Source organism: Aquarana catesbeiana, linkage group LG07 (assembly GCF_042186555.1).
Source record: "Aquarana catesbeiana isolate 2022-GZ linkage group LG07, ASM4218655v1, whole genome shotgun sequence".
NCBI classification, from domain to species: Eukaryota; Metazoa; Chordata; class Amphibia; order Anura; family Ranidae; genus Aquarana; species Aquarana catesbeiana.
In genome coordinates, this window is record NC_133330.1 from 217,005,904 (window position 1) to 217,294,261 (window position 288,358).

At 43.7% G+C, this 288,358-nt stretch overlaps 2 protein-coding genes and 1 long non-coding RNA gene across 11 annotated transcripts; 2 read left to right on the plus strand and 1 right to left on the minus strand.

Moving 5' to 3' along the window:
* Window positions 1-24,555: 24,555 nt before the first annotated feature.
* SLC30A7 (solute carrier family 30 member 7) lies at window positions 24,556-90,168 on the minus strand. Its single transcript, XM_073593028.1, has 11 exons — window positions 89,809-90,168; window positions 84,182-84,283; window positions 76,458-76,571; window positions 65,770-65,857; window positions 64,752-64,884; window positions 56,422-56,589; window positions 54,033-54,080; window positions 53,358-53,493; window positions 36,991-37,081; window positions 33,739-33,888; window positions 24,556-29,021 (listed from the first exon to the last, which is right to left on the minus strand). Exons 1-11 carry the CDS (start codon window positions 89,886-89,888, stop codon window positions 28,974-28,976), a joined length of 1,158 nt encoding a protein of 385 aa, XP_073449129.1. The 5' UTR covers window positions 89,889-90,168; the 3' UTR covers window positions 24,556-28,973.
* Window positions 90,104-134,243, plus strand: EXTL2 (exostosin like glycosyltransferase 2). 9 transcript variants are annotated; one of them, XM_073593029.1, is made up of 6 exons: window positions 90,104-90,284; window positions 90,534-90,625; window positions 125,256-125,303; window positions 125,474-125,883; window positions 129,280-129,350; window positions 133,144-134,243. In XM_073593029.1, the coding sequence occupies exons 3-6, from the start codon at window positions 125,299-125,301 to the stop codon at window positions 133,627-133,629; spliced, it is 972 nt and encodes a 323-aa protein (XP_073449130.1). In that variant the 5' UTR covers window positions 90,104-90,284; window positions 90,534-90,625; window positions 125,256-125,298; the 3' UTR covers window positions 133,630-134,243. The 9 variants fall into 9 exon arrangements, with proteins under 9 accessions (XP_073449130.1, XP_073449131.1, XP_073449135.1 ...); XM_073593030.1 differs by having other exon boundaries at window positions 90,104-90,280; XM_073593034.1 differs by lacking the exon at window positions 125,256-125,303.
* A 49,769-nt stretch (window positions 134,244-184,012) lies between these two features.
* LOC141103438 (uncharacterized) lies at window positions 184,013-247,460 on the plus strand. Its single transcript, XR_012235324.1, has 3 exons — window positions 184,013-184,078; window positions 184,240-184,361; window positions 247,228-247,460. It is a non-coding gene; the product is annotated as an uncharacterized lncRNA (long non-coding RNA).
* Window positions 247,461-288,358: the final 40,898 nt, after the last annotated feature.

Consider the following 288,358-nt stretch of genomic DNA (forward strand, 5'->3'; position numbering starts at 1 on the left):
CTATTGGTGTTGGCTATTGTCACTGGTGGGGATCTGATTTTGTGTGAGGTTCTATTGTTGCTGATGGGGAATCTATTGTTGCTGGGGGGGTCTTATGTTGCTGGAAAGGATCTAGTGTTGAGGGAGAGGTCTATTTTTACTGACTGCTGGAGGATCTATTGATGCTGGCTGCTGGGAGATCGGTTGTTGCTGCTGGGGGGGTCTAATCTTGCTTGGGTGGATATTTTGTTACTGGGTGTGATATTTTGTTGTGGGTAGTTCACTGTTACTGCAGGGAATCTATTGTTGTTGGGGTGGAGTACATTGTTGCTGGGGGAGTCTATTGTTGTGTGGGGATCTACTGCTGGGATTCTATTCCTGACTGCAGGGGATCTATTTTACTGCTTTTCAATTTATCATTGACATGTTACATACAAATGATTTAGCACCACAAAATGATACTTGGTTCTGTATTCTCTAAAAGGGGCAGTACTGGTAGGTGGGTAGGGGGTGGAATCAAGGGACGGTAGTCAGAGGTGGGTAGGGGCAGAGACAAGGGGTGACTCAGACGGGGGGGAGTTCCTGCACCTATTCTCTGAGAAAAAAAGCCCTGAGTGGGACATAGACAACAGTTGAAGGATAAGTAGAGAAGATAGGGTAGGGAAAAGGGCAGGGCTCGAGTCCTACAGGAACGCATGGGAACGCCATTCCTGTACTTTTTACACAACAGGAGCTCCGTTCCTGTTAGCCGTGTCCTGCAGGACTGGCCTCAAGTATGCAAGCTGTAGCAGGCAGGCAGTGTGGGTGTGCGGGAAGAACATCCATGCCAACGCGGGGCGAAGGGGGATGTCATCTGGGCGTGCCCGTCCTCCCCTCCCTCCTCCAGCGGCCGCTATGCTATACAGGCTTAAAAGCCTTAATTAAATGCCAGACCACGCCAGCCAATCTGCAGCGCTAGATCCCTGCTGCAATACTGTCATTGGCTGCTAGAACCTCCGTAGTTCTAGCAACCAATGACATCACCCATGCTCCCTGCCCTCTTCAGCAAGTTCCTCAGCCCAGCTCCTGCCCCCTGCAGCATGCTCCGCACCTTCCCCCTGCCTGCAAGGACTTATCCAGGTACACTTTTCTACTTTGTGATGGTTCACAACTGATGGGGACACTCTGATAGGAGAACTCTGATGGGGTCACAACTCTGATGGGGGAACTCTGATGGGGACACTCTGATGAGGGAACTCTGATGGGGACACTTTAATGAGGGAACTCTGATGGGGGAACTCTGATGGGGACACTCTGATGGAGGCACCCGCTCTCTGATGGGGCACTCTGATGGGGGAACTCTGATGGGAACACTCTGATGGGGTCACTGTCAGGGCTGGGCTCAGCCCTTCCTTTTCAAAGCTAGCCAGTCAGCTGTCGGCTAATTGCCAGCTCCTATCTCTCCACAGTGATTCACCTGTTGATGATATTCTGCTCATCAGTCCTGCCTTCTTAAGCCGTCCAGTCCAGATGATCTCTGCCTTCTCCTTGGTCACATCTCTAGAGACGATCTCCTGTGTTCCTGTTAAAAACTTGCTTAGCTGACATTCCTTCTGGCTCCAGATCCTGCTTGCTGTTCTACTACGCTCATCTCTGGCTCCCTGATGTTTTGGCTTGTTTGACTATCTGTTCCAGTTCCTGAACTCTGGCTAAGTTTTGCCTACCTTTACTCCGTTTACCTTTTTTTAATTATAATTAAACAAGTGTGATGTAACTGTACTTCTGTCTCAGTCTGAATCATGGTTTCTGACAGTCACCTGCTCTTTGATGGGGCACTCTGATGGGGACATCTGCTCTCTGATGGGTGCACTGATAAGTCTGCATTGCTGGGCATTGTTCGGGCTGCATTGCAGGGCACTGGTGAAGCTGCATTGCAGGGCACTGGTGAAGCTGCATTGCTGGGTACTGGTGAAGCTGCATTGCTGGGCACTGATGAAGCTGCATTGCTGGGCACTGATGAAGCTGCATTGCTGGGTCTGATACCCATAAGAAACATTCCTCTGCTCTCCTGCTGCTGATTCACATACACATCATATGCACTTATTTGAGCATAAAAATTATAGTGTTCTCGTTTGAATCTTAGAGGTGATGATTGTTTTTCTATCTATAACATTCTTTGTAGACAACATTTTGAGGTGTTAGCTCAAGTTGACTCTTTGATTTCTTTTCCATTCTTTTCATTGAATAAACTATTTCTGATTTAAACACTTTTGGTGTATTTCCTTATTGTTGCTGTTATTTAAGGAATAAAATGTTTGAACCCAGGGTGTCAGAAGACTCACAGGGTCAGGGCAACCAGAGGGGTACTGATTTATCTTGTGACCCTCAAGAGGGCAGCGCTACAGAAGTCTTCCAGAACTTTTGTATCTTAAAGTGATACTAAAGGTTCGCCTTTTTAAAATAACGAGCGTTATATTTACCTGCTCTGTGTAATGATTTTACACAGAGCAGTCCCGATCCTCCTCTTCTCTGGTCCTCCCACCAGCTCTCCTGGCTCCTCCCCCTCGACTAGTGCCTCTAATAGCAAGTCACTTGCTACTGGGGGCACTGGTGCATGCTTACTCCTGAGCCCTGCTCTATGAGCCTATCAGACACATAAAGCTGCGGCTCCGCCCCGCCCCCGCTCTCTCCTCATTGGCTCACTGGCAGTGATTTATAGCAGTGGGAACCAATGGCTCCCACTGCTGTCCCAGCTAATGAGGAGAGAGAGACCTGGGACAGACAAAGCTCTCATGCATATCGCTGGGTTGAGAGGGAGCTCAGGTGAGTATTAGGGGGGCTGTGGGTGGAGCAGCACACAGAAGGATTTTCACCTTCATGCAAAGAATGCAGGTAAAAATCCTTCAACCTTTACAACAACTTTAAGACAGTTCCATCATATATGTGTGAGGTAACCCCTGATATTTACAGCATTGCCAGCATGTAGGTGATGATTCCAAATGAAAGAGATGTACTCTTATGCCGCGTACACACCAGCAGACTTTTCGACCGGACTGGTCCGATGGACCGAGTTCAGCGGACAATTCGACCGTGTGTGGGCTTCATCGGACCTGCAGCAGACTTTTTCGGTCGAAAATCTGACGAACTTTAGATTTGGAACATGTTTCAAATCTTTATGTCGGAACTCAGCCGGACCCAGTTCCTATAGAAAAGTCTGCTCGTCTGTATGCTAGTCCGACGGACAAAAAATTATGCTAGGGCAGCTATTGGCTACTGGTTATCAACTTCCCTATTTTAGTCCGGTCGTACTTCATCACGTACGAATCCGTCGGACTTTGGTGTGATTGTGCGTAGGCAAGTCCGTTCGTTGGGAAAGTCCGTTGGGAAAGTCCATTGGAAGTCTGCCGAAAGTCTGTCAGATAGTCCGTCGGACCAGTCCGGTCGAAAAGTCCGCTCGTGTGTACGCGGCATTAGGGCAGTTGTACAGAACCTTGCCAAATGTTTAAAATTCAAATACACTGTTTTGGATTTTTTTAACCACTTGACAACTGGGCACTTAAACCCCCCTCGTGACCAGACCAATTTTCAGCTTTCAGTGCTCTCACACTTTGAATGACAATTACTCAGTCATGTAATACTGTACCCAAATGAATTTTTTGTCCTTTTTTCATACAAATATAGCTTTCTTTTGGTGGTATTTGATCACCTCTGGGTTTTTTATTTTTTGCGGAATAAATGAAAAAAGACCGAAAATTGTAGTTTCTGTGATAAAATTTTGCAAATTATGAATTTTTCTTCATAAATTTTGACCACAATTTATACTGCTACATATCTTTGGTAAAAAATAACCCAAATTAGTGGATATATTTTGGTCTGTGTGAAAGTTATAGAGACTACAAGTTGTGCTGCAAATAATAAAAAAATGATCACACCTGATGTACTGGTGGCCTATCTCATTACTTGCGACCCGAAAAAGCCGGGAAAGTACAAATACCCCCCAAATGACCCATTTTTTGAAAGTAGAAATTCCAAGGTATTTAGTAAGATGCATGGTGAGGTTTTTGATGTTGTCATTTTTTCCCACAATTCTTTGCAAAATGAAGATTTTTTTTTTCCCACAAAATTGTCAATGTAATAGGTTATTTCTCTCACATGGCATGTGTATACCACAAATGAAGCCCCAAAATACATTCTGCTACTCCTCCTAAGTATGGTGATACCACATGTGTGGGACTTTTTCACAGCCTAGCCACATAGAGAGGCCCAACATGCAGGGAGCACCATCAGGTGTTCTAGGAGCATAAATGACACATCTAACTTGTTGACTACCTATTACACTTTTGAAGGTCCTAGAGCACCAGGACAATGGAAACGCCCACAAAATGACCCCATTTTGGAAAGCTAACACCCCAACGTATAATCTATGAGGCATAATGAGTCTTTTGAATGGTTCATTTTTTGCAGAAGTTTTTGGAAAATGTGCAAAAAAAATGAAAATGCATTTTTTTTTACACAAAGTTGTCCATTTATAAGATATTTCCAACACACAGCATGTACATAGCAAACATGACACCCCAAAATACATTCTGCTACTCCTCCTGAGTATGGTGATACCACATGTGTGAGACTTTTACACAGCCTGGCTACACACAGAGGCCCAATATTGAAATAGCACCTTCAAGGGTTTTAGGAGCATAAATTACACATCTCATTTCTCAACCACCTATTACACTTTTGAAGGCCCTGGAGCACCAGGACAATGGAAATGCCCACAAAATGACCACAATTTGGAAAGCTAACACCCCAATGTATAATCTATGAGGCATAGTGAGTCTTTTGAACGGTTCATTTTTTTCCAGAAGTTTTTGGAAAACATGGAAAAAAAATGAAAACGCATTTTTTTTACACAAAGTTGTTCATTTATAAGATATTTTCAACACATAGCATGTACATAGCAAAAATGACACCCCAAAATACATTCTACTACTCCTCCCGAGTATGGCGATACCACATGTGTGAGACTTTTACACAGCCTGGCCACATACAAGGAACACCGTGAGGTGTTCTAGGGACACATAGCATGCACATACCAAGAATTACACCCCAAAATACATTCTGCAGAGCAAAGGGTAAACAAAAGATTACCTGTGGTTGTAGTAGCGCAGTTGTCCACAGGAGGATAGCACTGGTCCAGGCAGCAGGCAGGGACTTGGTCAGCAAAAGCGAACGCAATTGTCCAGGCAACAGGCAGGAACACTGTCCATAGTCAGTACAGGCACCAGGCAGGGATACTGTCCATATACAGTCCAGGGTCAGTGCAGGCAGAGATTGTCAGCAGTGCCAAAATATTGGTTCTGGTAGTAGGCAGGAACATGGTCCATCCATGTGGTGTGGTCAGTTCATGCGACAGGCAGAGGCATGATGATCCTACAGGCAACAGGCAGAAGTAGGGCCTCATTCAGGACAGAATGGGGACAGGGGTAGCGGCTTCTCCCACCCAAATCTCTTTGAAGCCTTCGAGTCTCCAGACCCTAATCTAGGAATGAGAAAACAAAAAAAAATGTTTTCTTCATCCAGAAAAACAATTCTGGAACCCCTCACATATGTGAGACCCCTGTGTTATGAATCCCACTAGTCCAGTGGCAGGGTACAAGATCAGTCCAAGAGGCAGGCAAAAAGCATGGTCAAACAGTCCAGGGTCAGTTCCAGATCAGGCAGAGGTATGTACAGAATCAGTAGGCAGAAGCGTGGTTGAATAACAAGCCAGGGTCAGTTGCAGATCAGGCAGAGGTATGAACAGAATCGGTAGGCAGAAGCGTGGTCGAATAACAAGCCAGGGTCAGTTACAGAGCAAGTAGAGGCATAAGGGGTGTGAAGGTAAATGGCAGGAAGTGAGGGTTATGTTTACCATACTTCACTAATAATTTTGTGAAGTATGGTAACGGCGGAAACAGTCAACTATGCGGAGGCCTGGTTGGGAAGCACAATGGGGACAATAAAAAGTCGTGTATCTTCTCACTCCTCCTCTGGTGCACACCCGGCATTTTTATTTATTTATTTATTTTTTTTAACAATATGTTTATTGAGTTTTCCACAGGGTATCAGTACAGACAGTTGATGTAATAACAAAGTTACATGGATTAGTACATGGTGCAATAACCAGTTTTGTTTTGTAACAAATGCATATAGCGAGTACCTAGTGAGTAAGGTTGAAGTTCGATGAGTGGAGGCACCATCTCCAATCCCCGGCACCCCATCTGGGTTCTTACTGTGCCATGAGACTAGAGGTAGCGCCACCAATCATCTACCTGACAAAGCTGGGTAACTTGTAGAACTATTAACATTCTAGATACGAAAGCTTAAAAAGAAAAAGAAAAGAAAAGAAAGGAACAAAAAAACAAAAAAACATAACTGTAGAGCAAAGGTAACTTGTGAGCCTACTTGTTATGAGTGTAGGACATGAGTGCATGTCCCACGCTAAGTAGTAACTGAGAGAAGTGCCCCCAGGCGGGGCAGAGCATGGCCAGGGGGTTCCTACTTTCTGTGCATGTTAGATATGCGAGGTTGTGGCAGACTACGGGGGTAGAGATGAAGAATCTGAGATATGTTGCGACGTAAAAGAAGAAGGCAATCAGGGTAATGTTGTACTCCTCGGGTCAGTGATCCAGGGTTCCCAGTTGAGACGAAATGTTGCAGTATACATGTTGGCCTTAGCAAAGGAGAATTCCATTAGGAAATGGTTGTTTAGTAGAGTGATGAGTTCCGATCCAGAAGGGGCTTGTGAGGCTTTCCATTTTTTCGTTAGAGCTAAACGGGCTGCAATGAGTATATGTGTCGCCAGGACTCTGATATTTTTGGGCCAGTTGGGGATGTTGAGACCCAGGAGGAGGTCCAGTGGGGATAGCGGCAAGGGGATTTTGCAGAGCTGTGAGAGGAGGTCGGAGACCTCTTTCCAGTATGGGCGGATGTTAGGACAATCCCACCACATGTGGCTTAGGGTGCCTTTGCCTGAGCAGTTTCTCCAGCATTGAGAGGAGGTAGCCGGGTAAATATTTGCTAATCTGGCTGGGGTGTAGTACCACTTGTGGAACAGTTTTTGCGACGATTCCCAGTGAGATATGCATTTTGAAGCTTTAAGAGGGATGGTCAGGGCTTTGTGCCACAATGGGGGCTTCGGTGGCAAGCTTGTGAATGTGGACCAGAATGTGATGGATGAAGAGGTGTGGTCTTCAGAGAGCCTTGTTAACACCTTGTAAATCCATGCAATGCCTTTAACTGCTGGGTTCGGGGTATTATAAAAATTCAGGATGTCAGCTATTTGGGATTCACTTGCTGTGAGATCAAGTTTATCGATGATAGAGCGGAGTCTCATATACAAAAAAGATGTATTAGCAGGTAGATCAAAAGATTGTTGTAGATGTGGGAAAGGGTGGGGTCCAGATGTGGATAAGAGTTGTCCCAAGTTGGTAAGTCCTTTTTGTATCCATATCCGAAAGGATAAATTAGGAGAGATCAACTCTAGTGCTTGGAGGTGTATTTTGGAAAGGATAGCTTTGGGAATGCCCATGGCTGTTTTTGCAGTGGCTGACCACACTCGGATGGCTGCGGTTACCGTAAGCAGGTAGTGTCGATGTGGTTGCAAGCCGAGTAGTGCAGCCATTAGTGTGTGTTGTGGATTCGCATTGAGGGCCATGGTTTCAATTTGTGTCCAGGTCTTGGTCAAGGTGGGTGCCCACCATTCCCGTAGTTGATCTAGTATGACTGCCTTGTAGTATGCGTGGACGTTGGGGGCTCCCATTCCTCCATTTTGTACAGGAGACAAGAGGATTTCTTTTTTGAGTCTGGGATGTTTATGTTGCCAAATATGTGTATTAAGTATGTTTTGTAGCTGTGCCAGTTGCTGGGGTATCATAGGTATCGGGATTGTGCGAAACATATACAGAATATGTGGCAGTAAAAACATTTTGACTTGAGCTATTCTACCCGCCCAAGAGACAGTGTGGTTACACATATTTTTGGAGATGCGCAGAAGCTTTTCCTGTAGGGCAGCATAGTTTAGTTGAAGCATAGATTTACTGGGGAAGGTTAGTTGGATACCCAGGTATGGGAGCGAGGAATTTGTAGCCCAAGTGAACGGAGTGGTTGTCGAGATGTGATGTGAAGTTTGAGGGTCTATCCCTAGGTTCAGCATGGTGGATTTGCTGTGGTTTATTTTATAAAGAGAGATTGAACTAAATTTTTCCAATGTTTTTTGGATATTGGGTAGGGAAGATCTGGGATTTGTGAGGGTAATGATAACGTCATCCGCGTAGAGACCGATTTTATGTTCAACCGTCCCCACAGTAATGCCCGATATTGCTGGTGTGGATCTAATGGCTTGTGCGAGTGGTTCCATCACCATGGCAAAAATCAGGGGGGAAAGTGGGCACCCCTGCCTAGTGCCATTAGTGATGCGAAAGGGGTCTGATATTATGCCTGAGGTCCAAACTCGGGCGCTGGGGAAGGAGTAAAGGTTGAGTATAGCCTGGAGGATAGTCCCTGTCAGTCCGAACTTGAGCATGACCTTTTCCATGTATTTCCAGTGCACTCTGTCAAACGCCTTCTCTGCATCCAGGGAGAGGAAGAGAGAAGGCGTTTGACTGTGCTCCACCCATTGGATCAAGTCAATAAGGCGCCTGGTACCGTCGGAGGCCTGCCTACCAGGCACGAAGCCGACCTGGTCTGGGTGGATGATAAGGGGGATTACTTTGGACAATCGTTGGGCTAATATTTTTGCATATAGCTTGGTATCAGTATTTAGGAGTGAGATCGGGCGGTAATTGGCTGGGTTATCGGGAGATTTGCCTGGTTTGGGTATGGTGACAATGAGGGCCTCCAGGGCTTCTGTGGGGATTTTGCCTGTATGAGTGTATTGGTTAAAGGTAGTGCATAAGTGCGGGGTGAGCACGTCCGAGAAGTGTTTGTAATACTCGTTCGGGAATCCATCTGGCCCTGGGGCCTTGTGTAGGGGTAATCGTTTGATAGCTGTGCGGATTTCCTCAGAGGAAAAAGGCATAGAGATGGAGTCTAGTTGCTCAGTGGATATTGAGGGGAGGTGAATTGAGGAGAGAAACTCATCTATGTCTGCTAATTTTGGCTTTGTTTCGTTATTTAAGTCATTGAGATTGTAAAGTTTGGCGTAAAAGGCACTGAATTCATTTGCTATATCTAGAGGATTATGAAGTTTTTTACCTTGGGAGCCGGATAAGTATTGTATCTTATTATTGGCCCGGTGTTTTTGGATTGCTTGGCCAGGAACGCACCTGACCTGTTGGCTGAGGAGTAATATTGTAGCTTAAGGCGTTTTACGTAATAGTCGAATCTTTTGTGGAGATGTTCACTAAGGTCGTATCGTAGGTTTTTGAGTTCTAGGGATAATTTGGTAGATGGAGTTTGTTTATTGGCAAGTTCTAAGGCTCTGATCTGTTTTAGTAGTGTTTCCGTGGTGGCTGTTTGTTGTCGTTTAGTTTGTGCTCCGTATTTAATGAGGAGGCCCCGTGAGAAAGCTTTATGCGCATGCCAAACCATGGATTGGTCAGCAGTAGATTGTACATTAATGTCAAAGTATGTCTCAATCTCGGATCGAAGCTCATTCTCAAAGGATGGGTTGGTGAGGAGGGATGTGTTTAGTCTCCAAATAGTATGACTAGTAGTCTTTTTGCAATTAAATAATGTGATGGATATGGGTGCGTGGTCCGACCATGTGATTGTACCTATGCGTGCTTCAGCGATTGATTGGAGGAGAAATTTGTCTGTGAGGAACATGTCGATCCGAGAGTAAGACTGCTGGGGGCTGGAGAAGAAGGTGTAATCTCGCTCTATATCATGGGTACATCTCCACGGGTCATAAAGATCTTCTTTCTGTAGGAGGGAGGACAAGGCAGAGGGCCTACGTTTAGTGGGATTGGATGTGTCTAGGGTTGTGTCAATGATTTAGTTAAAGTCTCCACATAGTATAACTGGATTGCATCTATACGGTGTCAGTTTGGAGATCAATGTGTTGAAAAATTTCTTTTGGCCAGTATTAGGGGCGTATAGATTTACTAGGGTGAGGCGTTGGTTTGCAATCGTGGCGGAGAGAATCAGGTATCTGCCGTCTTCATCAGCTTCACAGTGGTGTAATTGAAAGGAGACAGAGGAACTAACCGCAATCATTACTCCCCTTTTTTTGGTGGGGGCACTGGCAAAGAAGCAGTGTGGGTATCGCGTATGCGAGCATTTTGGGGAGTTATTTTTAGCGAAATGCGTTTCTTGTACGCAAAACACGTCAGCGTGTTGGGACAGTGCCTCTTTCCAGAGGAGGTTGCGTTTGAATGGGGAGTTCAATCCCTTTACATTTAAGGAGGTGATTTTGAGGGCCATGATAGTGGGGAATGACCCGGGTTAGGAATGAAAGGAGCGAGATTCCACGCCTCTTCTGTTCGCCCTGACTAAATATGAATCAAACAATAGAGTAGGTATCTATATAGAGTACGTCTGTTATATTACGTAGGTAAAATGTTAAATATAGTATACGTTTGGTATGAATGCTTAAACACTGTTAGGAGAACCAAAAGGAAAAAAAATAAGAATACAAAGAGAAAAGATCACTTTAGGAACAAAAAGTAAATAGAACAATTAGAACAGTGTGCTTAGCACACTATAACCTTGGGAGTGGATGTGTTTCAGTAACTGCGCCCATCAGGGATCTTAGTGGTGGTGCGGAGGACCAGGGGCCTGTTTGTTGTTACGGGCCTCGCCGGGATCGTGTATCCCATTCCTTGCAGACGGAGGACATGAATAGGAGCCCCTGTGATCTTTTTGGTTGGCAGACACGGGCAGAAATCCCCAGTTGGTCAGCTTTTTATATCCATCTTTGGGAGTAAGGATGGGAATTATCTGTTGCTGGTATGTGACCAGTAGCTTGGTAGGGAAACCCCATTTGTATGTAATTTTCTTCTCCTGTAGCACGGAGGTTACAGGGGTGAATGCCCTTCTCATCTCCATCGTGGCCTTGGATAGGTCACTAAACATGAGGACTTTAGCATAAGGTGCTGGCAGTGGTTTAGTGGTTTTGGCAATTTGTAGGATCTGCTCTTTAACTTGAAAGTAATGCACTCTCGCTAGTATGTCCCTGGGGGTGTCAGGGGGGAGGTGTGCTGGCTTGGCGATTCTGTGCGCTCTATCAATCATGATGTCTCGTGCGTTTAGGCGGGGTAGTAAGCTGGAGAACATTTCTCGCAGGTAGGGTGTGATCTCATTTGGCTTAACAGATTCGGGGACACCTCTGAATTTTATATTGTTCCTTCTGGAACGGTCTTCCAAATCTGCTAATTTCAGCTTCATGTGGTGTATTTCAGACGCATGGTGTTCGTGTGCGTCTAGCAATTCATTGTGGGCCCTGATATGATCCTGCATGTTATCCTCAAGCACAGTTGTTCTTTCTGCTAGGTGATCTACTCTGCCATGTATCTGAGAGACAGAGAGTTGCAGTTCTCTGTGGAGGTCTCTCTGCAGGGTAAGAAGCATAGCTTTCATCATTGATTCTGTCACAGGGCTATCAGAGACAGGGATGGTTGCTAGAGCTGGGGTGTGTGCAGTGTCAAGCTCACTGTCAGCCCATTGATGCCGTTTGTACTGTGGCTCTTTGCTGGGGGAGATGGCTGGGGAGGAGGCCAGTCTCTTACCTCTGTCTGTTCCTAGTTGTGAGGAGGAGACGTTTGGCGATGGGAGAGTGTCCATGTCCTCCCTGTATGAGCGATCCAGCGGTTGGGAGAGGAGATCCTTGTGAGGAGAAGCTGTCAGCTGTGTCTCAGCGTGTGCAGCGCGGGACGCTTCTGAGGTGGAGCTCCCGGCGCCGGCGCCATCTTGGGCCTCGTTCATAGCTGCAGGGGGATAATAATCTGTGAGGCGGCGAGGTGCTGGCGGCTTATTCCGCCTCCTAGACATGCCCGGGATGGTCCTGCTACCTTCCCCCCTCCGTGGGATCGGAATGGGGGTCGGATGGTGGCGGAGAGTAGCGGTAGATCCCGTCAGCGGCGCGGAGCTCAGGCTTTAGGCATCCATCACGGTCCGCGTCAGGCCACGCCCCCGCACACCCGGCATTTTTACTGCCGTTTTTGGCCTGTTGGTCTGGGAGGGATTTTTTCGGGAAAGTGGCGTTCAGAGAGTCTGCTAATCACATTGGATCGTCTGGTTTCTGGTGGGCATACAAGGGCAGTGGTGATTTCCTCCTGGTAGCCAAGGAAGGATTTGGGGCTTTCAGTGGATTTGTGATAAATAACGTAGCTGTTGTATATGGCCAAATTAAACAAATAAATGGAAACTTTTTTATACCACTGGTATGTTCGTCTTGTGGCAAGGTAGGGTTCGAGCATTTGGTCGTTGAAGTCGACACCCCCCATGAACATATTGTATTCGTGGATACATGTTGGCTTTTGGATTCGGCCATTCCTCCTGGTGATCTCGACTACGGTATTATTGTGGATCGATGAAAGCACATATACATCCCTTCTGTCCCTCCACTTCACAGCCAGAATTTCCTCATTCCGTAAACTCGCCGTCTCCCCTCTTCTTAGCTTCTTGTTGACAAGGCTTTGAGGAAAGCCCTTCCAGTTCTTCCTTACAGTGCCACATGCTGGAGTGTTCTTTCTGTGAAGGTTGTGGCACAGGGGCAAACTAGTATAAAAGTTACAAATGGTAGCCTTTGTCCAGGAGTGGGTTTATGAGTTCCCAAATGACTTTCTCGCTTGATCCGATGTAGTCTGGGCAATTAGGGGGATGCAGCTGGGTATCCTTCCCTTCGTATACCATGAAGGCATATGTATACCCTGTAGCTTGGTCGCACAATTTATACATCTTCACCCCATAGCGGGCCCTTTTGGTGGGAATAAATTGTTTTATGCCCAGCCTGCCAGTAAATTTGACAAGGGACTCATCCACGCATATGTGTTGGTCTGGGGTAAACAACTGGGGGAAGATTTCAGAAAAATAAAATAGTAGTGGCTGAATTTTATAAAACTTGTCAAAATTTGGGTCATTTCGGGGAGGGCACTGGGTATTATCATTGTAGTGTAGGAATCTCATAATCATGAGATATCTGGTTCTGGGCATTACTGAGGAAAAGATAGGCATGTGGTGGATGGGGAGGGTAGACCAATAAGAACGTAATACATTTTTTTTGGTTAGTCCCATACAGAATGTGAGGCCCAAAAAAATTTTAAACTCCTCCACTGTTAGGGCTCTCCACTCGTAGGGACAGGCATAATAGGACGTTGGGTTACATGCTATGAATTGTTGTGCATACAGGTTGCACTGGGCCACAATTGATGCTAGTAATTGAAAAAATCAATTGGGGAACAATATTCTGTGTCCACCTGCACTCCCGGCTGGGCAGTGAAAGGGGGAATGATAGCTTCTCCTGAATTAGGAGGAAGCCACAAGGGGTTCTGAAGGAAATAGGGAAGGCTGGCATGGGACCTAACCCTTTGGGACTGAGGTGACAACCCACTGGTACGTAGCCTTTGCAGAGGTACTGCGGTGCTGATGGATGACACTGCGGTGCTGGAGGATGGCATTGCGGTGCTGGTGGATGGCACTGCCTCCTCACCAGTACGCCTTCGTCTGGCGTGCGGACTCTCATCCTCCTCTGAGGCTGTCAGTGTTCCACTGCTTGGGACAGGCTCGTAGTCCACGTCAGACTCAGAATCTGAATATGAGGAATCTGAAGCCGAGAGCTCCCCGTTGCTCTTGTTGGCCGTAAGAATATTGTATGCCTCCTTGGCTGAAAATAATCTTTGTGACATTCTTGGTGATGACAAATGGCACTGATATGTGGCACTGATGACACGTGACACTGGCAGATTGCACTGGTGACAGATGGCACTGATACGTGGCACTGATGATACGTGACACTGATGTGGCAGGTGACACTGACAGGTGGCACTGATGACAGATGGCACTGACGACAGATGGCACTGATACGTGCCACTGATGACATGCGACACTGGCAGATGGCACTGGTGACAGATGGCACTGATACGTGGCACTGATGACACGTGACACTGGCAGATGGCACTGATACGTGGCACTGATGACACGTGGCACTGATGTGGCAGGTGACACTGACAGGTGGCACTGATGTGGCAGGTGACACTGACAGATGGCACTGTGGCACCAATGGCACTGTATGGGCACTATTGGGCTCTGATGTGTGTGTTTTCACTGGAAAATGTTTTTTCACAAAGCGGTTGGCACTCACGCTGCAGCACAGATCCTCTCTCTCCTCACACGCGGTCTCTGTGTGAGGAGCGAGAGCCGGCAATGAGAGATGATCTCATATGTTTACATTTGAGATCATCCCACATTGGACACTGTGATCGAGTGCTAAATGGCTGCTGTGGTTGGCCATTTAGCACGATCTGTGATTGGCTGTGTCCAAGGGACACGGCCAACACAGAATTTCCCCAATGCGCACCCGCTGCGGAACGCAGAGGGGAAGTAAACAGGAGGATGTCCAGGGACGCCCTCCCGGCAATTGGGTGCCGCGCTGTAGCCGTCTTTCGGGTATATCGCGAATGCCTAGTTGTTAAAGAAGTGTTGATATTTTTAAAACTTTTGCTGAATGTGTTGCTGTGTTGGTATCAAATTCTTGTTGCCATTTTTCTACAGTGGTTTTTTTTTTTGGGTCAGCAAGTTTGGTGAGTATTTAAAATATTTGAGACATAAAAGTTGGTTGGTCCAAGGGGAGCAAGTCTTCTGTAGATTGCAATGGTTTAGGCAAAAGCACTACAAAGTGATTTACTTGGCAATATTGCCATAAATTCAAAGAAAATGTGCCCACTCAGGGTTCTTGAATGGAGCATAGAGTGCACCCTGATAACACATCTAATGTCAGTACAGTGAAGCCAAACCAGTTTAGAAAGGCTGAGTCAGATTTTCTTGGAGGGAAATACTTGGATCCAGTAAGAGGTAATAGGGTGCATTTTGAGGCCAGTGAAATTGCTTGTGCAATGAGCCTCACACTTAGAAATTATTGGTAATAATCAGGCATGTATCTGTGGGTAAGGTCCATTAGTGTTGTGGTATCCATACAATTTGATCTAAGGCTGATTTACTATGTGTCATCTCTAAAGGCACCCAACTTTTAAAGAATTACAGGCGTATATTTTTACGTAGTTACACTAGTCCAACTTGGACAAATTAATTATGCATATACCATACCTGGCAAATGCCCCTGGAAACTGGAAATCTGATTGGACGAGGTGGGGAGTGTCACATCACTGCCTCTTCACTACACCTTATTCAATCAGAGAACAATTGGGGGGCGTGACTGGATGTGATCGCGGCTGATTAAGTTTCCTTGGATCTCCGCTATCCTCCTGTTTTTATCTGCCTGGGAGTGTTATTTCACCCGGTCCTCCTATTCAAACAGAAGGGGAAGGCGCCACTGGATCAGCAGCTTAGACCCTGCCTCCGCCATCTTGTCTAGGGTGCAGTCCTCTCAATGCGCCCTGCAGCCAGCAGCGAGAATGGAGCCTGCAGCAGGCAGATCACTATGGACCCCAGGGGCACCTCCACCAGCGGATAACGATGCAGGAGCCATCACTAAGCCTATCCTGGATGTCATCCGCATTTGCAAAGCGGTGCCGATGGTCCACATCGACTACCTGGCTACAGAATTTACCGAGGCATGACAAGATCCAGGGCAGACTGACGATAGCAAGGATCGCATCTCTGAAGTGGATGATTCCACACACTCCCAGAGGACGCAAATCACGGAGCTGCAGGATCTGGTAAGAACGCTCCAAAATCGTGCTGATAATGCCGAGGACAGGCACCACAGGAACAACGAGCGGGTAGTGGGGCTGCCTGAAGGGGCTGAGGTCACGTCATTTTAGTTGAACAATTCTTTAAACAGCTCCTGGCCCTTGAAGACCTTCCCCCAATGTATGTAGTGGAGAGGGTCCCTACTGGCAACCATCCTACTGGCACTCCCCTGCGGCCCTTCCTTGTGCGTTTCCTTAACTACAGGGACATGATTTTGGCCAAAGCCCGGAAGCATCCAGATTTACAGTTTGAGAATGCCAAGACTATGATGTTCCCAGATTTCTCAGCAGAAACTCAAAGGAGACGTCGCTCATTCAATAACATACAGCAAGCAAAAAGACATTACCCTCCATGTTGCACTATCCCTTTCAGAGGACCGTGGTCCAAAAGTTCTCCGGCACATCGACTTTAATGTCATTCCACTGTTTTTCCTGTTCATGGGGTTTCCCTAGGCAACACAAAAGATTCAATAGGAACGGTCGAATTCTCATGAGGCGCGGTTGGGCCTCATGGGTTTTTCTTCTAGTTTAGGGATTAAGCTGTCTACTGGACTTTTTTTGTTTGAGTTTTAGTTCTGGTACAACAGAAGGGATGTTCTTTGGACCAGCTCACCGGCATCACCACCTGTTTTTTTTTTTTTTGCATCGATCGCTACTTAATCATCTTTTGGGTCACACTGCAATTTTATGATACCCTAAACATTTTATTTCTCCTTCTGTCTTTTATCTCTTTGATCTAAGTTTTAATTTTACATGGCTAACAACATATGAATAGTGTCATGGAATGCAAGAGGGTTAAATGACAAATTTAAAAGGGCAGCTATGTTTCAATATCTTAAACCACTCAAACCATATATCGTCATCCTGCAGGAAACACACTTGGATGGAAATAAGGTACTGGCGCTTCGCAGACCCTGGATTCAGAGGGCTCTGCATTCCACATATTCATCTTTTGCCAGAGAGGTCTCCATTCTCCTCAGCAAGGTCATCCCATGTACCATACATTAGATGCTCTCTTTTAATGGAAGTCAATATGTGGTATTGATCTTGGACATTTGTTATTATAAAATAGTTATTGTTAACGTGTACCTACCTCCACCTTTTCAGTCTTAAATGACCTGCTTATCAAATTAGCCACCTACGCTCCTCTTCCCCTGGTGTTGTCAGGTGATTTTAATACCATTCTTGAGGCTGCTCTGAATAATTCAAACCCTAACAGGCCCTTTTGTTAAGTGGTATTCACACCTGTCTAGAACGCATGGTTCCTCAGCCAGGATTGACCTAACTTTTGGCAACCCCCCCCACATTTGCATCTTTACTGCAGGACGCTGCACATTTGGCTGGGAGAATTTCTGATCGTAACCTGCTCTCACTTCTTTTTCCACTTCCAGCCGTACCTGGGAAGGGAACTTGGAAACTTTCTTCAAGTTGGTTGCAGGTTGATCAGGTATCCTCTCATCTCCAAAAGTCTATCTCCTCCTACTGGACTACTAATGTAGACTTAACTGAGCCTCCTGTGGTGTGGGATGCATTTAAGGCAAGAATGTATTTCTGCTATCAAATCGGCACAAAAAGATCATAACTCTGAATTTGTTGCATTACAAGACAAGGAGAGGGAATGTGCGGAGGAAGACAATAAGTCACCATCAGATGCTATTTATACCCCTCTGTTGGAGGCAAGGCATTCTCTCAGTACACGTCTCTTGGCCCAAACAGAGGTTGGGCGCAAGGCTGAGTCTCTTTCACTCAAGGTGACAAGAATGGTACTGTGGGCGGGGGGCGCAACTTGGTGACGAGTCTTCAAGCATACTGACTGAATTTATCCAATATTTTTCTTTACTCTATGCATCCATTCCACCCCATGACCCTGCTGCCCTTGACTCTTTATTGGAGAATCTCACCAACGCTGACAGGGAATCACTAGAAGCCAAAATTATATGGAGATAGAGGCAGCTATCTTTGCCTTTCCACCTCATAAAGCACCAGGTCCGAATGGGTTCCCAGCCGACTTCTATAGGGCCTACGCTGAACTCCTAGCCCCTAGATTGTGCACTTTATTTGCCCAATGCTTCGATCAGCAGACCCTTCCGTCCTCAATGCTAGAGGCTTACATGGTCCTCTCCAAACTAGCTAAAGACCTAACTGAAAGCTCCTGGTATCATCCAATTGCCCTAATAGATCTCAAAATACTTACTAAAGTATTGGCGACTTGGTTGGCAAAAATAGGATTTTTATAACAGCTTAGCTGTAAAATCCTTTTCTTGGAGTACATCATGGGACACAGAGCCACTGAAATAACTGTATGGGTTATATGGCACTTTCAGGTGATGGACACTGGCACACCCTAAACAGGAAGTTCAATTCCCCATATAACCCCTCCCCTTACCGGGAGTACCTCCGTTTTGTAGCAAAGCAATACACGTGTAACCAGAAGGAGGGGAGGGACCTCTGTGTTCTGTGATGTACTCCAAAAAAAAGGATTTTACAGGTAAGCTGTTATAAAAAAATCCTCTTTTCTTTATCGTACTTCACGGGACACAGAGCCACAGTAATAACTGTATGGCATGTACCAGAGCAATGCCACCTGAGGGGAGAGGACACAAACAAAAGTAGGGTGCAATCAGACCTGAGGACCTATATACTGCTACCTGCAGCACACTGCGCCCAAAGGCGATATCCTCATGCCTTCTTACATCCACCTGATAGAATCTGGTGAATGTATGGACCGAAGACCAGGTTGCGGCCTTGCAGATTTGAGCCATGGAGGCTTGGTGATGCACTGCCCACAAAGCACTAACAGCCCTGGTGGAGTGCGCTTTGACCTGAAAAGGTGGAACCTTCTTCTTCAAGCCATAAGCTTGAATAATATACAATGGGAACCTCATTTAATTGGGATTTTTGAGGCAACAAAAGAAAAAAATATTTAAAAGTTAGATAAGTTTTATTTATACAAAAATTGTTAAAAAGTAATTAAACATATGAAAATATACATTTGCAGAGAATAAAAAATGATACACTACAGAAGTGGCAAAAAAATCATATAATCCAACGCGTTTCAAAATGATTAAATTTCTTCTTCAGGGATAAATTTTTGCCATTATCTGAAAGGCACAAAAGTAACATAAGTATACATACATATTTTTTGTTGGTTTTTCAAAAATATATATGTGTAAAGAGGCTTACAGTAATCATGATTGACCCAGCGGATTCTCAGTGTAACACTCCAAAAACCCCCATCCAGCCAGATAACGGTCTTTTATCGCGCAAAGGAGCCCCCAGATATTAATATCCAATGAGAGACGCCAAATGTCCCAAGCAAAAAGAAGACACTGGGGGGGAGGGGAATGTGAAATCTGAAAAAAATATATATATATATACACACACCCATCATCTGTAAGGGAGATAATGCATCCATGGGGAAAAAACAAAAAACAAAAAACAAAACAACACAGCAACAAAAACCAACCTTGTATCGGGAATGTGGGTTTATGTGCCTTCAAATGCGAAAAAAATTCAGTATGCAATAAAGAGGAGAAATTCCCCTTCCTGGAAACAAGAGGAAGAGGAATAAAAATAAATATAAATAAAAAAATAAAAAAAAATAAAAAATAAAAAAATGCAGAATAAATGAAAAACAATACCAGTTGTGTCCTGATATTTTGGTGAACTTGACCCAAAAGGGGGACTGAATCTGGTGTGTAAGGGAGTATATATATATAACTAAATAAAGAATGTTGAAAAAGTATTGTAAGAATGTTGGTAAGTGAATTCATATGAAGGCACTGAAGCCTGAGGGTACAATAAAGAAGTGGAATTAACCCCAAAGGGGAGAGATTCCACTCTTAAATGATTGAAAAAATTATGTGTGAGAAATAAAAACAAAAAACAAAAAACCTACTGGTCATGTGTTCATGGCCAAAAAGCAGCTATATGAAAACGACCCCATAGAGAATAACTAAAAGATATATATATCTCACTCCCCAGATACTGTCCACAAATAGGGAAAAAGGTCTGGAGAGGAGAGGTAACTGAGAATGAAATGTATCAATAAATGGAAAATAGTGATTTGAAGCTTACCATAGTTTTACAGCATATCTCCCACAGATGAGCACAGGTAAGTACAAAGTCTACCAGGGGTCCAGGAGGAAAGAAAGATCCGCCCCGAGCCCAAGCACAAACCCACGGTTGTCCAATCTCAGCAACAAATAGCAGAGAAATGACGCTGGCCCTTTGGGGTTAATTCCACTTCTTTATTGTACCCTCAGGCTTCAGTGCCTTCATATGAATTCACTTACCAACATTCTTACAATACTTTTTCAACATTCTTTATTTAGTTATATATATACTCCCTTACACACCAGATTCAGTCCCCCTTTTGGGTCAAGTTCACCAAAATATCAGGACAACTGGTATTGTTTTTCATTTATTCTGCATTTTTTTATTTTTTATTTATATTTATTTTTATTCCTCTTCCTCTTGTTTCCAGGAAGGGGAATTTCTCTTTATTGCATACTGAATTTTTTCGCATTTGAAGGCACATAAACCCACATTCCCGATACAAGGTTGGTTTTTGTTGCTGTGTTGTTTTGTTTTTTGTTTTTTTTTTTTTCCCCATGGATGCATTATCTCCCTTACAGATGATGGGTGTGTGTATATATATATTTTTTTCAGATTTCACATTCCCCTCCCCCCCAGCGTCTTCTTTTTGCTTGGGACATTTGGCGTCTCTCATTGGATCTTAATATCTGGGGGCTCCTTTGCGCGATAAAAGACCGTTATCTGGCTGGATGGGGGTTTTTGGAGTGTTACACTGAGAATCCGCTGGGTCAATCATGATTACTGTAAGCCTCTTTACACATATTTTTTGTTGGTTTTTCAAAAATATATATGTATGTATACTTATGTTACTTTTGTGCCTTTCAGATAATGGCAAAAATTTATCCCTGAAGAAGAAATTTAATCATTTTGAAACGCGTTGGATTATATGATTTTTTTGCCACTTCTGTAGTGTATCATTTTTTATTCTCTGCAAATGTATATTTTCATATGTTTAATTACTTTTTAACAATTTTTGTATAAATAAAACTTATCTAACTTTTAAATATTTTTTTCTTTTGTTGCCTCAAAAATCCCAATTAAATGAGGTTCCCATTGTATATTGTTCAGGGATGATGGCAACCCTTTCACACTAATCTTTGAGAAGTCTATATTCATTAAGCTTGAATAATTACCTGCCCAATCCATTTGGCAATAGTGGATTTCGTTGCTGCCTGTCCTTTCCTAGGACCTCCAGGCAACACAAACAAAACATCTGTTTTCCGAATCTGAGCAGTCACCTTCAAATCTTGACTGCTCTCACTACATCCAAAGAGTGTAGTGACTTTTCTTCCTTAGAACAGGGTTCTGGAAAAAATGAAGGTAAAACAATATCCTGGTTTATGTGAAAACCTGAAACCACCTTTGGCAGAAAGCTAGGATGAGGACGCAATACTGCTACTCTATCCTTGTGAACGATTAAATATGGCTATTTACAAGAAAGAGCCGCCAACTCTGATACCCTTCTTGTAGACGAAATGGCTACCAGAAAAACTAGCTTCCTTGTCAAAAGGACCAAAGGAATATGTCTTATTGGCTCAAAAGGCTGTTTCTGTAATGCCGACAGAACTAAATTCAAGTCCCAAGGGTTCAGAGGTGCCCTAACCGGTGGATTAAGCCGCGTTCCCCCTGTATAAAGCTTCGGATCAAAGAATGCGAAGCAAGCAGACACTGAAACAATACTGATAAGGCCGAGACCTGTCCCTTGATAGTACTCAAGGCCAGTTTCGTTTCTAGCCCCATTTGCAGAAAGGCAAGAATTCTACCTATGACATACTTCCTAGGATGCCAACCCCTGGATTCACACCAAGAAACATATGCCTTCCAGACTCTATAATAAATGACTCTGGAAACTGGCTACCTTGCATTAACCACTTCCCGCCCGGCCTATAGCAGAATGACAGCCGGGCGGTGGTTCAGTTATCCTGACTGGGCATTATATGATGTCCTTCAGGATAACAGCCGCGGCGGGGCATCCAAATGAATCAAAACAGTGGGGGACGTTACCAGAGAGGGAGACCTCCTTACTAATTGAATGCAAGACATGACCTTCCAAGCTTACTATTTTCGCTTTCTTCGAATACACCATGCGTTTCAGAAACAATTTCATGATACTGTGATACAGCCCTCGAAAGTATATTATCAGAAGAAGGCATATCTAAAACCATATTCGTAGCTTACAATGAGCTGTTTGAAAAGAAAAAACTCCCCCTGCCGTTACATAATGCAGGGAACGATAGGTTTCAGAGGTGCCTGATATTCAAAGGAGGGATAGGGATGATATGTGGGAACAGTATTTCAAACACTTAGTATCGGCAAAGGACAGATTGATTCAATTTAAGTTTCTTCATAGGATTTACTACACTTCTGCCAGAACAGCATACATATATCACACTTTCTCTGCAGAGTGCTGGAGGTGTGTACATTCCCCTGCAAATTTTAAGCATATTTTCTGGATATGTCAATCAGTTCATACGTTCTGGTCCGAAGTGTCATTGTGCTTAACTGAGGTACTTACTGTTTCCCTCCCTGTTTCAGTCCAGGTCTGTCTCTTTGGTCGGGTGGAGGATGTGGTACCCTCTATGGCATTCAGAACCTTACTAAATATTCTACGTGTGAGTGTTTGTTTAGGGGGGAGGGGGAGTTACAAGATAGTCAAGGTTATAGACTAGTTAGTTGGTCTGTTAATCAGGAGGGAGTAGCTTTTGCCTTGTGTGTTGTATTTTTGCCCTGTGTGCCCTGTACAAGTGGCGTTAGTCTTGTGGCCTCCATCACCATTTTTTCCTGTACTTTCTAAATTCTTAATAAATACAAATTTCAAAATAAAAATCAGAGAACGCTTTGCTCTATGCATAGTTACATTGATCTAGCTTGGGCCACTGTAACTATGTAAAAATATACCATGCCTGGAATTCTTTAATCAAAGAACCAAAGACCCAGCAAACAGTACATGAGAATCTCAAACGACAAAGAAAAGAAATTGGCTATAGAAGTACCACATCCATATTATCTATGTACTACAAAAAAAAAAAAAAAAAAACACCTTATTTGGACTTTACCCCTCTCAGATTGACGATATCAGATGAAGGGCTCATTCTTATTGGTCCAGTCAATGACAATTGAGGTAATCTATCTTTAAATTGTCCACTCCTGTGATGTGAACAGCAAAATATTCCTGGACAGGGTTTCTCTGTCCATGAGATGATCAGACTTGCTTCTTCATGGCTGCATGACTAATGGTACCTCCCTGGTGATTGATTTAGGAAAGGTTGGGGAGCAGATTTTTATTTTTTTTTTTAATCCCAAACAAAAACCCTGAAGCATCTGAAAAGCCTTGTGGATGGTTGTAGGCAGGTGGAAGGTCATCTAGATAGCCTGTGACTTGGGTGCTCTGAGTTCTTAAGAGGGCAAGAAGGGGAGCAAGCACCCTTGGTAAAAATCCTAAAATGGGAATATACAGTAGAGCTGCACAATTAATCATTAAAAGATCGCAATCTCGATTCAACACCCCTTACAATCTGTATTGCAGAGTTTCCCAATTCTTTCATGTAACAAGTATAGAGAATTCTACCTCACTCTGGCAGTCTGCCAAGTTTTTAACAACATTGTAACTTTTCCATCTTAGATCAAAGGGATAAAACTTCTGTGTGAATATGCAGGAAGTTTAAACACTTAAAGTCTAAACCTTTTTCTGACACTTGTTTTACAGTTAAAATTTGATTTTTTTGCTAGAAAATTACTTGGAACCCCAAATAATAAAATATATATATATATATATATATATATATATATATATATATATATATATTTATATTTATATTTATTAGCAGAGACCCTAGGGAATAAAATGGCGATTGTTGCAATATTTTATGTCACACTGTATTTGCACAGTGGTCTTTCAAACTAAATTTTTTGGGAAAATACACTTCAATGAATAAAAAAAAAAAAAAAAAACAGTAAAGTTACCCCAATTATTTTGTTTAATATGAAAGATGATGTTACGTCGTGGGAATCGTGATCTATCTACTAAACAAAAAAAAAAATCACGATTCTCATTTTAGCCAGAATCGTGCAGCTCTAATATACAGTACAGATAAACATCTTGGAAGTTAATGGATTCTAAGATCGGCCATACACTGTTCGAATCTCAAACGGTTCCGCAGAAAACCATGTATGGGCAGGCTGATTGAACGCAAGTTGATCGATCAACTTGGGTACAACCAGCTTGTCAGATTTTTCATGTAATTATAATCACTGGGTGTTCTCCTGGTTGGGGCGACTGCCCTAGCAGACCCCATCCCCCCACCGGGAGAAGACAATAGCTCCACTGGAATAATACCGCAATCAATAATGACTGTGTTGATTGGAGATGTGAGCGATTGTTGCAGGAAAGAAACTTGCTCCATCTATGGCCGGCTTTACAGAGTCCTGCAATGTTTGTTCACTCATCCTGAAGAAACTTCTAACACCAATAGTCCTGAATTAACACTGTGATGAGTCCTTATCCCCACACTCCTATTGTATACAGACAGCCTGAACTCAAATATGTGCTTGACTTGAGGGATGAACTGACTGGACATAAAACACTTATTTACCCACACAAGTAATTAACCAAATATTTGAAAAGGTGAAGATAAGTTAAAGCTAGCACACAGGATTATAAAAGAGTACGGATTTTTTTTTTTTTTATTTCATTTTGAAGTCAGAAAGATACAATTTGTCCTGCTCCAAAAACCATAGATTGTTTTTGTACACTCAACCTGGCCTTCAGTAAAATAGATAGGGAAAACAAGCCAACAGGCAATCTGATCACAAGATGGCATTTAGCTTCTTCAGTACACAAATCTATCCATCACAGTAGATGGACTGAAACATGAAAACCCAGCCTGATGTTTACATTTTGGTGCTTGCATTGGTATGGAATTCTAGGATTTCTGGAACTGTAACCATTTAAAAGTAAGCTTTTTTTTTCCCCCTCTTTCTCCAAGTTGGAACTGCAGATAGCCATGTACCAAAAATCACAGTCATATGCTCCAACAGCCAATACCAAAAACATAGTGGGGTCAATTCACTAAGATAGAATGCATGTAGTATTTGCCAAAACACAACAAACTTGTACTATGGCAAAATGTTTACTATACTTTAGAGAAGGGGAGTCAAACTCGCTTTCATCACGGGCCACATCAGCATTATATGTGCCCTAAAAATGCTGGCTACATCTGCAACACTATATAAAAATTTATAAAATGGCCTCCCCCCCCCCCCCCCAAAAAGTAGGTGCAGGAACTCAACCCCCCCTCCCTCCCCCAATCAAACAGCATTGAACAGTGGATGTGGCCAAGCTGTACCAACAGTGGGAGGATCTTAAAAGGGGCAATAAATACCAGAGGTGCTTTATGTGCAACATTAAGGGGTGTGGGCTGTGTACAGAGTGCAGTGTTGAGGAGTGAGCTACATACTGACTACAGGGTTCAGCTCTCTTTCACAGGCTGTCAACATCTCATTTCCACCCCTCAGCTCTGACAACTGCACACATTTACCTCCACAGCCCTTAGCTCTATCCGTTCCAAATTCTTCCTTGCACCTTACCTACCCGGCTTGACTCTATTACCTTCCAGTCATGTAGGTCGATCTGCCTCTCACTCGCAAGGAGATCAGAATCTGTGCACCCGAGCACAGATGGGGACCACAGTGCACATTACCACGTGATATCCCATCCCACGCTGCCTCTACATCTCCCTTGTTCCCACCTTGAGTGCACAGCAACAGGAATCTGTGAGAACCACCGAGAGGAACGTTGTCCTTGTAAACACAGAAGGCTTCCATGCTTACAAGTGACAGTGGTGAGCGAGGAGCAGAGGGTGGGACCAAATTCTGGCTGAAAAAAGCCTTGGGTGTGGGTGCCATATGAAATGGCCTGGTGTGCCCGATTCAGCCCTCAAGCCTTGTGTTCGATAGATATGCCTTAGAGTATAAAGCCTTTTAAGTAGTAAAAGGATTGGTAATGATGTGCAAATGCAGTAGCACCTAGTTACCAGAAAACACTTCAATGAAGTCAGATGAGTGAGAAATAAATTGCAATTGGTTGCCATGCGTTACTACACATCATATAATAATTAAACACATAAGGGTTTTAGGTGTTTGCACTCAGTTGTGCAAAGTTCCTTTCCAGTTTACCACAAGGTAAATGGAGCTCAACTAGAAAGGATTTTAAAACTATGTGGGACACATACAGTATTGAATAGGTGATGGAGTCATCAAGTGGACAGAAAGAATATTTCAATTACAAAAAGATAACCGTATGGAGGTAAAACTGTAAAGTGTCATTCCATTCAAAGTGATATTACTGTTATGGGCAAGTTGTAATAACCACTTGTCAGTTACTTTAAAGTGGAGTTCCACCCAAAAATGGAACTTCCACTTTTTGGAATCCTCCCCCCCTCCGGTGTCACATTTGGCACCTTTCAGGGGGAGGAGGGAGCAGATACCTGTCTAATACAGGTATTTGCTCCCACTTCCTGGCATAGATCACCGCGGCGCTTGCAGTGACCTATGCCACATTCGGCACCTACCCAGTCTTCCCCCGCTGTATTCTGTGAGACACAGAACACAGCAGGGACCTGAGAGGACGCGCAGCGCAACTCGCGCATGCGCAGTAGGGAACCAGGAAGTGAAGCCGCAGGGCCTCACTTCCTTATTGCCTTACTGAGGATGGCGGCGGCGGCAGCAGCAGCCGAGAGCCGAAGGACAGATCGGCTGCCGACATCGCAGGCTCCCCCTGGACAGGTAAGTGTCCATATATTAAAAGTCAGCAGCTGCAGTATTTGTAGCTGCTGGCTTTTAATATTTTTATTTCAGCGGACCTCCACTTTAAGTTAAGATCTTCGCACTTGCATTACCTTAGTGCACCTGCCATAGCTATTCTGATTTAGTAGAATATTAATTTATCTTAGAATGCAGGCGATATAGAAGTATGAACCAGATGTCTATACTTCATGAAGAAATACTGGGGATAAGAACTCTTGAAGTAAAAACTCACTAGGGCACGTGCTTAAAAAAAATAAAATAAAAAAACACACCACGCAACTTGCCAAATTTCACCATACCTAAAATGCCAGTTTTAAAAGTTTAATTAAGGCAACACTTTATTTGTTTTTCACAGAGTGAAGAGGGATTAGAACACCCATTAGGTTTCTATGGCCGTCTGTGCTACCGTTATAGAGAGGGTGAATCTCCCTTTGTACTGTTTACCATTAACATTGAAAGTGAAAATAAGAGAATCCCCAATTTTGGGATGTCCCCAGAAAAATAATAGAGGGGGAATCTGCCAATGGGGACACCGATTCTGATCACCGGGGGGTGGGGGGTGGTGGGTCAAGGGATTCCCTTCATTTGCAGGGATTTCGTCCCACTTCCTGCTTTGGCTATGGGAAAGGAAGTAAGGAAGTGAAGGCAAATCTCCCAACGGGACACATATGGGGACAAAAAAAAACAAACACCTGACAGTTAAAATCCTTCCTTACTCTATCCAAAATGAGAAAGAAAAAAAAATTTGTCTATAGTGCTACTTTAAGTGAACCCAATATTGCAATGCTTCACATTAATGATTAAAAAAATGCATATCTTAGTTATGAATTGCTTGCTCCATATGCCCCCACAGTTCCCTTATAAAAAGGGGACATTGCTAAAAACATGGCACAATAGATAGATAACAGTATCTTCCAAAGATTGTGCACTGGACAATCTTCCGAGTCATCCATGTATTCATAATTCAAATTTTTTAAAATTAAAAACGGTAACCCTTTTGGGGACTGGTCGTTCTAAAGCAGAGTTACTTTGCACGTTTGTACTTTACAATTCTGTGTATTTTCTTTAGCCCTTGTGTCGAGCATGAAGGAAAATCCTCCTTGTAGAAAGTCCGATATCCTGGAATAAGAGATGAATTGCAGGCGATTCCAAGCTTTCCATGATCACAGTATAGCCTGCACAGCAACAGAACTTTTGTTCCTGCACATAAAAAGTCAGATAATAAAATAGGCATTTATGGGAGCAAGCCTGGTTAATGAGACTATTGGACGCCACTTACTAAATGATAGTGCATCAGTGTGCCAGTTGAACCATTTTATATTGTGTTTTTTTTTTTTTTCTTCTTTGTTAAATTCTTACATCCAGCTTTTCTGTGATGCAGCAATACAAATATAGTCCAGAGATATGTCCCAGATAGAATGCAAGAAACAACCAAGGTGACATCAAGATATAGCATAGGACATGTCCCGTTGTGCTTAGGGGCAACAGGTCTCCCCGACAGGTCTCCCAAGCAAATGGTAGGGGAAGGCACTTGGGTTATAGCATTACTATCCCGTTTCTGGGTGGGGGCTGTAACTGGCATAGTCACTTTGCTCACTGGCAGTCTTGCTGGTTTAGCGAATTATAACACTGTTCACAGAGATCTACAAGTAGTCTGAAGTGTAAATTATTTACCTGTTCTTTGCAATGAAGAGGTCAGGTTTTGTTTTTTTTGTTTTTTTATAAACAGGTTTGCCAAACTTAGCACTGTATTCATTTTCACACAGTGCAATTGACTGCCTTCCCTGGCATTGATTAGAGTTGGGCAAGTTATAACAGTTTGTATACGGATGCTGCATTTTCTAAGGAACACCGATATTGCCCTCCATGTCCACCGCCAGAGATGCTGCATGCATTTGGTTTCAGTTCAAGTCAAATCTTGGATAGAGAGTCAATAGACCTAAGGTGCATATATGTATATCTGATAGTGTGACTGGCAGAATGGCTATACTGAATACAGCTCAACAGCACATCATGACTTGATAAGAGGCACCAGGTTTCTTGGACAGTGTTAAAAAGGCAACATCCGATATGCAGTCCATACACTGTATAAAAGTACATTTGCAATTGAAGGAGATCTGGCACAAGTGGGAGACCCTCTCTGCCCAGAAGCAGGTGAGTGAGGCTTGGTCCCATTGGGTGCATTGCTGCAGTGGCTTTATCAGAGTAGGAGCTCAGGTCCTAGTGTTCACATCCACACTTTGGTCCGATATGAGGTCAGCTGAGGGATCACATTGCTGCGGAGTCTATCTGTACATACAGCTGCCGGACGCCAGCCTGTAAAACAGAGAAATCAGTTACAACTTCATTAATATGGGGAGGGGGTTGTTCTATAGTTCATGTAGGGAACTAAAGACTAAAAAACAATGTTTATGATAGGGCTGCAACTAATGATTATTTTCATAATCGATTAGTTGGCCAATTATTGTTTCGATTAATCGGTTAATAATCTTAAAAAAAAAAAAAAAGGTGTGGTGTATAATTTAATTAATATGTAAAGTTTAAAAAAAAGGCAATTTATTCGTAAATATCTCTATGCAGTGGTAAATACAAATAACCAACTATATGGTAAGAGAGCAAAATATCTAATCCACTCTGAGAATAACAGACAGAAGAGATATACTGTATATACTATTAGAGGAGATATACTGTATAAACTGTTAGAGAAGAGATATACTGTACATGCTTTTAGAGGAGAGATATACTGTATATGCTATTAAAGGGTGAATCTGATAAATATCATCAGACTCAGAGATCAAATGTCTTCCTTCAAAAAAAATTTCACTTTAACCTCCCTGGCGGTTTTCCCGAGTGTGGCTCGGGGTTAAAATTCAGTACCATTAGCGGTAACCCCGAGCCACACTCGGGATCGCATTGCAGGATCCTGGGGCGGCGTTACTTACCTTGTCCCCGGGATCCTGCGATGTCCCCCGCAGTGTCCGAGGGCTCCGTCCTCCTCCGAAGCCTCTCCGTGCCAGGCTCCGTTCCCTGCGAGCGGCGCGACGCACGGGGGGCGGAGCCTGGCGGCAAATTCAAAAAACTGTCAAAATCATAACACATACAGTACTGTAATCTTCCAGATTACAGTACTGTATGAAATGATTTCACATCCCTTTTGTACCCAGTGCTCTGGCCCATGCCCTGCATGCAGTTTTACATGATATACACTGTTCTTTCTGCCTGGAAACTGGAGATTGTCCATAGCAACCAAAAAGTGTCCCTTTACGTCAAAAGTGGCTTTAGACCAGCTAGAAAACAGCGATAATAAATTAGAACACTTGCAGAATTGAGCGATAGTGAATTGTGGGGAAATTTATTTTATTACTATTTTTTTTAATTTTTTTAAATTATTTATTTTTATTTATTATATTATCATTTATGTTTTTGTGTTTCAAACTTTATCATACCCGGGATATCTACTAGACTCTGGTTTGGACAGATTTAAGTGTGTTATTGTTAAGATTTACAGACCTACAATATAAAACGCCAAATTTCCATGCAAAATAATTGTACCGCTTTCAGCACCTAAAATTCGAAATAATCATACCACCAGGGAGGTTAAGAACATTCATTCGATTTTCTAATCGTTGGTGGGGGTCAAATCGACGTTCATTATCAACCACAGTGATGGGAAAATTTGGAAATAGAAAACTTCTTGGTCAAAGGAATTTTCAGACAGTGTATGTGGTTTTCGTTCATAAATTACATTCATTTTAAAACCAGAATGTGAAAAACAAGTGAAAATTTTAAACAACATTCTTTCATTCAGCGAATGTACAAAGATTTTTTGTCTGAATATTCTCGTCTGAAAATTGATCCGTGTGGCCAGCATAAGGCTCGCTACACACCTATACAGTTTGCTTTTGATCTGTTTCTGCTGTGCTCTTTGCTGTGTGTTTTGATTTTTGCGCACGTGATTTTGCGGCGATTTGCATTTTTGCTTTTTTTGGCCATTTTGTTGTTGGCCAGATAAAAGAACACAAATTGCTGCAAAAACACATTAAATCCTTTTCTGCAGCTTCTCCATTGAAGTATATTGAACCAAAAAAGCACAGTTTTTGCGTTAAAAAAAAGACCCCGACCCTTTCCAAATACACAGCGGCTGAAAAAAGCATAGATGTGAACGTGTCCAATGGGAAACCATGTTAATGAACTGCAGTGCGCTTCTGCAAAAAAAGCACCAAAAAACACATAGATGTGAACCAGGTCTAAGATGTTTAGTAACATAATGGGGTTAAAAAAACTAAAATTAGCCCTTTATAGTACAAAAAAAAAGCAAATAATCACTACTGTAAGGGGTTCATTTTTTACCGATTAATCGATTATGAAAATAGTAATCGATTAATTTCATAATCGATTAATCGATTAGTTGTTTCAGCCCTAGTTTATGATTTCAGTGCAGCAAAGCCAGATTCACTATAGTTCAGCAACAATAGTAGTTTTTTTTTTTTTTTATGCACTCACCGAACAGATAAAACATTTCCAATAGTATTTAAATTAATGCCCACACACACACCGCACATATGCATTGCAGAGCAGCTGATGTTTATGTGCCAAGAGCATGCTTCCAGCTCAAAGAATGAGTGGCAAAGATAGCTCTCCGTCTGGACTAAAAATCAGTAGCCAACGGGACCAACTTCTGATCATGTGACCACTTAAACCTTTTTATTATTACTCTATGGAGATTGGAAGCCCCCCAAAAGCTTGCTGACTTTGTATAAGATTTGTGAGGACTTTGTTCATAAATGCTCAATTCTGGAATAGCTCGCCCTAACAAGAGAACCAACATAAAAGTGGAGGATAATGACCTGCCTTTAACCACTTAAGCCCCGGATCATTTGGCTGGCCAAAGACCAGAGCACTTTTTGCGATTCGGCACTGCGTCGCTTTAACTGACAATTGCGCGGTCGTGCGACGTGGCTCCCAAACAAAATTGACATCCTTTTTTTCCCCACAAATAGAGCTTTCTTTTGGTGGTATTTGATCACCTCTGCGGTTTTTATTTTTTGTGCTATAAAACAAAAAAAAGCGACAATTTAAAAAAAAAAAAAAAAAAAAAAAAAACTATATTTTTTATTTTGCTATAATAAATATCTCCAAAACATAAAAAAAAGTTTTTTTTCCCCCCTCAGTTTAGGCCAATACGTATTCTTCTACATTTTATTTTTTTTTACCAAAAATAACACAAAACAATCGCAATAAGCGTTTATTGATTGGTTTGCGCAAAAGTTATAGCGTCTACAAAATAGGGGATAGTTTTATGGCATTTTTATTAATAATTTTTTTTTTTACTAGTAATGGTGGCGATCAGCGTTTATCGTGACTGCGACATTATGGCGGACAGATCGGACACTTTTAGTGCCATTTTGGGACCATTCACATTTATACAGCAATCAGTGCGATTAAAAATGCATTGATTACTGTGTAAATGTGACTGACAGTAAAGGGGTTAACCAGGAGGGGGAGCTGCAGGGGTTCAGTGTGTCCTAGGGATGCGTTTTAACTGTAGGGGACAGGGGCTACGTATGACGCGACACTGATCACCGCTACCGATCACAGGGAGTTGTGATCAGTGTCATTAGGCAGAACGGGGAATAGCTTGTTAACATTAGCATTTCCATGTTCTTCCTCTCCGTGAGACGATCGCGGGTATCCCCGCGGACATCTAGTCCACGGGACCCGCGATTACACTCACGGAGCTCCCGGCGTGCGCACGCCCGCAAGACACTTCTTAAAAGGGCAACGTACAGGTACGTTATTCTGTCTGTACGTGTCTTTCTGCCGCAGTATTTGTGTGTGAAGCAGTCGGGAAGCGGTTAAAGGCCCCAAGCTGTAATAAGCAGTTGGAAATGTTTTCTAGAGCTGTCTCATCGGAGGGTCCCTGCCCTGCATCTGATTCTGGCTGTGACTTTGCTTTGTCAAACCATGTCTGACTGGTCAAAATCCCTTAAAAGCATGTAGACACTACTGCATTTGACCCCAAGCTTGTTGACAGTGAGGACCAGGTGGCTTCATCAAGTGGCGTTCCACCCGTTTAGTTGTACACTTTTTGTAGCTGCTGACTTTTAATAAACAGATACTCACCTGTCCCGCGGTCCAGCGATGCGGCCGCCTGGAGCCCCGCTCCTCTCCCCCTCCTCTTCAGGGCGCCATCATAGCAAATGTGGGCACCCGGCCATGACAGCTTACGGCTTCTCGGCAGGCAAGCACTGCGCTCTGCTATTGGCCAGGCAATCTTCTGGGACCTGTGACATGTCCAAGAAGATTGCAGGGAGGGACCGCCTAGGCAGCCAAGAAGGGGAAGGAGAAAGTGGGACAGGAAGTCGTCCCCCCTCCCCCCAAAAGAACCAAACAAATAAAAGTACTCACCCCCCAAAAAAAGTTACATGCGAAATGTGCTTAAAGCAGACGTTCCACTTTTGGGTGGAACTCCACTTTAAATTTTAGCTTGGACAGTCTACAATTCTCATGTCTGCCACCTGTTTGTGCATAAGAGTAGAACACTTTGGCGAGGAGTTCTGCACTGCAAAACCATTGCGCAAGAAGCTTTTGATCCACATGTCCTTCAAGGGACTGGCTGCCCCAGCTTTAATTAATTGATTCATAGACATTCAGCAAGAGAAGTCAAAACATCTGGACTGCATAACTGCAAGAACTAGCATTCTCAGATAAGCGATGGCAGTCCCCCACCTCGCTCATTTCAGGCCACTGTCATCTAAGGTTGCCCCATTAACAAACAGATGTCTACAAAACATCTAGGAGGTAAAATAAACTCTACAGGCATTATTCTCTTTAATACCAACACCACTCTATTGCAGACTAGACACCATCTTTTTGTTCCGCACTGTTCTTTAACAGCTAATCGGCTTTGTATGCTACTACATACTACTTGAATGTTGCTTTAGAACCAGATGACAATCAAAGCATAAACTATTAATATTGGGAAACAAAGCAAAATAAAATGTTCAGGGAGACAATATGAAGAAGCTCCTACCTGTGTGAAAATATTATGAGTTTGACTGAGAATCCAGCGGGTATCAGCCTCAGGTCCCACTACCAGCTTCAGAGTACCAACATAAACGTCTGTGCACAGCGTCCAGAAATGTGGGTCATGAAGGTGGTAAACACCCTGCAACTGTTGCACCTATAGGAGATAATATCCAGTATAAGCAAAGCAGTTTATGGAGGAGTTTACTCAAACTAAAAGCAGGATATGGTTTTAACAAGACGAGCTGCTAGACCTGATAAATACAGCGCATTAAAGTGATAAAGTTATTTTTTTCTGGTTTTGCACAGAGCAGCCATGGTCCTCTTCTCTGGTCTCACACCGGCGTTCCTTGCTCCTCCCTCCTCCCTTCTCCCCCTTGACCAAGGGCCCCAATAGCAAGCCGCTTGCTATTGGGGGGGGGGCTGATGTGTGCTTGCTCCCAAGCCCCGCTCTATGCGCCCATAAGACACACAGAGCCACAGCTTGGCCCTGTCTCCTGCTTTCCTCATTGGCTCACTGGCTGTGATTGACAGCAGTGGGAGTTGATAGCCAATGAGGAGCGAGAGACCCAGGACAGGCTCCTGTGCACATGGCTGGATTGAGAGGGGGCTCAGGTGAGTATTTGGGGGCTGTTTAAGAGAGATTTAACTTTAACCAATGACATCAGTGCACTCTGTATTTAGTAACAGAAAACAGAAACTCCGCACTTAGGACTACAAAAGAAAAGAAAAAAAAAATAGGTATGCAGCCTCCCCTGATAGACCCACAAGGGGGCTAGTATTTATAAATAAAATAAAGAATGGGGTGAATGGCGTTCCCTAATTGGGGGGTATGTGAACTGTATGCGCAACACCAGTGCTACCAAACCCACTATAATGATTTACACATTATGTAATAACCCCCTGTAAAAGTATATCTATATCCAAACAAGATTAATCAATTCTGAAAGATAGTGATCAATTGTGCCATAAAATATAAGATGAAAAATAACGTGTAAAATTGAGTGATATAAGGTTATATGCAGTGCTAGGCATATGTGCAATGCTGTGCCAATCTATTACAAAATGTGCATCATATCAAGTCCAGTATGATGGATCAAATTTTTTTTTTTTTTCAGTAAAAAAAAAAAAAAAAAAAAAAAAAAAAAAGTGAAAACTCTGCAATTTTCCAAAAAATTGTTGTATCAAAAAAAGTTCAAGAAAAGTTCAAACAGTCTGGTGACTCTTGTGCTCCCCCTATGGCTCCCCACTCACCAGCTCCTTATACCCCTACAGGGGTGACAGGCAAAATGGAACATCATAGGTAGTCTTCATAGAGGTTTCCTGTGGTCCCTCTAGCAATGGCTCGTGCTTCCACTAAACCAGGACATCCGGATCAGTCAACCGCACATCACAGCCTCTGCCACCATATCCAGAAAAGGGATCTTCAGGGATGAGTCCTTTCCTTTTCAATCTACAGCCAATGTAATTTTCTGAGAATACATTGCAATATGGCTACCTGGAGTTTTCTGTACACAGAGTGTGTACTAACCATTCCCCAGAAACCTAAATTTCCTGGGGAATGGTCAGTACACACTCTGTGTACAGAAAACATGTGTTTTCTGTACACAGAGCACATTTTGTAATAGATTGGCACAGCATTGCACATATGCCTAGCACTGCATATAACCTTATATCACTCAGTTTTACACATTGTTATTTTTCATCTTATATTTTATGGCACAATTGATCACTATCTTTCAGAACTGATTGATTTGTTTGGATATAGATATACTTTTACAGGGGGTTATTACATAATGTGTAAATCATTATAGTGGGTTTGGTAGCACTGGTGTTGCGCATACTGTTCACATACTCCCCAATTAGGGAGCGCCATTCACCCCATTCTTCACTCTGCATTCAGGGATGCATGATAATACGATCATAACTATTGGATGAATTTTCACGCAAGTCACAAATTCTGCATTTGCGAATAGTACAAGCACTGAGCACTTTATCGTACTGGACTTTCATACATTACAAAGTTGGATGGTTTTTACACTTTTTTATTTATTTTAAACTGAGGTCAATTATTGGTGATAGCGCTGCGCCCACGTGGAGTTTTAGTTTATCAGAGTACAGCAGCAGCTGGGTTCACTTATTTAAATCATTTTGTAGGCAGGTGTGTAATAATGCTTCAAAAAGATGAAAACTGCCCTGCTAGGCGAGATATGCAAAATACGCAGTAACACATACTCAAGACTGACAACAGGACTATGCCTTTTTTCCCAGCAAAGTTTCTGCTGCTGAGAAACAGATCGCGTTTTGGTATCAGAAAGCAGATCAAGAGAAATTGCATGCGGAAGAATAATATCAGAATCATCAGCCTTCCATAAGGGGCAGAGGGCCAAAACCTGGGTGTATTTGTGGAGAAATGGCTACCATATACATTTCCCAATGTCAACTTCTCTAATGCACATACAGTGAAAAGGGCCTCTGTTGTCAGCTCTGTATGGGGCTTCAGAGAAAAGGCAGAGAAAGTTGACCCAATTAGTGTAGTAGGCAGGGACAGGTAGACAACATCCTGCCCACTGATTTGGTGGGGTGTCCCACCACCTGCACAGAACTTATAGGGCCAGGTATAGACAGCCTGCTGGGGTGCTTGGCCACATAAGCAGGAAATGTCTCACTGCTGGCAATTAGCAGGCCTGCTTTTTGCTTTATTACAAGCGTTAACAGATACAGCAAAAACAGACTCTAGTTTAAAGATCTCCAAACTGTGGCGGGGGGGGGGGGTTGGATGCGGCCTGTTCCTTGCCTTTATCCGGCCTTCTCCTCCAAATGATACAAGGCTATTATGCCAACTGGCAACAATGGGACACCATTTCTCCCACTCACTGCCACCAACAACGGAGCACCATTTCTCCCCCCCTAATACCAAAACGTGGCATTGTTTACACTTACTGATGTCAAGAAATATTTCAGTTCTGCTGGCCACAGTCTGACCCCCCCTAAAGTCTGAAGGTCAATAAACTGGCCAACTGTACTCTAGACTGTAGCTATAGTCTACATGCAGCTACACCGGCACATAAATGTACATGTCATGAGATCAGCCTCCAGTTCTGCAGTGTTTTATGAGAGGATGACAGACCTCATGTAGTTACAAAAGCAGAAGATTTAATAACTGTTAAATATTCATTAACATAATTGGACTAAAGGATCGCGTATATATGACAGGAGCTCTGCTGTAAGAAAAGCTCACAAAGTGTGTAAAACATACCCTCTGGTAACACTCAGGAAGCACGTAATCCAAAGCAGGAGGAGTTCTTTGCATCAGAATACCAATCGACTGTTTAAGTAAAGGTATAACACTGAAAAGAAAAAAAAAAAAAAAAAAAAAAAAAAAAAAAAAGTAATCATGGTTATTCCAGAGAAGAACATAAAAACATTGTTTTGAAGACGACAGCTTTTTTTTTTTTTTTTTTTAAAACAGAAGGGAGGAAAAAATAGAATTGCTACACAAGTTGTTTTGTAGTTTGTTATTAAAACACTTCTCCTTTTCAACATGTCGCCAGCTCTAAACTTAAGGATCTAAAAATCTGTAAATTTGGCAGGTGAAACTTTAGTTCAAGGATAGGTAGCAGAGGAAGTTGTGCCTATATCAGTAGGCCACACAACCTTTTCTCAGCTCAAAATCACCACTTACCACAAATATTTATGCCTTCCCTAGCATGCATCACTGGCAATAAAACCTCTCACCAACCGGCTAGAGGAAATAAACAATAAAAACAAACAAAAAAAACAACCTTTGTCTGCGGGAGAACACTATACAGCAACAGGCAGAAGCAAATTGTCCTAACTCAGAGGAAGCCCAAAGAACATAGAGAGAACAACAAATCAGAGCGCAGGCCAACTATGGTCTAGAGGCCATCTAAGTTTAAACTATAGACATTCAAGCTTAAAAAAGGGGTTGTAAACCCTTTTTTTTTTTTTTTAAAAACAACAATCATGTCATACTTTCAACCACTGTGCAGTTCGTTTTGCACAGAGTGGCCCCGATCTGCCTCTTCTGGGGTCCCCCCCCGGCGGTGCTGGTGGCTCCTCTCTACTTCGAGTGCCCAAGATGGAGAAGGCTCCCCTAATGTGGACACACGTGCGGGTGTACTCCCAAGTCCTGCTGCTGTGCCCAGTCACACAGAATGCAGGACTAGGCCCTGCCCCCCCGGCGCCTGCATCATTGGATTTGATTGACCGCAGTGGGAGCCGATGGCTAGAGCTGGTGTGCTCGTTCCAGGTCAGAGAAAGATCCGTGCCAGGCAAGTAAAATGGGGGGCTCAAGGGGGCTGCAGCACTACAGAAAGTTTTTCCCCTTAATGCATAGAATGCATTAAGGTAAAAAACCATGAGGGTTTACAACCCCTTTAAGGTGGGATCTCTACATACTGTTAACCACTGCTATACTGTGTGTATTCCAACTTGGAGACTCTCAACACTAGAGTTAGGACCACAGTATACAGAGGAGCCTTGGTGAGGCACCGTGGCTTTCACATATATTTGCAAATGTGTGCAACTAAACCCTCAGTTTTTAACATGAGCTGTTAGGCAGGGTCAGTTTTTTTTGCAGGCTAGCTAAATAGTAAATGTGTTGGGACATTTTCAGTTTCTGATATTGTTACTGGCTCATCGTTTCTCAATACCCCAGAAACCCCAAGGGATCATCATTACAAACATGCGCAATTAAATCTCAACGCACTGGAAAAAAATATGCATTATTTAGGAGGTTATTGTACAAAACCCTCTCAAAAACAGCAGATCCAGAGATTGACTGCTAAAGTTATAAAAAAAAAAAAATATTTGTCCTATAAAAGATGGAGATTGGTTTTATCCTTCATGCCAACCTATAAGTGAATGAGGCTACCCAGTAATAGGGTGACAAGCATGAGCCAGGAAATGTTACGGTCTCGCTCCTGTACAGCAGGGGAGGGAGAGACAGTGGGGCAGCACCGAATAGAGGACGGGAGATGCTAAGTTAACTAGCAGGTGATTGGTTGCTATGTGGACCTAGCATAAAGTGTAATGTGCAGGGCTCCAGAGCTGCAGGGGGGGGACGACGACTGTGTAATGTAAAGAGGTCCAGTTGTGGAGAGGGAGAGTACAAAGTAGTGACAAAGATATTGGGGGATGCAGGTTTGCAGGGGGCTCAGTGGGGTGATTTTACATTTTAAAGTTGGGGGGGGGTTGGTTGCCAGATATAGGATCCGCCCCGGGTGCCAAATGCTCTAGGTACGCCCCTGCCTATATCCCTGGATCTACTGATTGTTTTTACATTGGGTTTTTGGTGAAGGTAATATCTGGTCATGCATGTTTTTTTCTTTTACAAAAGGTTTTATTAATGAATAGAATTTTTTTATTTTTTTTTAAATGTTACGTTACTACTTGCATTCAAAGAAAGACATGAAAATGCACAGGTAGCATTTAGACAATAGAGTGGAAAGAAAGGGAAGATCGGATGGACAAAAGTCCAGATATAGTGCAAAATGTATAAACATTGGTCACATGCATAAAACAGGGAAGGCAGAAACTTAACGAGGGGGAGCACTGGAGTACATAAAGTAATCAAAGATACAGTGCCTTGAAAAAGTACTCGTACCCCTTGAAATTTTCCATTTTGTCATGTTACCAGTTCCTCAGCATACTGGGGAAACAGGTTTTAGCTGGAGTTGAGCTTTAGTGCCACTGCAGAAAGTGTCCAACAAAACTACCAGTTTTTCGAAGAAAAAAAAAAAACCAAAAACAAAAAACAAAAACAAAAACAACTTTTCCTTCCAGGTACGCTATATACATACCCACGTGATCCGATACCAGTGCGGACCAGAAAAAGGGTCCTGCACCATTACGGTGTGGATGCAATCTGTATGGCTGAGTTTGCATCACACAGACAGACATCACATGTGATCTGCACAGCCGTGTGCTGCAAATCACAAGCACATGTGTGTTACAAAATGTGCTGCTCGTCTATGGGGATGTTAGGTGGCTTCAATGTTTATGCAAAACCAAAGCTGATCATATATTTATAGTCAGACACTTTCCTTTCTACAAGGCTTGTATCAACATTTTTAAGAGAGGCAAGTACTCGCTTAAGGCTGGGTTCACACTGGAACACGCAGCGGCTCACAGCAGGAGTCCGGTGCGTCTCCATTTATCATTTCAGGTCCGAATTCAGCAAGATTTTAAACTGAATTCAGACCAAAAGATGCACAGGGCTTCTGTGCAATTCACACTGGAGCCACTGCGGAGATGCGTGAATCGGAGTCGGTCACAATCTCCTGCTATGCGAATTGGATGCGGTGAAATCCACATCCAATTTGAAATGGTGTGAACCCAGCCTAAAATGTTTGCTAAACTTGTTGCTATGTATATAGCTTACCTGGAAGGAATATTTTTTTTTCCCCTTGAAAAACTGGTAGTTTTGTTGGTAAGAACACTTTCTGCAGTGGCACTAAAGCTCAACTCCAGCTAAATCTTGTTTCCCCAGTATGCTGAGAAACTGGTAAAATCCCTGTGAAAAAGGTTTATTTCTGGGTATGCAAGGATGATAGAACCAAAAAGTAGAATGTATAAAAGTGCAGAATAAAGTGAATATAATAACCCAAAATGAAAGTTTTCATATGTCAGTTTTCCCGTGAAGAGGTTTGTGCATGCACCATGTTCTGTTTTTATTTCTCGATTTACCTGGTTATCCTGCCAACCAATGTTCTGTTCTTTTGAAATGTATCCAGTGTGCATAGCTAGGCTTTCTCCTATGACATAGAGGAGGTCATGCCCATGTACAGTAAAAAACGTGCAGTATGAAGACCAAGGGGTTCTCACTGGCTGTGATTGACAGCAGCAGGCCCCTGCTGCTGTGCGAGTCCAATGAGGAGAGAAATCTGGGAGAGCTGCTGTTCTCATGTACATCGCAGGATGGAAATCGGGCTCAGGTAAGTATAAGTGGGGATGGGGGGGGGGGGGGTGTAGAGCCGCACCCAGAACCTTGAACTTTAAGTTACTGAGCATTGGGGCGTGGTCGGATGTGATCACGGCGGGACGCGTTTTCTTGGAGCTCCAGCTATCCTCCGGTAAATAATCCTGACTATCCTCCGGTAAATAATACCGACACTGTCAGTGGCACCACGCTAGCGGAGTCAGTTGGGCACAGTAAGATGCCGTCTTCGGCGTCCAAAAAGCAAAAGGCACAGCAATTACAGCCGCTGCTAGAACAGAGACAACTCCACAGCACAGCGCGCCAAACCTCCAACAGTGAAGATGGAGCAGCAAGGTAGTTCTATACCACGGGGCCGGAGGATTATCTCAGGAGATTGAGGTGGACAGGGCAGCCATAAGAGGTCCGATCCTGGAAGCAATAGCGACATCGAAGTTGGAACTCATGGGGCGCATTGACCTCCTAGCGTCGGAATGCAACCTCATCCGACACGATCTTGACAAGATCAGAGGCAGACTGACCACAGCGGAGAAACGTATCTCGAAGGTGGAGGATTGCCTCACATACCCAGGGCTCGCAACCGGTGGAACTTAAGGATATGGTGAGATCACTACAGCACAGAGCTGATGAAGCTTGAAGACCGCCAGAGAAGAAAGAATGTGAGAGTGGTGGGGTTGCTGGAGGGGGCTGACGGGACTGCCACAACTACATTTGCAGAGCAGTTTTTCAAATCCCTGCTGGCTTTAGGTGACCTCCCTCCCACATATGTCGCTGAAAAAGAGCGCAGGGCTCCAACTGGAGCTAGGCCCTCAGTCGCCCCACCACGGCCATTCCTGGTCAGGTTCCTTAATTACAGGGATCCAGATATGTTACTGGCGGAAGCACGGAAACATAAGGAGCTAAAGTTTGAAAATGCCGTATTATGCTGTTCCCGGATTTCTCAGCAGAGACACAAAGAAGACGTTGAACCTTCACAGACATGAAGAGAAGGCTCAGAGAGTGGGAGCTGAAATACAGCATGCTGTACCCTAGTCGTCTCCGTGTGCAATACAAAGGCACTGTGAAACTCTTTGAAACCCCGCAAGATGCTTGCGATTGGCTAGACCAAAACCAGTGAAACACCATTATTTTTTCTTTTTCTGGTTTGGTTTTGGACTCATGACTGGCCTTTGTGTGCCTGGTGGACTGAGATCCCTGTATCTACACCTTGCTGGCTCCCCCCATACAACTGAGGAGTGCTTGCGCACGGTTGAGGGGGACGCCTACTATGGGGTGCGCACTGCAACACGGTGAGTCGTTTAATCACCGTTATCTACAGCTATCATAAAACAACTTTCAGTTATATGGCTAAATTGGCTGTACTTTCACACTCATGGACTGAGCATGGAGTCTCGTGCGGAAGACACAAATTTATTTTCATCTTCCAATGCCGAACTGTCGACACTTCAGGTTGAACTCTTTAAGGTTTTTTTTTTTTTTGTTACAGGGCTCAAGCTGCATACCTGACAATTTTTGTTTTTGGTTTTTTGCTGGGTTAGTAGTTTCTGGTATAACAGCAGGGGAGGGAGGGATTGACCAAGGCCATATGCTAATTGTGCATTAATACCTAGAGTTTACATGTCCGCGTGTAGGTTTTGTCCATCATTTGCTTCATTATTATCAGGGGTAATCCGCTTGTCAAGCTTTTTCCACTATTATGGATAGCAGGATAAAGATATTGTCATGGAATGTTAGGGGACTAAACAATAAAATGTAAGAGGGCAACAGTGTTTCAATACCTTAAACAGGTGAAGCCACATATCGTCCTCCTCCAAGAGACCCACCCGGAGGGAAGTAAAATTCTATCTTTACGCAAACCCTGGATTCAGAGGGCATTTCACTCCACCTATTCCACATACGCCAGAGGGGTCTCTATTCTGCTTAGCAAACCAATTGCATGTACAGTCCACCAGGTGTTTACGGATCCGGGAGGTCGCTATGTGGCAATTGTACTAGATGTATCCTATCATAAAATTTTGTTGGTGAACATATACTTAACCGCCGCCCCCCCCCCCCCCCCTTTTCAGGTGAAATTATTGTATGACTTATTGATAACACTGGGACCATACCTGCAACTCCCTATGCTTCTCATGGGAGATTACAATGCCATCTTGGACCCTGTGTTAGACTCTAACGTAGCTAGACCAGCCTCAGTGGATTTGTGCTCCTGGGTGACGGTGGCGGGTTTGACCGAACTGTGGAGGTGGAAGCACCCAGACGTCACATCATACTCTCATTTGTCTTCCACACACAAATCCTCAGCTAGAATTGATTTGGCGTTTTGAAATGCTTCCATTTTAAAGAACCTCTACGAGTCGGAGTATTTGGCTGGGGGAAGCTCTGAGCATAACCCGCTTCTAGTCACTCTGGCCTTCCCCTCTGGGGGTAAAGAAGGGGGGGTGGAGACTAGCTCCAGGTTGGTTGCAAGAAGATCAATTAACAGCTCAAATTCAAAAAGCCATGGATACATTCTGGGCAACTAATGTAGACTCGGCTGAACCACCCATGGTGTGGGATACATTTAAGGCAGTGTCAAGGGGTGAGTGTATATCTGCAATAAAGGCAGCCAGGAGAGAACACAATGAGGAGAATGAGCTTCTACTAGCCAAAGAGCGGGAGAGTGCTAAAACCCATGCAGACTCTCCCTCGGCTAGATGTGTCCCTGCTGAAGAGTAGATTAGTAGCATTGCATTTCACAAATTTAGCTCACACTGAAGTGAGGCAGAGCGCAGAAAATATTTTTACTGAGGGGGACAAGAATGGCAAACTTTTGGCCAATTTGGCAGCTAACCAAAAGATACCAGTTAGTATCCCGGTAGTAAGAAGTGGGCAAGGGAATCTAGTCACTGATCCAGTAGGAGCTTTGGAGGAATTTGTATGTTTTTACAAGTCCCTGTACTCGCCTATCCCTACTTCTGATCCTATAGAGTTGGAGGAGTTACTGCAGAGCCTTTCCATGCCAAGACTATCAAGCACTGATCCTGCCCTTTTAGATGAAGGTATCTCTGTCCTAGAAATTGAGGCAGCCATACTTGCTCCCCCCCCCAGAAAGCCCAGAGTCCAGACGAATTTCTTGCCCATTTTTATAAAGATCCTCGCTAAGGTGCTGGCATTAAGGTTGGCCAGGGTCATCTCGACCCTGGTGGACATTGACCAGACGGGTTTCATGCCCGCCATGTCGATAGACACGAACCTAAGGAGATTATTTACGCATTTACAATTAGACACTGCAGAGTTTCCAGCCAAGGTCATTGTCTCTATAGACATTGAAAAAGCCTTTGATTCTGTGGATTGGCAATACATGCACAAGGTGTTGGAGGCCATGGGATTCGGTCCTGGATTCAGTCGTCGGGTCACGCTACTATATAGTGCTCCAAGAACGGCAATTCGGCTGGGAATCACTGTTTTTGATTTCTTCACAATAGTAAGGGGTACCAGGGCAGGGGTGTCCGCTTCCCCCTTTTCTATTCGCCTTGATGATGTAGCCCATGGCCAGGGCACTTAGTCTGAGGTGGTGGGAGCAATTCTGGTAGGGAACATTAAAGAATATTTAGCGCTTTACACCAATGACCTGCTTCTGTTCCTTAAAGATCCAGGGCCATCCTCTTAGAGCAGCCCTATTGATTTTGAATAAATTTGCCTTTTTCTGGTCTACGAGCGAATTGGAGCAAGTCATCAATTCTACCACTAGGCCCTGAGGCATGGACCCAATTGGATGTCATGCTGCCATTGCAGTGGGTCTCCTTAATTACCTACCTCGGAGTTAAAATATCCGCCAATATTCAGGACTATATATGTCACTAAACCTCCTACTGCTTGTGACTAGACTTAAACAAAAGACTCAGGCATGGCGGAGACTACCCCTCTGTTTATTGGGATGGGTTAGCCTTATAAAAATGAAGTTTTTTATCTGTAATATTGCACTTCCTATGTCACTCTCCTCTATGGATCCCAAAAACATTTTTTAAAACACTGAACAGCATAATAGGGTCTTTCACATGGTCCCCACAGTCACCTCGTATAAATATCAAAGTTCTCCAGGAGCCATGGGGACAGGGGGGATTGGCACTACCTGACTGGCAGAAGTACTATCTGGCAGGCCAGATGGTGTTTGCAAGGCAATGGCTGTTGGCGGATGATGGGGACTCTGCCACAGTTATTGAAGCGGTGCACTTGGGGTCCTATGAGAGTTTGAGGCAGGCCCTTTACAGAGGTCCGAAATCCTGCCTGTCTTTAACAGACTCGATGAAAGCGACCATCAGGGCATGGGAAACTACCACCACTTTGATGTCCCCTAGTTATTTGGGCGTTACGACTCTCCCACATTTCTGCTAACTCCCAGATCCCATGATATGGGCATGTGGGGGTGTTAAGGTGTTGGGAGACATTACCAGAGAAGGAGAGCTTTGTACATTTGATCAGATGAAGGCCAGACATAATTTATCCAACTACTTCTTTCACTATTAGCAGCTGTGCCACGCATTTCAGGCGCAGTTCAACGGCCAAAGAATTGAGTACCTGCTATCAGCCCTGGAGACTCTTGACTGAAGAGGAATTGGTTAAGCCTGTCAACCGTGTACAAACTTCTCAAAAAAAAAAAAAAGTACTCCGCTGGGAGTATCCAAATGCAGGGAGCGGTGGGAGAGGGAAACTACAGATATACAAGGGGAGGACTGAGAGGATATGTGGGATCACCCTTTTAAATATTTAGTGTCTGCAAGGGACCGCCTGATTCACTTCAAGTTCCTCCATCGCATTTATTTTACACCTGCCAGGTTGTCTCGCATATATCCATCTGTCAGTGCTGGAGATGCTCTCACTCCCCAGCTGATTCGGAACATGTCTTCTGGAGTTGCTCACAGATCCAAGCTGTCTGGTATTACTGGATGCCTTTCAGAGATACTCAGCATCCCAGTTCCTATGACACCTAGAGTCTAATAGGTTTGGTGGAGGAGGTAGTTCCATCCCAGGCGCACCGTACTTTATTGAATATTGGGTTGTTTTATGGTAGGAAGGCTATACTATTGAACTGGAAGAAACCAACTGCACCCACTCTGTCATACTGAAAAGGACTGGATAATATATATATATATATATATATATATATATATATATATATATCTATATCCCCCAACTTATAGGTCTAGACGCTGTGAAAAAAAAAAAGTTTAAAAAAAAAAAAAAGGACTGGCAGGCTTGGCTTGACCCTTCAGCTACAGTGGGCTAAATATGAAATTGTATGTATGCATATAAGGTTAAGCAAAACAGAGATTGTAAATTATTCTATTTGGTAATAAACTGGATCCCCCTCAAGAGGTATACGAAATGGTTCCCACGTACATAGGCGTGTAGATATCGGTTATGTAGGGGGCATGGTACGAATGTAACTAATCCTACGGTGCACATCTCTAGGACTGTGAAACTTGGCAACTGGTCGGGTAGGGAATTAGTTGAACTATGTTAGTTCTTTTTTGATGGCACTGCGTGGCCAATGCCGGATGGCACGTTGCCTACCGGGTTTGTGTTTTTTATGTTTGTGGACCTTTCATGTATTTTACTGAAATTCACATGAGATCATCTGACACGTTTTGAACCCGGGGTAAGCTACAGTTAGACTATAATGCTAGATGACTGGAGAGGATTTTCAAAATGGCAGCAAAGGAGGGAGGGCACAGACAGCAGAGAGGCTCTGTGAAAAGGATGGAAGCAGGAGAGGGAGCATGGAGGTAGGCAAGTGTACTTATTTAGGTTTTAGGTTGTCTTTTCTTTTTTTTTTTTTTTTTTATTTTTTTTTTATAGAAAAAGAGGGGAGAGAGAACTTCCTCTAAGTACTGTGTGTCTATAGGTAAAAAAAAAAAAAAACTAATTCAAGGTTGCTGAAGCATGCAGCTTTTGCAAGTAAGAAATATAACCAAACCCCCAGGGCAACCTTTGGGTGGAGGCCAGTGTACAGCCACAGGAAATCCATTTAAAGCATAAAACAAATCCCCAGATGTGACACAGATGACAAAGCCATACTGTGCACAAGTGTGCACACAGACAGCTGTGGTGACTGCAGATACCACAACATACACAAAAGATAACATTTATGTGTCCTAATATATATATATCATTAGATGCCGTCCTCAAAAATGTATAAGTGGAGAACTGAAGACAGACCACAAAGGCAGTGCCGAAATAAATCAAGGCCCTGTAATAAATAGCTTTTCACGCTTACTAAAAACCTCACACGTGTCACATTTTGTATATTGTCTCAAGTTGTATATAATGTTCACTGCAATATTATATATTACAATGTGCATGTTATAATAAAAACATAATTTTTACAAGCCAATATTAAAGGCTTGAGCTTTGTTTATTACAGACAATATGATGTCAATAGCGCAATAACTCATCTTCTGAAAATGTTATTCTATCGACAAAATGTTGTACATATATGCAGCAGGACATCTTATCGAAACACGATATTTAAAAAAGGATTTTTTTGGACAATGAAACAAATTACAGCGCAGAATTAAAAGAAAAAAGTGTGGTAATCAAAAAAAAAAAGTATAAAATCATCTATACTCTTCCTCCCTGGTGCAGCATCGGTCTGATGGTGCAGCTGTCCCAAGGACCAAGCCCATGGACACATATAGAATGTGTTAATAAGCACAAAGCAGACATGCACAGGTGGGAAGATAACCATCAACTGGATGTATGTTAGTGAAATGGAAAAAAAAAAAAAAAATCACATGTGCAGGAATCAGTCACAATCAATGGTCCCTATTTTGAAAAGGTATCAATACAGTGGGGGAGATTTACTAAAACTGGAGCACTCAAAGCTGATTGGCTGCCATACACAGCTTTACCAGATTCTAAATTCAGCTTGTTCAATTAAGCTTTGACAATAAAACCTAGAAGCCGATTGGTTACTATGCAGAGCTGCACCAGACTTTGCATGCTTCAGTTTTAGTAAATCCCCCTCAGTGTTTCCAATCCATCAGGACACAATGGCACAGAAGGTATAAATAATCATGTCAAGACTTGACCAGCATCCTAAAGATACAGAAAAGGTTTGTCCATATATGAGATAAGAACGTCAATTAAATTGCAGCCAGTGATAATCCAACAGAGATGGTCTTCACAAATTAAGTTAAAGGTCAGGCGTGCAGTGAAGTCTCTAACTATAAAACGTCAAATCACGTCATGTAGGTTAACCGGATGGAAGGAGCTGAGCAAAAAGCCCCCTCAGACATACTCATTGTTAACCAGATTCAGAAAATTGGAATTGCCACTCCAGGGTCATATATCTCAATCCTATCCAGTGACTCAAACTAAAGGGTGCTGGATGGGAAGAGCCTGTCCCAGCTTAGTACACTAGATCCAGCCCAAGCACCGCACTACAACAAAGGGCTTAAAAAAAAAAAAAAAAAAAAAAGGGGGAGGTGGACCTGCGTCCCCCAGGCACAGAATTACAGCTTGTCAAAAGCAACAAATCTCTCCTGTGCATGTGTAAGATAGCCTGGTATGGGTATAGATGGTACTTTGAGTTACAGGAGTAATAGCTTCAGGCCATGCTGCCCTCTGGGACTGGGGTTGTCCTGAAGCCTAAAACAAAAAAAAAACAAAAAACAAAAAAAAAAAAACAAAACAAAAAACACACGAGGGTGCTCCAGCCTAGTGCATTATCAAATGAATAAAAATTGTCTATCAAGCCACACGCCCATAACCCAGTGGTCCTTGTCTCCAAAATATTGGGGGGACCTCACCAGGATTCCCAGTTGGCTGATGTGTTTTGAAGGCATCACCTTCTTCATCGGGGCTCCAATGAAAGTGATGCCTTTAAAACGTGTCAGCCAGCTGGGATCCTGGTGAGGTCCCCCCATATTTTGGAGGCTAGAACTACTGATGAGTGGCTCGATAAACTTTTATTCAGACGTTTGTATTATTTATTATGGTTTTTGATAAATGCTGTGGGATACTGCTTTTTTTTTTTTTTTTTTTTTACAGAATTACAGCTTCATAACCCTTTAAACCCATGTGCATGTGCTCTAATGGTGCTGGCAAGGACACAGTGCATATAAAATGTGTAATAAAAGCGTATTTAAACATGCATGCATTTCTAAAACCCAAAATCCTTTTAAAGCAGTGTACCAGCCTACATTTGACACACACACCCTTCAGCCACCATCCAACATGCCCAGAGTCGTTGATGGGAGACAGGGTCCCTTTAATGAAGCATTTCCTAATCTTGGTAATGTGCTCATACAATACAACAAGATAAAACAGCTAAAATGTAGAAATCCTTGCTGCATTGATCAGCAATTGTTATCTATCAAAGTAATAGGGACACCATTTGTATCTGACTTGTTTTTTTAGTCAATAAGAGACTTCTTGACCTCGGCAGGTAGAGAAAACCTTTAACCTATTTTTTTTTAACCACTTCCTCATTAGATGCTGCTCATTCTGTCCAGGCTCTTTCACCACTCTTGTTCTGGGGAATTATTTCAAAATGTAAAATGTATCTGTGGTTCACCATTCAAATGTAATTGACAAACACATACTTTCCTTTGTAGTCTGTCAGAATCCAATTTGGAAATAAAACATTACAACAAGGGGGGGGGGTGCTACCGGGGGTTATTAATTTATCCTGGGGCTAGAGCTTCTGCCCCAGCTGAGAAACACCTAAACAGCAGTTGTTCTTACAGCCTGGGCAAGGCTGAATACCAGACGAACAGCTAAAATACACAACAAATACATATGTGAAGACTTTTATTTGTCCCTCCAGTCTATAGATTTACACAGCTCAGCCAGTCAGCAAAGACCTGCTTTTTCTGTAGTTAAAGTAATATTAAATCTTAAAGTTTTTAAACACTTCGATACCTGGCACATTCACCCCCTCTTCCTGCCCAGGCCAATTTTCTACGATAGGAAAGATCCTGCGAGCCACACAAAACTTAGTAAAGCACTACTCAACTGCGTGCGTTAAACACGTCTCATACGCGTGCAAAATGACAAATGTAAAAAGGATTACGCTGCGCTAGGAGTGTGTTAAGACATGCTACTAAATTATAGCATGATAGATAGCGATTATTTAGATGCAGTTGTTCTATCATGCTATAATTTACTAGCATGTCTAACACACTCTAGCGCAGCGTAATCCTTTTTACACAGGCCAATTTTCTGTTTTTAGTGCTGCTGCACTTGTGTGGTCACAGTCAATTGTGTGGTCATGCAACATTGTACCCATATGAAATTGTTATCATTCTCTATTACATTTTGAAAATAAGTCCTCATGCACCCGGACGTTTTTACAGCTGCTTTTTTGAGCTTTTTTGCAGCTTAAAAAGGCCTGTCTATGTTAGTCTATGGCTTCATGCCCACCTAGGCGTTTTTGAGCTGCAAGTGGCATAGGCGTTTTTAAGCTGTAAAAAAAACCCAGGACCAGTGGGTTCTGAGAGACGTTTTTCAGCTGTAAAAACGCTCTAACACTGAAAAACGCTCAAAAACATCATTCACCAACGTTTTTTAGCGTTTTTGATCCATTAAAAAAAAAAAAAAAAATTTGGAAAAAAAAAAAAAAAAAACGCTCAAAAACGCTAACGCGGAAAAACGCTCAAAAACGCTAAAAAAACGCTATTGCAAAAACGCTGAAAAACACTGAAAAAAGTTTAAAAAAATCACTGCAAAGATACTGGCGTTTTCATAACGTTTTTTTAACAGCCTGTGTGCATGAGGGCTAAATCTCTCTTCATAAATTTAGGACAAAATGTATTCTGCTACATTTCTTTTTTGAAAATAACCCAAATCAGTGTATATTATTTAGTCTATAGGAAAGTTGTAGAGTCCACAAACTGAAAAATCGAACAAAAATGCAAGGACAGTACAAATGTCCCCCAAAATGACTCCTCTGGATATTAGACAGTCCAAGGTCTTTAGTAAGGCATAACAAGTTATTGGAAGTTATAATTTTTCACAAACATTTGGAAAATGAAGACATTTTAAACAATAGTTTACATTTTTTTTTTTTTAACATACTGTCACCAGTGCAGTACAGCGTCATCATACAACTGTTGTGGCAGCGATCAAGAACACGGATTGGTGACAGTAAAAAAAGGTTTTTCAATTAACTTTTTTTTCATACTGTGGCCAGAGCAATACAGTGTTACCATAGTGACACTGTACTACTCTGGGGAGATGATCAGGATTTGATTTGCTTATAACAGTGAAATATATATATATATATATATATATATATATATATATATATATATATATATATATATATATATATATATATATATATATATATATATATATATATATATATATATATATATATATATATATATATATATATATCTATCATTTCTATTATAAACTGAGTGGCTTGTTGTACAAGTTGATCACTTTAAGCACTTTCAGCAGCTGATTTAATCATCTGTACAGTATGCAGCTTCTTCTAATGCTTCTTTTAATTCTTGCCTATGTTCCAGTTTAGGCTGGTGCCACTATCGCTGCCCCAGGTTTCCTGTTTCAGGGTGACTCCTTTCACTTGCAGCATCCTATGGAGCCACCCTAACATTTAGAGACTTGATTTGCGATTCCCTAGACTGTGCACATTACTAGAAACACCCAGCTCCATAGCCTAGCTTATATCCCTCCTTCCAGCTAAAAGACTGGCTCAAGACTGCACTGACCACTGTTAACTCTTTTTTAGTAAGACTGGAAGTTTAGGAAAGCAGCAGAGAGCACGAGCCAGCCATATTAAAAGTTGTAAATTGCAATTAAGTGTTAAGAATGTTATTCGTTTTTCTGGGGATTGTTTATTGTGCTCAATGTGTTAATTACTACCCGCAATAGGGTGTACTCGTAGATCCTCAGGTTTAAATGGTTATACACCAGGATCATGGCGCCAGCTATGATCCTGCTTTTAAAATTCTCTGCCAGTGATATGGTTTGTAAAAGTGATCCGAGTGGCTATACAGCCACCTGATCACTTTTACAGGGGGGGGTAAATGGACCCCCACTGCCGCCTTTCTGGGGCTCTCCTATTCCACCAGGGAGCCTGAGACAGTTCACCATAAAGAAGGAGAAACATCCCCGATCATCTCTATGGTGTATGAAACCAGATATGATGAAGATTTCTTCATTGTTTCAGATTTGTTTACTGGCTGATACCAGCTAGTAAAGCCGCCAATCAAACTGATCTCAGTTATGCATATTGCATTGTTTTTAAGGCTTTCTAATAAATCTTACTGCTACACTATATGGCCGTTTGGCACCCCACCCTTACCTGTGTGTCTATGTACTCTGAAACAGTTATTCCCTGAACCGGCTATGTCTTTTGGCCAGTTCCTGACCTTCCTTTCTGTTTTGTACTCCTGCCTGACCCTGCTCTAAGCGCTAACAAATTATATATATTACGAATATGGGAAAACCCACATCTAATCTGCATAGGTGTGAACCCGGCCTAAAAGGGGCAACGTGTCGCACCCTACACTTTGGTCTCTCAAAGTGTATTACCACCTTTGCAGCCAAATTGGGATAACACCTACTTAATATTTGCTACATGATCCCATTCACATAGCATATCTTTAAATAATTGAAATGACAGATTACCTTTTATTTAGTTAGAGAGTCTTTTTTTTTTTAAACAAAACACACAACACCACCTCACTAAGCTTTTCACCTCTGTAGTGTTAAGCAGGGGGCTGGGGAGGTATGTTCCTGTATGTACTGTCCTGGCAGATCTTATCAGGTGCAAACACACTGTACTGCACTGTACAGACTGTCCAAAGATAAATGCCTAGGTGGTACATTGAATATTAGGCTGGCTATAATTGGATATATAGGTTTCTCATTCAGCCTGCAGGCTGAATAAAAAAAAAGTCCAATTCCCCCATTCCTATGCAGCACAGATAAACGGGAACACAACCATATAGGAGCATATGACAATATGCAATCTAGTTACAAACACATGGACATGGGCATTAACACACATCCAATAACGGGCATTACTGCAAGTGCATAGGTTAGACCTGACCTCTCTTTTATTTAATACATAACTGAAACATAGGAGTGCCCATTATTTTCCTGGAGGTCCGTTGTCAGTGAGGTAATCTAAGAGGAATAGTAAAACTCTAAAGTAGTATATATTGTGCAGATACTAAGAATTTCACAGTATTACACGAACAGAAGGTGCAAGGGTTTTCAGATCTTCAGCCTAGGTTCACAGATGCAGGAACCAGAAAGATTAGAGCACCGGATCCCGCATCTCTCCCGCAGGCAGTTTACACTGCCCTCTGAACTGCTGCGGGTCTCAATACAATGTTAATGACACCCCAGATCAGTTCACAGATCGCAATGTGAGCTGTGGATTCGGACAGTTCATGGGTGAGAACATGGGTGAGAACACCCATGCGATCAGATTCCAGTGTGGGGAAAAAAAAAGTCCCTGCACCTTTTTTCTGCAAATCCAATGAGCGTTCAGCCATACAACTGTATGGCTAAACTCGTACTGCACAGACATTGCATGTGATTGGCACCTGCGGTGTGGGTGTGAATCACATGCAATGTCTAAGATCGCATAAGTGTGAACCTGGGCTCAAGGAACTAAGATGAATATACTTTCTTGCACTCACCTGATGAAAATGAGCAAGGCAATAAGCATGGAGCAAATAGGGTCTGCAATCATCCACCCGTAGTGCTGCATTAGAAGAGTAGAGATAATCACCCCTACGCTGCCCAGAGCGTCTGCAACAATGTGCAAAAATACACCTAAAAATAAAAATTAGGTTTCATAAAACAAAGTTGGACTTTACTCTGTGATGCTATAAAAAGGTGCAGATCAGTACTGACAAGAGGCAACACTTAAAAATCATGGTGTTAATATTTCTTCTCTAATTAAAGCAGTGTGCAATAGAAAGAATTTGAATAATCTCTACTGTTACAAATTACGATTTTAATAAATTGTAATATGCTGAACTCATACACCTTAGATGTGCATCAGAAATACTTCTTCAAAAATACTAGTGCTTTTCTGCCATCTGCTGGCAACAATAATTAAAGAAAAGATAATGTGAACTGTGGAACCTCACATTCAGTTAGTAAGCCGACTTCTTTGCTTAGATCTACATTAACCTGGCTCTTTGTTTTATTATTTCCAATTCCCTCTGTTCAGCCTCACTCAACCTTCTTTTTCTATTCAGCTCAGAAAATTACTGTTGGTACCAAAACTTTTACATTTAAACATTGTGCAGTTTGGCATATCTGTGCTAAAATGATGCAAGTCATACGTGGGTAAAGCTAACACATACCTTCCAAAATCTGCTTGCTAGACCCTTTAGTCTCCTCAGGAGGTTCATCTGGAATTGGAAAAATACATATGTTTCTATTTTGGTCACAGTTGTACGTTAACAAAAAAAAACAAACAAAAAAAAAAAAAAAAACCCTACGCACGTCAGACAACTTGGGTAGTACTACTTGTATAGTGAGGCATGACTCAAACTCTAACATACAGGCAAATAGGATAATACATTCGCAGATGATTTTAGGATTAAGCGCTTGTGTTCAGCCTAGGTGTATGAATACAGATACAGAATGCGGTGTTATGAGAGTTGAGGTGCTAAAAAGTGACATTACTGGAAAGAAAAGGGCAATATATGGGGTAAATAAGGCTACATTTACATTGTAGGGTTATATAAATGCTGAAAACACTATAATGTAAATTTTAATAAGTCAAAAACCATCTATGGGGCAGAAAGAAAAAGGCATTATAGTATCATTACATTTTTATTGCATTCATTGTACAAGTTGTTCATTTCTTTAAAAGGAGAAGTTCAGTTTTTTTTTTTTTTTTTAAATACATGCATTTTTTTTTTCAGAGGAAAAAAAATATGCATTTACTTTTTGTTTTGTAGGAGCCTAGAAAGCATTGCACCCACGATCAGCAGATAGTGAGGTGGATGCCATGCAGGACTCCTACAGACTGTCCGTGTAAGCTGTCTGCTCGTACAGCATACAGACAGGTAGTTTCACAAATGACGGCTACAGCGCGGCCCTACTTTGCCGGGAGTACATCTATTGACGTCCTCCCGTGCCCGAGTGGCCTGCGGGCACCCCTTGTGTGGCACGCTCCGTGATCAGCGACTCTATGAGACACGACGTTGACCCCTTACCACGTGATCAGCTGTCAGCCAGCCAAGGACAGCGGACCATGTGATGTAAACAGAGCCGTCAAACGGCTATTTTTTTCTCCTCGCGCTCACAGCGCGAGGAGAAAAAAAAAAGCCAATCATCGGCGGCTCTAAGGGACATCGGTCCCAATCAAGGAGAGCTCCTGACAGCTCATCTGTGCCGCCTACCAGTGCCCACCAGCGCCACCCATTAGTGCCTCTACAACAATGCTGCCCATCAGTGTCACCTACCAGTGCTCACCAGCGCCACCCATTAGTGCCTCATCACTGCTGGCCATCAGTGTCACCTACCAGTGCTCACCAGCGCCACCCATTAATGCCTCGACACTGCTGTCCATCAGTGTCACCTACCAGTGCTCACCAGCGCCACCCATTAGTGCCTCATCACTGCTGGCCATCAGTGTCACCTACCAGTGCTCACCAGCGCCACCCATTAGTGCCTCATCACTGCTGGCCATCAGTGTCACCTACCAGTGCTCACCAGCGCCACCCATTAGTGCCTCATCACTGCTGGCCATCAGTGTCACCTACCAGTGCTCACCAGCGCCACCCATTAGTGCCTCATCACTGCTGGCCATCAGTGTCACCTACCAGTGCTCACCAGCGCCACCCATTAGTGCCTCATCAACACTGCTGCCCATCAGTGTCACCTACCAGTGCTCACCAGCGCCACCCATTAGTGCCTCATCATCAACACTGCTGCCCATCAGTGTCACCTACCAGTGCTCACCAGCACCACCCATTAGTGCCTCATCAACACTGCTGTCCATCAGTGCCACCCATCAGTGTCACCTACCAGTGCCACCTTATCTGTCCACATCAGGGCCCACCAGTGCAGCCCCATCAGGGCCCACCAGTGCAGCCCCATCAGGGCCCACCAGTGCAGCCCCATCAGGGCCCACCAGTGCAGCCCCATCAGGGCCCACCAGTGCAGCCCCATCAGGGCCCACCAGTGCAGCCCCATCAGGGCCCACCAGTGCAGCCCCATCAGGGCCCACCAGTGCAGCCCCATCAGGGCCCACCAGTGCAGCCCCATTAGCGCCCACCAGTGCAGCCCCATCAGCGCCCACCAGTGCAGCCCCATCAGCGCCCACCAGTGCAGCCCCATCAGCGCCCACCAGTGCAGCCCCATCAGCGCCCACCAGTGCAGCCCCATCAGCGCCCACCAGTGCAGCCCCATCAGCGCCTATCAATGAAGGAGAAAAATTACCTGTTTGCAAAATTTTATTAATTAACTATGAAACATTTTTTTTGTTTGTTTAGCAAAAAATAAAAACCCCAGCTGTGATTAAATGCCACCAAAAGAAAGCTCTATTTGTGTAAGAAAAAAAAAATGCTAAAAATTTAATTTGGGTACAGTGTTGTATGGCCGCGCAATTGTCATTCCAAGTGCGACATCGCTGAAAATTGGTCTGGGCAGGAGGGGGGTTTAAGTGCCTTGTAAGCAAGTGGTTAAATAAACTGCAAACTAAAGCATTGCCCAAAAGTCAGGAGGCTTATTTTAACTTACCAGAAGAGCCAAAATGGTGCCCATGTTTTTGGTTATGCCCATGCTCATGTCCATGTCCATGCCCATGATCACCTCCATGGCTTTGATCATGACTATGCCCATGTCCCCCACTATGGCTGTGTCCATGGCTTAAGGAGCCATTAAATAATGAATGGCTGTGTCCGTGGCCTAGAAAAAAAAGGAAAAAAGGGAGATATGCATTGGTTCTATATTGTCGCACATAGAATTCAGTCATTCATAAAAGACACAACTGTTAATCTATCCATAACAATGATTAAAAGACAAACACCACCTCAAAGCGAGAAAGGCAAGAAATGCATCATCGTTTTTAAACGTGAAACCCACTTTTATCATTTCATGCTTAAAACTTTAGTAATTTTTTCATCTTTCCATCTATTAAATCCTCTGCTCTTGTTGTTTTAACTTAGGATAGTAAAACTTTTTTTCTGCCAGTAAATACCTTATAGAGCCCACTTGCTGTTTCTTGCCTGGTAAAAAGCCTAGGCTTATGACATCATGCACAGCTCTCACGTTCTTGCCAGGAAGGGAATTTGGGGGGGGGGGGGGGGGGGGAGAGTCATAAAAGGGCCAATGAGAGCTGCAGAGCTGGAGACCTGCCTCTGTGTGTCTGTGTAAATCCAGGAAGTGAACAGGCAGCACCTTCAGCTGCCCACAATTAAAATGATTGCAGCCAGACTCAGTGGAGGGAGATTTCTTCAGCATATTTGGCAAGTACAGAATCACAGTATATATAAAATATAAAAAGTGGTTGTAGGGAAGCTTCAGAATGGCAAAGATGTTTTTATTACAAATTTTGTGAGTAGGCTGCAGTTCCTCTTTAACCTACACCATTTCATAAAAAGAAAAGCTGCTGGCACTAGGGGAAATCGGCTTGCAATAGAGCTCCTCTTCTCATACCTTTAACAAACCCAAAGTTCTTATACAAGCATATAAAAATGCAGCCCACATGTGCAGTGTTAATTTTGATGTCAAATTTCAATTTAGTAGTCTTTGGACTAAGATGCCATTTTAGTTTTAGTCATATTTTAATCATTTGAATTATTTTAGTTTTAGCCGTATTTTAAGCAACTAAAATCTCCAGTACATTTTAGTCGACTAAAATCTAATAGGTTTAGGTTTTAATTGTAATGTGTTAATCATTTCTCTGAGATTGCCAAACTCCTTATATACTCCTGAAGTAAAAATCTAATAACATGTTATTAATTATGGTATTAAGGTTTGAACATGCAATACAGACACAGATTTAACTCTTGTGATATCAAAATGTCTTTATCAATAAAACCCAAGGGGCTGAGCTACTAAGAAGAATGCGTTGCGCCAGTTCATACCTTAATTGGTGCGCTGGAAAATTCATTAACCGAACGTGCAAATCGTCGCACTTTGAAGCGCAAAACGACAATATATATATAAACTGCAACTGTCGCTAGGGTAACTGCGGTTTTCTAATTGAGAATAGCGCACGCCCAATACAATTGGGTTAATTTCATCAGCAGCTCACACACAAAAAGCTGAAAAAAAACAAAACAAAACAAAACAAAAAACAAAACAAAACACAAAGTCCCTGAGCATGCCCAGACCAACCCAAATGCAACTAGCACAAAATAAGCCATCCCGTCCAAAATTAAGCGCATCATCCAGCATGCTACAAAATTACAAATGGGACAAACACCCCCCCGTCCGGGGGGGTAAACAAAGAGCCTAAATTGGGCAAAAGTTATACAACAAATACAATTGCAGTCTATGGGAAGTGACTTGTTAATTTTGCTAGTCCCCACTTGGCTGGCTTATCTTCTAGTTGCCCTTAAAATGGGTATGGGGGCCCAGGTCCCACCCCAAGGGACATATATCAATGTCACCAATTTGGACTACCCCAAAAACAAAACAAGGAGAGAAGTGCTTTTAAAATTGCAAAATTGCTTAAAAGCTAGTAAATAATGGGGGGGCGGGGCTGGGGAGTGATGTATCTGTAGCATGTAGCCAAAATGCTGCTTCAAAGATGTACGGCTTTAGAGAAAAGTTACAAATCTACATTGCAGCTGCAAGATTTTAAACACAAAACAAAAAATAGCCTGCCCCCCAATACACACAAGGCCATTTGGGTCTGTAAAGGCTTAAAAAATGAGAACCCCCACGTGAAAATTCCCACCCTAAACTCAAAAAATATTTTGCCCCTCCCACACACTAACAAACCCCTAGCCAAACACACAGCAAACCAGCCCAAGAAAGGGGGGGTTGGATGCTTGGGGGCAGGAGGGGCTCGGGCACCCCAAAAGTCAACTACCTTGTTCCCATATTCAGGGGGACAAGGGCCTCTTCCACACAACCCTAGGCTGGGGTTGTGGAGGGCTGCAGACAGGGGGCTTTACGGAATGTGGAAAGCACCTTTAAACTAGTGGGTACAAGGTGCTTTGTGGTTGGTATTGGGCAGAGCCCAACATGCCCCAAAGGCAGCCAGCTATGTTGAGTCCATGTGGCCTTGTATGGTTCAGGAGGGGGTTGGGCGATTGCTCTTCTCGTATCTTTCCTAGTTGGCCATGTTGTATGCTCTGAAAAATGATGTGGTTTGCATTGGTGAAGGCAGCTCACAGCCTTTTGAGAATGGAGTGGAGTTTCCCTTTAAAAGCAAAATCTAGCCTGAAGAAATCATATGCATTAGAAGGGGAAGGTTAGATACCCTTTTAGGAGGAGCTAGAGGAGAGAGAGTCTTTTTACATAATTTTACATGTCACATGTCGGCAACGTAACATGCCAACATGACCTGTGTGCAAATCTCCTTAAAAAAAAAAAAATATATATACATAAAAAGGTGAACCAGCGTTAAAAAAATAAAAATGAAAAAAGTTTAGAGGTGCGCCCATTCAACTGATGCAATTGCATTTATGTTGCTTGACATTTACTAAGATTTTGGCCATGCAGGGAACAAGCGCATGTGAACGAGCGCAACAGCCGCTTGCGCATGCGCAGTGCTTACATGGATCTCACGCAGTTCTAAAATGTACTTGCAGGCACAAAAACTATATTACTTTCTTATAGTACTATGTTACTTTCTTATTCTATTTTGAGCATATTTGTTACTTGGGCGGTTGTTACTAAACTTCCTCACATCACCCCATAATATTGGGGCCTTCATCTTCTGTTAATATTGAATTAAAGATGCTATGTGCCATGACCATAGTGACGCGCAGATTGCATTCTCCCATGCGCCGAGATCGTTATAGTAAATGGGGGATTCGCGCTGTTTCCGGCGCACCGTTTCGTAAATATGAAAATGTGCGTTGCCCCTCTGATGGCACACGGCTTTCGTACATCAGCCCCCAAGTGTCATAAATAAACAAAAATTTGGGTTTCTGACAGATGCTAAACTTTAAAATAGGAAGAAGAAAAAAAAACCCCACCTAAAATACTGTAAACTCTAAACTACATATTAGCCGAATATATTACCAACATTAAATATTAAAAAGTTTTGTTTTTTTCAGCGGTGTAGTAGTTGCCCCCTACTTCTAAATGTGGTAGTGCAATACATGTTTAACAACTTAAGGACCTCCCTATAGCAGACTACAGGGCGGCTATTCCGTGCAGAACCACGTATATATACACACATGCGATTCTGCACTTCCGTCTAGGGGGCATGGGCCGCTTCTGCTGTGAAGAGTCACAGCGGATGCCGAACAATGGATGCCCGCCGGCACCCGTTGACCGGTGAGGAGAGACAAATGACAGATCTCTTCCTATGTAAAGAAGCCAGAGCTCCGTCCTGTCAGCAGGGGTGCAATAGATTTTCTTTCCCTGCAAAGCAGGGAATAAAATCCACTGCATCCCTTAGTGAATAAAAAACATCTCACACAGTGTACACAAAAACACTGGTTAGGCACAAATTTAACCCTTTGATTGCCCTAGATGTTTAACTCCTTCCCAGCCAGTGTCATTAGTACAGTGACAGTGCATATTTTTTTATCACTGATTACTGTATTAGTGTCACTGGGTCCCGCAAAGTGTCAGTATGTATCAGATTGTCCACCGCAATATCGCAGTCCCGCTATAAGTCGCTGATCGACGCTATTACTAATATAAAAAAATCCAGTGTATATATGCACAAAGTGTGTAGACACTATAACATTTGTGCAAACCAATATACACTAATTTTTTTACCAAAAATATGTAGCAGAACACATTTTGGCCTAAATTATTGAAGAAATTCGATTTTTTTTTTTTTATTGAATAGGTTTCATAGCAGAAAGTAAAATAGTTTTTTTTTTGGCTTTGCAAAAATTGTTGGCCTTTGCTTATAGTGCAAACCAAAAAAAAAAAAAAAAAAGTGGCGATCAAACACCACCAAAAGAAAGCCGCTCTATTTGTGTGTGGGGGGGGGGGGGATCCAAAATTTCATTTATGAACAGCGTTGCATGACTGCACAGGGGTCAGTTAAACTGACACCGTGCCGTATAGCAAAGGTCAAGCGGTTAAAATTTAATTATTATAGCCTGGGGATGGAATGGTGTTGCAGATTTAGAAAAGGTCAGCAGAGCAGTGTTAATTTTTTACGTCAAATTTCAATTTAGTTTTAGTCATAGTCTTAACTAAAATGCCATTTTAGTTTTAGTTGTATTTTAAATCGACTAAAATCTCCAGTACCAGCATTAATTTCAATGACAAAAATATTTTCATCCATGAAATTAACATTGCACAAGTGAAGAGGAGACCACAGGGGTATTGAAGATATCACAAGTGATTGGTTCAACATATGGGTGACGGTATTCCGCGCTTAGGAGAATAGGAACAAGGAAGGACTGCTGCCTCCCTAAAAATGAAAATCACCTAGGTGAAATCCAGTATACAGAAATTGCTATAAACAGGGGAATTGGCGCTGTCCGGCTATATGTGCATTAAATAATGATTCCTACAAGTGCAAGAAAAAAGGAGGCATACATGTAGAAAAAAAATAATAAAACAATTAGTTCAACATATGTTGATTATGAAGAATGAAAAATGCTCATTAATGCACCTATAGCATTTTTTATATATATTTTTGATACGTTTTTGTTGTGTAGAAAAAGCATCAAGAACGCATGTTAAACGCCCATGAAAGTGTTGTTTTTCTAGGGGAAGTGCCATAAGGGAAAGTGATTTGGAGGACATGATCTGCTTTGAGACGTAGTTAGGTTGTGGTGTGATATCAGTTATTTTTGAGAATTCTCAGCAAGATGAATTTGTATACTTTGATCTCTCCGACACTTGGCTTGGTCCAGCTCAACTTTACTGACACAAAAAGATTTGCCACTGGCAATAATGCTCAACGCCTCTGCTTCTACCTGGCACCATAAAATCATCCGCTTAAGTCCATATACAAAATTCGCTATACTTGTAGACAGGGCCAGTACAAGGCAGGGGTGAATCAATCTGCTGGAGGGGGCGCGCAGGTGAAGTGCCAGAAGTGTGCTTCACAGTACACATCAGCCGGCGCTGCCAATAGCCGCACGGTATAGTCCTCTGTACCTGACCTGTTACTGTAACGATGTGCCGCGTGCACTCCTGTACCCAGCACAAGCCTAGACACACCGCACCAGCTCTAACCTGTCAGCACTTCTTTCCCCCCTATGAAGGAGCTTCATAGTCCCGTCAGCGTGACGTCACTCACAGACCAAGGCGGGATGGGAGGAGCGTAGAGAGCTGCTGCCGAAGCTGCGACTGCCAAGGAGGAGCCAACAAAGTGTGCATCGCACAAAAGTAAGCACTAAGCAGAAGGCATTGCATTTGGCAATCCAATAATAAATTAACTGCCTGGAGCTGATTGAGGGAGGGGAAGAGGATGAGGGGGGGTGAATTATCAATGTGATTTTTAATTTCTGTAATATGCAGCGGGGGGGGGGGGGGGTTTGCAGGGGGGGGATTAATGTACTGCCGCTGTTCAGCCACTAATGCATCAGTGACCAATGGCAGTACATTAACACCTCCCCCTCCCCCCCATGCTGCATATTACAGAAATTAAAAATAGCATTGGTAAATTGTGATTATCCTCCCGTCCCTCAATTGGATCCAGACAGTTCATTTATTAATCTGCGGCAGATTAATAGATTAACTGTATGGATCCGATTGGGGGAGGAGACTGTCAGCAGATCCTGGCCAATGATTCATGGCCGGGACCTGCTGATCGTGAGAATACAGGGCTCTTTACTGACGGAAAGCAGGAAAAAGAACAAATCAATCTGCAGTAAAAAAGCAGCACACACAGGATACATAGTTGATTCTCACTATAAAGTTGCTGATCGCTGCCATTACTAGTATTAAAAAAAAAAAAGGAAATCCAGAATATATCCCATTGTAGGCATTTTAGCTTTCACAAAAAACAATTAATATACACTTATTTGTTACGAACAGCAGAATACATTTTATCCTAAAATTTATGAAGATTTTTTTTTTTAATAAAAGCTAACAAAACCAAGTGGTGTGAAAATACCACCAAAAGAAAGCTTTGTGTAAAAAAAAAAAAAAAAAAAAAAAAAAAGATATACATTTTGTTTGGGTACAGTGTTGTATGACCACGCAATTGCCAGTTAAAGTAACGCAGTTCCAAATAGCAAGAAATGGACTGGTCATGAAGGGGGGTTCTTTATACCCCGGGATGGCTCAGTTTGCCATCTTCGCCCTGGGCACTGCTTGTAGACATATCAGCTGATGCGTCTACAAGTATAGCGAATTTTGCATATTAGGCGGATGATTTTATGATAAAGCTTCGACACAAGTACTGCTTTGTGACTACATTCACCTTTATTTTATTTCATACGATAAAAAAAAAAAAAAAAACGTATTGTGGATAATGCACTAGGCCTCCACGCCACCTGTTTCCCTTTTGTGCTTTCAGTATTTTTCGGACTTCCCCAGTCTTTGGAAGGCAGAGAGGTGTGCACTATCCACATACTGCAATACTCTAATATAGAAGTCTGTCACCGTGTTGGGACTTGCTGCACAGTGCAGGAGATTGATCATTGTTGTTTTTCCTACCTGGCACTACTAATATTGCTGGCTTGACGCTTTTGTCCACACACATAAGCAAAATGGTGCTCTGTACAAGCAGGAAGTAGCGGGAGCTGTTCTGTTCTAGTTCTCTATTTCCCATAATATTCTGGGATACAGCAGCCTCTACTGTTTCTCTCCCAGTGCCCAGCTAACACTTTATAAAATGCTTCACCAACACTCTCTACTGAAATCAATAGGAGGGAGCTGGAAAAGCAGCTATGCCTCATAAAAAAGTGAAATGCTGTCTCATTTTTAAACACAACACTACTGCTCCTGTGTGAACAGCACTCTGTGGTGCCCATTGTAATATTCATGGCAGGCGTTGAAGGGTGGGTATGAGGCTTTAAAAATGCTGCTTAAACACATAGTACTGATGCAGGTGTGAACGAGCTCTAACCGTGATCAAAAGTGTCTTGACGCATTTCAAGCTACAGTCCTTAGTCATCAGATTAGAGTCCTATGACACCCTGCACATCATAGTAATACAGAGAGAGTGGCGCTGCATCAGAACACATTCAGTAAATGTAATTGTAAACGGCTCTTTGTGCACATACCCCCTCCACTCCTCCTTTAAAAAAGAGAAGTTCAACTTTTGTAACATGTTACACCCTGAATGAGTGTAACATGTTACAAATATACCAGCCCTCATACCCTCCGCTTTGGCAGCGAACAGGGGATCTTTTCCCCAGCTCGCTGCCGCAATGTTATTAAAAAAAAAACCCCACACCACACACAAAGCCGCATCATTCATGAACAGTGTTCTGTGAATGAATGGACTACAACTACAGACAGCCTTTGCAGCTGTCAGCTCGTAGTTCTCAATGAACTACCAGGGCACTGTTGAGTGCTGTGGTAGTTCATCGATTCTTCCTGTCAGTGTGAAACTGCATGTCCATACAAGGTACAGGCAGACAACTTACACTGACAGTCAGCAGGAGACTTGCATGGCATCAGCAGCCTGCTGATCATTGGTGCAATGCTTTCCAGGCTCCTAGGGGGAAAAAAAAAAAAAAAATAAATAGTAAATGCACATTTTTTTTCCCCCCTCCTTTACCTGCAAATAGATGTGCACTTTTTTTATAAGGTGAACATATCCTTTAACATTTACCTATTATGCCCCTTTTACTTCATTCAGTATTCTGGCCCAAGAATAACCTTGGGCCAGACTAAATCTACCCATTTCTACTCTCTGCTGCCTTCCTTAGTTTCCAATATTCACAAGCAATTGGGTTTTCAAACTAATTTTAGCATCACACTGCAAAACAGGTTGTGTTAAATACTTTATACATTTTTACCTCCGTCGTGTGAATGGCCATGGTGATTTCCACCATGTTGGAACACAAATATGCCAACGAGATTTACTAAGAACCCAAGGACGGACACTGGAAGCAGCCTTTCATGATGGACTTCTGGGGTATCCAAAGCTCGCTAAACAAAAACAGAACATAACATTTATACACCTAAAAAATTGAGGGCAGTACAGCAAAGAAAAGGTTTACTGAATCAAAGGGTTTTAAAGAGCAGCACAGTAAAGTCTTTTGTTGAGGCCTGTTTAAAGCCCAATTCCCATCTTTTCCTTTTTCAGAGGTCTTCAGACCACATGACATTAGGAGGACCTTCCTTTGCATATATTCCCCTGGGGAGTCCTCAACGGTGCAGAGTGTTGCTGGTGGGATTATGTAGAACACGAGAGCAGTACACCATGGTGCCGCCCAGAAACCCTGTACTCACAGTATGTCCTCAGTCTTCCAGTGCCCAGTGCCATTCACCTGAGAACATAAGCTGGTCCAAACCATTTCCTTCACCAACACATACAGCGGGTGTCAGCACTGTATGAACTGACTATAGTATACAGCACTGTGTTCTGCAGTGAAACAAGGACTTCCTGTCCACGTTCCAGAACAAAATAGAGTTGGGCTGAGTGCTGCTCAGCCATTCACAGAAGCACTGTATTTTCTGAACGCATATAGGGCTTCCTCGTATTGGCTGAGGTGGAGAGGTCGGTAGATAATTTCACGATATCCACCTGAACTAATCAAATAAATGGATTAGCCGTGCTCAGCTTGACTCAATTTTGTTCCAGGAGATAAAGACGGGAAGTCCCTGTTCTACTGCTGGTAACAGCACTGTATACTATACGTAGCTGAGGCTATATACAGGTCATACAGTGCTGACAGTTGCTGCATCTGACCGTGAAGGAAGTAGTTTGTTTGGACCAGTTTGGTCCAAACAAACTGTTTAAAAGTTCACTAAAACATGGAATTTGGTTTTAAATCCCTCAGATAAAGAACTGCTAATCTTACTTCAACATACCTCCACTCCTTCTGAGAAGATGAAAAATGCTGTGAAGATCAGGAACAGACCATTCACAAAACCTGCCAGGACCTCTGCCCGGACGTACCTGTAAGAAAATTACAGAGATGCATATAAAATGCTGTATACTTGGTACTGGCAGGAAGAAGTAGATGCCATTTAACATTAAAGTATTACTCTCAAAACGAATACACTGGAGGTTTGATTTACTAAAGGAGTATTGAGCTGTTCACTTAGCAAAAAGGTAATATTCACTTAGCTTAGTGAATGAAGTGAAGTTGTGCTGACCCCAATCACGTAAAAACAAAAGCCTTTCCATATAATTGAGTATTTAAATGGCAAGGCAACTTCACATTGTTCACTAAACCAGGGAAAAATTCACTTTGCTAAGTGAAAATGTTTTACTACTTTAGAAAAATTAATCCCATTGACCCAAATTATAAAAGAGAAGAAGAGGAGGAGGTTTACGTTCAAGTAGAATTCCAGGTTTCATGTCAGTTTAAAAAAAATTTGGGCCAAGCTGGCCCAAGCAAACAATTTCCACTTCTAAATGACATGACAGCTGCGTGAGCTGTAATAAACTATAGTAGCATTAGCTACATACAGTAGGAGCCATTCACACATATAGGACTCCAAAGTCGTGCCACTTTGGCTTTGACCAATGATAATGGACAACTGTTGCATGTATTACATTCAGGTGTGACTTTCATGCAACTTTTGAGGGTTAACATTGCAGTCTATGGCACTCAAATCACATGAAAGATGGACCAAAGTAGTGCAGGAACGACCCAGCTCCACTGAAATTAAAAGGGGGAATCTTAAGCAGCAGAAGTAAGAGAAAGTGTGTGATGGGAGACTCAAAATAGGTTTACACTAAGCCTCCAGTGGCAAGCATAGACAAAATATACAAAGTGTACTAACCACATTGCACCCAATTATTTCTTTAATTAACAGAGAACTATGATAAAATCTCAATATTCTCCTACAATATACACCAAACAGGATAAGCAAACTGTAGCAGGATCCGAACTGATGTATAAAGATCCTGTTTCCACTGCAAGGTTTTTCAAATATTGACACAAGTAGACCTCATTAAGGTGTGCTCTTCCAATTACAGCCTACATGAAAACTGTGGTACAAATTAAAAAAACAAACAGTCTATAACCTTAAAAATGTATTAAATATTAAAGCACAAAAAACAGCATGACTGTTGCAACTTGGATTTTGTTAACATGAGCCCAACAAGAACCTTAACTGTTTCCACACCAGCCGCCGCAGTTATACTGCTGCAGGTTGGCTCCCCTGCGCGAAACCACGTAGCTGTACGTTGGCTGCACAGCGGGGGTGCCGATGCTCTTGGCCGATGGTCGCGATGACCGCCAGTCACGAGCGATCATGACCAGGAGAGACAGAACAGTTACGAGTGTGTGTAACACTTCCCTGCTCTGTTCTGACAGGAGTGACAGATCGTGTGTTCCTATTAGCTAGGAACCACGATCCGTCACTTCCTCTAGTTAGTCCCTCCCCCTTCAGTTAGAATCACCTCCCAGGGAACATAGTTAACCCCTTTACTGCCCCCTAGTGTTAACCCCTTCACTGCCAGTGACATTTTTACAGTAATCAATTCATTTTTAAATCGCACTGATCGCTGTATTAATGCCAATGGTTCCAAAAATGTGTCAAAATTGTCCGATGTGTCTGCCATAATGTCACAGTCACAATAAAAATCGCAGATCGCCGCCATTACTAGTAAAAAAATGAAAATAAATATGCTATAAATATATCCCCTATTTTGTAGACGCTATAAACTTTTGCGCAAACCAATCAATATATGTTTATTGCGATTTTTGTTTACCAAAAATATGTAGAAGAATACATATCGGCCTAAACTGAGAAAAAAATAATTTTTTTTTTTTTTAAAAGCTAAAAGGGATATTTATTATAGCAAAAAGTACAAAATAGTGTTTTTATTTGTTTTCAAAAATTGTCGCTTTTTTTTTTTTGTTTATAGCGCAAAAAATAAAAACCGCAGAGGCGATCAAATATCAGCAAAAGAAAGCTCTATTTGTGGAAAAAAAAGGACTTAAATTTTGTTTGGGTACAACGTCGAACGACCGCGCAATTGTCAGTTAAAATGACGTAGTGCCGAACTGCAAAAAACGCTCAGGTCAGGAAGGGTTGAATGGAGGGGAAGATTTGGATGCCGCACACCGGATGTAGTCAAAAAACTTCACTTTATTGAAAAAATGGGATCATCAAAATAACAAGACTGTCATGCAGAAAGTACAGATAAGCTGACGCGTTTCGCACTCAGGACTGAGTGCTTACTCATAGCTCTCAGGTCAGGAAGGGGGTAAATTCTTCCGGGGCTGAAGATCACACCTTTCCATTTCTAGGCATTTGTAAGTAAGTTAATTTTTCTTGTGGACCAAACATGCTCTTAAGAGAAGTATGGGATTTTTTTTTTTGTTATCCCATAATCACACTTACCTAGGGGGATGCAGCATCAGTCCGATGCTGCATCTGTCCCCCGCTGCCTCTTCACTGAAAACCGAGCCACTGAAAATCACTGATAGCTCAGTTCTCTCACCTTCCCGAGTGGAGAGCTGCTGCCTGTCAATCAGCAGCTCTGCTCCTCCACGCTCACTGAAGTGCCGAGTTATGGAGGGGCAGGGAGCTGATCTTGGTGACGTCAGCAGAGAGCAGACTTCAGCCCGCTCTCTGCTGAAAATGGGTCACAGAAGTGCAAAACTAATTGCACTCCTGTGACTTATAGGAGAAGCCCACCCGAATGAGCTCAGACTAGGTTTCTCCTTTAATATGCTTTGCTGGCCACGGCGGAGAGGAATATATTTCCGAGTCGCTGTCTAAAAGAAAAAACCTGACAACTTAGAATGACAATCGCTAATTGTGCCAAGAACGTGTGCCAACAACTTTTACGAGACTGTGTAGGCCAGCGATATGCAATTAGCGGACCTCCAGCTGTTGCAGAACTACAGGTCCCATGAGGCATAGCAAGACTGACAACCACAAGCATGACACCCTGAGGCAGAGGCATGATGGGACTTGTAGTTTTGCAACAGCTGGAGGTCCGCTAATTGCATATCTCTGGTGTAGGCAAAACGGTGTTAAAATGCACCTGTGTCATGCATTTTTCATTACTAATAAAGTTTCAGCTGCATTTTACCCCTAGCGGCCAAGGGTTAATAGCGCCGTTTTGCGGCACTGCTTAAGCGCTTTGCAGGCGCTTCAGCAGCGCTGCCTATTCATTTCAATTGGCAAGGGCGGTGAGCGGAGCACCACTCCAAAGATGCTGCTTGCAGGACTCTTTTCCTGTCCTGCAAGCGCACCTCCCCAGTATGAAAGCACTCGGGCTTTCACACTGGGGTGGCTTGAGAGGCGCTTTACAGGCACTATTTTTAGAGATAAAAACGCCTGAAAAAGCGCCCCAGTGTGAAAGGGGTCTAAAAAGAGTAGTAAAGGCAGAAAGTTTTTTTTATCTTAATGCATTCTATGCATTAAGATAAAAAACCTGTGTGTAGCAGCCTTCCCAGCACCCCCCCCCCCCCCCCCATTTACTTACCTGAGCCCCATTCCTCCTGATTGGCTGAGACAGAGCAACGGCCCCACTGACCAACTGACTTTGACAGCCACGGGAGCCAATCAGGGGAGAGAGGGGGCGGGGCCAGGTCAGGGCTCCGTGTCTTAATGCATACATGGAGCTGTGACTCAATTTGGGTGCCCCCCCATAGAGAGCTGCTGGCTGAAGAGGCAATCAATAGGAGGGAGGGGCCAGGAGCAGAAAAGAGGAACCCGAGTAGAGGAGAATACGGGCTGCTCTGTGCAAAACCAAACTGCACAGAGGAGGCAAGTATAAGTATGTTATTTCTATTTATTGTTTTAAACAAGAGACTTTACAATCACTTAATAGCTGCAACATATATATACGTATTGTGGTCTTGTTAATTATGCTTTGCTGGCCATGCCAGAGAGGAATATATTTCTAAGTAGCCGTCTCAAAGAGAAACACAGGCAACTTAGAACGACAGTCACCAATCATATTTAAGTGCCAAGAATGTGTGCCAACATCTTTCTTTAGAAGACTGCTGCTATAGGAAAAGCTCTTTAAGCACAAGAGGGTATTGCATGACTTGATGACAGGTTGTATTTGGACACTGCAAAGGTTGTGATGGCGGTATAGAACTGACCAACAGGGAAACTAATCTTCAATAATAGCATGGAATGCCAAGCTGCGGTTTCTAACGTGAGCAAAGTCCTTTTTTGTATTAAGAGAGGTATGGACTCCAGAGAGAGATATTTTGCCCCCGTACAAATCATTAGCAAGACCTCATCTGGAATATGCAGTTCAGTTTTGGGCACCAGTTCTCAAAAACGATATCGGGGAACTGGAGAAAGTGCAGAGAAGGGCAACCAAACTGATAAGAGGCATGGAGAAGCCCAGATATGAGGAAAAATTAAAGGAACTGAATCTATTCCCTCTTGAGAAGAGGAGATTAAGGGGGCTATGGTCAACATGTACAAATACATAAGGGGTCAATATAGTGAACTTGGTGTTCAGTTATTCACTTTAAGGTCATCACAGAGGACAAAAAGGGACACTCTTTACATCTAGGAGGAAAAAAGATTTCATCTACAAATACGGAAAGGTTTCTTCACAGTAAGATCTGTGAAAATGTGGAATAGACCAGAGATGGTTCTGGCAAGCTCAGTAGATTAGGCCTGGATACTTTCCTAAATGTACATAACATAACCGGGTACTAACATTTATAGGTAAAGTTGATCCAGGGAAAATCCGATTTCCTCTTGGGGGATCAAGAAGGATTTTTTTCCCCTGCTATAGCAAATTGGATCATGCTTTGCTGGGGTTTTTCGCCTTCCTCTGGGTCAACTGTGTGTGAAGGATTGTGTACATGGGATTGTATTTTTTTTTTTTTGTTTTAACTAGATGGACTTGGTCATTTAATTCCAATAATACTGACAACATTAAAAAAAGACTACTGCTCTGGAGGCAGATTAAGGGAAGGTTAGCAAGAATAAGAATTATACACCAGAGATCCAGATTTTTGATAGTGGAGTTTGATGGGGCTTTGGGTGGCAAAACTTAAAGAAAGTAACTATGAAGGGCAAAAAGCCAATTAGAGAGATACATTTTCAGTATTCAAGGAACAGGAACAATGTACTGTATTTAACTTGATTTTATGTAATCCCTGTATTTCTTGGGTATTCTGTGTATGTAAAGTGATACAAATAAACCAAAATCTCAGGTTTACGCTCAGTGGGTGATAGATTAGAACACGTGTTAAATACAAGGCCCGTGGGCCAAATCCAGCCCTCGAGGATATTTCATGTGGCCCTCGCACCTCTCCTGCAGCTACGGAACCCCCTTTTTCTCCACCCTCACCTGGTCTCAGCAGGGGGACAGAACTCCTCGGCCAGATTTTGCGCTTCTTCATGTAGCCACAGAGATGCTTGTCTCTGCCCCCCGTTTCAGAAGCTGTCAGCAGAGAGGAATTTTATTGGAGACTGCTCAGACAGAACACCATGGCAGAAAAAGGTTCTATCTGGGCAGTCTCCAATAAAGTTTCTTGTGGATGATACCAAGGTGTGTAGCCCTCTTTTTCAGTCTTGCATCATCTACAAGAGTGTGAGTGGGTTCTGTGCCAGTCTGCAACTGCCCTTCACAGCTTAAAGCGGAGTTCCACCCAAAAGTGGAACTTCCGCTTTAAGCACTACTCGCCCCATTACATGCCACATTTGGCATGTCATATTTTTTTTTGGCAGGTATTTCCTGTCCCACTTCCTGCTTCGGTCTCCTCTCCCCCTAGGCGGCGACTCCTCTTCCCCTAGGAGGCCCCTCCCTCTCTAATCTTCTGGAACACGTCACAGGTCCCAGAAGATTACCTGGCTACTAAAAGAGTGCAGCATACGCCCGGCTGTGAAGCCGCAAGCTGTCACAAAAATAAACCACATGAACAGTGAGCCCCTATGCATAAACGCATTTCGCTGTTTTGCTTCGTCAGAGGAGATGATGATGGAAGGAGGAAGAGGAGGGAGAGGAAGAGGAAGAGGAGGAAGAGGGAGAGGAAGAGGAAGAGGAAGAGGAGGGAGAGGAAGAGGAGGGAGAGGAAGAGGAGGGAGAGGAAGAGGAGGGAGAGGAAGAGGAAGAGGAGGGAGAGGAAGAGGAAGAGGAGGGAGAGGAAGAGGAAGAGGAAGAGGAGGGAGAGGAAGAGGAAGAGGAGGGAGAGGAAGAGGAAGAGGAGGGAGAGGAAGAGGAAGAGGAGGGAGAGGAAGAGGAAGAGGAGGGAGAGGAAGAGGAAGAGGAGGGAGAGGAAGAGGAAGAGGAAGAGGAAGAGGAGGGAGAGGAAGAGGAAGAGGAGGGAGAGGAAGAGGAAGAGGAGGGAGAGGAAGAGGAAGAGGAAGAGGAGGGAGAGGAAGAGGAAGAGGAAGAGGAAGAGGAGGGAGAGGAAGAGGAGGGAGAGGAAGAGGAAGAGGAAGAGGAGGGAGAGGAAGAGGAAGAGGAGGAAGAGGAAGAGGAAGAGGAGGAAGAGGAAGAGGAAGAGGAGGGAGAGGAAGAGGAAGAGGAGGGAGAGGAAGAGGAAGAGGAGGGAGAGGAAGAGGAAGAGGAGGGAGAGGAAGAGGAAGAGGAGGGAGAGGAAGAGGAAGAGGAGGGAGAGGAAGAGGAAGAGGAGGAAGAGGAAGAGGAGGGAGAGGAAGAGGAAGAGGAGGGAGAGGAAGAGGAAGAGGAGGGAGAGGAAGAGGAAGAGGAGGGAGAGGAAGAGGAAGAGGAAGAGGAGGGAGAGGAAGAGGAAGAGGAAGAGGAGGGAGAGGAAGAGGAAGAGGAGGGAGAGGAAGAGGAAGAGGAGGGAGAGGAAGAGGAAGAGGAAGAGGAAGAGGAAGAGGAAGAGGGAGAGGAAGAGGGAGAGGAAGAGGAAGAGGAGGGAGAGGAAGAGGAAGAGGAAGAGGAAGAGGGAGAGGAAGAGGAAGAGGAGGGAGAGGAAGAGGAAGAGGAAGAGGAGGGAGAGGAAGAGGAAGAGGAAGAGGAGGGAGAGGAAGAGGAAGAGGAGGGAGAGGAAGAGGAAGAGGAGGGAGAGGAAGAGGAAGAGGAGGGAGAGGAAGAGGAAGAGGAGGGAGAGGAAGAGGAAGAGGAGGGAGAGGAAGAGGAAGAGGAGGGAGAGGAAGAGGAGGGAGAGGAAGAGGAAGAGGAGGGAGAGGAAGAGGAAGAGGAGGGAGAGGAAGAGGAAGAGGAGGGAGAGGAAGAGGAAGAGGAGGGAGAGGAAGAGGAAGAGGAAGAGGAAGAGGAGGGAGAGGAAGAGGAAGAGGAGGGAGAGGAAGAGGAAGAGGAGGGAGAGGAAGAGGAAGAGGAAGAGGAAGAGGAGGGAGAGGAAGAGGAAGAGGAAGAGGAGGGAGAGGAAGAGGAAGAGGAAGAGGAGGGAGAGGAAGAGGAGGGAGAGGAAGAGGAAGAGGAGGGAGAGGAAGAGGAAGAGGAAGAGGAGGGAGAGGAAGAGGAAGAGGAGGGAGAGGAAGAGGAAGAGGAAGAGGAGGGAGAGGAAGAGGAAGAGGAAGAGGAGGGAGAGGAAGAGGAGGGAGAGGAAGAGGAAGAGGAAGAGGAGGGAGAGGAAGAGGAAGAGGAGGAAGAGGAAGAGGAAGAGGAGGGAGAGGAAGAGGAAGAGGAGGGAGAGGAAGAGGAAGAGGAGGAAGAGGAAGAGGAGGGAGAGGAAGAGGAGGGAGAGGAAGAGGAAGAGGAGGGAGAGGAAGAGGAGGGAGAGGAAGAGGAAGAGGAGGGAGAGGAAGAGGAGGGAGAGGAAGAGGAGGGAGAGGAAGAGGAGGGAGAGGAAGAGGAGGGAGAGGAAGAGGAAGAGGAGGAAGAGGAAGAGGAGGGAGAGGAAGAGGAGGGAGAGGAAGAGGAGGGAGAGGAAGAGGAGGGAGAGGAAGAGGAGGGAGAGGAAGAGGGAGAGGAAGAGGGAGAGGAAGAAGGAGGGAGAGGAAGGAGGAGGAAGAGGAGGGAGAAAGAAGGGAAGAAGGAGGGAGGTGCCCACACAGGCAATGATGACGCTGCGTTAAGGAGGGGGAGAGGAGCGAGGCTTTGGGCAGCTGCATCGCTGCACCATGGGACAGGTGAGTGTCTGTTCATTGAAAAGTCAGCAGTTACACTTTTTGTAGCTGCTGACTTTTAATAAAACTTACAAAACGAGTGGAACGCTGCTTTAGGTCTTAAGTTATTACTTAAACCAGTAATAAATCGAGTGCAAAGGCAATTTAAAGCAGAGTTCCACCCAAAAGTGGAACTTCTGTTCGTTGCACTCCTTCCCCCCCTCCGGTGAGACAATTGGCACCTTTTGGGGGGGGGACAGGACACCTGTCTTTCTCAGGTATCCTGTCCACACTCCCGGGAGTCTCAGCCGCGGGCATTTGCTTCATCGCTGGGGCTCTCTCCTCCTTCCCCAGCCACCGGGCCAGTAGGAGAGAGGAGCAGAGCCTCACGCATGTGCAGTAAGGTTCCCGGCGTGAAGCCGTAAGGCTACACTGCCGGGTTCCCTTACTCGCAATGGAAGCGGCATGCACCCAACAGCTAATGGAATCATCAGCTGTGGTGCCGACATTGCTAGACCCCAGGACAGGTAAGTTTCCGATTATTAAAAAAGTCAGCAGCTGCAGTATGTGTAGCTGCTGGCTTTTAATTTTTGCCGCGGTGGGCGGCCCTCCGCTTTAATATGATAAAGAGTAGATATTTTACAGATACAACTGGCCCTTTGAGGGCAACTAGAATGCTGATGCGGCCCGCAATTACATTTTGTTTGACATCCCTAGAAAAACTAGAAAGAAAACCAAAATATTAATTTACTGCGTTGTTAAGGCTCAGTTCACACTGCTGCCATGTAAATTACATCAGTTTTTGAGTGCAATTGTGGTGCGAATTCACAGTGCAATTTGAAGCGAATTGAAGTCTATGGAGCACCGCACCAAACTCGCTCATGACCCTTTTTTTAGCCACATCAGAATCGCACCGCATTGATGTGAATGGCCTTCATTGAAAACAATGTTATTTCAAAGGACGTGCAAATCTACACATTGGGAACAGATCAAAAATTGCATCATATTTCACATCAATGTAAACCAGGCCTAAAAGTATTCTGCAATTCCTAAACCGTTAATGTGTTGTTTATATTATAAATATAGAAAGAGGGCACTCCTATGGCCACATCAGTTTTGAGAACTGATAAGGAGAGAAGGACTTTAAAGGCAACTTTGGAGGAGAGATATAAAAAAAATATATATATATTTTATTGATAACAATTCATAGAGCAATAGAACAAAAAAATAAAAAAAAGGAAATATGAAAGTTAAAAATATGTATCATATAATGGACGGGAGTATATGGCGCAAAAAATAAACCACATGAACTGTGAGCTCCTATGCATCAACGAGAGAGAGCTTCGTTTTATAATGAATGTAGAAGGGGCTGGCAAGTGTTTTTTTTTTTTTTAGCAACTTTAGACTATCCAGGCAGCACTGTCCCAGGACGGATGGCCTAACACCCCAACGGGTGGCTCCCGGGGCAGACCGCCTGATCCCCGCCCCCGTTGGTAAAACAGTATCGGTGTAGAACACGCAGGCATGGTTTGTCCTCTGTTTTCAGGGGAAAAAAAAGTGCATGTTACACGGTGATAAATAAATACAGTATATACTATACTGACAGACGCGGGTAGAGTAGAGCCGATCGGATGCTCTCCTGACAGGAGGGGTGTGTGCTTATTGTTTATCAGCGCAGCCCCCCCTCGGATTCCGCCCAGGACCACCAGGATGGCCATCCACACTGGACCACCAGGTATGCCCCCCTAGACCACCAGGGAAATGCAAATCTGTGCCAAGGCAGCTGCCAGTCAGTGCCCACTCACAATGCCTGCCAGTGCCACCAGGGATGAATGCCACATATCAGTGCCACCCATAAGTACCCGTCTTTGCAGCCTTTCAGTGCCCAGTGTCGCCCAGTGCCACCCATGAGTGCCCATCAGTCCCGCCTATCAATGCCCATCAGTGCTGCATATCAGTGCCCGCTCATCGGTGCCCATCAGTGGAGAAAACTTTTTTACTTTTACAAAATTTTATAACAGAAACAAAAGCAGAGTTTATTTTTTTCAAAATTTTCGGTCTTTTTTTTATTTGTTTAGCAAAAAATAAAAACCGCAGAGGTGATCAAATACAACCAAAAGAAAGCTCTATTTGTGGGAACAAAATGATAAAAATTCTGTTTGGGTACAGTGTAGCATGACCGCACAATTGTCATTTAAACAGCAACAGCGCAGAAAGCTGAAAATTGGCTTGGGCAGGAAGGGGGGGTAAGTGCCTAGTATTGAAGTGGTTAAAGTCCGATCTTGGGGCAGTTTCTGTCCTTCTCATCGTGTTTATATTATTAATTTATACTGCATTTTACAGATTCACATCAGTTCTAGCTCCTTTGAAAGCTTAGAGTCCAACGTACCTTGCAGAGTGACATATATGCATGCAGTCGGTACAGACAATTGTGATAGAAAAAACAGTAGATTACAGGATTTTGAGGAGAAACTGAAGCATGCAAATAAACTTATTACAAAACAGAAGAAGAGGAGCATACAAACTCCCAGGACTCTTCACCCAAATCCCTCAAGATAGCAATACAAATATCTTACCCATATGAGAAAGCTTCATTTGTTTTCCACCTGGATATTACAGAAGCAGCTAGGCCAGCTAACAATGCTGTACAGTCGAAAAACATATGGAAGGAATCGGAGATCAGACCTAAGCTGAAAGGCACAAAAAAGAAACCTGTTATTTCAAAATAAGGAATTACAGGAACATGATCTTTTTAAAAGGTTTTTTTGCCAATTATACTATGGTTCGCTCCCTGCAACACTAGATATTAGCTGTTCTTCTCACATTGCAGATCTATAGGTCAGCCAACCCAGTAAAGACAATGTACCCCCCTGTGTGGCCAACTCTTTATCCCAACACAGAGATGAAATGACTGCAGAGGCTATTACAAAATTCTCTACAATTTAAAAGTGGTTGTAAACCTCAGACATGAAATATGAACAAAGCATATACCTCTCTAGTGTGTACCAGAGCGCTAAGTTTAATTTCTGTCAGCTGCTTCGTTTCCTTTGCTTTAAGCATTAGTCACTTCTGATGGGTTTTCCTGACACCAAGAAAAAAAAAAAAAAAAAAAAAAAAAAATGGTGACAGGAAGGGTGCAGCCTGTGATTGACAGCCTCAGCTCCTGTGCTGTGTCCTTTCCCTCCAATCAGCTCTCCTCACTGAGTGAAACTTCAGCTCCCCACTCCCTATCTTTCAAAGCCAAGACATCCGGTGTAAATTTTGCACTTTGAATGAATGTAGGGGAAAGACAGCTGTAGATAAACAGGTACAACTTATGCCAGAGGATTTGTTTCATCTCTGTGTATTACCTGAGGCCAGTTACTTCACCGGGAATGTGTAAAGGTTTACAATCATTTTACCCACTTGCTGCCTGGGCAATAGAAACACAGCTACAGCGCAGCTTCCCGATTCTTTTCGCTGGGTATATGTAAGGTTTTGCACTAACATATTAAACATGGAAGATGAATGTAAAAATCAAAAGTTGACCACTACTTTTAAGTATACCCTGAAATACATTAGGACTACTACAGGTTTTTATATAGTGCTGACAATTTATGCAGTGCTTTACATACTGTACATTAACATCAGTCCTAGCTTTCAAGGAGCTTACAATCTAAAGCAGCTTTTCTCAACCAGGGTTTCTCAATGTTGCTTGGGGTTCCTTGAGCAATTTTCATCTCTCAATTAATTAACCACTGACAACAATGAGCTTTTTAGCTAATCGGTCAATGAGAAAGGTTCCCATTGACCACAAATGTAAGGAGCATTCTCCCCAGTGACCATCACGCTAATGTATGGGGATCTGTAGATAGTCAAAAAAAAACGACTGATATTGCTTCAAGGGGTTTTACCAGGGTGATGCATGCAGCTGCATGCATCACCCCGGTACTGTTCTTTAGAGCGGATGGTCGGCTTTATTGTAATAACAACCGTTGCGGCCCAACAGCCGCTCGGCTGTGATTACAAGCAGCGGGAGGGGATATTTCCCCCCTCCCACTGCTCGCCGAAGACCCGAACAAAGTCGGTGCTTCGTTCCGGTCTCGGATCTTGTAATCCAGAAGAGATGTCACGACATCACTTCCCGGATTACTGGCATCTTAGAAGGCACCAGTTTTATAAAAATAAAGTATCCAAAAACGCAGATCTTGATGTTTTGAATACTTTGAAGTGCAGCGGAGGGGTTTGGGGTCTTATAGACCCCGATTCTCTCCATAAAGAGTACCTCTCACATGCCTATTACTGTCACAAGGGATGTTTACATTCCTTGTGACAGTAATAACTGATAAAAAACAATAAATATTGGCCATTGGCAGGAGCGGTGGACGAAATATCGTTTTTTCGGTGCCGATACCGGTCGATCCCCATCGCATACTAGCACATTATGTGAAACTTGCCTTAAAACAAAGCCCTCCAGTGGCACGCGGTCACCGCTGAAGGTGCTTCCATCTTCCTCCAGTATTTTTTCTGGGTTTGCGGACTCTGGCTGTGTGAATGGCACAGGACTCCGAAGGAACGACACAGGTATGCCGTTCCTTCAGAGCACATGCGCCGGTGATGTCACTGGCTGCATCTACAGTAAATATTCCCTAAACGGCGCACGTTTAAGAGATATTTACAGTACCCTTAAGTCTTATTATAGGCTTACCTATAGCTAAAAATCATGCATGGGGAGTTTACTCCCACTTTAAGACCAGAGAGTGATTTTAAGGGTTCCTCCATGTTAAAAAAAGGAGGTGGAGAAAGGCTGATCTGAAGATACCCATCTCACATACACACACATACTAGGGCCAATTTGGACAAGAGACAACTATTCTACCAGCATGTTTTTGGAGAGGGGGAGGAAACACACAGAAAACCTATGCAAGTACAGACAGAACATGCAAACTGACTGCAGTGTCCTGGCTCAGATTTAAACCAAGGACTCAAGACCTGAAGGGAAGAAATGCTAACCACTAAGCCATTGTTCTGTCAACTAATTGGAAAAGAAGTGGTGACATAGTTAGATTCTGGATTGACTTTATGATTCATTAAGACTAGTAAGCAATTCATGGGAGGAAAAATCGACCTATGCTTGCTGATCTCTTATCAACCTAACACTCCTGAAGTCAACTACAAACTGAAAAATTCTTTTCAACTGCTATTCTCCAGAACACAAGCTTCATGCATTATAGCCGTCTAGCATGCTGCCAGATTTCTATTTCCTATGCTAAAGGCCTTGGTTTTTTGCATCTGAATTATTGTTTCTAATGCTATATTCTAAACATCAAAACGTAGCTCAAAAGACGCTCACATTATTTGTAAACTTTTGCATAATACACAATGGTTAGTGTATTGAGGAAAAAAAAAAAAAAAAATGATGAAGCAATAGCACTAGATCATTGGATGATGAGTGGACAGTTCCCTTTCAGTAAAATATTTTTTTTTTTATTATAATAAAGGATTTATGTAGCATCAACATTATAGTTCTAAAATTGTTTAAGACAAGATGGTTAGGAAGCCATGCTAATGGGAGCTTACAATCAAAAAAGGGAGGAGTGCTACAGAAGGTAATGGCTGTGAGGAGATGAGATGAAGTTAACACCCCCCCCCCCCCCCCAATACAAATATGCCAAGGATTGTGAAGTACACTAAAGAAAAATGCTTTAAAACGGGACACCCCACTGTAGGGCATAATACCTTGCCTAAGCCAGAGTTACAAAGATAAAATCACACGCCTTTATCTGTATTTGAGCAGGTGCTTTTCATTCCTTTCTTTAACTTGCATATTGACCTCAATTAATCATATCGTGTGTTCCTTTAAAGTGTGTCTAAGGCCAAAAAGTTTTTCAGTTTTGGAGTGTAGAGTAGGGAGCAGTGTCAGTATTTTTTTTAGATGGCTAAAGCTTGAAGTAACAGTGTAATTAAATATATCATTCATATATCACACTGCAAGAAGTATGACTAAACCAGTGTAATAAATGGTCTCCTAGTATTTGTTAGTGTAAACTTTTGTATATAAAGCAGGGAGCTATTGTGTAAAAATGTTTTATGAAATTCAGATGACATAATGACCAAGTAACATGACTGGAACATTTTTTTTTTTTTATGATAAAAAGATGAAGCTTTCATAAAAAAACAAAAAAACAAGAAAAAAACAAACAATCACTACATATTGTGGCAAATCAGGAATTCATCTAGGCCCATTTCACACAGGCAGGATCGGTCTGCTGATCCACTTCTGAGCTGAGCAAAGTGTCCAGATGACAGGTCCATGTCCGCTTTACTTATGCAGAGTGGACATGGACACAGCCAGCTCCGCTCTATGGGCAGTCAGATGTAAAACGTACCAGCTGTCTGTTTACACCCGACTTTCCTCCGATTCTGACAGATGGAGGGGGAACAGAGAACCCCTTCCGTTTGTTTTCGCTCGATGGGACTGGAGGTAGGTGGGTGTAAAAACAGACCATTCCATTGGAGGTAGGCGGATGTGAACAGACAAGTCCATTTACATGTTCTGCTCAATAGAGGAGAATGGAGGGTCCAATCGGGTCTGCCTGAAAACCAGGCAGGCTGACCCGATTGTGTAAAAGGGGCCTTATACAGATACTTTTGTTGCCATCTTTATTACAACAAATGTTTGTTGATGGAGAAATTTTAAATGGTATAAAGCAAACAGCTGGATGCACAACATATGTGATGTCAATCATCTAACCTACAGTGGACATGCAGCGTGATTAGATACAACCTAATATATTAAAGTGCTGAGCAAACTGTGCGCTATATAAATCCTGAATAATAAATATGATTATGTCTAGCACAGCTTTACTGCTATTCAAACAACTTTAGTAAGCTTATCCACTAAGGTAAAACGAAAGACTGGTTCTGATGTACAAAGAGCCGCAACACCAACATGACTAGGGGCTATTTGGAACTAACAGAACAAATGACTGGGGGAAAAAATAACTAACAATCTCAGGATTATATAGCAAGCAGGACATCATTCATTTACAGCTTTTTGGAAAGGTCAGATGTTACACAGGCATCTGTTGAACACAATAGGGCTAATTTATAGGAGTCAAAGAAGTCCTCTACATACATATGTATTCCAAAGGTCATTCTACTACAGTATCTCACAAACGTGAGTACACCACTCACATTTTTGTAAATATTTTATTATATCTTCTCATGTGACAACACTGAAGAAATGACACTTTACTACAATGTAAAGTAGTGAGTGTACAGCTTGTATAACAGTGTAAATTTGCTGTCCCCTCTAAATATCTCACACAGCCATTAATGTCTAAACCGCTGACAAGAAAAGTGAGTACACCCTCAAATGTCCAAAAAAATATATTTGGAATTGCTGCTCTCACTCTCTCATACTGGTCACTGGAAGTTCTTTTGTGAGATATTGTAGCACAAAATTAAAAATCTATGCTGAATAGTTAGTACGGGCAACACACACATTCACTTTCCAGCATTTATAAAGCGATCCTAAAGAGAAAAGGGTAAGTTATGATGAAGGACAGAAAGATTCTTTTGCTTGGAAAAAATATATTACAAAATGGGCCTCTATAATAAAGTGATTGTAAACCGTATTTATTTTTTAGCAATCATGTTTTACTCACCTGCTCTGCGTGATGGTTTCACACAGAGCAGGCCGATCCTACTCCTCTGGTGTCCCCTCCTGAGTGCCCCCATAGCAAGCCACTTGCTATGGGAGCACTTGTGGGGACTCGATCCCAAGACACGCTGTGTGTGTCCATCGACACACACAGAGCGAGGCTCAGCCTGGCCCCCACTCTCTGCGCCAATGGCTCCCCACTGCTTCTTCCACATCCAGTGAGGATAGAGAAAGTGAGGAGAGAATGGGGTTTATTTAGAAAAGCTGGAGTGTGCAAAATATGGCTCGTTCTGCATAGAAATCAGCTTCTAACCTCAGCTTCTTCAAATAAGCTTTGGCAATAAAACCTGAAGTTGATGTTTCTATGCAGAAGCGAGCCCGACTTTGCACTCTCCAGCTTTAGTAAATAAACCCCAATGTGACTAGGGCCACGTTAAGACTTCAGACCATAAAAAAAGCTGGAACCCATATCGCCCTCATCTTGTTACTATTTGGTCTCAAAATCCTACCTTTCTGGCTATGCAACACTTTCCACAAGCTAGGTACTTCTGTTGTCCATCCCTCCTCAATGCAGACAAAGCTATTATATGAGATATAAAAGAAGTCTACAGGTCACCTCACTTTTCTCATGTTCTGCCTGCAGTCAAACTGAGAGAAACTTGTAGAACCAATGTGTTTGTGGGCTAAAAGAATCCAGAAGACCACAGTGGTCAAATCTATATAAAAGAATAATGGAAAATCAGGTCTGATTGTTGAAAAACAGAATCTTGTGCTGGGTGATGGACCACTAAGAAAAACACAAAAATCCATGGGCGGAACAGTTCCTTTGGTTTTTGCAAATTACCTTAACAAAAGAAAATAAATACTTAGCACCTCATTAGTGCTCACCAAACATCTTCATGCTAAGATATTTAAATAGAAGTGTCTCTAAAACCACCAAGTATATTTTTGCTACGATAACACGCTTTTTCATCCTGAATGGCACTGCAATCCAATAAAGCTACACAACTGTGTTGCGGCACACCACAACACACTGGGGTTGATTTACTAAAGGCAAATAGACTGTGCACTTTGCAAGTGCAGTTGCTCCAGTGCTTAGTAAATGCTTAGTCATGAGCAAGGAAAAAAAAATGCATTTTTTTGCTTGCACGTGATTGGATGATGAAAGTCAGCAAAACTTCTGCTCATTTACCAAGCTCTGGAACAACTGCACTTGCAAAGTGCACAGTCTGCCTTTAGTAAATAAACCCCCCACTGTGCTCACTACTGCGTTGCCAAAAAAAGGTCAGATGCAATTTTTGGTGCACCGGAATACGTTGACTGCCTATTCAAAATAAATTAGCTGCCTTAGTGCAGAACTGTATGTTAACTGGCTAAAAAAATAATGAAGGCCAGGCAGGGTTTTTAGGTATATTCTGAAATTACCCACCTATTTGCAATTATCCTTAGAATGTACACTAAGCTGGTCATATGTACCTCATTCTCATGTCTTGGTGTTGAGATAAATGAAAAAAAGACATGATCCTGGCCAATCAAGATGGCTGAAGATCCACTTGAGAAAGACAAGGCGAAAATGTCAGCATGTGTTGTGGATTGGATGTTTGTGTGGCTTAAATGGAGGTGAGAATAACACAATGCACATAAGCGTGTTTTAACACACTACACGGGTGTAAAGCAATTTCCTTAAAGTGGTTGTAAGGGCTTAAGGCTTTTAACCTTCATGCATTCTATGTATAAAATGTAAAAAACATTCTGTGTGCTGTTCCCCCCACAGCCACCCTAATAATCACCTCGGCCCCCTCTCGATCTAGCGGTGTGCACAAGAGCCCTTGGCTGTCCTGGTGCTCCCTCTCCTCATTGGCTGAGGCGGGAACAATTGAGGGGAGAGCGGCGGGGGGGGGGGGTTAGAGCTAAGCTGTGGCCCTATGTGTCTTTTGGAGCATAGAGCAGGGCTCGGGAGCGAGCACACACCAAGCAGCTTGCAATTGCGGGAGGAGCCAGGAGCACCGGAGGGGGACCCAAGAAGAGGATCGAGCTGCTTTGTGCAAAACCACAGAGCAGGTAAGCACGACATGTTTGTTTTTTTGTTTTTTACAGCCAAACTTAATACCGCTTTAAACCCTGGTTCACATTGATGTGATTTGACATGTCAAATTGCATTCCAAACCGGTGACAATTGCAGCGTCCGAACTGGGGCGATGCCGCAATTGGGGCGCCGCACTGATTAACAAAAGTCTTTTCTGTACTACTTTTGGCGATTTAAGTGTGCGATTTCCATTGACACATTTGCAGATACCCACACAGATGTCTCTGAAATGGCCCTAGAAGTCGGGACCAACAAGTGGGAATGAAATTGTGAGAGTTCAGCTGAGTGAAAATACTGGGACTATAATAGATTTTAACTCTTCCCACTAATAATAGTGTTGGATGTCATGAGAAGAAGTAGCAGAGACTTCCGGCAACTGATTCAAGCACTGCAGCTCAGTGTGCAATTAGAAATCCAGCGCTTTCAGTTTCACAAAATTCAATGCTACACAGAATTCAGTGGGGGTGGCTTTTATCGTCACTGCACAAAAATAAATAAAGCTTTACAAATTATTTGCCATTTTGTGACTACAAGCATAAAATACACACACGGGGTAAATAACTCATTACCTGTTGCTCCATATTCCATAAAAAAGTTCCACAAAGGCAAAGGATAAATTCAAGCAAAGAAAGCCGAATAAATTTCTTGATGTAGAATCGGAGAAGATGGACCTGCAAAAGTAAAGATACAGATGAAGCAATGGGTCATAGTACTTAAAAAAACACCATGTTACCATCTAAAGCCTGTCTTGACTAATAAAACTTTATGACAAGTCTTGAAGATCCTGCTACACAGCATGTTTACATAGAGATGAGTCAGTGTAACTAAAGGATTATTTCCTGCCAATGTGGTCAGAAAAGAATGTCTGTGTCAAAGACTGGTTCAGAAACACTACTCTGCCCGTATCCGTATACATAGTTATAGGCTTTCAATGTAAATATGCAATGCAAGTAAGAACTGGAGCTCAGCTTTAAGTCACCAAAAGGTTCTTTTGGCTCTTTGGGACACCATTGTAGATGTATATAAAGTTGTCTTCTGGAAACATCTGCTGAGCCCATTATGAGATGTTCCTACTCCCTATAATGGCATTTTTCTTTAATTCTATATTCTGGAGAATGCCACAAGAGACATGGAAACACCCAAATGTCCCAGGCCAGGAACAACCTAAAGGGTTATGAAAGGGAGATCTCACTGTTGGGAGTATCCAACACCTATAAGAGATGGGCTGACACATCAAACCAGACTACACCTAGGAGTAAAATAGCACTTTTGGGTGGACTGACACTTTTAGTCCTCCTGAGTAGGGATGAGCCGAACACCCCCCTGTTCGGTTCGCACCAGAACATGAGAACAGGAAAAAAGTTGCCAGCATGGGTTGCGGAGCGGCCCGGAGAAGAAAATGAAGAAGAGAAGAAGAGATGAAGAGAAGAGCGGGAGCCTCCCCCCCCATGCCATGGGTGCGGAGCGGCCCGAGGAGAAGAAGATAGAAGACGCCGCCGAGGAGATGCTGAACGAGAACGCCGGAGGAAGAGCCAGAAGAACCAGAAGATGAAGGAAGATAGAAGAAAGAAGAAGTATTTAAATAAAGGAATTGTCAAAAACTGTCTCTTGTCATTAACATTTTTGACAGTTTTTTAGTGAAATGGTAGGGGTACTTTTGTACCCCCTTACCATTTCACACAGGGGGGGGGGCCGGGATCTGGGGGTCCCCTTGTTAAAGGGGGCTTCCAGATTCCGATAAGCCCCCCACCCGCAGACCCCCACAACCACCGGCCAGAGTTGTGGGGATGAGGCCCTTGTCCTCATCAACATGGGGACAAGGTGTTTTGGGGGGCTACCCCAAAGCACCCTCCCAATGTTGAGGGCATGTGGCCTGGTACGGTTCAGGAGGGGGGGGGGGGGGCCGCACTCTCGTCCCCCCCTCTTTTCCTGCGGCCTGCCAGGTTGCGTGCTCGGATAAGGGTCTGGTATGGATTTTTGGGGGGGACCCCACGCCGTTTTTTTTTTTTTTTTTTTTGGCGCGGGGTTCCCCTTAAAATCCATACCAGACCTGAAGGGTCTGGTATGGAATTTAGGGGGAACCCCACGTCATTTTTTTTTTTAAATTTTGGCCGGGGTTCCCCTTAATATCCATATCAGACCTGAAGGGCCTGGTATGGAATTTAGGGGGACTCCCACGTCATTTTTTTTTTAAATTTTGGTTCGGGGTTCCCCTTTGGGGAATTCCCATGCCGTTTTTATCAATGAACTTCTATGTGTATTGTCGGCAATGCAATAGCCGCGGGTAGTTTTAAATGAGTTTTTTCCTTCAAAATGTCATTTTGCTGTCAGACTGTTCTAAACACAGGAAACATGCGCCCCTTTACAGGCATACTATAGACACCCCCCAGGTACGAAATTTAAAGGGATATTACACTTTTATTGTTTGACTTTAAGCATTATTAAAATCACTGCTCCTGAAAAAACGGCCGTTTTTAAAACTTTTTTTTGCATTGATCCATGTCCCCTGGGGCAAGACCTGGGTCCCCAAACACTTTTTATGACAATAACTTGCATATTAGCCTTTAAAATTAGCACTTTTGATTTCTCCCATAGACTTTTAAAGGGTGTTCCGCGGCATTCGAATTTGCCGCGAACACCCCAAATTGTTCGCTGTTCGGCGAACTTGCGAACAGCCAATGTTCGAGTCGAACATGAGTTCGACTCGAACTCGAAGCTCATCCCTACTCCTGAGTGGTGCCACAACACTGCATAAGACAGACGTCATTATAGATAAAGTCAGCAGAGGAGGACACTGAGGTGAAGTGCACCCAGCACCAGTACACTCACCGCCCACTTTATTAGGTACACCTTGCTAGTACCAGGTTGGACCCCCTTTTGGCTTCAGAACTGCCTTAATTCTTTGTGGCATAGATTCAACAAGGTGTTGGGAACATTCCTCAGAGATTTTGGCCCATATTGACATGATAGCATCACGTAGTTAATGCAGATTTGTCGGCTGCATATCCATGATGCAAATCTCCCGTTCCACCACATCCCAAAGGTGCTCTATTGAATTGAGATCTGGTGACAGTGGAAGCCATTGGACTACAGCAACCTCATCGTCATGTTCAAGAAACCAGTGGTGAGATGATTTGAGCTGTGTGACACGGTGCATTATCCTGCTAGAAGGAGCCACCAGAAGATGGGCAACACCGACGTCATAAAGGGATGGACATGGTCATCAATACTCCAGTAGGCCGCTGCATTTAAACAATGCTCAATTGGCACTAAGAGGATCAAACGCCACCACCAGCCTGAACCATTCATACAAGACAGGATGGATCCATGCTTTGATGTGATTTATGATAAATTCTGACCCTACCATCTGAATGTCGCAGCTAAAATTGACACTTATCAGACCGGGCAACGTTTTTCTAATCTCCTATTGTCCAATTTTGGTGAGCCTGTGCGAACTGTAGGCTCAGTTTCCTGTTCTTAGCTGACAGGAGTGGCACCCAGTATGATCTTCTGCTCTGTAGCCCATCTTCTGCTTCAAGGTTCAGAGATGGTTTTCTGCATACCTTAGTTGTAACGAGTGGTTATTTGAGTTACTGTTGCCTTTCTATCATCTCAAACCAGTCTGCCCATTCTCCTCTGACAACACTTTCCTCCACCTAACTGCCGCTCACTGGATATTTTCTCTTTTTCTGACTATTCTCTGCAAACCCTAGAGATGGCTGTGTGTGAAAATCCCAGTAGATCAGCAGTTTTTTAAAATACTCAGACCAGCTCGTCTGGCACCAACAACCATGCCACTTTCATAGTCACTTAAAGCGAAGTTCCACACAAAAATGGAACTTCCGCTTTTCGGAACCCTCCCCCCCTCCGGTGTCACATTTGGCACCTTTCAGGGGGGAGGGGGGTGTAGATACCTGTCTAAGACAGGTATTTGCACCCACTTCCGGCATAGACTCCCATGGGAGTCTATGCCTCTTCCCGTCCTGACCGCGCTGTCTGCTGGGAACACACAGCTCCCAGGAGAGAGCGGGGACCACTAGGGACGCGCAACGCGATTCGCGCATGCGCAGTAGGGAACCGGGAAGTGAAGCCGCAACGCTTCACTTCCTGATTCCCTCACCTAGGATGGCGGTGGCAGCTGCCGAGAACCGAGCGGGTTCTCAGCGTCCCCTGCCGACATCGCTGGACAGGAGGGAGGAGGGAGGAGGGAGGAGGAAGATCTCTTACAGATCACAGTGAGGCTTCACACTAGCCTGCTGCGTTTTTGCCATAGACTTCTATGAGGTCCTGCGGTTTTGGACTAGTTTCAGAAAGCACACCAAAACTCCTGCATGCTTTCTGAAACCACACCAAAACTGCAGGACCTCATCAAAGTTTATGGGAAAGCACAGCTAACCCTCACAAAACCCACGGGTTAGCTGCACTTTGCCCAAAACGCAGCGGGACCACACCAGGGCAGTGTGAAGCCGTCCTAAGCCTCTGGACAGCGCATTTATCTGATTTTTTTTTTCCAGGACAAAACTTTGTTCAGGTATCATCCAGGCTATATACTTCCTGCACGGAGTTGTAGCTCAGAGATGACCCTCTCATGTCAATCCCATGCCTGGGCAGTTCTTGGCCGTTTACAAGTGTCTGATACAGAGACATATCTCACCTTGTCACAGTCTGATCACTGGGGGAGAGGAGACTTTGGAAATGCTTCCTCCTGCCTGCAGCAGACAATATCTCAGCCTAAGCAAATCACTTACTGAAAGATCCACTTAAAATGCCATCATTCACCACTCCTGAAGCTGAATTTGACAAATAGTGCAGCCTGTAAGGTGATGTTGAACACGCTTACGATCTGCATCTTCACCCGTGTCCTTTGTGTAGGTGACTAAACATGTTAGATGTCCATTATCCAAGAAAGTCTTTAAGGGTTCATTTGCACTTTGACTTTAACACAGATTAAATCACCTACCACTTCAACATGCTTTTTTCAATGTGTTTTTTATGCTTTAATGAAACTTAGCAAATGACCTGAGTGTGCTGATTTTTTATTTGTTTTTATAGGGGTCCAGTAGAACCCCAGCTCAGTAGTAGCAACATTCAGCAGATTCCCAGTGAATTGGTACTCTCGTTCAGCAGATCCTCAACTTATTAGTACCCCCAGCTCTGCTGATCCTCCTCTCTCTGGTTCCACCTCACTCCTATATTGTTCACACGCTGCGCACCATACATGACATTGCTAGTTTCTCCAGCTCCGGTCCTCCAGCTCTGCTGATCCTCCGCCACTCAGTCCTTTCTCTCTGGTCCCCGCTCACTTCTCACTATATTGCTCCCACGCTGCACACCACATGTGACATTCCTAATTTCTTCTGCTCTGGTCCTCTCTTTCCAGTCCCCACATTGTATACCACGTGTGCCATCTGCTAATAGCTCTTCTCCAGACCCTGCTTACCTTCTTGCTGCTCCACACTGAACACCAGATGTGACGTCTGCACCAGACACTTCCAGAATATATACACATGAACTGGAAGTGACTGCTGACGACATCTTTCCAGTTCGCTTGCTGGTTTCCCAGTACATCCTGGGATATTTCACACCTGCAATACCTCTAAAAACAAAGTGAACGCCGAATAAAAGTCTCAAAAGCTTCAGATGCTGTAAACGATCATTGTCAGACTTTTATGGAGGCTTTGGAGATGCTCTGAAGCATCAAGTAACGTGAGGTTTCATTTTTTTTACTCCATTATACCCCAAACACATGAACAGGACTGTAAGGTAACCATTATATGTAGTCACAGGAGCTTTGATTGGCATTCAGAGTGCTTTAAAAAAAAGTGTGTCCAATGCCACATTTTGAAGCTAGTGTAAACGAGCCCTCAGGAAGATCTGACAAATGTGGGTGCCCGCAGCCGACACATCCTGGGGGGGCTTCCCCACACCATCATTGGCTACAACTAGTGACCTCTAATAGTATAGGTTATGATAGAGGAGGCAGATTTCACACTATGCACTCCTGGACCCCTCAATGGCAGAAGAGTCCAGTCCAGAGCCCCCTCAGTGTGTGATGCCTCCTATAGACATTGGAGGGCGCTGTACACAGGCAGTAGGTGTAGATCCATGGCTGATGTTGTACACTGTGCCCCCCCCCCCCCTCCCCGGACACACACATACAGTACAGTGCCACGTGTACACCTCACGTTGCCCTCACCTGAGCCAGCCGGACACTTTCCGGGGCACGTTGAATTTGGGCGGCTTATATTCATCGTCCTTTATAGACAGCGGCAACATCCTGACACCCACTCCCTGGAACACCCGACCACAACACTCCTCCTTTACGAATCCGAGGCTCCCGTCTCACAGACGCTGACCGTTCTCTCCCAGCCGGCTCTGCCCGGTATTACCAATTGCTCCGCTCCCTCACAACCTGTGCCGAGCTCCGGCAGCCGCTTCCTCCTTCCGGGAAGTAGCGGGCTGGCTTGACACGCAAGCACTTAGCAACCAATCACATCACAGAACGCCGCGTCGACTTCCTGGCAGGAACACCGGAGAGCTCAGCGCTGACTGAGCTTTACATTGGGGGCGGGGAGAGGACGTGCCACCATCAAGCATGGCTGCGGCGTACTCTACGTCGGTGCGTCCCTGCGCACGTAAGAACTGAAAAGGGGAGCTGTGCAGTGGAAGTAGGTTAGCTTACTTTTCTATAACCGAGCAATAGACTATGATGGACGGACGGGTTCTACAGTCCTTATAGCTTTATAGGGCTCTGGTAGGAAATGTCAGGTTCAGAATGTATTAGAAAATGATGTTATGTTACCAGTATGGCAGGCTGAGTCTGTATCTGATATCAGGAAGTTTGTACAGATTTCAGTGAGGTGTGTGGCTTCTCATACAGTGTTGTGGAGTGTAATAAGAGCAGGATACACTTCTCCACAGGAGGGAAAGGCCTGCAGCACCCTGGTAGAGCAGTGCATTGTGGGGGAAGGAAAATCTTCACTGTAGTCACCATCATCATACATCATTACAGGGTAAGTAGAAATGGATTTGTTAAAGTGCTGATTGGTCAGCGCTAGAGCTGCACAATTAATCGTCAAATATCGTTATCACGATCTTGACTAAAGTGTTTCACAATTCTTTCTATGCAAAGAATTAATTCTCTCTGCCCTTCTGAAGCCACAGCCGTCAAAAGGAAGGAAAAAAATGGACAGTCCTCCAAGAATCACAACTTTCTTTATCAGTTGAACTTATTAAGTATAAACATTGTAAGAATTTGTCAATGGAATAGACTTCCTGTGTAAGTGAAAAAAGTTTACCACTTAAACACTAAGGTCCTATGCACACGAGACGCCGGTGCAAACTCTGCTGAACACATGTTTTTAAAAGCTGAAACTGGTGTTTAGAAACGACCATTTTGCTGCGTTTGCATGCCGCTTTTAGCGGCGTTTTACCGCGTTTGCATCTAGAAGCGTTTAGTTAAGATAGCATCATAAGACCCTCCCCAAGCTCAAAAAACAGTATTATTTAACTATTTCAGCCATTTTGGGAGACCAGAGTGAGTAGTAGCAGCAGCTGAGAGAGCAGCATTGTACTTGTATTTAGCATGTCACTTGCCACGTCACCTGCCACAACTTGGGGATTGTCATTTGACACGTCACCTACCACAAGTTGTGGATTGTCCACCTGCCATGTCACTTGCCACGTCACCTGCCACAAGTTGCGGATTGTCATTTGCCACGTCACCTGCCACAAGTTGTGGATTATCCACCTGCCACAAGTTGCAGATTGTCATTTGCCACGTCACCTGCCACAAGTTGTGGATTATCCACCAGCCACCTCACCTGCCACAAGTTGTGGATTGTCCACTTGCCACGTCACCTGCCACAAGTTGTGGATTATCCACCAGCCACCTCACCTGCCACAAGTTGTGGATTGTCCACTTGCCATGTCACCTGCCACAAGTTTCCACGTCACTTGCCACAAGTTGGATTGTCATTTGCCTTGTCACCTGCCACAAGTTGTTGCTTGTCCACTTGCCACATCACTTGCCACAAGTTGCCACGTCACCTGCCACAAGTTGTGGATTATCCACTTGCCACAAGTTGCAGATTGTCCACTTGCCACATCACCTGCCACAAGTTGCTACATCATTTGCCACGTCACCTGCCACAAGTTGGATTGTCATTTGCCACGTCACCTGCCACAAGTTGTGGATTGTCCACCTGCCACGTCACCTGCCACAAGTTATGGATTGTCCACTTGTCACGTCACCTGCCACAAGTTACTACATCACTTGCCACGTCACCTGCCACAAGTTGGATTGTCATTTGCCAAGTCACCTGCCACAAGTTGCCACGTCACCTGCCACAAGTTGTCGATTGTCCACTTGCCATGTCACCTGCCACAAGTTGCGGATTGTCCACTTGCCATGTCACCTGCCACAAGTTGGATTGCCGTTTGCCACGTCACCTGCCACAAGTTGTGGATTGTCCACTTGCCATGTCACCTGCCACAAGTTGGATTGTCGTTTGCCACGTCACCTGCCACAAGTTGTGGATTGTCCACTTGCCACGTCACCTGCCACAAGTTGGATTGTCATTTGCCACGTCACTTGCCACATCACTTGCCACAAGTTGCCACGTCACCTGCCACAAGTTGTGTATTGTCCACTTGCCACATCACCTGCCACAAGTTGTGTATTGTCCACTTGCCATGTCACCTGCCACAAGTTGCTTGTTCAAATCTAACAACATATGGGTCAAATTACAATTATACTTCGGATAACAGCAATGCTAGTGGTGTATTGGATTGGATCAAGGGCTCATTAGGGTATATAAATGGTCTATGAATCACTGCAAGCAATTACAATTGTTTAACCACTTGACAACTGGGCACTTAAACCCCCTTCCTAACCAGACCAATTTTCAGCTTTCGGTGCTCTCACATTTTGAATGACAATTACTCAGTCATGCAACACTGTACCTATATGAAATTTTTGTCCTTTTTTTCACACAAATAGAGCTTTCTTTTGGTGGTATTTAATCGCCGTTGGGTTTTTTATTTTTTGCGCTATAAAAGAAAAAAGACTGAACATTCTGTAAAAAAATTACATTTTCTTTGTTTCTGTTATAAAATGTAGCAAATTTAGTAATTTTTCTTCGTAAATTTTGGCCACAATTTATACTGCTACATATCTTTGGTAAAAATAAGTACAAATCGGTGTAAATTATTTTTTTTTAAATTTTTTTACTGGTTACATGTTTTGAGTTAGAGGAGGTCTAGGGCCAAAATTATTTCTCTCGCTCTAACGTTCGCACCGATACGTCACATGTGTGGTTTGAACACTGTTTTCATGTGTGGGCGGGACTTACGTGTGCATGCGAGCACACGGACAGGGGCGCTTTAAAAATTTTTTTTTTTTTTTTTTTTTTTTTATTCATTTTACTTTATTATAGTTTGACACTTTTTTCCCCAAAAAAATTTTTTTTGATCACTTTTATTCCTATTACAAGTATTTTGACAATTTTTTACTTTTTTGTTTTGTGTGATAGATCACAATATTTATCCACCTCAACACACATAACCTTTGTTTAGCGCAGTTTATATATATATTTTTTTCTGCTTTTGGTGTTGTCGCACTGTTTACTGCTGCTTATCCTTTTGTGCTTCTAGCGCGGAACTTTTTTTGCTTACATTGTATTCTGACTTATTTTCTGCAGCTGGTTAATATTGGTGTCGTTCATTGACACAGTGCTATGGATGTGTTTGAATTTCGTGCCACTAATGTGGTTAATGTAGAAGGGGTTTTTGAAGCCTACAGCAACGATGTTAATGATATGGGAGGAACCTTTATGAGACTTAAGAATCTCATGGTGTCTGAGAACCATACCAAATGGGATATAGCCTATTTAGAAACTTATATTAAACACTCAATGGTCCCCCGAAGTCTTAGGTGGGATGTGGCACCTCAAAAGGGAGATGTTGATTTAGAGGGCTGGTTTAAATATTTTAATCAAGCCGGTCTCTCTCTAATTAGATTCTTGATAGATAGGAAAACCATTAAGCTAACCAAGCTTGATGAAGAGATCAAGACAATTAGAGAGAAACTACACCCCCTTATGGGGAGCGAAGATTATCTGGCTAAATCCCAGAACCTTCTAAAAATTCTTGAAAAAGAAGATAAGGATCAAAGGATTAAGAAAAAGAAAAAATTTAATAGGGACCTCACAGATTATCATGGTAAGGTCGTTTTTGATTGGCAGAAAAAACTCTTGGAGGTTTTAGCCGAACAAAACGACACCAATATGGAGATTGGCATAGTGGCTGAAACCAATCACTCAGGTGGGGTCTCCTCAGTGGTGCCACGGAATCAGAATAAACAGGGGGCACCCCACGTGAAATCAACACAAAAAGTAAGGAATGAATATCCTAGGCAATCTCCCCATAGAACAAACAATGCCAATTATAGGGGCTCCCTTAGAGGACAACTAAGACATAATGGACCCCCTAGATTCCCTCTACCTTTGGACCATAACCCCATGTCGTACCAGCAAGGGTATGGGTCCCAATATAGGACACCACCCCCCCAGAGAGGGAGAGGATGGGGCTCCTATTACAACCAAAGGGGTAGAGGGCGCCCTTCGAATCAATATGAAGATTGGAGGGCATATGATAGGGGTTACCCTGACTATCCGCAAGGAGGATCAGGTTTCCCGACAGGAACTGAATGGGAGGCTAATATACCCACTTCTAATTCCTTTTTTCCTCTGCAAGATAGAGAGGGCCCCGATAGGGACTTTAATTTAAGTGGAGGTAATACCCCTACTCTGCCATACCCCACTCTTGGTGGGCAAATGCCCCCCATGGGTGCTTCTGCACCTATTGATCCCAACTGTTGGGGTTTTCAAAAACCAAATCAAGGTATCAAAAGGTTGGGAGAAAGAGGAGAGGAACCAGAGGGGGGAGGAGGATACGAGCCGCCAAAAAAACCCAGAATGTAGTTGGCGCTGGGATTTTTAATCTCAGCTCTAAAGTACTAACTAGCTCTGAAAAAGCAATATTAGATAAGGGACTTAAATTTGTCCCCCCCACTAAACTTAATAAATTCCAAACTTTTATGGACATTCATAAATTTGTTAGAAAATTAAACATAAAAAGATACATGGCCAGCCGCCCCATCAGGAGTGCTGAGGTTTATGATATGGGGATTACCCATTCTGGATTGAGGAATGCTTCTTTGTTCAATCCCCCGGGCGCATTAGCACCAGCTTTGCGCGTTTTCAGAGATGGTATCCTGAGAGATTTGGAACAATTAGAAGTTAAAAAGGCCAGACTCAATACAACTCTACAGGAGGGTTTGAATTCCCTATGTAACAACAGGGATTTGGTCATTAGACCAGCGGACAAGGGGGGGGGGATTGTTGTCCTAGATCGAAAGGACTACATTAATGAGATGTTAAATATCCTGAATGATACCACCACTTATACACCCCTCCCCTCAGACCCCAAATTAAAATATTTGAAGTCATTAAAGTTGTTGGTTAGGAAAGGTAGGGAGATGGGGGTTTTGACGGAGAAGGAAGGCCTATATCTAATTCCTACGGCCCCTCGCACCCCTACCATCTATTACCTGCCTAAATTACATAAAAATCCCATCTGCCCCCCGGGACGCCCTATTGTTAGTGGGATTGATTCCCTGACGTCCCGGGTGGGCAGATATATTGATTTCTTTTTACAGCCTTTAGTACAGAGCCTGCCCTCATATGTTAAAGATTCTAGACATATTATTCGAATGCTTAAAGGAGTTCAGCACCAGACGGGAATGTGGTTGGTCACCGCGGATGTGACCTCCTTATATACCAATATCTCACACCTATTGGGCTTTCAGGCAGTTGAACATTATTTGATTAGAGATTCCAATCTTGCTCAGGTTCAAATATCATTTTTGATGGACTTATTGAGGTATGCCGCCTCTCATAATTATTTTTGGTTTGGCAATAAGTTTTATAGACAAGATGTGGGGGTGGCTATGGGGGCCAAATACGCCCCTAGTCTCGCCAACCTTTTTATGGGGAAATGGGAGGAGGATGTCATCTATGCCAGGGACACCCCCCAGTTGGTCCTGTGGGCTAGATATATAGATGACATCCTCCTCCTATGGAATGGTGAGCTCTCGGCCTTGGATGATTTTTTAACCACCCTCAACGCTAATTCTATTGGGATTAAGTTGAACTATGAGAGGAGTCAGACTACTATTAACTTTCTGGACCTTAGAATCTCGGTGGAAGGTAACAGATTGACCACCTCTACGTTTTTTAAAGAAACAGATAGGAATTCGTTCATACCAGTCGACAGTTGCCATTATCGTCCGTGGCTGGAGTCGATTCCAAAGAGTCAATATCTTCGGATTAAAAGGAATTGCTCCAGCCATGCAGATTTTGAAGCACAGGCCGGAATTCTCACTGAGAGATTTCTTGAAAAAGGTTATTTAAAAGATTCTCTTGTTAAGACTCTTGAGAATGTACAACTTGTCAATAGAGATGATCTGCTGGTCGAGAGGAGCTCTGTTGATAGAGGCCAGTTCGATCTAGGGGTCCCTTTTGTTACATCCTTTTCTTTACAACATCATAACATTAAAAGTTTAATATATAAGCATTGGCATATAATTAAGAGTGACACAACCCTCAATAATATCTTGCCAGATAGACCTCGTGTCGTTTTTAGGGGAGCGCCTTCGGTACGTCATCAGTTGGCCCCCAATATTCTAAGTCCTCCTATTACCAAACTAACATTCTTTGACCAATTGACTGGCTTTTATCAGTGCAGGAAATGCAGGGTTTGTAAGTATAATGCATGTTCTCATAGAAGGACCACGTCCTTTACCTCTACCAGCACAGGAGTAACGCACAACATTAAGCCGTTCGTTACTTGCACCACGGAGAGGGTCGTTTATTTGTTGCAGTGCCCGTGTGGCCTTCAATATGTGGGCAGGACTAAGCGCCCTCTCCAGGTGCGACTTAACGAACATATTACTAATATTAGCACGGGGTTCAGGAACCATTCAGTGTCGAAGCACTACTTATTGGTGCATGATAGGGACCCCTCAGGAACCCTCTTTTTAGGGATAGACAAGTTTAGACCCCATTGGAGGGGCAGTGCCCTAATTAGGGGTATATCCCAGCTCGAGATGAGCTGGATCCATAAGTTAAGGACTTATGTACCTTATGGGTTAAACATCGATATGGATGTGAACGCGTTTATAGACAATTCATGATGTAATTTTATAGTATTTTTTATTTGTTTTTTATATATACATATGCGATAAGTATACCAGTTCTGGGATGCTTGCTAGAGGACGCCATGTGCAATAATTGAGGCAATCTGTATATTGTTATTAAATATTAGGTTTAGGGAGGTTTACTCTTATTTTTATATTCATTCATTTTTGTTTTCCATTTTTGGTTTCCATTCACAGGAACTGATTGCGTTTAATATTTTTCCCAAGAAAAAAAAAAAAAAAAAAAAATTTTTTTAGTTTTCACAGTTATATATTGTTGGGAGTTGTAGCATAACCCTACAACATTTATTCCTTTTCATTATGTTCTATCATAGGATGTTATGACCCATATGTGAAAGTTAAGATCTAATCTGGTCACATTCCATACTTAGATATGTGGCACATTTTACACTTTATAAATTTTCATTCACTTTTTCATTCACTCCATTATCTAATTTTTTATTTATTCTTTTATTATTTTATCAATTTAATCTTTGTTTATCATCCTATGTTAATAAATTTTCATATTCTTGAATTGTCACTATTTTTGGGCACGTTGGTGACCTTTCACGTACCCTTAGTTAGGGTGCGTTTTTTTGCTTGTTTCCTAATGGTTAGGACATTTGCCCATACCCTTTATGAGGGTTTAACATGTTTTTGTTGATATTGTGAACATCTCAGCTAAGCACACGCTTTTAGGGATATTTTAGTTTTTTTCCCATATTTAAGATGGCGTCCTCGCGCTCGCAACTCAGAACGAGGCTTGGATGTCTATTTAATGGTGGTGGCTCACTGCGCTGCTCGTCCCCATTGAGAACGTCCTTTTGATGACGAAACGCGTCTGGGTACGCACGCAGCGACGCTACCACGAGACCAGGAAGTAGGACGAGCTTCGCTTCCATGCTTGTATGCCGGCCGGCGATATTTACTGATGCGATATTAAGTGCTTTTATTATGTAAGTGCAATACTTTGTTTATTAAATTTTCTTTTAAAACGTACTTCACCATGGAGAGTTTATTATTCTATTCTGGGTGGTATACTGACGTTGTGGACTTCGTGTAATGAGGACTTATCAAGGTGCTTCTTGCCAGCTATATGTCAGCTCCCATCCTATTAAAAGCCTGTGTATCACCGTGAGTCGGTAAGCACAATCTACAGCCACGGTGGTGGGGTTTTTCACTTCCCTCCCCCCCTGTTTTTTTGGTTGTTTATATGTGCACACCTGGGTGATTGGTATGTTCGTATGTCCATGTCCAGTATTTAATATACTACACTATGGCCAGTCTTCTTTTTTTTCTTGTGTTTGCTTTTATCCTGTATCCATTGAGGGGATTTTGATCTAACCACGGACGGTGCTGATTGGTCTAACACCCCAGAGGCCCCGGCAAGGGTTTTTTTGTCATCCGCACATTTCTTTGGAGATCTGGTAAGAGCAATCATAGCTCATTTGGATCAGCATTTCACATTTATACTGAATACCTACCACGTGGGAAATTTGGACTTTATTCATTTTTGATTTGTGTATTTTGACAATTTTTTACTTTTTTGTTTTGTGTGATAGATCACAATATTTATCCACCTCAACACACATAACCTTTGTTTAGCGCAGTTTATATATATATTTTTTTCTGCTTTTGGTGTTGTCGCACTGTTTACTGCTGCTTATCCTTTTGTGCTTCTAGCGCGGAACTTTTTTTGCTTCTATTACAAGGAATGTAAACATCCCTTGTAATAGGAATATGGCATGACAGGTCCTCTTTACAGTGAGATATGGGGTCAATAAGACCCCACATCTCACCTCTAGGCTGGGAAGCCTGAAATAAAAAAAAAAAGAGACAGATCTAATTGCCCTGTTTTGGCCCAAGAGGCCATGGTTTTCCCTGCTACAGTCTCTGGTTTCAGAGCCTCCGTGGAGTCTTCCGAAAAGGGAAGACCTATTATTGCAGGGTCCAGTATCACACCCTCAGGTGGTTTCCTTAAGGGAAACACCAAGGGTTCTCTGACAAAGTAGTCAGGACTCTCGTTAATTGCAGGAAGCTGGTTACTAGAGCCATATATTCCAAAGTTTGGAAAAGGTTTAACTCATGGTTATCTGAAAATGATAGATTAACTCATGATATTCCGTCTATTTTGGAATTTTTCCAAGAGGGTGTCGACAAAGGTCTTTCTGTTAGTACCTTAAAGGTACAGGCGGCAGCTATTAGTGTGTTCCTCCAGTTTCCTTTCCTGGAAAATCCCACTATAGCCAGATTTTTCAAATCTATCTCTAGGGCCAGACCAGTAGTAGCGAGAAGTTGTCCAACGTGGGATCTGTCCCTAGTACTTCAAACTCTGGTAGAATTTCCGTTTGAACCTCTGGAAAGTATGTCAGTTAAGTTACTTACATTAAAAACTGTGTTCCTTATAGCTGTTACCTCAGCTCGTAGGGTAAGTGAGTTGCAGGCCCTATCAGTAAGGGAGCCCTTCCTCACGATTTTTGAGGATCGAGTTGTGTTACGAACCGATCCAGGTTTTTTGCCCAAGGTGGCAAGTACATTCCACCGATCTCAGAACATTGTATTGCCAACCTTTTGTAGTTCGCCACAGGGCGACTTAGAAAGAAAATTTAGTTTTCTAGATGTAAGAAGGATTCTCTTGGTCTATCTTGAGGTCACGAAGACCTTTAGGAAAACTGATGCCTTGTTTGTCCTCTTTTCTGGAGTTCACAAGGGGAATAGTGCATCTAAAGCCACATTGGCTAGATCAGCGGTTCTCAACCTGGGGGTCGCGACCCCCTGGGGGGTCGATTGCCCATTCTCCAGGGGGTCGCGAATGCTGGCCGAGACAGACCCGAAGTTACTGCCTGAGTCCGTCCGTCTCGGCCAGCGAGATGTCACTTCCTGGAGAGGAGGGACTACACGGAAGTGACGTTCCGTCGCCGCCATCTTGGTACTCTCGTCCGCAGTAAGGCTTAGACTTAGAAGTCGGCAAGCGGACATCTTTGTACACCCACCGAAATCCGCTTGCTGCGGACGAGTGTACCAAGAGGGAGGCAACGAAACTTGCTGAAGAAGAAGAACACCTGTGACTTCTGGTAAGTCAGACACACAGGAAATGCTGACAAGACAACATTTTTTTTTATTATGGAGATATATATATATATATATTTATTGATGGGCACAGTGGCTGCATTTGATGGCACAGTTGCAGCGTTTTAATGGGGGTTTTTTTCTGATTGTTTCAGTTTGTTTGCGCCCCCACCACTGATTTATATATAAACGTTGCGGTTGATTCCTCAAAAGTGGTTATTCCGTGCCAGTGCTAGATACACAAAGTGTATAGCTTCCAAACATGTATCTAGCACTGGCACGGAATAACTACTTTTGAGGAACCAACTGGGACGTATATATATATATATACGACGTATATATATAAGAACACCTGTGACTTCTGGTAAGTCAGACACACAGGAAAAGCTGACAAGACAACATTTTTTTATTATGGAGATATATATATATATATATATATATATATATATATATATATATATATATATATATATATATATATATATATATATATATATATATATATATATATATATATATATATATCTCCATAATAAAAAAATGTTGTCTTGTCAGCTTTTCCTGTGTGTCTGACTTACCAGAAGTCACAGGTGTTCTTATATATATACGTCGTATATATATATATACGTCCCAGTTGGTTCCTCAAAAGTAGTTATTCCGTGCCAGTGCTAGATACATGTTTGGAAGCTATACACTTTGTGTATCTAGCACTGGCACGGAATAACCACTTTTGAGGAATCAACCGCAACGTTTATATATAAATCAGTGGTGGGGGCGCAAACAAACTGAAACAATCAGAAAAAAAACCCCATTAAAACGCTGCAACTGTGCCATCAAATGCAGCCACTGTGCCCATCAATTGTCGCCACTGTGCCAGCAAACGCCGCCACTGTGCCATCAAATGCAGCCATTGTGCCCATCAATTGTCGCCACTGTGCCAGCAAACACCGCCACTGTGCCATCAAATGCAGCCACTGTGCCCATCAATTGTCGCCACTGTGCCAGCAAACGCTTCCACTGTGCCATCAAACGCAGGAACTGTGCCCTTTAATTGTTGCCACTGTGCCAAACGCAGCCACTGTGCCCATTAATTGTCGCCACTGTGCCAGCAAACGTCGCCACTGTGCCCATCAATTGTCGCCACTGTGCCATCAAACACAGCCACTGTGCCCAACAATTGTCGCCACTGTGCCAGCAAATGCCGCCACTGTGCCATCAAACGCAGCCACTGTGCCCTTTAATTGTTGCCACTGTGCCAAGGGCAGCCACTGTGCCCATCAATTGTCGCCACTGTGCCAGCAAACGTTGCCACTGTGCCAGCAAACGTTGCCACTGTGCCAGCAAACGCAGCTACTGTGCCATCAAATGCAGCCACTGACCCCTTTAATTGTTGCCACTGTGCCAAACGCAGCCACTGTGCCCATAAATTGTCGCCATGGTGCCAGCAAACGTTGCCACCTGTGCCATCAAACGCAGCCACTGTGCCCTTTAATTGTTACCACTGTGCCAAACGCAGCCACTGTGCCAGCAAACGTCCCACTGTGCAGCCACTGTGCCCATCAATTGTTGCCACTGTGCCAGCAAACGCCGCCACTGTGCCAGCAAACGCGACCAGCAAAAATAATTTTACTGTTAGGGGTCCCCACAACTTGGGAAATTTTATCAAGGGGTCACGGCACTAGGAAGGTTGAGAACCACTGGGCTAGATGGATAAAGCAAGCCATCTTGGAAGCTTACAAAATTAGGGAGGTCCCTACACCTTTTGTTACTGCGCACTCAACTAGAGCCTTGTCTACGTCTTGGGCTGAGAGGGCTGGTGCCTCACCGGAACAAATTTGCAGGGCTGCCACTTGGTCCAGTTACTCGACCTTCATTAAACATTATCGCCTGGATCTCCTATCAGCTCAGGAGCAGGCGTTTGGTCGTAAGGTCCTTCAGGCAGTTGTCCCTCCCTAGACTGGTAAGTTCTGGCTCATCGTCTCATGGGCTGTCCTGGAAGACGCTTGGAGAAAAGCTGAGTTAGACTTACCGATAACTCCTTTTCTGAGAGTCTTCCAGGACAGCCGGATTCCCACCCGGTATTGTCTGAAGTTATGTGTATTATGCATATGTTTTGCAGGGCCCTACAGTTCTTGAGAATACTGACATGGGCCTGGAGGGACCGCCCTTTTATCTGGTGGGGGTGACGTGTTTCCTGTCCTGGTAGGAGGAGCCCAAGGTCTCATGGGCTGTCCTGGAAGACTCTCAGAAAAGGAGTTACCGGTAAGTCTAACTCAGCTTTTTTTTTTTTTTTTTTTTGCTAGAAAATTACTTGGAACCCCCAAACATTTATATATATTTTTTTTAGTAGAGACCCTAGAGAATAAAATGGTGGTTGTTGCAATATTTTATGTCACACTGTATTTGCGCAGCGGTCTTTCAAATACAATTTTTTTGGAAAAAATTACTTTAACCGCTTCAGTACCGGGCCAATTCTGACACTTTGCTCCTACATGTAAAAATCATAATTTTTTTGCTAGAAAATAGCATGGAACCCCCAAACATTATATATGTTTTTTTAGCAAAGACCCTAGAGAATACAATGGCGGTTGTTGCAACTTTTTATCTCACACAATATTTGCGCAGGAATTTTTCGAACGCGTTTTTTTGGGGAAAAAACTGTTTTGTGTTTAAAAAAAAAAACAGTAAAGTTAGCCCAATGTTTTTGCATTTTGTGAAAGATGAAGTTACGACGAGTAAATAGATACCTAACATGTCACGCTTCAAAATTGCACACGCTCATGGAATGGCGCCAATGTTCGGTACTTAAAAATCCCCATAGGCGACGCTTGAAATTTTTTTACTGGTTACATGTTTTGAGTTAGAGGAGGTCTAGGGCCAAAATTATTGCTCTCGCTCCAACGTTCACGGCGATACCTCACATGTATGGTTTTCATATGTGGGCGGGACTTACGTATGCGTTCGCTTCTGCGTGCGAGCACACGGGGACAGCGGCGCTTTAAAAAATTTTTTTTTTTTTTATTGTTAACCACTTGACCACTGGGCACTTAACCGCTAAGCCACCGCCCACCGTCATATGACGGCTGGACGAGGCTTCTGTTGTTCTGGGAGGACGTCATATGACGTCCTCGCCCTCCCGAGCCACTAGGGGGCGCGCGCGCGCCGCCGGCTGCGTCACTCGTGACCCGGTGCGCGTGCCCGGCGGCCGCGATGTCCACCGGGCACCCGCGATTGCCGGGTAACAGAGCAGGAGCGTGGATCTGTGCATGTAAACACAGATCCACGTCCTGTCAGAGAGGAGAGGAGACCGATGGCGTGTCCCTTGTACATAGGGACAGCGATCGGTCACCTCCCCCAGTCAGTCCCCTCCCCCCACAGTTAGAATCACCTCCTTAGGTCATACATTAACCCCTCGAGCGCCCCCTAGTGTTAACCCCTTCCCTGCCAGTCACATTTACACAGTAATCAATGCAATTTTATAGCATTGATCGCTGTATAAATGTGAATGGTCCCAAAAATGTGTCAAAAGTGTCCGATGTGTCCGCCGCAATATCGTAGGCACAATAAAAATTGCAGATCGCCGCCATTACTAGTAAAAAATAAATAATAAAAATGCTATAAATCTATCCCCTATTTTGTAGACGCTATAACTTTTGCGCAAACCAATCAATATACGCTTATCGCAATTTTTTTTTTACCAAAAATATGTAGAAGAATACATATCGGCCTAAACTGAGGAAAAAATTTGTTAAAAAAAAAAAAAAAAAAATTGGATATTTATTATAGCAAAAAGTAAAAAATATTGTGTTTTTTCAAAATTGTCGCTCTTCTTTTGTTTATAGCGCAATAAATAAAAACCGCAGAGGTGATCAAATACCACCAAAAGAAGGCTCTATTTGTGGGGAAAAAAATGATAAAAATTTAATTAAGGTGCAGTGTAACATGACCGCGCAATTGTCATTCAAAGTGCGACAGCGCTGAAAACTGAAAAATGGCTTGGGCAGGAAGGGGGTGTAAGTGCCCTGTATTGAGGTGGTTAAACCCCCTTCCTAACCAGACCAATTTTCAGCTTTTGGTGCTCTCACATTTTGAATGACAATTACTCAGTCATGCAACACTGTATCTATATGAAATTTTTGTCCTTTTTTTCACAGAAATAGAGCTTTCTTTTGGTGGTATTTAATCACCGCTGGGTTCTTTATTTTTTGCGCCGTAAAAGAAAAAGACCGAAAAATCTGTAAAAATACATTTTTCTTCATTTCTGTTATAATATTTTGCAAATTAGTAATTTTTCTTCATATATTTTGGCCAAGAATTTATACTGCTACATATCTTTGGTAAAATTAACCCAAATCGGTGGATATTATTTGGTCTTTGTGAAAGTTATAGAGTCCAAAAGCTATGGTGCGAATATCTGAAAATTGATCACACCTGAAGTACTGTCGGCCTATCTAATTTCTTGAGACCCTAACATTCCAGAAAAGTACAAATACCCCCCAAATGACCCCTTTTTGGAAAGAAGACATTCCAAGGTATTTAGAAAGATGCATGGTGAGTTTTTTGAAGTTGTCATTTTTTTTCCCCACAATTCTTTGCAAAATCAAGGTTTTTTTTTTTTACTTTTTTTTTTTTTCCCACAAAATTGTCATATTAGCAGGTTATTTCTCACACACCGCATATGCATAGCACAAATTACACCCCAAAACCCAAAACGCATTTTGCTATTACTCCCGAGTACGGCGATACCACATGTGTGAGACTTTTACACAGCGTGGCCACATACAGAGGCCCAACATGCAGGGGAGCACCTTCAGGCGTTCTGGAGCACCCAGGCCAATTCTGACATTTCTCTCCTACATGTAAAAATCATCATTTATTAGCTAGAAAATTACATAGAACCCCAAAACATTATATATGTTTTTTTAGCAAAGACCCTAGAGAATACAATGGCGGTCGTTGCAACTTTTTATCTCGCACGGTATTTGCGCAGCAATTTTTTAAACGCGTTTTTGGAAAAAAAACTGTTTTGTGCTTTACAAAAACCAAAACAGTAAAGTTAGCCTAATGTTTTTGCATAATGTGAAAGATGAAGTTACGCCGAGTAAATAGATACCCAACATGTCACCTGTCAAAATTGCACACGCTCGTGGAATAGCGCCAAACTTTGCTACTCAAAAATCCCCATAGGCGATGCTTTAAAATTTTTTACTGGTTACATGTTTTGAGTTACAGAGGAGGTCTAGGGCCAAAATTATTGCTCTCGCTCTACCGATCGCAGCGATACCTCACATGTGTGGTTTGAACACCGTTTTCATATGTGGGCGGGACTTACGTATGCGTTCGCTTCTGCATGCGAGCAGACAGGGACAGGGGCGCTTTAAAAAAAATTTTTTTTTTTTATTGTTCATTTTACTTTATTTATTTTAGTTTGATGCTTTTTTCCCAAAAAAAAAATTTTTGACCACTTTTATTCCTATTACAAGGAATATAAATATCCTTGTAATAGGAATATGGCATGACAGGTCCTCTTTACAGTGAGATATGGGGTCAATAAGACCCCACATCTCACCTCTAGGCTGGGAAGCCTGAAATAAAAAAAAAAAAAAAAAACGATCCTGGCTTCGATCGTAGCGGTGAGTCGGTAGAAGCGTGGGAGGGGGGGGGACATCCCCTCTCGCCTCCCGTAAGAACGATCAAGCAGTGGAACAGCCGCTATGATCATTCCTATGGTGTAGTGAATCGCCGGCTGAAAAAGCTGATATCTGAATGATGCCTGTAGCTGCACCCATCATTCAGATATCCCCGCACAAAGTCAAGGACATTGTATGATGGCCGGCGGGCGGGAAGTGGTTAAAACGCTTTTTTTTTTTTTTTTTTTTTTTTTTAACACAAAGTTGTCCATTTATACAATATTTCTACCACATAACATGTACATACCAAAAATGACACCCCAAAATAGATTCTCCTGCTCCTCCTGAGTACGGCGATACCACATGTGTGAGACTTCCACAGCCTGGCCACATACAGAGGGCGAGTACAGCTCAGCATGGCGGGGGCATGGCAGAGTATGGCGGGGGCATGGCAGAGTATTGCACAGCATTGTGGGGGTATTGCAGAGTATTGCACAGCATTGCAGAGTAGTGAGGGATGGCTGAGCATGGATGGATGGCTGGATGTCTCTGTGCAGCGCTGTGGGCACTACACATCCAGCCCACAGCGCTGCAGACATCCATCCATCCCCCTCCCCGCTCACTGTGTACTGATCGGTACACAGGAGGGGAGGAGAGGAACCGGCGTCATCAGATGACGCTGGTCTGTTTACATGTGATCGCGCCGTCATTTGACGGCGCGATCACATGGTAAACGGCCGCGATCAGCGGCCATTTACCGGGATCCGTGATGCGGCCATTTACCGGGATCCGGTCAGGGATGTGTTCGGGTGCACGCCCCAGGGGGCGCGCGAGAGGGGAATTCCGGGAGGAGGTCATATGACGTTCTCCCAGAGTTATCCAACCGCCCTGCAGCCGTCATTCGGCTATGGGCCGGTTGGTAAGTGGTTAATTATATATATTTTTTTTTTTTTTATTTTGACACTTTTTTGAAAAAAAAAAAAAATTGATCACTTTTATTCCTATTACAAGGAATGTAAACATCCCTTGTAATAGCAATATAACATGACAGGTGCTCTTAATAGTGAGATATGGGGTCAATAAGACCCCATATCTCACCACTAGGCTGGGAAGCCTGAAATAAAAAAAAAAAAATAAAACGATCGCCGTTTCCAAGCTGAAGCGGCGCCATTTTTTTGAATGGAGAGGCCGGGCGTGACGTCATAACATCGCGCCCGGCCTCCGACGATCATAGAGACTCTGGGGACCATCTGGTCCACCGGAAATCTCTATGATCTACATCCGGCGCCGGCGGATCCACTCTCCGCCTCACCGATCGTAACGGTGAGTCGGAGCAGGCACCGGAGGGCGGCGGGAGGGGGGGGACGTCCCCTCTCGCCTCCCATAGGAACGATCAAGCGGCGGAACGGCCGCTATGATCGTTCCTATGGTGTAGAGATTCGCCGGCTGAAACCGGCAATATCTGAATGATGTTTGTAACTACAGGCATCATTCAGATATACCTGCTCAAAGCCAAGGATGTCATGTGACGTCCTTGGTATTGAAGTGGTTAATGAATTAAAAAAAAAAAAATAAAAAACCTAACCAGTAAAGTTAGCCTTTTTTTTTTTTTTTTTTTTTTTTATAATGTGAAAGATTTTACGTCGCGGGAAGCGTGAGAGAATTGCAATCTTTTTATTCTAAGCCAAAAAATTGTGATTCTCATTTTGGCCAGAATTGTGCAGCTCTAGTCAGCGCCGTCCATGTGACAATGCTGACCCATTAGAATCCAGTGGTGCTTACTGGCAGCGTTAGAGAGGGGAGAAAGCAGCAGGAATTTCAAACCCTCGGAGCGGTGGAGCGGTTTGCAGCAGGTAAGAACAGCGGGGGTGGGGAGGGGGTCCGGTGTTATGTCACCTCTGCAGATTTTCTGTAACTACTTCAGTACTGGGCACTTTCACCCCCCTCCTGCCCAGGCCAATTTTTAGCTTTCAGTGCTGTTGCACTTTGAATGACAAGTGCACGGTCCTGCATCACTGTACTTTTCATTCCTTTTTTGAGACAGAGCTTTCTTTTGGTGGTATTTAATCACCACTGGGTGACTGGGGTGAGTTTGGATTCATTTCTGATTTCAGGTGGCCTAGCCCTATAGGAAGCTGTCACCTGTAATGGGCCAAGCATTTGTGGCCAAGGCATTCCGCACCTCACAGCAGCTTCCTGCTGATAGCTGAATGTAAACCAAAGAATATAAGATAAAGTTGAGAAAAAAAACAGCAAGGGGCCCCCCCTCCCACCAATCTTTACCAGGCCCTACGGGTCTGGTATGGATTTTAAGGGGAACCCCATGCCAAAATGAAAGTGAAAAAAAACACAATTCATACCAGACCCTTATCCGAGCATGCAGCCTGGCAGGCCAGGAAAGGGTGGGGGGCAAGCAAGCACCCCCTCCTGAACCATACTAGGTCACATTTATTTATTTATTTTTACTTCAGGTACTTGTATAGCGCTGTCAATTTACGAGGCGCTTTTACATATACATCATAAATACACATACTAAGGACACTTTAGACAGGATCCAATTAACCTACAAGCATGTCTTCGGACATGCCCTCAACATGGGGGGGGGTTTATATGGGCAAAGGGCCTCTTCCCTACTACAACAGGGGGGGGGGGGGCTCCAGATCCTGGCCATCCTTACATTGTACCCTTACTCATTCACCAAAAAATGGGTCAAAATCAAACAAATATTGTCAATCACAATGAACAAGGACGCTCACCTGGAAAAAAAAAATAGGGTCCGCACCTGATGAAGGCTTCCACCATATGACAGTTCTTAAATAACTGTTCCCGGGTGAACCAGCCCCCTTGTGATGTAATCGACTGGGGGCATACAATTTTTTTGTTTTTATTTTGGCATGGGGAAATATCTATGGTCGTCATCTGGCAGCGGATGATTCTTTTTCCGGGTCCCCGATGGCATGGGAGAGCCCGGAGAAGCACGGATGGCGACAGGAGAGGGGGATATCCCCTCCCGTCGCCTGTAAGAACGATCAAGTGGTGGAACTGCCGCTATGATCGTTCTTATGGTGCACATAAAACCCTATCCAATTCACAATAGCGTGAACCCAACCTAAAGGAATATCTGGCAAGTAATGGCTGTGTGGTACATGTGACAACAATCTCCCATATTCTTCATATGTCTGGGCTATGGAGTAGAGTGGCAAGACTGAAGCCTTTTCTTATGAAGAAAAACATCCAAGCCTTGCTAAATTTTGCAAAAACACATCTGAAGTCTCCCAAAAGCATGTGGGGAAAATGGTCTGCTGAAACCAAGGTTGAACTTTTTTGGCCATGATTCCAAAAGATATGTTTGGTGCAAAAACAACACTGCACATCACCAAAAGAACATCATACCCACAGTGAAGCATGGTGGTGGCAGCATCATGCTTTGGAGCTGCTTTTCTTCAGCTGGAACAGGGGCCTTAGTCAAGGTATAGGAAATCATGAACAGTTCCAAATACCAGTCAATATTGGCACAAAACCTTCAGGCTTCTAGAAAGCTGAATATGAAGAGGAACTTCATCTTTCAGCATAACAACGACCTAAAGCATACATCCAAATCAAAAAAAGGAATGGCTTTACCAGAAGAAGATTAAAGTATTGGAATGGCCCAGTCAGAGCCCAGACCTGAATCCCATTGAAAATCTGTGGGGTGATCTGAAGAAGGCTGTGCACAGGAGATGCCCTCACAATCTGCTAGATTTGGAGTGTTTTTGCAAAGAAGAGTGGGCAAATATTGCCAAGTCAAGATGTGCCATGCTGATAGACTCATACCCAAATAGACCGAGGGCTGTAATAAAATCAAAAGGTGCTTCCACAAAGTATTAGCTTAAGGGTGTGCACACTTGTGCAACCATATTTTTAGTTTTTTAGTTTTACTTCCCACCACCTAAAAGATTTCTTTTTGTTGTTCAACTGAGTTTTACAGTTTATAGGTCACATTAAAAAGTTCTGAAATTATTTCTTTGTCATCTTTTTACATCACAGAAACCTGACATTTTAACAGGGGTGTGTAGACTTTCTATATCCACTAGGGCTGCAACTAACGATTATTTTCATAATCGATTAGTTGGCCGATTATTTTTTCGATTAATCAGTTAATAAGCTTAAAAAAAAAAGTGTGGTGCATAATTTAGTTAATATGTAAAGTTTTATAAAAAGGTAATTTTATTCTTAAATATCTCTATGCAGTGCTAAATATAAATAACCAATTATATGGTTAGGGAGCAAAATATCTAATCCACTCTGAGAATAACAGACAGAAGAGATATACTGTATATACTATCAGAGGAGATATACTATTAGAGGAGAGATATACTGTATATGCTATTGGAGGATATATACTATTAAAGGGTGAATCTGGTAAATATCATCAGACTCAGAGATCAAATTTTTTTTTATTTAAAAAACAAACAATGTCTTCCTTCAAAAAAAAAATGACATTTTAAGAACGTTAGTTCTGTTTTCTAATCGTTAGTGGGGGTCAAATCGACGTTCATTTTCAACCATGGTGACAATTTGGAAATAATAGAAAACTTCTTGGTCAAAGGAACTTTCAGACGGTGTATGTGGTTTTCCTTCATTTTAAAAACAGAATGTTAAAAACAAGTGAAAATTTCAAACATTCTTTTATTCAGCGAATGTACAAAGATTTTTCGTCTGAAAATTAATCGGTGTGGCCAGCATAAGGCTCAGTACACACCTATGCAGTTTGCTTTTGATCTATTTCTGCAGTGCTTTTTGCTGTGCATTTTGATTTTTGCAAATGTGATTTTGCTGCGATTTGCTTTTTTGCATTTTTTTTGGCCAACTTGTTGCTGGGCAGATTAAAAAACACTTTACATGATTTTCTGCAGCTTCTCCATTGAAGTATATTGAACCAAAAAAGCACTGTTTTGCGTTTAAAAAAGTCCCTGACCCTTTCCAAATACGCAGCGGCTAAAAAAAAAGCATAGATGTGAACGCGTCCCATAGGAAACCATGTAAATGAACTGTAGTGCAACCAGGTCTAAGACATTTAGTAACATAATGGGGTTAAAAAAAAATAAATAAAATTAGCCCTTTATAGTACAAAAAAAAGCATATAATCACTACTGTAAGGGGTTCCTTTTGTTATTTTAGAACTGAGAAAGTAATATTTACAGTAACGATTATTTGCTCTTTTTGTACTATAAAGGGCTCATTTTAGTTTTTCTTAACCCCCCCCCCCCATTATGTTACTGGCCAATTAATCGATTATGAAAATAGTAATCGATTATGAAATGAATCGATTAGTTGTTTCAGCCCTAATATCCACGTTAAACTTGTGTAGGGAGATTTGTTTCATTTCTGTGTATCATCTGAGGCTGTTCACTTCACTAGGTATATGTTGGGGTTTACATCTACTTTAACTAAGCAGTCATTTGATGCACTATTGGTCTTACCAAGATTGACACCACTTTTCAGTCCGAGTTTGAGGCAGGCAAGAATAATTGAAGTCCAGGCAAAGGATGAATCAGGCAGCAGACGAGAATAACAGGAAGTAGCAAGGTCAGCAACAAGGGCATGAGATACAGGCAGAGTCAGGTAATCGAGGTTGCAACAAGCATGGCAGAACAATGGTAATCTCATGTACAGGGTAGGTGGCAAGAAGTCAAAGCACTGGTCATCATAAGAGAGAGTGTAAATACCAAGGTTTGTTTGCACGCCTAGCACCCGGAACGCATGCCACTGCATGCTAACGCACACCACTGTTTCGGGTGCAACCAGCTATAGTTAGAAGACAATGTTCCAGGGTCTTGCCATACTCGGACAGGATGGGCCAGGTCCCTGGAGGTACAGGAATGGGTCTCAGAGGTACTGTAATGCCGTGTACACACGAGCGGACTTTACGGCAGACTTTGTCCGGCGGACTTTTCGACGGACTTTCCGAATGAACGGACTTCCCTACACACGATCAACCAAAGTCTGATAGATTCGTACGTGATGACGTACGACCGGACTAAAACGAGGAAGTTCATAGCCAGTAGCCAATAGCTGCCCTAGCGTCGGTTTTTGTCTATCGGACTAGCATACAGACAAGCAAACTTTTCGACCGGACTCGAGTCCGTCGAAAAGATTTGAAACATGTTTCATTTCTAGGTCCGTCGAACTTTTGGGGAAAAAAAGTCCGCTGGAGCCCACACACAATCGAATTGTCCGACAGACTCCGGTCCGCAGGACCAAGTATGCCGTAAAGTCTGGTCGTGTGTACGCAGCATAACAATCAGCATTCCATTATAAACCGCAACCATAAAACCCATAGAAAATAAATTCATACCGCACTATAAAATGTAGTCTGCTGTGCAGTGAACTGGTGCAACGTAAGGACCCTTGCTTTCCAAAATTGTATTTAAAAAAAAAAAAAGTCAGACCCAAACCACAAGAGGGCGCTCTGTGTTTTGTAATTAATATGTTTATTTATGAATGATAAAAGTACCCAGTAGGTTTTGTATTATTTTTAGTGTCCCTATATATTGTGATGAGTAAGGAATTTATTTATACCGACTGACAATTACTCAGGGGGAATTACTAAAATTGGTGCACACAGAATCTAGTGCAGCTGTATATAGTAACCAATCAATTTCTTCGTTTTAGTAAACCTCCCCCATAGTGTTGCTTTAATGAGTGCCTGTAATAAATGCAGCGCTTTTACTCCAGAGAAAACACTAGAATGCAAGATAAAAACTTTAAAGGGGAAGATATAATAGAATCACGTTTTCTTATATTTAGCAAATGCAAGACTTCCCCCACAGGATGACAATTTGAGTGGGCATTTAAAACAATGCTTCAGAAAATACCAGTTATCCAGTTGACTGGCCAACGAAAGCAATACAAACTGATAATAAATAAGCAACTTAAAGCGGATGTTCATTGTCCCTCCCCCCGCGTGTTTTTTTTTTTTTGTTTGTTTTTTTTTATTTTGTTTATTTTTTCTTTTAACTGGTTGCAGTCTCTACACAGTTCAGATACTCACTCAGTGGATCCAGCACTGTCCTGCTGAGATCCTCTTCTCTTCCACTGATCAAATTCCATGTTGCTATGTTCTTTGCTGTTTTCTGGGTTCAGTAGGCAGGATTCCCAATGATGCACCATTACTCCATCCCCAAGGTGCTCAACTCATCCAACTTTAAAGATTCTCTTGGCTGCTGACCTGTCTGAGGGAACAGGGGCTGGGGCAGGGAAGGAGCTCAGCTGCACTGAGGATCAAGTGTCTTTATGGGCACTGTGGCATCATTGTGCCTCAGCACACAGTGCTTACCCCAAATGCAAGGTACCTTTTTTCCAACAGGTACATTATTCTGTTGCTTGCACTGCCATTTGTTGTGCACCTTGGAATCCTAAAGTGTTGTTGACAATCTTGATGAATGCCACTGTGTAGTCGCCAGTATTTGTGGTATTGTATACTTAGTTTAGGATTTAGACCCTGACTTTGGATGAAGCCTAAACAAAGATGGCATATACCTTTTGGGGAGAAAGGAAATTAAAGTGATTGTAAAGTCTCATTATTTTTTTTTTTTTTTCTATAAATATAACAAAAATGTTATACTTACCTGCTCTGTTGCAGTGGCTTTGCACAGAGCAGCCTGGATCCTTCTCTTCTTGGGTCCCTCTTTGCTGCTCCTGGCCCCTCCCTCCTGTTGAGTGCCCCCACAGAAAGCAGCTTGCTATAGGGGCACCCAAGCTGAGCTGCAGCTCTGTGTGTCCAGTCAGACACGGAGCTGCGGTTCGGGCCCACCCTCTCTTTCCTGATTGTCTAACTGTCTTTGACAGCAGCGGGAGCCAGTGGCGTCGCTGCTGTGTCTGAGCCACTCAGGAGGGAGAGTCCCGGACGGTCAAGACACTCATGGGCATCGTTGGACAGAGATGGGACTCAGGTAAGTGTTAGAGGGGCTGAGGGGGGCTGCTGCACACAGAAGGCTTTTTATTTTAATGCATAGAATACATTAAGATAAAAAACCTTCTGCCTTTATAACTCTCTTTGTCAGGAGAACATGACCTCTTTGAAATGAGAGGTAATTATTTTGTAATCGTGACATTAAACTTTTTTATTTCATGTTAAAGTTATCGAACAAATTAAAATGATGAACCTGCTTTTAGTCCTGGTTCGCACTGAATACGGCTTTAAAATTGTGCAACTTCACTTGAAATTGCACGATTTTAAAGCCACATGTCAGTGTGACTTCAGGTGCGACTTGGTTGACATCTGTGCGGCGTCATGCATAGAGGTCTATGCAAGTCGCACCTGAAATCGGCAAAAATAATGCAGGAAATACTTTCAATTCAATGCAGCAATGCAAAGTCGGCATCACACCGATTTGAACAGTTCCATTGCCGACAATGGGGTGCAACTTGTCATGCGACTTTTGAACCTGTCAAATCGATTGACAAGTCACACCGATGTGAACGGGGGCTTAAAGTAATTTTTTTTTTACACTGCACCCAGGCTCTATTTCTTCGTACATTCATTATGTTGTTGCTGTGTGTATATTTTGTATAATCAACTGAATCTCCAGGACCCCATACACACTATTAGATTTTCTGCAGATTTTTGTCTTCAGATTTACCAAAACCATGTAGTGCAAGGGCCTGCCTGATTGCATACAAATCGAAACTCTTAAGGTTTGACCTCATATTATATGGTTTTGGTAAATCTGAAGACAAAAACCTGCAGAAAATCTGCAGATCGTGTCATAGTGTGTATGAGGCTTTAATAGACTGAAAAAAGCCACTGGTTAATCTTTTCCTGCATAAGATAAAGGAAATTAATCAGTTCTAAAAATACAATGGTATACAAAGCTGGGCCTGTGCACACGGGTGCCAAAGGGGTGTACAATGTAAAATTATGGCTTTCTTTCCACACCTGGGAAGCCAGGGTGCTGTTTATAGTAACCCATGAATGGCCGTATGCGGAGACTCATGTACACCTGCACATAGCATACAGACAGTTCCTTGAATGCACACTTTCTGCATTTAGAGAATACATTCATATGCTATATGCAGGTTTAGCCGTGCACAGTCATTAATGTCTATGGGTAGCTGTATGCAGCACTTGGGCTTCCCAAGGTGAACAAAAAAGCTAGAATTTGTTGTACACCTCTAATGCGTCCGTATACATGAGGCCTAAAAGTGACCTTCAAAGATCAGACAGATTTATATATACATCATTTAAAATGGTATCAAACCCAGAAGAATTTATTATACTACAACTTTTTCAGGCTTTCTTTCCTTTTTTTTTGGTTTTGTCTTTATTTTCACCTGGTGATCTGGCCAGTTGGGGCCCTTTCACCCACTTGGGTGTTCGGGCTGCCCATTTTTCATTCGTCCGTTGATGGATGTAAAACAGGCAAACTGATTTAAATGGAGGATCATTCATTTACATCCATAACAGTTCAGGAAGCCCTAAATGGATGTAAATGGTCCGTTTTTGCATTGGTTGTTAGGAGCTGGCACCTGTCTGCGTCCTAACAGACTCATCCCTCCTGTCAGCAGCAGGAATGAGTCATTGATAATGAGATGGCACCTACTGGCTCCTTAACAACCAATGACTCATCCCTGCTGCTGACAGCAGGAACGAGTCCCTGGTTATTAGGACACTGGCAGGTGTCGACTCCTAATAATCAATGCAAAAAAACGCATCAGTTTAGGTCAGCTTCTGTTTTTTTAAAACGAAACAGAACTAGAGACTTTAAAAAGTAGACCTGATCATCCGTTTACATCCATTTACCCACAGGAATACATTGCTACCTGTTTTTCATCTGTCAACAGATAGATGAAAAACGAACAGACGGAACACCCTTGTGAGAAGACCCTAAAGCCTCGTACACACAATGAGAATATCAGATGAATGATCGTCCATTTTTTTTTTTTTTTTGCATGCTAGTCTTATTTTGAAAACTAATAGGTTACAAAAATTCTCATACGACAGAATTCAACTTCAGAAGTGATGTAATGTATTGTATTGTAATGTATTTTTTCATTTCCGAGCATGTGTAGTCTTGGTCTTCTGATTTTCTGCAGACGAATACTGTACCTATTAAATGAAAATCTTAAGTTTTTTGGTTTCGTACCAAAAATTGTTTGTCCCTTCAGATAATTTTGCAGGAATTGACGTGATCAGCTCTCAAAAGCTGTGTACTAAATTTCAGATTATCATACAGTTGCTTAGAAAGTGGTACTGGGAATTAGTCTGTTGTTTTTCAACAGAACACACTCTCCTGCAAATGTATCAGTTAAGAGTGTTTGGGACAAACCTTTTACCACTGACAGGGGTGCTTACAATGATCAGCGTTTATGTAAAACCTTTTATCCCAAAAGAAAAAAAACTGTTGCTGTAACTGCAGTGTGAGCTTGAGTTTGGCTTCAGTTTGTTAGTGTATCTAAACCTGCTAGTACATCTAACACTACCCTTCTCAATGCTTGATTGATTATCAATGCTGCTGTTTGCTTTGCCCCCTGTGCTCCTTCATTCGGGGGGGGGGGGGGGGGGGCATACTAATACAGCAGGTGTGTTACTGGCCAGATCATCAGGTGAAAACAGAGGGGGGGGGGGCCTAAAAGAATAAAACTAATGCAGCCACCACATTGAGGGATTGGTAAGCTGCAATATCTTACACATTTGGTTTTGGGTTTGATTCCGCTTTAACCCAGCTATGAATTCTTAAAAAAAAAAAAAAAATTACTGTATTTATTGGCGTATAACACACACTTTTTTTGCCCTGAAAATAGGGGACAAATTAGGGGTGCGTGTTATACGCCGACAGCGTACCTCGGAGGGGAAGGAGGGGGACGAGCGCCTCCGGAATTCATGAGCCACCATCTCATCTCCACCCGGCTCTCACGTCACACACAGTCCCGCCACCGGCATTGGACCAGTGTTCTGTCTATCACAGGAGCTGGTCCAATGCTGATGGCAAAGGCGGGACTGTGTATGTGAGAGCCGAGTAAACAGGAGATGACGGCTCGGTGATTTCCTACATTTGAGAGATGGTGAGGCTTAATCAGGCAGCTGCATTGATGGGGGAGATGCATGCAGATCAGGCTGCACTGAAGCTGATTTGATGAATCAAAATGGTTTATTTAAAAAAAAAAAAAAGTTTTTTTTTTTTTTTTTCCCTGAAACTTCCCTCTTAAATTGGGGTGCGTGTTATACGCCGATAAATACAATGCATTTATTTTTACACAGATCTAGCACAGACACCTGCATCTCTTACTATCTACCTCCTATAATTGCCTGTACAGCAGCACCAACCAGAGCCAATCAAGGCATGTTGGTTTATACCCTGTACATGTGAACATGCTTACAGAAGTGTAGAACACATACGATTGTTTGCTTCTCTGATTAATGCTTTTCTTGCCCGGCCTGTCAGTTTAGGTTGACGCCCATGTCTTGGTAGGTTTTCAGTTGTGCCATACATTTTGAGATGGATTGGACAGTGCTCCGTGAGATGTTCAAAGCTTGGGTTATTTTTTTTATAACTACCCTAGTTACATAGTAGGTAAGGTTGAATAAAGACAATAGTCCAGTTCAACCTCTGTAGGTGTACATATGTAAGTGTCTACAATTATTTCCCACATCCCTGTATGTTGTGTTCTTTAAGATGCACATCCAAGAGTCTCTTAAAAATATCCATACTCCCTGCATCCACCACCAATTCTGGAAGAGAGTTCCACATCCTTATTGCCCTGACGGTGACAAACCCCCTGCACAGTTTAAGGTTAAACCGCTTCTCCTCCAATCTTATTGTGTGGCCCCGTGTCCTCTTACACCTTTTGAGACTGAATAGTTTTTTCCTATGCTGGGATCACCATTGAGGTATTTGTAAATCGCTATCATATCCCCTCTCAAGCGTCGTTTCTCCAGCGAGAATAGATTTAGTGTTTGCAGTCGTTCTTCGTAATTGAGGTCCTCCAGTCCCCTTATTAGTTTTTTTGCTCTTCTTTGGACTCTCTCCAGTTCCAGCACATCCTCTCTGAGGACTGGTGACCAGAACTGGACAGAATACTCCAGATGTGATCTAACCAGAGTTTTATAAAGTACCGTATATACTCGAGTATAAGTCGTTCCGAGTATAAGTCGAGACCCCTAATTTACCACAAAAAACTGGGAAAAACTTATTGACCCGAGTATAAGACGAGGGTGAGAAATGCAGAGGGTCAATAATGTCCATCTGCAGCTGCATGCCTCCCTGTGTCCTGTGCAGCCTACCTGTACCCTGTACATGTGTGTCCTGTGTGCATGTGTGTCCTGTGTGCATGTGCAGCCTACCTGTGTCCTGTGTAGCCTTCCTGTGGCGATCTCCTTCCTCCCTGTGGCGATCTCCATCCTCAGACAGCGGCCGTGTGATGATACTGTTCGGCCATTCCACAGTTCAAAAGCCGCGCCTCCTCCTCGTCTGTGATAGGCTGACTGCTGACTGCCTATCACGGACATTCTCTCATTCTCATACCACGGACGAGGATGAGAGAATGTCCGTGATAGGCTGTACACTGACAGCTGTTCAGCCTATCACAGAAGAGCAGGAGGCGCGGCTTTTGAAAGCTGGAATAGCCTCCGAGCATTACCATCACACGCCGGCCGCCATCTGCCTGCATGACACGCTGATCATGCAGACAGACGGCGGGGACTCGAGTATAAGTCGAAGGGAAACTTTCAGCCCAAAAAAAAGGGCTGAAAAATTCGACTTATACTCGATTATATACGGTAGTAGGATTATCATTCTATCGCTGGCGTATATCCTCCTTTTTTAATGCATGCTAATAGTCTGCCGGCTTTGGTAGCTGCAGCTTGACCTTGCATGCTATTGCTCAATCTGTCATCTACTAGGTCCCCCAGATCTTTCTCCATCCTTGATTCCCCCAGTGGTTCCCCCCCTAGTGAGTAGTTTGCATTTAAACTTCTCCACAACGTTATCCCTGACCTGTCTGGTGTGTTCCTTGGCCTTTGTGATGCTGTTTCTTCATTAAGGTTCTCTAACAAACCTCTGAGGGCTTTACAGAACAGCTGTATTTATACTGAGATTAAATTACGGGGGTGGACCCGGCAGCCGAAGGAGATGGCCACGTGAGAGGAGAGCTCCAGGTTCTTACAGCGGTTCCCAGCCAGACCAGTGACCTACACCCGCACCAAAGCACCCTCCGAGGGCCAGTAAGTTGGGGCCACATCGCCACTCCTTATGGGGAAGCGTAAACACCCCCCCCCCCGCTGGACCCCGTACGCTCACGACATACTTCGGGCCTGCTGAAGCCCGCTCGCCTAAAGATGGCACCGGCCGGGAGCAGACGCGCTTTCCATCAAGGCACAGCTCCCCGCTCGGCTCGCACATCAGCGGTGGCAGCCGCACTTCTCCCAGGGAGTCGCTGGGCAGCAGCCCCCTCAAGGCAAATCCCAGGAAATCCCCAGCACACCAGTATGCAGGTGAGAGGGGACAAGGGGACATCTGAGGACTCCATATGGGAGTTCATTGAGTGCATAGATGACTACTCTGCAGTAGGACAGCCCCTATCAGACAAAATGCTGAAAGATATGTGAGTGTCACTGAGGGGGTCACTTCACAAGGACATGATGTCCATGATCTCACACATTAAAAAAGATGTAGAGGACCTGGGAGACAGACACACCATGTGGAAGACAAAATGGGGGACTTTGCAGAGGCGCACAATGAACTGGTAGATGCACACAATGAAGCAGAAGACGAACTATTAGCTATCAAATCTAAGCTCGCAGACTTGGAAGACCGTTCCAGGAGGAACAATGTTAAGTTCAGAGGAGTTGCCGAAACAGTCCCTCCTGCTGAACTGCGCAACCATATCCAACAGATGATTGCTTCTCTACTGCCTGAGGTGCCCAAAAGAGAAATCGTGGTAGATAGGGCACATAGACTCCCCAAACCGCCATTTTTGCCTGAAAAAGTACCGCATGACATCATAGCCCGCATACATTTTTATCATGTGAAAGAGGCGCTTATGCTGAGGGCTAGGAAAGATCCCAACTTGCCAAAGCCTTATACAGGCATTACGCTATTTGCTGATCTGTCCAAGTACACGATGCAAGCCCGCAGCAAACTAGTTCCACTCACCAAGCTGTACCGGAATAATGGGGTAGTCTACTGCTGGGGTTTCCCCGCCAAACTGATTGTTATCTGGAAAGGCAAAACCTATACAGTGTTCAAAGTGGAAACAGGAATGCATCTGGTGGAACAATGGGGTCTACTACCAGCCGACCACCAAACACTCCCAGAAGGTTCCTCTCCGCCAAAAGTCGATCCTCTATGGAACACTGTCCCCGGTTGAATACTACTCCTGACATAGAAGGAGGGCGCTTTAGTTTTGTCTCAGGGAACCCTGTGGCTCAGTTGAGCTGATACCCCCAATCATAAAGAAAAATAAAGGACATTGTTTACTACCAGGTACTTGAGATCCCTTTTATCCTGAAAAATGTCTCTTAAGCTTGTATCACTGAATGTTCACGGACTTAACAGTCCCTTCAAACGCAAAGCAATGTGGCAAGAGGCAAAATCCCTAAAGGGAGATGTCATTTGTATACAGGAGACCCACTTTTCTTCCTCCAACCCTCCCAAATGCACACATAAACTGTTCCAGCATATATTTACAGCAAATACACCAGTAAAAAAAAAAAGGGGAACCCTGATTGCAATAAAGAACTCTGTTGCTTTTACTCTCCAATCCTTAATACTAGACCACAATGGGAGGTACCTTATTTTGGTGTGTGATATCAACAGTGTCACTTACACTATAGTTAATGTGTATGCGCCAATACACATCAAATTTCGTTTATGCATAAATTACTAAGGAAGATTCGCCAAGTGCGCAAAGGGTCACATATGTGGAGACTTTAATGCGATAGTGGACAGTCATCTAGACTACAGCAAAGTCACACACGCGCCCTACCTTACAACAGGTTCTGCACAAAGAAAACCTCTATGATGTATGGCGCTGTCTTAACCCTACGGAAAAGGACTTTACATATTACTCAGCCCCTCACAAGGTCTATACCCGAATTGACTTTTTTATTACTGATATTCAATTTCTATCTAGGGTGTCGGAAGCGAAAATACATTCTATTCTGTGGTCGGACCATGCTCCTATTTCTATAGTGGTTGAGGAGGCCCATGCCTCAAGGCCTGTCTATATGTGGCGTAATAATGTTAACCTTTTTTACCTGGCTGCCTTTCAAAAAAGAACTTGAGGAGGAAATCCAGGAATTTTTCTCCTACCAATATCACACCGGATGTACCCTTTTCCTCGATTTGGTGTGCCCACAAGGCCTTTATCAGAGACCTATTGATACAAATGGCAGCCAGGGAAAAAAGGCGTAAATCCTGTGAAATGTCTGCATTATTATTGACCAATAAACAGCTAGAATCTCATCACAAAACTACTTTTGACAGAGGATAAATTACAAGAACGGACAAATTGTAGGAATCGATTTTAAAGCTCTTCTGGAAACGAATCATGCGAACACCCTGAGTAGATTTAAAGCCTTACACTTTTCCCAGGGTAATAAGGCAGGTACATTTTTAGCCAACTACCTTAAACAAAGACAACTCAAATCTAAATTGACCTCAATTATTAACCCTGAAACACGAAATAGTCTTTCACCCTGAACATATTGCAGAGGCCTTTCGTAAATATTACAAGGACCTCTACAACTTATCCACAGATCCACTGACCCCTCAGCCATCTGAGTCATTGATAGCTAATTTCTTAGACTCACTATCCCTGCCAAAAGTATCTAACGAGGGACTGGAAACGTTGAATTCCCCCATTAGAAGGATGAAATTCTAGCAGTTATCAAATCTTTGCCAAACAATAAATCACCGGGAGCGGATGGTTTTTCCACTGATTTACTATAAAGTTTTTCACCTCACTTAAACACACTATTCAATCAATCGGCATCCACCGCCTCATTCCCCACTGAGATGCTAAGAGCCACGATAGTGATGCTACCAAAGCCAGGGAAAGCCCCAGATTGCCCACAGAATTTCTGCCCTATCTCATTATTAAACTCAGACCCAAAGATTTACGTGAAAATATTGGTGAATAGACTAGCAAAAATCACACCTAACCTAATTAAAACAGACCAGGTGGGATTTGTCCAGGGTAGACAGGCCCCTGATGGTACCCGCAGCATGCTTGATCTTATTCGCCTTGCAGAATTAGGAAAACACGACAACCTTTTTGGCCCTGAACACCAAAAAGTTATTTGATAGGGTGCACTGGGGCTACCTGCAAGCTACCCTGGACAATTTCGGGATCCAAGATTTTGCCCAGTCTGCCATTTTAGCGTTATACTCTAACCCCTCAGCGAACATATATACTTCCAATGCTCTATCTGTACCCTTCCAAATCTCTAATGGCACCAGACAGGGGTGCCCCCTGTCTCCCCTTATTTTCACCCTAATAATAGAGCCCCTAGCTGAATCAATTAGAACAAACCCCGCAGTTACGGGCATTAAGATAGCAGGTCAGCACCATAAAATTGGACTTTTCGCGGATGATTTAGTCCTAACAGTGACCAACCCAGATTCTTTGCTTAAAGCGGTCCAATCTACTATTAATATATTTAGCAGTATCTCCTACTACAAACTTAACACCACTAAGTCTACTATTTTGCTGATAAATATATCTAATCCAATTCTAGCCCACTTAAAAAAGCAATTTCCCTATGTTTGGGCACACGGTAAATTACCCTACTTAGGCATAGTCCTGACAACCCCCACTGCCAACACATACAAAGCCAATTTTCAACCACTCTTACAAACCATCTCCCGAGATACTCAACGCATTGCACAATACGAATTGAATTGGCTAGGATGTATAGCGGCATTTAAGATGCTAGTACTCCCTAAGATCCTTTATCTCTTCAGGACATTTCCCATCACAATACCAGCTAGTTTCTTTAAAAAAATTGATACTCTACTTTAAAAATTCATTTGGCAAGGTAAAGTTCCCAAAATTCCGTTAGCAATGCTGCTGAAATCAAAACCGTATGGGGGGGGGGGGGGGGGGGGGGAGGTCTCCCGGTGCTAGTAAACTACCAAATTGCAGTACTAATAGAACAACTCCACTCTTGGTTTGATAAGACTTCTGGTAAACTCTGGGTGGAACTTGAAAAAGCCTCAACGACATCTTCAGATCTCCCATCATTACTACTGGCTTCTAGAACTAGCCTCCCATTACACATACCCGATCTCACAGCAATCCAGGCATCGGTACACGCCTGGAACTTGATCCACCAGGGGCAAAACAACAAACCTGATCAGCTCCACATTAAAGCCCAGACCCCAGTCCTAGAATACACAATCCTGTCTCTTAGGGTGCTACCTTGGCTTTCCCGTGGGATCGCTTTCATCAAAGATTTAAATACAACGCACCCGACACATAACCACTATGAAGCTCTCCAAGTTAGACATCTACTCAAGGAAAGAGATATAAAATCTATTGCAGTGAACAGTGAGGTATGGCAGGAACTTCAAAATAGGCCATATAGAAAAGGAGATATTTCTAGATTCTATGCCCACTTACAGTCTAAGGAGGAATGTACTAAAACAGCTCATATGCTAGCATGGGAAAAGGATCTGGGAATCTCGTTCGGTATCAGAGATTGGAAACGGGCCAGAGAATCAACCTTTAGGGACTCCAGATGTGTCAACCATTGGGATAACTTCCTGAAAAAGACAAACCGAAGCTATCTGGTTCCCTTCAGGTTGTCCAAAATCTTCCCCTCTGCAGACCCTAAATGTTGGAGAGGGTGCGGAGAGGTAGGGTCTATGATTCATATATTCTGGACATGCGAATGCTTACGTAGTTTTTGGAACAGAGTATTCTCCCTGATCTCAAGGGTTACTGGTTTCTTAATTTCCCAACAGCGGAGATGGTCCTCCTCCACCAAAAAATAGGGAATGTTCCCAAACAATTTTGTTGCCTAATCATTCAAATTCTTACCGCAGCTCGTATGACCATAGCATCCCTCTGGAAATCCAATAGAGCCCCTAATGTGTCGGATACAATTAAAAGAGTACAGAACTCTGCTCAATATGAAAAAATTTTGGTAGTCAGGAATTTACTCACAAATTTCATGATAGCTGGAACTGTTGGCTATGTGAATTCCCTTTTTAAAGAGCATTTAGATCAGAGGATACATGAAAATGTACCCTTTGTAACAAGGAGCTCTTGGTATTGAATGGTGTCTATGTTAGTTAGCTTTTTGTTTCTTTTTAGTTTCAATCCTGCATGTTATTCTCTTTATTTCTACTCTTTAAACTCCTTGCGTTATGAAAAAATAGCTCTGCAGTTGTGAATTGAACTATCATATTGTTCTTACTATAGATATTTGATAAGCCTGAAATTAATGGACAGCATCTGTTAATGTTGACTTACATTACAATCCATGTATGCTGAACGACAAGTGTATCACTGTAACTTGAACTCTGTTTAATACCAATGGAAAGTAGAAATGATGCTGCTCTGTACTCCGTGGCACAGTTGGCTCCCTTTAGGGGTGTCGGGGGTGCAATGGCAGCACCATTACCAAGTAAGAGCCTAAGCCACAAACAGTAACTTGACTCACAGTATGAATGTATCCGTTAAGCCATATACTCACATACCTGAACTAATGCATTGTCTAATGACTATTCAGATATCTATTTCCATGTTATGTATCTTTCTGTTTATTCTTGAAATCTTAATAAAAACAAATTGAAAGAGATTAAATTACACGCAGGTGAACTCTATTTACTAATTAGGTGACTTCTGAAGGCAGTTGGTTCCACTAGATTGTAGTTAGGGGTATCAGAGTAAAGGGAGCTGAAGACAAATGCACGCCACACTTTTCAGATATCTGTTTTAAAAAAAAAAATAAAAAAATTTTAAACCATTTATCATTATCCTTCCACTTCACAATTATGTGCCACTTTGTGTTGTTCTATCACATAAAATCCCAAAAAAGTACATTTACGTTTTTGGTTGTAACATGACAAAATGTGGAAAATTTCAAGGAGTATGAATACTTTTTCAAGGCACTGTAGCTGCAGGCAATAATGGCATCCTAAAACTCTGACGTGCTGGTTGTACCCAAGTCGATCGATGGATGGACTTGGGTACAATCAGCCTGCCCACACACCAGTAGCAATCGGCTGAGATTTGAACAGTCTATGGCTGCCTTAACACAGATATTTGATACAGTGATCAGAAGTGGTTGAAATTGCCTAAAAATTAGGCAGCACATTTGCTTGGTGGTAAGCATGTCTGCGTTGCAGCACTGTGGTCCATTTTGTGTGTGTGTGTGTGTGTTTGTTTGTTTTTTTTTTTTTGTTTTTTGTTTTTTTAATCCTGGTCAGGACACTTTCTGCATGGAGTTTGCATGTTCTCTCTGCGTTTGTGGGTTTCTTCTGGGTGCTCTAGTTTCCTCCCACACTCCAAAGACATACTCATGATTTTGACTATTGTCTACATTAGCCCTAGGATGTATGAGCATGTGAAATGGGGACCTTCAATTGTAAGATCCTCGAGGGCAGGTACTGATGTGTATGTGCAGTAAAGCACTGTGTAAATTCTTGGCACCATATAAATACCTGTAATTTAATTATTATTCTCCTTCTCTGTTAGTGTTGCCATGAGGTTTTCCCTTTAAAAGAGACACCTGCTCAATATGAGGTACAAGAAATATTATAACATAACTATTCATCTTTAATATTAGAGCTAGCTTTAATGTTGATTGGACACTCCTGTTAACCCTTCTCTTTTTTTGTTTTTGTTTTTGTTGATCAATCCAATTGAATGCCAGATTTCTAAGAGATTTTTTTATCTTTGTATGTTTTATGCAGATTTGTGGGAAGGTTGCAGAGGATGAAGGTGCTCCGTGTCATCTGTGCTTTTCTTGTCGTCCTCTTCTTCCTGTTTAGTGTCCTTGCTGCGCTCCTCCCCACTGCTCATGAAGATTCTATGCTGGGGGTTCGGCGGGGAGCATCCTTCTCCAGCCTTTCCTCACAGGACTCTTTCACTCTCATAATGCAGAGCTTTAACAGAACTGATTTGTTACTGAAAATGTTAAATCACTACCAGGCCATGCCCCATCTCCACAGCATCATTGTAGTGTGGAATAATGTGGGGCAGGACACGCCACACGAGTTGTGGGAAAGTCTTGGACCCCATCCCATGTCTGTTTACTTCAAGAAACAGAGTGTTAATCTCATGCGAAACAGGCTGCAGAACTTTCCAGAGATACAAACCCAAGGTGAGTGCCACTAATGTCTTTCCCTACGAATCCACACTGAGTTTTTGCATTGATGTATTGGTCATTTTGGTTCAGTTGCCAGCTTTTTCTATCTCTTGCGGACTCCAGCACCATAATGTCTGCATCTGAATCAGGAAGTCTCACTTCTTTTGTTGGTCTTTTCAAAATTCTACATTGCATATCATACCACAGTTGGAGGGGCACACTGTTTGCAGTATATAATCACGAAAAAATTATTGCGCTATCTTGAAAAAAAAATTTAAGAGCAAAGCAGCTCCATACGAATGTGACAAATTCATAAATGGAAGTGGGTAGAAATGTAGCCCTAGTAAAAACAGTGCTAAAAAAACTGTATGAAAAATATAAAGTTAAAGTATAAATGAGAGATAAGATCAAGATGTGGATAAGTCCCAATAAAGGAAAATTGAAATAAGTGATGAATCTCAAGTGGGACAGTCCCAAAGGGTGGTGGATAAACCACAGGTGAAGAATTGTTCATATAGGGGCCAAGAGCACAACAGACTGGGATTTTCTTCGTACACGGAGTCAGGAACACCAGGTGTAATATTGACAGCAGATATCACAGAAGAAAATGAATGGGTACTCTTACCGAAACCGGTGGACCTGGATATCAGCCACACCAGATCAAACAGGCATGAATAACGGAAATCTCAATGCAGCAGGAACAGTTTGAAGTGTCCTGAAGTATTCAGCAAAGGGATTGGAGCAGACACCGATGTCCTCGGGGGTCAGTACTTCTCCCAATACGATTACCACAGAAGAGCCAGCCCTTGGGCCAGTAATGCCTGGATAGATGGATCAGGCGGGCTCATGATGGAAAGGGTATGTAAAAAAGAAGGCTCCAAATGGTGCAGATCAAAATCAAATCTGGTATTTATTTTCATAAAAACCAACATACAATAAATTTGTGATCACAGGTAAAAAAGGCAATGTGGAGAGAGGAAAAGCCAAGCACTGTTGCAGGATGTGGCCACTTGGGAACTCCAATAAAGAGTGCCAAGATGAACGAGACAGCCTACAGACCTTTGTCTTCTCTGGATGGCTGGGGCCCACCGTGAGCTCTAGCCGTAGAAATAAATGGGACAAATGGCATGCATGCTACACTTTTTTTTTTTTGTGTGTGTGTGTGTGTGTAGATGAGGAACTGTTCCAAAGACTGCAACTGTAGTTGAGCTATAGAAAACAATCTTTAAGAGAAATCTCTACTAGGGAAGTGTGAAGGCTGACTTGTAAATGATATGGAAATAAGTGTCTAGCTGTCATGCTGGATCAGTGGTTATAGTATTTGTGAGTTACTGACTTGGAATAAGTATGCAGATCAGGAGTTCTGATATCTGTCTGACTTTCTTGATTACATGTTTGTCCTTTAAAGTGGAACTAAACACTCCTATAGTTTTTAGCAAAGGAAGCTGACATCTTAGCCTCTGTTTGATCTTCAGCTGCCAAGATGCTGCACATGTGATCAGTTATAACACCAGCCATTTGGTGGTTCAGGGGTCGCAAACTGTCGGGCCCTCCAGCTGTTGTGAAACTCATGCCTCTGCCTGTGGGAGTCATGATTGTAACTGTCAGCTTTGCAATGCCACATGGCACTTGTAATTTTGCAACAGCTGGAGAGCCACCAGTTTGAGACCTCCAGTTTAACCTTTTGACGGCGCCAGAATGGCTCCCCTGCGTGAATCGCTGTAGATGTACGGCGGCCACTTTAAGGAGTATAGGGGGCACACACACCCGCTGCCTCACTGAGCAGCCAATGCGCGTGCCCGGCAGCCGGGATGTCCGCCAGGGACCTGCGATTGCTACTGACAGATCCATAATTTTTATATATATATATATATATATATATATATATATATATATATATATATATATATATATATATATATATATATATATATATATATATATATATATAATATAAATATAATATAATGTATGTATATTAAAAATATATATTCTCTCTATATCTATCTTTTTCACACACATCCCTGTTCTGGCATGGGAGAGGAGACAGATCGTGTATTACTAGTGTGTAGGAACAACGCTCAGTCTCCTCCCCAGGCAGCCCCCCCAATTAGAACACACTGAGGGAACTCATTTAACCCCTTGATCGCCCCCCTAGTGTTAACCCCTTCCCTGCCAGTGACATTTATACAGTAATCAGTGGCTATTTATAGCATCGCTGTATGAATGTTAGTGGTCCCAAAAGTGTGCGATCCTCCGCCGCAATGTTGCAGTCCCAATAAAAATCGCATATTGCCGCCATTACTAGTAAAAAAAAAAAAAAAAAAAAAAAATTGGCATAAATCTATCCCCTATTTATTAGACGCTACAACTTTTGCGCAAACCAATCAATATACCCTTATTGCGATATTTTTTTTTTTTTTTTTGGCCTTTTTTTCACAAAAAATAAAAACCGCAGAGGTCATCAAATACCACCAAAAGAAAGCTCTATTTGTGGGAAAAACAGGATGTCAATTTTGTTTGGGTACAACGTCGCAGAAACCTGACATTTTAACAGTGGTGTGTGGACTTTCTATATCCATTGTATGCCTGGATAACAGAGAGAAGGCATCTGGGTGGATCTCAACATTGTCTGATCCCTGCAGAATCTGGAGATCTGTGATGTCAGCCGACAGCAGGCTTTTTCGGTGTTGGTTGGTTCTGGGTCACAGGAGAGCATAAATAAGTGCACTCCTGTGACCCACATGAGAAGTATGGCCAAAAATACTTCTTTTAGTTTTCAGTCTGGGCTGGATTGTATCTTTAAAGTGATCCTAAAGGTAATTTTAAAGAAAAAAAATAACAAACCTGTTTTACTTGCCCGCTCTGTGCACTAGTTTTTCACAGAGCAGCCCTGATCCTCCTCTTCTCAGGTCCCTTGCCTTTCCTGGCTCCCCCCCCCCCCCCCTGCTGAGTGCCTCCATAGCTATGGGAGTGGTCATGCGTGCTGGCCCCTGAGCCGGCTCTGTGTGTCCATCGATTGTACAAAACGTGGCTCAGGACCTGCTCCCCCCTCCTGCTCCGTGCTTGATAGAGCACTAAGAAGAGAGAGAGCTGGATTGAGATGGTGTTCAGGTAAGTATTTTGGGGAGGGGGGCTGGTGCTGCTTGCAATATTATTTTTTTTTTTTTTTTTTTTATCGTAATGCATAGAATGCTTTAAGGTAAAATACCTTGTACATTTCGAACCACTTTACGCGAATAAGATAGGCAGCGTATTGTACTTGCAAAATTTGAGAATGTTTGGCTTTGCAACCTCTTACTAGAAGAAAGTGAGTTGAGCTGTACACAATGTTCACATTACTGTTACTGATTGGCAGTGAGGGATTGAACACTGCATTAATGCTGAGCATGAACTATTTGTCTCTTACAGCTGTGTTAATGATGGATGATGACACACTCCTTAGTGCATATGACATCTCCTTTGCTTTCTCCATATGGCAGGTAATTAAAACAGATGATGTCTGAACTGTGATTCTTCAACCTGGATCATTAGATTTACTGATCATATTATGCCAGTAATTAAACAAAATGACTGTTTTAAAAGACAAGGATTTATTTACGTCACTAGAACTAAAATTACTCTGTGTAGGCCCTTTTATTGTAGCCTTATGCCAGTTTTTTGTCAGTCTCAAACTTTGGTTTGCAGTTACTATCAAAGACTACTACAAGAAACCCAAGGGGAAGAAGTTATAAAGGAGAGGGAGGTGTTATGTAGTCCTAACACACTCCCTGTCCTGGGGTGACAACCCTGCTCAATATAGTTGTCACTTTACAACAGGAAGTGAATTATGGGCAGGTGTACTAGAGAAAATGCAACCACCACATCTAAGGACCGGTAGGCTGCAATACTGTAGATAAAAAATGGACATTCAACCATTTATTCCAATGCAATATACCCCACATTTTCATGCTGCCTTGCGGGTGTGTTGAGGTACCATTCCAATTCGGAAAACAGGTAAGGGGGAAAAAAAGCTTTTAAAATACACAGTGAGAGCTGAGGGGAAGGGTATCTGGGGGTTGCTCCAGCTGGCATTTGGCTTTAACAGTAAGTGTCTGTCTTATGTGATGTGGGTGGACAGAAATCCCAAGCATTCATGGAAAGAAGTACAAATCCTTTTGCAGGTAACACTGCTCCCATATATGTATTTTATATTTTTTATGTTTAGTTGTTTGACCAGAGCTCAGGCTTACGGCCCATTCAATGCACTGCTGTGCAATGCATGCTGGTAAATGTGTTGCCGTATGTGGCAGTAATGCGCAGTAAAATGCACATTTTACCTTGCTATCGTAATTCACTGCTCTTAGAAGTTTCAGTTTGTCAGAGGACTTCAAGGGCCAATATCTTGGCATCAGCACAGAGTTCTGTGGCATGGCTTGAGAGAAAGGTGAATATTTACATTGTTCTTTTACAGGTATGCCTTCAGTGGGAAAGCTTCCTATAGTGAAAGGAGAGTGTATCTAAAGCCAAGGCTTTTTTTTTTCTTAGTATTGTATGGACTCTGTAAAAATTTGAACATGTCAGGTCTGTATTGCTGTTTGTGCCCGCTCTGAGGAGATTCACCCACTAATTGTCCCAGTGACCATTGTTACATTGACAGTAAGTGATGTGAAATTAAACATTTTACAGTTGTCACCAGAATGTGAAGTGAGGCAAAGTCTTCTAACACAGACACTTGTTTTGGTGAAAATTGTCTCTCCCCTTATTTTGGAGGGATTTCCTCATTGTTGTGACAAGAAGCAAGGTGAAATTTCCCCAAAGGGACAAAGCAAAAAGAAAACGTATAGTAGTTCATCCCGTAATCTATACAAAGTTAGAAAAAAAAAAAAAAGTTTGGGCTTTAAAGTGTACCTAGACCAAAAACATAGTTTGTTGTAGCTTGCCACTCTTTAGATGAGGTGGGGTCACATTAGTTTTCTTCCTCCCTTTTTTTTTTTTTTTTTATTTATTTATTTTTTTTTCAGGCTTTTCGGTAATCTGTGAATATCCCTGAGTGGATACAGTTTTTCTTTTTCCCTACTGTATCTATTGGTTTGGGAGTCATGCTGGTCACCCAGGCTAGAATTCAAACATGTCTGCCTTTGTTCATCTCCATTGCATGGGGGTGATGGGATTAGTGGTTCAAAGAAAAAAAAATAACCTTGTTTTTGTTCAGCTCACTGTAAATGACAAGCACACCTTATTTCTGGCAAGATCAACGGGTATTTTTTTTGTTCTTGCTGAAAATGCCTTTAGCCTGAAAATAATTAGCCACCACATCTAATTCCCGGTAAGCTGCACTATATTAACTTTTGGTTAACAGCTTTGGGTCTTTAGGCTGAACAGCAGTAAAGGTCTGATGGTGATACATCCTCTCCTTCCTCTTCCTTTATTGAGAACATGACCTGTGAATGGGGGAGAGAATCCTGTGACTGATCAGACGCCTCCATTCTCAGTCACAGAATGGTGCCCAAGCTCAATAAAAGAACTTCTCTCTCTCTATTGAGCAGGGGTTTTGTCCCATCGGATCATCTGTACTGCTGTTCTACCTGAGACCCGAAGCTGTCAACAATTGTAATACTGGAAGTTCAGTGACGGGAAGAGGACAGGCATTACTGCAGGATCCACCTGCCTGCACCCTGTGGGAAGTACTTAAAGTGACTGTAAGGCTACTTTCAGACTGGGGCGTTGTGGGCGTCGGCAGTAAAGCGGCGCTATATTTAGCGGCACTATTCGGCCACTAGCGGGGCGTTTTTAACCCCCGCTAGCGGCCGAAAAGGGGTTAAAACCGCCCGCTGCAGCAGCGCTTTGCCGCGCTGCCCCATTGTTTTCAATGGGAAGGGGCGCTTTAGGAGCGGTGAATATACCACTCCTATAGCGCTGCAAAGGTGCGGCTTGCAGGCCTTTTTTTCCCGTCCTGCAAGCGCACCGATCCAGTGTGAAAGCCCGAGGGCTGTCACCACTGACAGGCGCTTTCATCTTCACTCGGTCTTCCTTCTGGGTTTGCGTCCTTCGGCCATCTGTTTGGCCACACTGTGATGTCACTAACGAGTGGGAGTCATGGACCACAGCACAGAGCTCTGAAGGGACGGCGCGTGTATACTGTCCCTTCAGAACACATGCGCCAGTGACATCAGTGGCTGCATGCAGTGCAGGTTTAGACGATATTCACTCTACCTACAGGTAAGCCTTATTATAGGCTTACCTATAGGTACAATTTTAAACAAAGGTGTTACTTTCAATTTAACGAAGAGTGTTTGCATTTGAAATATACATTTTATACAGTTTAAATTATTGCAGAACATTCATTTGAGCCTTTAATATCATCCCGAAGCTCAGCTTTCAGTCCTGGTGATGTTGAAAAGAAACAACTGCAGAAGATCACCTTGTAAAATAGGAAACTGAAATGGAAAATTGCCTATTGTTCTCAGCAGGTAGTGCTACTATATAACATAGCATTATGCTACCAATTGCTGTTTATAAAGCATTAGACTCATAATACAGATTTTAAAGCGGAGTTCCACCCAAAAGTGGAACTTCCGCTTTAAGCACTCCTCGCCCACTTACATGCCACGTTTGGCATGTAATATTTTTTTTGGGGGGGGGAGTGGGTGCCTACTTTAGAGAGGGACTTCCTGTCCCACTTCCTCCTTCCACCTACAGACCGCCTAGGCGACTCCTCCTCTCCCCTCTATCTAGGCGGCCCCTCCCTCTCGGCAATCTTCTAGGGCGCATGACAGCTCCCAGAAGATTGCCTGTCCACTGGGAGAGCACAGCGCGACTTGCGCATGCGCAGTGCGCGCCCGGCCATGAAGCCACAATCTGTTATGGCTGGGTGCCCGCAGTTTCAATGGAGGCGCCGAGGAGAGGAATGGGAGAGAAGCAGGGTTCCGTGCGGCCGCATCGCTGGACCGTGGAACAATAATTAAAATACTCCTTTAAGTGCTTCTTTAAACAGGGTAGCACTAATGAATGATATTCATTTCAAGTCTTGAAATAACACTGCTTTAGATCTTTTTTATTATGATGACCTCCTGCGTGTAATGAAATGTCAGTGATTCACATTGTGTATCTTGGATTCTGTAAAGACAAGATATCATCTTTTTTAGAAGAAAAGCTGGAAATGTGAAAGACCACAGTAGTTTTTCTGTTCTATAATCAAACTTGATTACATTCTTCAAGTTGTATTATCTTTGAAACAAATCTGATTTTGTCAAATCATCATTTTTATTGTAGTTTCCTTTTGTCTTTTTCCAGCAATTTCCCAGTCAGATTGTTGGCTTTGTTCCTAGGAAGCATGTTACATCACCTTCTGGAATATATAGCTATGGTAGCTTTGAACTGCAAGTGGACTCAGGGCCTGGTGACATGTACTCCCTGATACTTATTGGAGCTGCATTTTTTCACAAAGACTACCTGAAGCTCTTCCAGGAACAACCCACCTCAATCCATAATATGATTGACCAGACACAGAACTGTGATGATATTGCAATGAATTTCTTGGTAGCAAATTATACAGGGAAAGCTTCTGGTGTGCTGGTAAAACCAATAGATATGAGGAACTTGGAGAAGGATGCGGGAAGTGGCTACACAGGGATGTGGCACCGGCCTGAGCACCTCCTGCAGAGGTCCTATTGTCTTAACAAGTTGGTGGGCATATATGGGAAGATGCCCCTGAGATATTCCAATATAATGATCTCCCAGTTTGGTTTCCCAAACTATGCCAATCACAAATCTAAATGATGAAGATGCAACCATGTCCAAGGATTTCCTTTTGAGTGTACACCAGTGATTTCTAAGGCCACATATTGCAGATTTATTTAATGGATTACTATAGGACACATTGTACTGCAATAAAAATGATATATTGTTGATTTGTATGTTATGGGGTCAGTTTTAGGTAGTTGAACAATGTGAATTTCAAAAAATATATCAATTACTGTTGTAAAGAAAATCAGCCGTCTGACAAATACGTAGCTTGACATTGTTCATCTCTGATCTATGAAAAAAAATGCTAGTTGCTTTTCTGTCACACTAACCCTTTGACTTAAGTACTTTGAGTCGATGACTTGAATTAAAGTAAGACTGTGGTCAGGCTATGGACTTTTAAATACTTAATAATTTTTATTATGCAGTAAATAAGCTTTAAAACAAGTACTTACTGATCTCTATAGCTGCAAGCACTGTCAAGCAATTCTCAAAGTTTACAATAGAACTCTCCATGATTCTCTTTTGTTCTAATATTGTCCTTGGCTTTATTCAGTAAGAATGTTTAGGAATACTTTTACAGTCTATCTAGAATACTGCAGGATCACAGTTATCTGTACATATGGTGTGTGTGTTTTTTTTTTTTTTTTTTTTTTCATCGAAAACCCATTGGGAAAGGAGATTAGGCTCCTTTACATTCAGCTCATGGGCCATTTTTATTATGGGCTGGTTCACACCGGGATCGCACAGGAACACACACGTTTTGTGTGCGTGTTTCATTTGAATGGGCTGCAAAATGCACTGGGCCACTGCTTTTAAAAACAATGCACCAAATCGCATTGGTACTGCGGTGTAATGCGTTTTGGAGCCAACAAACCGCACTGCCTTTGCAATCTGCATGTGGGGTGCCATTAACAACACATTGGCACCTGCTTGCAGATCCCAGCTCATTCGCCTGTGGTACGGATAAGGCACAATGGTTCTTATGTGATTTGGCCCTAAAACAGCCTTGAAAAAGAACTGTACCTCAATAATTTGTGTTTACAAGGCAGTTTAATCTTTCAAAGTACATACAGCATAGTGGCATAAAGGCTATGATTTTTTTTCACGCAGCACCAATGTCCTGTGTTACATTTTCACCTATATATAATATTATATTATACTAGTGTATATAAACAAGTTTTCTCCTAGTTATATAGTAGGTGAGGTTGAAAAAAAGATACAGGTCCGTCAAGTCCAACCTATGTGTGTGATTATATGTCAGTATTGCATTGTATATCCCTGTATGTTGCGGTCGTTCAGGTGCTTATCTAATAGTTTTTGTAATCTATCGATGCTCCCCGCTGAGACCACCGCTTGTGGAAGGGAATTCCACATCCTTGCCACTCTTACAGTAAAGAACCCTCTACGTAGTTTAAAGTTAAACCTCTTTTCTTCTAATTTAAATGAGTGGCCACGTGTGTTTTTATCCCTATTGTGGGGTCACCAGTATGGTATTTGTAATTTGAAATCATATCTCCTCTCAAGCGTCTCTTCTCCAGAGAGAATAAGTTCAGTGCTCGCAACCTTTCCTCATAACTAATATCCACCAGAATGTTTTATTAGCTTTGTTGCCCTTCTTTGTACTCGCTCCATTTCCAGTACATCCTTCCTTCTCAGATGATCTGGATTCCTCTTGTTGCCTAAAACAGCTTTAGATTTAACTAGCTTCAGGCCTAGAGTACAGGTCTTGTTGCTTGTATGTAGGCGGTACTGGCTGGTAAATTACACCGAACGCTTCTAGTTCGCAGGGATGTGAACACAAACTATGTACTCTGTAAAGTCCTGCATAATCTTTGGTGCTATGTGAAAAACATAAATATGTAATTTAATGAATTTAGGATTTTTGAATAAAGTGGCTTACTGTAGTTTTGAGCACTGTGCTGCTCTAAGTATATTAAATGACACATGGGTCACTGAACTGTCAAAGCTGTTCCTAAGAAACACAAGCAAAGGAGAAATGGAATCCAGTTTCCAGTTTTGCTTGTGGCTTACCTACACTTGGTCTTTCCTCTTTTACGGACACCGTGCCTTGTTCTGTACTGTGACTCTGCGGAGGCAGCCATCTTTGTAGAGGAGATAGTTTTTTACTTTCTTTTGTCAGAGCAGCTCCCTGGTGACCACTGATCAGATGACTGGTGGGTTGTAGTTCTGTAGGCAGCATGAGAGGTGGAGGAACAGATAAACAAAACTGATGAACCAAGAGCAGGGAGATCCATGCATTGCTGGTCCGTCAGTATAGCTTCTTCTCCAGCATGGTGAGCTAAAGGCAAATAGACTGTTTACTTTGCAGGGGATTTTGCACCATAGCTTGGTGAATGAGGTGAATATCTGCTGACTTCCATCATCCAATCATGTGCAAGCTAATTTTTTATTTTTTTATATACATGATTATGTATTCATTGCAAAGTGAAACTGCAGCTTATTCACTAAGCTGTGGGGAAAATTTAGCCTATTTGCCTTTTAGTAAATCAACCCTCCGATCCCATGAGATTAGCAGCTGCAGGAGCAGTGCCTTAGGCTGGCCATAGACAACCAGCAGGCCGATCAAAAAAAAAAAAAAAAAAAGGGCGGATTTCCTCATTCAAAAAAGTGAGGTGGATGGAGGAATTCTTCCCACAGTGCCTCTGCAGCAGCTGATCTACAAACATTTTCCAACATTTCCATCGATGGATCACCTTCTGTGGAGTTGGAATGGCTATCCATGGATTGAAATTTGATGGTCGCTTGCTGAACTAGATTGATACATCTATATTTTTTGTGAGTAAATCCAGATAAAGGGTAGATTTTTTTTTTTTTTTTGGTACTGCTTATGCACAATTAACATTTCATGATGTTGCCTATAATTTTTTTTTTTTTAGTTTTGTTTCCATTTTAAAGAGCTCTCATTCCTCTCGGTTTATACATAAACATGTCAATTACCGTATTTATCGGCGTATAACACGCACAGGTGTATAACACGCACATTAATTTTAAGAGGGAAGTTTCAGGGAAAAAAAACTTAAATTTTAAATAAGGAACTTTGAAACAAAATAAGGGTCAGTGCCCATCTGCAGTCTCACCATTACCATCAATACAGCCTGATCAATGCCCATCTGCAGCCTCACAAGTGCCATCAATGCAACCTCATCAGTCCACATCAATGCAGCAGCCTCACCATTGCCATCAGTACAGCCTGATCGATGCCCATCTGCAGCCTAGGGGGGACAGGGAGGGGGGTGGGATGAGCGCAGACAGATTATATACAGTGAGAATCTCCTATTATAGACAGAACACTGGTCCAATGGCGGCCCAGGAGAAGGGACTTCCTATTACAGAGGCTGCCAAGTAAACGGGAGATTCTCACTGTTTGTAATCTGATAGCGCTCGTCCTGCCCCTTCTCTGTCCCCCTGAGGCATCTAAAATTGAAGTATTGGCGTATAACACGCACGTGCTATTTGCACCCGGGTTTTAGGGTGAAAAAGTGAGTGTTATACGCCAATAAATACAGTATTTGTGTATATATGTCAATGTTTAAGCTATTGCTTTACAAGTGAATGTCTTCTTGATTATTCAAATCTAGGCTTCAAATATTGGATTCTCTGTCATGTATATTATTTATTATTATTATTATTATTATTATATATGTATATATTTTTTTTTAAGAAAATCTTGCCATTATAAAAAGTTATCACTTTTTTTTTTTTTTTTGTTAAAGAAAAATAACAAGCAAAATTGGTGTATGCAATTATTTTTCATTTTAAGATATCAACGTGTACGTGTGGAAGAACCTAATTTAGAAAATAAAATAATTTTTCTTACTTTTGTTTTATTTTATGACAATTGAATTATGTTGGGATTAGTTGGAAAATGTGGATTAAAGAAGAACATAAAACATGAGAAAATAGTTAGCCCTTAGAGTGGAGAAAATATTTATTTGATCCCCTGCAGATTTTGTAAGTTTGCCCACTTACAAAGAAACGAAGGGTCTATATTTTTTATCATAGGTGTTTTTTTAAATGATAGAGACAGAATATAAACCAAACATCCAGGAAAAAAAACACATGATATAAAATGTTATAAATTGAGTTGCAGTTCAGCGAGTAAAATAAGTGTTGGATCCCCAAGCAAAACATAACTTAGTACTTGGAGAAACCCTTGTTGGCAAGCACAGAGGTAAGACGTTTCTTGTAGTTGGTGACCAGGTTTGCACACATCTCAGGAGGAATTTTGGTCCATTCTTCTTTACAGATCTTCTCTAAATCCTTAAGGTTTCTTGGCTGCTGATTGGCAACTTGAAGTTTCAGCTCCCTTCATACATTTTGTATAGGATTAAGGTCTGGAGACTGGCTAGGCCAATCCATGACCATAATGTGCTTCTTTTTGAGCCACTCCTTTGTTGCCTTGGCAGTATGCTTTGGGTCATTGTCATGCTGGAAGACCCATCTTCAGTGTTCTGGCCGAGGGAAGAAAGTTCTCCAAGATTTTACAATACTTGGCCCTGTCCCCTCAATGCGGCAGAGAAACCGCCCCAAAGCATAATGTTTCCATCTTGTGCTTGACTGTAGGGATGGTGTTCTTAAGGTTATAGTCAGCATTTTTCTTCCTCCAAACACGACGAATCTAGTTAATGCCAAAGAGCTCAATATAGGTAATGCCAAAGAGCTCAGAGTCAAATCGCATGCCAAATCTGCAGCAATGGCGCTGTCTGAATCGGTGCAACGCCGCATTTGCGACGCAGCACTGATTCCCAAAAGTAATTTCTGTACCACTTTTTGCCCCCCGAAGTCGGAACTGACATGCGGGAATGAAATTGTGCGAGTTCCCGCTGTCAGTGTGAACCTAGGCTATATGGAAGAAAAATATTCTGTGGACAGGTGTCTTTTATACACATAACGAGTTGTCGTTAGGGGCACCTTCTTAAATTGAAAGGACTACCACATAAGCACATACTGTGTATCCAGGCTGTGGGAGCCAGAATAATTGATGGTTGGTAGGGGATTAAATACTTATTTTGCTCACTGAACTGCAACTCAATTTATGACGTTTGTATCGTGTTTTTTTTTTTTTTTTTTTGGTTGATAGGTTTTTCTATCATTTAACCATTTCTGGACTGCCCCATGTCGATATACGTCAGTACAGATAGCTGCCATAACCCCGGTATTGTTAAAAACTTTTAGATAAAAGTGGTGTCTGCGGCGGATTTGCCGCAAGATCAGTTTTATCAGCGGCGGGAGAGGTGCCCACCCCCCTTCCACCACTTACCAGAGCCACCTGTAGCGGCTGAGACGCTCTGGTCCTTTCCCGTCAGAGGCTGGAAGTCAAATGATGGCCCCCACTCGACTCCATACCATTGGATAATGAAAGTGACGTCAAACGTCACTTCTGCCCACTGGTTTTAAAGGGGAAAAAAATAATTATTGAAAGAAAAAAAATACTTTTTTTTTTTTTTGCATTTAAGTGTAAATTTGAGATCTGAGGTCTTTTTGATCCCAGATCTCACATTAAAGAGGTCCTGTCATGCTTTTTTTCTATTACAGTGGATGTTTACATCCCTTTTATAATAGGAATAAAATTGATCCATCCTTTATTTTTACACTCTTTAAAAAAAAAAGAGTAAAATAAATAAGAAAAAATAAAGAGATGCACTTTAATTCCCACTAAGAGCAAAATCTGTATTCTCTTTATGCTCTATTTTATACGTACCCTATATACATAGTGTTATCTTCAAAGTGTTTCTCATGCGACAGAGCACTTTCTCTGACAGTCATAAGGTAATCTTGTGGTCAAATGCATGACCACAGTATATGTTTGGTAAATTCATAGCTTTAGCATAGTTGTCCTCTTAGCATAGTTCTTCTTTTGTCCAGCTGGAGGCACTGTTGTTCAGTTGAAACTTTAGTAATATACTTTTTAACTTTTTTTTTTTTTTTTTTTTTCTTAATTTCACATTTAACTGATGTCCTCCACTGCAGGCTGAAAGCATATATAAAACCTAGAAAAAAAATCCTAGATGGGGTGGCAGCATCTGTTTTCTCATTTCAGGCCAAAATTTCTGCAAGTATAGAAAAATAAAGCAGATTCTACCAGAAAGGTGTCCTTATAACTGCATGTGGAATGAATGTTATCATTCTTAGCTATTTTCTGTGAAATACAGTCTAAGCTCTCCTATGTAATGGGAGTTGAGGAGAGGTGGAGGTGTTTGTGGGCAAAATCAGGTGAGCAGCTTAGGGTGACAACACTGAGCCCCCCCCACTGAGACAATGAAGTGAGTAAATGTCACCGTAGGACAGGAAGTGTGTTACTGGCAGGATTACCATGTGAAAATAAAAGAACAAAAGCCTTGAAAAAGAAAACAAATGTAACCACCACATATAAAGAATGGTACGTTGCAAAATATTACAATTTTTTTTAGTTTAAAAATGACTAAAGTATATAAACTTTTATCTTGTAAAACAACCCATTCGGTTCAAAATAGAAATGCAAAGCAAACCATTTGTGTATGTACAGTATCTCACAAAAGTGAGTACACCCCTCACATCTTTGTAAATATTTTATTATATCTTTTCATGTGACAACACTGAAGAAATGACACTTTGCTACAATGTAAAGTAGTGAGTGTACAGCTTGTATAACAGTGTAAATTTGCTGACCCCTCAAAATAACTCAACACACAGCCATTAATGTCTAAACCGCTGGCAACAAACGTGGGTACACCCCTAAATGAAAATGTCCAAATTTGGCCCAAAGTTTCAATATTTTGTGTGGCCACCATTATTTTACAGCACTGCCTTAACCCTCTTGGGCATGGAGATCACCAGAACTTCACAGGTTGCCACTGGAGTCCTCTTCCACTCCTCCATGACGACATCACAGAGCTGGTGGATGTTGGAGACCTTGCGCTCCTCTACCTTCTGTTTGAGGATGCCCCACAGATGCTCAATAGGGTTTAGGTCTGGAGACATGCTTGGCCAATCCATCATCTTTTACCCTCAGCATCTTGGAGGTGTGTTTGGGGTCGTTATCATGTTGGAATACTGCCCTGCAGCCCAGTTTCTGAAAAGGAGGGGGTCGTGCTCTGCTTTAGTATGTCACAATACATGTTGGCATTCAAGGTTCCCACACAAGCCACACTTGTCTTTGTACTCCTCACCTAGTTGCCGCCACACACGCTTGACACCATCTGAACCAAATAAGTTTATCATGGTCTCATCAGACCACAGGACATGGTTCTAGTAATTGTGCATCATCTTTAGAAGAGGCTTCCTTCTGGGATGACAGCCATGCAGACCAATTTGATGCAGTGTGCGGCGTATGGTCTGAGCACTGACAGGCTGACCCCCACCCCTTCAACCTCTGCAGCAATGCTGGCAGCAGTCATACGTCTATTTCCCAAAGATGACCTCTGGATATGATGCTGAGCATGTGCACCCAACTTCTTTGGTCGACCATGGCGAGGCCTGTTCGGAGTGGAACCTGTCCTGTTAAACCACTGTTTGGTCTTGGCCACAGTGCTGCAGCTCAGTTTCAGGGTCTTGGCAATCTTCTCGCCTAGGCCATTTTTATGTAGAGCAACAGTTCTTTTTCTCAGATCCTCAGAGAGTTCTTTGCCATGAGGTGCCATGTTGAATTTCCAGTGACCAGTATGAGACAGTGAGAGCGATAACACCAAATTTAACACACCTGCTCCCCATTCACATCTGAGACCTTGTAACACTAACGAGTCACATGACACCGGGGAGGGAAAATGGCTAATTGGGCCCAATTTGGATGTTTTCACTTAGGCCCCTTTCACACTGGGGCGTTGGCGGTAAAGCGGCGCTATTTTTAGCGGCGCTTTACAGTCATTTTTGTGGGGGTTTTCGGCCGCTAGTGGGGCAGTTTTAACTCCCACTAGCAGCCGAAAAAGGGTTAAAACGACCCACAAAGCACAGCTGCAGCTGCGCTTTTCCGGCGGTTCAGCAGCAGTGCCCATCTAGTTCAATGGGCAGGAGGGGTTTAGAAGGGGTGTATACACCGCTCCCTCACTGTCTCAAAGATGCTGCTTGCAGGAACTTTTTTTTAACGTCCTGAAAGCTCACCGCGGCTTTCACACTGGAGAGGCACTTTACAGGCGCTATGCACGCGCTATTTTTAGTGCTGTAGCGCCTGTAAAGTGCCTCAGTGTGAAAGGGGTCTTAGGGGTGTACTCACTTTTGTTGCCAGCGGTATAGACATTAATGGCTGTGTGTTGAGTTATTTTGAGGGGACAGCAAATTTGCATTGTTATACAAGCTGTACACTCACTAGTTTACAATGTAGCAAAGTGTCATTTCTTTAGTGTTGTCGCAAATATATAATAAAATATTTACAAAAATGTGAAGGGTGTATTCACTTTTGTGAGATACTGCGGTTTATTTACTAAAGGCAACTTCACTTTGCACTGAAACTGCACTTGCTGTAGATCTGAGGGGGACACGCAAGGAAAAAAAACAGCATTTTTGCTTGTAGGTGATTAGATGATAAAATCAGCAGAGCTTCCCCTCCTTTCAGATCTTCCCCTCCGATCTAAAGCGACTACACTTCCAAGTGCACTTCCATTTGCCTTTAGTAAATAAACTCCACTGTGTGCGTGTGTGTATATATATGTATATATATGTGTGTGTGTGTGTGTGTGTTCTCAGCTGCTTAAGGGGCTCAGAGAGGTAGGAGTGGAGACTGCTTGTAAAGATGAGAGGGGTGTGCATGACAGCAGCAGCTAGAAATGTTAGGGCAACATACACTTTAATAGTGGTGATTGAGTGCTACTTATGCTGCTTATACCTCCCATTAGAAGCTCAGAGCCATGAACCACATCTGTCACTACAGCTATAGTAATATGCCTATTCAGCAATTCCATATGGAAGGAAACTACTCCTGTAGTCAGTGTAAGATAGCAGCAAAGAGGTCTTTGCTCATTCACCTCTATGCTCTTTTTTTATTCATACAATAAAATCTTAACCATGGGTCATTAGTTGCCACCTTGAGGTGAGGACACTGGCAAATAAAGTTGTTAGATCATCCCATATAACTCCTCCCACTCCCAGCAAGCCTTAGTTTTTCTGCTTGTATAATTAGTTGATGGATGATATGTGTCTACTGAGAGCAAATTTCTGGCATATGATTGTGATTAGAGAAGACTGAAGACTATACCTGGTTCTTCACATCAACCTTTCTCCACCTAGATGCATAGTCGCCACTGAGGCAAAGGATTTCAGATTCCAGATTGTTCACCCCTGGTGAGTGTCTCGGTGAACCATACCCAGACCCCGCCACATGAAAGACAAGGACCAGCTTGTAACATAGCCTCTGGCACTGGACTCTGCATGTGGCGCTCACCTTCGGTACAGCAATGGAAAATTGTGCATAGAAAATACAAAAACACACATGTACTATTCTGTTAATTCTTTGCCCTTTCAATACATATAGTACTCTTTAAAGGTACTGTTATCCACAAAGTGGTATTCAATCCAAAACCAAAAATGTAATATATTGCAGCTTACCAATCATTTGATGTGGTGGCTGCATCAGTTTTCATTTTTTTTAGACTTTTTTCCTCTCTGTTTTAACCTGGGGATCTGGCCAGTAACACACCTGCTGTATTAGAGTGCCCCCAATCTGGATGAATAAGCACACCGGGCACCTTTGAACATTGTTAGCATGGGGAAAGGGGAGGTGAGTGTTAGATAGCAAAACTCCAGCTAATACTTTATAAGCAGTTACAGCAACATTTTTTTTTATTTTCTTACATTTTTAACATTTGGGTTTTATGTAAATAAAAGATATTCGTTGTAAGCACTTCTGCCGGTGTTAAATGGTTTGTCTCATCCCTGTAAGTGATACATCTGCTGGAAGGCTTGATCTTTTGAACAACAGCAGTCTTGCTGGCAGGATCACCGGGTGAAAATAGAACAAAGAAAGCCTAAAAAAGAAAACGAATGAAGCCATCACATGTATAACAAATGTTTACTTTTGGGTTTGATACTGCTTTAAGGCACCATTTACTATCAGTGCTGTGCAGCAATGTTTTTTTTCCAAAGTGTTCTAGCATGTGGTAAAGCTCATTCTTATCATTTTATTCAAGCCATTCAAGTTCAAAAACTCTTATTGGCACTTTTAAGCCGTTAGACCGCAGTACTATCACCCCTCTTTGCATTTTGGTGAATGAAGCTAGGTGTCCGGTCAGGAAATGTTATCTGCTCCAGGCACTTACAGTACACGGCAGGGAAGTGCAGTTCAGTTTTTAGAAGGAAACAGAATGCTTTGCTTACACAGGCTGTAGAAAATTCCACAGAACAGCAGAGACCTTTCCTTTAATCACTCATACACGTGTTTGCTTGTTTCTTTTCAAGCCTAAGAATAAGTTTCCTTTTCTTCTGATACATCCTTATCCTGACCTTTAAGGTTACAAGTAGAATTTTATGGATGAAATATTTACATTTTCCAGTAAAATGGAAACTTGTATCATACTTACCGTAATTTTCCTTTCCTGGTGCCTATCCATGGCAGCATACCTGTGATAAGCTCCGCCCTGGACTCCTCCCCTCAGGATAGTTAATACATTATAAAAGAGACAGCTCTACCCCCCAATAGCATGCTCCTATTATATCGAATACCATGGGAGGACATGTATGCTGCCATGGATAGGCACCAGGAAAGGAAAATTACGGTAAGTATGATACAATTTTCCATTTTCCTGGTGCCTCCATGGCAGCATACCTGTGATAAAATAAATAGATAACAACAGGGTGGGTAATGCTCATAAAGAAAATTTGAATAAGGCAACACGAGAGCTGACTCAATCACCCTTCTTCCTAATTCCACCGAAGTGAGTGCCCCTGGATCAATCCTGTAATGACGCATTAATGTGTTTGGAGATGACCAAGTGGCCGCTTTGCAAATTTCTCTCCAGAGAAACATTAGCCCTTGCCGCCCATGATGCAGAGACTGCCCTCGTTTAGTGGGCCTTCACCGCCGGAGGATCTATCCCTCTAGCCCTATACCCTTTTTGGATTAACTTGCAAATCCAGGAGGCAATAGTTCTTGATGCGGCTTCCTTCCCTCTATTTCTGTACCAAGGAAGAATGAACAACCTGTTTGATGCTCTAAAGGGGCTTGTAGCTTGCAGGTAGCATTTTAGAACTTTGTAAATGTCCAATTCTTGCAGAGAGCCTGAGAGCAGATCCGTAAAGGTAGATAGTGCCCAGGCTTCTGAGAGAGAAGACAGAGAAGAAACTTTTGGGACAAAACCCTGTACTGTCCGTAGTTCCACTCTATCTGGAAAGAAAGATATGTGCTCATCTTCTGCCCCTAATGCTTGCAACTCTGAGGCCCTTTTCCCTGAAGTTACCGCAATTAAAAAGGCTGTCTTGAGCGTTAGGTTCCATAAAGGGGATAAAGGGCAGATCCCAAGCAGTAAAAGACCGCCTTACTGGAGGTTGAATTTTTTTTGACTGCTCTGAAGAATTGAACGATGAGCGAGTCCTCTGCCCATCTTTTTTGGGTAGCTGCCGAAATAGCCGCCACTTGAACCTTAAGGGAACTTAGACCGAGACCAAGGTCCAGGCCAGTTTGCAGAGAATCCAAGAGGAGAGCAGTGGACGGAACTGTGGGGTCTGAACCCTTGTTTTCCACAAATAATTTGAACTTATTCCAGATTTTTGAATAAACATAATTCGTGGAAGGTTTTCTGGCTTTCAAAAGAGTTGAAATCACACTTGAAGAACAACCTAAAGACTGGAATTTTTCCCTTTCAACATCCAAACAAGCAGATTCAGTTTGTGAGGAGCTGGATGCACAAATCTCCCTTGTGAGAGAAGTTGAAGTAGTACTGCAATTTTGAGAGGCTGACATGTACTGAGGGACATTGCCCAGGGAAGCCACGGCCTCCTCGGCCAGTATGGTGGATTGTCACCACCTTGACTGGTTCTTTCGTCAATCTGAGTAGAAACCTCGAGATCGTGGGCCTGGGAGGGAAAGCATACGCTGTTTTCCAATGCCATGGACTCGAGAGGGCATCCACTGCTTCTGCCTGAGGATGAGGTAGGCGAGAGAGAAATCGTGGCAGCTTGGTATTTATTGCCGAGGCAAACAGGTCTATCTCTGGAGGATTCTGGAGATTCAAGATCCAGTCGAAGAGACCATTCGTTGTTGTCTTGAAAACAACGAGACAGAAGGTCTGCCTCTTTGATCAGATGGCCCGGAAGGTAGACGCCTTCAGATCCAGCAGATTCATCTCTGCCCACAACATAATGGGCTCCACTTCTCTTAGCAAAGGGATGCTGTGGGTTCCCCCCCTGTCTTTGAATATACGCCACTGCTGCCCTGTTGTGTAGGTGTATTAAGACTGATTTTTGACGTAGATGATCCTCCAGATTCACTAGGGCTAAATAGGCTGCTCGCAACTCTAAGATGTTGGAGACTACCCCCTTCATGGCAAAGTCCCATTTCCCCTGTACTGCAAGATGATCGCAGTGTGTTCCCAACCCAACAAGCTCGCATCGGTGGTCAGGATGGTCCAGGAAGGACATTGAAGAAGACGAGGTCTTGAGATTAGATCCTTCTTTGACCACCAGAGGAGACCCCTCCTCATGGAAACCTGAGTTTGAAATCCGCTGACATAGTGACTTCCACTGAGCCAGAAAGCCAACCTGAAAAATCCACAGATGCCAATGAGCCCAGGGTAGCATCAAGATACAGGATGACATGGTCCGGATTAGATTCATACAGTTTGACGCTGATAGGTGAGAAAGTGTTCTTACATGGGACATCTTTTGGACAATAGCCGCTACTTTCTGGGGAGGAAGACACACCGTTCCGGCCGAGGTGTTGAAAAGAGCGCCGAGGTAGATCATTAACTGGGTTGGGGTCAGGAGACTCTTTTCTGCATTCATTAACCACCCAAATTTCTTCAGGGTGGACAGGAGAACCTCTCGGTGCTCCAGAAGCTGTGCTGGACTGGGGTCTAATAACAGGATATCGTCCAGAAAATGGAAAACTCGCAACCCTCTTTCCCTGAGGGGTGCCAGAACCGCGATTAGCACTTTTGAGAATATCCTCGGGGATGTGCACAGGCCGAAAGCAAGGCACTGGAATTGGAGGTGCATGGGACCCACCGCCACTCTTAGAAATTTCTGGAAGGCAGGCAGAATGGGAACATGAAATTGGCGTCCTGAAGGTCCACCAAGATCATCCAGTCCCCCGGTTGGACCATCTGGATTATAGTATGCAAGGACTCCATTTTGAAGGAGTGTAAATGAATGAAACGATTTAACCTCTTCAAATCCAGTACCGGTCTCCATTCTCCACTCTTTTTGGGGACAAGAAAGAGAGGAGAATAGAAACCTGTGAATCTTTCGGAAGGAGGGACAGGAATTACCGCTTGCTGAATCTGCAGCAGGTGAAGATATTTTTGCAGAGCCTCCTCCTTCTGAGTAGAAGCTGGTAGTTTTGTTAGGACAAAAGAGTCTTGTGGAGGGTGATCTAGAAACATCCGAAAATGTCCGAAACACACGGTGGATATCACCCAGGTATCCTTGCACTAGCTGGACCAGACTTCGGCAAACCTCTTCAGCCTGACCCCGAGTGGGGGAAGTTGGAGTGGCCTTCTGTCAAAGGGTCTTCGTCCCCTCCTGGGGGTTGGGGAGACTCCTTTGTTTGTTTGACTTTAAAAAGGTGGCCTGGGTACTTCTCCAATTTTTCTTGGGATCTCTGCCTTGACGGAACTGAGAGAAGTTTCTGTTTCTGGAGGACTGGAATTTAGAGGCGAAAACTCAAGAACGCCTAACCCTCCTGTCCTGGGGAAGCAATCACAATCTTCCACTAGTCATCCGAGAAATTGCCTTCTCCAGTCTATCCCCAAACAGAGCTTTTCCGTCAAAGGGGATCTTGCACCAACTCTGTTTGGAGGCTGCGTCGGCTGCCCAAGGTTTCAACCACAGAACATGCTTGGCCATAATCGTGTGCAACATTGCTCTTTCTGAATACCTCACTGAATCAATTGCTGCTTCTCTCACGAAGTCTGCAGATAATTTGAGCTCCTACAGTGCTTTAATGATATCCTCTTTAGGAACATCTTGACGAATGGCCACTTCAATGTTCTCGGACCAGACCCTGATGGCATTAGAGACTGATGCTAAAGCTATGGCTGGCCTGCAGGCTCCTCCTGCCAATTGGTAGGCCTTTTTTAGATCCGAGTCGATGCGCCTATCCAACAGATCTTTAAAGGAGGCTGAGTCCTCCATTGGTAGGGTGATATTTTTAGCTAGGCGCACCACTGCAGCATCAACCACCGGAGGAGTGTCCAAGAGAACAGAGTCAGACTGCTAAAGGATACAATTTCTGAAGACTGTTTAAGGAGAAGGGTTTGTCCGTCTTCTTCCATTCCCCTTCTATAAGATCCTTTAGTTCTTCCATAAAGGGAAAAAAAGAAAGTTTTTCCTTTAAAAATGGAAAAAAAAGACTTGGCCTTCTTAGGCTGCTCTTCCGCCTCCTCCCAGCTGATGGCCTGCTTGACCGCAGAGACAAATGGCTGCACTAAAGAGAAGTTGAAGCTCAAAGGCTCTGATTCCTCTGCAGAATCATCTGATTTATCTTTATCCCCTGTGGTCGGGGGAGGTGGCACTGATGTGGCCACTGCAGGACCCGCTGATGCTGGGCCGGGCAGGAATGACTCCGAAGGGTGCACCTGCCCACTAGCTATGACCTGCGAGGGAGACAAGTCCATTAGCTCAGCAAATGAGTCCTTTACAACTTTTTTTATTAAGTCCGTCACCTGCTGGGCTTCAGATCTTTCCTGTTCAGCATAACCCCGAAGACAGTCGATGCTGACCTCCCATCAGAATGGTGTTGGGAACTAGTCAACCGACTGTGACTAGAGCCTGGCCGGGAGTGTCCACTGTGATGACCAGAAGTTTTAATAGACATGTCTTGGCGTAAGGAGCTGAAACGAGAGTAACATTGTAAAGGCACTCTTTTGATTTAAAAAAACAAAACAAAACCAAAAAAGCTCTTTTTTTTTTTTTTTTTTTTCTCTTAATTAGTTGCGAGTCCTTAACTAAGAAAACGAGGGTCTTGGTCTGACGGCGGCTGACTCATAACTGTGGGGGGCAGACAGGGCGAAAAGCAGCAGAACAAACACTAGAGAAAGGTAAAGGGAAGCTTAAAATAATGAACAGGGAAAGAACAGCCTTTCCCCCTGACCCTAAAAACAAAAACCCCCAGCATTTTAAAATTCCCCCTTCTTCTCTTTTTTCTTTTGGTGTTTTAAAAAAAAAAAACGCTACTTAGCCACGATAAATATTGCTTAAGAAAAGGAACAATATGTTTGAAAAAAAAAACTTGCCCTTCCCCCCTTTTTTTTTTAACAATTTAAACAGCTTTCTTCAGACCTAAAAATGACTACTCACCATACACGACCTGTACTGAGACTGGAGGAGCATCCAAGAGGCAGGTCCTGCTGGGAAGAGCCTAAGGTTTTAATTAAGCCATGAGAAACTAAATGGTGTAAAAGAGAGGCGGGATCACACGTCCCTCCCCCTCTAAGCCGCCTCCTAACACTCCCATTTGAAGTGAGGGAAAGCCTACATGGCTTTGCCCATAAAAAAGATGGCGCCGCATGCGTCAGGAGCCTGCGCTGAGCGGCCGGGAGCGTCGCTCGGCCAATCGGCAGCTACGCAAGCTAGTGAAAACAGTGTCCACAGCAGCGCGTTTGCGCCATGGCGCTCAGCATCTGAGGAACGGGAGAGGATCTGTATGAGAAGGGACAGAGAACAGGAGCACAGGGAAACACATAAGCATGTAGAAAAGGAAGCCCTTACCTGCCCCCACCGCGGAAATCAGCTTAGCACAAAATGCAGGACTGTTGTTCCAAGTTAGGAAACCGCTGCTGCCCCAAAAGACCCTTAGAAGGGGCTCCCCTCTTAACAGCGATGTTAGCAGCCCAAGACAGGGGGCCGCATCTGGGAGAGGCCTGAACCCAGATGGAAGCTGCCTAAGGCAGAGGCAAAGGACCCGCACTGAACACTATCAGGTATGAGGAAAAAAAGAAGAATGCTATTGGGGGGTAGAGTTGTCTCTTTTATAATGTATTAACTATTGTGAGGGGAGGAGTCTGGGCGGAGCTTATCACAGATATGCTGCCATGGAGACACCAGGAAATACTGTTTATTAGGGGCAGAGCCGATTGATCCTATGCATTCACGTAATAAAGAACCACAGGAAATACCTAATGTACAACTTTAGTTAAAAGAAAAACTCAGACCTGCATGCCAAACCTCCTAATATAATCTGGAACACCCCCCCCCCCCCCCCCCCCCCCCCAATAGTTAAGGAAAAAAAATGAAATGTTGCATAAATATTTGCCCTTCAAAAAAAAATACTTTGTGGAGCCACCATTTGCTGCAATTACAGCTGCAAGTATCTTGGGGTATGTCTCTATCAGCTTAGCACATCTAGCCACTGGGATTTTTGCCCATTCTTCAAGGCAAAATTGCTCCAGCTCCTTCAAGTTGAATGGGTTGCATTGGTGTACAGCAATCTTCAAGTTATGCAAAGATTTTTAGTCTGGGTTTTGTCAGGCCATTTTAGGATATTTACTGTAAATGTTTCCCTTTAAACCACTCAAGTGTATCTTTAGCAGTATGTTTAAGGTTATTGTCCTGCTGGAAGCTGAACCTTGGTTGCTGAAAGGTGAACCTCGGTCCCAGTCTCGAATCTCTGGTAGACTAAAATAGGTTTTCTTGAAGACTTTCCCTATATTTAGTCCCATCCACTGTTCTTTCATTTCTGGCCTGTTTTCCAGTCTTTGCCAATGAAAAGCATCCCCGCCATGATGCTGATACCACCATGCTTCACTGTGAGGATGGTGTTCTCTGGTTGATGGGAAATGTTGAGTTTGAACCACATGTATAATTTCTCATGATGGCCAAAACATTCAGTTTTAGTTATATCTGACCAGAGAACCTTAGTCCATGTGTTAGGGGTGTCTGCCGCATGTAGTTTGGTGGACTCGAGATTTGTATTTGTATTTTTCTCTTTTAGCAATGGCTTTTTACTGGCCACTCTTCCACAAAGCCCCGCTCTGTGGAGTGTATGGCTTAAAATGGTCCTAAGGAGAGATTTTTCAATTTCCATTGTGGATCTTTGCAGCATACGCTGTGTTTGTGTTTATGTTGCATCTCTGATTCATTTCCTTCATGTCCAGACTGTGAGTTTTGGTGGGCGGCCTTTTCTTTTGTTTGTAGTGTTCTTTTCATTTTGTTGTAATGTATTTAATAGAATTCCATTGGATTTTCAAAGTTTGGGATATTTTTTATACCCAACCCTGATCTACTATGTCTCTAATCTGTTTAAAGAGACCCTTGGCCTTCATGCTGCTTGCTTAGTGATGTTGCAGACTCTTTCATAACTGGCATATTGTATTTATACTGACATCATGTGACCTATCTAGTGGCACTTTGCACACAGGTGAACCTTACGTAATCATCTGATTACGGAACTTCTGAAGTTAATAGTAAACTGGGTGAATACCTATTCAAACTCAAAATTTCAGTTTAGTTTTTGTCTTAATTATTGACTTCAAGGTTATAGGCATGTCATGTGCATCACATAGTACAAAGCACCAAAAATCATTTTTAGTTTCAGATTGTAATGCAACAATATAGGAAACACACCAAGTGGGCGAATACTTTTCCAAGGCACTATACTGCAAATGTTTCTGCAAATTTTGTTGTAGACGCCTACCTTTTTCTGTTCTGAAGAAGGAGTCTTTGTTTCATCGCTAATTACGGCTCAGAGCGGGTTAATTGTATCCTCTATATAAATGTGATGTGACTGTTAGAGGATCAGCTGATGAAGTAGGTGAGTTTGATAGCCCCGGACCACTCCCACCCAGAGACACACAGCCGAGGCTCCAGCTGCGGCTAACACACGGTGCTCGTGGATCCATCAATAGAGACTTCCCGGCGGTTCTCCTGTGCTCCTGTGACACTGCATGTGGAAGCTCCCACCCGCTCTAACACTCTGCAAGTGCTCCAACATTTTTTACGCAAGTTTTTAGTGTTGATTTATACTTATATACTGAATAAATTCCTAAGCTGTTTAAAGGATTGGCTTGGCGCTTATCTCTCCTCCTTTTGCTTTCGTTTTGTTTCATCATGTCCTTTCCAGACTGATTCTTCCAGACTTATTATTTGAGGGTCTGCACTCGTTATAATTGCCTGAGCAAGTCTAATGCCGCGTACACACGGTCGGACTTTTCGTCTACAAAAGTCCAACGGACGCTGACGGACTAAAGCTGGCTGGTAATCCGATCGTGTGTGGGCTTCTCCCGGACTTTCAACGTACTTTTTTAGCCTCAAATCCGACGGACTTTAGATTTGAAGCATGCTTCAAATCTTTACGTCGTAACTACGACGGACCCCGAAGTCCGCTCGTCTGTATGCTAGTCCGACGGACAAAAAAACGACGCATGCTCATAAGCAAAAACTAAACGGAAGCACTCGGTCTAGTAAAACTAGTGTTCGTATTGTAGGTAGCACATTCATCACGCTGCAAAATCTGTGATCGTTGAATGCAGCGCATTTTATTTCTTCTTTACGAGTGCTCTAAAGAACGAAGGTGTTTTTGCTGTTCATAATCAGAGTTCTCCCAAACTGATTTCTGGATTCTTTTTCTCTTTGATCTCATGAATGATATAGTATGCATTTTAAAAACAATGTTTCCATACTAATAATACTTTTTCCCTTTTTTTTTTTTTTTTTTTAGGTTTGTAAAGTTACCACAAAGAACCCATTATTCTTTTTTTTTTTTATAGTGATTATTTTTTAGTTTTTAGATAAAGTTAACCCAAAGCACCGTTTTTGGTTATGTAAATTTTTTTATTTTCAAGACTTACCACTTGAACATTATTAACATTAGTAATGTATTTTTGGTGTGTTTTTTCCAAACTCAATGAGATTGTTGTCCCTTGTTAATTTAACATTGTGTGTAAAATCAATGATTTCAAAGAAAACACATAAAGTCTTTTGCTAAACTCAAAAAAGATCCATTTATTCATGGTCAAAATAAAATAAAGAGGAAGTCAACGCTGGAAAAAGTCGGTGTACCAGAAAATTGGGATCTTGCGGAGTCCATATAAGAGGGAGCACAATCTGGTCCAAGAATCCCAGAGATCAACAGCACCAGCAGATGATCTAGATGTCCCCAGACTGTGGTCCTACAACAGCCTGCGTCTTCTGTCAGACCAGACTGAACCCAGGTCATCACTTTCTTCTCTTCCCTGCAGCCTTTCCTCCACGCTGCCCTGCAGCCTTCCCTGTAGCCTTCTTTTGAGGCTGTGGCTCTGGTGTTTCAGTTGTGGCAGGAGGAGGAGGAGGAGGAGGAGGAGGAGGGGGGGCTGCCTCATGTAGTTGGGTGTTTTGTGTTAGCGTGCCCTGCAGCCCCTTATGGATTGTTTCCCCAAATAGGCGCTCACAAATGAGGCGCTGCTCCCAATCCATCTGAAGAAGCCTGCTGGCTAAGTAGCAGCCATAGGATTCTTCCGCTTCGGGGGGGCTCCTTAAAAAACGAGTGGCCTCTTGCATGAGGCGCAGGGATGCGTCCTGTGTGACCATCCCCTTCCTGGCCCTTTTTTTGGGAAGGTGGAGGGGAGGCACTTGGGATTCGGTCAGGCTCCTACTGGGCCCAGCACCTCACTTGGCCCAGCCACCTCACTTGGCCCAGCCACCTCACTGGGAGCAGCCACCTCACTGGAGCAGCCACCTCCTGCCTGACACTGGGCCCAGCCTCCTCCAGGATGATGGTGAATCCGGCCTCCTCCAGGCTGTCCATGGGCCCGGTCTCCTCCTGCCTGCCACTTTCCCCACATTCCTCCTGGATGGACTCATCCTGTGTATAAAAAAAGGACAATAGTTTGAGTATATTTTTTTGGGTTCATCAATGACACACAGTTTGCTTCTCATGAATAGCAAATTCAATGTGAATACATCTCTTTAATAAAAGAGTCTAATCAGACACCCTAATTATTTCAAGCAGGTGCCAAACATATTTAGCCACTACTGTCAATTGATATGTATACACAATTTTGAGTGCAAAATTATTTTAGACAATTATAACATCCAGTTAACATCATTAATATTAGTACAGTAAATATTTGTTAAAATAATTTACCTGACTCCAGATGGTCATATCTGGTTCATCCAGGATGGAAGACCCAGCTTGCTCCTCATCAGCCTCTGCTGGGGTGGAGGGAAGGGTGGAGGGAAGGGTGGAGGGAAGGGTTGAAAGTGATGGCCTGGCTTCATTCTGGTCATCCAGAAAACGGAGTTGATTGTAGTACCACAGCCTGGGTACATAAACATCATCTGCTGATGCTCCTGATCTCCTTGATTCCTGGATCTTCTTATGCTCCCTCTTATACATGTTCCTCAAGACCCCCAATTTTCTTGAGCAATGTCTCCATTGTTGCTTCCGGGATGGTCGCCTGGACAAAGGCCAGAAGTCTCTCCAGCGTTGACTTCCTCACATGCTTTGCATAATACTGAGGGTGTTTCACCTCCCACAAATTCCTCAATCTCTCGATATTTCGAAATAAAAGCTGTAAGGAACTCTGGATCCTTAAATAGGGGATTCATTATATCTGGAAAAGATGAAGTCACAAGACAAAAAACACTTTTATTCTAGGTTTCTGCTAACCCCTCATCATCTTCTCCCTATGTAGGCCTCATCAATCTATCAAGCCATATAGGCCGCTTGCTACAAAGTCATGACCATAAAACCCAAAAAAATATATATCTAAAATTACCTTCGTTTTGTAACGTCCTGGTCCACTATCACCTACCACAGAACGTACGTATGACACGTGCGCAAGGCCCCTCTTTATACACTACGCATGTGTGAAACTCCGCCTTCGTCGCCCGCCCCTGACGTTCGAAATTAACTCATGTTCTCCGCCCCCTAATTCGACGCACAGAACGTACGTACGACACGTGCGCAAGGCTCTTTATACACTACGCATGTGTGAAACTCCGCCTGCGTCGCCCGCCCCTGACGTTCGAAATTAACTCATGTTCTCCGCCCCTAATTCGACGCACAGAACGTACGTACGACACGTGCGCAAGGCCCCATTTTATACACTACGCATGTGTGAAACTCCGCCTGCGTCGCCCGCCCCTGACGTTCGATTTTAACTCATGTTCTCCGCCCATTTTTTTGTTACGGCGCGTAGTGGAGTTAAAGAATGGCGGAGACACCTGAAATGTTGACGACCTCAGGTAGTGGAGACAGCCGGAGGCTGGAACGTCAACTAAATCTATGAGGCCTAGATTTAAGGCCTCTAATATGAGTTTTAAAGAGATGGTGGAGATGGTGGCCATTCTTCACAAAGACGACTATGATGGGAATTATGGGCCGTACGCACGGCCCAAATTTGCGCAAGGCCAAAATAATGGCGAAGGTCGTGGAGACTTTGCAGGCATCTTTTGGGGTCCAGCGCTCCAAAGATCAATTGAGAAAAAGATGGTCTGACCTGAAACTCAGGGAGCCGGATCAATACCGACGTATCCGGAAAGTTCTTAAAAAAAGTAAGTACTTGTCGTGTTTTTCTCTTGTGTTTATTACCTTGTATACTGCTCCATGTGCTTTTCCTTCCTATACGATTTTTTGTTCATCGTTTTAAACGATCTTTTAATAAACCTCGTTACATATCTATAGATAGATCTATATATATAGATATCTATATCTATATCTATATCTATAGATATCTATATCTATATCTATAGATATAGATATAGATATAGATATAGAGAGAGAGAGAGAGAGAGAAATATATAGAGAGAGAGAAATATAGAGATAGGTAGATAGATAGATATAGAAATGTAAAACATTCTTTTGGAATATTTTAAGTTATCTTAATTTTTTTTCTTTACATTTAGTTAGATATTTAGAGATTTTGTTCCAGATATAGAGAGAGATCAAAAGATTATTAACTATATTTTGAGATATTGATATCTATCTATCCGATATGTCTTTATAATTTTAAATATTGAGGTAAAATAGGAACTCTACACAAACCACTTCACTACAAATGTTGCAAAATTACTATGTACTAAAATATCTGTGTGCTAAGTAGATTAATAATTTTTTGTTTCACATAGGGGAAAAATCACTCAGCCAACAAGAAGACAGTCCACCCCAAGCAAAACATGATTGGGAAATCAGCCCAAGTCCCACTGAGGATGTGGAGGAAGGAGAGGTGGGCGACATGGGCACCCCACCAGGTGAGTGTCTGACACACCAGCTTACGTTAATCTATGCATGGCTGCCTTTTGTTTAATGTAATTTGTCTACTCTATTTTAGGGGATCTGGTTGTGCTTCATTCAAGCAACAGTGCCACCCCCGAGGATGTGGAGGAATTAGGCTACATGGGCACCCACCAGGTCAGTGTCTGAGACAACAGCTTTATTTATGGTAAGGTAAACTATGTATGTGTGCATATTTCTAAAGACATTTTTTGGTTTCATTCCACTTTAGGTACAACAAGAAGTGACTATTTCACCTCTGAAAGTGCCCAACGGATAATTGGTCAAATAATGGCCTGGAATAAAGACATCGATGAAATGCGTAATCGGCTGGATCGTATGCAGCAGGAAATGAAGGACATGATTGATGTTTTGGGTCGAATCTAAATGCCCTTTTTTAAACCCCAAAACATCAATCATGTCCTTCATTTCCTGTTTTGCTGACCCCATTCTGGGCCTTCTCTTTCTTTTTTTGGCAGAACATAAATGGCTGTTTAACCTAATGTAAAAAAGGAGGGCTGTTTCTCGTAAATACCTCAAAAATCCACAAAAAAATAAAACTTGATTTTCTCAAAAACCCAAAAAAAAAAAATTATTGATTTTAAAAAACCCAAAAAAACTAAAAAAACTTGATTTTAAAAAACCCAAAAAAACTAAAAAAACTTGATTTTAAAAAACCAAAAAAACTAAAAAACTTGATTTTAAAAAACCAAAAAAACTAAAAAAACTTGATTTTAAAAAAACAAAAAAAACTAAAAAAACTTGATTTTAAAAAACAAAAAAAACTAAAAAAACTTGATTTTAAAAAACCAAAAAAAAAAACTAAAAAAAAAAACTTGTAAAAAACCAAAAAAAACTAAAAAAAACTTGATTTTAAAAAACCAAAAAAAACTAAAAAAAACTTGATTTTAAAAAACCAAAAAAAACTAAAAAAAAACTTGATTTTAAAAAACCCAAAAAAACTAAAAAAACTTGATTTTAAAAAACCAAAAAAAACTAAAAAAAAATTGATTTTAAAAAACCAAAAAAACTAAAAAAAACTTGATTTAAAAAAAAAAAAAAAATAACAAAACTTGATTTTCAAAAAAACAAAAAAAACAACAAAACTTGATTTTCCAAAAAAAAATAAAAAAAGCCTGTTTGCGAAAATCAAAAAGCCAAAATATTTTTTTGTGGATTAGGTAGAAATATTTAAATATAATTATATTTTTCTACATTATTAAGATATCATTATATTTTTGTCTATGAACATTTTATACTAAATGCAGAACTGAATGCATAACAACCATTAATAAAAACATCTCCTTATAGGAATTAAATAAATGTGTGGTTTGTTATTTCAAGGCTCAGTATCAGTTTGGTTATAATTGTAAAAAAGTTGTTTACAGTGGCAATGGAGCTTATTTAGACATTTAAAATTAAAATACAGTTGGCACTACAACTGCTCGACCATAACCTAGGAGACAGCCCAAAAGAAAGGCAAGCAATAAATATAATGCAAGATTTCCTCAATATTTTTTTTATTGTAAAAAATTATATATCCTGGCCCATTGCAATGGCCCCCCCTACCCATAAAATAATTAACATATTGCTGTCTAACTTGACGGGCACTTTGGGGGGCCAAGCCAGTACGGACAGTATCCAGGCCTGTAAGGTTGGCTTCTATTTGTCCGGCCTCAGGCCCAACTGTGCCTATATAATTGGGAGAATGCTTGTTTAAAAAGTTGTGCAGAATGCAGCACGATAAAATGATAAAATTAAGTTTGTATTCCGCCAAATTAATGGCTGTTTGAAACAGGCGGGAACCGGCTGGCCAGAATTCCAAACGCATTCTCAACCACTCTTCTTGCTCTGGCCAGCCGATAATTAAAAACCCTCCTCTCCGGGGTGAGGGTTCTTTGGGGGAATGGCCTCATGAGGTGCTTGCTGAGAGCGAAGGCTTCATCGGCAATGAAGACAAAGGGGAGTCCTTCCACGTTATCCTCATCAGGTGGCAATCCCAGGCCACCACTCTGAGACGCTGGCAGAACTCCGTCTGGGCAAATACTCCTCCATCCGACATCCGGCCATTCTTCCCACGTCCACATATAAAAAATCATAGTGTGCCGACACCACCGCCATTAAAACAATACTGTGGAACCCCTTATAATTAAAATAATATGACCCCGAATGGGGTGGTGGCACAATGTGGACATGTTTCCCATCTATAGCCCCTCCACAATTGGGGAAAGTCCCAACGGCTGGCAAAATGGGATGCCACAGTCTGCATTCCTGTGGCGTTGAAGGAAACTGGGGAATCAAACAAGAAAACCAAAAAGCAATTAATTTGGAAGCTAACATTGCAAGAAAATTAGACAATTAAAAACATTATTCCCCAGCATCAGTATAACATTAAATAATTTAATTCTTCTGGAATAACTAATATGGAAAGGCACACTTATCAGATTGCTCACCCCCTCTGATGGAACATTGATTACATTTTAGGGGGTTGTGAAATCCCTAAAAAAGATTACTTTTTAGGACACGCAGGAATTTAGGGACTAAAAAGGCTACAAGACTGCAGTTGTCGCACTCTGCAGGTGCAGTTGCTAACCAGCTTACAGTAAATGAGGTAATGTAAAAGGCATTCATGTTGCAAGGAGTACACAATCACAGTCAAGGGCAATTAATGAAAACACTTTGAGGCTTGCATATGATTTGATGATGGAAATCAGCAGAGCTTCTGCTCATTTACTAAAGCACTGGAACAAATGCACTTGTAGAGTGCACATGCATTTTGCAAACTGCAACATATATTTGCTTTAGACAAATCAACACCACAGAACATTCAAGCAAATTTTAACGAGGGTGGGGGGGGGGGGTTGTGAAATCTAGATAATTGCTCATTAGCAGCACACTATTTGGAGTGAGTTTAGGTGGGGGGGTGGGGGGGTTGTGAAATCTAGATAATTGCTCATTAGCAGCACACTATTTGGAGTGAGTTTAGGTGGGGGGGTGGGGGGGTTGTGAAATCTAGATAATTGCTCATTAGCAGCACACTATTTGGAGTGAGTTTAGGTGGGGGGGGTGGGGGGGTTGTGAAATCTAGATAATTGCTCATTAGCAGCACACTATTTGGAGTGAGTTTAGGTGGGGGGGGGGGGGGGGTTGTGAAATCCTAGATAATTGCTCATTAGCAAGCACACTATTTGGAGTGAGTTTAGGTGGGGGGGGGTGGGGGGGTTGTGAAATCTAGATAATTGCTCATTAGCAGCACACTATTTGGAGTGAGTTTAGGTGGGGGGGGGTGGGGGGGGTTGTGAAATCTAGATAATTGCTCATTAGCAGCACACTATTTGGAGTGAGTTTAGGTGGGGGGGGGGTGGGGGGTTGTGAAATCTAGATAATTGCTCATTAGCAGCACACTATTTGGAGTGAGTTTAGGTGGGGGGGGGGGGGTGGGGGAGTTGTGAAATCTAGATAATTGCTAATTATAAGCACACTAAATACACTCAAACAAAATACATTCAAAATGAGTAGACTAGGTGGATATGTTCCCATCACTTCATGCTGGGAAGGTTATTGAAGGAAAATATACATGCATGACAAAAAATAACAGGAAAAAATTCCAGCATGTGTGAGGATAAAAAGGGGACATTCACACTATATTGCAATGATGGTAAGTAGTGTTTGAAGCAAGAAATACATTACATTATCAAAGTTTACATAAAAGAACATGTGATGCTAATAAAAGAAAAATATCTTACCTTAATATAGTCCTTCTGCAGGACCTGTATGATGGCAGAACAGGTCTCTGGGATAATGATCCCCAGAGCCTGGGGGGAGATGCCTGTCGAGAACTTAAGGTCCTGCAGGCTTCTCCCTGTGGCCAAATACCGCAAGGTAAGCGACCAGCCTCTGCTCCGGAGTGATGGGCTTGCCTCATGCAGGTATCCTGCCTGCTGATATAGGGGGTCAGCAAAGCCAACAAACGGTCAAAAACGGGGTCCGTCATCCGGAGAAAGTTCCTGAAATCCTCAGGATTATTCTCACGGATCTCACGGAGCAAAGGCATGTGACAGAACTGGTCACGCTGAAGCAACCAATTCTTGGTCCATGAACTCCTCCTCGCCCTGTTCATGGACTGGTCTTGGGCTGAAGAATAAACTACAGCACCAAGCACATACAATGCACGAGCTCTACGACGAGTACGTACAGGTAACATGGCTTCAAAACGGTCGGCTGGTCAGAACGCACTAAACAGAACGCACTGAAGAACAGCAAGGCCTGTGAAGAACGACCTGAAAATCAGGAACGAGCGGCCAATAAAACAAAGATTTCTCAATGCCAACTGACCAAACGCACTGAAAAGCAGATACAAACCTCACAAGCACAGACTGAACAACAGTTTAAACGAACTGAAAAATACAAGTCTCACAAGCTCGAATCGTCTCTCACCAAACTTCTACTAACACGAGATAAACACGAGATTAGCAGAAGGAGCCCAAAGGGTGTCGTACGGGCTATTGAACTTCCGTTTTATAGTCTCGTCGGACTTGGTGTACGTCACCGCGTACTAGGCTGTCGTACTTTTGTGTGGTCGTGTGTAGGCAAGTCCGTTCGTAAGAAAGTCTGCCGCAAGTCCGCCGAAGGTACGTCGGAGTATGTCGGACAGGCTGTCGGACTTTTGTAGACGAAAAGTCCGACCGTGTGTACGCGGCATTAGTTTTCAAATGAGGAAAACTGCAGTGTTTGCATCCCTCTAGAAGAAGTCAAGTGTTAAGGGCCGTACACACGGCCGAATATTGGGTGACATCGGCCAGTTCAATGGAAACCTGCCAACATTCAGCGCATGTGTACGGCAGCATGTCTGACAAGCCGACTGCTTGGTCGGCTTCTGACGAAAGAGGCATGATCAAAAAAGGTCTGCCGACTGGCATCTTATCAGTGCTCTCAGCCAATGGCTGAGAGCGCTGACAGGTGTGTTCTGTCCCCCTGTCAGAACACAATAGCTCAGCAGGGGGAGATTGCTGTACTAACATTGGATAGTTAGTGCAGCGGCTCCTCCGAGTGCTTCAATTTTTTTTAACTTCAGCCTGCTGGGTTGAATGAAAAAAAGATGAATAGTGTGTACCAGGCTTTAAGCCCAGGGCTCTATCTAGGGTGGGGAACCCAAAAGCCAGCCCAACCCTGCCCAGCTGAAGCAAAGCAGCCATTGCCGGGATGTGGGTGAAAAGGCTGTTTGGGCCCAGCCCCACCCACTAAGGCAGGCCATACATTATGCAGTTTTCTCTCCTCCAACTACTGGTAAAAATGCCTTGATTCCCCCATTAACACAGTAAGTGTTTATGGGTAAATCCCTCCTGCTGCGCTATTGTATTTTGACAGCAGGAGGTTTCCTAGCTGTCAGAATACAATGATCACTGCAGGCAGCTATTGCTGCCATAACTGACTAAACAAAAATAACTGACAGGCTGGTTGAACTGAAGTCGATCGACAGATCGACTTCAGTACAGCCAGCCTGTGCATAAGTGGATCAAAATTTATCTGGTTCCTGCTGACCAAATTTCAACCTGTTTATTTCCAGCTTAGTGGCCCGTACACACGGTCGGATCTTCCAATGGAAAATGTCCCGATCGGAGCGTGTTGTCGGAAATTCCGACCGTGTGTGGGCTCCATCGGACATTTTCCATCGGATTTTCCGACACACAAAGTTGGAGAGCAGGAGATAAAATTTTTCGACAACAAAATCTGTTGTCGGAAATTCCGATCGTGTGTACACAAATCCGACGGACAAAGTGCCACGCATGCTCAGAATAAATAAAGAGATGAAAGCTATTGGCCACTGCCCCGTTTATAGTCCCGACGTACGTGTTTTACATCACCGCGTTCAGAACGATCGGATTTTCCGACAACTTTGTGTGACCGTGTGTATGCAAGACAAGTTTGAGCCAACATCCGTCGGAAAAAATCCATGGATTTTGTTGTCGGAATGTCCGAACAAAGTCCGACCGTGTGTACGCCCTATAACAGTGTGTGAATGCCTCAGAGGCTCCATTTGCTGTTATTGTTTGGGACCAGGCTAAACAATCTGTCCTCCACCTAGACTGCTGTTCTCACCTCAGAATTGCCACCCTTACCAGCAGAGGCAAGCTAAGGTGGTCCTCACTGCCCAGATCGGTCTGTATATTCTGGTCAGAACCTAGAGGTCTGGATGCACAATTACAGTGAGTCACTGCTGAAGACACTGAGATGTGTGCTGGTCACTGCTGAAGACACTGAGATGTGTGCTGGTCACTACTGGGGGGTACTGAAACCTGTACTGGTCACTGCTGGGGATATCAAGATCTGTGCTGTTCATAGCTGGGGACACTTACTGTAGATCTTTAGTGGTCACTGCCAGAAAGGAAATCAAATGTGTTGTTCCTTTCCGGGACCTCAGTGGCCTTCTTCTACACCCCCATTCCTAACAACTGCACTGTATACTATGCTGTATGTTACATAGTCTTGACCACAGTATTGTTATTTTTGTGTGTAGAAAACTAAATGTAATGAAAGAGTTTCATATTTTTTAAAAATAATCCTTTACCCTGAGCTGGAGGTATAACCAGGGCTTCCAATAGAAATCACAGGGCCCTGTACAGCCTACCTGACAACCCCCTCCCCCCAAAAAAATATCAAAATTAGATTTTTAATATAAATACACCTAAATCATTATTGGCAGACACAAACATAAGTTACAAAATTCCTGCTAAATCTAAAAGATAAAACTGCATTGAGTTAATAAATAAAGCTGTGCATGTAAATAAGGTCTTCGGGCTTGGGGCTCATTCACATAGGTGCTGTGGCCTGTACAGTGTGAACCAGTGTTTTTTTTAAATGTAGCTATTGCTGTGTGCAAGAAGCCTATGTTACCCTATGGGAACGCAGCAGCTATACGAACACAGCTGCAGGTTCTACTTTGACAGGCATGTGGTTGCAAGAGTGTACTGCCCCCGAACACAGACAGTGTGCATTCGGGGCCACTCACCCACACCTGCACACTTATCGAATTAGGACGTGTGGCTGTGTTCATACAGTCGCTACATCCTCATAGAGTAACAGATGTTTTATCTATACAAACAAACTACTCAATTACACTATGAATTTTAATTTTTTTAAATAGTTTTTTCTAATTTTTTGAAACATTAAAAAATTTTTTTTTTTACAAATTCTAAATTATTTTTACAACGCGGGGGGCTGGGTTACATATCAGGGGTCTAAACAAAAGAATTGCGATCTGCGATACAGATTCTTCAGTTCCTTTCTCTGTAGCCTCAGTTGCACTAATTATGAATGAACAGAACACATACAGTCCTGTCCATTCATAGCACAGTTTGCTATGCTAAGTAATGAATGGACACAGCGATTGGTAAGTAAGCGATTGGTACCGATCGCTTACTGTGTCCAAATCAGAAAAATAAGGGGCTGGTAAATGACATATTTACCGACCCCTTCCCCCACTCTACATCTGCCTGTGTACCCACAGCAGCTGGCAGAAGAGGGAAGCGGCAGATATTTCACCTAAAATGTGTCCTGGAACATCTAACTTCTGGGAAAATCATTGAGTCAATCACACAGACAATAATTTACATTTATGGGGGCATTCTGTACAAAAATGTAGAGAACACCTGCAGGTTATTGGAAAGAGGTGACATTTGACAGTTTCAGAAAATTACAGTGGATTCAGATTTAAATGAACAGGTAATTTTGTTCATATTTAAGGCTCTCGTGTAGTAATGTACATCAATGGATATCATGCATACTGTTCTGCTGCATATGACTCAGTGGCAACTCACATAATGGGGATTATTGTGACTAAATAGTTAGTTTTCCTACCTTTCAGGTCCTTGTTTTAGATTCTATATTCTCCATGTACGTATGCATTCTCCCCAAGCATTCTAATTTCCACCCTATACTGGTAGACAATTTGGTGCCAGACTAAATGAAACAAATTCCTTTAAATTATTGTTCAACTTTCATTTGGGGATGTTATAAAAACAGATCATAATGGAAACATTTATTGTTATGAATATCATGCTGCTAGCAGGCGTTTGTCACACTATTTAGTGTTAATGTTACAGCTTACTAATGTAGCGCTCACCCCCACAAGGACCGCTGATTTGCCACATGTTCCCTTCCCAGATTAGTGCAATGGCACCCAGGCACATAGCAGCAGTCACTTCTTTGGTTCAATGAACATTCTAATGGTTGCCCTTTTTTTAGAGGTGCACCGAAATTTTGGCCGCCAAAACATATCGGCCAAAAATGGTGGTTTTTCATTCATCCGAAAGAAAAGAAATTGCTGACAATGGCACCAAAAAAGGGGTATTCTGCCCCAGGTACCGCACATTGCGGAGGTGTCATCCTGGCGCGCCCCAGTCCTCCCCTTCCTCCTCTTCTCCTTGTCATGCAGAGCGGCGATCTCCCTGTGTCAAGGGCCGCTGTAACAAAGTCCCGCCTCCTGTTATAGGCGGCACACTGATCCAATGCCGGGAAATTGAATCGGTGTGGGCCCGGGCAATTTAAATCCAGCTCCAGGCACTGGTAGGCTGCATTTGTTGGGCACTGGCAAGGTTGCATCTGATGGGCACTGGCAAGGATGCATCTGATGAGCTCTGGCAAGTCTGCATTTGATGGGTACTGGTGAGGCTACATTTGATGGGTACTGGTGAGGCTACATTTGATGGGTACTGGTGAGGCTACATTTGATGGGTACTGGTGAGGCTGCATTTGATGGGTACTGATGAGGCTGCATTTATCTCTTGTATCATGTCTGCAGTCTCTGAGCATTTCCTGTATGCCGCATTTATCTCTTGTATCATGTCTGCAGTCTCTGACCATTTCCTGTACTATGTCTGCAGTCTCTGCCCATCTCATGTATCATGTCTGCTAGAGGTGCACCGAATGGAAATGTTGCTAGTACTATTAGCAGTGCGTTTAAGTAGGAGATTGCAGACATGATACCAGAGATGGTTAGAGACTGCAGACTGTGTTTTTCTTGAGCTTTTCTTGCACTAAAGGTTCCAATAATGGACAACAATAAATTCATATTAATTTAAATTGATGATATTAACCACTTCAGCCCCGGAAGGATTTATCCCCTTCCTGACCAAGCCCTTTTTTGCGATACGGCACTGCATCACTTTAACTGACAAGTGCGCAACGTTGTACCCAAACAAAATTGACGTCCTTTTTTTCCCACATAATGGAAAACCCCCCATTGATAATGTTAGCTATGCCGAAACGCGTTTGAGGAGGTGCGTGCTGACGTCACCACGCTTGTCTCGTCGAGGAGGACGGGAGCTTTTGGAAATTGCTGGCCGACTTACAATTTTATGCATGAATTTTATCGCTTTTTGTAAGTGCATTTCTTATTTTATTAAATCAGTGTTGATGGTATTACGCTATAGTGTGTTGTATCTTCCCTTGGGTCACTAACCATTGACATCTATGGTCTGACGGTCCCTTTGGTCCCACGCTGTGAGCGCCATATAGCGTCCATCATTCAAGTAATTATTTGGGTTCAGCTGACATCTTGCCTTCTTAAAGGAGACATCTGCCTGTTTTTTTCCAGCATCTGGTAAGGAGGCCCTCTGTGTGGTGACGGGACACTTACAGTTGTTCTTTTCACAAGGTGGCGTTTGTCCTTTCTTGGGTTGGTTACAATGCTAGGGCTTTTTGTATCTATTGTGCACAATTCATAATTTTTACAGATAATTTTACGTGTCCCACTTACTGGCGAATAATTATCTGCATCATCTGTCCAACAATCGGGACTTTCTTTCAATTATTCATCAATTTTTTTATGTATTTATCTCAATTTTATTTTTCACTTTGGACTTTATTTAGCGAGATTTTTTCTTTTTTATTTATGTTTGTGTTTATCTCACATTAATTGCAGCTTTTTGGGATTTGTCCACCCTTATTGTTTACCGGACTAGCGCAGTTTTTTTTCCTCCAGCAGTAGATCCCTGTCATGTTGCTAGGCAGAACAGGGAAATGCCTTGTTTACTCTCCCCGCTCTGCCTCTTCGTGCCATGATCGCGGGCCACCGGGAGACAGCGAGTCCAGGGGACACTGGGATACTCTATTAGCACTAAACAGTAATGAGAAGACTCTTCATCCTGTCGCATCACCTTAGGACAGTCCCTTTAGTAATGGCTCAGAAAATGTACTTCACTGAGACACCAGAAATCTCCCAGGTCAGGGAAGCACTAGTACTTATACACAAGGGATAGCAGCAGCAATAGTCACCAGGATCCTGCACTCAGGTCTGTACTCACTCATGTCCCTGGATATTCAGATGCCTCCTTCCAATATCAGACAGACATTTCTTCAGTGGGCTCTCAAGACCAGATTATCAAGAGACTTTCAGTCTGCTGGACCCTCTGCATACCTCCCAACTTTTGAACTTCCAAATGAGGGACACTTGAGCAAGGGACAACCTGCGGCGCACACCATGGCAAAATGTGGGTGTGACCCAACTCTTACCAGTGGGAGGGGCTTATGGGGCGTGGTTAAACAAAACCCCGGCTTCCTTGTATAAAATGTGCTTTTATTGCTTTGTCTGAGCCTACCTTAACCACTTCAGCCCCGGAAGATTAGGCTGCTCAATGACTAGAGCACTTTTTACAATTTGGCACTGCGCTGCTTTAACTGGTAATTGCGCGGCCATGCAATGTTGTACCCAAACGAAATTTGCATCCTTTTTTTTTCTCACAAATAGAGCTTTCTTTTGATGGTATTTGATTGCCTCTGCGATTTTTACTTTTCGTGATATAAATGGAAAAAGACCGAAAAATCTGAAAAAAATGATATTTTCTACTTTTTGTTATAAGAAAAATCAATTTTAGCCATACATTTAGGCCAGAATGTATTCAGCCACATGTCTTTGGTAAAAAAATGTCAATAAGTGTATATTTATTGGTTTGCTCAAAAGTTATAGCGTCTACAAACTATGGTACATTTTCTGGAATTTACGCAGCTTTTAGTTTATGACTGCCTATCTCATTTCTTGAGGTGCTAAAATAGCAGGGCAGTACAACCCCCCCCAAATGACCCCATTTTGGAAAGTAGACACCCCAAGGAAATTGCTGAGAGGCATGTTGAGCCCATTGAATATTTTATTTTTTGTCACAAGTGATTGAAAAATTCCAAAAAAAAAAAAAAAATTACACAAAGTTGTCACTAAACGATATTTTGCTCACACATGTTATAGTTATATGTGGAATTACACCCCAAAATACATTCTGCTGCTTCTCTTGAGTACGGGGATACGACGTGTGTGAGACTTTTTGGGAGCCTAGCCGCATACAGGACCCCGAAAAACAAATCATCGCCTTCAGGATTTCTAAGGGCGTAAATTTTTGATTTCACTCCTCACTACCTATCACAGTTTTGAAGGCCATAAAATGCCCAGATAGCACAACACCCCCCCCCCCCCCCCCCCCCCCAATGACCCCATTTTGGAAACTAGACACCCCAAGCTGAGAGGTATGTTGAGTCAATGGAATATTTTATATTTTGCCACAAGTTGTGGGAAAATGACTATCTTTTTTTTTTTTTTTTTGCACAAAGTTGTTACTAAATGATATATTGCTCAAACATGCCATGGGCATATGTGGAATTACACCCCAAAATACATTCTGCTACACATGTGTGAGACATTTTGGGAGCCTAGCCGTGTCCAGGACCCCGAAAACCAATCACCGCCTTCAGGCTTTCTAAGGGCGTAAAATGGTGGTTTTACTCCTCACTACCTATCACAGTTACACAGTTAGTGAAATGTCCAGATAGCACAAACCCCCCTAAATGACCCAATTTTGGAAAGTAGACACCCCAAGGTATTTTCTAAGAGGCATGGTGAGTATTTTGCAGCTCTCATTTGTTTTTGAAAATGAAGAAAGAAAAGAAAAAAAAATATTTTTTCTTTTTTCAATTTTTAAAAGTTTGAGACAAAAAGCGAGATCTGCAAAATACTCAACGTGCCTCTCAGCAAATAGCTTTGGGTGTCTACTTTTCAAAATTGAGTCTTTTGGGGGAGGGGGGGTGTTTGTGCTATCTTGGCATTTCATGGCCTCTGAAACTGTAATAGGCTGTGAGGATTTTCGGGGTCCTGTATGCGGTTAGGCTCCCAAAATGTCCCTTACATGTGGTATCCCCATACTCAGGAGAAGCAACAGAATGTATTTTAGGGTGTAATTCCACATATGCCCATGGCATGTTTGAGCAATATATCATTTAGTGACAATTTTCTGTAAAAAAAAAAAAAAAAAATAATAATAATAATAATAATTTTCCTGAAACTTGTGGCAAAATATAAAATATTCCATAGACTCCATTATCATACTTACCTAGGTGGATGCAGCATCAGTCCAAAGCTGCATCTGTCCCCGGCTGTTCTACACTGAGAACCGAGCGATCGCACACCATCGATCGCTCGTTTCTGACAGCTCCATGAGCAGAGAGCTGCAGACTGTCAGTCACAGCTCTCTGCTCTGCTCCCTCCTCGCTATTGGAGCGCTGGGCTGTGGAGGAGCGAAGTGGCCAACTCAGCCTCTCAGCGTCTCGCTGAGAAGCTGAGCCGGGTGTTGGTCCAGGGACCTGGCGGATCACAACTTCCATTGTCATGGTGTCTGCACTGACTTCGTAATTGTTCTGAATTCCGCTCTCTGCTGAAAACGGGTCACAGGAGTGCAAAACTAATTGCACTCCTGTGATCCATAGTAGAAGTACAGCCAAATGAGCTTTGGCTATACTTCTCCTTTAGAATCCTTTCACACTGGGGCAGTTTTAAGGCGCTTTAGCGCTGGAAATAGCCTCTGCTAAGCGCCTAAAAAACGCCTCCCATTCATTCACAGTGTGACTTTTCACACTGGGGCGGTGCGCTTGTGGGACATTCCGAAAAGTCCTGCAAGCAGCATCTTTGGGGCAGTTTGGGAGCACTGTATTTAGCACTCCCAAAATGCCCTGCCCATTGGAATAAATGGGCAGCGTTTCCAAAGCACCTGAAAAGCGCTTTTGGAAGTGCCGCAACATGGGAGTTTTTAACCCCTTCTTTGGGGTTAAAAGCACCCCGCTAGCGCCCAAAAAGTGCCGCTTAAACAGCGCTAAAGCACCGCTAAAACGAGTGGCACTTTAGCGCTAACGCGCCCTTGACCCCAGTGTTAAATGGGTCTAAAGGTGATTGCACACTGGCTAATCAGATCTGTAAGGACCCTGATATAACTTCTCCCATTACCAGCAATTCTCAGTTTTTTAGCAAGCAATGAGAGGATCCATAGCCAGAGGGAAGGTTCCTCCTGTACGCCAAGAAAAGAGTTCTACAGGTCAGTAAAAGATCCTATTTTCTTTCTCGTATAGTACAGAACACAGGTATAATCATAGATGACTACAATGTCCACAGGCAACACAAATCAAGGGGTAAGCAACACAAAAAAAAAACAAAACAAAACAAAGCAAAAGGTCATGGGCCCTAACCAAAATGGCAGTCAGTAGCGCCTATCACCATAAGCCTGAACATCCACCTGGTAAGCTTGCAAATGTGTGAACAGAGGACCAAGTGCCAGTCTTGCAATTTTGTGAAGCATATGTCTGATGATGAAAAGCCCAAGAGGCACCCACAGAACTGGTGGAGAGTGTCTTAACAGGAAAGGGTGAACCTTATTCCTCAATGAATAGGCTTGAACAACAACTTGGCTAATCCACCTGTCACTGGTGTAACGAGAGGCAGAAAACCCCCTGCAAGAACTCACAAAAGAAAAAGAAGCAATCCAGTGGCCGAAAGGAAGCCATAACCAAGATTTAAACTCTCAAAGCATGAGCCATGTTCAAACACAAACAGTGGTAAGAAAACTCCTAGAGACTTTTTAACATAAGATATTAAAACAGAAAGGCTATGTCCTAAGTTAGGAGGAAAGAAGACCCAGGCAAAAGGGAGGCCTGAAGCCTCAAAGCAACCTGAGCCATTTCAGTAATGGTTCCTTACATAAAAAGGGTATTAGCTCTGATACTCTTTTAGTGCAACAAGGGGAAATACCCTTATACGAAAGGTACGTATGAGAATCCACCTGATAGGCTTTATGAGGCATCCCCTGAAGGGCCAATAAAGCTTTGTTTAGATACTAAGGAGTCACCAGAGAATGACTGAAGGGGAGCTATATGAGCAACTCCCTACACAAAAGCCTTCACAAAGGAGTGAGAGGCCAGCGGTTGCTGGAAAGGATAGCCAAGGCTGAAATGTGCATCTTAAAGGGGTTGTAAAGGTAAAAATTTTTTCACCTTAATGCATTCTATGCATTAAGGTGAAAAAACTTTTGACAGTACCGCCGCCCCCAGCCCCCCCGCTTTACTTACCTGACGCCTCGAATCTTCGCTCCTCGTCCTCGTCAGCTTCATTGCAGCTCAGCCTGGTCGCTGATTGGCTGCAGTGGATGGATTGAAAGCAGCGCAGCCATTGGCTCGCGCTGCTGTCAATCACATCCGATGACGCGGCGCGCCGGGGGGCGGGGCCGAGTGATACAGCGAGCGGCTATAGCCGCCGGCTGTATCACGGGAGCGCGCCCGCAAGCACTCACCACCGTGCGAGGGAGCTCGCATGAAGGTGGTAAATGCTTGCGGGGAGGAGCTGAAACAGCCGCCGAGGGACCCCAGAAGACCAGGTTCGGGGCCACTCTGTGCAGAACGAGCTGCACAGTGGAGGTAAGTATAACATGTTTGTTATTTTAAAAAAAAAAAAAAAACAACTTTACAACCCCTTTAAGGGTACTCAAGGCCAAATGCTGATTCAGACTGGACCAGAGGAAAGCCAGAAACCATGGTAGATATTGTGAGAAATCAACACCCCCAAGCATGGAGAAACATAGGAATGACCATATCTGACGACAAGCCCCTGCCCTTCAGGACCTGACCTTCAAAAGCCAAGCCATTGAGGTCAGCAAACAAAAAAATGTACAATGGAGGACCAATTTGGAGCTAATCCTAAGAAGTCACCACAGCATCCACGAAGGAGGCCCAAGGATCCTTAGACCTAACACCAAACTTGTCTAGTTTTATGAATATTCTGGACCTTAGAAGGTCCACATCTTATACAATATCCTTGCGGCTGAAGTCCCAAAAACCTCTGTGTGAAGAAGTCCTCTTCTCTGGTTCCAAGGCTTCTGGTAACCCCTTGATAGTAAATGTGGGCCATGGCATTGCCTGCTTAAAGTGGATGTAAACCCCAAAACATTTTTATAAATTAAGGCTTGCACCTTGTACAGTAAAGGATTTCATGTCATCTGTGCACAATCTTGTCACAAAGAGTTAATCCAGCTCTGAGCAGTCCTCTTATCTTTTTTCAGTGAGATAAAAATGGACAGACAGAGAAATAGGAGTTGGTTTCTCCCCCTTGCTGTGAGTGACAGGTGATTTACATATCTCATGAACGAGCCTGAGAAAGACATTCTGTGTACTTCAGATCCCTTCCTCCTTTCTTCTCCAGCTCTCCCATTATTGGCTGCTCCACACCTCAGCCTGATTGGGCATGCTGAAGTCATGTGGTTACTTTTCTGGGTTTTGACTGGATGTTAGTGATTATAGCAGAAGATCAGTGTAAGAAATACACAGGGAAGAGCGGATAGAACATAATTCCAAGATCAGTTGGGATCAGAGGAACAATAGAAATGGTAAAGAAAGTAAGAGGGAAGAAGTGAGTCTGTCCAGTCATTATCGGCGGCAGTCTCGTGGGACCTGCAAATAATCCAGCCAAGGAGTGCTTGGGACTTCTATATACATTCCAATATATACACTCCAGTCTTCTCTCCAGCACAAACTCTTGCTTAAGACCACTTATACTTCGCTCCTCCAGCACTTCACTTGCTGCAGACCATTACTCCTCCAGACTAGCTAGCACCGCATGGTTAGGCCTGATATTAACTCAGCCAGGCCTCAGTGAACTGCCTTTTGCAGGCAGGGACCGTTGGTCCCTGTGGTGTAGAAATAGTTCAGGTGCTAACTGTCCTCTGCTCAGCTACCACTCCCAGATAGCTCTCTTCAGGCCCTGCCAGCCAGCATGGCTGCAAAGTTCTCTTTCCACTGCCTTTCCTACAGTCCTCTCTTCTGGTTTTGCACCCGTCTCAAATTGCAATCTCCCAGTTCTCTCAGGCGTGCCTCCCCAGTCCTCCCGACTGTGCTCACTCACCAGCCCTCCTGGCTGTGACCAGTTGTCCTCCCACTTTCCTCTACTTACTCTCTCATGTGCCTCTCCTTCCAGGCCCAGGGTCACCCCCCCCCAGACTGAGGAGCTCCCCGTGGGCCCCGACAGCCTCCACACTCTCCTCTCCCTCCAGCTCTTCCACCCGACAGCTCCTCCCCAGCTGGGCTGACCCCAGGTATTTGAGGAAGCCTACCCCCTGCCAATCCAAGTTGGAGATTGGTTAAGCCTCCTCAAGGTACCCCAGGCAGCCCCACCTCTCCTCCCTTTCTTCCAGCATCTTCTAGAAAGAAGAGGGTGGCGACAGTGATGCTACCTGTGAGTCACCCAGCCCTGCCCTAGGCCACTCCCAGACCATAATGAAAACAAACAGGCCTAGCCACCAGCTAGGCTTGCCTGAATTTTCCTACTCTCCAGCAAAATCCTCACTCTAGCCCCTACCTAACTAGAGGGTGCTACATATGTACACAGAGCGGATCAGACTTTGTCCAATAGCAGAATGTTAGGGACAAACCTCATCCTAACTTTACCATCTTTGGATGGGCATGCTCCTGAGCGGTCTTCAGGGGCTGGGTCACATCTTTGTGGATTGCCACTGCCCCAGACCTATTTAGCACCCTGTGGCTAACTCAATGAGTTGCACTATGTGCCAAGGAGGAGCACCTGTTGCATGGTGCAGTGTCCGAAGCAACACTACAAGCCAGCCCCACATCTTCCATATGGTGGGGTCCAGGTATGGTCCCAATGGCGTGCTTAGGGCACCGATCTGGAAGTGGTGTCAGTAGCTTGAACCGTTGACGAACAGCTGGTACTGTAAGAAGGAGACTATTCAGAAAATCTATAGAAGAAACCAGTAATCTCCCTTGAGAGAGAGAGACATCCATCACTCAAGGACACTAGCAAAAAATGAGGATTGCTGGGAGTGGGAGTGGTTATATGGGGGTCCTTACAGATCGGACTTGCCAGTGTCCAGTCACCTCAGAGTAGCTGCACATAACCATGTAGTCTATGACTATGCCTGTGCCCTGCACTGTATGAGAAAAAGTAAAAGTTTTTTTTGAAAAAATAACCCCAACAGGTTACAGAAATTAGGTCATCCAAAAAACAAAAAAAACAAAAAACAAAAAATGCATTTAGAAACATAAACAATTAGTAGCATCTTCCAATATAGCTAGTATTAACTAACAAGCCCAGAGTGGCATTTTTTAAAATAGTCTTTACCAAACTCATGGGTGTGTGTTGTAGGAACCACCCTAAAGTCAAAAAAAACAAATATGTCACTGTAAAATTGGAAATGTCTTTTATCTTTGAATAACAGTAAATTTGCTATCAGCTAGGTCAGCTCTTGTACAGGCAGTTATAGTAAATGGTGTATTACACTTCTGGGAAGCACTCCATGTGTGTTTCCCTCCATTCTTATTTCATGCTGCAATTTACAATACCGATATGTTTGTTTATTTAAATATATATATATATATATATAGATAGATATATAGATAGATATCTATATATCTATCTATATATATATATATATATATATATATATATAGATATATATATATATATATATATACATTGTACACTGATAATTGCTATATCTGGTGTGAAAGTGCTTCTTGAGCACATTATTAGTTAGCATTAATTAATGACCACTTTACAGTTAAGCATATTGGTTAAGTGTCCCAAACCTTATTGAACGCAATTGGTCAGTGTATTAGCCAGATAATTAGCATCCTAAAAAGAGGATTGGCAAATGGCAATGGTAGCCCTATGCGCCTGTCAGGAAATAACTGCTATAGCTACTTGACCACCGGAGGGTTTTACCCCCTTCATGACCTTGCTTTTCAGCATTGTGTTACTTTAGCTGTCAATTGCTCGGTCAAGCAACACTGTACCTAAATGAAATCTTTATCATTTTTTTCACACAAATATAGCTTTCTTTTGGTGGTATTTAATCACTACGGGTTTTTTATTTGTTGCTATATAAATGAAAAAATACAGAAAAGAAAAAAACATTTCTGTTATAAAATTTTGCAAATGAAAAATCTTTTTTCATAAATTCAGGCCAAATTGTGGACAGTCCAAGGTATTTAGTAAGAGGCATAGCGAGTTTTTTGAAGTTGTAATTTTTTGTCAAATGTTTTGAAAAATTAAGAAATTAAATTTTTTTTTTTTACCACTTTTTTTACATACTGTCACCTGTCCAGTACAGCATCATCATATGACTGATGTGGTGGTGATCAGGAATACTGACTGGTGAAAGTATGTAATTAAAAAAAAAATGTATTCAATTTTTTAAACATTTTCTTTTCTTTTTTTTTAATATTTTCTTTTCTTAGATTTTTTTTACATACTCTCAATATCACAGTTCAATATCACAGTGTTTCATTCATGACAGCTTGCTTACTATTGTGATTTGTGATTGGCTACAGCTAATCACATTGTACAGGGTGCCAGGTACCATATGATAGTAGTGGGCCAATCACAGCATCAAAATAGTAAGCAAGCAGCAATGAATAGAAGCCATTCATGGCTGTTTTGTTTACATTGTAATTATATGATCGCTATGATTGGTCATAGCGATCACTTGATACCCTGGTCGCTCACAGCGGCCGGGTACCGAGCGCCGTGATCTTCTGTGTCCACTAGACACAAAGGTCACCGGATGGATGGTTAACCCCCTCCCCATCCTCTTACAGGAAAGGGAGGAGAGAGATCACAGTCATTCCTGTATGGGGACAGAACAAATGGATCAGCAGCATCCAATCCATTCTTTCAGCCTCACTGAATGTGAGAACATTTTTTAACCCTTTCACCACCCCTCCTTTTCAAACCATCCCTCTGCTGTCTCTGCGAGTGAACTGTATATTAACCCTTCACCCTTCTAACCCTGTATGTACCCACCTCCATAATTAAGAGCTTTGATGTGTTAGGAAGGAGCAGTGGCCAAAAATAAAGGTTTTTATTCTATCTTAAAGGCATGTTTTTAATAGCATTGAAATAGTCATGCGTATAACACTAAAAGAGATGGAATCCCAAAGTCTATTTTTCCTCAGATGAAAAGTTTTAGACTTCCTGAAAAAGCTTTAGGCATAGATAGTGTGATCAGTTTACATACAACTTGTGTTTAAATAATGTTTTCTGTTTTTTTTAAATACAAATGGTCCAGGCAACTGAATCTGCATTGCAATTTGCTATCATCTTTCAGCAATCCAGTAGTATCCACAGGGCAAATAAGTAGGAACCAGTCTGGCTCTGCTAAAATTGCACACATGCTGACAACCTTATCAGAATACTGCTGCTCCCTCAATGTCCAATTAACAGGTTGTAGTGTTATCCTGACCAAAAAATGCATCTGCCATTAAAGACCTGTCTTTGTTGTCTTGTAGATGTGTCTGGATCACAAGACTGGCTGCACAGAATTACAAATTATTTGCTGAGAAACTTTATTCCCATATATGTATTTCAACGTTGTATTTATTTACTTCCACAGAGTTCAGCTTCAATAGTCTTCTGTTAATAAACTTAGCATGTGATGCAAATCATAAACACAAAAGTAAATCGAGTTAGAAGCATAAAACAAATTCTATACAAAGGAATGTGATAAATGCGACACGTTAATTACACACATGGCACTCATATTATACAGTAAGTTATATTAAAGTGAAAATAACCAGAATGTAAGTAAAAAGCTGTCTTTGTAGTCACCCCACATCTATATCTTATCTGGCTGACTGCGTTTTTAGAACACAGGATTTCTCTTGATTGCTAAACAGTATTTAACGCCTAGGGATAACTATGAAAATAATTGATTTTCTATAGCATACTGTATTCATAAGATAAAGATAGCTTCATAGAGACCATAACATTTAAAACTGTCACACAGTGTGGTAATTTCATTGCTTCATGATTTGCTCTAGGGTTATCAAGTACTACTCACCCTCATCATTCACTTTTACTAAGAAAGCAGCATGTGCATCATGCATAAAATATGGAACTTGGGAAATCCCTAACATTCCACTAGCCCCTTTTCTGTATTTTTTTAGCAAAAGATTTGTAATGTCCGAATCACCTTAGTAATCCATCGTTACATTTCTAGGTGTTCCCAGCATTATCAAGAAATAGTTCTGTAGAAAGGAAAAGTTGACTTGCAGCCAGGAAAATTGATTGCTTGCTTGTTTTCTTTTGTATCTTCTATACATTTCCCAGAATATCCACTTGACCTCCAGAAGGTTTTACATCCTTCACAACAAGGCTATTTTTTGCTATTTGACACTGCGCCACTTTAACTGACAATTGCACAGTCATGCAACACTGTACTCAAATGAAATTTGGTGGTATCTGATCACCACTGGATTTTTTATTTTTTATTATATAAACAAAAAAAAGACCAAACATTTTGAACATATTTTTTACTGTCTGCTATAAAACATATCCAATAAAAAATGTAAAATATCAAATTTCTTCATGGCCAAAATGTATTCTGCTACATGTCTCGTAAAAAGAAAATATCCCAATAAGTGTGTAGCGGGTGCCCCACGACCCCGTGCTCCTGCCGGCCGCCGCCGATTCACAGGCACACACACAGACTCTAATGGAGAGAGAGCTTGTCAGCTCCTGCAGGGGCTTTCTCCATTTTCCTCTCTTTCACTCACTGTGCGAACAGGGGACACAGCCTCCTGCCTTGCTCCCTCCCTTACTTTCAAATTGGCTGGAGGAGGAGAGCCAATTAAAAACACTTAAGGAGTACTGCAGTAATGCATCTTGGAACATGTAGTCCCCATTACAAAACAGCCCCATAGCCTTTTATGGGGACAGAACTACAAACCCCAGCATGCCTCGGGGAGAAAGAAGAAAAAGACACACAGAGGCTGACTGGGAGTTGGGGTAGTCACCACGAGGCAAGGAGAAGACCGGACCCAGGGAAGAGGTGTTGCCTCCTGGGTCAGCGTACTATATCTTCCAAGCATCCACGGCCTGGCGTGGACATCCTGCCTGAGAGGGGGATCCCAGGTGCACCTGTACAGACGGCATGAAGCGTTCCAATTTTGAGGTAGCCAGTAAGGCTACCTGAAGAACCTGCCTGATCCAGGACACTTCGCTTGGGCTTTGATCGCAGGATTGGTGAGTGGGCACTTGCTCATTTTACAGTGACAGAGACCCTGCATGCAGATAAAGTTGCCTGTGGTTACCTACACTAAAAGAAAACTGCAGTAAAAAAGGCAAGTAAAGGCAGTAAAAGTTTTCTTTCTACTCCAGGAATTACACAGTACACTTTGCATCACTCCTACCAAACAGGATATCTAAATGCATCAACTAAAGTGGCTAGCTGAGGATTCAGGGCCTTCTTCTTCCAAGGGAATGAAGTTTCTGGTGCCATACGGGCACACACATTCATACCCAGGGCTCAGTATATGTAGTGCATGAGTGGGGGTAGTCTTATTTGGAGGCACGCTATTGACCACTGAGTTAGGTGCAGTGTTTATGGTTTTTGTGGGCCTGTGGTGTCAGGAGACAGAAGGAAGAGGTCTGACATAATAAAGGGTCATTCCTCTGCCCTCCTCCTGCCTGGACTCATAGAGCGCAATTCAAATAGAGGGGTGGTCAATTCATTACAGTTTCTGCTATATAGTGTTTGTCTCTGCTCTCAAAGTTACTCGTCTTGAGTAGTGCCCTGAAAGCAGCCAGATAGTACCATAGAGTTCTATTGCTTTTGATTTTCAGTCATTATTATACCGGCGTTGACCTATTTGAGAAATATTTGTCTACTGATTTGTCCCTGATTGGGGGGGCGGCAAGCAAACAACCCCCCCACGGCACCTCAAACCCCCCCCCCACTGTTTGCCGGTCCACTGGCACTTACCCAATCAGCAGGCACATCGGGGATCATCGGGCACATCGGGCAGGGGGAAAGGCTGCGGCAGGCATCTTGCAGCGTCTTCTGTGTCTTTCTGAGATCATGGCAGCTTCCCCCGTGCATCTCCTCCCCTCCTCCTAGGCGTCCAATAGGATCGCCTAACCTTTCAGCCAATTGGGAAACGGGTAACAGACCTGCGTTTCGTGATTGGCAGAGAGGCGATTCAGTGTTAGAAAACCAAATATTCATTTGCTTTTCTAACACATCTGGGTGGACTCTGAGCGCAACGCTCTGCGCCTCTGAGTCCACCCTATTTTGAAGCCTATCAGGTGCTTCAAAAAAACACCCCCGCTGCTGTAATTCAGGCGCCCGGCGTCTGAAAAGGGTCTGGATGCCTGAATAGTGGGTGGCAGCGACGGCCATGGATAAATTCATGCAATGCATGAATCTATCTATTATGCATATAGGGGTGTGGCAAGGATAGAGGGGGAAGCACCCATGCACCCTTAATGCACGGGCCGCCCCTGCTGCTAGTGTGCGGGGGGGGGCAGGACTGGCCAGGACCAGCCTTGCACTAGGAGGATGGGTGGATTAGGTAAGTATACTGCTCTATATATGCTCTCCTCAGCCCTAGGGAAAAACAAGCAGTTAACCCATGCAGTGCAGGCATGGGAAAATAAACATTTTACCCGGAGTCCTTCAACTATATGCACTCCTTATTGTAGAAAAACCAGATGGTTAACGCTGCACTCAAAATCAGTATATTAAAAAAAAAATTAAATAAATCAAATTAATAAAGCTGCCGGCACCAAAAGTCCTAAATACAAAACTCAAATCAGTGAAAAACATGGGGTGGGTGCAGCGCTAATAACAATATATATATCAAATAATAAAAAACAAAAGATATGAAGTTCCATTCAAATGTTCAGAAGTGGTGAAAATCCTGAAATTAAAAGTGGAAAACTAAAGCAGAGTTCCAATATCAGAAATTGAGAGACTGCATGAACAATGTAGCATCTGTGTTGTTGTCAAGGAGTGCTGCAAGGAGAGCCCTCTCAGCATTTCCGCTTCAGGACCAGGTAGAGAGGAATTCCTGGCCACAAAGACTGTGTACTACCTGCTAACTCTGAAAAAGATGAAGAGAATCTTTCCACTGCCAACCTGACGTTACAGAGAATCACTTTGTAGTGTAACAGTGACAAGGATCCAGCAGTTTGGGATATCCAAATAGGTTTTTGGGAGACCGAATTCCCTGAGCTTGGTGAGACTGTTGTGGTCATTTCTGCGGGTAAGGAGACTACATACTCACTTTGGATGCAAAGCCTGTTTGGAGGAAAGGCCTTTTTCTTCACGGCTTCATGCTAACATCTTGTCTTTACACCTGCATGGATATCTTCTGATTCACCGTCATTTCATCTGGGACTTTGTTTCAGTTTAATATCCACTTTTAATTTTTTAATTTTTTATTTTTTTCTTTGGATTTTGATTCTGTCTTCTCTAAAGATTTTTTTCACTGTTGGTTTTGTGATTTTTGTGATTAGTTTTCCACTTTTGATTTCAGGATTTTCACCACTTCCGAACATTTGAATTGAACTTCATATCTTTTGTTTTTTATTATTTGATTCATATATTGTTATTAGCGCTGCACCCATCCCATGTTTTACACCTTATTGTAGATTTATTTACAGTGTGGGTTCATTTACAAAATCTGCTTTGCCTACCCTCATGTAGAAGACATTAGCATCTACAGCATGCTTTCAGGGAAAGATGCAACTGAAGACAGCAAATGAATACAATAAAACAAACCTGTTGGGCAAATTTTTTTACTCAAGCTAAGAAGGCCTTCAAGGTCCTTTATTAAGCCCCGAATTAATTTGTACCTGAGGATCCCCCTCTGATTTTGGATACAATTCATACCAGAGGCTTCTAATGAACCTGAGTTGTAGTAGATAAGCCTTGATACAAGAGGATGACTGGTTCTCCTAGGTTAAAGAAGAAAAGGGGCCGTGCCACATCCAGAAGGCTTATTCAGAAAAAGAGGGTTCCCCTAATTTGGATTTTTCCGGCACTTGCATAATTATGCAAGTGCCGGAAAAATCCAAATTAGGGGAACCCTCTTTTTCTGAATAGATAAGCCTTGATGGCCAGAATTGGTGACAATCTCACCTCTGTGGGAGATCACCTTGCTGAGCACTGTTTGAGGGGAACAATTGATTAAGCAGATTAACAAACCTGATGTACTTCAGCTGCACACCATGCCATAATTTAGTCTTCGATGTACAGTGGTTGCTGCAGTAACTAGATAGATAGCATGACCACAAAGCAAATAGGTAGTGTAATATATACAACAGCATACCAGAATTGATTTATATGAGCTTTATTGAAGAAGTCACATTGCACTTTCAACATTTTGGGACTATGTAGGGTTCCCTGTACCAAAGCAGCAGTCACAAGAAAAAGCTCCAGAAAAAATTTTCTCTGTTCTAATTGTCTCTCAGTCCAGCAATGTCTGGCATCACTGCTCATCTTTTTCTCTCTCCTGTTCCATTGACACAAACAGAAATATTCTACTTTATGGAGCAATCAGGACTCCAGAAGCCAGAGCGTGGTCAGACTGTGTCTGAATAGCTGATCAACCTTCTATGTCAGTGGTTCTCAACTCCTGTCCTCAGGACCCACTAACAGGCCAGGTTTGCAAGATAACTGAAATACATCACAGGTGATATCATTTGCTGCTCAGTGATTGCAGTATTTTAGTCTCCATCTCCCCAAGGTAATACTTAAAAGCTGGCCTGTTAGTGGGTCCTGAGGACAGGAGTTGAGAACCACTGGTCTATAGGCTTAGTTTGGACACCTAAAGTACCTGACAAGTTATCATATCTTTATTCACTATATATTCCTTATCTTTATTGTGATTTTGGTTAAAGATGGAAAAAATCATTAATAATTACATGTTTACTTCTGATTATTATCTATATTACTATATTTACAGTTCCTTGAAAAAGTATTCATACCCCTTGAAATTTTCCACATTTTGTTGTTACAAACAAAAAACCTAAATGTATTTTATTGGGATTTTATGTGATAGACCAGTCTGATGATTCCCCCCGTCACCCTCTTTCAGTCTCTCCTCCTACTTAGGCTGTATGTAACTGTGTAGGTCTGGCCAGAACGCGGTGCTGCCCACTCATCTTGACTCATGCAGTGTGGAGTAATCTCTGAGGGAAGGGCTGGGAGTCTCTCTGTGGAATGCCAGGCAGCGCGGGTTACGGCGGGAGAATAGGAGGACAGACTCCAGAGAAACAAACTGGAAGGCAGCTCGCCTCAAGCCCAAGGGGCCGACTGAGTCTGTCAGTGTCTGCTGAGAGAGAGAGACTGATTCAGACTGTGGAGCAGAGCAAAGTAAGTAACTTTGTTATGTGCAGTGTGGACTCACTGGTCACTAGAGTGGACTTAGCACCTCAGCAATAGCCAGGGACAGTCACAGGAGGGAGGGACTGGGTGGTCTGTCCTGGGACTGGGCCCTGCCTGGGGGTCAGTGCAGTGGCCGCCCCAGCGCAGGAAAAAAAGCACAACTGTGAGCACAACTTAACTGTGAGACCATTGTTTGCAAGACTTTTCACTGATAGAAAGCTACCTTCTAGTTCTGGAACATGCAGCACTTTCTTTACAAGGATACTCTGCTTGCCTTGTGGTGTAATGCAGTTCAGGAAGCCCTGGCCTTTACCTTCGGAAGTGATGCTTTTCCCGTTTGCTAGGAAAACTTTGTCTTTTGCACTGTAATCAAGGTTTGTCAAGAAGGTCTCATCACTAGTCATGTGGCTTGTGGCACCTGAGTCTATGCATCTGAGTCTATGCACCAGCCGCTTGGCTTGCCGCTTTTTGTCACTCTAAAGGTGCCACTCCATGATGTGTCTGCAGTTTCCTTTATGGCTGCTTTGACTCCTTTCTTTTGTGAATAGCTCTAGCCTTCGCTGCTCGGCTTTCCAGATAGAACAGTCCTTTTTTAGGTGACCGGTCCTTTTACAACAAATTCTTTGCCGTGCTTTGTGCCTTTGTACATATTAGGAGCTTTGTCATCATGGTGTGCATATTCTTTCCTTTTTCATATTCATCGATTCATTTCCCTTTGACATTTTCCAGTGTCAGCTCCTGCTCGGGTCTGCTTTCTAAAGTGTATGTCTCTGGAAGGCTACAGGGGTGCAGGGCAACAACATGGTTATCTTTGATGTCCTCTCCGATGGCATGCAGCTGCTCTATGATCTCTAGCATAGCTTTTGGTCACACATTTGCTGGCCTCCTTCAAGTCTCATCTTGTATAACTTTCGTAGCAAAAACAGTTTGCTGTTTAGACTTGACCGCTCATGCAGTTTATGTAATGTAGTCCACATACCTTTGGCAGTTTTCTCTGTTGTTATGTGGATAAGCTGGTCATCTTCCACTAGTAAGCTTATAGTTGCCTTTGTCTGCCTATTCTTCCTGTCCCATTCCTCTGTCTCTCCGTCTGTGGCTCTATCTGTATTCAGCTCTTGCCACAAGTCATCCATGCTAAAAAGCATTTGTAGCTTAAACTTCCACAGCTGGTAATTGGCATTGTTCAGCTTTGCAATAGCAAACTTCACATCTGAACCACTTGCCATGCTCAGTAGCTTGTATACAGTATTCACTGACTTTCTGTACTCACAGAGTATTATTTCCAGTGCCTCTGGGTTCTGCTGGGTGCCTAGGATATCCTCTCCAATGCCTGGGACCCATAACCTATTAGCTGAGTATTGAAATCATGCTTTGGAAGCTTCCTGGATACAGCAAACAGCTTTACTTTTATGGTGAAATATGTTAGTCAGGAACAATGAATGGGACAGAGACAGAAAATGCAGTAAAAATCACACCTTTTTAATATAGTGGTAAAAATGATGCAAATAGTAAACATAGTCAAAACATAGCCAGGGTTCAGTAATCAAAGCGGGTAGTCAGTGCAAGCCAGTAAATCAGGAAGCCAGAGATCAGTGTAGACAGCAAACAGGATCAGGAACCAGAAGGGATCTCAGCCAGACAAGTCTTTAACCACTTCAGCCCCGGGAGGATTTACCCCTTTAATGACCAGGCCATTTCTTGCTATACAGCACTGCATTAATTTAACTGACAATTGCGCGGTCGTGCAACGTTGCACCGAAACAAAATTGGCATCCTTTTTTCCCACAAATAGAGCTTTCTTTTGGGGGTATTTGATCACCTCTGTGGTTTTTATTTTTTGCGCTATAAGCAAAGTAAGACCGCCAATTTAAAAGAAAAAAAAAAACAATATTTTTTATTTTCTGCTATAATAATCAGTGATTTTTAGCGGAACTGCGGCATTGCGGCGGACAGATCGGACACCTAACTGACATTTTTTACACTTTTTTGGGAACCAGTGACATTATTGCAGTGATCAGTGCTAAAAATATGCAGACATTGTACTAATGATACTGGCAGGGAAGGGGTTAACATCTGGGGCAATCAAGGGGTTAAATATGTTCCCTGTTTGTGTTTCCTAACTGTATGGGGGACTGTGTGACTGCGGAAACACACAGATCCATCTTCCTACTTAGCAGGAAGACAGATCTCAGTGTCATCCCCTGACAGAACAGAGATCTGCATGGTTTACTTCTGGAAATCCCTATTCTGTCTCCGCGGGGAATGATTGCGGGTGGCTAGCTCTCCCACTGGGCAATCGGAGAGCGTGCGTCCCCCACAAAAGCTAGTGGATGAATCGCCATACTGGTAGGGCGATTTGTGCAGCCGAGCCACCTTGCCGCAGTAAATCTGCATAGGTGGTCGGCAAGTAGTTATCAGGAACACAGCAGAGAATCTTCAGATATGTTGACCAAGGCGAAGGCATGGGAGATATGAACCAGGCAGTTTAAATAGCCAGAAGGAGCTGGCTGACAAGCAGGAAATGATCACCAGGTGAGGCACTGAGGAGCGATGAGTGCTGGCAAATAACCGACAGCTGAGCACTGAGAAGGGAGGGCTGAGCCCAGCCCTGACAATTACATGCCTTTTTTCATCATGGAGACAGACAGGAAGAGAACACAAATGAGTGCGTTGAGCATAGATAGACAATACATCTTGTTATATCAAAGAATACAAGAGCTATACACTATAATACCACAGCGCCAACTGCTGCATAGATAGGTATAATATATACAGTATTGTCAATTTATTAACTTTACATTACATGCTGTTGTTCTTTTCCAACAGTGATCAGGCCAAAGATCTCCATAATGTGGGTACAGAACCAGTTGCTATTGGACACCGACCACTAAGGAGGGAGCCAGAACATTGCCCCCCCCTTGCTACCGGAGGACCTGTCACTTTACCAGGTATCACACCTAACGACTTGTTGCTTGAGTCTTGAGCTTGTATTTGGTTATGCTTAGTGACTACACTGCTCTTCCTTGTCTTGTCGAGTTAACCCTTTGTAACAATGTTACTTCATACCCCTTAGTGCTTTGCAGACCCTGGTTATTTAGATATACCAGAACTAACATGCACCCCTTTGAATAACTTCAGAGCAGGCTCATAACAGTTAACCACTCATATTTTTTTTTTTTTGCTAGAAAATGACATAGAACCCCCAAACATTATATATTTTTTTTTAGCAAAGGCCTTAGAGAATACAATGGCTGTCGTTGCAACTTTTTATCTCGCACGGTATTTGCGCAGCAATTTACTAACGTGTTTTTGGAAAAAAAAAAACAGTTTTGTGCTATAAATAAAACAGTAAAGTTAGCCCATTTTTTTTGCATAATGTGAAAGATGAGTAAATAGATACCTAACATGTCACGCTTCAAAATTGCACACGCATGTGGAATGGCGCCAAACGATACTTAAAAATCCCCATAGGCGACGCTATGGTTACTGGTTACATGTTTTGAGTTACAGAGGAGGTCTAGGGCTAGAATTATTGCTCTTGCTCTAACGTTCGCGGTGATACCTCACATGTGTGGTTTGAACACCGTTTTCTTATGTGGGCGGGACGCCTGCGTTCTTTTTTTTTTTATTATTGTTAATTTAACTTTTTTTTTAGTTTGACACTTTAAAAAAAAAAAAAAAAAAAAAAATCTTGATCACTTTTATTCCTATTACAAGGAATATAAACATCCCTTGTAATAGGAATATGGCATGATCGGTCCTCTTTACAGTGAGATATGGGGTCAATAAGACCCCACATCTCACCTCTAGGCTGGGAAGCCTGCAATAAAAAAAAAAACAGCTTCCCAGTCGAGGTGGCGCCGTCTGTTTGAATGCAGAGGCTGGGCGTGACATCATAACATCGCGCCCGGCCTCCGAACGATCATAGAGACTCCAGCGACCATCTGGTTCGCTGGAAATCTCTATGGTAAACATCCGGGGCTGGCGGATCCTGTCTCTGACTCACTGATGGAAGCAGTGAGTCAATAGAAGCACCAGAGGGCGGTGGGAGGGGGGATCATTCTTATGGTGTAGGGAATCGCCGGCGGAAAAAGCCGATATCTGAATGATGCCTGTAGCTGCAGGCATCATTCAAATATACCCGCACCGAGTCAAGGACGTCATATGATGGCCGGTGGGCGGAAAGTGGTTAATATAACTTTGCTGAGCAAGTTGCGGCACACAGTTCAATGTGAACAACGTCCTTCCTCTAACTCTAATTAGAATCGTGTAGTGGCCCAGGCATACCTCAGTGAAGTGAGTCCATAATGGCATTGTCCATGGCTTGGCTGTCTTCTGAAAACCCTGGTTCCTTATGCGCCAACGAGTGCGCTCACAGGTGATGCTGGACCCCACCGGAGCCTGGAACAGGTGCTGCTGGACCTTAGCTGTCCCTCTTTTAGTAGCATAGGTGGGTTGCCTAGGACCAAAAGCCTGGGAACTGAGCTAGAAACATTCAACCCTTTGGTATTTTGGACAGCTATTTTATCTAAGAGAGATTCCCAAAACATGATCTGTTGGGGGTACTCGAGGACAGGTTTGAGAACCACTGCTCTACACAATTCAACCTGCCTACATGATCTTTAAGCTTTTATTGCAGCATGTCAGATAAAAAAGGACATCAATGCTAGACACGTTTCAGGCAATCCTGGCCTTAATCTTTAATTGAAGATTCAGGTCCTGGGAGATCTAAATCTGCCTCTGGGTGGGTAAATGGACATCTGGTACTAGCAGGTATGTTTGCCTTTCCCCATGGTTCTTAAAAGACAATGGATGATGACCAACTTAGTATTATGTGTGAAGAACTGAAGAACATGATGTTGTGTTTATATATTTTATATATATATATATATATATATATATATATATATATATATATATATATATATTTTTTATCTATCTATCTATCTATCTATCTATCTATCTATCTATCTATCTATCTATCTATCTATCTATCTATCTATCTATCTATCTATCGATCTATCTATCTATATCCACATACACAAGATAAAAATATATTTTTCAAAGAATCTGTTCTATATACAGTATTTGGGCCATGTGCCTCACAATTAGGACAAGGGAAATAGCAGACTCTCTTGTGTTTTTCTTCCACACTACAGATTCACACAATCCCATTAAAATACTAATGAATTCATAATTCAACACTGACCAAAGCTGCTTTCTTTCATTGTGTGTTGGAGAAAAGGCAGTCATTTTGCCCCAGTCTGTCAACCACTGTGAACCTGTTTAAATGCCATGATTTGTATTCTTTGATAGTCGCTTTAATGAGCCTACACTTTGAGTTCCCAGCCTCTCATGTAGTTAGTGGGATGGGACATTCCGAAGAAAGGATTAGCAGGGGGATGTTGAACCTGATATGCATATAAATAACGTAGATGTGGAAGATACAATACTAGGTCTCTCTGTATGCACGATGGCACGTCTCACTCTGATTGCATGAGAGCTCTGTTTCATAGAAGTTCTCCTACTTTCAATTTGTAATTATATTATTCATTGCTGGCAAAGAACAGAGCACCTGTTTAGTAAAAGCTGGATTTCTGACCTATTATTATTAATATTAATTAATCATATTATTATTACCTATTATTTTACGGTTATGTCAAGGGTTTATGAAGCGTTTTTTTTTTTTTTCATATAAAATATGGATGAGGGTGGCAAAAAAAACAAAAAAACAAGTGGTCCATCGAATCTGCCCCATTTAAAAGCACATTTATATATGGTTATTTTTTTAGCTTTTGTTGTCTGAGTCTATTCCAAGCATCAACTATTCTTCCGGTAAAATAATACCGTCTAATGGCCGTACACACGGTCGGATTTTCCGACGTAAAATGTTCAATGGGAGCTTTTTATCAGAAATTCCGACTGTGTGTAGGCTCCCTCGGACATTTTCAATCGGAATTTCCGCCACACAAAATTTGAGATCTGGATCTCAAATTTTCCGACAACAAAATCCGTTCTCGCAAATTCCGATCGTGTGTACACAATTCCAATGCACAAAGTTCCACGCATGCTCAGAATCAAGTACGAGACGGAAGCGCTCGGTCTGGTAAAACTAGCATTTGTAATGGAGATAGCACATTCGACACGCTGGAATTTTTAAAATCTTTTAATGCAGCGCGTTTTCTTCTTCTTTAAAATGCTAAAATAATAAGTTGTTTTGCTGCTCATATTAACACAGAGTTTTGATAACCTTATTTATTTTTTCGTCAGATCTTCATAATAATGTTTAGAATTTTTAAAGTGTTATAGTGGTTTTTTTTTTTTGTTTATAGTGATCTCCATAATTTTTTCTTTCGTTTTGTGTCAAGTTGCCACAACACCATTATTACCTTGTATTTTTTAACCTCAAGGAGGTTGGTTTGTGTTGGTGTCCCTTGTTAATTTGACATTGTATTTTGGAAATGTACCTGCCTGCTCACAAACAAATTGTCCTTTTTAAAGTAAAACACATAGGCAAGTATTTGTGAAAAATAAATAGCCATTTATTCTGGGTCATAACAAATAAAAGAGGAAGGCAACGCTGGAGAAACTGTGAAATTTGCGAAGACTTTGTACCCAAAGGCACACATCATTTATTTTATAGTCAAAATTGGTGGCCTGAGGAGTCCTTATAATAGTGAGCACAATCCGGTCCAGGACTACAAGAGATCATGAACAGCAGCAGATGACATATCTGTCCCCAGGCTGTGGTCATACCACAGCCTGCATCTTTTGTCAGACCAGACTGAACCCAGGCTATCACTCTCTTGTCTTCCTTCCAGGCTTGCTTCCAGGCTGTGGCTCTGGTGTTGTAGTTGTGGCAGGAGGTGGAGGAGGAGGAGGGGGACCATGGTTAAATTCACAAATGTGCGTTTGGCTCGTGAGTTCGCCCCTCATCCCTTTATTTTGGGCTTGTAACATAACTTCCTCACAGAAGAGGCATTGGCCCTCCTCCATTTCATGCATTTTGCAGGCTGCCATGTAGGCATAGTCCTCTTGAATATTAGGGGGGGGTTCTGAGGGCCGCAGTAGCCTTCCGAAACAGCCCAAGTGCTGCCTCCTCCAGGTTACTCCTCTTCCTGGGACTTTTTTTTGGAAGGCGGAGGGGAGGGACCTGGGATTTGGGCAGGCTACTGGGCTCGGTCACCTCCTGGCTGCCACTTACCCCGCCACCTCCTGGCTGCCATTTTCCACGCCCTCCTCCTGGCTGAGACTTTCCTGTGTATGAAAAAGGGACATAGTTTTAGTTTTTTGATCATCAATCACACACAATTTTCAGCTCATGGCTGTTGGAAATGGAATGTTAATAAATAGAAAAGACTATCATTCTGACCCCAGCATTTTTCATTCTTGTCACAATCATTTGTGGCTACTACTGTCTATCGATATTTAAAACACTTTGTAAAATCAGAAATTAATGCTCAATAATAACATATAGTTAACATCATTAATTATTTGACAAGAAATATGTTGAACAATGCTATACCTGGCTCAAGCTGAGCTCCTCCACTTCTTCCTGGCTGGAAGGCTCAGGTTGGACGTCAGAAACCTCAGCTGAGGTGGAAGGAAGCAGTGAAGGAACATTGGAGAGTGCTGGCCTGGGTTCAGTCTGGCCTGCCACAAAATGCAGTCTGTCATAGTACCACAACCTGGGTACATAAATGTCATCTGCTGCAGCTCCTGACCTTTGGGAATCCTGGACCATCTTGCGCTCCCTATTATAAGTGCTCCTCATGCCACCAATTAGGGCCTTCAAATAGGGGATGTCTGCCGTGGGGATCACAGGCTTCACAAATTCCAGCAATTGATCCAGCGCTGCCTTCCTGTTTTTTTGATTGTTATAAAAGGGGTGGTTTACATGCAACAGACAGGGCAGCCCTCTGTACATATCAATGAATATGGGGATAAAGTCCTGATCATTCAATAGATCCATTTTATCTGCAAGACACAACACAAGACAAACCCTAATGTCAGGCTAAACTCTCCTAATCTTGTCCCAATATAGGCCTTAATCTAGAAGCAGTATAGGCCACTGATGCACCAAGTTAAAATTGTACCTTCGTTAGAACGATCGGCGCTTCCGCTACTCCTTCCTCCGCTCACAGATCGTACGTACGCCACGCGTGTTTTACGCTTGTAATGGAAATTTGTAAGTTCTGTATATAATTGTATTGTATTTTGTATGTATTGCACTCTGCCCTCACTGTGCACACGGGACTAATAATGTTTTCAGTAAATGTTTACATTCTTTTGAGTCCTGATTAGAATTAGCCTGCCTATGTAACGCCCCTTGTTACCATAAACGTACAATTGTAATATTAATGTGATACCTACGTAATCATGTGCATAAAAACCTTCAATTGCGTCATAATAAAGCAGAACAGTAATTTGGAAAGATGCTGAGCGTATCTTTTGCGTCTGTTCCCTACTGCAGTAGTTATTATTAATTTGGAACCACTAATCAATATGAGGATAGGAGTTGCCTATCATCAATTCAACCGAGTCAGCATGGCGAGCTTTGCCTTAGGAGGGGATTCCAGGTGACCCTGAGTATCCGAAACGAGGAGCTTGAGACGATCCGGGAATTTCTGATAATCAGCCGGCTGAGGTAAGCCTTTTGCTTACATTTGAGTTATCAGACTTCCTTGATCGGTAAGGCATTTTCGGGACAAAGGGTACCTATTTTACTCCCCTTAATCGAACTGTATTGATTGGTGGTTATATGTTATGTTGTCCCTGTCTACTGTCCATCGGAGTGTTATAAATAAGAAAGGGAAGAATAGTACTGTTCACAGGTATATGTAGTACATCTGCTAGATAAAGTAGTTTAGAGGCAAGAGGGTATAGGCACACGTAGAGAAGAGAGAAGACTGGCCAGTCATTATGGGCATTAAATTAAGTAAGGGAATGAAGGGTAAGAGACCCTCAAAAATGCCCAGCGCAAGAGGAGCGCTATATATGAACCAAAGGTGCGGTTCCGCCTATACTGAGCCCCTAGATTAATGGCTAAAGTGGACAGGGATCCACAATGGGTAACTGGGTTACCAAGGTCCACAGGGACTAAGAATCATGCAGAGTAAACAGCTAGAGAAACAGCTATCTATGTGAGCAGGATGGATCAAGGGTGACAAATAACACTAGACAGAAAGGGACATTTTCATGTTAAGTTGTGGGATGAATTTGGGGTCAGGCACTACAACTATTAAAGTCAGAAACAGAGAAATGAGAGGTAAAACAGAATACTTTATATGTTGTCAGAGAGGGAAGATGGGATGAGCACTGTGGCTCCCCATCTGATCATAGAATCATAGAAGCTAGATATAAAAGTTATTTAAACAAAATAAGGAAAGCAGAATTTAGGCAGGGAAATATTAAAGAGTTAAAAGAAAGTGAGAGAATGATATGCATGTGTTGTGTACAAATGGGAAAATGTAAGCGATTTTAGAGAGACATTGGTGTATGTGTGTGCGAATGCTGGGACCTTTAGTTCTATTGCTTGTGTGTGTCATGTACACAGATGTGACCCCCTCCTTTGTGCTTTCCTGAAAGAATGTGGTCAGTGATAAGCTGGAAGGACTCCATTGCCAATTTCTGTTTTTTAGACAAAACATTTATAACAAAATGTGCCGGGTTAACGAATCTAATGGTAAACAATGTGATCACAATTATTTTGAATCTGTTTTCCAAACATGGTAAAATGAAGGTTACATTTAACCGTGTATTACACAAATTGAATATCCTTTGATAGTGGAAACAGTGCATTTAAAAAAGGGAAATTAAGTAAAATTAAGTAGTAATGAGTATTAATTTCTAATATGAGTTTAACAATTTTATTAATAATATAGATATATTGAAACTGGTTTAGACAACCTTTGGTTGGAAATGAAGTCGAGGTTAATGGGGAAATTTGTAATGAATGAGATTAGTTTAGATTAAGATAACAATTTTGTAATTTTACATTTATTCAATAAGCCCTTATTGAGAGAAAAAAAGATTAAGATGAGGTTGTTATTTGGAATACAGCTGACATAATATTTAACAAAGCCAAGATGAATGGGATACATAAAAAGTTTTTCTACAAAAATGAAACTTCAAGGTTCTTGATAATAACTTGATGTGCGGTCCATGATGTGAGAGTTGTTATAAATAAAATTTAAATATAACAGACCCATCACATCAAGTCCACACACCCTGTTAGGATAGATGCCACCTGCAGCCAGTTGTTTTATAGTTTTTGATGCTTTCTGGTCCATCATACAGATTGGTCCTTTTGTTTTTATTTATTTTTATTTTTGAAATCCAAAGCAGAATGTGTGGATTGTGAAATGATGTGCCCATTTTTCTTGTAAGTGAAGTGGTATAAGCAGAAGAATATTTTGGATTTATGGGCATCTCTCCATGACCGCAGGGTATTGTTATCATTTATTATAATATTGCCAGGAAAAAATTGTCTTTTGAAACATGAGACTGGAGTTCTTACACAAACAGTGTGATAGAAAACAAGCCATTGTAATATATTTATGCAAGCTGGACCCAGTAATGAAGGGTTCACCCCGATATATCAGAGCTGTAGCTTTTATGCAAAGGTGCTATTAGACAAAGTTAGATATTGTTTTGGTCAAACATTTAATTTTTAATGGTCCGACATTCTGTGCAGCAAATATACAGCTAACTAAATGTTTGTTTAATGAAAGGTTTAAAATATGAGTTTGTTTATGTACAAATCTAACCATGACAAATGCGTACATTTATTCAAAAGAAAGGAAAAGACGCATGTGTTAAATTGATGGTGTAGGAATCAGCTGCTGTGAGCCCAGTGCAGGACACACTCCCTGAAGACCCAGATATTACATTTTTTGTAGATTTGAGTATGCAGTTTATCACCCAGAAGGATACTCTGTATTCAAAGTCATTGGATCCTTTTTCCCCAGCTCAAGAAACAGAGCTCCATGTTTTAGCAAAGCCTGTGAGCTGTAAAAAGAGTGTATATTTATATAGATAGTTAAGATATAGAGAGCTTTTGGTTCCATTTAAAGGGCCAGAAGTTTGTGTTTACTTCGGCAGGTAAACCAATAAAGCATGCTAAGTTAATTTGATCGGCTGTTTTCAGCCTTCCAGCTTCTTGCTGAGGTAGCCATATTAACTTTCACACATGGAAGCAGACCAGGTGACTCTAAGGATGCTGCATTTACAGCCCCGGACACTTGATGGGTCTGTGCAACTCACAGATTCCACCCTAGTTCTGGCCCAGTATAGCTGGGATTAATAATTCAACTTTAAGGACCCCAGAACGAGAAGAACAAGTGGTCCACAAGGGGCAACTTCTTATGAAACAGGACTTTGGAAAAGGTGATTATTTATGTCTGCCAGCCACTCTTTTCCCTTCAGCTTGACACATGGACCGTGTCATCAGTCACAAGAAGTTATGGCTGCCTTAGTAAATGAGCATGGGATAGAGCCAGGGTTCTCCACAGTTGTTTTTATAACATACCACTTCTTGTTTTACCTGTTACCAAAGGTGTTACCAAAAGCTGAACATCCCTCCCAGAGATTACAAAAAGATATATCCAGATGCCCAAGTTAGGATCTTACAAGTATGCATTTTGTCTGTATGGACATGTTTTTTGGATGTCTAGTGGCAAATGCTACTGCAAAGGCCACAGTAAAAAGTGTTATCAGAAGTAGTTTGTAAATATAGAGTGCCAGGGAGTACAGAGAGTAACAAAAGAAATCATTTTTTATAGGAGAGTCCTTACTAGAAGTTTTGAGGTTTTATTTTTACACCCCCTACTGTCTACAATGTATCAGACAAAGTAGAGTAAGAAACTAGAAAACTTTTGCCTGAATGTTTTCTTATATTTTATGAAGCCCCTAAGGGGGATGTTGGACTCTCTCCCTATGGGATTTGGTTTGGGAGTGTGTTACTCACTTGCTTATATTTTGTCTCAGCAGCTGAAGTCCTCCATTCGGATCTCACAGAGAATGTTGCTGATCTTTTAAGGTTTTTGACAAACTCATTTATGTGTTTTCTCCCCAATTCCAGATCCTAAAAGTTTGGAAGGATCTAAAACTAAAGCCAGGTGACTTGTGGATTGTTAAGAGACATTTATATATAAGGAAAAGTTTGGAGACTCAATACAGCATCTATTTCATGTACAGTTTTTGCAAAACTTGAAGGAAAAGTCACCTGGATCCACACCAGACACTGCAAAAATGACTAAATTAAAGAAATCTCTGTTTGATTTGTTTCCCTCTTGTGATCACAGTCTAGGGTACTTTTTGATTCAGTTACTTTAATTGTAAGGGATATATATATTTGAAAAATAGTTTAGCCATGTTGAAGTCATATTTGTCTTTTGTACGTCTTCCATTATATGTAGAATTGTCTGTGTTTACATATGCTGATAAGTCAGCATGTCCACAATTCAGCTAGAAGGCCATTCTGGCCACAGGAGTGTACAGCCAGTACTCTGTAAATATGTCTTATCAATCATTTGTTTTTCACAATGAAAAGTCATTTGGTAATGAAAAAGTTGCTCAGCTATTATTTTCTCCACAATGGAGTTTTTTGCCTCTTTGGCCAGGACTACCTCCACCTAAGCGTGTGGAGGTTCCAGGTTAAAGGTGATAGCAGGTATGGTTAGTGATCAAAATATTGATCAAAAGAGGGGAGACTGTAATGGAAATTTGTAAGTTCTGTATATAATTGTATTGTATTTTGTATGTATTGCACTCTGCCCTCACTGTGCACACGGCACTAATAATGTTTTCAGTAAATGTTTACATTCTTTTGAGTCCTGATTAGAATTAGCCTGCCTATGTAACGCCCCTTGTTACCATAAACGTACAATTGTAATATTAATGTGATACCTACGTAATCATGTGCATAAAAACCTTCAATTGCGTCATAATAAAGCAGAACAGTAATTTGGAAAGATGCTGAGCGTATCTTTTGCGTCTGTTCCCTACTGCAGTAGTTATTATTAATTTGGAACCACTAATCAATATGAGGATAGGAGTTGCCTATCATCAATTCAACCGAGTCACGCTTTATATACACTGCACATGCGTGAAACTCCGCCCGCCCCAGATGTTCTTTCTAGTATATTACCCGCCCCTTGTCTTTCGGCGCAGTGGGATAGCACATGTCGTAGAGACAACAGGTGAATGATAGTAGCAGCAATGACGAGGAAAGCCCAGACGTCCCGATCCCGGAGGATATTTAAGGCCTCCAATATGGCCTTTATAGAGATGGTGGAGACGGTGGACATCTTCAAGAGGGCCGACTATGACGGGAAGCATGGCCCTTACCCAAACCCAAATGTGAGAAAGGCCAAGATCAGGACTAAAGTTGTCAAAAGTCTGCAGAAGAATTTAGGGGTCCAAGATCCAAGAATCAAGTGAGGAAACGATGGTCAGACCTCAAATTGAGGGAGCAGGATCAGTACAGAAGAATCAAGAGAGTGCTGCAAAAAAGTAAGTATTTTGTCGTGTGTTCCTATTCTTCTTATTACGTTTGTGCTGCTCCATGTGCTTTTCTTTACTGTTTCAGGTTCGTGGGCACAGTAATCGTTCGTAGTAAACATTGTTCGTTCACCCACTAATACAATGTTTTTTGCAGATGCAGGTTAACTACATTTGGTAATGCCTATTTGTCTTAAAAGAAGTTTAGTACATTGTTGTCTAGATGGGTTTGTAACTAGAATGAAATGCAAACTTGATTCAGTGTAAAGGAGAGGACATTCAGCAGCTGTTTACACATCTGCACGCAGGAGCACTAGTATGGGACACCAGAACAAACTTTTTAGGGTGTCCCACACTGGTGCTCCAGTGGATACTAGGGGTGTCTCCATCTGTGATACTTTAATAAAAAAGGTAAGTATTCCAGCTTTGTAAAGGGAAAAAATCATGTCTTCAGATTTGAACTCTGCCAAAACAGACAACTGTACGTCACTTCCAAGCAATGTTTCCTCTTCCTATTTCTTGCCTCAAATATCTGTGTGCTAAGTATACCTTTATTTTATTCACATAGGGGAGAAAAGACTCAGGACGTCTGAGGTCACCAGGGACCCCCAACCTCCTAAAGAAGGGAAAAACCCAAAACAACAACCAGAGGATGTGGAGGAAGGAGAGGTTTATGAATTGGGCGAAATAGCGACCACAACAGGTGAGTGTCTGAGACCACAGCCTCAGGTAATATGCCTGCATATTTATAATACATGGCATTTTTTTTTAGGTGATGTGGATGTTGTCTAAGAAGAAACACATTTCACAAGTTCACAAGTCCTCATCGGGGAGATCGTGGTGTGCAATCAGAATTTACAGAAGATCAAGGAAGACATCAATGATGTTGAAAAAAGGCTCAAAAACATCATTGATGTTTTAGGCAGCATCGAAAACACACCAACATTTATCAAATTCTTTCTATTTTTCTAACTTTTCTCCAAAATTTTGAAAGCCAAATTTTGAAGATGCACACAGTGTGTCAACATGTGCTATCTGCCATCACAGGATATCTTTGTATGCGTTTTGGGGGTGCAACCCCTTCCTCGGAACTAAAGTAGATGATAAAAAGGGGTTGCACCCCTGAAACATGTCCATTGATCCCCATGATGGGAGCTAGCACATGTTGACATTAGGCATGTGATCAGGAGGGAAATCCCCATTTTGACAGTCAATTTGTGTGCATCTTCAAATTTTGGCTTTCACAGGGGTGACATCACCCCATCTGATGAAGGCAAGATCAACACAGTTTGGACATACTAATGTCTGATATTACCTGCAATTTATCAAGGTTGAAGTTAGTAAGTTCCTGAGTTATGTATTGTTTTATGGTTTTAAACATGCCTGTTTACCACAAAAAGGGCTATTTGTACTGTCAAAAAGAAAAATGTTATTACTAAAATATGTTGGTTTGTTCAAAAACCCTTTTCGAACGCACATGTGAATGTGCACAGAGTAAAAGGTTTTGCACTCAACAAGGTGTGGGTTCTTCTTTCAATGCTCAATATCATTTTTTGGACTAAGTTGGTGTTTACACTGAAATGGGGGTTATTTAGTACTTTTGCAGTGCACTTGGAGTGCAAAGTGGATTTTCCTTTAGTAAATAACTCCCACAGTGCTTTATAATTTGACACAATCATGCCATTTTTGTGACTCTGCAAAATTCATTTATGGTGCTGAAAATGATGTATATTTTTAACATACATTAGCAACAAAAACAAGGTGTGTGTGTAGCAGACCCAAAACATAATAATAGTTCGCTGAAGAAGAGATTGTCACCTCATGTATTAAATATATTACCTTTGCACTTATGCACTATTGAAGAAAATGTCCAAAAAAAAAGCCCATTGGAGAACCTAGGAGACAGCTAAAAGAAACGCAAGCAGTAAATCAAAGGAAATATTACTTCAGTTTAAATAAAAAAAAGGTTTTCAAAATGTTTATTAAACATTTTCTGGCATATCAATGGCGCCCCTACCCGCAAAGTACTCCATATATTTTATACGGACCTCGCGTGCGCTTTGGGGGGGCAAGCACTGACAAACAGATACAAACCCACAAGCACAAACTAAAGAGCAGTAACGATCGGAAAAGCACGAGGCTGAAAAGTGCGAATCGTCTGTAACCAAATTTCTACTAACACGAGATTAGTATAAGGAGCCCAAAGGGTGGCGCACTTGGTATTGAACTTCCCTTTCCTAGTGCCGTCGTACGTGTTGTACGTCACCGCGTTCTTGACGTTTGGAATTTCCGACAAGATTTGTGTGACCGTGTGTATGCAAGACAAGTTTGAGCCAACATCCGTTGGAAAAAATCCATGGATTTTGTTGTCGGAATGTCCGATCGTGTGTACTAGGCATGAGGATAGTTTTGAACTGCTAGTTTGAAATCATGTCTCTGTGTTCTTTATCTTAGCTTTATATTGAAAATTCTTCAATTCTTCCTGAACCTTCTTTACACCATTAAAGTGGTTGTAAAAACTGAAGGTTTTTTTAGCTTCATGCATTCTATGCATGAAGCTAAAAAAAATTTGTGTGATGCTCCCCCCCAACCCCCCAATACTCACCTAAGCCCCCTCTCGATCCAGTGATGTGCAAGAGAGCCTCAGCTGTCCTGGGACTCCCTCTCCCATTGGTTCCCACTTTTGTCAATCACAGCCAGTGAATCAATGAGGAGAGAGCGGGTGTGGGGCAGAGCCATGGCTCTTTGTGTTTTATAGACGCATAGAGCAGGGCTCGGGAGTGAGCACACACCAGTGCCCCCATAGCAAGCGTCTTGCTATGGGGGCACTGGTTACGGGGGAGGAGCCAGGAGCGCTGGCGGGGGACGTGAAAAGAAGAGGATCTGGGCTGCTCTGTGCAAAACCATTTTTCAATCATGTCTCCCTTTCCCTATTTTCCTCAAGACTGTACATATTAAAGTTTTTTTTTCTATACTGAAATTTATGTAATATAAACTGTACAGTATAAACTGCTTGTAAGGGTAGGGTGGTGTTGCTTATCATGTTCTCCACGTTCCCCATTAACTCCAATTATGGGTCACACAGGAGGCCTATCCTTGGGTGGGTTCTTATGAGTCATGCCAGGCGATGACCAGGGTCACTCATTCTAGCACAGGGGTTAACACCTTGCTCGAAGGAGTGCTCACTGATGCCCAGGACCAGGTGAGGACTGCGGTCATGTGAAAGCCAAACATTAAGGTAGTCTTCCAACTCAACTCAGCATATCTCAAGTGCAATGCAGGGCTCTTGCAGATTGGCTGTGTAAGCCTTCTGCTTGTAGGCAGTTACACACTGAGAGGAAGCATCAATGAACTACCTAGAGCGCTCAACAGTGCCCTGGTAGTTCATTGAGAACTACAAACCCACACCTGCAAAAGGTCAGTACTTTTAGTTCTCATATTCACAGAACTGTGAATGAAAGATGCAGCTGGGTGGGCACAGCCCTGCGCAGCCACGTTTTCTTAAATTAAATTCTCTTAAAGATCCCCTTCTCGCTGTCATAACGGGGCAACCGGGGAGGGGGGGCTTTACAGGCGCTACAGAGCTAAAAATCAGGGCTGGTACAAGGGGTGGGTGGAAGGGGCGGATGCCCTGGGCGGAGCAATTTTATGTAGCAACTGCCACCAGCCGCCCCTACAACACTGCGCCTGCTTGCAAAGAATGTGCCGAGTGCAGAGGCGTACTAAGTGGGGGGGCGGGCCCCCCCGGGTACCACACACTTGGGGGGTGTCAGGCCGCCCCCCCTCCGGGATTGAAGCGGTGGCAGCGCCGCAGTGACAGGCACAGCAGGCATTGAGATGCGATCTATATTGTGATGCAAGGAGGAGGGGGTGTGCGGGGGTGCAGGGTGACACCGCTGCACCTACCATCACCTCCTCTCGCGGCCGCGGGCTGTCTGTGCGATCCCGGATGTCACACAGGCACAGCCGAGCAGAGTGAAGCCGCCTCCCCCTCCTCTCTGTTTATGTATAAACAGGGGGAGGTGATCTGCTGAGCATGTGCCGCCGCGCTGATCTGAGGTACTGAATGGGAGGGGAGGTGTCTGCACACTGCACTGAACGGGGGCTACACTGAAGGGGGGTGTCTGCACTGAGCGAGGGGCTACACTGAAGGAGGCGTCTGTACTGAAGGGGGAGTCTGCACTGAACGGGGGGTGTCTGCACTGAAGGGATGTCTGCACTGAAGGGGGGGCTACACTGAAGGGGGGTCTGCACTGAGCGAGGGGCTACACTGAAGGAGGCATCTGTACTGAAGAGGGGGCTACACTGAAGGGGGGGTCTGCACTGAACGGGGGCTACACTGAAGGGGGGTCTGCACTGAGCGAGAGGCTACACTGAAGGAGGCATCTGTACTGAAGGGGGGTCTGCACTGAACGGGGGGGCTACACTGAAGGGGGGTCTGCACTGAACGGAGGGGCTACACTGAAGGGGGGTCTGCACTGAGCGAGGGGCTACACTGAAGGAGGCATCTGTACTGAAGGGGGGGTCTGCACTGAACGGGGGCATCTACACTGAAGGGGGGTCTGCACTGAACGGGGGCTACACTGAAGGGGGGTCCGCACTGAGCGAGAGGCTACACTGAAGGAGGTGTCTGCACTGAACGGGGGCATCTGCACTGAAAGGGGGGCTACACTGAAGGGGGGTCTGTGTAACATGCAGGGGTCCAGAGATGCAGGGTGTTGTGTAATGTAAAGGGATCCAGAGATACAGGGGGCTGTGTAATGTAAAGGGGTCCAGAGGCGCAGGGGGCTGTGTAATGTAAAGGGGTCCAGAGGTGCAGGGGGCTGTGTAATGTAAAGGGGTCCAGAGGCGCAGGGGGCTGTGTAATGTAAAGGGATCCAGAGGCGCAGGGGGCTGTGTAATGTAAAGGGACCCAGAGGCGCAGGGGGCTGTGTAATGTAAAGGGGTCCAGAGGTGCAGGGGGCTGTGTAATGTAAAGGGGTCCAGAGGCGCAGGGGGATGTGTAATGTAAAGGGATCCAGAGGCGCAGGGGGCTGTGTAATGTAAAGGGACCCAGAGGCGCAGGGGGCTGTGTAATGTAAAGGGGTCCAGAGGTGCAGGGGGCTGTGTAATGTAAAGGGGTCAGTGCGGGGGATCACTGGACTCCAGGTTAGCAGGACTAGGGGGGATGGGGAGGGGGTCCAATGTAAGTTCACCTTACAGATTTTCTGTAAAGTGAACTTACAATTTAACCATTTGCCGATCCGCCGCAGTACATATGCTGCGACGGGGCTGCAGCTACAGTATTGTATTGTTTTAAGTGTTTTCTGGTTTTGAAAGGACACTGACTGTTTATACCTGGGGGCGCAGTTTGCCATCTTCGCCCTGGGCACCAGATGGCCTTGTCCCAGCACTGCTAAAAATAGCGCCTGAATAGCGCCTGTAAAGCGCCTCTCCTGTGTCTCCAGTGTGAAAGCCCAAGGGCTTTCACACTGGAGCGGTACGCTTGCAGGACGGTACAAAAAATCCTGCAAGCCGCATCTTTGGAGCGCTGTAGGAGTGGTGTATTCACCACTCCTAAAGTGCCCCTTCCCATTGAAAACAATGGGGTAGCGCCGCTAAACCATCGGCATAGCGCCACTGCAGTGGCGCTATGCGGGCGGTTTTAACCCTTTTTCGGCCACCAGCAGGGGATAAAACAGCCCCGGTAGTGGCCGAATAGCACCGCTAAAACGACGGTAAAGCCGCGCTTAATATAGCGCGGCTTTACCGCCGATGCCCACAATGCCCCAATCTGAAAGTAGCCTGAGTAAATCAAGCATAACGTCTTTACTGATTTTACATAAGTGATGTAACAGGAACTTAGAAGTGATTAATATATTAAATCATATTTTCAAGTTCTTGCTTAAACCAGTCAGCCAAGACAATCATGACTTTTCAGGTAGGAAATTGTTTCACATGTGTGAAACAAAGGATATCAGCTTCAGCCCCGGAAGATTTTACCCCCTTCCTGACCAGAGCACTTTTTGTGATTCGGCACTGCGTCGCTTTAACTGACAATTGCGCGGCCTTGCAACGTTACACCAAAACAAAATTGACGTCCTTTTTTTCCCACAAATAGAGCTTTCTTTTGGTGGTATTTGATCACCTCCGTGGTTTTTATTTTTTGCACTATAAACAAAAAGAGAGCAACAATTTTGAAAAAAAAGCTATATTTTTTACTTTTTGCTATAATAAATACCCAAAAAATATATTTAAAAAAATATCTTTTCCTCAGTTTAGGCCAATATGTATTCTTCTACATATTTTTGTAAAAAAAAAAAAAAATCGCAAAAGTTATAGCTTATACAAAATAGGGGATAGATTTGTGGCATTTTTATTATTATTTTTTTTTAGTAATGGCGGCGATCTGCGATTTTTATCGTGACTGCGACATTATGGAGGGCACATCGGACACTTTTGACACTATTTTTAGACCATTGCCATTTATACAGCGATCAGTGCTATAAAAATGGATTACTGTGTAAATGAAACTGGCAGGTAAGGGGTTAAACACTAGGAGGCGATCAAGGGGTTAAGTGTGTCCTAGGGAGTGATTCTAACTGCGGGGGGATGGGCTACCACTGACATGACAGCGATCACTGCTCCCGATGACAGGGAGCAGTAGATCCCTGCCATGTCTCTAGGCAGAACAGGAAAATGCCTTGTTTACATATGCCCTGTACACACGGTCGGATTTTCTGACGGAAAAAGTGCGATCGGATTGTGTTGTCAGAAATTCTGATCGTGTGTGGGCTCCATCAGACTTTTTCCGTCGGAATTTCTGACACACAAAGTTTGAGAGCTATAAAATTTTCCGACAACAAAATCCGATCGGTTAAATTCCGATCGTGTGTACACACATCGGACGCACAAAGTGCCACGCATGCTCAGAATAAATTAAGAGACAAAAGCTATTGGCTACTGCCCCATTTATAGTCGTATAGACGTACGTGTTTTACGTCACCGCGTTCAGAACGATCGGATTTTCCGACAACTTTGTGCGACCGTGTGTATGCAAGACAAGTTTGAGCCAACATCCGTCAGAAAAAATCCATGGATTTTGTTGTCGGAATGTCCGATCAATGTCCGATCGTGTGTACAGGGCAATAGGCATCTCCCCGTTCTGCCGTTCCGTGACACGATCACAGGACACCAGCACATCCAGTCTGCGGGACTTATGGGCACGGTCATGCTGTACGCGTCGCGTGCGCGCCCACTAGCGCGTCAAAATTAAAGGGGACATACAGGTACGCCCATTTTGATCGTCACGTGACTTCATCAGGGGATAACACAGGGTAAGAGTACATGCTTTAAATAGTCTGCAATAGATGGACACCTGGCGGCCATTTTCCTGGAGCCCGTCATTGTAATGAATGGTCATCAGTATAACAGAGTCCGTCGGCCATTTTGCTGTGGTCTCACACATAAACACTCAGTGTAAGAAGATACATGAGCTGCTGACAGATGGAATAGTCTATATGGAACTAACAGAGACGCACAGCAAAAGGCAATAACTAAAAACTGCTGTGACCCCGATAAAAATACAAGGGAAGAGTCAATATTATATATGCGAAAAGTGCATAAAGGGAGAAAAACGTAAAAACACTAAACAGAGGCTGATAAAATATCTGAATTAAAAATTAATTGAATCATGATGTAAAGAATATATAAAAAATACATATAGAAAAAGATAAAGATAATAATGAGCGTGAACCCATGAAGAAAGGGAAGAAAAGGAAGGAGCTCGGGGGACATCACAACAAAACTGGAAGGACGCACAAATACACAAATTAATCCATTGACACATGTAAACTATACATTAAATATAGCAAAGCAAAAAGAAAAGGGTAAATGTTGTGTAGACAACCCAATAGGGAACGGCCACACATCTAAATAAGTGAAGTGTAAAGATGGAAAAATATTGGTGACAGTTTAAGTCGAATTCGATGTTTAGCCCTTTTGGCGCAAGAGTGTCTATAGAAAAAATCCATTTTGATTCGAGTTGACTTAAAATCCTCACTTTATGTCCCCCACGCCATGGTCTGGAGTAGGGTACAATACCCCAAAAGTTCAAATGAGTGGGGGTTCTTATTTTGATATTTTGCGAAGTGCCTAGAAATGCTATGCTTGTCAAAGCCACTTTGGATGTTTTGGACATGCTCTTTAATGCGAATTCTTAGCAGCCTTTTAGTGCGGCCAATATATTGAAGGCCGCAGCTGCACTCCAATACATAAACCGCTCCCTCAGTGTTGCATCCAATAAACTCATCAATATCATATTTTGCACCATTACTATTCGATTGAAAAGAAAATACTTTTTGTTTCGGGCGTTTTGTACGGATACAAGCGTAACACCTTTTGCAAGGGTAGGAACCCTTGCCAGTGAAAAAAGAGAACTGTTTTTTGGGGGGATCTTTCACACTTTTGACTAGCTGGTCACGAAGAGTGGGTGCTCGTTTATAAATAAACCTCGGTTTTTCTGGTAGTATCTCATTAAGGCCTTTATCTGATTTCAAAATATGCCAATGGCAAGTTATAATACTTTTGACTTTTTTAAATTGGATGTTATACTCCAGCACAAGGGGTACCTGATCTTGTTGACATATAGATTTTTTGTCTTTGAGCAAAACTTGTCTTTGCATCTGCCTAACTTCTTCTATTTTTTCTTCAATTAAATTTTGGTTGTAACCTTTGCATATAAATCTTTTCCCAATCATATTAGCCTGCATACAGAAATCTTCTTCGTTTGTACAGTTGCGTCTTAATCGCATGATCTGGCCTTTAGGGATGTTAAATAGCCAGTTTCTATGGTGGCAACTTCTAATAGGTAGATAACTATTGCGTTCAACATTTTTAAAAAAGGTCTTTGTGATAAATTTATTGTTTACTCATGAAATTTCTAAATCGAGAAACGGAATAGTGTGTTCTTCTATCTGCCAGGATAATACAATGTTTTTATCATTGTTGTTCAATTTATCAAAAAATGAAATTAAATGATCACGATCACCTTCCCAAATAATAAAAATGTCATCAATGTATCTTTTAAACAGAAGAAGTTCTTTAGGTGGGTCCAAAAACACCACTTCTTCCACCCACTGGGACATGAAAAGTCCAGCAACGCTGGGGGCAAATTTAGCCCCCATAGCCACATCTGTCTTCTGTTGGTAATATTGTTTGCAGTACCAAAAATGGCTGTGTTTGAGGCAAAAATCTGGGCATTTAACAAGAAATTTCCTTTGTGTACAAGGAAGTTTGGTGTGCTTTCTAAGGCCCCATTTCATAGCCTCACATGCTGCATGGTGAGGTATGATAGTGTAGAGTGATGACACATCTGCCGTCGCCATCAAGACAGGATCAGTGTCCACTAGGGATGAGCCGAACACCCCCCGGTTCGGTTCGCACCAGAACCTGCGAACGGACCGAAAGTTCGCACGAACGTTAGAACCCCATTGACGTCTATGGGACTCGAACGTTCGAAATCAAAAGTGCTCATTTTAAAGGCTAATTTGCATGGTATTGTCCTAAAAAGGGTTTGGGGACCCGGGTCCTACCCCAGGGGACATGTATCAATGCAAAAAAAACTTTTAAAAACGGCCGTTTTTTCGGGAGCAGTGATTTTAATGATGCTTAAAGTAAAAAAAAAAAAAAAGTGAAATATTCCTTTAAATATCGTACCTGAGGGGTGTCTATAGTATGCCTGTAAAGTGACGCGTGTTTCCCGTGTTTAGAACAGTCCCTGCACCAAATGTCATTTTTAAAGGAAAAAATCTCATTTAAAACTGCTTGCGGGTTTAATGTAATGTCGGGTCCTGGCAATATGGATGAAAATCAGTGAGACAAACAGCATGGGTACCCCCCAGTCCATTACCAGGCCCTTTGGGTCTTGTATGGATATTAAGGGGAACCCCGCACCCAAATTAAAATAAGGAAAGGTGTGGGGCCACCAGGCCCTATATACTCTGAACAGCAGTATACAGGCTGTAGGTTTGTTGTTAAGTAGAATCTCTTTGTAATTTTGAACGGGTACATTTTTAACATGTTTAGCTCCAGCCAAAAAATCTTTTTTAAGCTTTTTGGAAAACATAGGGAAGGGTTATCACCCCTGTGACATTTGTTTTGTCTTTCCTCCTCTTCAGAAGATTTCACCTCACTTTTTGTCCCAATGGATTGGAAAGCATCAGTGGAAAGGAGAAATGTTTTTCCCATATTAACTCTTACAGGAGAGAATTTCCCTTCCTAGGGGTAGATTTATTCTCACTTCCTGTTGTCTCCTTCCGTTTGCAAGTAGGAGTCGTTTGTAAGTTAGTTGTTTGAAAGTAGGGTCCTGCCCTATATACTCAGCAGAAATTTGGGCCTTAGGTGTTGCTGTGGCCACAACACTGTAAGCCCTCACAGGGCTCTGCTGTGAAATATTAGATCAAGAATTGTAATTACATGCCCCTGTTGAACAGGAGCTGAAAAATTAGGCCTTAGGCACTGGTGCTGGTGCCACAACACTGCAACCCCTCACAGACACTCTAGTTGGAATGCAGGAACGAGCCCTGCTGCAAAGTATTGCATCAAAAATTGTAATTACACGCCCCTGTTAAACAAGGGCTGAAAAATTGGGCCTTAGGCACTGGTGCTGGTGCCACAACACTGCAACCCCTCACAGACACTCTAGTTGGAATGCAGGAACGAGCCCTGCTGCAAAGTATTACATCAAAAATCGTAATTACACGCCCCTGTTAAACAGGGGCTGAAAAATTGTGCCTTAGGCACTGGTGGTGGCGCCCAGAACCAAAAATGCTCTTACAAGCTATCAGCGTGATGATTGAGGAGGAAGAGGATAATTACTCAGGAATAGTCACTCAGCATCAGCATAGGCAGTCTTTGAAGGGATCTGAGATTTCAAAAAAAATTATTCAGTTACATCAGCATCAGGTGCTTGGTAGCTGGTGGTGATCCAAGACTCATTCATTTTTATGAAGGTCAGTCGATCGACCGAGTCAGTGGACAGACGCACCCTGTGATCGGTTACCACGCCTCCAGCAGCACTGAATGTGCGTTCCGAAAGAACGCTGGATGCAGGACAGGCCAGTAGCTCAATTGCATACTGTGCAAGCTCTGGCCAGTGATCCATCCTCAAGACCCAGTAACCCAGAGGATTTTCGGTGGGAAAGGTGTCCAAGTCTGATCTTGCCCCTAGGTATTCCTGCACCATGTAAAACAGACGCTGGCGATGGTTGCTGGAACCGATCATACCTTGGGGCTGCGGACCAAAAAATTGTCTGAACGCATCGGTCAGACGGCCACCTTCTCTACCGCTCCTTCTTTGACTGACCGAAGCCTCAGCAACACGTTGTCCAGAAACAGGAGTTTGTAACCTCCCAGTCTCTGGGAACGCGTTGCACAGACCTTTCTGCAAGGCCTCCTGAAGATGTTTCATCCTCTGCTCCCTCTGCGATGGCAAGATAAGGTCCGCAACCTTACCCTTGTAACGTGGATCAAGGAGGATTGCCAGCCAGTATTGGTCCTTCTCCTTGATACCACGAATACGAGGATCCTTACGCAGGCTTTGCAGGATCAGGGAGGCCATGCAGCGTAGGTTTGCTGAGGCATTCGGTCCGGAGTCCTCTGGGTCACTAAGGACGACATGGTCCGCAGCCACCTCCTCCCAGCCACGTACAAGTCCATGTGTTTCTTGGGACTGATCCCTTAAAGACTGCTGCTGATGCTGAGTGCCAGGCTCCACCTCCATACTGACACAATCTTCCTCCTCCTCCTCTTCCTCCTCGTCCTCTTCCTGTGTGATCGGCAGGCACGCAGGAACACTGTCTGGATAAAGGGGGCCTTGAGAGCTAAGGAAGTCCTCCTCTTCCTGCCTCTGTTCTGCCTCAAGTGCCCTGTCCATTATTCCACGCAGAGTGTGCTCCAACAGGTGGACAAGGGGGACAGTGTCACTGATGCATGCACTGTCACTGCTCACCATCCTCGTGGCCTCCTCAAATGGTGACAGGACAGTGCATGCATCCCTGATCATGGCCCACTGGCGTGGGGAAAAAAAACCAAGCTCCCCTGACCCTGTCCTGGTGCCATAGTCGCACAGGTACTCATTGATGGCCCTCTGCTGTGTGTGCAGCCGCTGCAGCATGGCCAACGTTGAGTTCCACCTGGTGGGCATGTCACAGATTAGGCGGTTCTTGGGCAGGTTAAACTCCTTTTGGAGGTCCGTCAGCCGAGCACTGGCATTATATGACCGGCGGAAATGCACACAGACTTTCCTGGCCTGCCTCAGGACATCCTGTAAGCCCGGGTACCTGCCCAAGAACCGCTGCACCACCAAGTTAAGGACGTGAGCCAAACAGGGCACATGGGTCATTTGTCCCTGTCGGAGGGCAGAGAGGAGGTTGGTGCCATTGTCGCAAACCACCATTCCTGCCTTAAGTTGGCGTGGCGTCAACCACCTCTGAACCTGCCCCTGCAGAGCTGACAGAACCTCTGCCCCAGTGTGGCTCCTGTCCCCCAAGCACACCAGCTCAAGCACCGCATGGCATCTTTTGGCCTGCGTACTTGCGTAGCCCTTTGAACGACTACGGAGCACCGCTGGTTCCGAGGAAGAGGCCATGGAGGAAGAAGAAGAGGAGGGGGTGGAGGAGAGAGGTGTGTCACAATCATTAGCATTTTGGAGGTGTGGTGGCGGAACAACCTCCAACACTACTGCACCTTGTCCTGCATCCTTCCCAGCTGCCAGCAGAGTCACCCAATGCGCCGTGAAACTTAGGTAACGTCCCTGTCCATGCCTGCTGGACCATGAGTCAGCGGTAATATGCACCTTACCGCTGACCGCCCTGTCCAGCGAGGCATGGACATTGCCTTCCACATGCTGGTAGAGAGCCGGAATCGCCTTCCGTGAGAAAAAGTGGCGTTTGGGTACCTGCCACTGAGGAACTGCACATTCCACAAACTCACGGAAGGGGGCAGAGTCTACCAACTGAAAAGGCAGCAGTTGAAGTGCTAGCAATTTTGCCAAGCTAGCATTCAACCGCTGGGCATGTGGATGGCTGGGAGCAAACTTCTTTCGGCGGTGCAGCAGCTGGGGCAGGGAAATTTGCCTGGTACAATCTGACGTCGGTGTACCAAAATCAGATTGCCCACAAGTACGTGGCTGTGACACACCTAATTCTACACCTTCATTCCTCTCAGTGCAGGTCTCAGAGAGGACTGAAGGTCTAGTGGGGTTGGAAATCTCAGCTGATGAGGAGCAAGCAGAGGTCCTCTTTGTTCTTTGGTGTGGGTCTTTTAGATACGCTTGCCAACGAACTGCATGGCAGGTCAACATATGTCTGGTCAAGCATGTGGTACCCAAGCGGGAGATGTTTTGGCCACGCGAGATACGCTTGAGACATATGTTGCAAATAGCAGCGGTGCGATCTGATGCACTCGTCTCAAAAAAGGCCCACACCAAAGAACTTTTTGAATAACGCGCAGAGACTGCAGCGCCCTGCACATGTGGAGCTTTGGGGTGTGATGCAGTCAATGTGCTGCCCTTAGGCTGGCCCCTGGAGGGCATCCTGCCTCGTTGGTGATGTGCCGCCTCCTCCTCCTCTCTCCTATCAGGCACCCACGTTGAGTCAGTGACCTCATCATCCCCTCCCTCCTCATCACTGGAGCAAACCTGGCAGTATGCTGCAGCAGGGGGAGCATGACTGCCAGATTGCTGTCCTTCTTGGGCACCCCCTCTGTCCGTGCTCGTGTTACTGCCTTCATCGAGCTCAGTATCATCATCATCAGAGCCTTCCAAACGCTGGGCATCCTCCTGGAGCATGTACCCAACACTGTGGTCAAACAGTTCGAGGGACTCCTCAGGAGGACATGGTGGGGCTAGGGAAGGAGTCACTGATGACATTGAGCCGAGGGAAGAGGCCGCTGCTTTGCCAGACAAAGTACCCTGGGCATGGGTGAGAGAGGATGAGGAGGATGAGGACGGCTTGGTCATCCACTCGACCAAGTCTTCCGCATGTTGCGGCTCAACATGGCCAGCTGCCGAAAAAAAGGCCAAGCGTGTCCCATGGCCACGTGCTGATGAGGATGCACCGTCTCCACGACCAGCACTAGACACAGAGCCTGCTTGCCCTCTCTTATTGGCTTGTGACTGTCTGCCTCTCCTTCTTGGCCTTCCAGACATACTAATGGCCTGTAGCTGCACTAAGCTGGGATATATATATATATATATATATATATATATATATATATATATATATGTACTGATACTGCAGCTAGCAAAATCAACTGCCTGCCTGTAGTATGAGAACACCACCAACCTTCTACAGGTAGCTTTAGCTGAACACTGTGAGGTGGACGCACCCCACTAACTTGTAGGTTTAGCAGAACACTGTGAGCAAGACGCACTGCACTAACTGTAAATAGTCTAGCTGCCTGACTGTGGTACTAATAGGATCAAAAGAACACCAGCAATTTTCTTTAAAATACTGTAACAAGACAAGCCTGCCTGTCAGTAAGAAGATAACAGGAACGGATCTAGCTGAACACTGTGAGCAGGACGTACCCCACTAGCTTGTAGGTTTAGCTGAACACTGTGAGGTGGACGCACCCCACTAACTTGTAGGTTTAGCTGAACACTGTGAGCAGGACGCACCCCACTAACTTGTAGGTTTAGCAGAACACTGTGAGCAGGACGCACTGCACTAACTGTAAATAGTCTAGCTGCCTGACTGTGGTACTAATAGGATCAAAAGAACACCAGCAATTTTCTTCAGGTAGCTGTATTTACTGTAACAAGACAAGCCTGCCTGTCAGTAAGAAGATAACAGAAACGGATCTAGCTGAACACTGTGAGCAGGACGCACCCCACTAGCTTGTAGGTTTAGCTGAACACTGTGAGGTGGACGCACCCCACTAACTTGTAGGTTTAGCTGAACACTGTGAGCAGGACGCACCCCACTAACTTGTAGGTTTAGCAGAACACTGTGAGCAGGACGCACTGCACTAACTGTAAATAGTCTAGCTGCCTGACTGTGGTACTAATAGGATCAAAAGAACACCAGCAATTTTCTTCAGGTAGCTGTATTTACTGTAACAAGACAAGCCTGCCTGTCAGTAAGAAGATAACAGAAACGGATCTAGCTGAACACTGTGAGCAGGACGCACCCCACTAGCTTGTAGGTTTAGCTGAACACTGTGAGGTGGACGCACCCCACTAACTTGTAGGTTTAGCTGAACACTGTGAGCAGGACGCACCCCACTAACTTGTAGGTTTAGCAGAACACTGTGAGCAGGACGCACTGCACTAACTGTAAATAGTCTAGCTGCCTGACTGTGGTACTAATAGGATCAAAAGAACATCAGTAATTTTCTTTAAAATACTGTAACAAGACAAGCCTGCCTGTCAGTAAGAAGATAACAGGAACGGATCTAGCTGAACACTGTGAGCAGGACGCACCCCACTAGCTTGTAGGTTTAGCTGAACACTGTGAGGTGGACGCACCCCACTAACTTGTAGGTTTTGCTGAACACTGTGAGCAGCACGCACCCCACTAACTTGTAGGTTTAGCAGAACACTGTGAGCAGGACGCACTGCACTAACTGTAAATAGTCTAGCTGCCTGACTGTGGTACTAATAGGATCAAAAGAACACCAGCAATTTTCTTCAGGTAGCTGTATTTACTGTAACAAGACAAGCCTGCCTGTCAGTAAGAAGGTAACAGAAACGGATCTAGCTGAACACTGTGAGCAGGACGCACCACACTAGCTTGTAGGTTTAGCTGAACACTGTGAGGTGGACGCACCCCACTAACTTGTAGGTTTAGCTGAACACTGTGAGCAGGACGCACCCCACTAACTTGTAGGTTTAGCAGAACACTGTGAGCAGGACGCACTGCACTAACTGTAAATAGTCTAGCTGCCTGACTGTGGTACTAATAGGATCAAAAGAACACCAGCAATTTTCTTCAGGTAGCTGTATTTACTGTAACAAGACAAGCCTGCCTGTCAGTAAGAAGATAACAGAAACGGATCTAGCTGAACACTGTGAGCAGGACGCACCACACTAGCTTGTAGGTTTAGCTGAACACTGTGAGGTGGACGCACCCCACTAACTTGTAGGTTTAGCTGAACACTGTGAGCAGGACGCACCCCACTAACTTGTAGGTTTAGCAGAACACTGTGAGCAGGACGCACTGCACTAACTGTAAATAGTCTAGCTGCCTGACTGTGGTACTAATAGGATCCAAAGAACACCAGCAATTTTCTTCAGGTAGCTTTATTTACTGTAACAAGACAAGCCTGCCTGTCAGTAAGAAGATAACAGAAATGGATCTAGCTGAACACTGTGAGCAGGACGCACCCCACTAGCTTGTAGGTTTAGCTGAACACTGTGAGGTGGATGCACCCCACTAACTTGTAGGTTTAGCTGAACACTGTGAGCAGGACGCACCCCACTTACTTGTAGGTTTAGCAGAACACTGTGGGCAGGACGCACTGCACTAACTGTAAATAGTCTAGCTGCCTGACTGTGGTACTAATAGGATCAAAAGAACACCAGTAATTTTCTTTAAAATACTGTAACAAGACAAGCCTGCCTGTCAGTAAGAAGATAACAGGAACGGATCTAGCTGAACACTGTGAGCAGGACGCACTGCACTAAATGTAAATAGTCTAGCTGCCTGACTGTGGCACTAATAGGATCAAAAGAACACCAGTAATTTTCTTCAAAATACTGTAACAAGACAAGCCTGCCTGTCAGTAGGAATATAACAGGAACGGATCTAGCTGAACACTGTGAGCAGGACGCACTGCACTAAATGTAAATAGTCTAGAAGATAACAGGAACGGATCTAGCTAAACTGAATACAGTGTATATATATATATATGCAACACCTGGGATGCATATATATACACAATACACTTTAAGTGCAGCTAACTGACTGACTGTCCTGCCTAATCTAGCTAACTCAAATGAAATGACACTGTCTCTCTCTCTCTCTCTAAGCACACCGGAACACACTGCACAGGGCCGTCGTGCAGGCGGCCTTATATAGTGTGGGGCGTGTACTAAATCCCCTGAGCCATAATTGGCCAAAGCCTCCTTGGCTTTGGCCAATTATGGCTCTCTGTTAAGGCGGCGCTGTGATTGGCCAAGCATGCGGGTCATAGTGCATGCTTGGCCAATCATCAGCAAGCAATGCACTGCGATGCCGCAGTGAATTATGGGCCGTGACGCGCCACACGAATTTGGCGCAAACGGCCCATATCGTTCGCAATTCGACGAACGATCGAACAGCTGATGTTCGAGTCGAACATGGGTTCGACTCGAACACGAAGCTCATCCCTAGTGTCCACTCTATTCCCGAGTAGTTGGAGCATCTGTTTCGTATCTTTCAGATAAGCCTTTGTACTTTGTACAGCAGGTTGAAGATATTTGGCAATGTATTCGCCCGTTCTTGCTGTAATTGATTCTATGCCATTTACAATGGGTCTTAGAGGGGGGTCTTTTTTATCCTTATGGATTTTCGGTAATGCGAAAATAATCGGAGTTCTACAGGCTTCAGGAATCAGATACTTGGCTTCTTTTTTGTTAAGTATTCCCTTTTTAAGGCCTAGGTGGACTACTTGTTCCAACTCTTCCATTTGAATATGGGATTACTAGATAGTGTGCTTGTAAGTGTTATGATCTCCCAATAGCTTCATCATGCCTTTATGATATTGTTCAGTAGTTTGAATCACGATTCCGCCTCCTTTATCTGAAGGCCTAATGATAAGATTCTTTCTTTTGATGAGTTTTTGAATACCGATTTTCACAATTCTCAGTTCTTCTCTTTTCTTCATGATTACATTCTTAATTTCTTCCGTTACCATGTTTTTAAACACTTCAATATGTTTGTTGTCCTTGGGTTTAGGATTGAAAATTGATCTATTCCTTAAATTACTGTGGATCACTGGATTATCTTGTGAAGTGCTGCCACTTATGGGATTTTCCAACAAATATTTTTTGATGTTAAGTTTTCTTATATACCTCTGTATACTTATATACGTCTGAAATTTGTCTAGATTTTTCACTGGTGCATATTTAAGACTCTTGTCAAGCACTACCAATTCTTCTTGGGTGAGTGGTACGTCTGTGAGATTAAAAATTCCTTCTCCTATGTCTCCCTTTTTCGTTTGTTTTCCCTTTCCTGCTCTGCAGCCTCTTTTCTTATGGGGCTTTTTTTCTTCTTTCCTCTATTCTTCTCGGGGAGTGATGTTCCGTTCCTCTCTCCAAAAAAGATCTATTATGACCCTGTTCATGGTGATACTCATATTGATATCTAGCTTCTCTATCAGTGTCATGAAGGTCTCTCAAAGGAGCGTAATAATTATAGGTGTGAATTGGACTCCGTTCTCGTGGTCTATAAGATGCACTTGGTGGACCTCTTCCTTCTCTTGGTCCATAATAATGGTCAGGGCCGGGGCTCCTATCACATGGTCTGTGATAGTCATGTTGTCCATTTCTATTATCTCTCATTTCGTAGTTGGTTCTGGGATAAGCTGGATTTCTCTCTTGCCTATATGGTTCCTGTGGGGGACATCTTATATCTCTCGGTGCATGATTAGGTTGTGTCCAATAGGGTCTTTTGTTGTTGTTTCTCCGATGGTTAGGTTTTTTTCCACCCTCGTTGTGGGGTACGTTGTGGATAAGGGGGTTGTTTCCATGTATTGTATGGAGTATAGTTGCTAGGGTGCCTCTGTCTAGCATCATATTTCCAATATCCTGGGGAATTATTCCTGGGTGTATAGTTACCCGAATTTCTACGAGGGCCATCTTGTCGGGGTGACCTAGGTATAGGTGATAATTCAGAATGGCATGGTTTAATCTTAACTGTTTTTTCCGGTGTAGAGGCTGCTGAAATAGGGTCATTCTGCTCGAGATTTTTCTGCCTTTTGAAAACCAGTTCCTTTTTAAAGTCACTGATGTCCCTAGAAATTTTTTTACTTTTTCTCTGTTGGACTTCAGTGTCCTTTTTGGAAAGGTCTTTATTCAGTTGTGCAATGAGGCATTTAAAACTCAGCTGTATCTTTGTGTGCCTCCAGTTGCTCTTTCAATTCGGCTATTGTTTGTTCAACTTTTCTGATTTTCTTCTGTTTTCTTTTAAGCAGAAGTTGTAATAATTCGATGCCCTTTTCATTAAAGAATCTAAAACATTCATCGATTGATTCTTGGTCTATAAGGCCATCGTTAAGAGGAGCGTCCCTACCCACTACCCTTGCAAAAAGTGTTACGCTTGTATCCGTACAAAACGCCCAAACCAAAAAGTATTTTCTTTTCAATCGCATAGTAATGGTACAAAATATGATATCGATGAGTTTATTGGATGCAACACTGAGGGAGCGGTTTATGTATTGGAGTGCAGCTGCGGCCTTCAATATATTGGCCGCACTAAAAGGCTGCTAAGAATTCGCATTAAAGAGCATGTCCAAAACATCCAAAGTGGCTTTGACAAGCATAACGTTTCTAGGCACTTCGCGAAATATCACAATAAGAACACCACTCATTTGAAGTTTTGGGGTATTGTACCCCACTCCATGGCGTGGGGGACATAAAGTGAGGATTTTAAGTTAACTCGAATCAAAATGGATTTTTTCTATGGACACTTTTGCGCCAAAAGGGCTAAACATTGAATTCGACTTAAATTGCTTTCTCAGCGATTTTTAATATAACAATATTTTGTCACCAATATTTTTCCATCTTTACACGTACACTTCACTTATTTAGATGTGTGGCCGTTCCCTATTGGGTTGTCTACACAACATTTACCCTTTTCTTTTTGCTTTGCTATATTTAATTTATAGTTTACATGTGTCAATGGATTAATTTGTGTATTTGTGCGTCCTTCCAGTCTTGTTGTGATGTCCCCCGAGCTCCTTCCTTTTCTTCCCTTTCTTCGTGGGTTCACGCTCATTATTATCTTTATCTTTTTCTATATGTGTATTTTTTATATATTTTTTACATCATGATTCAAAATATTTTTAATTCAGATATTTTATCAGCCTCTGTTTAGTGTTTTTACGTTTTTCTCCCTTTATGCACTTTTCGCATATACAATATTGACTCTTCCCTTGTATTTTTATTGGGGTCACAGCAGTTTTTACTTATTGCCTTTTGCTGTGCGTCTCTGTTAGTTCCATATAGACTATTCCATCTGTCAGCAGCTCATGTATCTTCTTACACTGAGTGTCTATGTGTGAGACCAGAGCAAAATGGCAGAGGGACTCAGTTATACTGATGACCATTCATTACAACGACGGGCTCCAGGAAAATGGCCGCCAGGCGTCCATCTATTGCAGACTATTTAAGGCATGTACTCTTACCCTGTGTTATCCCCTGATGAAGTCATGTGACGTGACGATAGGCGTCGGGATTGGAGCACTGGGCACTGTCACAATCTGACAGCAGGAGACGAGCTCGGCGCTCGTGGTTGTTTCGATCTGCAGTCTGTTTTATTATGTGAGTGTTTTTTACTTTTTATAATAAAATTGGCTTTCCATATGGGATTATGCTATGTATACCCTCTTTTTATATCCTACGTACATTTACCGTATCTGACGAGCATCTGTGAGCAGAAATCGACTGAAGTTACCATCAAGGGCATACGAACTCGGCGTTCGTGGATTGGTGCCTACACTCATTTTATTTAAAAGTGAGTGCATCCCCCCTTTTGGTCCATCCCTGTTTCACTGTGGTCATCACGGAGTTATACTTTATATGTTATTTATGTCTTTTTTAGATACCGCTTTGAATATCTACTAATGGGATCGTTTTGAGCATTGGATGGGATATCTCCTCAACTCTGTATCTACCAGCTTACCTGTGGTCTGAGATCAGCCTATGCTGTATACCTTACAGCAGTGAGGTGAGCTGCTTGCAGACACAGAGGTGCTATCACTGAAGACTCTTTGGTACATGCACACTGCTTAGTGGTGGAACTTTTTTTGGTTTTTTATATTCACGGCTTATGGACTTATTTTATCCATTTTTTGGTATTTTGTTTGTCAGATTTTTTGTGCTTTATTATATTGTGCTTTTTCTGGACTTTCCACAACTATGATTATATAGACATTTCACTTATTTATTTGTCCTGTACATAATCTTATCCCTTTATATTTTTTTGGGATTCATTTCACCTCCACACTTGTATTCTAGTCTAGTGTAGCCCCTCCCACACTCCACTCTCCCTTTCCCTTCACAGCGCAATCACCATTATCACTTATACAATAACTGATATATCCTTGTTAAATGTTGCAGCTCTTTCACATGAAGAACTACAGTTTATTTCTAGCTTTAATAGTCTTCATCCTAAATTTCAAAGCTTTCTGCATTGGTTCTGCCAAGTTGGATGCTCTCAAGTAGCCTTGTTTTATGCAGTACATGGGAATGTCATAACCTGTGCCACCCCCTGAACCCCTAATCCTGCGCCACTGCTTAAGCTGGCCATATATGATAACATCTCACTGTACATCTACTTAACGTGATTGTAAAGGTCAATTTGTTTTTTAAGCAAAGTATTTTTTTTTTATTTTTCTTTTATACTTACCTGCTCTGTGCAATGATATTGCACTGAGTGGTCCCTTATCTCTTTTTGGCAGTCCTCCACCAGTGCTGTCAGCTACTTCTTCCTGCAAGTGCCCCTATAGCGAGTCCTGTGCTATGGGTGCACCCGTGCATGCGCAATACTATACCTGGCTGTGTGCATCCATAGACACGCAGTGCTGGTCAGCCACGCCCCCGCACCCTCCTCGCAGGAGTTTGACTGACAGCAGCAGAAGCCAGTTGTTCCCACTGCTGTCTAGGTCTCCTGTGAGACCAGGAAGTGGAAGAGCGGTGCTGCAGCCAGGACTATGCTGACAGGTGTCAGGTAAGTGTTTAGGGATGGGGGGGGGGGCAGGTAGTATGGCGTTTTGTACCTTACTTTGTACCTTACATTCCTTACGGGAATGCATTAAGGTGAAAAACAGACTTTAGAACCACTTCAAAGTAGAACTAAACTACAGAAGAATGGCACCTGGCCGCACACAGAATCAAAAGACTATAAAGCTAAAATAGTAAAAGATGATGAGAATTTGGCTTCAGCTCGGTTCTCCGCCCATAGAAGTGGGGCTCATAGAGGCCTATGATTAAGCCCCAATGGGCAAAATGCATTGGGGAGGGGTTCTTCTATGGATGGAGAGCCGATCTGGAGCCAATTCTCATTATCTTTTACTATTTTAGCTCTACAATCTGCTGATCCTGTGTGTGACCGGGTGCCATTTTTTTGTAGTCCAAGCTGAGCATGATGAGCCTTATATCCCAACCAGTCCTATTGTACACCAACAGATGCACATGGCCAGCTTAGTGTGCAATCCCGGCATCTCACAGAGTATGTGCAGGGATAAAGTAACTCCCATATATATGCACAAAAACTATGTTATCCCAGCCTGACCATAAAAATGGCTAAAGACTTTGGACCCTGAAGAGGACAAAGATAAGATGGAAGCACCAGTGAGGGAGCAAGGAGGGGGGGCATGAACATCACATCACTGGAGGAGGGTACTCTTCAAGGTAAATGTGTCATAATGGGCAAATATGCTGCATATACTGCATAGGCGTGCTCACGGGGTGTGCCGGGTGTGCCTGGGCACACCCTAATCACCCCCTGCCAGCCAGCACTCTTTTCTGGTGAAACTGCCTGCTCCACCAATAGACACTCACTGGCGGTGACAGAGCTATGAGTGGGACTATTTTAGTAATTTTATTACTATTTTATTTTATATAGATTGACCTATGAGAAGGACTACAGCAGCGGAGTAAGCGGGCTTCTGGTGTAGGGGGGACTCCGCCAAGGCTTTTGGTTTAAGGGGGGACTCCGCCAGGGCTTCTGGTGTAAGGGGGGAATCCGCCAGGGCTTCTGGTGTAAGGGGGACTCCACCAGGGCTTCTGGTGTAAGGGGGGACTCCGCCAGGGCTTCTAGTGTAAGGGGGGACTCCGCCAGGGCTTCTAGTGTAAGGGGGACTCCGCCAGGGCTTCTGGTGTAAGGGGGACTCCACCAGGGCTTCTGGTGTAAGGGGGGACCCCTCCAGAGCTTCTGGTTCAAGGAGGGACTCCGCCAGGACTTCTGGTTTAAGGGGGCACTCCGCCAGGGCTTCTGGTTTAAGGGGGGACTCCGCCAGGGCTTCTGGTGTAAGGGGGGACCCCACCAGGGCTTCTGGGGTAAGGGGGACTCCGCCAGGGCTTCTGGTGCTAGGGGGACTCTGCCAGGGCTTCTGGTGTAAGGGGGACTCCGCCAGGGCTTCTGGTGTAAGGGGGGCTCCGCCAGGGCTTCTGGTGCAAGGGGAACTCCGCCAGGGCTTCTGGTGTAAGGGGGGACTCTGCCAGGGCTTCTGGTTTAAGGGGGGACTCCGCCAGGGCTTCTGGTGTAAGGGGGACTCCGCCAGGGCTTCTGGTGTAAGGGGGACTCCGCCAGGGCTTCTGGTGTAAGGGGGGACTCTGCCAGGGCTTCTGGTGTAAGGGGGGACCCCTCCAGAGCTTCTGGTGTAAGGAGGGACTCCGCCAGGACTTCTGGTTTAAGGGGGCACTCCGCCAGGGCTTCTGGTTTAAGGGGGGACTCCGCCAGGGCTTCTGGTGTAAGGGGGGACCCCGCTAGGGCTTCTGGGGTAAGGGGGACTCTGCCAGGGCTTCTGGTGCTAGGGGGACTCTGCCAGGGCTTCTGGTGTAAGGGGGACTCCGCCAGAGATTCTGGTGTAAGGGGGGCCCCTCCAGGGCTTCTGGTGCAAGGGGGACTCCGCCAGGGCTTCTGGTGTAAGGGGGGACTCTGCCAGGGCTTCTGGTGTAAGGGGGGACTTCGCCAGGGCTTCTGGTGTGAAGGGGACTCCGCCAGGGCTTCTGGTTTAAGGGGGTACTCTGCCAGGGCTTCTGATGTAAGGGGGACTCCGCCAGGGCTTCTGGTATACGGGGGGACTCTGCCAGGGCTCCTGGTGTAAGAGGAACTCCGCCAGGGCTTCTGGTGTAAGGGGGACTCTGCCAGGGCTCCTGGTGTAAGAGGAACTCCGCCAGGGCTTCTGGTGTAAGGGGGACTCTGCCAGGGCTTCTGGTGTAAGGGAGGACTCCGCCAGGGCTTCTGGTGTAAAGGGGACTCCGCCAGGGCTTCTGGTTTAAGGGGGTACTCTGCCAGGGCTTCTGATGTAAGGGGGACTCTGCCAGGGCTTCTGGTATACGGGGGGACTCTGCCAGGGCTTCTGGTGTAAGAGGGACTCCGCCAGGGCTTCTGGTGTAAGGGTGACTCTGCCAGGGCTTCTGGTGTAAGGGGGACTTCGCCAGGGCTTCTGGTGTAAGGGGGACTCTTCCAGGGCTTCTGGTGTAACGGGGGACTCCGCCAGGGCTTCTGGAGTAAGGGGGACTCCGCCAGGGCTTCTGGTGTAAGGGGGGACTCCGCCAGGGCTTCTGGTGTAAGGGGGGACCCGTCAGAGCTTCTGGTGTAAGGGGGGACTACGCCAGGGCTTCTGGTTTAAGGGGGGACTCCGCCAGGGCTTCTGGTGTAAGGGGGGACTCGCCAGAGCTTCTGGTGTAAGGGGGGACTGCGCCAGGGCTTCTGGTGTAAGGGGGGACTCCACCAGGGCTTCTGGTGTAAGGGGGGACTCCGCCAGGGCTTCTGGTGTAAGGGGGGACTCCGCCAGGGCTTCTGGTGTAATGGGGACTCCGCCAGGGCTTCTGGTTTAAGGGGGTACTCCGCCAGGGCTTCTGGTGTAAGGGGGACTCCGCCAGGGCTTCTGGTGTAAGGGGGACTCCGCCAGGGCTTCTGGTGTAAGGGGGACTTCGCCAGGGCTTCTGGTGTAAGGGGGACTCTTCCAGGGCTTCTGGGGTAAGGGGGGACTCCGCCAGGGCTTCTGGAGTAAGGGGGACTCCGCCAGGGCTTCTGGTGTAAGGGGGGACTCCGCCAGGGCTTCTGGTGTAAGGGGGGACCCGCCAGAGCTTCTGGTGTAAGGGGGGACTGCGCCAGGGCTTCTGGTTTAAGGGGGGACTCCGCCAGGGCTTCTGGTGTAAGGGGGGACTCTGCCAGGGCTTCTGGTGTAAGGGGGGACTCCGCCAGGGCTTCTGGTGTAAAGGGGACTCCGCCAGGGCTTCTGGTTTAAGGGGGTACTCTGCCAGGGCTTCTGGTGTAAGGGGGACTCCACCAGGGCTTCTGGTGTAAGGGGGACTCTGCCAGGGCTTCTGGTGTAAGGGGGGACTCCGCCAGGGCTTCTGGTGTAAAGGGGACTCCGCCAGGGCTTCTGGTGTAAAGGGGGACTCCGCCAGGGCTTCTGGTGTAAAGGGGACTCTGCCAGGGCTTCTGGTGTAAGAGGGACTCTGCCAGGGCTTCTGGTGTAAGAGGGACTCCGCCAGGGCTTCTGGTGTAAGGGGGACTCTGCCAGGGCTTCTGGTGTAAGGGGGGACTCCGCCAGGGCTTCTGGTGTAAAGGGGACTCCGCCAGGGCTTCTGGTGTAAAGGGGGTACTCTGCCAGGGCTTCTGATGTAAGGGGGACTCTGCCAGGGCTTCTGGTATACGGGGGGACTCTGCCAGGGCTTCTGGTGTAAGAGGGACTCCGCCAGGGCTTCTGGTGTAAGGGGGACTCCACCAGGGCTTCTGGTGTAAGGGGGACTCCGCCAGGGCTTCTGGTGTAAGGGGGGACCCGCCAGAGCTTCTGGTGTAAGGGGGACTCCACCAGGACTTCTGGTTTAAGGGGGCACTCCGCCAGGGCTTCTGGTTTAAGGGGGAACTCCACCAGGGCTTCTGGTGTAAGGGGGACTCCACCAGGGCTTCTGGTGTAAGGGGGACTCCGCCAGGGCTTCTGGTGTAAGGGGGGACTCTGCCAGGGCTTCTGGTGTAAGGGGGACTCAGCCAGGGCTTCTGGTGCTAGGGGGACTCCACCAGGGCTTCTGGTGTAAGGGGGACTCTGCCAGGGCTTCTGGTGTAAGGGGGACTCCGACAAGGCTTCTGGTTTAAGGGGGCACTCCCCCAGGGCTTCTGGTGTAAGGGGGACTCCGCCAGGGCTTCTGGTGTATGGGGGACTCCGCCGGGGCTTCTGGTGTAAGGGGGGACTCCGCCAGGGCTTCTGGTGTATGGGGGACTCCGCCTGGGCTTCTGGTGTAAGGGGGGACTCCGCCAGGGCTTCTGGTGTAAGGGGGGAACTCTGCCAGGGCTTCTGGTGTAAGGGGGGACTCTGCCAGGGCTTATGGTGTAACGAATCCTGCTGATTTTGTTCAACCTTTTTTTGCCCATACACAATTGCGCGGTCATGCAACTCTGTAAACAAATTATATTTATATAAATAGATCTTTCTTTTGGTGGAATTTGATCACCCCTGGGGTTTTTTATTTTTTATAAAATAAATATGATATAAAATATTTTATGAAATATGAAAAAAGACCAAAACGTTTGAAAAAAAACCCCCATAAATTTCTTCATAGAATTAGACCAAACTGTATTTTACTACATATCTTTGGTAAAAAAAAATCCTGATAAGTATATCATACTGTAATAGAAAAATGCGACGCGCGAAGCGCGCCACGGCGAAAAGGGGGCGTGGCTTGAGCGGAATAGTGGGCGTGTTTTAAATGGGCGTGGCTCGGAAGGGGTGTGGTATTAGATGAATGAGGGATGGGGGGAGAAAGAAAGAAAGAGGGAGAGAAAGAAAAAGAAAGAGAGAAAGAAAAAGAGAGAAAGAGGTTAACTTTTTGCCTAACAATGTGTAATGTGTGCTGCTTTTACTTACCAATCTGGCTATTTTTTATCCCTGATTTTCAAGGAGAAGAGCCAGATCGCTGTTACTATGTACACATAACTGTGTGTGTGTGTGTGTGTGTGTGTGTGTGTGTGTGTGTGTGTGTGTGTAGGTATGTATGTATATATATATATATATATACACACATATATGAGGTTCTGTTTGGGGTGCATACCCTAATGCAATAGGCTGCGCACACCTATGATATACTGTATGTACTCATTTTGGCAAGTGCTCCTGGGAGGCCAAAGAAAGTTCAGCTTTAGGCCCCTTTCCCACGGGGCTGTCCGTTTTCCCTCCTCCGCTTGCTCAGCGGGGATCGCTCTGTTGATCCCCGCTAAGCCGGCGGAAGACAAGTCCGTCTCTGCACTCTGTGCAGGGACGGACCTGTCAGAGAGTCCGCTCTCCCCTGTGGGGGGATCGGATGATTACGGACCGCCTGTCCGTTTTCATCCGATCCGCAGACGGATGGAAAAATAGGGTTTTCCTCTGTCACACTTTTTCAGATCGGAGCGGGTCGGATGTCAGCGGATATGTCACCGCTGACATCCGCCGCTCCATAGAGGTCTATGGAGCACCCGTTCAGGTCCGCCTAAAAAACTGACAGTGCCTGAACGGTCCGCCTGTGTGAAAGGGCCCTTAAGAATTATGAAAACTATGTAGGGCTTACCTAAACAAACCTTTTAGTCTGTATCTAGTCAGCCACATTGTTGGCAGCACCCAACTCTCCAGATTTATTTGCTGTTATTTAACATAAGTCAAGTAACAAGAAATTAAAAGTGTTAAATATAAAACACCATATTCTCTAGGTCTTTGTAAAACAAACTTAGCTGACCGAAAGTTGACATTTCAGGCAGGAAATTGCTTCATATGTGTGAACCAAAAGAGTCTTTACCTAACAGTACATGAAGATCTGATATAAATACTTGTGCGTTATGACACCGAGATGAGAACTGTCTCCACTGATTCTAGTTTATTTTAAATCTTACAATTTAGTTGTGGCAGGTACCTACATTGACCTTTGATTGCCAAGGATATGGCAGTCAAGAGCTTAAAACAAATTGTTTAAAAATGAATCTTTCAGCTGTGCTGCATGATGCAAAAGTTACTCAGGTGTCTGTAAAGACACCCGATCACTTTGACACATCAGTATAGCTGTTGCTGCCACTACCAACTGCTCCAACTGCTCCGGCTGTTGCTTCCTTTCCGGTCACATGATTTATGCTCCTGGAACGCAAGTCCCTTTTGTTAATACGAGGCTTGGAACGCAAGCCGATCTGGCATTTGATTATTCAGCATTTTTATTAATGTTTACACTTGGTTTTCACCTTGAAAGTGTTATATATTTACAACTTATTATGTCAGCCTACATGTGACTGTTAACACACCAACAGTACTAGGAGTCAATTCATGATGTTGCACTATTCAATCTTGCACTTCCGGTTCCGCCATGATGGGGGCGGATCCAACAAATTTACAATGGTGTTTACAGTCTATATATATGGGCAGTGTGGAGAGGCTGCTTCATGCCCCAGTTGAAGGCTTTTTAGTCGAAACGCGTAGGGCGTTCAGCTTTCCACATTGCCAACTATTTTTTATCTTGTGATCACTTTTAATCTGTAAGGTTTTTATTCAATAAATCCCTTTATTTTTTGACCTGCGCCATGTGGAGCCCCCTTTTTCCTTTTTCTCCCTCATGTTTTTGTCCTTGATTGGTCCCTTTGAACCTATCTGGAACCTGAGAACGTGTGAGAGGACGGTCCACCCCCACCTTACTGTATTGGCTACCAGTGACCGCGACTCTAGGAACAACCTGGTCGATCGGGGATCGTGACGGAAGGGAGAACTCTTGGAGAAGACTATATGGGAGGCTACCTCCACAAGCCCTGATAGACGTACAGCTATAAGGCTGACACATCCCACTCGCTCTGGTAAGAGTATTTTACTCTAGATGTTTTTTTCTGTGCTGTCCATGATTGATATACTTTCCAAGTCTCTAGTCTACACCATGGGTCCAAGCACTTCAGCTGTATGAGAAGACTTTCTGTATGCACTGACTTCAGCCTTTGATTGCAGTCTGTGGAGCACAACATAGTGTTATTGGACATTTTTTATAATTTTCACTTTTTTGTTTGGACACTTACATGCACCTCACCAGTGTTTATTAATATATAGTTTTATCTCACTCCATATTTGGTTTCAGTCACTTGACTGTATGCTAAGACACACTCACTTTTTAGCGCTGCACTTATGCTTTTTATATTGAGGTATTTGATGTGTTGATGTGTCAACGTGCAGAGAAGAAGGTTTGTACATACTTTGCAAATAGACATCACTCATACTTGAGGATAGACATGTCTGTTAAAGAAAACTAGATGCTCCAATGGGTCTCATTCTCCAAAATACACAATTTTACATGGTCGGACCATGCAGCAATTTCTATCTCTGTTGTGGATAATGAATCCTGCTCTCATATTTATCTTTGGCTTTGTAAATCTCTTGTTGTAAAGCTTCCTCATAATACTTATATGCTTTTGAAGCATCTGAATAACTACTTTGAGTCTAATAAAGCCCTTCACCTTATGGAATGCCCATAACGCCTAAATGAGGAGCATTATTCTTCAATTATGTGCTAGAACCAAAAAAGATACAAAATAAAAAAAATACAGAACATTCTAACTGAAATTCGTACATTAGATATTAGGAACAAAATTGCTCCAGACCAGAAGTCTTCTAAGACCCTCTCCCACCTTAGACATGACCTTTGTAGGCTATTATGTGAACAATATAACATATATTTATGTGCACTTAAACTTAGCTACTATGCTAATGGTAGTATAGCAGGGAAATGACTTGCCAAGAGAGTCACAAGACAGCACACTAGGACCAAAATCACACACCTTATACATACATTTGACAAGCATAAAATGTTAAATCGGCAGTCCATCTCAGATGCATTTGTGGTTTATTATAGCCCCCTATATAATCTGTGTAATGGTTTACACATTCCTCAACCCTCTAAGTTAGATATATCTAATTTCCTTGTGTAGCGCTACCCCAGCAAGAGCCGCTTGGTAATTTGTCTCTCTGTTCTGTGCCTCAACCCCAAGAACAACTTCAGCCCCTCTGACACCTGGTTGAATGAAGGTTACTGCAAGCACTTATAAGAACACGAGTATAGAAACCTGTGAATTGGCACCAGGATACAGACACAAGACTGTTCGGTGGTAAATTAACTACATGGTGATTTGAGCATAAATGAACACACAGAAGGTAGGTTCAGTCCACTAGACAGAATAAACACTATGCCAAGGAAACTCAGAATAGAGTTATGTACCACTAGACTGGGGTTAACTCATGCATCAGCAAAGTCAGCAATAAACATGCAAATAAGCATTAACTGCAATGTGAACACTAATAATAATAATATAGTAATATTACTCTAACTAGTCTAGAGTGCACTCTAGATGAATGGCTAGGATATGGTGCAATGTCCCCTGGGAGGTACCTCTTAGCATAAGCAATAGGTGAATGTCTCTGTGTAGCAGCTGTAAAGGGACAGTCTTTAGTCCTAACTAAGGCCTCATGCACACGAGAAGCCGGTGCAAACTCTGCTGAACACATGTTTTTAAAAGCTGAAACCGGTGTTTAGAAACGCCCATTTTGCCACGTTTGCATGCCATGTTTAGCCGCGTTTTACCGCGTTTGCATCTAGAAGCGTCTGCCCCAAAGTCGGGTCGCAAAATGTCAACCACTTCTGCAGCAGGGAATGACATTTTCCGACCTGACTTTGGGGCCCCATATCTCAGGGCCACTTGGTGCTAGGAACCCCAAATTTGGATATGTTATAGTGTTAGTTCCACTGTGTTAGCATACCACATTTACGGTTCCTAGCACTAAGTGGCCCCGAGATATGGGGCCCCAAAATCGGGTCGCAAAATGTCAAGCACTTTTCTGCAGCAGAGAATGACATTTTGTGACCCAACTTTGGGGCCCTGTATCTCGGGGCCACTTGGTGCTAGGAACCCAAAATTTGGATATGTTGTAGTGCTCCACTGTGTTTGCACACGGAAGCATCTAGAAGCGTCTGCCCCAAAGTCAGGTCGCAAAATGTCAAGCACTTCTGCAGCAGAGAATGACATTTTCCGACCCGACTTTGGGGCCCCATATCTCAGGGCCACTTGGTGCTAGGAACCCCAATTTGGATATGTTATAGTGTTAGTTCCACTGTGTTAGCATACCACATTTAGGGGTTCCTAGCACTAAGTGGCCCTGAGATTTGGGGCCCCAAAATCGGGTCGCAAAATGTCAAGCACTTTTCTGCAGCAGAGAATGACATTTTGTGACCCAACTTTGGGGCCCTGTATCTCGGGGCCACTTGGTGCTAGGAACCCCAAATTTGGATGTGTTGTAGTGCTCCACTGTGTTTGCACACCAAATTTGGGGTTCCTAGCACCAAGTGGCCCCGAGATATGGGGCCTCAAAGTTGGGTTGTAAAATGTTCCTTTAAAAACACTTATAAACGCAATCGCGGCTAAATGCGGTACCGGCGTTTAGCCATGTTTAGCCACGTTTGGCGTCTGAAACGTAGAAAACTTTTGCGTCTGAACCCATTTTTTTGCTTCTGGAAAAACTAGGTTAAACGCAACTGCCTAAAAACGCCAAAAAACGAGACTGTGTATATGGACACATAGGATAACATTGAATGGGTTCAGGGGCAGTTGAAAAAAGTGTCCAACTGCCTCTGAACTCGAGTTTAACAGCGTCTCGTGTGCATGAGGCCTATGTTGGCAAGTGTTGGGGCCCATTTGTACTGTTGGTGCATATGAGAATAGTCCCAGTCAAACCTGCAGACAGCATTATGGCTACTAGATGGCTGTATGTTCAGTTCCTAAAGGGCTCAGAACACATCACCTTTTTTCTAGGTAAATATATTTCTTAAGGTGCTGTTGACATTAACTTTTCACCACATGTCAGTAACAACCCATGCAATCCATACATACAAAGACACCAAAACAAATAAAAGCAGAAATTAAGTTATGTGTAATAAAATGGAATGACACAGGGGAAAAATACTGAACACATGAAGAAAGGGAGGTGCAAAAAAGCAAGAAAGCAATCCTGCCCCTTGTCAGTGCAAATTCATATCAGTTGGTTCAGTCTCAACTGATGGCTTATAAAAAGGTGTCTCATTAACAAGCTGTCATACAAGAAACATCTCATGATGGGTAAAAGCAAAGAGTTTTCTCAAAACCTTCACAATATGACCATTTGTTTGCAACTCACGCCATCCATTGACATTCAATGAAACTCACAATTCTGACCAAACTTCCTAATATCATCCAATCCCGACCTAACCTGCTGTCAGCCAATCCCAACCTAATCTATCCCGGGGGACAGGACAGACACATCATGTACTGAATTGTAAGAAGAATATGATGGGGCAGTTTTGATGGGGCAATTCTGATGGGGCAGTTTTGATGGTGGCAATATGATGGGGCAGTTTTGATGGGGCAATTCTGATGGGGCAGTTTTGATGGTGGCAATATGATGAGGCAGTTTTGATGGTGGCAATTTTGATGGGGCAGTTTTGATGGGATCAGTTTTGATGGTGGCAATATGATGGGGCAGTTTTGATTGTGGCAATATGATGGGGCAGTTTTGATGGGGTAGTTTTGATGGTGGCAATATTATGGGGCAGTTTTGATGGGGCAGTTTGATGGGGGCCGTTTTGATGGGGGCAATATGATGGGGCAGTTTTGATGGGGCAGTTTTTATGTGGTCAGTTTTGATGGGGGTAGTTTTGATGGTGGCAATATGATGCAGCAGTTTTGATGGGGCAGTTTTGATGGTGGCAATATGATGGGGCAGTTTTGATGGGGGCTGTTTTGATGGTGGCAATATGATGGGGCAGTTTTGATGGTGGCAATATGATTGGGCAATCTTGATGGGGCCGTTTTGATGGTGGCAATATGATGGGGCAGTTTTGATGGGGGCAATATGATGGGGCAGTTTTGATGGGAGCAGTTTGATGGTGGCAATATGATGGGGCAGTTTTGATTGTGGCAGTTTTGATGGGGGCCGTTTTGATAGTGGCAATATGATGGGCAGTTTTGATGGTGGCAATATGGTGGGGCAGATTTAATGGGGGCTGTTTTGATGGGGCAATATGATGGGGCAGTTTTGATGGGAGCAATATGATGGGGCAGTTTGATGGGGGCCGTTTTGATGGGGGCCGTTTTGATGGGGGCAATATGATGGGGCAGTTTTGACGGTGGCAATATGATGGGGCAATTTTGATAAGGCAATATGATGGGGGCAGTTTTGATGGTGGCAATATGATGGGGCAATCTTGATGGGGGCCGTTTTGATGGTGGCAATATGATGGGGCAGTTTTGATGGGGGCAATATGATGGGACAGTTTTGATGGGAGCAGTTTGATGGTGGCAATATGATAGGGCAGTTTTGATGGTGGCAATATGATGGGGCAGCTTTGATGGGGCAATTTTGATGGTGGCAATATGATGGGGCAAATTTGATGGGGGCAGTTTTGATGGTGGCAATATGATGGGGCAGTTTTGATGGGGGCAATATGATGGGGCAGTTTTGATGAGGGCTGTTTTTATGGGGCAATATGATGGAGCAGTTTTGATGGGGGCCGTTTTGATGGTGGCAATATGATGGGCAGTTTTGATGGGGGCAATATGATGGGGCAGTTTTGATGGGGCAGTTTTGATGCTGGCAATATGATGGGGCAATTTTGATGGGGGCAATTATGATGGGGCCGTTTTGATGGGGCAATATGATGGGGGCAGTTTTGATGGGGCGGTTTTTATGGGTCAGTTTTTATGGGGTCAGTTTTTATGGGGTCAGTTTTTATAGGGGCAGTTTTGATAGTGGCAATATGATGGGGCAGTTTTGATGGTGGCAATATGATGGGGCAGTTTTGATGGGGCAGTTTTGATGGTGGCAATATGATGGGGCAGTTTTGATGGGGTCTGTTTTGATGGTGGCAATATGATGGGGCAATTTTGATGGGGGCCGTTTTGATGGGACAATAGGATGGGGGCAGTTTTGATGGTGGCAATATGATGGGGCAATCTTGATGGGGGCCGTTTTGATGGTGGCAATATGATTGGGCAGTTTTGATGGGGGCAATATGATAGGGCGGTTTGATGGTGGCAATATGATGGGGTAGTTTTGATGGTGGCAGTTTTGATGGCAATATGATGGTGGCAGTTTTGATGGCAATATGATGAGGCAGTTTTGATGGGGGCCGTTTTGATGGTGGCAATATGATGGGCAGTTTTGATGGGGGCTATTTTGATGGGGGCAATATGATGGGGCTATTTTGATGGGGGCAATTTTGATGGGAGCCGTTTTGATGGGGCCGTTTTGAAGGTGGCAATATGATGGGGCAGTTTTGATGGGGGCAATATGATGGGGCAGTTTTAATGGGGCAATATGATGGGGCAGTTTTGATGGGGGCCGTTTTGATGGTGGCATGATGATGGGCAGTTTTGATGGTGCAATTTTGATGGGGGCAGTTTTTATGGGGCAGTTTTGATGGGGCGTGTTTTGATGGGGCAGTTTTGATGGTGGCAGTTTTGATGGTGGCAATATGATGGGGCAGTTTTGATGGTGGCAATATGATGGGGCAGTTTTGATGGGGGCCGTTTTGATGGTGGCAATATGATGGGGCAGTTTTGATGGTGGCAATATGATGGGGCAATCTTGATGGGGGGCGTTTTGATGGTGGCAATATGATGGGGCTGTTTGGATGGTGGCAATATGATGGGCAGTTTTGATGGTGGCAATATGATGGGGCAGTTTTGATGGGGCATTTTTGATGGTGGCAATATGATGGGCAGTTTTGATGGGGCAGTTTTGATGGTGGCAATATGATGGGGCACTTTTTATGGGGGCAGTTTGACAGGGACAATTTTTATGGGGGCAATTTTGATGGGGCAGTTTTGATGGTGGCAAAATGATGGGGCAAATTTGATGGGGGCTGTTTTGATAGGGCAATATGATGGGGCAGTTTTGATGGGGCAGTTTTGATGGTGGCAATATGATGGGCAGTTATGAAGGGGCAGTTTTGATGGTGGCAATATGATGGGGCACTTTTGATGGGGGCAGTTTGATGGGGACAATTTTGATGGGAGCAATTTTGATGGGGCAATATGATGGGGGCAGTTTTGATGGTGGCGATATGATGGGGCAATCTTGATGGGGACTGTTTTGATGGCGGCAATATGATTGGGCCTTCTGATGGGGGCAATATAATGGATCAGTTTTGATGGGAGCAGTTTGATGGTGGCAATATGATGGGGCAGTTTTGATGATGGCAATATGATGGGGCAGTTTTGATGGTGGCAATATGATGGGGCAAACTTGATGGGGGCTGTTTTGATGGGGCAATATGATTGGGCAGTTTTGATGGTGGCAATATGATGGGGCAGTTTTGATGGGGGCCGTTTGATTAGGGCAATATGATGGGCAGTTTTGATGGGGCAATATTATGGGAGCAGTTTTGGTGGGGGCCGTTTTTATGGTGGCAATATGATGGGCAGTTTTGATGGGGCAATATTATGGGGGCAGGTTTGATGGGGGCAGTTTTGATGGGGGCAATTTTGATGGGCCAGTTTTGATGGGGGCAGTTTTGATGGTGGCAATATGATGGGGCAGTTTTGATGGTGGCAATATGATGGGACAATCTTGATGGGGGCTGTTTTGATGGTGGCAATATGATGGGGCAATATGATGGGGCAGTTTTGATGGGGCAGTTTTGACAGTGGCAATTTTTATGGGGGCCATTTTGAAGGGGCAGTTTTGATGGGGACAGTTTTGATGGTGGCAATATGATGGGGCAATCTTGATGGGGGCCGTTTTGATAGTGGCAATATGATGGGGCTGTTTTGATGAGGCAGTTTTGATGGTGGCAATATGATGGGGCAATTTTGATGGGGGTAGTTTGATGGGGACAATTTTGCTGGGGGCAGCTTTGATGGGGCAATATGATGGGGCAGTTTTGATGGTGGTAATATGATGGGGCAATCTTGATGGGGGCCGTTTTGATGGTGGCAATATGATTGGGCCTTTTGATGGGGGCAATATGATGGATCAGTTTTGATGGGAGCAGTTTGATGGTGGCAATATGATGGGGCAGTTTTGATGGTGGCAATATGATGGGGCAGTTTTGACGGTGGCAATATGATGGGGCAGTTTTGACGGTGGCAATATGATGGGGCAAATTTGATGGGGGCTGTTTTGATGGGGCTGTTTTGATGGGGCAATATTATGGGGGCAGTTTTGATGGGGGCAATTTTGATGGGGGCAATTTTGATGGGCCAGTTTTGATGGCGGCAGTTTGGATGGTGGCAATATGATGGGGCAGTTTTGATGGTGGCAATATGATGGGGCAATCTTGATGGGGGCTGTTTTGATGGTGGCAATATGATGGGGCAGTTTTGATGGGGGCAATATGATGGGGCAGTTTTGATGGGGCAGTGTTTATGGTGGCAATTTTGATGGGGCCGTTTTGATGGGGCAGTTTTGATGGGGGCAGTTTAATGAATGGCGAAATGTTCAAAACTAGAGTGGGAGCTGACAAAAGCTGAAAAATCAGGACATGATTTCTAAACTGCCACCACTCCCTCATTTTCAAGCCCACCTGCACAAATCTTATATCAAAATGTTCAGCTATCCCTGCTGCCACTAAACATGTCCACGCCTAAGACATAGTCCTGGTAGTTTTCACAATATGACCATTTGTTTGCAACTCATGCCATCCATTGACATTCGTTGAAACTCCACTCTAGCCACTTCAAATTTGAAGGGCAATATCTAAACTGCGACTGTGCCTTCATTTTTAATATTTCAGAGTATGCATCAAAATCTAGGTCTGGGTCTTGTGATTCTCACAATATAAAGCTCTTCACTGTAGGATTTATAGTTTTTAAAATACGACCGTTTGAAGTACTGCACAGTTATTACAGCTATCATGATCCTGTGTATTGTGTTTTGAGCAGTGGTTGTGAAGCATAAACAGAGCATGAGCATTGCCAGGAAACAGTGGTTGTAAACACTGATTATCATCAAACAGTTAGCACACCTTCACCTCCATTCTATGTCAAGATGCTGAGACCTCCCAAATGCATGTGGTCATACCTTCATTAGACATGTGCACACTGAAATATTTCGTTTCGGAATTTCGTTTTCGTCCGAAAAATAAATTTATTTAGTTACTCCCGAAATTCATTTTTATTTATTTCGTTTTTCGTTAAAAATTGCATTCATCTGAAAATCCAAATTAAGGTCGAATCTGTCATTGAAGGCTTTTGGTGTCTGTCGAATGTTCAAAGAAGATTCGACGGAGCAGCTAAACTGTATGACGCCGTATAGTTTACCTGCTCCGTCTAATCTTCTTAGAACTTTCAACAGACACCATAAGCCAAACTACGTGTGTACTTAGTTCTAGCTATTTTACTGCTCCTCCTCTTTGGTTACAATCAGCCAATAACATTCATCATCATCATTATTTTTATTAATCTTTTCTCCCCTACGTCGAATCTTTCTCCCCTACGTCGAATCTTTTCTCTCTATGTCAAATCTTTTCTCTCTATGTAGAATAATCTTGGACTAATAGAGTTAAGGTTAGGCACATTCGACCACAGGTTTGATGGACACAGATTGTTATTGTTATCATCATGTCGAATCTCCTATCTATATCGAACTGTTGTAGCAACGAAAACTAAAATAAAGCATTTGTTTATGTCGGATCTTTAGTTTTTCGGATTCTGCACTTTCATTATCGTTTGTTAAAATGATAACGAAAATACCTGAAATTCGGACAAAAATGCATTCGGACAAAAACGAATGCACGTCTAACCTTCATCTGCTAGGCTTGATAATGCTGCTAATGTTTTTATAAATGTATGTTTTAATGTAACTGTGAAGCACTTTGGGCATCAAGTTGCAGTTAAATGTGCTATATAAATAAAGTTGAAATGCATTTCTCACTCTATCAAGCTTGTCATGTGCACTTTTTAAATTTGATCAATCAATTGGTTAGGGTAATGTTTACTATCTTTACTCACTCCAAACACTCCACACAGTTACTTTGCCCACTCCATAAAGTTACTCTGCCCAGCAGGGCCGGTCCTAGACGGGGTGCACGGGGTGCAGTGCACCCGAGCGCCAGAGAGGTGGGGGCGCTGAAGCGCCAGAGTGCTCCCCTCCCTCCTCCTCCTCCTCTTGTTTGTGTCCAGCGGCGCCTCTCTGCCGGTGTTCTAAGAAGAAAGGCGCCACTGTATTAACTGCTCAAGCCGGAGATGAGAAGGGAGGCAGAGCGGCTGGTCTCTGTGTGGAGAGAGACCAGCCGTGAGTGATGTCGCGCGCGGGGGGAGGGGGGGGAAGCGGTCCGTGCTGACACATTCTCCTCCTCTCTGTGTCTCTCACTCCTGCTGCCTGCTGTGTAGTGTTCTGTTCTCCACCCGGGCGGCGCGGCTGCACACTCTCCTCTCCAGCTGCCGCCCGGGTGTTTTTATGTACTGTACCCTAATAGAGGGGGGGGTCTGTACTAATGGAGAAGGGGGGTCTGCCCTGGGGGGTCATTACTAATCGAGGGGGGTCTGTACTAATGGAGGGAGGGTCTGTCCTGGGGGGTCTGTATTAATGGAGGGAGGGTCTGTCCTGGGGGGTCTGTAGTAATGGAGGGGGGGTCTGTCCTGAGGGGTCTGTAGTAATGGAGGGAGGGTCTGTCCTGGGGGGTCTGTAGTAATGGAGGGGGGGTCTATCCTGGGGGGTCTGTAGTAATGGAGGGGGGGGTCTGTCCTGGGGGGTCCGAAGTAATGGAGGGGGGTCTGTCCTGGGGGGGTCTGTAGTAATGGAGGGGGGGTCTGTCCTGGGGGGTCTGTCCTGGGGGGTCTGTAGTAATGGAGGGGGGGTCTGTCCTGGGGGGTCTGTAGTAATGGAGAGGGGGTCTGTCCTGGGGGGTCTGTAGTAATGGAGGGGGGGTCTGTCCTGGGGGGTCTGTACTAATGGAGGGGGGGTCTGTACTAATGGAGGGGTGTCTGTCCTGGGGGGGTCTATACTAATGGAGGGGGGTCTGTCCTGGGGGGTCTGTACTAATGGAGGGGGGTCTGTCCTGGGGGTCTGTACTAATGGAGGGGGGTCTGTCCTGGGGGGGTCTATACTAATGGAGGGGGGTCTGTCCTGGGGGGTCTGTAGTAATGGAGGCGGGGTCTGTCCTGGGGGGTCTGTACAAATGGAGGGGGGTCTGTCCTGGGGGGTCTGTCTTGGGGGGTCTGTACTAATGGGGGGTCTGTACTAATGGGGGGTCTGTACTAATGGAGGGGGGTCTGTACTAATGGAGGGGGGTCTGTCCTGGGGGTCTGTACTAATTGAGGGGGGGTCTGTCCTGGGGGGTCTGTCCTGGGGGGTCTGTACTAATGGGGGTCTATACTAATAGAGGGGGGTCTGTACTAATGAAGGAGGGGTCTGTCCTGGGGGGTCTGTACTAATGGAGGGAGGTCTGTACTAATGGAGGTGGGGTCTGTCCCGGGGGGTCTGTACTAATGGAGGGGGGTCTGTTCTGGGGGGTCTGTACTAATGCAGGGGGGTCTGTCCTGGGGGGGTCTGTACTAATGGAGGGGGGTTTTCCTGGGGGGGGTCTGTACTGAGGAAGGTCTGTACTGAGGGAGGGGTTTATACTTAGTGCGGGTTCTTCACTGATGGAGGGGGTCTATACTTAGTGGAGGGGGGTCTGTACTGAGGGGCGACTATAGTTGGTTGAAGGGGGAGTGACCCCAACCCTAGTGATGCCAATGCAGCTGTGGGCTCTTCTTTCCCCCCTCTCCCCCCTCCCTCTCCCTCTCGCGCACGCTGCTGTACTAGTGAGCAGCGCTTGCCAGCACAGCTGCCCACTATGTATCTTCCCCCGCCTTCATATGCCCAGGGAAGAAACAGAATAGAAAAAGGAGCAGAGAAGAGGATTGTGGGACATGAGCTCCAGTTTCCGTGTTACAGCCCCACTGTAACACGGAAACTGGAGCTCACACAGCATGCTCAGCTGAATGGGAGAGAGAGAGCCAGGAGTCCGGGAAAGCTTTCAGGGAAGTACACCCAGGACTCCAGAGGGAGAGGACAGTGCTGAGGGAACCCCATCAGAGAGAGAACCCCGCTGCCCTGCGCCACCAGAGGGAAAGCCACACAGCCTAGCACCATCCCTGGTGGAGAAAGGAATGGAGTCATTGTCAGAATACAGATCTGGGTGCTATCCAGCGGAGTCACCACGGGCAATTCAGAGTGAGCTGACTCCTGATCAGAGGAAACGTTGCTGTATCGCTGGGTCAGGTGAGAGGGTCGATTGGCCATTATTTACTAACGTCCATAGGAAATGCAGTCTCTGACCATCTCCTGTACTATGTCTGCAGTCTCTGACCATCTCCTGTATTATGTCTGCAGTCTCTGATCATCTCCTGTACTATGTCTGCAGTCTCTGACCATCTCCTGTAATATGTCTGCAGTCTCTGACCATCTCCTGTAATATGTCTGCAGTCTCTGATCATCTCCTGTATTATGTCTGCAGTCTCTGATCATCTCCTGTATTATGTCTGCAGTCTCTGATCATCTCCTGTATTATGTCTGCAGTCTCTGATCATCTCCTGTACTATGTCTGCAGTCTCTGATCATCTCCTGTACTGTGTCTGCAGTCTCTGATCATCTCTTATATCCTGTCTGCAGTCTCTGATCTTCTCCTGTAGTATGTCTGCAGTCTCTGATCATCTCCTGTAGTATGTTTGCAGTCTCTGATCATCTCCTGTACTATGTCTGCAGTCTCTGACCATCTCCTGTACTATGTCTACAGTCTCTAAACATCTCCTGTACTATGTCTGCAGTCTCTGATCATCTCCTGTACTATGTCTGCAGTCTCTGATCATCTCCTGTACTATGTCTGCAGTCTCTGATCATCTCTTATATCCTGTCTGCAGTCTCTGACCATCTCCTGTACCATGTCTGCAGTCTCTGATCATCTCCTGTACTATGTCTGCAGTCTCTGATCATCTCCTGTACTATGTCTGCAGTCTCTGATCATCTCCTGTACTATGTCTGCAGTCTCTGACCATCTCCTGTACTATGTCTGCAGTCTCTGACCATCTCCTGTACTATGTCTACAGTCTCTGATCATCTCCTGTACTATGTCTGCAGTCTCTGATCATCTCCTGTACTATGTCTGCAGTCTCTGATCATCTCTTATATCCTGTCTGCAGTCTCTGACCATCTCCTGTACTATGTCTGCAGTCTCTGATCATCTCCTGTACTGTGTCTGCAGTCTCTGATCATCTAATGTACTATGTCTGCAGTCTCTGACCATCTCCTGTAATATGTCTGCAGTCTCTGATCATTTCCTGTACTATGTCTGCAGTCTCTGATCATCTCCTGTACTATGTCTGCAGTCTCTGATCATCTCCTGTATTATGTCTGCAGTCTCTGATCATCTCCTGTACTATGTCTGCAGTCTCTGATCATCTCCTGTACTATGTCTGCAGTCTCTGATCATCTCCTGTATTATGTCTGTAGTCTCTGATCATCTCCTGTACTATGTCTGAAGTCTTTGATCATCTCTTATATCCTGTCTGCAGTCTCTGATCATCTCCTGTACTATGTCTGCAGTCTCTGATCATCTCCTGTACTGTGTCTGCAGTCTCTGATCATCTCTTATATCCTGTCTGCAGTCTCTGATCTTCTCCTGTAGTATGTCTGCAGTCTCTGATCATCTCCTGTAGTATGTCTGCAGTCTCTGATCATCTCCTGTACTATGTCTGCAGTCTCTGACCATCTCCTGTACTATGTCTACAGTCTCTGATCATCTCCTGTACTATGTCTGCAGTCTCTGATCATCTCCTGTACTATGTCTGCAGTCTCTGATCATCTCCTGTACTATGTCTGCAGTCTCTGATCATCTCTTATATCCTGTCTGCAGTCTCTGACCATCTCCTGTACCATGTCTGCAGTCTCTGATCATCTCCTGTACTATGTCTGCAGTCTCTGATCATCTCCTGTACTATGTCTGCAGTCTCTGATCATCTCCTGTACTATGTCTGCAGTCTCTGACCATCTCCTGTACTATGTCTGCAGTCTCTGACCATCTCCTGTACTATGTCTACAGTCTCTGATCATCTCCTGTACTATGTCTGCAGTCTCTGATCATCTCCTGTACTATGTCTGCAGTCTCTGATCATCTCTTATATCCTGTCTGCAGTCTCTGACCATCTCCTGTACTATGTCTGCAGTCTCTGATCATCTCCTGTACTGTGTCTGCAGTCTCTGATCATCTAATGTACTATGTCTGCAGTCTCTGACCATCTCCTGTAATATGTCTGCAGTCTCTGATCATTTCCTGTACTATGTCTGCAGTCTCTGATCATCTCCTGTACTATGTCTGCAGTCTCTGATCATCTCCTGTATTATGTCTGCAGTCTCTGATCATCTCCTGTACTATGTCTGCAGTCTCTGATCATCTCCTGTACTATGTCTGCAGTCTCTGATCATCTCCTGTATTATGTCTGCAGTCTCTGATCATCTCCTGTACTATGTCTGAAGTCTTTGATCATCTCTTATATCCTGTCTGCAGTCTCTGATCATCTCCTGTATAGGGATGAGCTTCGAGTTCGAGTCAAACTCATGTTCGACTCGAACATTGGCTGTTCGCAAGTTCACCGAACAGCGAACAATTTGGGGTGTTCGCGGCAAATTCGAATGCCGCGGAACACCCTTTAAAAGTCTATGGGAGAAATCAAAAGTGCTAATTTTAAAGGCTAATATGCAAGTTATTGTCATAAAAAGTGTTTGGGGACCTGGGTCCTGCCCCAGGGGACATGGATCAATGCAAAAAAAAGTTTTAAAAACGGCCGTTTTTTCAGGAGCAGTGATTTTAATAATACTTAAAGTCAATCAATAAAAGTGTAATATCCCTTTAAATTTCGTACCTGGGGGGTGTCTATAGTGTGCCTGTAAAGGGGCGCATGTTTCCTGTGTTTAGAACAGTCTGACAGCAAAATGACATTTTGAAGGAAAAAACTCATTTAAAACTACCCGCGGCTATTGCATTGCCGACAATACACATAGAAGTTCATTGATAAAAACGGCATGGGAATTCCCCAAAGGGGAACCCCGAACCAAAATTAAAAAAAAAAAATGACGTGGGGGTCCCCCTAAATTCCATACCAGGCCCTTCAGGTCTGGTATGGATATTAAGGGGAACCCCGGCCAAAATTAAAAAAAAAAAATGACGTGGGGTTCCCCCTAAATTCCATACCAGACCCTTCAGGTCTGGTATGGATTTTAAGGGGAACCCCGCGCCAAAAAAAAAAAAAAAAACGGCGTGGGGTCCCCCCAAAAATCCATACCAGACCCTTATCCGAGCACGCAACCTGGCAGGCCGCAGGAAAAGAGGGGGGGACAAGAGTGCGGCCCCCCCCTCCCTCCTGAACCGTACCAGGCCACATGCCCTCAACATTGGGAGGGTGCTTTGGGGTAGCCCCCCAAAACACCTTGTCCCCATGTTGATGAGGACAAGGGCCTCATCCCCACAACCCTGGCCGGTGGTTGTGGGGGTCTGCGGGCGGGGGGCTTATCGGAATCTGGAAGCCCCCTTTAACAAGGTGACCCCCAGATCCCGGCCCCCCCCCTGTGTGAAATGGTAAGGGGGTACATAAGTACCCCTACCATTTCACGAAAAAAGTGTCAAAAATGTTAAAAATGACAAGAGACAGTTTTTGACAATTCCTTTATTTAAATGCTTCTTCTTTCTTCTATCTTGCTTCATCTTCTGGTTCTTCTGGCTCTTCTGGTTCTTCTGGTTCTTCCTCCGGCGTTCTCGTCCAGCATCTCCTCCGCGGCGTCTTCTGTCTTCTTCTCCTCGGGCCGCTCCGCACCCATGGCATGGGGGGGAGGCTCCCGCTCTTCTCTTCTTCTCTTCTTCTTTTCTTCTTTTCTTCTTTTCTTCTCTTCTTCTCTTCTTCTTCATTTTCTTCTCCGGGCCGCTCCGCAATCCATGCTGACATGGAGGGAGGCTCCCGCTGTGTGACGGCGCTCCTCGTCTGACAGTTCTTAAATAACGGGGGGCGGGGCCACCCGGTGACCCCGCCCCCCTCTGACGCACGGTGACTTGACGGGACTTCCCTGTGGCATTCCCCGTGACGTCACAGGGAAGTCCCGTCAAGTCACCGTGCGTCAGAGGGGGGCGGGGTCACCGGGTGGCCCCGCCCCCCCGTTATTTAAGAACTGTCAGACGAGGAGCGCCGTCACACAGCGGGAGCCTCCCTCCATGCCAGCATGGATTGCGGAGCGGCCCGGAGAAGAAAATGAAGAAGAAGAGAAGAAGAGAAGAAAAGAAGAAAAGAAGAGAAGAAGAGCGGGAGCCTCCCCCCCATGCCATGGGTGCGGAGCGGCCCGAGGAGAAGAAGACAGAAGACGCCGCGGAGGAGATGCTGGACGAGAACGCCGGAGGAAGAACCAGAAGAACCAGAAGAGCCAGAAGAACCAGAAGATGAAGCAAGATAGAAGAAAGAAGAAGCATTTAAATAAAGGAATTGTCAAAAACTGTCTCTTGTCATTTTTAACATTTTTGACACTTTTTTCGTGAAATGGTAGGGGTACTTATGTACCCCCTTACCATTTCACACAGGGGGGGGGCCGGGATCTGGGGGTCACCTTGTTAAAGGGGGCTTCCAGATTCCGATAAGCCCCCCGCCCGCAGACCCCCACAACCACCGGCCAGGGTTGTGGGGATGAGGCCCTTGTCCTCATCAACATGGGGACAAGGTGTTTTGGGGGGCTACCCCAAAGCACCCTCCCAATGTTGAGGGCATGTGGTATGGTACGGTTCAGGAGGGAGGGGGGGCCGCACTCGTCCCCCCCTCTTTTCCTGCGGCCTGCCAGGTTGCGTGCTCGGATAAGGGTCTGGTATGGATTTTTGGGGGGACCCCACGCCGTTTTTTTTTTTTTTTTTTGGCGCGGGGTTCCCCTTAAAATCCATACCAGACCTGAAGGGTCTGGTATGGAATTTAGGGGGAACCCCACGTCATTTTTTTTTTTAAATTTTGGCCGGGGTTCCCCTTAATATCCATACCAGACCTGAAGGGCCTGGTATGGAATTTAGGGGGACCCCCACGTCATTTTTTTTTTTTAATTTTGGTTCGGGGTTCCCCTTTGGGGAATTCCCATGCCATTTTTATCAATGAACTTCTATGTGTATTGTCGGCAATGCAATAGCCGCGGGTAGTTTTAAATGAGTTTTTTCCTTCAAAATGTCATTTTGCTGTCAGACTGTTCTAAACACAGGAAACATGCGCCCCTTTACAGGCACACTATAGACACCCCCCAGGTACGAAATTTAAAGGGATATTACACTTTTATTGTTTGACTTTAAGCATTATTAAAATCACTGCTCCTGAAAAAACGGCCGTTTTTGAAACTTTTTTTTGCACTGATCCATGTCCCCTGGGGCAGGACCCAGGTCCCCAAACACTTTTTATGACAATAACTTGCATATAAGCCTTGAAAATTAGCACTTTTGATTATTCATGTTCGTGTCCCATAGACTTTAACGGTGTTCGCATGTTCGAACGAACTTTTTTCCTGTTCGCATGTTCTGGTGCGAACCGAACAGGGGGGTGTTCGGCTCATCCCTACTCCTGTACTATGTCTGCAGTCTCTGATCATCTCCTGTACTATGTCTGCAGTCTCTGATCATCTCCTGTACTATGTCTGCAGTCTCTGACCATCTCCTGTAATATGTCTGCAGTCTCTGATCATCTCCTGTATTATGTCTGCAGTCTCTGATCATCTCCTGTATTATGTCTGCAGCCTCTGATCATCTCCTGTACTATGTCTGCAGTCTCTGATCATCTCCTGTATTATGTCTGCAGTCTCTGATCATCTCCTGTATTATGTCTGCAGTCTCTGATCATCTCCTGTACTATGTCTGCAGTCTCTGATCATCTCATGTACTATGTCTGCAGTCTCTGATCATCTCCTGTACTATGTCTGCAGTCTCTGATCATCTCCTGTATTATGTCTGCAGTCTCTGACCATCTCCTGTACTATGTCTGCAGTCTCTGATCATCTCTTATATCCTGTCTGCAGTCTCTGATCATCTCCTGTAGTATGTCTGCAGTCGCTGATCATCTCCTGTAGTATGTCTGCAGTCTCTGATCATCTCCTGTAGTATGTCTGCAGTCTCTGATCATCTCCTGTACTATGTCTGCAGTCTCTGATCATCTCCTGTATTATGTCTGCAGTCTCTGATCATCTCCTGTACTATGTCTGCAGTCTCTGATCATCTCCTGTATTATGTCTGCAGTCTCTGATCATCTCCTGTATTATGTCTGCAGTCTCTGATCATCTCCTGTATTATGTCTGCAGTCTCTTACCATCTCCTGTACTATGTCTGCAGTCTCTGATCATCTCCTGTATTATGTCTGCAGTCTCTGACCATCTCCTGTACCATGTCTGCAGTCTCTGATCATCTCCTGTACCATGTCTGCAGTCTCTGATCATCTCCTGTACTATGTCTGCAGTCTCTGATCATCTCCTGTATTATGTCTACAGTCTCTGATCATCTCTTATATCCTGTCTGCAGTCTCTGATCATCTCCTGTGCTATGTCTGCAGTCTCTGACCATCTCCTGTACTATGTCTGCAGTCTCTGATCATCTCTTATATCCTGTCTGCAGTCTCTGATCATCTCCTGTACTATGTCTGCAGTCTCTGATCATCTCTTATATCCTTTCTGCAGTCTCTGACCATCTCCTGTACTATGTCTGCAGTCTCTGATCATCTCCTGTAGTATGTCTGCAGTCTCTGATCATCTCCTGTAGTATGTCTGCAGTCTCTGATCATCTCCTGTACTATGTCCCCAGTCTCTGATCATCTCCTGTATTATGTCTGCAGTCTCTGACCATCTCCTGTACCATGTCTGCAGTCTCTGATCATCTCTTATATCCTGTCTGCAGTCTCTGATCATCTCCTGTACTTTGTCTGCAGTCTCTGACCATCTCCTGTATTATGTCTGCAGTCTCTGACCATCTCCTGTATTATATCTGCAGTCTCTGATCATCTCCTGTACTATGTCTGCAGTCTCTGACCATCTCCTGTATTATATCTGCAGTCTCTGATCATCTCCTGTACTATGTCTGCAGTCTCTGACCATCTCCTGTACTATATCTGGGGGCTCTTTCTAACAGACTCTCTAACAGAAGCCCTCTCTGTGTGCATCAGAGAGACCCCCCTCCAGGTCTCATTAGTGTACCCTCTTCCTGTATTTTCTTTATTAAAAGATCACAGGAGGATCCCAGGGTAACAAAGACTTCTTAGGGGAGCATCTCTGTGTTTGAGTCGTTGCCATAGAAACATTTGTAAAGGGGAGGAGTTGGTAAGATGACCACGCCCATGTGGGGGCGCCAAAAATATTTCTGCACCCAGGCGCCGGTGACCCTAGGATCGGCCCTGCTGCCCAGTCCAACCTTTCCACAGTTACTCCAGCCACTCCAACCACACAACAGTTACTCAAGCCTCTCCTCCCTGTTACTCCACCCACTCCAGTTGTAGACTACTGGTGGAGGCAAGAACACTTCACACAATTTACCCAGAAATTGTAGTTTTTCTAGTTTGCTGCACAACATTTAGACAAGCCTGTGAAATACTGGAAAAATATAGTCTGGCCAGATGAGACCAAAATTGAACTCTTTGGATGACATAATACACACCATGTTTGGAGGTCATCTCTTATATCCTGTCTGCAGTCTCTGATCATCTCCTGTAGTATGTCTGCAGTCTCTGATCATCTCCTGTACTATGTCTGCAGTCTCTGATCATCTCCTGTACTATGTCTGCAGTCTCTGATCATCTCCTGTATTATGTCTGCAGTCTCTGATCATCTCCTGTACTATGTCTGAAGTCTTTGATCATCTCTTATATCCTGTCTGCAGTCTCTGATCATCTCCTGTACTATGTCTGCAGTCTCTGATCATCTCCTGTACTATGTCTGCAGTCTCTGATCATCTCCTGTACTATGTCTGCAGTCTCTGACCATCTCCTGTAATATGTCTGCAGTCTCTGATCATCTCCTGTATTATGTCTGCAGTCTCTGATCATCTCCTGTATTATGTCTGCAGCTTCTGATCATCTCCTGTACTATGTCTGCAGTCTCTGATCATCTCCTGTATTATGTCTGCAGTCTCTGATCATCTCCTGTACTATGTCTGCAGTCTCTGATCATCTCATGTACTATGTCTGCAGTCTCTGATCATCTCCTGTACTATGTCTGCAGTCTCTGATCATCTCATGTACTATGTCTGCAGTCTCTGATCATCTCCTGTACTATGTCTGCAGTCTCTGATCATCTCCTGTATTATGTATGCAGTCTCTGACCATCTCCTGTACTATGTCTGCAGTCTCTGATCATCTCTTATATCCTGTCTGCAGTCTCTGATCATCTCCTGTAGTATGTCTGCAGTCTCTGATCATCTCCTGTACTATGTCTGCAGTCTCTGATCATCTCCTGTACTATGTCTGCAGTCTCTGATCATCTCCTGTATTATGTCTGCAGTCTCTGATCATCTCCTGTACTATGTCTGAAGTCTTTGATCATCTCTTATATCCTGTCTGCAGTCTCTGATCATCTCCTGTACTATGTCTGCAGTCTCTGATCATCTCCTGTACTATGTCTGCAGTCTCTGATCATCTCCTGTACTATGTCTGCAGTCTCTGACCATCTCCTGTAATATGTCTGCAGTCTCTGATCATCTCCTGTATTATGTCTGCAGTCTCTGATCATCTCCTGTATTATGTCTGCAGCTTCTGATTATCTCCTGTACTATGTCTGCAGTCTCTGATCATCTCCTGTATTATGTCTGCAGTCTCTGATCATCTCCTGTACTATGTCTGCAGTCTCTGATCATCTCATGTACTATGTCTGCAGTCTCTGATCATCTCCTGTACTATGTCTGCAGTCTCTGATCATCTCCTGTATTATGTCTGCAGTCTCTGATCATCTCCTGTACTATGTCTGCAGTCTCTGATCATCTCTTATATCCTGTCTGCAGTCTCTGATCATCTCCTGTAGTATGTCTGCAGTCGCTGATCATCTCCTGTAGTATGTCTGCAGTCTCTGATCATCTCCTGTAGTATGTCCGCAGTCTCTGATCATCTCCTGTACTATGTCTGCAGTCTCTGATCATCTCCTGTATTATGTCTGCAGTCTCTGATCATCTCCTGTACTATGTCTGCAGTCTCTGATCATCTCCTGTACTATGTCTGCAGTCTCTGATCATCTCCTGTATTATGTCTGCAGTCTCTGATCATCTCCTGTATTATGTCTGCAGTCTCTGATCATCTCCTGTATTATGTCTGCAGTCTCTGACCATCTCCTGTACTATGTCTGCAGTCTCTGATCATCTCCTGTATTATGTCTGCAGTCTCTGACCATCTCCTGTACCATGTCTGCAGTCTCTGATCATCTCCTGTATTATGTCTGCAGTCTCTGATCATCTCCTGTACTATGTCTGCAGTCTCTGATCATCTCCTGTATTATGTCTACAGTCTCTGATCATCTCTTATATCCTGTCTGCAGTCTCTGATCATCTCCTGTACTATGTCTGCAGTCTCTGACCATCTCCTGTACTATGTCTGCAGTCTCTGATCATCTCTTATATCCTGTCTGCAGTCTCTGATCATCTCTTGTACTATGTCTGCAGTCTCTGATCATCTCTTATATCCTTTCTGCAGTCTCTGACCATCTCCTGTACTATGTCTGCAGTCTCTGATCATCTCCTGTAGTATGTCTGCAGTCTCTGATCATCTCCTGTACTATGTCTGCAGTCTCTGATCATCTCCTGTACTATGTCCCCAGTCTCTGATCATCTCCTGTATTATGTCTGCAGTCTCTGACCATCTCCTGTACCATGTCTGCAGTCTCTGATCATCTCTTATATCCTGTCTGCAGTCTCTGATCATCTCCTGTACTTTGTCTGCAGTCTCTGACCATCTCCTGTATTATGTCTGCAGTCTCTGACCATCTCCTGTATTATATCTGCAGTCTCTGATCATCTCCTGTACTATGTCTGCAGTCTCTGACCATCTCCTGTATTATATCTGCAGTCTCTGATCATCTCCTGTACTATGTCTGCAGTCTCTGACCATCTCCTGTACTATATCTGGGGGCTCTTTCTAACAGACTCTCTAACAGAAGCCCTCTCTGTGTGCATCAGAGAGACCCCCCTCCAGGTCTCATTAGTGTACCCTCTTCCTGTATTTTCTTTATTAAAAGATCACAGGAGGATCCCAGGGTAACAAAGACTTCTTAGGGGAGCATCTCTGTGTTTGAGTCGTTGCCATAGAAACATTTGTAAAGGGGAGGAGTTGGTAAGATGACCACGCCCATGTTGGGGCGCCAAAAATATTTCTGCACCCAGGCGCCGGTGACCCTAGGATCGGCCCTGCTGCCCAGTCCAACCTTTCCACAGTTACTCCAGCCACTCCAACCACACAACAGTTACTCAAGCCTCTCCTCCCTGTTACTCCACCCACTCCAGTTGTAGACTACTGGTGGAGGCAAGAACACTTCACACAATTTACCCAGAAATTGTAGTTTTTCTAGTTTGCTGCACAACATTTAGACAAGCCTGTGAAATACTGGAAAAATATAGTCTGGCCAGATGAGACCAAAATTGAACTCTTTGGATGACATAATACACACCATGTTTGGAGGTCATCTCTTATATCCTGTCTGCAGTCTCTGATCATCTCCTGTAGTATGTCTGCAGTCGCTGATCATCTCCTGTAGTATGTCTGCAGTCTCTGATCATCTCCTGTAGTATGTCTGCAGTCTCTGATCATCTCCTGTATTATGTCTGCAGTCTCTGATCATCTCCTGTACTATGTCTGCAGTCTCTGATCATCTCCTGTACTATGTCTGCAGTCTCTGATCATCTCCTGTATTATGTCTGCAGTCTCTGATCATCTCCTGTATTATGTCTGCAGTCTCTGACCATCTCCTGTACTATGTCTGCAGTCTCTGATCATCTCCTGTACTATGTCTGCAGTCTCTGATCATCTCCTGTATTATGTCTACAGTCTCTGATCATCTCTTATATCCTGTCTGCAGTCTCTGATCATCTCCTGTACTATGTCTGCAGTCTCTGACCATCTCCTGTACTATGTCTGCAGTCTCTGATCATCTCTTATATCCTGTCTGCAGTCTCTGATCATCTCCTGTACTATGTCTGCAGTCTCTGATCATCTCCTGTACTATGTCTGCAGTCTCTGATCATCTCTTATATCCTTTCTGCAGTCTCTGACCATCTCCTGTACTATGTCTGCAGTCTCTGATCATCTCCTGTAGTATGTCTGCAGTCTCTGATCATCTCCTGTACTATGTCTGCAGTCTCTGATCATCTCCTGTACTATGTCTGCAGTCTCTGATCATCTCCTGTACTATGTCCCCAGTCTCTGATCATCTCCTGTATTATGTCTGCAGTCTCTGACCATCTCCTGTACCATGTCTGCAGTCTCTGATCATCTCTTATATCCTGTCTGCAGTCTCTGATCATCTCCTGTACTTTGTCTGCAGTCTCTGACCATCTCCTGTATTATGTTTGCAGTCTCTGACCATCTCCTGTATTATATCTGCAGTCTCTGATCATCTCCTGTACTATGTCTGCAGTTTCTGACCATCTCCTGTATTATATCTGCAGTCTCTGATCATCTCCTGTACTATGTCTGCAGTCTCTGACCATCTCCTGTACTATATCTGGGGGCTCTTTCTAACAGACTCTCTAACAGAAGCCCTCTCTGTGTGCATCAGAGAGACCCCCCTCCAGGTCTCATTAGTGTACCCTCTTCCTGTGTTTTCTTTATTAAAAGATCACAGGAGGATCCCAGGGTAACAAAGACTTCTTAGGGGAGCATCTCTGTGTTTGAGTCGTTGCCATAGAAACATTTGTAAAGGGGAGGAGTTGGTAAGATGACCACGCCCATGTGGGGGCGCCAAAAATATTTCTGCACCCAGGCGCCGGTGACCCTAGGATCGGCCCTGCTGCCCAGTCCAACCTTTCCACAGTTACTCCAGCCACTCCAACCACACAACAGTTACTCAAGCCTCTCCTCCCTGTTACTCCACCCACTCCAGTTGTAGACTACTGGTGGAGGCAAGAACACTTCACACAATTTACCCAGAAATTGTAGTTTTTCTAGTTTGCTGCACAACATTTAGACAAGCCTGTGAAATACTGGGAAAATATAGTCTGGCCAGATGAGACCAAAATTGAACTCTTTGGATGACATAATACACACCATGTTTGGAGGTCAAAAGACACTGCACATTACCCCAAAAACACCAACAGTGTTGGAGGTGGGAACATTGTTTTTCCAGCATACAGTACTGGCAAACTTCATATTATTGAAGGATGGATGAATGTACCTTCATTCTTGATAAAAATCTGCTCCCATCTACCAGGATGATGAAGATGAAATGAGGGTGGACATTTCAGCAAGAAAATGATCCCAAACACAAAGCCAAAGAAACTCTCAGATCAGAGTTCATAGAAGAGGCACACGGAACCTTCAAGATTTGAAGACTGTTTGTGTGGAAGAATGAGCCAAAATCACACCTGAGCAATGCAGGTGACTAATTTCTCCATACAGGAGGCGTCTCGAAGCGGTCATTACCAACAAAGGATTTTGTATGAAATATTAAATAAATTTCCATTCACGCGTTCAATACTTTTTCCTGTGTCATTTCATTTTATTACACATAACTTATTTTCTGAACGTATTTGTTTTGGTTTCTTTGTACGTATGGATTGCATGGGTTGTTACTGACATGTGGTAAAAATGTCACGCCAATAGCGCCTTTAGAAATATATTTACCTTGGAAAAAAAAGGTGTTCAATGCTTATTTTACCCGCTGTTTATTACCAATATGCATCATGTACAATCACACCCATTTTAAATGAATACCCCACAACTAATTAAAGTACATTCTCTTCCTACAATGGCTTGCTGGGAAAAAACGAGGTGTCCCTGAAAACGTTTTTGAAATGTTGGCAACTATGCAACATCAGAGATACAGGAAACTAAAGATAGCAGCAATACCACTAGAGAGGTAAGTGATTGTGTATGTACAGTATGTGTTATGTATGTTGCATGTACATGTATGCAGTGTGTATGCATGTTGTATCTATGCAGTGTGTATGTATGTTGTATGCATGTAAATGCAGTGTGTATTTATGCAGTGTGTATGTTTGTTGCATGCATGTGTAGACGTGTGTGTTGTATTTATATGTATGTAATGCTGATCCCCCCCCCAGGAGCTGCTTGGTAGATTGGGCTCTCTGTTCTTCTGCCTTGACTCTGAGAACAGCCTTATCCTCACTGACACACCAGGTTAAGCAAATGGATACAGCACTGCTACCGCGGGCACAAATATAGATACCCTGCACACAAATGAGGTTCAGTATCAAAAAGCAAATATCAGACTGTTTAGCACTACATGAATCCAATATATTGTCAAAGGTTACAGTAAATAGCTGTATACACATACACGTGTAAGTAAAGTATTAGGTCAATCACAGTCCACTAGGCACTAGGCTATAGCAGCACTGAATGGAGTTCTAGGAAGCAAAATTTGAGTAAACCTGGTAATTCACAAAATGAGCAATAAGTAATGGCATTAGAAAATAGTAATAGCAATGATAATCAATATTGCGATAACTTCTCTGTAAACAATGGGCTATACACATAGGCGTGCGCAGCCTATTGCATTAGGGTGTGCACCCCAAAGCTCAAACAGACAAAAGTATTGGGACGCCTGCCTTTACATGCACATGAACTATAATGACATCCCAGTCTTAGTCCGTAGGGTTCAATATTGAGTTGGCTCCGCCCTTTGCAGCTATAACAGCTTCAACTCTTCTGGGAAGGCCGTCCACAAGGTTTAGGAGTGTCTCTATGGGAATGTTTGACCATTCTTCCAGAAGAGCATTTGTGAGGTCAGGCACTAATGTTGGATGAGAAGGCCTGGCTCGCATTCTCCTCACTAATTCACCCCAAAGGTGTTCTATCAGGTTGAGGTCAGGACTCTGTGCAGGCCAGTCAAGTTCCTCCACCCCAAACTCGCTCATCCATGTCTTTATGGACCTTGCTCTGTGCACTGGTCCTAATCATTTGGTGGAGGGGGGATTATAGTGTGGGGTTGTTTTTCAGGGGTTGGGCTTGGCCCCTTAGTTCCAGTGAAGGGAACTCTTAAGGCGTCAGAATACCAAGACATTTTGCACAATTTTATGCTCCCAACTTTGTGGGAGGAGTTTGGGGATGGCCCCTTCCTGTTCCAACATGAGTGCACACCAGTGCACAAAGCAAGGTCCATAAAGACATGGACTTAGCAAGGGTGTTGGAAAATTACCTTCAAGTGCAAAAATTCACATTACAATAGTAACTAAAATATCTAAAATTAAGTGTAGTGATCTAAAAAATAAAAATTCAAAAGTGCTATAATGGTGGGAACCTCCCAACTAAAAAAATTTTCACTTGAGATTAATCTGTATGGTAAATAGCTATAGGAGGGGTTTCCACCATCCTTGCTAAGTTTATTTTTATACAGTATGTCTTATTCTCAGCTTGATGTGTATTATATGTGAAGTTGCGTATCACAGAGATCGGTGTTGTGATAATATTGAAGTTTATTGAGATTTCCATATATTAGAGGATTCCACCATTATTGTTAAGTTATTGATCAGTAAGTTAGCACTGCACTTTTCTTTTTTTTATTTTGTGGTGTGGGAACACATAACAGTGCTTAGTGGCCGGCCTTTCAATTACACTTTTTTTATTTTACCTCCAGTACTTTATTGTAAATAGTAGTGTGGTGATTACCTATTATACTAAAATCAGCATGTGGCATTAATAAACATCAACAGATTTCATTTGTGCCCCACCAGGCCGGCACACCCTTGGACAATGTGCCTGGCTGCTGAGTTCATCACCCCCATCCCTGCACTCAGTGCACTGATGGGCACTTATTAACAGCACTGATAAGCGGCACTGATTGGCACTGACAGGTGGTACTCATTTGCACTGGTGTGTAACTGACTGGCACTGACAGGTCGCACTGATTGGCACTGACAGGTGGCATTGGCACTGATTGGCACTGACAGGCAGCACTGGCACTGATTGGCACTGACAGGTAACACTGATTGGAAGTACTGATTGGCACTAACAGGTGGCACTGATTGGAAGCACTAATTGGCACTGACAGTCAGCACTGGCACTGATTGGCACTGCCAGGTGGCACTGATTGACACTGACAGGCGGCACTGATACTGATTGGCACCGAAAGGTGGCACTGATTGGAAGCATTGATTGGCACTGACAGGTGGCACTGATTGGAAGCACTGATAGGTGGCACTCATTGACACTGACAGGTGGCACTGATTGAAAGCACTTGGCACTCATTAGCACTAACAGTTGGCACTGATTGGAAGCACTAATTGGCACTGACAGGCGGCACTGGCTGGCACTGACAGGTGGCACTGTTTGGAAGCACTGACTGGCACTCATTGGCACTGACAGGTGGCACTGATTGGAAGTACTAATTGGCACTGACAGGTGGCGCTGGCACTGTTTGGCACTGACAGGTGGCACTGACAGGCGGCGCTGGCACTGTTTGGCACTGACAGGTGGCACTGACAGGCGGCGCTGGCACTGTTTGGCACTGACAGGCGGCGCTGGCACTGTTTGGCACTGACAGGCGGCGCTGGCACTGTTTGGCACTAACAGGTGGCACTGATTGGAAGCACTAATTGGCACTCTCAAACTGACAGGCGGCACTGACTGGCATAGACAGGTGGCATTAGTTGGAAGCACTGACAGAGGAGAGGGGGGGTTTACAGGGGCGTACCTAGAGCATTTGGCACCTGGGCGGATCATATATCTGGCACCCCCCACATTAAAATGTAAAAACACCCCACTGTGCTCCACTGGACCCCTTTACATTATTCAACCCCCCTCAGCACAGACCCCCCCTTCAGCACAGACGGACCTCCCCCTTCAGCATAGACCCCCCCCCTATTCAGCACAGACCCCCCCCCATTCAGACATACCCCACTTCAGCACAGACCCCCCCCTTAGCACAGACAGACCCACCTTCAGCACAGATGGAGCCCCCCATTCAGCACAAACCCCCCCTTTACCACAGATGGACCCCCTATTAAGCACACCCCTCCTTCAGCACAAATGGAGCCCCCCATTCAGCATAAACCCCCCTTCAGCACAGACAGACCCCCCTCCCCCCATCCCATTCAGTACCTCTGATCAGCGTGGCACAGGCACAGCAGGTCCCCTCCCCCTGTGTACACATAAACACTGGAGGGGGAGGCGGCTTCACTCTGCTCGCTGTGCCTGTGTGACATCCGAGCAGGACCGAGCAGCTTAAGAAAGGGGGCGGGGCTACATACACGTAGCGGCCCCGCCAGACTCATCCCATTGGCTGGTATTCGGTAGCTGCTCGGTCCCGCCCACCCCGACATCATACATGAATTCTGACAGGTCCTCTCTCTCTCTCTGCATGCAGTTATTATACAGGAGGACAGTGTCACACTAAGCGATCGGCAATGTTATACTGCCTCACAGGTGGTGCGGGGTACACATTGCACATCAGCCCAGGCAGATGTCAGGATACAGAGGGCATGCAACTAAACACTGCTCAGGGGATTAGGGTGTGCCCAGGCACACCCGGCACACCCCGTGGGCACGCCTATGGCTATACATCTACCTTAGAATGCACTCTATATGAATGGAAGCAATTAAATTTAAGACTACCTAGAGAGGTACCTCTTACTATGCACAGCAGACTAAGGGGGTGATTTACTAAGAAAGCGGCACTGCACCAGTTCATTCATTAATTGGTGCGCCGGGAAAGTAATTCATCGAACGTGCGAACCGGCGCACATTGAAGCGCGAATAGCGATAATAAATACCTGCATATGTAAACTGCAACTGTCGCTTGGGTAACTGCGGTTTTATCATTGATAATAGCGCACACCCAATACAATTGGTTAATTTATTCTCATTGGATGTGTCTTGTTAGGCAATTAATAGGTGTTTTCAGTTAATTAACCCTTTTGATGCTAATCTCATTCCTATCACTTCTAATATATCTTTGAAATGTGTTTTTTTCTTTTTATTACGCAAATCTTTCAATACATTACAAAGAACAGAGAAGTGTTTCTAAACCCAATAAATTAATATTTTCAGATCTTGATCTTTAAGGGTCAGCATACCTGCAATCAGTTAGATCTTAAATAAATTAGATTTAGTGCAAGAGCCTCTTTGATTTCCTATATTTTGAATTAATTGTTCAAGTGTGTCTTTCTATTACCTATTTTGCCTAAATATCGAGTTGTACAGAGATTGGTCAATCAGATTGCATAGTGCATGACCATCTTAAGTGCCAAATTTGGAATGTAGATGTGCCATAACCCACTTTTATTTTCCTAACAATATTTCTTGGGCATTATACAAGGCACATGAAAAACCACCTTTTTTCAAGACATGCTAGAGTGACCAGGAATCTTCAAACTACGGCTCTCCAGCTGTTGCGGAACTACACATCCCATGAGGCATTGTAAAACTCTGACATTCACAGACATGACTAGGCATGATGGGAATTGTAGTTCCTGAACAACTGGAGAGCCGTAGTTTGAAGACCCCTGTGCTAGACCATTATTATGCCTCCAGAATTGGGAGTGTGGTATCTACCCAACTTCTTTCTGCTGTAAGCCCTCCAATGCCACTTACTGCGATAACCAGCTATAAATGAGGGTGGTGGCAAGTTTTTTGTGATCATGTTGGTGTGTGTATTGGTGCAGCAACGCACCAGCACCTTTGCAGCCATAGTGCTATCTGCTAGGTGTTTGGTGTGTTCCTGTACCTTTAAGAAGGGGTGGGCTGCCCTTCAGTCCACCTGCCCGCATTTATCCATCAGAATGTATGTGCCTCCACTGTGGGGACACTCATTTTTTAGTGTTAGGACCACAGATATCAGGGTGCCGTGACGAGGCTCTGTGGCTTACGCATGCGTTTGCAAATGTGTGCGGACTAAACCCTTGGTTTATCTTTCAAAATATTTTATTTTATTTCAATTGTACAATATAACATCCGTTGGAGAGGAGATACAAAAACATGTCAGATATCAGATTCATTTTAACAGTAGGACAGGTATCCGAGCTGCAACTTCATCTCCTTCATCTTCATAGACATGATCCGGCCTGAGGACTAAAGAAATAAGGGACCAGGAGAGGTTCCGCCGGAACCCCTAATGGGATCATGCTGTGCCTGGCCGAATCTCTCCGAGTCCCCGCCTCTACACAAACATCATTAGTCTGGCCTGGAGTCTAATAAAAAGTTTAGGACTTCTGGAGCTGATTCGGATGCTCCAATGGGTTAGCCCTCCGGATGATAGGTCAAATTGCGCCAAAGCCGGAGAGTCCCTCCGTTTACCTTGGAGGGCTATGAGGGGGGAGTTAGAGGAGGAGGGGAGAGGAAGAATAGAGGGGTGAAAAGGGGGGTAGTGCATAAAGATCCTATCAACAGGAGAGCATTATGTGGCCCCGGATGGGCCGGTGAAATTTATGGTTGAAGTCCTGGTATAAGGGAGATGCCCATATGACGAGCCCAGGGTTCCCAGGTGGCTTCAAACTGCATTGTGGTGTTGAGGAGAATGCTAATTAGTTTCTCTTGGGACATGATCCAAGATATTTTACGTATAGCAGCCTTGAAGGAAACCCTGGGATGCTTCCAGACTTTGGCAATAGTCAGCTTGGCTCCCAAAAAAATGCAGTGGACTAGTTTGCGATTGTGTTTCGAAGTTTTGGGAAGATTTGCATTGAGCAGGGCTATGGCTGGGGTTCTAGGGAGCTGGAGACCCGATACTGTTTGGGTCAGGGAGAAAATCTTGCTCCAGAACATCCTTATTCTGGGACACTCCCACCATATGTGGGCCATGGAACCTGTAAGTTGGCAGCCTCGGAAGCACCGGGGATCCGTTGTTGGGTACATTTTGGCCAGTCTGTCAGGGGTATGGTACCATCTGGTAATAACCTTGAGGCTGGATTCAATTAGTGAGACATTCTTAATGCCCTTATATGATCTAGAGTAGGAAGCCCGCCATCTCTCTATGTCCCAATTGAGTGAGAAATCATTCTCCCAGGCGGTCATGTATGGGGTTTTGTTTGACTGATGGGCCAGTGACTGATATATAACGGAGAGTCCACCCCTCTGTTCTGTGGACTGCCCACACCATATTTCGTATGGTGTGAATCTGGGTGGAGATGGTTTCCCCGGCCAGATTTTGTGAAGAAAGTGGCGTATCTGGTGAAATCCAAAGCATTCTGAGTTCGGGATCTCTAATTGGTCCACACAGAAATCCAGGGAAATAGGTCCAGTGGGGGTGAAGAAGTGTCCGATTCGATACAAGCCCTTGTCCAACCATTTAAAGGCCTTGATGTCTAGGCCCGGGATAAGGTCTGGGTTATTGAAAATGTGAGCTAGGGGTCGGCCACTCGAGGTCAGTGCAGGGTTAGATTTCAGTTTGTCCCAAATGTTTAGTGATTGAGAGAGAGTTGGGGAGAGGATTGGGGGTCGGTCTCTTGGGGGGACCCAAAGCAAGAAATCTAGGGTGAAGGTTGGAGCACCCTGCCTTTCTATTTGTATCCAGTCAGATTTCTCCAACCTGGAATAAACTGTGGAAAGCTGTGCTATTCTAGCTGCTTGATGGTACCAGAAGAGATGGGGCAGCCCCAATCCCCCCTGTGGTCTGGTTAGGAAAAGGGTTTGTAGTGGGATTCTATGTCCTTTCCCTCCCCAAATGAATTTGTTGACTTTTCTTTGGAAGGCTTTCAGGTGATCCTTTTTAATGCGTATTGCAAGGGCCCTAAAAAGGTAAAGCAGTCTCGGCAGTAGTGTCATTTTTATAGAGTGGATTCTCCCTAGCCAGGAAACCTCCCTCTTGGTCCAGTTCCCTAGATCGACTTCGAGCTTACGGTATGTGGGCGGGAAGTTAGCTGAGTAAAGGTGTTCAATTTTCGCTGTGAGTCTGATCCCCAAGTAATCTATGGAGGAGTCACTCCACCTAAATTTGAAGGCGCTTCGAAGCGATGCTACTGTTTCTGACTTGAGGGAGATGTTGAGAGCGTAGGACTTGGTGTAGTTGACCTGCAACCCTGATATCGCTGTGAACTCCTTCAGGAGTTTGCAAAGGTTAGGGAGGGAGGTGATCGGGGAAGTGAGAAAGACGAGCATATCGTCCGCGAAAAGACCGCATTTGTGGACTTGTGTCCCGCAGGTCACGCCGTGGATGTTGGGATTAGAGCATACTGCAATCGCCAGTGTTTCGATTGCCATTGCAAAAATTAGGGGGGGGGGAGAGGGCACCCCTGTCTAGTGCCTCTAGCAATACTAAGGGGATTGGAGTATTGGCCTTGTAGGGGGATCATGGCCTTCGGGGTGGAGTATAGGGATTTGAGGACCCCCATGAAGTGGATCCCGAAACCGCATTCCTCCAAAAGGGTGAAAATATAAGACCATTCGATCGAGTCGAAGGCCTTATGTAAGTCTATGGATAGGATCATTCCTTCTTGCCTGGGGCCACCAGCCCAATTAGATTGTAGGAGGGAGACAATGTCGACCGCTCTCCTGATTTGGTCTGGCCCTTGTCTTCCCGGAATAAAGTCTACCTGGTCCTTGTGGACATAACAATTAATAAAAGTGGCTAGTCGGTTGGCGAGGATTTTTGTCATAATTTTTAGGTCGTTATTTATGAGGGAGATGGGTCTGTAATTTTCAACTTCCTCATGATTTTTGTTGGGTTTGGGGATTACTGAAATGTAGGCTGTATTCAGGTGGGGATCTAGGGGGATCCTAGCCTTTTGGAATTAAAGAATTTCGCCATGTGGGGGGCTAAGATTTCCCCAAACCTCTTGTAGTAGGGTACTGAGAGGCCGTCTGGCCCTGGAGCTGAACCTGTCTTCAGACCCTTGATAACCTCCCTGATCTCCTCCGCTGAGAAGGCTTCTTCCATTAAATCTTTGTATTCCATGGAAAGGGAGGGCATCTGGAGGTTCCGAAGGAACCTAGTGGTCAAGGGGCCCTTATCTGTCGGGGTAGAATTGTAGAGCTTGGTGTAGAAGTCCTGGAAGGCATTCAGGATTTTATTTGGGTTGGCTGTTGGAGGGTGTCCTGCTATTCGTAGTTTAGGGACAGTGTGCTTATGGTATTTGGGGGTAAGTTTGGAGGCTAGCATCAGGCCTATTTTATCTTTTTGCGAATAGTATTTGGCTCCACTCCAGCGGATGTGTTTCTCTGCTTTAGCTGTTAGAGCTAGGTTGAGTTCCAGCCTGATGGTATCTAATTGGTCTGTTAAGGCCTTAGAGGGTCATTTTTTGTGTTTGGATTTCAAAGCCGTAAATGTAGTTTCCAAATTGTGGATGTCAGTCAGACGCTTCTTCTTGACCTGAGTCGCTATCCGGATAAACTCGCCTCTAATGGTGGCCTTGTGGCCTGCCCAGAGAATTTCGGGGGAGATGTTGTCTACATCGTTTAGACGGAAATAATCTTTGAGGGCGTCTGCTATCACCTTGGTGTGTATAGGGACGCTAAGGAGCGATTCATTAAGTCACCAGTATGTACCCCGCTTCCTAGTAAGGATGTTCCGAAGGGACAGGAGGACCAATGAGTGGTCCGACCATGCTGTGTCTACAATTGATGCTTTATTAGTCAAAGGTATGAGGTTGTTTGGAATTAAGATATGGTCGATCCTGGCGTAGGATTGGTGGGGGGAAGAGTAGTGTGTGAAGTCTCTTCTCTTGGGGTTTAGTTCCCTCTATATGTCAACTAGGCCGTTGGAGTGAAGGATTTTAGCTATTCTGTTGCTCAGTTTCATGGGGCGCGTAAGCTGGTCCTTGCAGGGTTTCGTTTTATCGAGTCCCTGGTCAAAAGCAACGTTGGAGTCTCCTCCAAAGATGACCTTGCCCTCCAGGAGGGGGTTTAGGGTTGCAAAGAGGGTCTGAAAGAATTTGGCTTGTCCCTTATTAGGGGCGGAGTAGGAAATTATGGAATATAGTATTCCCTCTTGTAAGTGCCCTTTACAAGAATAAACCTGCCCTCTGGATCCCTGAAATCAGAGACGTGGGAGAATTTGCTATTTTTTGAAAAAAGTATTGCTACCCCTTTTGTCTTGTTTGGTGCATTTGCTAGATAAAACGATGGGTATTGTGAATGGAGGAATTTGGGGTTGTTTCGAATCGGAAAGTGCGTCTCTTGAAGCAGTTTAAGGGATCGGTGATGTTCGAATGCTACTCTCCTTTTCCTAGGGGAGTTCAGGCCCTGGACGTTATGTGATGCCACCCTGAGATCCGCTCCTTTTTGTTGTCATGTCAGCCATTGGAACAGAGGGGTGGAAATCGCACTGGCAGTCACTTACCCTTCGTCGTCTTCTACCTTTCAGGAACTGACTGATAGTGTTGTGAAGGCCGTTGGCGTTTGGAGTCTGAAAGGTATCATCTCCTGTTGATAGGCTTGAAGAGAGAAGAAAGTTAGAGGGGGGAACAGAGAGGGGGGAACAAAACAAAAACATGGGTCTTCTTAAAAGACCAGCAGCGACTGGCGGGGGGGATTTCTGCCAGACACCAACCCTTAAACATCGGTCACCCCTAGGAGCTGACCAACAACCCATGCCATAGCAACACATTCTGCTTCCAAAGAATGGGTGGAGGTGCAAGGGGGCCACCCTGGACCCTTGCAACAACCTACAAATAAAATATGAACTGTGCACAGCTAATATAGATTCGTTTTCGGTGCTATCTACTAACTGGACAAAACCGTTAGTTTTGAAAAACTAGCATGCCTAATACGCCCCGGGAACCCCTTGATATTTCGCCCCCCCGCCCATCGGGGACGAAGGAGACCTTTAGTCAGGGAGGTAAAGGAGTTCCAGGTCCCAGTTCGGGAGAGGGGTAGGGAGATATCTCTGACTGAAACTCGCCGAGAGTCCCCCTATGGTTCTGTGCCTATTTTCACTGAATTTCGTGGACTAGATCTAGCAGGGGAAAAATCCCCCCACCTTGGGGCTCCAGTTCAGCCCGAGTTTAATTCCCTGTTGGGAAGAGAGGAGAAACAGACCATTTGTTCCTATAATGGCCGTAGGATGGGTAGGCGGGGTGCTGTGGAAGTCTCTCCGCTACGGCCAGGGTAGACTTGTGGGAGTGGGACCTTGAGGAACTTGCTAGATCAAGAAACTGGGGACTGAACAGAACTAAAACCCAGGTTTGGAGCTTCCAGCTCCATCAACGGAAGGGACTCCCATCCCAGTGGAAAGTGCCCGTGAGAGGGCAAAGAGGTGAGGAATTCGGGACGTCATCTTATGGAGGTCTTCCATCCTTGCTTTTCTTGGATCGACCCTTGTTCCAAAGAGGAAAGACTGGGCTAGTTGGGGAGGGGGTCGTTTGGAGGATCCCATAGAGGCCATGGAGAAGTCCATGGGTGCTTCCTGCGAGATCAATCTAAGGTGCAAGAAAAGTTTCTCTCTGTCCAGTAAATTGGAGAAGAAGTGTGTTTTTCCGTGACTCGTGAACTTCACCGCAAATGGGAAAGCCCAGCGATACTTAATGTCCTGTTGAGCGAGGACCGTAAGCAGTGGTTTGAGGGATCGCCTTTTTTTGAATGGTGGAGGGAGACAGATCAGCGAAAATCTGCATCTGGTGCCCCTGGTACTGTAGTTTAGGCTTCGTGCGAGATTGTCGCATGACCTCCTCCTTAACAGCATAAAAGTGAGGTGTAACGATAATATATCTCGGAGTGCCATCTTTTCTGGGGGGTCCCAGGGCCCTATGCGCTCTGTCCAGTTCCAGGCGATGAGGCGGTGCTCTGAGATAATGTCCCGTACAGTGAGGGGGATAGTTGTATGTCCAGGACCTATTTTCGAGGTCTTCCATTCTGGAGAGGATTAGTGATTTGGGCTGCTGTGTTGGGCAGTCCTCTCTCCAAAAGGGCAGAGAATTTAGCGAAAAGGTCTTCTTGTAGTGTGGTGAAGTCCTGGACTGAATAGCCTGGGGATGGGGTTGCTGGTAGATGGGGTAGAGAAGGCCCAGCCAGGTACATGGCATATTCCTCCATGTTATGGCCCAGTAAAGACTCAGTGGATGCCGTGGAGGGAGCCTGGGGTAAGTGGTGGCTGTGTGGGGCCACTTGGGGGTGGTTGGGGCTGCTTTGGGCCACTTGTGAGTAGGTCAGAGACTCTGGGGCAAGGACTTGCCTGTTTTCTGGTGTCCTGGCTGGGTAGGCCGCTTGTGGCTGTAATGGAGCGGTGGTGGCGGCCATCTTGGTACACCCATCCTCCACGGCGGTGTTGAATTGCGGCCCGAGGTCCCGTCATGCGGGAGGACCGGACATCTCTGGGTGATCCCCGAGAGGTTCCCAAGCCCGGGCGGGTAGGTGGTGCTTGGGGAATAGCGCTGTTTTGTGCGGCTCGTCGGTCCGGGGTGGCACGGAGCTCTCGGCTCAGGCAGCCATGACGGAGCTCTCGCGCATGCGTACTCAAACCCCTGTTTTTAATGCATACTGTTAGACAGGTTAATTTGGTTGTCTGCAAACTGGTGGTAAGTAGGCTTTGAATTTTTTCCTGGGCATTCCCCAGGCTTTGTTGATATCTGTTTGTAGCCCTCCAATGCCGCTTACTGTGATAGCCAGCTATAAATGAGGGTGGTAGCAAGTTTTTTGTGATCACGTTGGTGTGTGTATTGGTCCAGCAACGCACCAGCACCTTTGCAGCCATAGTGCTATCTGCTGGGTGTTTGGTGTGCTCCTGTACCTTTAAGAAGGGGTGGGCTGCCCTTCAGTCCCCCTGCCCGCATTTATCCATCAGAATGCATGTGCCTCCACTGTAGGGACACTCATATTTTAGTGTTAGGACCACAGATTTCAGGGTGCCGTGACGAGGCTCTGTGGCTTTCGCATGCGTTTGCAAATGTATCTATTATATATATACACACACACACAAACTGAAGCAGGAAGCAATATACATTGGCCCGGAAGTGAATCTGTACACAGGAAGTAGGTGTGTGTTTTGAGACCAAATCATTTAGACATACACACATGACCCACACAAACACCACCCCATGTAAAAATTAAAATACATAAAAAAATGTTCTTAATTTGCAAATAAGGATCATCTCTTCCTCAGAGAAAAGTGAGCAGGCCATGGTGGTGGGAAGAAATTAGCAGCAGTACAAGCAACTTCCTGGAGGGGCATGATGTAATTCCTATGTGCTGGCTACCGATTCAGGGAACCAGATATGTGCCACGGGTACATACCTCCGCGCACACAGCAGTTGCGCATCTCACATGCACAGCGGTCACGCATCTAGATGCATTTGGCGCATCTAGCTGCAGGAACCCAATTTTTATGTAAATTAACAGTAAAGCAGATGCAGATTTCCAGGACTGGACTAACAAATGTTTCTAGTGAAAGGCAACTGGTGTTTCATATTAAACAAGATCTAAATGGGCCATTGTAATGCATCACAGTTGAATTTAGGAATGTGTGTTTGCAAAGTTAAACTAAATTAAATCCTTTCTTATTTTTGCTTGGGGATAGAGTGCAGAGGGATTAGAAGTCTTGTCAGTTTTGGGGGATGTCTGCACCCCTGATAGGGTGAAGACACCTCCCAAATTTTGCCATTTTCTCCTTTAAATGTATTCACTTCCTGTCACATAGCCAAACAGGAAGTGAGGATAAAACCCTACTAATGTCTTTCCTTGGGGACACACAGGTCATTCTAAGTCATTCCCATATGGGTCATTCCCATTAAGTAAATTGCACTCTAGCATTTTGCTGTGTGCACCCCAAATTATTATGTATCTTGGACTTTGGGGTTTATTTACTTTGCACTACTTGCACTTTGTGTCCAAGGGGGACATGCAAGGAAAATAAAAAAAACAGCATCTTTGCTTCTACATGATTGGATGATAAAATCACTAGTGCTTCCCCTCAGATTTACAGCGAGTACACTTGTATTGCAGATGGGATTTGCCTTTAATAAACCCCAAAATACCTAATAATTTGGGGTGTACAAAACAAAGTGCTAGAGTGCAATTTGCCTAATGGGGACACTAGTGAGATTGACCTGTGTGTCCCCAAGGAAAGACATTGGTAGGGTTTTACCCTCACTTCCTGTTTGGCTACGTGGCAGGAAGTGAAGCTACTTTTCAGAAAAGGGACACAAAGCCCAAACTAAAAAAGACAAGCAGGGGTTCTAACACTCACTTGGTTTCCCTAAAGTGCCCACAATTAGAATAGGATTGTCTTTAGCTAGATTTTAGCTCAGTGCTCTAAATCAGTGTTTCTCAACCCTGTCCTCAAGTACCCCCAACAGGCCATGTTTGCAGGTTTACCTTAATCTTGCACAGGTGCTTTAAATCGCAGTCAATGGCTTGGTATTTTGGACAGCTATTTTAGCTAAGATAAATTCCCAAAACGTGTCCTGTCAGGGGTACTTGAGAACCACTGCGCTAAAATGGAAAATTGGATATTTACCGCTCTGTAATTTTCCTTTCCTGGTGCCTATCCATGGCAGCATACGCACAATCTATGCATATGCTACCATGAAGGCACCAGGAAAGTAGCTTTTAGACAAATCACACCTTTTTTTGTTTTGCCATGCCAATCAGCCTAGTTAAGCTGCAGCTGGGAAATCTGTTGCATTAAAATTGTTTAGGAGGGGGGGAGCGTGTAAAATGCATTAAAACATACAAATTTGCTACAAATTTTATTGGTCAACAAAACAGGACTTGGAAAAGAGCAAGGAAAGCAAAAAACACATGCATGATAACCACCATGGACCATCCACCGCAGTTTTACGTTGGTACTTTGAAGAGGAATATCGTTGTTATGGCAGCAGCTAGCTGCCATAACCCCGGTATCCTCTTCTTCAGCGGATGGTCCTCTTTCAGATAAAAGTGGTCTCTGCGGCGGATTCGCTGTGAGATCACTCTTATCGGTGGTGGGAGAGGGGAGAGGGTGATTGGATCCTTCTCCTGGCTTGACATGGAGACGAGTGAGGGGAAGATGACCCCCACCCATTACCATATCATTGCAGGGCTCCATAGCTCTTAAAGGGCCATTTTTTATTTATTTTTTTTTTTTTTCAAATGACATTTTTTTTTTTTTAATCTGGGTCTTTTTGACCCCAGATCTCATATTTAAGAGACACGTACACACACATTGCTAACCCAAAAAACACACTCTCTGAGCATGCCCAAAAGAATCCAAGTACTGTTCACACACAAAAAGCACAGAAGTCCCTGAGCATGCCCAGAAGAATCCAAGTACTGTTCACACACAAAAAGCACAAAAGTCCCTGAGCATGCCCAGAACAACAGAAATGCAGCTAGCACAAACTAAGCCACCCCCGTTCAAAATTAAGCAAGGGATTGGAGGGGGGAGAGAAGAGCATTGGAGAATGGAGTGTGGAGTTCCCCTTTAAAAGCAAAAGCTAGCCCAAGGAAATCATATATGAAGTGGAATCAAACAGTATTTCTATATACCTGACAAGATCAGCTAGGTATAATCACGGCAATTACCACACTCACAAGACCCACTCAGTACTGCAGTACTGAGGAGATAGCTTCTGAGTCAAAGTCGATGTTCAAAGCTATCTGATTTCATTCTGGGCGGGTATACAACTTATATATGTTATTATTAGCCAATCATAATATGGAAAATGGGCGGGGTTAATACAGAGGTGTACATTACATATCATTATAATTATGCCATCTGCTTTCATGACTCATAGTCATTAGTCCTGCTTCCCTGTGTCATGTCTCATGACACAGGAAGGGTGGCCCAGACATATTGAGCAACAATTCTTTATTTAGACGGTACAGAATAAAACTGCTTACACAAGCTACATTTTCCTATATGTGTGCTTTATAGAGAACCTGTTATCAACTAGTTGACTTTAACTAGAGTTTGAATATACAAGTTAAGATATATGAATCCAAAATGGAGTCACCTCTGTTCAGTCATATTACTACAATCCCCTCTTTCAGACACAAAGGTCACGAAGGTGACTGACCTCTCTGCATTGTGACACACACATAACAAACTCAAAGCAGGCACACAGAAATAATGCCAGAAGCAAAGTCAATATAGTACACACAACAATATCCTTAATCCAGGAAAATACTTCATTGAAACCAAATCATCCCATGTTACCCAGGGGGCTCCCAAGTAATTATTTAGCCCTTTCATCATGTCAATACCCCCTTCGGTTCCCGAGGGGGAATCATGCCCAGGTCATGTGCTTTTCCAAAAACAATGACCTGGCATAATGATGTTTGAGGGGGCATTTAGGATGAACACCAGCCTTGAGCAAGTGACATTCCCCACTGTCCCCGAGAATTCCCATTATCGGAACCAATGAGGCCAAATAACGCTATTTCCCTGGGATCACTCAGAATCCATGGATGGCATGTCCCTCCACAACAAATGTACTTGCTGTTGCCCAAGGCCAGTGGCTGTCTGCTAAGGACCTGTTGGGTATCCTCAGAGAATTCTGCAAGGGCAAGCTGTGAGAGTTAGCCTAGCCATCTCGGCATTGGGGTCAGAGGCATGCATGAAGGCATATATAGTATGATTTAAGGCATGATCTGAGGTGTCAAACACGGTGGAGTTCTCTCAGACTTTGAATACACATACCCTCTATGTCTAATGAGTGTGTTATTAGTGGTGTTATCGTGTGGGCCACATATAACCTTAAGGGCCCCCCACAGAGGCTGGCGGATGACATGTGAACCAATACATATATAGTACAGTGCTCATGCCAGCATCCCTCAAAACATTATCCAACAGCTACAGTTTCAAACCATCTTTCACACTGAAGTGGTTGAGCACCACAACAACAATCCCAATATGCCCCAAACCCTCACCCGGACCATCTTCTCAAACATGCAAAAATAGCAAACAATAAACATGTAATCTCAGCTGCATAGCAATTGTCCATGGAATGCAAAAGGGGAGGAAGGGGCGTGACAGTCCATAAAAACAAGTGGGAGGGGCATGACAGCCTTTAGGCCAGATAAAAAGTAGTCCCAAAGAAATACACAAAAAGAAAAGTCTCTAGGATAGCTTCTGAATGTCCATTAAATTCGCAAAAAAGGAAGGAAAGGGAAATGTCCACATTATAACTCTCATTCTCCTCAACTTTTCCCAAAACCTTTGTACATATGAATGATCACAGAATTGAACCAGACATGAATTCTCTACCCCAAAACACTGCCTCTTTGTAAGGACAGAACTTGATATCCACAGACAAACTGGAACTGATGCGTTGGGCAAGACCTGGGTCTTCGGGCTGGCACATCTGGATCTCTCTCATGTGGTGCTCACTAGAATTTCGTACCTCGGGTTTGCGTCATTTGGCTCCCCCTCAAGGTGTCATTCCCAAGAAAACTTTCCAGCAGGAGTCCGCCTTTAGTCATCTTAGAACCTCCGCCCCTATGGTATTTGAACAACAAAGATGAACAACGAAGGTTTCCATGTAAAAGCTGTAGTCATCTCTTCATCCGGATAGGGTAAAGGGCAGGGGGAAGGGTATGAATGGGGTGTAGGGTATGACTGGGGTGGGCATTTCTTCATGTGTATGGGGCTGTGGGTGAATGCTGGCTGGCTGGGATGGCGGAGCTGGGGCAGATACTCCTCATCTGACATGAGTCATCACAGAATCTACCTGATCAATTCAGGCCTTAACCATTGGAGGTATTAAAAATAATATTCTTCATTGACTCAAACATAAGTAAAGCATGCGGGAATAAAAATGTTTCTCAGCAGGGGTTTTCATTATATAGATTCAATATTTTTAACTAAACATTTTTCCAAATTCAGTATAATGCCCCGTACACACAGTTGGACATTGATTGGACATTCCGACAACAAAATCCTAGGATTTTTTCCGACGGATGTTGGCTCAAACTTGTCTTGCATACACATGGTCACACATAGTTGTCGGAAAATCCGATCATTCTGAACGCGGTGACGTAAAACAAGTACGTCGGGACTATAAACGGGGCAGTAGCCAATAGCTTTCATCTCTTTATTTATTCTAAGCATGCGTGGCACTTTGTGCGTCGGATTTGTGTACACACCTTCGGAAATTCCGACAACGGATTTTGTTGTCGGAAAATTTTATAGCCTGCTCTCAAACTTTGTGTGTCGGAAAATCCGATGGAAAATGTGTGATGGAGCCTACACACGGTCAGAATTTCCGACAACAGGGTCCTATCACACATTTTCCCTCGGAAAATCCGACCGTGTGTACAGGGCATTACAGCAGAACTTCATCAAAACTTAAACCCCTTTAGTTTCTTCTATTCCCGGGACCCAAGTGGACCTGAGGGACTTAGAACAGAACATTTTACCAAAACATATATTCTGACTCAGAAGCCTCTCAGCTTTGCAGATATGTCTGATCATCAGCAAAAAACTAAACATTGATGGATAAACATCATTACATCATCGACTCTTCATGACTGACACTCTGGGAATTCAAAAGGTAAATATCCAGAATAGTCTTTCTGATTGCTTATTTTAAACAAATTCTTCCCATCACATTTTAGTACCCCATGCACTCAATATACGCAGCAACATTTTTCCCAACTTTTTATAACTTCCTCATTCTTAGCATAGATATACTTCCCAATTATAAATCCCAATCAATGTTAAAACATCTTAAACACAATTAACCCCATTTGCATAAATGATCATTCCCTTGCTCTATAACAGGCAATGTCCCTATACAATGCAAAACTCCCATTTTTTCTTTTTCTTTTTCGACATCAACAAATATGCTCGTTGGCCCAACTTCCCCTTAAACGTACAATCTATTGTTTTATTTCCGTAAATTCGTACATTCGGGAGGATCCAAAATACGAATTGCTATGCTTCCGAATTTTGTACGAAATTTCGTTTACGAATTTCCGATCCAAATTCCTAACGAACATTCGTAATTGTTACGAAAAGTTATTGAACCTAAAAGTTAAAAACCCAGGAAGTCAGCACAGCACAGGGATGGTGGGAGCCCCTCATAATGATAAATTCATCATAACAAACATCTGTAATTGTTACGAAAAGTTAACAAACCTAAAAGTTAAAAACCCAGGAAGTCAGCACAGCACAGGGATGGTGGGAGCCCCTCATAATGATAAATTCATCATAACGAACATTCGTAATTGTTGCGAAAAGTTATCGAACCTAACGAAAATTCGTGTTTCGTACGAAATTTCGGACACGAATTACGAAATACGAATTAATTCTAATACAAAACAGAATGGAACGAAACGAAACAAATTTATTGACGGGCACATGTCTAGTCTTTTTACATAATTTTAACAAGGTGCATGCCACATGTTGGCAACGTAACATGCTAACATGACCTGTGTGCAAATCTCCTTAAAAAAATACATAAAGGTGAAAAAATTTGTCAAGTTTAGAGGTGCGCCCGTTCAACCCATGCCATTGCATGTACATTGCTTAACATTAAGATTTTGGCCACGCAGTGAACGAGCGCAAGATCCGCTTGCACATGCGCACTGCTTACATTGATCTCACGCAGTTCTAAACGTACTTGCAGGCACAGCAGGCTTGCTCTGAAAGAGTTACTTTCTCATTCTATTTTGGGCATATTTTTTAATTGGGCAGTTGTTACTAAACTTCCTCACATCACCCCACATCACCCCATAATATTGGCACCTCCATCTTCTGTCAATATTGATTTGGAGATGCCGTGCGCCATGTCCATAGAGGCGCACAGATTGCATTCTCCCATGTGCCAAAATCACTATAGTAAATGGGGGATTCACGCTCTGTTACCGGCGCACCATTTCGTAAATATGGACATGTGCGCTGCGCCTCGCCATGCGCCTCTACTGACGGCTTTCGTAAATAACCCCCTAAGTTCTTGTGAAGCAGCTATCTGAGTGAACAGCCTTTAGCCCTACAAAAGAACATATAGGGCCCGGTACACACTGCTCCAAAGCGACCCGTAGGGAGATCCACAGCTGATAGAAACGGGTACCTGCCCGGTCCGCAACCACAAGGGTGGCGGCACTCCAAGGATAAAAACGGCTTCTTTATTGACTCACATCATTAAAAATATGAAATATAGGATGCAAAAAGACATACACACAGTCCACGAACAGCCAGTAAACGCATTACACACGCAGTGCTTATTCATTACTGAATGAACCAGGGGTTCATGCTCGCTTAAAACAGAAAGCTATCAGGTAAATCCAATCAATGGAGAACCACTAAGCCAAGAAAATCGTCTTGTAGCAATGGCGAACTATAAGTGTAATAATATGTGCCCTCATTCATCCTCTATAGTTGTCTCCCTTTAATGCTGAATGCCAGTGACTGTCATCATATTTGCAAGCCAACCCACTGGAATGTGGGACGAGTAGTTGTTGTAACCGGCAGTTCCATTGCATAACTGTACACCAGGACTACATATCACAGGGATCCTTGCTACCATCCAAGGGACTTCTGGGAGAGACTATAAAGGAGATAGGAGTTCCGCCAGGTGCTCTCTTCTTCCTGGGTCTCGTGTAAAGCATACCTCTCTGTGATGGGGAGAGAGAGGTTGTGACCTACCAAGCGGTGTCAAGAAACTCCAGCACGACCTTGAAGGACCCATCTCTGCGGCTGTTTGCCACACATCTATATGGCACCCACTCAGCACCTCAACACCCTGTTCGTTCACGCTGCGCATCCGTGTGCCATCACTGGCGGCTCCATCGGCGGACGTCTTTTCCCGAGTGGCTGACTTCAAGGCATCTAGTTTGGACCGGTCGTTGGTGAGAGGGCAACCGCCCCACCTTCTGCATTACTTCCCTGGTTACTTTATTGGAACACTGTGTACAGACATTGCACTTCTATTGAACACTGTACATAGACACCTTTACCTACAACCACTTCAAGGAATATCCCCCCCAAGCTGCTTACTGCAATGGCCAGTTAGAGATGGTGCAGTGGTGCTTTTTTTGTATCACTGTATATTGGTCAGGCAACACACTGACACCTTCTCAGCTATTGAGCTACATGCTGGTTGCTCAGTGTGCTCCTGTAGCTTTAAGACACAGCATTGCTGTTGTCACTAATTAAAGGGCTCTACACTATCCTTATTCTGCCTGATCTCTCATTATCCTTCAGGTCGTGCTACAGGTGGTATACCATTGTAAATACGATGTATGTAGATTGTATCTACATACTGTTAAACTGTTCTTAAAGTGGAATTCCACCCACTTTTACAACTCTTTAGCATCCCTCACGAAACTGTGCACTGTAAATGAATTAGATATTTAAAAAAACATTTTCTCAGCACTTACTGTATATCTGCTGTATTCATTTTTCACTTCCTCCTCCCTAGCCGCGGCCCATGGCATAATTTCCTGTTTGCAATGCCTTCTGGGAAGGGGCGGCAACTTCCTCTGACACTGCCGTTGCTATGGAAATCTGACCTGAAACCTATTACACCGCTTGTGCTGCACCGAGCATGTGCGAGATCTGCAAGGATGAGATCTAGGAAGAAATACAGTCTGGCTTCAGATGCCCAGACTTAAGATGGCCACGGCCTGCTGTAAGTTTATAAAATAACAAACTACTGCTATAAACTAACAAAACAGACCTTAGTTTACAGACTAACTTTACTAGAATACATTAAGCTTGTGTATTATAGGGGTATTTTTATTTAAAAAGTATAATTTCGGCCAGAAAACCACTTTAAGCTGTTCTTTGGGGAAATTCCTCTACTAAGTCTGTGCTGTTATTCAGAACTTGGTTGATCTTATGCCCTCCTTTACAAACTAATACTACTTTGCTACTTCAGTAAAAGCTGAGATAACATAAATATATTGACTTGTGTGACATGTAATTTAAAGGTGCTTGTGAAAAGATGTCGGAACCCAGAGTGTCAGGTGAGTTGGAAGGTTCACAGGTTCATGGTGATGCAGTTGAGCAGGTAAATCCAAGCAGTCCTCAAGGGGATCGTGCTACAAACTTAACCACTTAAGGACCAGCCTCATTTTGGATTTTAAGTGTTTACATGTTTAAAACAGGTTTTTTGCTAGAAAATTACTTAGAACCCCCAAACATTATATATGTTTATTTTTCTAACACCCTAGAGAATAAAATGGCAGTTGTTGCAATACTTTTTTTTGCATCGTATTTGTGCAGCGGTCTTATAAGCGCACTTTTTTTGGAAAAAATTCACTTTTTTGGATAAAAAAAATAAGACAACAGTAAGGTTAGCCCAATTTTTTTTTTATATTGTGAAATATAATGTTACGCCAAGTAAATTGATACCCATCATATCATGCTTCAAAATTTCACCCGCTCGTGGAATGGCGTCAAACTTTTACCCTCAAAAATCTCCATAGGCGACGTTTAAAAAATTCTACAGGTTGCATGTTTTGCGTTACAGAGGAGGTCTAGGGTAGAATTATTGCTCTCGCTCTACTGGTCGTGGCGATACCTCCCATGTGTTGTTTGACCACCGTTTTCATATGCGGGCGCTACTCGCGTATGTGTTCGCTTCAGCGCGTAAGCTCGTCGGGACGGGGGGGGGGGTTTAAAAAAATTTATTTTTATTATTTATTTTACATTATTTTATTTATTTTTACACTGTTTAAAAAAAAATAAATTGTGTCACTTTTATTCCTATTATAAGGAATGTAAACATCCATTGTAATAGAAAAAAGCATGACAGGACCTCTTAAATATGAGATCTGGGGTCAAAAAGACCTCAGATCTCATATTTACACTAAAATGCAATTAAAAAAAAAAAAAAAAAGTAATTTAAAAAAATGACGTTGAAAAAAATATGTCTTTAAGAGGCATGGGCGGAAGTGACGTTTTGACGTCGCTTCCACCCAGCAGTGTCATGGTGATGAGTGGGCACCATCTTAGCCTCACTCGTCTCCAGGCACAGGAGGGAGACGGACGCGATCACCTCCGCCGCTACCGACGGCTCCGGTAAGCGGCGGAGGGCACCGGATCGGGGCAGGAAGGGGGGCCCCCTCTCCCGCCGCCGATAAAAGTGATCTCGCAGCGAATCCGCCGCAGGGACCACTTTTATCAGAAAGCGGACCGCCGCACGAAAATGGGGATACTGGGGTTATGGCAGCTAGCTGCTGCCATAACAACGATATCCCCCTTCAAAGTTTGGATGTACATCATCGTGCGGCGGTCCGGAAGTGGTTAAAAGAAAAGTATATATATATATATATATATATATATATATATATATATATATATATATATTTTTTTTTTTTTTGGAGATTCATACTCACCTAGGTGGATGCAGCATCAGACCGATGCTGCAGCTGTCCCCAGGCGTCTCTGCACTGAGAACTGAGCCACCGAACATCGCCGATGGCTCGGTTCTCACTCCTCCCCGAGCTCACTGAAGGGATGAGCTGTGGAAAGGCGGGGAGCAGCCATCTCGGTGGCTTGCTGAGACTGCCATCAGTCAAGGCAGCTGGCGGATCCAGACTTCTGAAGTCGAGATGATGCGCTACCTTGACTGATTGCAGTGACATCAGCGGAGAACGGACGTCAGACCACTCTTCGCTGAAAACGGGTCACAGGAGTGTGAAACAAATTGCACTCCTGTGACCCATAGGAGAAGCCCAGCCTAGGGGCGTGGCCTGGCACCGGACTGTAATGGCTGCTTGAGAGGTGAGCTCCGACACCTAGAGTCGAAGCAGAGCTTACCATTAGTGGGAGAGAGCACACCCTGGACTGGAACTATGGCCAGAATGAAGCTCCTTGGGCACCCGTTCTCAGGCGGATACCAGCACACAGCTAAGCTGGACTATCCCAGCCTTATTCAGCAAGCCGCTCATCTAAGGCCTCAGAATGCAGTGCGGGGAGCCGCGCTGCCCTGCTGGCCAACACAGGTACTGCAGGGCCTGACATCCATTGCTCGCAGCACCCACAGTTCCTTAGTTTGCCTGACTTACAGCTTGTGGCAATGGATATTAAAATACCCTTTCAGCAGCGATCTCAGATCTTAAAACAGATCTGAGAGCAGTGGCATCTCACCTGGAGCATGTGGAGTCTGCGGCCCAGACTCATGCTGAAGCTATCCAGCAGGTACAGAGAGCTACCAGTGTTCATGCCCAGCACTTAATCGACATGAACCGCCATCTTGAGGACCTTGATAACAGAGGCAGGAGGCGTAATCTGCGCATCAGAGGGATTCCGGCCCCCAGCTGCAGCCAGTTGTATGGGCAATTTTCAACACCTTACTGGGCAGACCACCAGACACACCTGTGGAGATGGAAAGGTGTCACAGGACACTTCGGCCTAAAGGGAGAGACACGGATCCCCCAAGGGACACTGTTGCTTAGTCAGCTTTACGCAGAAGGAAGACATACTACACTAGGCACGTACCCATGGGCAACTGACTCATGATGGGGTGCACATACAAATATTCCAGGATCTGTCTGCCATTACTCTCCAAAACAGAAGGGATCTGCGCCCTCTGCTTACTACTCTGTGTGACAGGCACATTGCGTACCGGTGGGAGTTCCCCTTCTGTCTAACAGCCACGGTGGGGAACCATTCAGCCTTCCTGTGAACACCAGCAGACCTTCAGGCCTTCTGTGACACCCTAGGAATTCCAAGGGTGGCCTTCCCAGACTGGTACAGTTCCTTCCTGCAACCAGAATCCTGGATCAACAGTCACTTCAAGGTAACACCATGCTCACGGCGCAACAGGCAAAGACGCCACAGATCTTCCTCTACCTCTTCCCTGAGAAGCCAAGGGGACATGGATGCAGAGTCATGTCCCGCTGAACTGCACGTACACTAACATTTTTCCTGAAGACGCATACCCAACCCAGTGACAAGGCCTAGCTTGATCGCACTGGATATACACCATGGTTCCGCTTTTGTTTACTTTTTTATTTTTTTTTTACTTTTTTGTGTTTTTTCTTCTCTCTATGTGCCTCGGGCTCATCTGTTTGCCTTTTCACCGAGATCCCGACCACCTATGGCTTTTTGTTCATACTAAGCTTTTGAGTGAGGGACCGGACTGCTACCTACTCCTGTGATGGTGCATTGTTATGTCTTTTGTGGCCCTTCCACTATATTTTCACACACGTCACTGAGTTGAGTTTGCAGCGCCTCTCCTCCACTAAGGACTGTAATGCCTCGTACACACGATCGGATTTTCCAACAACAAAACCGTGGATTTTTTTCCGAAGGATGTTAGCTCAAAATTGTCTTGCATACACATGGTCACACAAATATTGTCGGAAATTCCAAACGTCAAGAATGCGGTGACGTACAACACGTACAACGGGACTATAAAAGAAAGTTCAGTAACCAGTGCGGCCCCTTCTGCTTGATTCAGAGCATGTGTGGACTCTTGTGCGTCGGACTTGTGTACACACGATTGGACTTTCCTTTGTTGTCAGAATATTTGAGAACCTGCTCTCAAACATATGTGTGTGGAAATTCCAACAGCAAATGTTCGATGGGGCATACACACTGTCAAAATTTCCAACGACAAGCTCACATCGAACACTTCCCGTTGGAAATTCCGATTGTGTGTACACGGCATAAGACTGTCTTGAGCCTTTCTTTAATTGCAAGTGAGCCAGAGTGATGGATATAACAATATGCACAAAAAGTTTATTACATGCAATTCAGGGCTGGGGCCAGTAATGGTGTTGTCATGAGTTTTACCCTAGAGATCAATGCTTACAGGAGAGATCACTGGGGTCGGGAATATATAGGACATGCCTTAGTGGCAGGGATGTCTAGCTCCCCTGCAACTCTTAACATCTTTATAGCTATTACGATCTCTGGCGTGGCAATCTGACGTTTCTTTAACTACTACTGAATGTTTGCTAACCAGAGCGTTCGCTCATCCAGGGCCTCACTACAGCAGTTTTACGCTGTTAATTCCATGGCTGGTGGGTACCTGAGATTAGTGGGTGCTTCAACACAAATAGGTGTAGAATGAGATGCGGAAGTCCTGTCTTTAGCTTGGTGTTACCCATGTAAGACTTTTATGGGTGCTCCTGGTTAAAGTTAAAGTTACAGTTATCATTTATTCAGACTCATAAGTACAATTGCTGTTATCATAGGTGTTTAGCTTGTTATAAGTTATGATATGGTTGTTATGCGCTGTTGCATATGCCTAATGTGTGTGCCTATTGGAAAGGGGGAGAAATTACGATCTGCAAACTGGTACACTTTGGTGCACATCCTGCAGGGGAAGACCTTGCCCGGCAGAAAAATGGCTGGTTGTTAATGCAGCTCAGGTTTCTTTCCTATTCCAGGGACTGCGCGGTGAACTGCTTTATTACCCTGGATCTGGGTCTAGGAGAGAGCTGACAGGTGCCTCACATATTTTAGGGGGTGATCGGTCAGCACTCTCCTACTCCCACCTGGCTAAAGATCTCCCTCCTAAGATTGCCTATCCCTTATGCCGTGTACACGGACTTTTCGACCAAACTTGTCAGACGGAACGAATCCGTCGGACAATTCGACCGTGTGTGGGCTTCATCAGAAATGCAGTGGACTTTATCGGTCAAAAATCAGACGGACTTTAGATTTGGAACATGTTTCAAATATTTCCGACGGACTTGAGACCGGTCGAAAAATCCGCTCGTCTGTATGCTAGTCCGACGGATGAAAACCGACGCTAGGGCAGCTATTGGCTACTGGCTATCAACTTCCTTATTTTAGTCTGGTCGTACGTCATCACGTATGAATCCGTCGGACTTTGGTGTGATCGTGTGTAGGCAAGTCCATTCGTTCTAAAGTCCGTCGGACCTTTGATGCTGAAAAGTCCGCCCGTGTGTACATGGCATAAAGTGAAGACTCTAGGTTGTCCATAGTGTTGGTTCACATCCTTGTTAAACCCGTTTCCCATCCCAGAGAGGCAGGTTCCCTTCTGAACTTCTCAGGCCTACCTCTTCCTTTCATGCCCCCAGATTTTTCCTTTTAGGTGGACTAGCAGGTGTATCCACCTCCTTTATTTAATATAAGTGTTTAGTGAGTATTTGACCCTTCTTTTGGGACTTTACACACCCCTCACCCTGACCGAGCTACACATTTTAGAGTAGTAAATTTTATGTGGGATCCATCCCATTTCCCTTTTAATCCCAGCCTATAGCTCTCCCCCTTTTTTTGTCCCTCTCTTCTTTCTCTTGTCTCCTCTTGTCCTTTGCAACTGTCCTCTTCATCCAGATCGCTTGGTGAGTAGCCTTCATGAATGGCCTTACTCAGGTGTCTAGGTTTCTGAACATGCCTCGTCACCCAAATTTCTCAGCTCCGCTGTATCTCAAAGTATACTCTCTTAATGTTAAAGGTCTTAATGTCCCAGAGAGGCCTAGCAACCTTCTTGCAGAAGCACATCGCCAGAGGGCTCAAGTTGTTTTTTTGCAAGAAACACACTTCATGTTGAATTCTATTGCACGCCTTTCTAACAACAGATTCCCTATAGCGTATCATGCTACCTACGTGGATTCCAAGACAAACGGAGTCTCAATTCTGCTCTCCAAATCAGTGCCATTTCATCTGACAGATCAATTACTGGATCCAGATGGTAGATTTCTATTCTTGAAAGGGACCTGGATGAACAGACCAGTGACACTGGCAAATGTGTATTGCCCTAATTCCAAACAGGTAACCTTTCTGCGAGATGTCATTATGAAACTTTCGCTCTTCCGGACTGGCCTCTTAATTCTTGGAGATGACTTTAATGTCCCCCTAAATCCTCTGATTGACACCTCCAATGGTGCATCTGCTCTCCCCTTTTCTGCTATTCGGCAGATCAAACTCCAATTGGCCTCTCTTGCATTACACGATACTTGGCGGACCCTTTACCAGAAAAGTAGAGATTATACTTTCTTCTTATCCCCGCACAATCGTTATTCGAGATTGGACTATCTATTCATTCCCCAAACTGAGCTTTCCTACCTCCATAGTGCCACCATAGTGCCACCCCCCAAATCATGTGATTTCAATGCTGTATGCTGCACTGTTTGAGAATCCATTGGATCCATCGGATCTTTTCCGCACTGACCACACATTCTGGGAGAATGCATTGGGGATCGAGTTAAATGAGGCTAGCTGGGAGCGCATCCATTTATATATCCACAAAGGATCCTTGAACATCTCAACCCAAGAAAATGGGTATAATCTGAAGACGTGGTGGTATAGAACCCCAGATCTGATTCACAAATTTGCCCCCTCGGTACCTGATTGTTGTTGGAGATGTGGTAAAGAGACAGGCACTCTCCTACACATTTGATGGGAGTGCCCAATAATCCAATCTTATTGGCGTAAGCTTCATGATACGATACTGGTGGTTTCATTGCTTCCACTGGAGTTTTCTCCAGCCCAGTACCTTCTACATCACTCCAAGATATCTAAAAAGCGCTCCTACAAATTGGTTGCTATGCATATGATCTATGCTGCAAGGTTATGTGTCCCAGTACATTAGAGATCCACAGACCCTCCCTCACTGAAGGAGTGGCTCCGGCAAATTGACCGCATAGCTGAGATGGAGGAGCTGATCCATATCACTCTTGATAAAGTTTCCAAATACTCTGATATATGGACGCCCTGAACAACCTTTCGATGTTCACGCTCACATCAAGAGCTACACCAGTCTGCCAATTAATTTCTGATTACACTAACATGACTGAAAATTGTGATAGGCATCCTTGCACGCCATCTATGAAATTGCATCCATACACTTGGCTACGATGGATGGAGAGGGCAGTTGGTGGTGTCCTCACCCCCACCCCATCCTTTACATTCTATTTCTCACCTCCCCCCCCCCCTTTGTTTTTGTTTTCCTTTCTCCCATATTCCCCCCCCGTGGCTCAGCTATGGTGAGGGAGAATAGCAGAGTTGAGAGAGACCCGAGAAGACTACTTATTTTATATACATACACAGTGGTCGTATCTGGCTATCTCAGGTATTGCACTCAGGAACATGGGTCAAAGGTTCATTAGAATTTTTCTATGATTACCATACTCTTACTGTGGGGTCTTCAGGGCATGAGACCCTATTCTTACCCATTGGAAGATATTGCTAATAACTTTGAGTGAATCTTAACACACAGTCAGGTGACTACAACCAAATATAGAGTGGGTAAAAACTAAATATTGGTAAACCCTGGTGAGGTGCATGAAACTGTCCAAACAATAACATATTGTTATTGGACACTTTTTCACATTTTTTTCTTTTTTTGTTTGGACAGTTTCATGCACCTCACCAGGGTTTACCAATATTTAGTTTTTACCCACTCTATATTTGGTTGTAGTCACCTGACTGTGTGTTAAGATTCACTCATTTTTTTAGCGCTGCACTTATGTTTCTCATATTCAGTGAACTTGGTTTGTTTGTGTGCTAGCTGCTTCTTTATACTTGTTCACATTTGTATATTTTTGGGGTCAGCGCAACCAGTGTTTTCACATTACATATTATTTCTTGGCCACTTAGTGGTTGCAGCGATCCATATTTCCCACACTGGTCCATCATGGATGTTTTTGAATACAGGACCAATAGGTCCATTGACACGGAGGGTGTCTTTGTACTTAATAATACTGACACAGAAATGAGTGGGCTATTCTTAAGACTTAAAAATTTAATGACCACTGAACTCCATTTACAGTGGGACATTGCCCTTTTAGAGCAGTATATTAAAGAAAAAATGGTTCCGAGAGGTTTACGGTGGGATGTGTTTCCCCAACAGGGAGATTCGGATTTAGAACCGTGGTTCCGCTATTTTAATGAAGCGGGTATTAAGTTGATCGGCTTTCTGGTAGATAGGAAGCGCAGTAGACTTACGGCATTAGATTTGGAAATTAGAGAGCTTAAGGATAAGCTCCTTTCTTCCAATGGATTGCCAGAATATACCTCCCACTCTACTAATCTCCGAACTTTCCTTGAGAAAGAAGAAAAGGATCAACGACATAAAAAAACAAAAAAAATATAAACGGGACGTTTCGGATTATAAAAACAGCCAGGTTTTTGGATGGCAGAAGAAGATAGTGCAGGGGACGGACTCTGGGTCTGCTACCATACCCACTGATAGTGTTGAACCAACCGTCCGTTATCCGGACAGAAGGTTAACCTATGACCCCCCTACAGGTCTAGTAGAACAACAGAACCGGGGCCCAATCTTCTTGCCCCCAGACCTGTACCACAGATATACCAACCTCCCAGAGACCCGAGTCGGGGGCGACATCCCTCTGGTCCTGGGGGCTATACCTCAGTACCCTACCGTGGTAGACACTCCTCAGGCCGGAGAGGCAGGCAAACCAATGGCAGAGGTGCAGTCAACGGAGGACAAAGGGGCAGGGGTTCTTATTATTATGACCCAAAATATAATACCAGAACAGACCACCTTATCGATGGTCATGGTTACGGTACCCCTGTCCATGTGAGTAACCGTTTCTCTGCCCTTCGAGAGGGACAGTCTCGAGATACACAATATGACTATACATATTATAATGACAGTGGGAATGGTGAATTCAACAGAGTGGCCCATCAGTCTAACCACTCTGGCCCTTCCCAGACTCCGGGTTTTCACAAACCAGGGTACAACCACCCCCCTCGAAGTCCAAGACTAAGAGAGGATGTAGAGGAGGGTGGCGGTTACAATGGAGGAAAGAGAAAAAGGTCACACTAGGCGCCGGTATATATAATCTAAGTAAGGTTAGTCTTTCTGACCACGAAAAATATGTTCTTGATAAGGGACTTAAATTCGTCCCCCCCAAAAAGTTAAATAATTTCTCCACATTTGTCGATGTACACAAATACATCCGCAAGTTAAATATGCAAAGACATTTTCTGTCTCAACCCGTAGCCAATTTGAGGATTGCGGGACCGAGTGAGATCAGACACTCAGGTCTCTCTAACCCATCACTTTTTAACCCCCCCAATAACACGTCCCATTCCGTTAATGTTTTTAAAGAACTGGTGTTACAAGATTTAGAAAAAATCCCTGATAAACCTATATACCAGGATCCAGCCATCAGAGCAGGAGTTAACTCCCTTTGCGATAGAAATAATTTGGTCATCCGCCCGGCTGATAAGGGCGGCGGTATAGTTGTCTTGGATAAGGCTGACTATATTGCCGAAATGGAACACTTATTAGATGACCGTACTACTTATAGCATTCTTCCGAAAGATTATAAACGAGCTCTCACTGCCCTTATAGATGAAGGCTTCTCACTTAATATACTTAATAAGAAAGAGAGAGATTTTTTGGTACCAGTAGCTCCCCGGGTACCGGTCATCTATTACCTCCCAAAAGTGCATAAGAATCCCACTAACCCCCCTGGTCGTCCAATCGTAAGTGGGATAGATTCAGTCACCTCACGAATTGGAAGGTATATCGATTTCTATCGAAATAAAAGAAAAACAAGGGCGCACCAGCCTTGTGCATTAACTTTTTTAAAAAAAATATTTAATATAAAAAGATAAAATGAAACGACTCACAAGCAATAGATGGAGGAGGCACAGCATATAGTGTACCGACAGCTAGCATGCAGCTTAGGATGAGCGATGCCTTCCAAAAGTCGCGGAGAGACGCACAAACATCACAATCAGCTATCACAATCATCTTACGCGTTTCGACTGGCGCTGACCCCCTGAGATAGCACTGCATGTACTCATTCTTCCTCATCTATGATTCAACATGTTTAGTTTTGTATGCACTCATCTTTCACAGCTCTGTACTTGTGCACATTGGTTTGATGGGACTGGTGGTTTAGTGGAGTGGGGGGTCCCCACCTACCATATCTACTATTGCTCACCATGATCTCTATCCGGTACACCTTATGTTTTGTCATCTGGTGCATTCTGTAGGCACAGCGCGCCATGTTTTATCACCAATGGTTCAGCTTGCTTCTGGTAAATCATCATTGGCAATTTAATTTATTTAATTTATTTCACATACATGTATATGCTTATTATAGTTCATCACATGTATGTGCGTGTATGTATATGTATGTTTGTGTGTGTGTATATATATATATATATATATATATATATATGTATATGTATATATATGTATATATATATATATATATATTTATATATGTATACTATTATTATTATTTTTATTATTTACACCATACACACTATTTCCTGTCACTAAGTGGAGTGTTGCCCGTATGATTGGAGGGCACAAGAGGGAGGGATCCCCTGAGGGGGAGGAGCTCCATATCCCACCCCACCCACCCCCCTCATTTGACACTCAGTCACTTATAAAAGGGGATTGCTGAAGGAGGGATCACAGCACAGCTCTGATGAAGAAGGGACGTTCCCTTCGAAACGCGTAAGCTGATTGTGATAGCTGATTGTGATGTTTGTGCGTCTCTCCACGACTTTTGGAAGGCATCGCTCATCCTAAGCTGCATGCTAGCTGTCGGTACACTATATGCTGTGCCTCCTCCATCTATTGCTTGTGAGTCGTTTCATTTTATCTTTTTATATTAAATATTTTTTTTAAAAAAGTTAATGCACAAGGCTGGTGCGCCCTTGTTTTTCTTTTATTTCGGTTTGCACTAGGATTCCCCATCCCTGAGGGCAGCAAGGCCTGTGTTAACGCATCTTTTATATGGTGATCCACCTGTGCGCAGGAGTCGTTGTTTTTTATTTGCTAATATCGATTTCTATCTCCAGCCCTTGGTTAAGCAGATGCCTTCTTTTTTGAAGGATACTAGAGCTGCGATTAACCTTTTAGAGCAAGTTGAATATCAGGATGGCCTACTTTTAGCCACTGCGGATGTTTCCGCACTATACACATCCATTCCATTGGATCAAGGTTTGGCGGCTGTTAACTCATTCCTCACTAGGGACTCTGGCCTCCCTCTCATTCACAGAAATTATGTTATGGAGCTCCTGAGGTTCGCTACGGAACATAATTATTTCTGGTTTCGGGGTACCTATTATTCCCAGATTAAGGGTGTGGCCATGGGGGCTAAATATGCCCCCAGTTTGGCCAATCTTTTCATGGCCCTATGGGAGGAGGATGTCGTCTATGCCTGCAGACCACCGCAGCTGGTCTTGTGGGCAGGTATATAGACAACATCCTCCTCCTATTGAAGGGTGACCTTGAGTCGCTTGAAAAATACATGGATTTTCTCAATACTAATGATAGAAATATCTCTTTGTGTTTTGAGGCCAGTCTTGAGACCATACACTTCCTTGATCTCAAAGTGTCTATAGTCAACAGACAACTGGTACTCAAAACGTTTTTTAAGCCCACGGACCGCAACGGGTACATCCCGATAGATAGTTGTCACCATCAACAGTGGTTGAAATCCGTCCCTAAAGGACAGTTCCTCAGGCTGCGACGAAATTGCAGCAATACTGAGGATTTCCAGTCACAATGCCAAACCCTTAGAAAAAGGTTTTTAGAAAAGGGATACAGACCATCGGACCTTGATAATACCATTAAAGAAGTTGGGGAGATTGATAGGTATTCACTTTTGACCGACCGTCCTCAAGTACAGTGCGATAATCCCCATAAATGGTCATTCTGTACTACATTCTCTATTCAACATAGAGAAATCAAAAGGATTATGGATAGGCACTGGAAGGTCTTGAAAAATGACCATATTTTAGGTCCTGTTCTACCAGATCGGGCCGGTATTATTTTTCGGGGTGCACGTTCGGTTCAAGGCAAGATTGCCCCCAATGTTATTGATCCCCCCGGTCTATCTCTTTTTTTCAGGATTGTAAGGGATTCTTCCCATGCAGAAAGTGTAATGTTTGTCTACACAACATTAGTGGGAGACGCAAAACAACGACCTTCCATTCTACGGTAACATGGAGGGAGTATAACATGAAACATTTCACCACATGTGCTACCCGACATATTGTTTATCTTATTACATGTCCATGTGGTAAACAGTATGTCGGGCGCACTACGAGGACTTTCTCTATTAGGGTCAATGAACACATTGCCAAAATTAAGAAAGGCTGCACTAAACACAGTGTCCCCCGCCATTATTTGGAAAGCCACAACAGGGACCCTACGGGTACTTCTTTTATCATTATAGATAAATGTATCCCTCATTGGAGGGGTGAGTCTTTGGTTAGCTCGAAACATGCTGGATCTATGAACTCGGGTGTCATACTCCGCACGGTATGAATGTTGGATGGGACATTAATAGTTTTATTAACCGTGCGTGAGAGACCCTCTGGTTCTGGAGCCGTGACGCACCCCCACCGCTTTGTCCCTATAGTTTTGGGTTATGGTTAAATTCTTGAAGGTTATTGGGGTTTTCATTTCCAGCTATTTTTTCATATATTTCTTATACCAATTTTTTTTTGCTATGCCATTTATGTTTTGCTTTAGTTTTGGGGACTAGAGTGTCTCTTATTTTATGTGATGTGTCCTCCTGTATAATACTTTTTCATCCTGGTTTATTGATATTAGATTAAATTGATATTATAGCCATTTATCCCAAGAACATCGATCCCCCCCCCTCCCCTGGCCAGTTCGACAATGGGCCATTGTTTGATTATTATTTATTGGGGTCTGAACATGCAGTCCTATATCGTTATTTTATTGATGTGATTAGTGCAGATACACTACTCCTTGATCCTATGATATATGGCAAGGGTTAATTCCCCCATTTCCTATAGCGGATTATTATGTGATGCCCCTTTTGCAACATGTCACCTATAGGATGCCTTTGTTTGGGGTCAAGCTATAGAGATAAGTAATCCAGTTCCTATTTGACAACACTGCTGTGACAATTAGTTGGTCACCTGTTACCATAGCGGTCCACGCTGCAGTGTTGTTATAACAACACACGGCGTTAACTAGTGTTTAACATCCCAATGACAGGAGGGGGAGTGATCTGTCTGTCTGGCCTGCCAGCGATTGGCCGGTTAGGCCGTGATTTCTGACGTAGGTGGCTTTAGTACGTCCGTCTGCCTCTCACCACATAGAGGCTTGGAGTGCACGCCACATAAGAGGAAGTGGCGGCGCATTGGGTGCCGGCATGTGCCTCCTCTCTCTTTGTAGGCTTGCCCCCTGTGATGACCCTGTGAAGCATCAGCGGCGCAGCGCGCCTGCGGTAACTTCAGTTCCGGACACATGATGCAGGCTCCTGGAACGCAAGTCCCTTCTGTCAATACGAGGCTTGGAATGCAAGCCGACCTGACATTTGATTTTCTTAACATCCTTATTAAAGTTTACACTCGGTTTTTACTTTGAAAGTGTCATATATTTATAAATCTAATATATGTTGTTCACTTACATGGGACTGTCAACACACTAACAGTACTAGGAGTTAATTCATGATGCTGTACTATTTACTCTTGCACTTCCGGTCCCGCCATGATGGGGGCGGATCTAACAAATTTACAATGGTGTTTACAGTCTATATATATGGGCAGTGTGGAGAGGCTGCTTCATGCCCCAGTTGAAGGCTTTTTAGTCGAAACGCGTAGGGCGTTCAGCTTTCCACATTGCCAACCATTTTTTACCTTGTGAACACCTTTAAACTGTAAGGTTTTTTATTCAAATAAATCCCTATATTTTTTGACCTGCGCCATGTGGAGCCCCCTTTTTCCTTTTTCTCCTTCATGTTCTTATCCTTGATTGGCTCCTTTGAACCTACCTGGAACCTGAGAACGTGTGAGAGGACGGTCCACCCCCACCGTTGATTACATTGGCTACCAGTGACCGCGACTCTACGAATCACCTGGTCGATTGGAGATTGTGATCGAAGGGGGAACTCTTGGAGAAGACTATATTGGAGGCTACCTCCATAAGCCCTGATAGACGTACAGCTATATGGCTGACACGTCCCACTCTCTCTGGTAAGAGTATTCTAGATGTTTTGCCGTGCTGTCCATGATTGATGTACTTTGCAGTCTCCAGTCTACACCATGGGTCCAAGCTCTTCAGCTGTTTGAGAAGATTTTCTTTAAGCACTGACCTCAGCTTGTGACTTCAGTTCGTGGAGCACAACATATTGTTATTGGACACTTTTTCACATTTTTTTCTTTTTTTGTTTGGACAGTTTCATGCACCTCACCAGGGTTTACCAATATTTAGTTTTTACCCACTCTATATTTGGTTGCAGTCACCTGACTGTGTGTTAAGATTCACTCATTTTTTTAGCGCTGCACTTATGTTTCTCATATTCATTGAACTTGGTTTGTTTGTGTGCTAGCTGCTTCTTTATACTTGTTCACATTTGTATATTTTTGGGGTCAGCGCAACCATTGTTTTCACATTACATATTATTGCTAATAACTTGTCTTTTCGTTTTCCATTTACATGACTGTACAATGTATGTGGCATTTCTCTCTTGTGTTTATTGTACTGTTTTCAAAACATTCAATAAAATGTTTATGCAAAAAAAAAAAAAAGGAATACACGTACATTTAACATTGGTATACCACATATGTGCAAAACAAATATTTTGAAACAAATATTATATTACATATATAAGGTAAGTAAAAAAAGAAAAATAAAGTTACTCATCATACACTTATACAAAAAGCCCCAAGAGAGTCCCAAATGATGTTGAAATGCATAAACAAAGGATCCTCAGGATAATATGACGGTAAATAGCTTAGCAAAACAAAAACAATGTACCAAGAAATGGCAGTGCCCGCGGACATCTTATCCATTACCATACTAAGCAAAATGTATAGATACAAACAATAAATCAAATAAATCTGAAAATAGCTCAAAATATTATAATATAAGTATAATAGGAATCGTAATCTTATGCCTAATGTATATCTATATGTATCTAAGCAGTCACTTATATCCGCAACACAAATCCAAAAACTCATTAGATGACTCCGAAACCTGTGCAGAATGCATTTTCAGTCAACGTATAGTAACCCTAATATCAAAAATAACTCAAACACAAATGAAAATACTAAGTCTAACCCCAAAAATTGGGAAGAAATTTTATGACCCAAGGTTATTGATAACCAGATAATCACATGTATGTGTACCACACAGAAGAAAATCTATAAACAGACAGAGTGATTTGACAGGTGGTGGAAGGAGGGAGGTGCTGGAATCACTCTTAATAATGAGAAACATCCCATTCAAAGTATAAACCGAACAGGATATGGATACGTAAATGAGAAATGCAAAACACTTCCCTCCTACACAACAGCCTGAACAAATCACACTCCTAGCAGGAACCTTTACTCTTTCTATAATTTGCACTGAGACCAGACCAATGTCCCCACCCACCATGATGGCCATTGAAGTGTCTGGCTTTATTTGTGGATTTGTTATTCCTGACATCACACAACTGCTCCCTGATCCAATCTCTAAGCCTTCTGGTGGTCCGTCCCACATATTGGGCAAAACATGATTGACATGTAATAACATAAACAACAAATCTGGTGTTACAATTGAAACATTTTTCAAAGTGAAATATTTGTTGTTACTACTAGATGTTACAACTTCCCCACCAAAAGTATGAGGGCAACAGGGACAATTTGTGGCACCACATCTAGAGTTGATATCTCATATGCTTTAAAACGATCACAAGCTGTTATAATCAATAAAGCAAAAACATCACTCTTCGGTGTATTGCACACCTTGCTTCCAAGCAGTTCAAAATAATTACACCCTGTGCCAGGTGAGTCCAAATAAAACTTTCTCCATTGAGTGGTATTTGGGGATTTATCAGGTGTATAGATACACAAAAATCTTCACCACACCTCGCGATATCGCTCCCCTCAAAATTTGCACTCACCAGATATACAAAGTATATACGCCATTTGGTCATATCTTTCACATCATCAAGTCACGCCATTCTCAGTATAATAAAACAATTAAAAAACAGCATTTGACTATATATGATAATAACCGCTCAGCCTGCACGATCTCTCTCACCGATCCTTAGATTTCCTATCCGCGATGATCCCCAGGTAGAGTTCGTAGCTGCTGGCTGTCTCTTAAGCCATGTGGTCATGCCCAGATGTGTTTTGTCATTCCGTCTTTGTCAATAAGCATCAATTCGACACCAATTCAAGAGCAATCAAGGGATTAACTGTGTTCACTCACTGTGTGTTCTAACTGTATGGGGGAAGGGCTCACTGGAACAACACACAGATCCGTCTTCCTGCATAGCAGAAAGACAGGATCTGTGTGATCTCCCCTGTCAGAATGGAAATCTGCCTTGTTTACTTCAGCAGACCCCCGTTCTGTCACTGCGGGGAACGATCGCGGGTGGCCGGCGGACATAGAGTCCGCCAGACCCGCTAATTGGCTCCCCCGTTGGCCAATAGGAGAATGGGCATGCCTAAGGCAGTGCACGTGCGTGCGTCCACAAAAGCAAGTGGACGAGACGACGTACACCTACGGCGATTTGCGCAGCCGAGCCACCTTGCCACAGTATAACTGTGGCGGGTGGTCAGCAAGAGGTTAACAGAGTTGTCCCGTAGCCACTTTTTTGCTATCATAGCTGTGTGCTTGGGGTTGTTGTCCTGTTGGAAGATGAACCTTCGCCCCAGTCTGAGGTCCAGAGCGCTCTGGAGCAGGTTTTTATAAAGGGTGTCTCTGTACATTGCTGCATTCATCTTTACCTTGATCCTGACAAGTCTCCCAGTTCCTGTCACTAAAAAACATCCCTACAGCAAGATGCTGCCACCACCATGCTTCACTGTGGGGATGGTATTGGCCAGGTGATGAGCAGTGTCTGGTGTCCTCCAGACCTGCCGCTTGCCATTCAGGTCAAAGAGTTCAATCTTTGTTTCATCAGACCAGAGAATTTTGTTTCTTGTGATCTGAGAGTCCTTCAGGTGCCTTTTGGCAAACTCCAGGTGAACTGTGATGTGCCTTTTACTGAGGAGTGGCTTCCGTCTGGCCACTCGACCATACAGGCCTGATTGGTGGAGTGCTGCAGAGTTGATTGTTCTTCTGGAAGGTTCTTCTCTCTCCACAGAGAAATGCTGGAGCCCTGTCAGAGTGACCATCGGGTTCTTGGTCACCTCCCTGACTAAGGCCCTTCTCCCTCGATCGCTCAGTTTGGCAAGGTGGCCCACTCTAGGAAGAGTCCTGGTGGTTCCCAGTTTGTTCCATTTACAGATAATGGAGGTCACTGTGCTCATTGGGATCTTCAATTCTGCAGAATTTTTTCTGTACCCTTCCCCAGATCTGTGCCTCGATACAATCCTGTCTCGGAGGTCTAAAGACAATTCTTTGGACTCTATGGCTTGGTTTGTGCTCTGACTTGCACTTTTAACTGTGGGACTTTATATAGACAGGTGTGTGCTTTTCCAAATCATGTCCAATCAACTGAATTTACCACAGGTGGACTCCAATCAAGTTGTATAAACATCTCAAGGATGATCAGTGGAAACTTGATGCAACTGAGATCAATTTTGAGTGTTATGACAAAGGCTGTGAATACTTACGTAAATGTTATTTTTTCATTTTTTTATTTTTAAGAAATTTGCAAAGATTTCAAACAAACTTCTTTCACGTTGTCATTATGGGGTATTGTTTGTAGAATTTTGAGGAAAATAATTAATTTAATCCATTTTGGAATCAGGCTGTAGCATAACAAAATGTGGAAAAAGTGAGGCGCTGTGAATACTTTACGGATGCACTGTATAACAAAACACTCTCAATGTGGTATATTTAACAGACTAAAAGAGAGAAAATTGGAGGAAATCAATATTGCATTTACATTAACTGAATGTAGCAAACACAGTGCAATTCAGTGTAGGAATGGATTAGATACTGTTAGATACTGTATGTAAACCGGAAGCTCATATCCTGTGCACATTGAAAAAAATTGAGTTCAGGCCTGCCTGCTACCCACCAATATAACACCTCCTGCTGAGTTTTTACACATTTTCGCCATACATTTTCGCCATACAAAGCCATACAGATATTATCGCTATATTGATGATATATTCATGATATGGACTGAAGGTGAAGAAAATCTAAACCAATTCTTTTCATTGATCAACACTTTTCACCCATCTATCAAACTAAAAATGGACTATTCGAACACACATGTCAACTTCCTGGACACTACAGTATACATCAGGGATGACAAGCTACACACGTCAATATACAGAAAACCGACTGACCGATGCAGCTATCTTCATAGTTCCAGTTTTCACCCCCAACACACCAAACGGGCCATCATACACAGCCAGGCCATCAGATACCACCGAATTTGTTCAGACCCAGAAGACAGAGATAAACATCTCAGAACACTGGCAGACTCCTTCCATAAGAAAGGTTACAAAGACAAAACCATAAACAACAGCATAAACACAGCCTTGAAAACCCGAAGAGAAAATCTCCTCCAATACACAGAGAAAAAAACAAATAACCGAGTACCTCTAGTGACCACATACAACCCAGCACTTGAAGGGATCAAAAAGATAATTAAAGATTTACAACCCATTATAACAGAGGATGAAACTCTGAAAGGAATATTCCAACAACCCCCATTATTGGCTTTCAGACAACCACCCAACCTCAGACACAAACTAATCAGCAGGAAACTTCACTCTGATTATGAAGTCAAAAATAATGGTTGCAAACCCTGCAATAAAAAACGCTGCAAACTATGCAACCAGATAAATCTATCCAAAAGTGTTACACACACAAATGGGACCTTCTATATCATGGGATCTTACAGCTGTACCTCAAGTAATGTTGTGTACCTCATCCAATGCAAAAGGTGCAGCAAAGGATCTTATGTTGGTGAAACAGGACAGAAGTTGCAAGTGAGGATGAATTTGCACAGACATACCATCAAAGAACATAAAGAAGACAGTTTATGCACACCTGTGGGACATCATTTCTCACAATCGGACCACACTATAGAAGACCTCAATGTCTTAGTTCTTAAAGGGAATTTCAGAACTATCCAGGAAAGGAAAACGTTTGAACTAAGAATGATACTTCTTTTTGACACAAAGAATAATGGCCTGAATTTAGACATTGGTTTCCTTACACATTATGCTAAAGTTTTACGACCGCTCTGTGATTAGTATTTCCCCCCCTTGCATTCCCTCCTAGCTCTCCCTCTGTCTTATCTCACTAACTCTGCTGCTATCTTTATTACCATTGATTTGTATGTGTTTTTTTTTTTTTTTTTTTTTCCTTTTTTTCTTTAACATTCTGCTTAAAAATGTGTGAATCAGTACTGCTTGGACCTTGAAGAAGGGGACATACCCCGAAAGCTTGTCCTGAAAAATTGTATGTTAGTGCAAATAAAAAAAGTATCACGGACAGTACTCAATTTTCTCCTACACATTTTGCAAAGATAGCAAAGCTTTTTGCTTTCCACTCTGCATTTAAGCTAAACATTGCACATGTTACTTCATAGTTTAGTTATACATTGCATACTTTACTTCACACCTTATCTAAACTTTGCATGTCACTTTTCTTCTCTGGCATCCCATTTAGTACTTTTTAAGCATACATGGGGCCAGCCCAATTTTGATCCATGTATGGGCATGCTGGTTGTATACAAGTCAA

Excerpts from the sequence above, each read along its gene's own strand:
- SLC30A7 (XM_073593028.1), bottom strand. The coding sequence starts at position 89,888 with ATGTTGCCGCTGTCTATAAAGGACGATGAATATAAGCCGCCCAAATTC. Across the intron at positions 64,885-65,769 it reads TCTTCTCAGAAGGAGTGGAG|CGAGCTTTGGATACCCCAGA; the intron begins GTATGTTGAAGT and ends GTTTTTGTTTAG. Across the intron at positions 54,081-56,421 it reads GCACCATTTTGGCTCTTCTG|ATGAACCTCCTGAGGAGACT; the intron begins GTAAGTTAAAAT and ends TTCCAATTCCAG.
- EXTL2 (XM_073593029.1), top strand. Across the intron at positions 125,884-129,279 it reads TCCAGAGATACAAACCCAAG|CTGTGTTAATGATGGATGAT; the intron begins GTGAGTGCCACT and ends TGTCTCTTACAG. Across the intron at positions 129,351-133,143 it reads TTGCTTTCTCCATATGGCAG|CAATTTCCCAGTCAGATTGT; the intron begins GTAATTAAAACA and ends GTCTTTTTCCAG.